Genomic DNA, 288,358 nt, shown 5'->3' on the forward strand with positions numbered 1-288,358 from the left:
AGTCAAATATTCCAGTCCAGTTCAATGGCAGAGTTGTCTTTAGTAATTAGGGGTGAGCCTATGAAATGATGTTTATCTCCTGCCTGTGAATAACACAATCTTGGCCCCAGCACTTTGCATAGGGCCTCAGAGTTTTGAGAATGCTAAAGCCCAGTTGGGAGGTAAGTGATTAATAACATCCCTATAACAGATACAGGAAACAGAGAAATTAACTTGACTAAAGTAACATAAGGAATCAGTGTCCCATTTCAGATTGGTTTGGTAGGTGTCCCTTGCTCCTAGTCTACCACACACAGCAGCTCCTCTGGTCATTGAGCCAGAAGCTGGGAGGAAACATTCATGGAGTCAGCATTGGCAGCACCACTATCCTAGTTTTAAATTGGCCTAGGATCCTGGCAGACATCAAGGGATCAAGGTCATGGGTTCCATGGACTGAGATGGGAATCTGTGTTAATCATATTGAACATGAAACTGCTAGTGGATTCTTTGGATTGTTCTTTAACATTAGCGATAGGTTCAAAATTTCAATGCTCTGTCCTATCACAATGGACTAGAACATAAAACTGCTAGAGGATTCTTTGAACTAAATAAGCCCAAATCCCTCAGCCTCTCCTTGTAAGTCAAGTGCTCCAGCCCCCTAATCATTTTGGTTCCCCTCTGATGGACTTTTTCCAATCTCTTCACATCCTTTTTGTAATAGGGGTGTCCAGAATTGGACTCAATACTCCAGGGCTGTGTCCACATTGGCACCCTTTTCCGGAAAAGGGATGCTAATGAGACAAGTCGGAATTGCATGAACAGGAATTAAAATCAGGAATAAGGGATCTTCCAGAAAAGGCTTTATTTTCCGAAAGATCCCGTCTAGACTGGTGCTTTTCTCTGGAAAAGCCCCGAGCCGGAAAAAAGCAGCAGCCATGTTCATGCAAATGCCACGGGGGATATTTAAATCCCCTGTGGCATTTGCAATTCCGACTTCTCTCATTAGCATCCCTTTTCCGGAAAAGTGTGCCAATGTAGACACAGCCCAGATGTGGCCTCGCCTGTGTCGAGTAAAGGGGAATAATCACTTCTCGAGTTCTGATGGCAATGATCCTCCTAATGTAGCCTAATATGCCATTAGCCTTCTTGGCTACAAAGGTATACTGTAGACAGCAGAGCCTGCAAGGTGTAGAGAAGAGTGATTACATTGCCCATGGCAGACACAGATTAGACCATCTTATGCCCAGAAAAGGTTTTAGGTATCTTCACAGAGTTTCTTAATTTGGCCCTAAGTAAATATTCACATTTCTGCATTCTTATTGGCATCAAATCTTTGGAGATTCATTTGCTGTTACTAATCTTAATCCCTTCTCAGGATCAAAAGGAAAAATTAAAAAAAAAAACCAGAAACAAAATCAAGTTATCATTAACTAGAGAATCTGCAAGTCTGAAGTGCTACTGTCCTAAATATATTTAATTTAGAACTAATAAGGGAAATTAAATCCCAGTTGATTGTTGGAAGAGGCACCTATTGAGGTATAAGCATAGAGAAGATAAATCTACTTGTCATGTAATTAATTCAAATCTGCAGAACCAATAAGTGTGTTACTATATTCCTATTATTACATTACACTTGTGTGGAATGCTTAGCAATTTAATTAGCATTTAACCACACAGCTACAGAAAATTAGATATTAAGTGTGCTATCTAATTAACTTGCTATATGGATTGCTTGTTAAATCTTAAATATCTAAATATTTTGTGCCAAAAACAAGTCTAAAATTCTTAAGGTTTAAGCAGTAAAATATGTATTTTTGAAGATAGATACTCCATTAATTTATTCATGATGTAGTAACACAGTGAGAAGCAGGACCTAGGGAATTGTTTCATGTACCATACAGAGTTGGACAAAGCTCTATTGCATTTTCAATGCATCCAAAAACATGTTATTGAAACAAAAGAATTATCATGCCCCTCCCGAATATTTTCTTTCAAAACTACTTGTGAGTATGAAATAGTCTGTCTATATAGAAATACAGCAAGCAAACAGATTCAACTGTAATATCTCTCCTATACCTTGAGAATCTCTGCACACATTCTGACTGGTGTGAAAGACCCTTTTGGCAGCAACACTATCCCAACGTAACAATGAGTAGTCCTGTGGCACCTCAGGGCATGTTTACAATAAGAAATTATTTTAAAATAGCTTATTTTGAAATAATAACTCCCAAAATAACTATTTCAAAATAGAATGTCCACACTACAGGGAACCTCAAAATTAGTCTGAGGCAGGCTTCCTTAATGTGGACATGCTACCTTGACTTAGAGCCCCAGGAAGCATTGGAGAGTAATTACTTTAAATGACTCTGGGGAGAAGTTATTTTGAAATAGTAGCAGTGGATTGTCCACACTGCACTATTTCAAAATAACTATTTCAAAATATGTGTTGTTTCTCGTGGAAAGCAGGAGTTATTATTTCAAAATAACCAGCCCCTTATTTCAGAATAATGGGCTTGTTAGTGTGGACGCTCCACTTGTTGTTTCAAAATATTGAAATAACTCCCTAGTATAGACCAGGGCTTAGAGACTAAAAATATATATGTTATCATGACCTTTTGTAGATAAAATGGATAAAACCCACTTCTTCAAATGAGATTGAGTGGAGTCAGAAAAGCAGACCCTCAAAATAGATAACAGAAAAAGAAGGGAGAATAGAAACAAACAAAAAACCCTGCCAATTGTTGTGCTGGTGCTAATGAGTCTAAATGAGTGGGCGGGAAGTGTTCCATACTTAGCTTTTGATGTCGTTAGCACTGGCACTACAACTGATAGGGTTTATTTTCTTTCCACTCTCCTTTTTTTTCTGTTATATATTTTGAGGGTCTCCCTTTTTTTCCCCACTCAAGTTCATTTGAGGAAGTGAGGTTTGCTCACAAAAGCTCAAGTTACTCTGTATATGTATATATATTTATAAGTCTCTAAGGTGCCACAGGACAACTCGTTGATTTTAAAAGTAGAGACTAACACAGCTACCCCTCTGAGGCTTTTAAACTATGCCTTATAGAACATCACTTTTCAGAGAAGAATTGTACTTCAAAGGTTCTTAAAGTAGATATCTTATAATTAGATATGTTGATATATGTATATATCGTTAGATATATCAGTAGATATATTATCATTCACAGAACCATCACTTTCAGAAGGTGCACCCATCAAGAAACCTGCTTGCCATGGCTCATATAGTCATCAGTTTTTTTGGCCTGTGGGTGGGATTTCATTAATTCACTTTTTTCTGCTTCATTATTTTGTACTTCAAACTACCTCTTTAACAGGTGGATAATTATAGCAAATATCTGGTAAATATTTTATTATATTTATGCTACAATTTTGATCACACTAATATGTAATGTATTTTGCTAGTCATTTCTATCCTGGATATTGGTGCTTAAAATCAGGCTGTTTCTGAGCATCAGTTAAATACTCTGAATGTCTAAAGTAATTGGCATCAAGAAACCGAACACATCAATATCTATAAAGAAATCATGCTCTGACTTGCTTTTGTAAAAAAGCTAATGATAAAAATAAATCCAGTGGGTATAGCTAACTAGAAAGGGTGACAGTGAGAAGAGCCATGTTTACTGAAGTGTGCCAGCTGATTAATAGATGTGGGTATCAGATTAAATGGAGATTTGAACACTTGACAGATGATAAAACTCCATAATGATATGCCAAACCATTTAGAAAATTCTTGAGAACCTTTAAATCTGAGGATAGTGTGATGTTATTTTTGTCACCAACAAATATAGAACTTTAGACTATCAGGGTGAAAATCTGGCCTCTTTTAAGTCAATGGACATTTTTCCTTTTTCTTCATTGGGTTTAGGGTTTCACGATGATGACCAAAATGGGAACTGATCCTTACCTGAGGACTCCAGGAACTACTGCAATATAAACTACATATAAATAGAGCCTAAATTAACAATGTAAACATTACAATTCGCATTCTAGAGTAAGGTTCTGTATATATTTCATATTGTACACTACTTTGTCTGACTTATGAATGATCAAACTCTGGTAAATTTGCTTGGTAAATGCATATACGATGTATCAAATTAGTGCCTCACACCTTAAGGAAGTATACTTAAGAAAGAAAAGGGGTTGGAGGAGAGAACAAACTATGTTAAAGACACTGGAAAACAACATGAAAACCTGCCCATTTTCTAAGTATCCCTAGAAGGGGTGGAATTGCAGAGGCATTGAATATACTTTTGAATGAGAGCTGATAGGCTCTTTTGGTAGGGGGAGAAATAAAAATGTAGTTGGATGTGGAATGTAAGAATAGGACTGAAAACTAACTTCTCATTATTTTCAAACCTATTGGTTTAGGAGGTTCGAGTTACTGGAGATGCAAAGAACTGTTGTCTAGGTGGGAGTTAATACTTTTGATAATACCTAGTTAGTATTACTGCTAAGAATTTTGATTCCTATATATGTGTACATTGTAAATGAATGTTTTTTTTTCTTATGAACACACACTTAAGTAAAAAGAATATGATACAGTGATAACACCAAAGCATTGCATTATTGCTTTTTTAATGTGTAGAGATTTAGACCCCTACTCTACAACGTTGCAGCACTTTGTATTTTATAATTTATGGCCATTATGGTTGATTTTGGTGTGAATTCTGTACCTACATCTGATGATAGTATTCATCCCTTATGTGTTCTGGTTTATATCATTTCAGTACTAGCAATCTGTATATCCTTTTAGGTATGATTAACAGAATAACTTGTATTCAAATATTTACAGGTTAAGACCTACAGCAAAGTTCCACCCACACAATTCATTATATTTTTATCCTTCCAGTTCGCTAATTTCCTGATGCTAAATTTACTTTTGCAGATTGATCTAGCTAATTATAATGTCTCTATTTTCTACAGCTGTTGATCCAGAAACTGAGAAGATCTAGACATGTTCCAGTTACGATGTAGAGTGGGTAATGCACCTACCGGCGGTAGGCTGTGGGGAGAGCTGGTGTGTGTGTGTGTGTGTGTGTGTGTGTGTGTGTGTGTGTGTGTGTGTGTATACGTGATACCTCCTCTATGTTTGCCAGCACAGCTGCTTGAGAAGTCTGCCAAAGTGAGATAGAAAGAAAGTGGGAAGTAAAGTGTGTGTGTGTGTGTGTGTGTGTGTGTGTGTGTATTGTTGTAATGAAAACCTGAGGTTGATTAAGTGCAAATGGCACTGAGAGATAGTAGCTTATAGTGCACAGTGTACAATTTATTGCTAGGTTCCAGCAAAGCAAAGTGTCAACTGTTTGTCACTAACACAGAGAACATTCAGTAGTTGTAGTTCTATAGAATCCTGCCAGCTGTATCAGCTACAGGGTATCTTTTCCCAGATGGTATGTGGAGGATAGACATGACAAGTCAATTGTACTGGTCAATAAAGGTACTTATTCAAACAAACCCTGTGTGCAGCTTTTAAACTTGTGTTTATTTCTTACTAATAACAGACCATTTCTTATCCAGGCAAGATTCTGTGAGTTTCTCAAGTAACCCCAATACTTAGAATCTAGAACTTTTGACATTTTTTGTCAGAAATTCACTAAGTTGGATGAGCTAAATATGCAGCATAGCCGAAAAGCTAAACATACAGCATAGCCAAAAAGGGGAAGGGTGAAAGAAGTTATATAATCCATTAAGTGGCACTGCTCACTTTGACAAGGGAACAAGAGAATTGAAATGCCAATTTAAAATAGAAAAACAGGGGGCTTATACTGTTTTTATAAAGAAACGTACTGTGTGGCTATTAGTGTATGATAAATCAATCTTCAAAAAAATCAACATATATTTAACATACAGAAGCTGCCTTGTTCATTGCAAATTAAACCCTACCTTTTTGGTAATATTTTTGCATGACTAGCACTCCCAGTTGAAGTCAGTCTTGGATGTGCAAAGAGTGCAATCCCGGGAAGTCTGCATCCTGGAAGGGTGCAAAGTTTGCTACCCTGATTACTCTTTGTGAAGGCAGGGAGATACACCAGCAGTAAGTGTTGCATGAACAATCTTTATTTCCTACTTTACATGTATGGAAAAGGCAAACACATTAAAGATTGCAATGGTAATACAGGCAGTCCCTGGGTTACGTACAAGATAGGGACTGTAGGTTTGTTCTTAAGTTGAATTTGTATGTAAGTCGGAACTGGTACATATTGTAGGGGAAACTCTAGCCAAACATTTCTCCAGAGCTCAGTTTTATTCTCCCACACCTCACCTCCCTCAGTCCTTTATTCTCAAGCTGAGGTGTCTGCTGAGAAAAGCCGCTCCGCGTCTCCCTGGTCTGCTGGGAGAGGGGGGGCGCTAGCTTCACGTCTCCCTGGTCTGCTGGGGGGAAGCAGCTAGTGCGGGGTTGCCTCACCCTGTTTGTAAGTAGGGATCCGATGTAAGTCGGATCCATGTAACCTGGGGACTGTCTGTAGAGACCATATAAATACCTTAGATTCTTGTTGACTATAACAAGAAAAGGGCTGGACCTCAAGGAAGCATGAAGCCGCAGGTCACTTTTAGGGGATCCAAGGTGTCACAGATCAAATAGACCATTACTCTTCAATGGGAGATGGTTTGGGGGAACCACTGCATGTTCGTTCACATAAAGACCTCACAGACACTTTCTTTCATTCTGATTTTTGTTTGGATTAAGAAAACACCAACATTAAAAGGAAAAACACTTGAAATCTCCATGGGAATGGTGTGTATACAGACATCTCCCCTGGCATGCTACTCTGATTTCCGTCTGTCAAAAATAGTTGCCTATCACACACCTAGGCACTCACAGTTCTCCAAAAGCAAATCATGATATTTGTACAAGCTATCAGCATGCTTAGCATGTACATCTTGAGGATAAAAAAGTCCTGGTTTACAAATGCCTTGCCAAAGTATTTTAACTGAAGACTGAAACTTTTGGCAGGAATTACTAAGCACTCAAGACTGCCTTGAATCTTACAATTTCTGTCAAGTGCAGCAGCCGTAAGTGTCTTAGCTGCAGGCAGTGCAATGGGAAAGAAATGTCTGTGGAGAGGATTCCCTTCCAGGCAGGTCCAATGAGGACAGTCCTTAAACACCATCATTGTGTGAATTCACTCAAAGTAAGTGAAATATGATTTCTTCTCTGAATGACAGAGGAACGCTGTAGGGGAAAGAGGAGAGGAAGAATGCAGGCTGAGAGGAGTATCTTAGATTTCTGCTTTCCAAATGTGGGTAGGTATGGCTTTAAGTCAGATATATTGGGCCTAATTTGTCATTCACTAGCACTACTTTTACACCATTATTAACTCTCTGGACTTTGGTGACTTACAGCAGTATAGGGGTGAGAAATTAATCAGACACACTAATCCTTCAGCTCTGACTGCCTACTGTTGAACATAAATGAAATGTATATAAATAATAAGTTTAAACTTCTTGTTTTGTCATGGATGAGGTTTTCTTCAGTTCCAAACTCAAGGCTGGCCAGTTCTGTGGCTGTGAGATACCATCTGCCTTCCTCCATTTACTCTGAACCAGTGTTGTGTTGTTATAGCATGAAGTTCTTTCCTTTCCTCCTCCTGAAGTGTCTTGTCTCTTTTGGTTTTATTCTAAGCTTCCAAAACTACTCAGGGCACAACTTATTTGGAAAAGCTTCTACAGAGTCAGCTTCAATCTGAGTTTCCACTGTCTCCCACCAACTCTGTGTCAGTGGTGAGGTTTTAATATCAGCTAGTGTCTCTTGTGTCTCTTAGGGTATGTCTACATTACAGCGTTATTTTAAAATAGTTAATTTGAAATAAGTTATTTTGAAATAATGCATCTACACACAAAATGCATTTTGAAATAGCATTTTGCTATTTCAAAATAGCGTGTCCACAATGAGTGGACACTTAATCACATTTAAGGACAGCTGGAATCAGTTCTGGCAGGGCATCAGGTCAGGAGTGTCACTGTGTGGTTGCTGCCTGAGGCTATCTGAGGCTTCTGCTTAAAAGGACACCCCCACCCCACTCCAGGAAGCATGTTCTCAGGTTTCCCTGTTTGTTTGCTGTCCCTCATCGAGGTAGGCAAAGCATTTTGTCTCTGTGTGCTCTGCTTGCCCTCGCTCGGGACACCACAACACTCTGCAACATGGAGTTTGAGCTTCCCCTGGGCACTCTGGTGCTTTCTTGGATGCATTGATGCGAGCCTGGCTGCACTTTCTGCAGGCTGCCATCTGGGAGGTCCATTGGGGGCTGTGAATATCCAGAAGGCCCTGCGCAAGAGCTTTCACCCTGACAGCACTAATAGTCTCCCTGGTCTGCCCCACTTGGGGCTTGTGCCTCATTCCTCCCTCACGTCCTTCCACTTACCACCCCTTGCCCACCTTCCTGATGTAAAATAAAATACATGTTTTTTCATAAACACGAACTGTCTTTATTTAACAAAACTGGGGGGGGGGGGGATGAAACTCTGGTGAGACTGGGGAAAGGAGGCAGAGAAGAGAGGAGAGAGGGTGGGAGAGGGGAGGGGGAAACCTGTGAGGAGGGAGCTGGAAGGGGGAAGCCAGGGGAAGAAGGGGGAAGGAAAGCTCAGGGCTCAGGGGTGGGGGTCTCACCGGGTCAACTGTCTCCCAGCGCCACGGATGTGGGGGCCTCAGCGTCCCCAGGGGGAGAGGATGGAGGGTGAGGAGAGTGTGGAGGGAGAATCAGGAGGCAGAGAAGGAGTGGGAGGAGGGGAGGCAGCAGGCGTTAGAGCGGCAGGAGGCAGCACGCTCTGCACCAGGGTCTGCAGGTGTTGGCAGTGGCACAGCTCTGGGCAAGCTGCTCCTGCCGGAGCTCCAGGTCTTCTTGCACCCAGTTTTGGAGGGTGCGGTGTGGGGCTCGCAGTGCCCCCAGCTGCTGCTGTCGGTACCCCTGCACTGCACGGGTGGTCCTGCAGAGCCCTTGGGTGCAGGTGCATGTCCCAGGCGGGGTGATGCACCGCACACGCACAGCTGGTGCAGCTGTGGAGAAACAATAGTAGTGGTCAGTTATCCCTGGGGACACAGTGGGTGAAGCCCAGCCCCCCTCTGCAAGGTGAGGATAACCGTGCCCTACACCATCAGAGCCGATGTGCTTACAGATAGGAAATGTTCGGAATGTCCTGCTATCCCGGGGAGTGGGAGCTGCCCTGAGACTGCACCCATGCCCCTGTGCTGTGTATGGTGTGTGTGTGGGGGTGGGGGAGGAGATGTCCCCTGCGTCTGTGTAGAATAGCCTTGTGGAGGGAGGGTGTCCTGCTGTGTCCCACCCCAGGGTCAGGAGCATGTCAGGTCTCTTCACACATGCATGTGGCTAACAGGCCAAGGGCCCTGTGTGGCAGCCAGCTGGGGCCATGTGCCCAGGGGTGGCATGGCACATGCTTGCACATGCACAGGTTGCTGCGTGATCCATGGTAAGCAAGGCCCATGGGTGCGGTCCCTGGTCTCCCTCCGCACCCCCCAATAAGGGGACAGTGATGGCACTCACATGTTGTTGCCTCCCCAGATGACATTGGTGACGGGGCTGCTGGGATGGCTCGGGGGTCCTGGCTGTGTGGCATGCTCCCTCTGGGATCCTGGTGCTCCTGGCGCTCCACCTCCATGCCCTGGTCAGGGCCCTCTGCTCCAGAATCAATGACCACCGGGGTGGCACGGATCGTCCCGCCCCCCAGGATATGGTCCAGGGCATCAAAATAGGGGCAAGTGTCTGCCCCTGTTTGGGAGCTGCCCCCTGTGGCCCTGGCATAAGCCTGTCACAGCTCCTTCAGTTTCATGCGCTACTGCTCCTGGGCAACCTTTGGTGGCCAGGCTGTCAGCCATCTGTCTGTGGACAGCCTCATTCCTCCATCTAGTGAAGAGATCATGGATGTTGGAGGCATCCCCCCAAACCTCAATAAGGTCCATGATCTTCGCACTGTACTTAATTTCAAAATAGCAGTTTGGCTGTGCAGATATAGGAAAGTTATTTCAAAATAACTTTGATGTGTAGACATACCCTTACACAGTATAATTATTCCTCCTCTGCAGAGAATCCAATAACATTACAGTTATCTTTGGAGATTCAGCTTGCCAGGAACAGATGATCCCTCTCCACTACCCAGCCAGGCAGAAAAGAGAGAGACTGGCCACCCAGGAAGGAGAAATGTATACACTGACTGGTGAACTCTATCACCAGTGTACCTGGAGAGAGTCTTGACCCTATTTATCTTCCCTCACACCTTAAATTATTCCTGTGTGAAAAGAAAGTTTGGCTATCTTCCTTTCCATATGCAAGTGAACATGTGGGCTGCGTCTAGACTGGCATGATTTTGTGGAAATATTTTCAACGGAAAAGTTTTTCCATTAAAAGTATTTCTGCAAAAGAGTGTCTATATTGGCAAGTGCCTTTGTGCAAAAGATTTGCTTTTGCGCAAAAGCATCTGTGCCCAGTATAGACGTGGTTTTGCGCAAGAAAGCTCCAGCGGCCATTTTCACCATTGGGGCTTTCTTATGCAAAAAATTCCTGTCCCTGTCTACACTGGCCCTCTTGCGCAAGAACACTTGCGCAAGAGGGCTTTTTCCCGAGCGGGAGTTCTTGCGCAAGAACACTGACAATCTTACATTAGATTGTCAGTGTTCTTACGCAAATTCTCGCGGCCAGTTTAAACAGCTGGCAAGATTTTGCTCAGAAGCGTCCGCTTTTGCACAAAATCTTGCCAGTCTAAACACACCTTAGTAGTACGAATTTGCTGCTATGGGAAAAGTGCCAGGATTTGGCATCATTGTCACATTCAGTTAGGGGAGGGAGGCAACTAATTCATCCTTGGATTTGCTCGAAGAGGTTTGGACCTGAGGGCTGCCTTTACTTGTGTCCCTGTTGCTATTGTCATCATGGACATTTTAGGAGACCCTTCCATGCCTCTTTTCCCCTTCCCCGTGCCCTGTCCCAGAATGCCATGTGTTCTAACTGTCAGGGTGGTCAAATTCCTAACTGTCAGGGTGGTCAAATATTGGAATAAATTGCCAAGAGAGGTGGTGGAATCTCCCTCTCTGGAGATATTTAAGAACAGATTAGATAGACATCTGTCAGGGATGGTATAGACGGAGCTTGGTCCTGCCTTGAGGGTGGGGGGCTGGACTCGATGACCTCTTGAGGTCCCTTCCAGTCCTATGATTCTATGATTCTGAGGGTTGTTTTTTCTTCTTTATATAGGTGTCCCCTACATTAGAATATTTCTGCATTAAGGGAAATGGCCAATTTTATGACTGCCCTATGCATGTTGTTCCAGATTTTGATGTAGTTCTATGGCTCATGAACCATAGAACATGTTCCCGTTGGATCTATAATAAGACTTATGAACTGTGGGGAAGAGAAAGGAAACTTTTTGCTGTATATACCACTGCATGACTTGCTAATGTTATGTGTATAAACCTCAAGCAAAATGGAACATATGTGGTTTCCATAATGATAACTGAGTGTCAGCTCTGTGACCATGCGTGAAAGGGTTAGATTATCCATATATGCTGATTTCATGCTATGCACTTAGGGTGTGTCTAGACTACAGAGTTTTGTCGACAAAAGTGGACTTTTGTTGACAAAACTATACCTGCGTCTATACTACCGCTGAGTTCTGTCGACATAACATTGACAGAACTCAGCAGTTTTGTCGACGCTGGTAAACCTCATTTTACGAGGCATAACGCCTTCTGTCAACAGAGTTCTGTCGACAGAAGGTGTTATTGCATCTAGGGTTGTGTCTAGACTACAGGGTTTTGTCGACAAAGCAGCTTGCTTTGTCGACAGAACTGAATGTAGTCTAGATGCTCTTTGTCGACAGAAGCTTTGTCGACAGTATCTGTCGACAAAACTTCTGTCGACAAAAGCCTGTAGTCTAGACGTACCCTTATAGTGCTTTAAAATATTTCCATCAATGATTATCAAATTGTGCAAACAGGTAAAGTAAGAAAAATACTGCTTGTGAACTTACTAGAGTTTAAATTAAGGATGTTTACACTGTATATTTGGATGTATAATGTTTGATTTGTTGTGTTTTAAAAATTATAGTTTCTCTTCCTACATAATTTCCAGCAATTATAAAAAGAGGAAACAAATTACAGAATTGTGAAAAATTATATAGGAAAAAAATAAAAATGCTTAAAATGAAAATTGATAGCTGTCAACATTTATTTTTTAAAAGTCAAATTGTATCTGATTCTAGATTACGATGAGGCACAAAACTGAGTGTCTTTCCATCTTTTTTTTTCCTTTTTCTGTTCATGCTCAGAAGGACATATGATTTTCTTTTACATTTCCGAGAAACACAACACATTAGATTTCCAGAAAGAGTAGGTTCTCTGTTTCATTGTTGTCTGTTGTGAAGTTTAATAATATCCTAGAAATACCAGTGCAAGCTCTCTTTATTCTTCTCTGTTTGCAACAACCCAGAAAGATTTTAGCAGATATTTTGTTTTTAATCTGAGTACAGCACACCACATCTTGTACAAAGACAATACCTTTGAGCCTAGTAGTAATTAGACCATGTCACACGAAACAGTTTAATTTTCAACTATTCTCTGTGTATTGATTTTTCTTTCCTTTTTTATTTCCTCAACAGAACAGAAAGCTAACCTCTGGTAAACTGTCTTAGCAGTGTCTTCTGCTGGTTTAATAATAGTCAGTTCCTACAAAATACTTCACTAAGAGAACTACATCCTTTTGAAAGACTTGAATTTAAATGATAAAAGCCAGGCATGAAAAACGTTGTTATTATTAATAATTATTTATTAGCTTCCTTGGAATAGATTTGACGTTTTCAGAGTTGCAGCTGGAGCCATTCAGTGACTGACCTGTATAGAACAGAGAGTTAACTAAACAACACCAAACTGTATATGTTTGACTAGGGCCCAGGAAAGAGTTAATCTGGCCCTGGTGACATGGTCATAATAGCAGGCTTGGGAAATAATCTTTGCAACAGCATTCTGAATGGACATAAGTGAAACAAGATTGCAATTGTGAAGGCCAGAGACCATGGTGGAGAGCATGAACTAGAGTTTTAACTATGTGGACAGGTAAACAGCTATATCTTAGAGATGTTATACAGAAAGGATCAGCAAGACTTAGAACTTGGATGTGAGGTTGTTGAGAGAGAGAGGGGTCTAACTCAAAGATGTTTCGCAAGTCATAGTCCTAAGGGACAGGAAGTTCTCCACAAGCAATGAAGAAATGGGACAGTGGGTGGGAATCTATTTTTCATTCTTACAGGATGGGAAATTAGAAGCTCTGTTTTAGCCATGTTTGGTTTGAGTTGGCAGCTAGATTTCCATGGCCAAGATTTTTATTTGGATTCAGTGAGTAGTAGCCGTGTTGGCCTCAGGATATTAAACAGACAAGGTGAGTGAGGTAATACCTTTTCTGTTGGAAAGAAAGGCAAACTTCTGAGCTTGCACAGAGCTCTTCCTCAGGTCTGAGAAAAGTACTCAGTGTCACAGTTAAACACAAGGGCTGCGTCTACATTGGCCCCTTTTCCGAAAGGGGCATGCTAATTTGACAGGTCGTAATAGGGAAATCCGCATGGGATTTAAATATCCCCCCCGGCATTTAAATAAAAATGTCCGCCGCTTTTTTCCGGCTTTTAGAAAAGCCGGAAAAGAGCGTCTACACTGGCCCCGATCCTCCGGAAAAAAGCCCTTTTCCGGAGGATCTCTTATTCCTACTTTGAAATAAGGAATAAGAGATCCTTTGAAGTAGGAATAAGAGATCCTCCGGAAAAGGGCTTTTTTCCGGAGGATCGGGGCCAGTGTAGACGCTCTTTTCTGGCTTTTCTAAGAGCCGGAAAAAAGCGGTGGACATTTTTATTTAAATGCCGCGGGGGATATTTAAATCCCCCGCGGATTTCCCTATTACGACCTGTCAAATTAGCATGCCCCTTTTGGAAAAGGGGCCAATGTAGACGTAGCCAAGGTGGGATAGATTGTTTAGTCTAAGTAGTTAACACATATTTCAAAGGACAACTTGAGGTGAAGCAGCCTGTTAACCCCCCCTCTACCCATGAATGGAGGATAATATTGAGCCACCTCACTTTGACAGATCCATTGAAATTTGTGTTAATTATTTATACTATACAATATATTCAACGGTGCACTTAGCTGTGACACTCTGAGGGCTTGACTACACTGCAAAATTAGGTTGGCTTAAGTTAGATCACACTACAGCCATTGCAGCACTGAAACTGGCAGTTAGGGTACGTCTACATTGCGTGGCTATTTTAGGACACCACAGGTGTCCTATGTCTTAATAAGCTGCCCATTATTTCAAAATATTTTTCAAAATAACAGGCATGCTATTTCAGCATCCTGGTAACCCTCGTTCCACAAGGTAAAAGGATATCTTGAAATAGTGCCTTATTTCAAAAAATGGCACTCCGTAGATGTGCCAAATTTTGAAATAGCCTACTTCAAAATTCAATTGAAATAAGATACATAATTAGTGTAGCACAAATTGCATATCTTATTTCGAGTTTAGAGTGCTGTGTAGATTCACCCTTAGCGTCCACATTACCCTCTTTCTGCTGGCGATAGGAATCCTCACCAGATGCAGAATTTGAAAGTGGAAGGTGTCTTGGGGAAAGTGATTGTTAAATAATAGACGTCATGATTCTAAGAAATGGTTGGAGAGAGAACAGCAAAATCAATGGATTTCAAGAAGGAAGACTTTAGAAAACTCAGGGAAGGTAGGTAACATCCAGTGAGAAGCAAGATTAAGAGAAAAAACAAGTGAACACTATTTGGCACTATTACGGGTGCAAGAGTTGCACTGCAAGTATGGCAAAAGTTTACCCTGGCTTAACCAGGAGAATCTTGAATGATCTAAAAATAAAAAAAGGTCCTACAAAAATGGAAATTAGGTCAAATTACAAAGGATGAATATAAACAAGTATCACAAGTATGTAGGAGCAAAATTAGAAAGATGAAGGCAGAAAAATCTCTCTATCTAACTAGAGATGTAAAGGGTAATAAGAAAACATTCTACAAATATATTAGAAGCAAGAAGAATACCAAGAACAGGGTATGCCTAATGCTCAGTGAAGAGGGAAAAATAATAGGAAAAAATGTGGAAATGCTAGAGGTAAATAATGGCTTCTCTGTTTTGGTTTTCACTAAGAAGGTTGGTGGTGATTGGATTCCTAGCACAGTGAATACTGGAGAAAGGGAGGTAGATTCATAAGTTAAAATGGGAAAAGAAAAGGACAAGTTAAAAATGATAAAAGTTAAATGCCTTCAAGTCACCAGGGCCTGATGAAATACAACTTAAAATACTCAAGGAGTGATAGAGGAGATATCAGAGTCATTAGCTATCAGCTTTAAAAAGTCATGGAAGACAGGAGAGATTCCAGAAGACTGGAAAAGTAAGTACATCTATAAAAAGGGAAACAAGGACAACACAGGAAGCTAAAGACCAGTCAGCTTAACTTCTGTGCCAGGAAAGGTAATAGAGCAAATAATTAAGGAATCCCTTTGCAAATATCTAGAAGATAATAAGGTGATAAGTAATAGCCTGCATAATTTGTAAAGAACAAATCATGTAAAAGCAATCAGATAGCTTTCTTTAGGATAACAAGGCTTGTGGATTAAGGGGTAGATGAGGTATACCTAGACTACAGTAAAGCTTTTGATACAATCTTGCATGACCTTTTTAAAAAACAAAAACACACACAACAACTAAGGAAATACAACCTAGCTGGGGCTATTATAAGATAATTGCCTAACTGGTTAATGGATAATAATTCTCAGGGAATAAGTGTCAAAGATTCATAAACATTCTGGATGGGCATAACAAATATGGTTCTACAGGGATGATGGGTCTGTTTAGTGTCTTCATCAATGATTTAGAATAGATAATGGCATAGAGAGTATGCTTATAAAGTTTGCAGACGATACCAAGCTGGGTGGGGTTACAAGTATTTTGGAGGATAGGTTTATAAATCAAAATGATCTGGATACACTGGATAAAATGATCTGAGGTAAAAAAGGATGAAATTCAATAAGGACAAATGCAAAGTACACCACTGAGGAAAGAACAATCATTTTTTTATATTTATATACAAAATGGGAAATGACTGCCTAGGAAGGAGTTTTGCAGCAAAGGATCTAGGGATCATAGTGGACTACAAGCTAAATATAACTCGACAGTGTGACACTTGCAAAAAAAATCAAGCATAATCCTGGGATGTATTAACAGGAGTTTTGGGAGCAAGCTCTACTCAGTGCTGATTAGATCTCCACTGCAGTACTGTGTCCAGTCCTGGGCACCACATTAAATGTGAAAAGTGGACAAATTGGAGACGATCTAGAGCAAAGCAATACAAAATGATTAAAGGTCTAGAAAATTGATCTAGGAGGGAAGATTGAAAGAATTGGGGTTTTTTAGTCTCAAAAAGAGAAGACCGAGAGGGGCCATAATAACAGATTTTAAGTATTAAAGCATAAAAGGTGGTTACAGGAGGAGGGAGAAAACATTTCTGTCTATAACCTTTGATGATATGTCATGAAGCAATGGGTTTAAATTGCAGCAAAGAAGGTTTAGGGTGGACCTTAGAAAAACTTCCTTACTGTCAGGGGGTATGTCTACACTACCACCCTAATTCGAACTAGGGTGGTTAATGTAGACAACCGGAGTTGCAAATGAAGCCCGGGATTTGAATTTCCCGGGCTTCATTTGAATAGTGCCGGGTTCTGCCATTTTTAAATGTCCACTAGTTCGTACTCCATGCCCGTGGCTACACGCGGCATGAACTAGGTAGTTCGGATTAGGCTTCCTATTCCGAACTACCAGTACACCTCATTCCATGAGGCGTAACAGTAGTTCGGAATAGGAAGCTTAATCCGAACTACCTAGTTCGTGCCGCGTGTAGCCACGGGCACGGAGTCCGAACTAGCAGACATTTAAAAATGTTGGTGCTCGGCAATATGCAAATGAAGCCCAGGAAATTCAAATCCCGGGCTTCATTTGCAACTCCGGTTGCCTACATTAACCACCCTAGTTCGAACTAGGGTGGTAGTGTAGACATACCCAGGGTGATTATATACTGGAATACATTACCTAGGGTGGTCATGGAATTTCAATCATTGGAGATGGCCGAGTTGGTGCTTGGTCCTATCATGACTGCAGGACACTGAACTTGATGACCACTAGAGGTTCCTTCCACTTACAGTTTTCTATGAAACATTATTAATAATGTTTCTGGTCTGGCTTCAGTAGGGACAGAAAATGCTGTTCCCTACCTTCTGATATGAGTAGGAGGCAAGTTCTGGCCTAAAATAATACTCTGCTCTGCAGGTTGTTCCTTGGAAATCAATATGGCTAGTGGCAGAATCTAGTAATTTTCATCACCAGTAAAGGTGACAGAATTTGGATATATGTAGCAATGTTTCTGAGTGAATGAAGCAGTTATACACATTCACATAGGGCCTGGGTCTCATAAAGGTGGAGCCCAGGGGTGGTCGGTGAAGGTAGGGCTCGGGAAGGAAAGCCCCCAGTCCCGCCTCCAGCCCCACCCATATCTCTGAGGCCCTACCACCATGAGAGCCAAGCTTCCTTCCCACACCCCACCACAGGAAGGCAGGGCAGTGCACTGTGTGTCCTACACCACCATGAGGAGAGTGGGTGGTGTGTGTCTCCAACCTCTCTGGTTCTGGAGCATGGTGGGGGGGAGAGGAGAGCACCCATCCCTAGTCGCACTGGGAGGGCAGGCACTGGGGGCAGCAACACTCCGTCCCCAGAATACCAAAAGCAGATGTTCTGGGGATGAAGTGTGGGCAGGGCCAAGTTGGTAGTCTGGGAAGCCTGTGCTTTCCCCTGCCCATTATATTTTCATTGATGTTCATTCACTTTCATTGATGTTGGGGCTTTGGATGCTTATCTCTTCTGAAAATCGGACTTATACATCACCTGTAGTTTAGTTTCCCTTTGCAATGTAAGGATGAATATACTGACCTACTTACAGGGTTAGGTCTTGATTGTGTTTGCTAACACTAGAGATAATGGCTCAGGAGGAAGAGACTTTACATTTGTGATAATACACTGCTCACATCCTCTCACAAGTACAGAGACTGACTCCCTCTGGCCCTTCAGCAGAGGCAGGAGGTAGAGGAGTTCCTTGCATTTTCTCTTACTTATGTTCACCCATGTGTAGCCCAAGGTCCAGTGTGTTTCAGCAGCAGCCCTGGGAACTACAATTTGTGGACTACAAACTGCGGCATGTTGGGAGAACTTCCTGGTTCCTGCCAGGATGTGCCCTCTGCCACCAGCAGGGTCTCAGCAAGGACTGTGCTAGAAGCAGCACACAGGCTGCATGCTGAGAGAAGGGGCTGCTGAACTGTTTTCCTCTTCTATGTTTTTTACAGAATACAGCCTGTTCCTGGTGATTTGTCGGAGTGGGTCTGGTCTGAGGTGCACTCACACATACACAACGCAGAGCACACCAAGCAGCCTCAGGCCTAGCCCTCCCCCCACAGTGGTGTAAGAAGTCACAAGCTTCCCCTATGCTGAATAACCTCACACTAGGTTAGCCAACAGGAGGGGTTACACATGCTAAAGCCAGGGATGATCTAGCCCTCAGTATTTATAAAGTGCTTTGAGGTTCTCAAATGCAAAGCTCTGTGCAGCTACAAAATAATCCAAATTGCAGATTATTATACAAAACAGTATTATTGACTTTGATCCCTATAGCAGTCCACAAAGAAATCACTTGTGGGGTTGTGGTTTTTTTGGACATTGTAAATATACAAAATGTTTTGCATGGAAGAAATGTGTTGTTTGAGACAGGTGCTAGCATGGAGTGCTGCACTCAAATAACTTTCAGTTGTGTGAATCACAGAAAATCTAACCACTACAACATAAAAAACAGTAAATAGCTTGATATAATTTAACTCAAAGGTTGTTCTTAATTGTACCATAATCGATCTTGAAATGCTTTAGCCCTTAGCTTACGAAAGAAATCTGTGGGACAGAACTTATGGTAGCTGTGTTTTGCCTTGTTTTTTTCTGCGTATAAAAGACTATATGTACTTTCTGTATTTAAATTTCAACAGTCTCTTTTATGTATTTTTCCCTGTAGGGCCAGAAGACTGTCTTTGTAGTGTCTAGTAAACACTCAATGTGATACTACACAAAAGCAATGTTATGTATATACAGGATCACTCCTAGGATTTAACATTTGAAATCACTTTTCCATCTGTGTGCTTTATAGCCTACACGATGAATTAGAAAACCTGTGAAGATATCTGGAAGAGGTTTCAAAACAAATTAAAAAATAATGACAAACAAAATCAAATTTCTTTTGTGGCTGATATTCTTTCACCTGCAGATAACTAGAAAAGCCGTCAAAGAAGGAAACACATTAGTTTCTAATTTAAAGTGACTTACTGTAGGAAAGTAATCACTAAGCCTCTAATGATATCTTTTTGACAACTTCCTAATCCTTACAAGTTGTTTGTAAGAGCTGCATCAAGCTATCTTATTATCAATGCTGGCTCACTGGAATAACTCAAAGAAATGCTCAACCTGTGAACATTTAGATGAAATTGTAACTTTTAAAAGCACATCTACACATAGCTCCTCGAAGCCTAAACCAGAATCATAGCTGCTGGCTTACTTTTGTCAAAAACATCATATTCTGTCAATTACCCAAGGGCATAAATAAAAAAACAGACATAAATAGCGTGAACTAATTAAATATTTCACTTGGAGCAATAACATACCCCATTTTACTGAATTCCTTGTTTGTTGTTTACCACTCTGTGTGAAGTAATCAATGCCATAAATATGTCAAGTATGGTTTGTTTTTTACTTTTCCTTTTTTCCATTTTAAATGTATTCTTCTGTTTAAAAAATAAAAAGGCCAAGAAGGGTATGTGAAATTAACTTCCACTCAGAAGTTGTTACTAAGACATTGATGGGCACAACAACAACTCCTACAATTTTTCTCATTTAGCTAATATGTCCCAATGTACTTGTATGATAAATAAGATGAGTATAAGCAGTGGCCATGTAAAATCTTGCTTACGTTACCTGAAACAGATAAATAGATTTACTCCATTAGATGCAATATTCCTTTGCATTTCTTTGCTTATTATAGGTAAACGCGCCCCTCAGACCCCTCAATGTCATCTGACAGAGGGCCGACTTTTTTGTAGCTCCTATTGGGACTAACACACTCACTACATCTAACACATTGCTGACTTGATGCTTGATATAAAGAATGTTGTGTTAGGTATCAAATGAAATGAAAGCCAGTGATACACTAATAATTAATTGAATTTGAGATGTATGTGCTAACACTTGTTTTTAAGTCTGTCATCAAACAAAAGAAGAAACAGGTTTTCTTCCAGACAAAAGGGAGGATAGTTTATTTCCCTGCTCTAATGAAAATTGAGTCAATTGGCCGTTCATTTGCATTGGAGGAACAAATTACCATGAGCACACAAAATACACATAGGAAGCCATTGGAGTCTCAGCCACTGGGGTTCATTCTGATTCTGGAGACAAAGACAAACTCTTGGAAATATATGCAAAGGCAAGAAAAGACATTTTGGTGATCTATCTCTAGGGGAGCAAAGAAATCAGCACTATTTGCCTCCATGAACAGTGGATCCCTAAGCATGTGGATTGGTAACAGCAAGAGGAGGCAGTAGGTGTGAAAACTGCATCTGAAAGGGATTGTAACTCACTGAATTAAGTTTTTGTCACCAAAGTGATTATATTTTGTTTATATTTGTAACGATTTCCTGATTCTATTGTCTCTGCTTCATATTGCTTAAATCTGGTATTTTATTATAAATTAAATCAGTGCCATAAGTGTGGTAAACATCCTCAGCTAAACCAACAGTCTGCGCTGTGTTCTGTTTTTTTGGAGCCAGTGGACTTGTTAATTCCTGTAAGTGTTAAATGAGAAGCAATGGATACTGCTGTGGAATACTCTTCCACAGGCTTTGGGATCCAGTGACACTGAATGTTACCTACAAGGCTAGTCATTTAACATGTACTAAGTCCTCTTTTGCTAAGGCAGGGGGGAGATACGCTGAATTATAGATATGGAGTGAGAATACATCACAGAAATATCTTGAATATTGTGATTCTCTAGCTGCATATGTGATAGCCATCCTTTTGGATGCCATAAGGGATTGACCAGGGACATCCAGAGCTGAAAGGAAGTGTTATTAAAACTTTAGCTGAAGAAACAAGCTCTGTAGCTGTACAATAGACTTACATTGTCTGTGGTGCATGCACAGAAGGCTATATGTAACACTGACCATTGGATTATATACAGTACTAGATTTTGTCATTGGCCTACAAAACTATGCAGAGGAGTAAGTCCTTCCCCACTCTGTGTAGATGCCTATGATGCATTTGTAATGCAGATGTGGAGGAGAGAGAGAGAGCAGTGGCTCTAAGTAAGGGAAGAAGAATGTGTATGGATTAGGTGGAATCACATGTGTGAAAGTAGGCAGTATGCACTGTATCAGTACTCTTTTATTAATGTATGAAGTGTGCTTTCACTGCACAAATGCCTGTGGAACATGTCTTGTACATATAGATCCTGTTCACCATATGTTGTTGCATTATACCTGTCAAAAAGACTTGTTAGTGGAACTGCAATCTCTAAAGATGATCTAAACCTTCGAGTATATGAAGTCTTAGATATTGGTAACTGCTGATATTATTTCTCAGTTCCCTTCTTAGGAACTGCCTTAAATTCTGAGGCAGCAAACATCTGTTTCTCCAGATGTCTTCTAAATTTCCAGCATGCAGGGAACCTGACACTGACTACAGTAATACATTTCCAGTGATCATGGGTTTTGACTTGTGAGGTTATGAATTTGAGGTGTGAGTTACCAGAAAGGACTGTTAATCTTCTGACTTTCTCTTGTTGGATGAAAAGCTACATCTGTGGGAATGGATTCTTTGTTGTTCAGTACAGTGGGGGTAATTCTATATTATAGCTAGTATCGAAGGCAGGAAATTTAATTTTCTCTATTAAAAATGAATGGGTAAGGTATACCTTTTCCTGACTGTTACTGAAAGAGGATGAAATCTGCAATTTGTGGTTGGAGGTGACACTCTAGATTGACTAATCTGATTTGTAAAGAGATTTGTTTTCTGAGATACTGCCAGTATAAGAAAACAATCACAGGATATATCACTACTTTAGTAAGTAATATGATGGCATGGCATGGAAAGGGAAAAATATGTGAGAAATCAGAAGCCCAAAAGGCATTTTGGGCACCCAATTAACAGTGAAATTAAAAAATAGTTAGATGCCTAATCATGGAAGCACTTTTGATAATCCCATACATACATAAAGTAGGATTTTTTTTAAAAAAAGTAACATCTGGAAGTATTAAAAGCTCAAGACTCATCAACTTGTTTCCCTAAATCATTCTGCTGCTTTCAAAAATCCTCCCAACAATTATTTTGGGTATAAAGTGCATAGCAATGAGTGAATAATGTTTATTTCTCAGTTCAGTGGCTGCACTAAGAAATCTACCCAGATATTCAGATTTGGTTGAAACCTAAACAAATCTTTTTCAATTTAATAGTTGATTTGGAGAACTTAAAAAAAATATTTCAAATTGACTAACCTATTTTGAGTAGACAACAATTTTTCCCCCAATTTTAATTTTAATTGTGATGGAGCCATTCTGAGTATTTTGCATTCTTTGGTGCTGGCCAAATTTGAAATTGTGTTGTATTTCAAAGTCAAAATAAAATATTTTTATATTCTGAAATTTGTTTTCAATCAAAGCTATTTGCTAAGAATCCACCCAAATGCATTTCTGACAGAAAAACAATTAGAGAAAACAGTGACCTTGAGGAACATTTGTCCTTGTAAAATGATGGGAAATACTCATCAAGTATAACTGTCTCTGTAACACAAATATAATGCCAGGAGTCTGATGTGCGTCTTAATAACATTTATGTTTACTAGTAATAGTTATGTAACCGTGTTAGTCTGGTCTAGCTGAAACAAAAAACAAGACTATGTAGCACCTTAAAGACTAACAAGATGGTTTATTAGCTTTCGTGGGCCAGACCCTCTTCCTCAGATCAAATTGTGGAAGAAAATTGGCTCGACCATATATACCAAAGGACACAATAAAAAAAATGAACACATATGAAAAGGACAAATCAAATTTCAGAACAGAGGATGGATAGGGGAACGGGGAGGTAAATGTCTGCGAGGTCATGAAAGTGATCATGAAATCATAGAGTTCACAATTCTAAGGAAGGGTAGAAGGGAGAACAGCAAAATAGAGACAATGCATTTCAGGAAGGTGGATTTTGGTAAGCTCAGAGAGCTGATAGGTAAAGTGAAATGGGAATCGAGACTGAGGGGAAAAACAACCGAGGAGAGTTGGCAGTTTTTCAAAGGGACATTGATAAGGGCCCAAAAGCAAGCTATTCTGATGTGTCGGAAAGATATAAAATATGGCAAAAGACCGCCTTGCCTTAACCATGAGATCTTGCATGATCTAAAAATAAAAAAGGAGTCATATAAAAAATGGAAAGTAGTACAAATTACAAAGGATGAATATAGGCAAACAGCACAGGAATGCAGGGGCAAGATTAGAAAGGCAAAGGCACAGAATATGCTCAAACTAGCTACTGGAATAAAGGGAAAAACGAAGACTTTTTATAAATACATAAGAAGCAAGAGGAAGACCAAAGAGAGGGTAGGCCCACCGGTCAGTGAAGAGGGAGAAACAGTAACAGGAAACTTGGAAATGGCAGAGATGCTCAATGACTTCTTTTTTTCGGCCTTCACCAAGAAGTCTGAAGGAATGCCTAACACAGTGAAAGCTAGTGGGAAGGGGGTAGTTTTAGAAGGTAAAATAAAAAAGAACAAGTTAAAAATCACCTAGCAAAGTTAGATGCCTGCAAGTCACCAGGGCCTGATGAAATGCATCCTAGAATACTCAAGGAGTTGATAGAGGAGGTATCTGTGCCTCTAGCTATCATCTTTGGAAAATCATGGGAGACAGGAGAGATTCCAGAGGACTGGAAAGGGGCAAATATAGTGCCCATCTACAAAAAGGGAAATAAGAACAACCCAGGAAACTACAGACCAGTTAGTTTAACTTCTATGTCAGGGAAGATAATGGAGCAAGTAATTAAGGAAATCATCTGTAAACACTTGGGGTACGTCAAGACTACATGCCTCTGGCGACAAAGGCATGTAGATTAGGCTACCAGGCATAGGAAAATGAAGCGGCAATTTAAATAATCACCGCTTCATTTAAGTTTACATGGCTGCCGCGCTGAGCCGATCAGCTGTTTGTCGGCACAGCGCGGTAGTCTGGACGCGTGGGTCTCTTTTCATAGGATTATTGTAAGCCGGAATGTACTTTCTAAATTATAACAAGAGAATAGGAACAATAACCAAAATAAAACTATTGGATGGAATATAATCTACTTCTGATATCAATTTATGGTACTTTGTAATATTGGTCTGTAAACTCATTGCTCTCACAGAGAATTTATAATTCAAGGGATGTAAATTTTAATTGGCATAGATTAAATGCTTTATTACTAAAATGCAATGCTTAGTGGGATTATTTAGGGGATTATTAGGTTTAATAACTCATAGAGTGAATTTATGGAGATTATATCAAGGGCTGCACTATAAATTAGTAAAGGCTAGATTCTGTTAGTGTTTTCTGAGTAGTCCCATTGAAATCAACATATGGCCTTTATAGTAACTATAAGACAATATGAATAATGTGTGTCAGAGAGGCAGTTACACTGTACATGTGCGTTTGTCTGTGTGAATATATAAATGCTTTATCCTTAAGGTAAATCCACATACAGACTGTGTGGAGATGAGATACTCACATAACCTTTACTTAAACTAGTGATACACATGAGTCACAACCTGTATAAATGTATACAGAGAATGGAAGAGGGTGAAATAACTCAGAAATGCCCAGTCAGTGTGAATTGAAATAAAAAAACCTGAATTTGTTTAACACATATTAGTGTTCCTTTTGTTTTCACTTTCCATTAATATTCTATTGAGTAATTTGACTGATGGAAACTGTGGAAACATGACTATTGGATGATAAATTCTAAACGCCAGTTTTGCCTGCATGAATGTGAGTATTTGGACTATAAATTTAATTTAGGGAATTACTTTCATCCAATTATATAACATAAACAATACTATCTATGTGTCATCTTTCTGATTTGAAACCAATGAACACACTTTGTATTAGAAATGTTCAACAATTGTAACAAAATGCTAATACACCGTGTACAATTGATTACTTGCAGTTTCTGTGTAATTTTCATACAGCAACTGTAGAAATAAGCATAATTTCTAAGAAAAAATGATGTAATTATAAGAACACTTAGTAAGCAGAGGGCTTGGGACAAATATAGATCTTAACCTTGAATTTATATGATTGCTAAAATATTGGTTAAATCTTAACAGGCTATTGTTAGTTCAAAATTGAAACATTTGATCATTTTTACTTTAAAAAGTGTGTAGTTCCTTTTTTGGCTCCAAAATCTTATTAACCCTTTAAATATATTTAATAAAGTTTGACCACATTACACCTTTCAATGGCAGGGATGGGGGAAGTATTTTGCTATCTGGCTGAAAAAAGGGTTTAGTGACTTATTGCTGGGGGTAGTGAAGATGGGAGAGATGAAAACTGCTGCAAAAGGAACCAACATGGCTGCTGACTCATCCCCTAGGAATGCAGAGTTGAAAATAGGCTGCCCTGCAACTGAAGTCTCCCTTTTACACAGAGAAGGCTATAAAGGGGGTGTATTGTAAAATCTTCGCAATGGATTTGCTGGAGGAACTTGAATGGGGAAAAGTGGGGGGAGGAGGGTGATAAAATCCCCTCCCCCTTCTCACTGTGTAATTGAAGTATAAGCTTCATTACGAGCACTGTACACTTTAATCTGGTGGTAGTTCTAGATATCTAACAATAAAGTTGCAGTCTGTTTAAACGCATGTCAGATGTCTCTTGTCTTTTCAGCAGAGCCAAAAATTCTTTGTTTCTTTCCAAATGATGATAACTTGTGCTGGATAAAAAGAAATCCGGGAAGGAAATATTCAGTACAACTCTTCTCAATCAGCCGTACTGATGATAAAAGTTATTATAGCTTTTCTACATTGTTTTAAACTCTAGAATGTGTGGAATCAGGATGAATGAATCCTAACATCAGCCACAAAAAGCTCAAGTCTTCTTAATAATGCTCTTTTTATTGTTATTTCTTAGGAGGACATAGATTGAAAACTTTTTTTGATGAGTGGGTGGATTGCATACTGCATACATCATTCTTGAGGCTTGAAATTCTAAACCCCTTACATTTTGAGTAGATTTTGAAAATTTTGTACGTCTTTCTCCAACAACAGATTGAGGATTCTCTTTTAGTGTTTTAATTTCCATTCAGAGTATGTAACTCTTTGAAGAGCCTCATTTATTATTGTTCTAATGTGACAGATAAATTTGGTCATATATGAGGATATACATTTTAGAGGGGAGGAAAGGAGAAGTAATTATTAGTGGTAATGGAGATGGCAAATCTGGAAAGTTTTGTTGAAGACTCAAATTGATTCTTACTTTGTCTAAAATGTGGCAGTCTTCTCTAAGGACTGTCCATGTAACAATTGTTGATTATATGCATTCAGTAATATGTATTCTTTTCTTAGACTAGATACATGGCCTTTATTGCTATCAGTGGGAGTTCTGTGGGTTGGTGAGATGCAAAACAGAATCATATATTGTCTACGTGCAAAGAGACTGATACCTTGATACTTGTATTTGAGAACCTTAATATGTGTATTTTATTTTTTCCACAAATGTGTATATTGACTAGTGATTGAATATTGACCAGATCAATCTTTTCACTTTCTCTCTTTCTCTCTCCCTCAATCCTTCACTTAGCCCATTGTTTTGTGTGTGTTTTTTGTTTTCTCTGTGTGATCTGGACTTCCCCTCTTCCCTGGACCAATGTCTTGGAAGTGATAAAGGCAATCGGGTGGCCTTTATTCAAGGGGCAATATATATTTCTTTAGTGTCAGTGCTCTCTGTATCATTTCTAAACCCTTCAAATTAAAGGTCAGAACACAAGTTACAGCAGCAGTGGGAATCCTATTTGTTCCTGCTGCTGAATAGTAAAAAGAAAGGGGTCAAGATAATTAAACCAGTGATCTAGGGAGGATTTGGTGACCAACGCTAGCTACCTCCTCTTCTGCACTCTGAAATAGGAGTGAAAGAATGTTCAGAACAAGGTGAAGTATGCCACTGTAGCAGCTGTAGTTCACATACTCCATATAGCTGTAGAAAAAGGAAAAGAGGCGTTTTGCTTTATCTTAGTCTATTTTAATATAGCCATCATAAGTGCCTCGGCTGAACAATGCATGGATGATATCCAAGCTGAACACCACACATTCCTCTCGTATGATAGCGCATCCGATGAGCTTACTATTCCAAAGTAATACTGCCTGAAACCAAATTTGATGCTTTTCAATTCATTCGGAGAAACTGAGAGCCATCAGAATATAAATCACTGCATCAAATACAGAATGATATGATATAGACACATTCTCCAATGGCAATGTGAAGTTTTCTGAAGTAAACTGAAGAGGAATATTCTCCTCGGCCAAACAAATAATATTAAAAAGAATCAAACTCACCTCTCCTTTTGACCTGCTAACTTTTTCTCATTGAAGAAGTATCAGAAGAACAGCTGCATCTGGCAAGTTTTCTATCCAGTAAAAGGACCAAAAAGTTTCATAGCTTCCACAAGTAGAATAGACACTTACAAAATCAAAATAGGTTCCAGCATCAAAAAACATCCACCAAAGAATTGCTCTATCCCTGTATCAGCAGCTGGAGTTTTGCCACTGAGAATGCCTGCTGAGTCAATCAGTGTGATTATTTACTTAGACTAGCAATGATCAGTGTCATATGAAGAATATGGAAATTGAGTCCAGCACTTTGAATACAGCTGAGGTTTAGATACCAAAGAAAGCTATGTTACAGCTGCCTGTATGGATGCTTGGTTGCTGCTTTCACAATACCAAGATCATTTCTACATTCTTACACATTTTACTACAGAATGCATAACTGCATGATACACAGAGAATGTTACTTTTATCATAACAGAAGTGTATCAGACATCCATAATTGCTACTTTTGAACCATTATTCATTTACAACTACTATAAATGTAATACAAGTTCAGGTGTTTAGAACTTGCTTCCAGTGATATCAAACGACCAGTTTAGTTGATTTGTGTTTTCCCTTTTCTTGTGCAAAAGTACGCATTATGTGCTCCTGTGAACAGCTATCTACAAAGTTGAATGAAAAATAGCATAGGGTATGTCTACACTACAGCGTTATTTCAAAATATCTAATTTCAAAATAGTCATTTTGAAATATCTAATTTCAAAATAGTTATTTCAAAATATCTTATTTCAAAATAACGCGTCTACACACAAAATACATTTCAAAATAGCTTTTTGCTATTTCAAAATAGTGCGTCCGCATTGATTGGACACTGAATCGCATTTAAGGCCAGATGGAACTGGTTCCGTCAGGGCATCAGGTCAGAAGTTACCTTGTGGCCAGACCACCCAGCAGGGCACCCTGGGAAGGGCTGGAGGCATCCTATTTCAAAATAAGCATCTACACAGCACTTATTTCGAAATAGCAATTTTGAAATTGGCGTTATTCCCCGTGGAATGAGGTTTACCAATTTTGAAATAAGCCCTCTGCTATTTCAAATTAATTTCAAAATAGCAGTTGGCTTGTGTAGGCACTAGGACAGTTATTTTGAAATAACTTTGCTATGTAGAATACCCATAAATACACAGAAGAGAAATAACAGTTTTGATGTAGAGGGTGTAGTGGTTTATAAAACTCTTTCTCCTCTTAGTGCTAGTAATTTTAGTGCATCCATTGCGACCAATATAGGCCATATGCAAGAGTCCAATTTTCGGCATCAAATGATAGATATTTATATGTGCAATTCCACTTAATAGATTAAAATAGACTTTATTCACTGTATTCATATAACCAACCAAAACATTATTTTTCAGAATAAGCACACAGTTTAGGTGGTTGAAGTTGAGAGTAAAGCTAAGTCAGTCTTTAGCCAGACATAACCTGTCAAAGCTGCTTATTTAAATACTGTATGGTAACCTACAAGGTATACACAGTGTCTGAATAAAATAAAATATACAGAGCATGTGAAACATGTATGTAAAGGTGCTATATATAATATTTAAGAAGACTCTAAGAATGCATTACACAAACTGGTGGAATCCACATTATCATGGACAAATACCGGGAGAGTGAAGAAAATATTTTTGATGCTGCATATTCAAAGAAAGTGTATTGCATTTTGAAAAGCCCCCTGAACTGCAAGGACTACAGAAAAGTTTGCCACTCCAGTATGGTTCATTATGCTATAAATATTTGTCAGAATACATCCACTGTCATCAAATGCACTTTAAGGGAAAGGTGTTTTCCGAAATGTCAATACCACAGCTGTTTATCAAATGACATATATAGCTACTTTAAACTAAAAAGCATGTTCTATTCAGAGCAAACCTCCCTCAGTCAGGATCGGATGCCTCAAGTATAATCAAAACTGGACAAATAATGATGGATGGGAAGGTAGGTCTCCTGCTGAAAGACAATTGTATTTTTATTCTATAGAAGCAACCATCCAATGCTTGACAGAAGTTGAAAAAATATCTGAAATTACTAGACCTTTCAATTTCTCTAGACCAAACCAACTCAGTGATAATACAAATGTAACAGAAATGATTTGATCTCTCACACCATTCCCAGTATCCCATACCCATATCATAGGCAAAGAGAAAAGATGCTTCTTGCAATATATTCTGAAGGTTAATGCACTCAGGGTGTTAATGATCTGGGGAGGAAGATGACTGTCCTGTCACTTGGCTTCTCCTCTGTCTTATAACAATGGGGTTTCCTGGTAGAGTGACATGGAGAGATACTCAGGTGTTTCTAGACTACAGGGTTTTGTCGACAAAAGTGGACTTTTGTTGACAAAACTATACCTGAGTCTATACTGCCGCTGAGTTCTGTTGACATAATGTCGACAACTCAGCAGTTTTGTCAACGGCTATAAACCTAATTCTATGATGAATAATGTCTTCTGTCGACAGAGTTGTCGACAGAAGGCATTATTGCATATACACTGTCCTTTGCGTCTGCACTGTCATGTCGACAAAGTAGCTTGCTTTGTCAACAGAACTGAATGTAGTCTAGATGCTCTTTGTTGACAGAAGCCTGTAGTCTAAACATACCATCTGAATCTTCAAGAGATGAATTGGGGTTAATAAAGCAAAGCAAACAGACCAATACAAATGACATCCCTGAGTGCTGCAAAGAAGTTAATATGTAACCTAGAAAACGGGTCTCCATTCTGCAAGAAAAAAGAGAGAGACCCCAGATGCAGTAGAATACAGTAGAATAAAATAGTTTATAGTGGGAGCTGCAAAAGCTGCCAGCAATGAAAATATAGAAACAAATTGGAAGCATAATTGGACAATGTGCATTTGAGATCCTACTTGGAATTAAATATTCCTGATCTAATTTCAGCATTAGAAAGAATCAGCTACAATGATGATGTGTTCAGGTACACAATGGGGACTGGACTCGACGATCACTCGAGGTCCCTTCTAGTTCTAGTATTCTATGATTCTATGAAAATGATGAATTCTAAACACATTTCTAAGTATTGCAGGTTTAAAACAGAATAGGGTAATAAGTATGGGTTATTTTGATCTTTTCCTGAACACAAAAAGGGCCTCCTTTTCAGCAGAAAAGGACATTTTATTTTCATATGTAGAGAAAGAATAATTCTAAAATCATCCTAAAAACAGTAAACGTCTATCATTCTCTTGAACTGAAACACAAAATGGCAGGTGCTTTCAGCTTTCCCTGGCTTGGAATATCCTCTGTATTTAAATGGGCAAAAAAATGAAATCTTCATTCTCCAAGTCCATAATAACACACTGCATAATGTATACTCTTGCATTCAATTTCCTTTTAAAAGTTAATTTGTACTTCTTTTAACTTTTCTATGAATCCTCTTCCTGATATATTTTGTCACAATAGGCCACAAGGCCAGATCAGCCTCCTAAGACAATATGTGTTCATTTTAAAAAAAGGTAAAACCAATAATATCATGTTATACACTAGACCATCTGAAATAGGTTTGCTTCTACCTTTGGGGGTTTAAAAGCAATTATTGCAAATAAGTACATAAGAAAAGAAAGGGTAATCCTGCAGCATTTTTCTTTTGGTTTTGAAACACACAAACATTTATTTTCTCATCCACACTGACATCATCAGGAAATACTTTTTATATTTATAAGTATATATTTGTAGAACTGTGAGTATGTACTCTATATTTTATGATGCATGTTGCTAGGCCTATTCTCAGTTTAAAAACCTATATAAATATTAGACCAGGATGAAGGATTTTTTAATCAAAACTTGTTTATAATCACAATAGATCTTTTTACTAAAGTTCCCTGAAAGTTTCTACATCAATTGAAAGTTTTGGTACTTCTTTTAAAAATTGGGTTTTTTTTACCATATTCAAACTGAAATATTTTGTCAGTATTCAATTTTTCAAGTACATCTAAAAATGTTATGCACATGTTCGATGAAGACAAACAACACAATATTTTAAAAATGTTATTGGAAAATAAAATATAATTTTCATCCTGCTCTAATAAATATTACTCTCATTGATTCAAAATAATTAATCATTTTCTCTTTTCTTATGGAAGCGCTAGTGGCCCCAACAGTGCACACTTTGGGTACGTCTAAACTACATGCCTCCGTCGACGGAGGCATGTAGATTAGCCAGATCGGCAGAGGGAAATAAAGCCGCGATTAAAATAATCGCAGCTTCATTTAAATTTAAATGGCTGCCCCGCTCTCCTGATCAGCTGTTTGTCGGCAGATCGGGGCAGTCTGGACGCGCCGCGCCGACAAAGAAGCCTTTCTTGATCGGCACAGGTAAACCTGGTTTCACGAGGCATACCTGTGCCGATCAAGAAAGGCTTCTTTGTCGGCGCGGCGCGTCCAGACTGCCCCGATCTGCCGACAAACAGCTGATCAGCAGAGCAGGGCAGCCATTTAAATTTAAATGAAGCCGCGATTATTTTAATCGTGGCTTCATTTCTCTCTGCCGATCTGGCTAATCTACATGCCTCCGTCGACGGAGGCATGTAGTTTAGACACACCCTTTCATTGTGCAGGACACACATACATAGCAAGAGACTGTCTGACCAAAGAGCTTTTGGTTTGAATAGAAGTAAATATTAAAATAATAATAATAACTAATAATAATGGGAAAATAAAAATGGTGATAAAAAAGAAAATAAAAAATAGAATGTATGATTTCAAAATTTTATTCTGCCAAATGGAAGCCTTAACATTTATGAAGGGCGACATGTTGGAAAATGATTGAAAATGGCTCAGTTGAAAAATAAAGGATGTGAAATTCACCTCAGAGGTCCCAAAAAGAGTATGAATAATTTATTTCTTACTTATATTCACTAATAAGCAAAACACTCTTTTTCTAGGGGTGTGGATAGTTTAAACTTGGGACATACATGAAACTCACAAAGGGTAAGGGCCTTTGCTCAATTTGTATTCCATGGTGAGGCATGTCTGAGCATTGCATATTGAGCAAATCACCCAAGGGTGAAATTCAGCTCTCTGCAGACAACCTGCACAGACCTATGCAACCACATATGTGCCTCTGAAACAACTGTATTAAATTTTTAAAAAAAATCTGATGAGACTTATGTGGTTCACAGACCACAAAGCCTTTTCAAAAGGGCTAGATTTTACTCTACTTGTTAATTATGATTTCATTTGGCAAATAAGCAATTGGAATAGATGAGTCCTCTGGAAGCAAAAATTGTATTTTCAGGTTAGAGTGTGTAATATTGATGATGATAATTAAAAATGGAAAAAGAAATACCAATAAATATATAAGTAGAATTGTTTCTAAATAAAATCTTTTCTATAAAGCATCAGCTTCTTAATTTATCACATTAGCTAAACATTTTTATGTGTATGGAAGATTAATAAATCCATCACTCTGTTGCTCTCTAACCATGCAATTGCATTTCCGGCACAGGATGCATCGAAATAATAGATTGCTTAGCCAAGTAAATATATGAAAATGGTATTTAGTGTTTCAGTGTGAGCAGTAATTAGCGTACCACTTGTCAGTTGTAGAACATTGTGAAATATTATGGCATATTGTGACTTTATTTTTACAGAATCTGTTACATACCTGTCACTTTAATTCAACTGGAAAGCATTCTTTATGACAATTCATATAATATCATAAAGTCAGGCAGTCATGTTTACTACTGAATCATTGTATGTCTCAATAATAAAATTAAATTGGAATGGAAAAAGACAGTACTGAAAGATTAAATTGACTATACAGTGGATTTAGAAGGAAACTACACTTAATTTCCTCAGATCCACTGTAACTACAGAAGTTGGACCATTTAAACTTTTAAGGTACATACATGAACAGAAATTAACATTGCTTAATCTAGTGTTGGCAACCACTATCATGCAGAAAAAAGACAACTAAATGGGGCCTCTGTGGAAAATATTATAAACATTATATCCTGCTTCATTGTCTAGAAAAATGCATAAATATTTTTACTCAAGGAGATTGGAAAACTGAAATGCATTTATCCCTGTCAATGGTCCATACATAGCATTATCCAGTAGGGACCAAAGTGCATTGCTATATGTGTAGCAGTAATCATTGTGCTAGATTTAATATTTTCCAGTATGTTAACTTAAGCATGAAAGAAAAGTTAGAAGAGATCCAAGTCAATTTACCAAGCACAACTCCCAGCGTAATCCAACCTCAAATGGGATCCGTATGAAACAGAAGCAGCCCAATGCCTTTATACTGAGAACATCCAACTCGAAAAATAATTTGCCAACCTCCCTTTCTCCCTGTTTGTTTGTTTGTTTGTTTGTTTGTTTTTAGAGAGTGGAATAAAAGATAGGCAAATCATGAGCAATCTTTCAACTAGTTGTAATCCTTGTGCTGCCAATTGCATGCTGTTTTCAATTCACATCAATCAGCATTAATGACCACACATATCTCAGATGTCATTTATTCTTCTCCAATTCCTTTCTGTACGTGGGCTATGATTTGCTGTCCTAACAGCATTAGGACAATGTGTTTCACGATGTATGGTGATGTTTCTATTATTTCTTGGCTTGGCTGAGTTAGACCTGAGCGATAGTTCATCATCCTTCGGTCATAAGAAGAACAACAGGTACTTCTGTTCCAATGCATCTATCAGAGTACAGCTCACAGCAATTATGTCTTCCATGACAAACTAGATAGCTTTTCAGTTCTCACACACTCTACCACAAATTCCTTCCACCCTGGTTTCTAAAACCTCTACCCTGAAGATCACCCAGTCACACAAAACTGAAATCCTCCTTCACTACTCTTTGTGAATCATAAGCTCTCCCATCTCTCCACCATTATCATATGCTTATAGTATAAGAATTTGGGGAATATAAGGAAAATTGTACACTGTGTTTTCCATTCTGGAAACTCGTTGGCTGGGCTGACAAAAATATGAGAGCATTTTACAAGTTCACAGACTTAGAATTTTTGTTTTAAGATTGCAAAACCTAAATCTTAATTAGCTTTGTCCATCACTAATAAATATCAGTGCTAAACATCAGATGATAGTACCAGCCAGTTTTATTTTTGTTACCATTTGGGTACTTTTGTGCAAACGTTGTTAACCAGTGCCTGTATATTTTTTTCAGCTGCCATTTGACTTCATTTAAATCAGCTTTTCTTGAGCATTTGTGTGTATTTTATATCCCACAGCAGTTGCAGTAAAAAGTATTGCAACAACATTTCTCTGAGCTGAATGTTTTTAGTAATTGTTTTGTAATATCTTATGTCAGCGTAAATAAATTTGCACTATACATTCATTCAGAGTGTCCTAACAATGTACTCAGGATTTGAATTATCTGGTATTATGAAACAATTGAAAGTATGAGCCAGCTGAACACATGTATTAGATGATTATTTCCCAAAAAATGTATACTTGACATAATGAACATTATTCCATAATCATTCCTGTGTTCTGATTTTTTTTATTAACATGACAATGAATAGTAATAATAAAAGAACATTAAAAATGTTTATACTTTGTAAATGAAATGCCACTGTGAGGTTATTACTTGAATATATAAAATGTTTTATGAAAATACATTATAAAAACATGCACAGAATTGTCTAGCTTTATTCATGATCTCCATAATGGGCAAGAATTTCTTCCGGCAGCTTGAAACATTAAAATAATATGTCAACTCACAAATGAAGTTGTTAATTACAGGGTTTCCTTAAAAAAAAAAAAAAGAAAAAAAGGATGAAGCAGTAACTCACTGAAAGGAAGTCTGCATTCAAGAAAATGATGTATGCTGTAAGTGCTTTATGGTTACCATCTGACAGTTGTCTAAGTCATGGCATCTAAACTGCCCTTGATCTTTGACATTGGGCAAATAATTTAGGCCAATATTTTCAAATACGTGTCCTAAGCTAGGCTTCTGTTCTATTCTTTACTCCCTGCACCATCACTACTTTCCAAAGATACATTAAACAATGTGATTAGTATCTGTCTTGCGTGGATTCTTCTCCATTCTTCTTTTCTATGAGAAACTGTGTATAGTGTTTTGTTGTTAGTGTCTTTTTGTCTTGCAGTTTGTGAAGGTAAAGGCAAAGAAGTGTCCCTTACCTTAAATTTCCTGTTGAAGTCTATTTCTTAGTTCTTTCATGAGAGAGTCCTAAAATCTTGGACCAATCCTGGGAAAGCTCTGTCTCCTGTACAAGTCTTAGAGGGGTAAAAACTATAAGTACACTTGTGGCACCTTAGTGGGCTGGTTATTTTGAAATAATACCTCCTGCTAGCCACGGGGAATAACACATATTTCAAAATAGCGGTAGTGTGGATGCTCCATGCTGCTATTTTGAAGTAACTACTCTCCAGAGTCATTCAAAGTAATTATTCCCCTGGGACTCTAAGTTGAGGTAGCACATCCACATTGAGGGCATGTCTTCACTGGGAAATTATTCTGAAATAACTTATTTTGAAATACTAACTTCCAAAATAACAATTTCAAAATAGCATGTCCATACTACACAAGGCAGGCTTTCTTAATGTGGACATGCTATCTGGACTTAGAGCCTCAGGAAACACTGGGGAGTAATTACTTTGAATGACTCTGAGGAGTAGTTATTTCAAAATAGCAGCTGTGGAGCAGCCATACTATCGCTATTTGAACTATCTATTTCAAAATTAGCATTATTCCTCATGAAAAGCAGGAGTTATTCTTTTAAAAATAACCAGCCTGTTGTTTTGAAACAATGGGCACAGAAGTGTGGAGACTCTCCACTTGTTGTTTTGAAATAAGGCTAGATATTTTGAAATGACTCCCTAGTGTAGACCAGGGGCAAGGTGACACAGGACTCCTCATTGTTTCTTCTGTACAAATTAGTCTTTTGATAGAAAATTTCATTGTGCCTAGAGAATGGATATGGCAATAGTTGGTCCCAAAGGGCCAGGAAACTTTTTGGGTATAAGATCAAGGGGACAGTGTGTAGAGGTGGCTTGGTTCCACCTCTATATGGAATGAGATAGATCTCTCCATGGAGGGTCCAATCTCCATAGATGGAATTCTGGGACATGATGCGAGCCATTATCATTAGTGTGATTTCTTGTTATAGCTTTACTGTTATAGGTCAGGGAACTATGATGTTTTTTAAAAAGATGCTTGAGATGACACTGTATGTAATCATTTACAAAATGAAGGTTAACTTTCCATATAAAGAACTAAAAAAGTATGTGCAATTGTTCTAATTATTAGAAACAATTCACCAATATTTTTTCTAACAATCTGACTTCCTTTATACCTCAGGCCCCAAAACCACAAGATCTAATCTTGTCATGTCGTGTCCACATTAGCCAAGCTATTTCAAAGTATCAAATTATTTGGGGACTTTAATTTTGGTTAAGAACATAAGAACATAAGAATGGTCGTACTGGGTCCATTTAGCCCAGTAGCCTGTGTGCCGACACTGGCTAGTACCAGGTGCCCCAGAGGGGGTGGACCGAAAACAATCATAGAATCATAAAATCATAGAATATTAGGACTGGAAGGGACCTCAAGAGGTCATTGAGTCCACCCCCCACCCTCAAGGCAGGACCAAGCTCCGTCTACACCATCCCTGACAGATGTCTGTCTAACCTGTTCTTAAATATCTCCAGAGAGGGAGATTCTACCACCTCCCTTGGCAATTTATTCCAATATTTGACCACCCTGACAGTTAGGAATTTTTTCCTAATGTCCAATCTAAACCTCCCCTGCTGCACTTTAAGCCCATTACTCCTTGTCCTGTCCTCAGAAACCAAGAGGAACAAATTTTCTCCTTCCTCCTTGTGACACCCTTTTAGATATTTGAAAACCGCTATCATGTCCCCCCTTAATCTTCTTTTTTCCAAACTAAACAAGCCCAGTTCATGAAGCCTGGCTTCATAGGTCATGTTCTCTAGACCTTTAATCATTCTTGTCGCTCTTCTCTGTACCCTTTCCAATTTCTCCACATCTTTCTTGAAATGTGGCGCCCAGAACTGGACACAGTACTCCAGCTGAGGCCTAACTAGTGCAGAGTAGATTGGCAGAATGACTTCACGTGTTTTGCTTACAACACACCTGTTGATACAACCTAGACTCATATTTGCTTTTTTTGCAACAGCATCACACTGTTGACTCATATTCAACTTGTGGTCCACTATGACTCCTAGATCCCTTTCCGCCATGCTCCTTCCTAGACAGTCGCTTCCCATCTTGTATGTATGGAACTGATTGTTCCTTCCTAAGTGGAGCACTTTGCATTTCTCTTTATTAAACCTCATCCTGTTTACCTCTGACCATTTCTCTAACTTGCTAAGGTCATCTTGTTTCCCTTTATGCCTGTAGCTAGTTTGATCTCATTTTGTGCCTTTGCCTTTCTAATCTTCCCCCTGCATTCCCGTGTTGCTTGCCTATATTCATCCTTTGTTATTTGTCCTAGTTTCCATTTTTTATAGGACTCCTTTTTTATTTTGAGATCATGCAAGATCTCCTTGTTAAGCCAAGCTGGTCTTTTGCCATATTTTCTATCTTTCCTACACAGTGGAATTGTTTGCTTTTGGGCCCTTAACAACATCCCTTTGAAATACTTCCAACTCTCGTCAGTTGTTTTTCCCTTCAGTCTTGCTTCCCATGGGACCTTACCTACAAGTTCTCTGAGCTTATCAAAATCTGCCTTCCTGAAATCCATTACCTCAATTGTGCTGGTCTCCCTTCTACCTTTCCTTAAGATCATGAACTCTATTATTTCATGATCACTGTCCCCTATACTGTCTTCCACTTTCAAGTTCTCAACTAGTTCCTTCCTATTTGTTAAAACCAAATCCAGAACAGCTTCTCCTCTGGTAGATTTTTCAACCTTCTGAAACAGAAAGTTGTCTCCAATGCAGTCCAGAAACTTATTGGATAGCCTGTGCCCCGCTGCGTTAGTTTCCCAACATATGTCTGGATAGTTGAAGTCCCCCATCACCACCAAATCTTGGGCTTTGGATAGTTTTGTTAATTGTTTAAAAAAGGCCTCATCCACCTCTTCCACCTGGCTAGGTGGCCTGTAGTAGACTCCTAGCATGATATCACCCTCATTTTTTACCCCTTTTAGCTTAACCCAGAGACTCTCTACACAGCTATCTCCTACGTTCATCTCCACTTCAGTCCAAGTGTGTACCCCTCCTCCCTTTTTTCCCTGTCTGTCCTTCCTGAGCAAGCCGTACACTTCCATACCAACATTCCAATCGTGCGTCCCATCCCACCAGGTTTCTGCAATACCAATGATATCATAGTTGTATTTATTGGTTAGCAATTCCAGTTCTTCCTGCTTATTACCCATACTTCTTGCATTTGTATATAGCCATCTAAGATACTGATTTGATCTTGCCTCCCTGTTGTGCCCTGACCCTCCTTTCTCCTTGCCATTATAGGCCGTAGTCCCCCCCATTTCCAGCCCATCTCCCAGTCCCGCACATTCAGCACTTACCTGTGGGCTTTGTTCACCTGTCCCTGTCGAACCTAGTTTACAGCCCTCCTCACAAGGTTAGCCAGTCTGTGTCCAAACAAGGCCTTCCCGCTCCTGGAAAGGTGAACTCCATCTCCGCCAAGCAGTCCTTCCTGGAAGAGCAACCCGTGATCAAGGAAGCCGAATCCCTCCTGGCGACACCATCTTCGCAGCCAGGCATTCACCTCCAGGATGCACCTCTCTCTGCCCGGGCCCCTACCTTTGACAGGAAGGATCTAAGGGTATGTCTACACTACCCTCCTAGTTCGAACTAGGAGGGTAATGTATGCATACCGCACTTGCTAATGAAGCCCGGGATTTGAATTTCCTGGGCTTCATTAGCATAAGCGGGGAGCCGCCATTTTTAAATCCCCGCTGCTTCGAACCCCGTACAGCACGGCTACACGGGACTCGAACTAGGTAGTTTGGACTAGGGTGCCTATTCCGAACTACCGGTACACCTCGTTTCACGAGGAGTAACGGTAGTTCGGAATAGGAACCTAGTCCGAACTACCTAGTTCGAGCCCCGTGTAGCCGCACTGCACGGGGTTCGAAGCAGCGGGAATTTAAAAATGGCGGCTCCCCGCTTATGCTAATGAAGCCCGGGAAATTCAAATCCCGGGCTTCATTAGCAAGTGCGGTATGCATACATTACCCTCCTAGTTCGAACTAGGAGGGTAGTGTAGACATACCCTAAGAGAATACCACCTGCGCTCAAGTGATCAAGTGATTTGTCTTGTGCCATCCATCTCCAGCCTCTGACAAACAGAGGCCAGGGACACCATTTCTATCCCTGGCTAATAGCCTTTTATGGACCTAACCTCCATGAAATTATCTAGCTTCTCTTTAAACTCTGCCTATCATGACCTCTTGAAGGGCTTGAGTTTCAGAAGATGAATGGCCAGCATTCAGCACTTTTGAAATGGATTACCTTCAGCTTTATAAATACTAATAAGGTGAGCAAAGAAAGCTGTTGGAGGCAAAAAAATCCAAATATAAATAATACTACCACATTTGTGTTTAAGTGAATATACACCAATATTGGAATTTAGTCATACTTAGAGAGATTAGATTTTAAGATCCCATGTTAATGAACCTACTGTAAATGTCTAGATAGTTGGGTGCATGATACTAATATTCCATTTTATAATTTCTTACAGTTTAAAATCTCTCTGTACAGGTTCCCTATCATGCATCTGACAAAGTGGGTCTTTGCCCATGAAAGCTTATGCTCCAACACTTTAGTTAGTCTATAAGGTGCCACAGGACTCCTTGCCACCTCTGTACAGGTTGAAGCTCTGTCATCTGGAGTTACCTGGTATGGCAACACCTCTGGTCTGGCATCGTCCAGTGACCCCCATGAGAGCACTAATGGGGATAAGTCTTCAGGCTGGGGTCAGGAGAGTTGCCAAATTAAAGGGCCAAGACAGAGCCATGGGGCAGCAGAGCCACTGGGAGAAAGGTAGAATCTCTGGTCCCTGGGGAGGCATAGCTCCTGTCACCATAGACAGCAGTAGCATGGCTGGGCCATAGTGGCATGCTGGGCAGTGGGGAAGTGCAGCAACACTGAGAGGAGCAGAGAGCCCCTCAAGTGGCAGCAGAACTGCTTAGTGGAGCACAGAGCTGCCAGGCAACAGCAGAGCTGCTGGGGGGATCATGGAGCTGCCAGGCAGTAATTGAGCCCCCCAGGAGGCATCATGATCATCTGGGGACAAAGAGGAGCCCCCGGCCACAAGCAGGAACACAGAGTCCCACATGGCAGCAAAGCCACTGGGGAGAGAATGGAGCTCTGGATGGTAGAGATCTCGGCCACTGTGGGAAGAGTAGGGTCCTGAGTGGCAGCAGAGCTTCCTGGGAGAGGGATATCTCAGTGGTTTGAGCATTGGCCTGCTAAACCTCAGGCTTGTGAGTTTAATCCATGAGGGGGCCATTTAGAGTTCAGGGGCAAATCTGTCAGGGATGGTGCTTGGTCCTGCTGTGAGGGCCGGGGACTGTACTTGTTGACCTCTCAAGGTCCCTTCCAATGTTATGAGATGGTATAGCACATGCTAAGTGGAATCCCTGGGTGACCAAGGGAAAGTGACCTCCCACCCATTGCATTGACCTCCCCTGGTCCAGCAAATTCCCTCATTCAGCACCAGTAAGGTCCCAAGGTTGCTAGACTAGGGAGGTACAACTTGTATTGATTTTTAAGCATAGAAATATGCTATCTCCAATAGATTATATTATTTTATGTTCAGTCATATAACCATGTCTCTCTTTCTTACAACACTTTAATCAAATAGTCTCCGTCTTGGTGTGCCTACGTGTATATGATTACAGCTCACGTGGACACACTTGAGCTTGCTCAGGTGATGAAGCTAGGTTAAAGGTAGCTTCTCTTGGGTGTGACTACAGTGTAGACAATTGGAGGAGTATAACTTGAAAAAGAAGTCTAAATAGACACAATTTCATGAGATGAAGTATGGTTAATCTTGTCATGCATGGATATAAAATGTAGTCCTAGACCTGAAAGGCTAGTGATACTAATCCAGGATTTTTATTTTTATTTTTGTCTTGGCAATGCACTGTGTGTATCTCTTTCTTTACACATGAATGAAAATAATTGGATTTCTGAAAAGAAGATTACTGCCAAACCTTCACAAAAACATGAACGTGAAACTATATTCCGTTCTGATTACTACAAAAGCATCAATGTTTTCCATGAAATCCCTCTGATTTGGCTTGAATCCAGAAATCTGAACCAATGAACTTCCAGTCTGACAGGATGAAAAATGTAATTGTCTAAATGGCAACAGCATGGGATCTATTTTCCAGATTGGGATGGAAGTGCATTGAGGCAGCACAGTGTGAATAAAGTGAAAATGCTGCTGAAAAGTCTTAAATGTATCAGAAAAAGATTATAGTGACCCTGAAAACAGTTCCTCTCCATCTTGAAGATTCAATATCTTGGCTTTTTATGTGCTTACTTTTCAAGTCGGAAAAGATTAAACATATGTAAACAAATACACATTTTTGGATCATTCAACTTCTAAATATAGTGCATCTTGTTATGAATTTTTACTTGTTTATGTTTAAAAATGTATTTTTATTGATTTTTGTTGTTTTTATAAATATGTCTTGGCAAATCATTTAGCCAATAAGTAATAAAATTAACATTTTCAGTGCTGGTCCTGTAGCAAGAGGTTTATACCTGGAATATTAATAAGAGCAAACAAGCAATTATTTCCTTTTAGGGCATGTCTACACTAGAAAATTATTTTGAAATAACTTATTTTGAAACAATAACTCCTAAAATAGCAATTTCAAAATACTGTGTCCACACTACAGGGAAGCCTTGAAATTAGTCCAAGGCAGGGTCCCTTAGCCCTGGTCTACACTAGGGACTTACTTAAAAATAATGCTCTTTATTCTGAAAGAATATGTGGAGCATCCACACTACCAAGCCCATTATTTCAAAATAACAGGCTGGTTATTTTGAAATCTGTGGTCCTGCTTTCCTCAGGAATAACCTTATTTCAAAATAGTTATTACAGGAGTTATTATTTCAAATTAAGTTATTTTGAAATAAACTCCAAGTGTGGACATGCCCTTAATTTGGACATGCTACCTCAACTTAGGGCACCAGGAAGCACTGGGGAGTAATTACTTTGAATGATTCTGGGGGGGTAGTTATTTTGAAATAGCACCATTAGAGTGTCCACACTACCTCTATATCAAAATAACTGTTTTACAATAAGGGCTCGTCTACACTGGCCCCTTTTCCGAAAGGGGCATGCTAATTTCACAGGTCGTAATAGGGAAATCCGCGGGGGATTTAAATATCCCCCGCGGCATTTAAATAAAAATGTCCGCCACTTTTTTCTGGCTTTTAGAAAAGCCGGAAAAGAATGTCTACACTGGCCCCGATCCTCCGGAAAAAAGCCCTTTTCCGGAGGATCTCTTATTCCTACTTTGAAGGAGGAATAAGAGATCCTCCGGAAAAGGGCTTTTTTCCGGAGGATCGGGGCCAGTGTAGATGTTCTTTTCCGGCTTTTCTAAAAGCCAGAAAAAAGCGGCAGACATTTTTATTTAAATGCCGCGGGGGATATTTAAATCCCCCGCGGATTTCCCTATTACGACCTGCGAAATTAGCATGCCCCTTTCGGAAAAGGGGCCAGTGTAGACGTAGCCTAAGTGTTGTTCCTTTTGGAAAGCAAGAGTTATTATTTCAAAATAACAAGCCCATTGTTTTGAAATAATGGGTTTGGTAGTGTAGGCAATCCACTTATTTCAAAATAAGGGGAGTTATTTCAAAATGACTTCCTATTGTAGACCAGGGCTTACACTTTAGTAACTAACAACCATTTTTCCAGCTATTGCTCAATCCAATACCCATTGAAATCAACAGGCTTATTTCATTTGACTCAAGTGGGAGCAAAATTGGGTTCTCCCGTCATACTAAGGCTTGACAGTGTTGCCTATCCTGCATAGCATAGTATACAACAATGGGAGAAGCCAAATATGCTCTTGTAGAAAAAGGCAGAGGTGGGATTTTTAATGTTGAAACTCTTGAGGTTTGAATGCTTTACTTTGAAACTTTAATTGTTAAAATATAGTTTGTTTTTGTGGGATTTTCTTGTTTTTATTAAAAAGCATAACACCAATACTACAGCATCTGATACAACAATACCAAAAATATCTAAGCAGGAAAGTGTTCCTATGTGCTGGGAGGGATTATATCAGGGTGGGCAATGAGTGGCCCATAGGCCGCATGGGGTTCAACAGGGTTAGACCCTGGCAAGCTGCCAGATACTTTATTTACCTCCATCTCCACAGGTGCAGTCATTTGAAGCTCCCATTGGCTGTAGATTTCTGTTCCCAGCCAATGGGAGCTGTGAGAAATGGTGTCCTGGTCTGTGAACACACTGGAACACCATTTCCCGCAGCTCTCAGTGGCCAGGAATGGAAGTCTGAGCTTTAAGTGACTGTACCTGCAGACCTGCAGCATCTGGTGGTCCACCAGGGGCTAATCCTGGTGAAACATGTCCAGCCTACAAGCTGCTTATTGACCACCCCGAGATTAGGCAGAATGTTCCTTCCAGTGGCATATTGGTAGCATACTCCCTTACAGGTATGCACTAAGAATCAACACATTGTACATTGAAATAAGTACAGGCAGTCCCCGACTTACGCGGATCCGACTTATGTCGGATCCGCACTTACGAACGGGGCTTTCTCACCCCGGAGGTTGAGGTAGCGGATTGCTACCTGCGAGCTCCGGGGCGAGAAAGCCCCGTTCGTAAGCTGCTCCGTGCCCCTGGTCTGCAAAGCCTCAGAAGCGCGGGAACCCGCCCGCTGCTGCCGCTTGAGTCCCAGTGCCTGTGGTCTGCTGGGGACGGTCCCCAGCAGACCACAAGCACCGGGACTGAAGCCGCAGCCGTGGGGGGGGGGGGTCCCGCGCCTCTGAGACTTTGCCAGAGCAAAGCCTCAGAGGCGCGGCACCCCGCTGCCACTGCTGCTCTGCTCCCCGTGTCCCTGGTGCCCCCCCCCAGCAGACCAGGCTTTTGTTTTGGACCCTGGAGCAGAGCAGCTGGGGCGCTGCGGATTGGTCCTGCAGCACCCGCTCTGGGCACTACTGGACCAACCCGGCAGCACCCCAGCTGCTCTGCCCCAGGTCCTGATTCAGCCGCTGCTGGTCAGTTTCAGCAGTGGCTGAATCAGGACGCCTGGGGCAGAGCAGCTGGGGTGCTGCTGGGTTGGTCCAGTAGCGCCGAGGAGCGGTGCTACTGGAGCAACCCAGCAGCACCCCAGCTGCTCTGCCCCAGGCGTCCCCAAGTCAGCCGCTGCTGAAACTGACCAGCGCTGACTACAGGAAGCCCGAGGCAGAGTTGCTCTGCCCCAGGCTTCCTGGAATCAGCGCTCATCAGTTTCAGCAGCAGCTGACTTGGGGAAGCTTGGGGTTCTTAAGTTGAATCTGTATGTAAGTCAGAACTGGCGGTCAGTTTCAGCAGCGGCTGAATCTGGACGCCAGTTCCGACTTACATACAGATTCAACTTAAGAACAAACCTACAGTCCCTATCTTGTATGTAACCTGGGGACTGCCTGTATTGTGTTTTAGAAGTATTTTAATTGGCAACAGTATTATCTGTTAGAAAAATATAAACAAACTACAGACAACTATACCTCTACCATAGTCTTTATTCAAGGGTGGTGCAAGAGATGTAATCAGTAGAAAGGAAAGTTGATCGAGCTTACATGTCTACACTTTCTTCTGTCAGACATGGTGATATTTGCCCTCCAACCAATATATGCAAAAGAAATCAGACCTCAGGGTTCCCAAAAAGAGGTAGGCCACCACACAGAATCCTTGTGTTCCTTTGGGATGATGCTGCCATGAAGCTGGAACTGATGCAGTTCCTGAACACTTATAACCTAGGGTGGGTCCAGGCATGATCATGCCACAAAGGAGGAGGACAAGACCCATTGATCAAGATCCATACTATGAATGCTTCTCCATATCCTTAGTTAGCCTGTTGATGGTAAAACAATAAAGTATAACAGCTTTGTCTGTTGAACAATTAAGCTAAATGATGGCTGTCTGACAAAATAGAATATATTGCTCACATCTTCTTACTGATGCCTTGTGAGAGAGAGAGTGCGCAGAATGATGTTTTCAAACACCTCGACTATTTTTTAATTTTTCTATTTGGAGTTACAGGCCTCTTGTTTTTTTTTTATCTTAAATACAAAGTGCCTCTGGCAATCTAAACTATTACAAAAGAAGAGGTGTTCATCATGACATCTGTCACAGAGAATATTTGAGAATACACTGGAAGACTTGAGAAGTTTCTAGAAATCTAATATAGATAAAAGAGATTTGTGCATCTGTCTGTGATTCCATCTGTCTGTGTGCCTGTCTGCAAGTCTGTTTCTTTAAGAACTCCTTCTAAATGGTAAGTGCTAGGACCAAATTCAGCTTCCTTTCTTCACAATTACCACTGGAGACAGCGAGTGCATTGGAGACCTCTACTCCAGAGCCAATACTGATTGGCCAGCTGAAAATAAGGCTCACCATATTTCCTGCCACCAGACCAGATAAGTGGCTTTCCTTACTCAAACCTCTATTCCCTAGCCGCAGTGCCAGACAAGGGGGAAGGGGTCAAACCCCTCCAACCCCACTGCTACATCCTTCACCCCCTTGGGAGCACCACTGGGCCTGAGCAGTGCAGTCCCCTCTGCCTTCCACTAGACCCACCAGTGGACTCCCTCCACCCTGGCCAGCCTGGGAAGCCAGTACTCCCCTCCTTCAGCCAGGCCCAGGTAATGCCAGATAAATCTGCTAGTTATAATTATAAATCAGTGTGTTCTGGATAGGAAGAAAACAGTTATTGCATGAATATCTAAAAGAAGGTTAAGAGTTCCCCCTTTTCTCCTGTACTACTCCACTCAAGTAAGATTGCATCCTTAGTATCTTTGTAACAGGGTGAGCTGAGCCTTTTGGAGGCTCCCATCTTTGTCAGGTTTCTTTGCTCATTATGGGATTGATTGAAAGGGGCCACATGACTGTGTGCCCCAAAATTAGCCATTAGAGAGATCCAAGGACTGTGATGTCAGGGCCGGACCACAACATTTTGGTACCTGTGACAGGGGACCCCATACTCCCTCACTTGAGCCAAAACTTTGAAAGGTCTCAATTCTGCCTTCTTCCTGTTCTACTCCTCTCATGATACTGCTCTGCTACCTACCCCAATAAAGGAGAACTAACAACTTAACATGCCTTGTTCAACAGCAGCATACATAATTTTCTACACTCTGGGTGCTCGTGGCGTCCCTCCCCCCAGTCTGGCACCTGAGGCAGCCACCTCAGTTCACCTCATGGTGAGGCAGCCACCTCAGTTCGCCTCATGGTGAGGCCAGCCCTGTGTGACGTCCTTGGATAGGCTCAAAAAACTTGAGTAATCCTGATATGAGAGTGAAAGTTACAAATTATTTAATAGTAAATGAAACCATAGAAGAGGAAATTGTGTGTAACACATCAACAGTGAGAATATATTGAGTAGGGTCCTGAGAAAGTGGGGAAACTGAGGTACAACAACCCATACAGATGAGGAGAGAAGAGTGAATCGACATGTTGCTTTAAAGAAGGTGACCTTCGTAGCATACTATATAGATCATGGGTGGTAAATCTAAGGTCTGGGGGCTGGATTCGGCCCTGATTTTTCTGTGGGTCAGCAGCCCCTAACCCCAAAAAAGGCTCCCCTCCCCAATACAGATGATAGTAAATGGAGGGTGGGAGTGCATTCGATAAGAAAGGGACTCTCCCAGCAAATACTCTTTGTTCAGTTTACACACATGTATATAATTAAGCAGGACACCATGTGAAAATATACTCTGAATAGTACATGACTGTAAAGAATGACACGTTTCATCTTGATTCATTGTTCAGGCTCTTGTTATAGCATAGACTGTAAAAGCTGACTGCAGTTGCTGTCAAAATATTTAAATTCTTAAGTAGTGTTACTAACATACATATTTTTGGCTTATTTTTAACATGCAAATATTTGTGTGTGCTTTACTGTCTCACAGTGTTATAAGAAATACATAGTATAACTGAATAATGGTTTAGAAATAAAAGATATACAGATAAAATAACTCAGTAACAGTTCTCTTTTGCCTGACCATACATTCTCCAATTGGTTTCCTCTGATATTTTTACTGTTTGGGATTTGTTTGGGTTTTTCTTGGGGGGGGGGGAGGGGAGTTAAGATTTTTTTTTGTTTCCCTGTGGAAGGAGAGATTCTGAGGTTTACAGGATCTTTCGAAAAAGTGCCCCATTTTCAAAAGAACTGTGTCTAGACTGCGGCTTCAATTTCAAAATAGCACTTTTTTGAAAGAGCATCATTACGTGATTATGCAAATGAAGCATGGGATATTTAAATCCTGGCTTCATTTCAATTTTCAAAGTGCTTCATTTACATCCCTCTGCCAACAGAGGGATGTAGTCTAGATGTAGCCTAGAAGATCTACACTATGCTTGTTGATCAGTGGAAGTTACAGCCACATATCTAAAGGTATAATCTGAACCCAACATTTGGACTATGTCTAAATTATGGGACATAAGTTCATCAAGAATAATGATTTTGAACCAGTTATTCAATATTTTTGTCATTCAACAGTTTGCCACTGAAGTCAGACAGGCTCATAATCAGTGTTTAGGTTACACCTCATTTATCTCATTAAAATTCTTGTCAGGGGAGGATGAGGGTTTTGCGGGGCCCAGGGCAGCACAATTTCGCAGCCCCCCGCCTTTGACACGGTGCATGTGCCGTGGCGCCACAGCGCATGCATGGGGCCTCTGGAAGTGTGGGGCCCGGGGCAACTGCCCCGCTCACCCTGCCCTATATCCGCCACTGGTTCTTGTACAGAGTTTGGGGTGACATCTGGACCAACTCTTGCCTGTAACCCTGAAGAAATCTTTTTTGCCACCTTTGTCTGGCCTCTGTCTCTCAAGTTTCAAATGGGGATTCTAGATAATACAGATCTCCATATAAGGACATCAGGGTTTAATAGTTGATCTTCCCAGTGTTCTTTCTTCAAGAACTGAAAAAAATGGTCTTTTCCTCTTCCCTCCTTCTGTTCCTCCTGAACTCTCTCCCACCCTGCTTTCCTTTCATTATTTCCCCAGCCTTCTGAGCCTTATAAGGCCTCTCCTTGCTCTGCTTTTTATCTGGTCTCTTTACTTCCTCTTGGTCCCTCTACCATTTTTACCCATTCTGTTTGATCATCACAAGTGATGGAGCCATACTCAGCATACTCAGCCTTGTTTCCTTTCTATGATGATACCAAAGGGCTAAGATAGCAACATTAATGAATAAGTTTTGGTCAGATGAATCTGCACTGATGGGCAGCCATGAAGATGTGGCTGGTATGTTTCATGCCACCATAGGCTTGTGCTAAGATTTCTGTAGTTGAAGATAAAGGCAGGAGTTAAAAAGTGGCTAGGGCTTGCATCATTAGTGCTTCCCTTCTTCTTGGATGATACAATGAGATACTCTCTCCCCCCACACCGCCCTTTGCCATTTTAATTGACTCCAACCATTGGGTGATAGAGCCTAGGACCATCTCTAAGATTAAACAGCACTGCCTATCATGATCACCACTTTGGTTTCTTAGGGATCCTGCTTAGAGAACATCTGGTCTGCATTTCTTTGGGTCCTAACTGCATGAGTTCTGACTCACTACATAAGCCAGGGGCATATTCTAAGGCTGTTGTAAAATAACATCTCTCCTTTAAAGTTAATGGAGCCATGCTTACTTATGGCAGCTCTGCATGGAAGCTAGATGTAAACTAGAGTCACCGCATTAGGGTCAATGGAGCTATACTTATTTACATTAGCTGTGAATCTGGGAAGGTCTATAGGAATATTAACCAGTTCCTGTGTAAAGTTAAAGCATGTCATTAAACCATGGGGAAGAACAAGTGTAGAATGAAGAGAAAGGTAAAGAAGAGGTAAGGGGAGACTGCTCTCTTTTTCAGTAGCATAGTTGTGAGGTACTAAAAGGTCATGAGACCTCTTGCTGCAATCTGATGGCACCTTCTATAGAGAGCAGGTTTATCACCATGCTGCTCTTGACACATTCGCTGAAGAGAGAGGAAGTGAATTTCCTAGAATTAATGACCAGAAGTAGTTCAATTTAGGGCCTCTCTGGGAAAAGATCTTGAAACTGGTGGTTCACAGAGCGGTTCAAAGGGAAACACTTTAATCTAATATCTGGTTTGAATTTGCCAGGTGAATAGAATTAAGGAGAATGAAATAAATGGCATCATTTGTCATAAGCTAAATGCATAATCAGAACCATTTCACACATCTTTACTTTTAGCTTTCAAGAAACTCTGATTTTATTGTGTAGCTAATGACAGAATGTAGAGGAATTGTGATGGATTAATATACCACAGCTGTTGCAACAACTTCTTAATAGTTTCCTAAGTAAAAATGTAGGAGATGTTTATTTCTTTTTAATTGTATATATCATGTAATAACTGGTAATAACTCTGCAATGTCTATGTATGTATGCAAGTTTACTTAGATATTAAATTGCCTTTTCTAAATGGCTAGCTATGGGCATGGGTAATTTTGATCCACCTGCTACATGAAAAAGTGTTTATTGTATATTTGGAATTTGAATTCCTCTTCATTGAAGTAGGAATGTTAATCCTGCTCTCATGGTAAAATTTCAAATTGAGCCATTACCTTTTGCCAATCTAAATTTTCTGTTGTTTTAATTAGATAGATCAGTTTTCTCTTCCTTAATTGTTGGAAAGTATTTCTCTGTGCTATTAACCAGTTACTCATTTGTACCTCAAGGTGGTTGAAAATTTGTGCAGTGTGATCAGTTCTATTAGTTTCAGTGGAACTAGTGATATTGTGTACAAGTCTTTACAGGATAAAGACTTAAGTTTGTAAAGAGTATTTTAATCCTAAAGGACATTTATACATAGTGAACCCTAAGATCAAAATAGCAATCATCACTACCATATTAATGTTCAATTAGTCTTAGGTTCTGAATCTGTGCAGTGAGAATACATCTGATTAAATATAGTAGGTTTCCACATTCAAAAATAACTCTATTTTGCCTCCACTTTGAAATATTTATTTTGTTTAGATCAGGAAAAAAAGCCTCACCAAGATACAGAGGAATTTTATCAGCTCTTAAAACAGTCTATAGTCTGGCATACTGTAGAAATCAAGTTTGTCAGAACAGCATGACACACAGGAGAATGTCAAATTGTTGGTGTTAAATGAGGGATTTTCTGAATTAATCACTACAATGGTGGATACATTTTTATTCACCAGCAGTGGAAAATGGTTACAAAATTACATATTCCAACAGTGCAGATGAAAGATATATGACTATGGGGAAATTTAAAAGTACAAAAAAGATCATTGTCAATATGTTTGTGTTCCATGACAGTTTTATTATGCTTGTATTTGTTGTTGTTGTTTTTTGCTTTTGTTTTGAAAACTTGTTACTTTTCTCTTTGATAGTTTTAGACTGTGTATTGGTCTCCAGCATGTCTGAACTCCTGGATAACTTTTTAAAAATGACTTACATTAAGGCAAAATTAAAACATTATATATAATCTTATCATCAGGATTCTGCAAACATTTGCTGCTTTGTTACTCATCTTGGAGCATACAATAGATTATTTAAAAGTCCCACTGTTAAAAAATGTACTTATTAACCTCTGTCACTATTCCATCTCTCTGTGAGCAAAGTTTCTTTTGCTATGTAGTTCCAAAATCCAGTTTCTGACAAGTAGAAGAGGTGTTTTTGTTTATTTATTACGCATATTGGAATATATCACTATATATTCAAATAATGGTTTTCTATACTTCATTATCGGAGTGAAGTTTTTCTCTTTACACTGGTTATTAGATGCTCAGATTTGTTTATGCAAACATATGTTTTCCACCAATCTACAAAGGGTGTTCTCTAGTACCTAATACTAGTTTGCCTTGCTACATAAACAATTTGATTAATTGAACAATGGGAAGATGATAACAGGTGGCCCTATCCCCAGCTGTGAAAATAAAGATTCTAAAATTGTCTGTTGGGCCAGGAATAGCTTTCTCCCATCCTGAGAGGGTAATTCCTTAAGTATATAGGTGCTCCCTCTTTCAAAGTTTCCTTCTGAGTGAATTTTCTCCATTCATTTTAATAGACATTTTGTGAATGTCTGTTTTCTAAATCAACTGAATTATACAAACATGCCCAATTTGGTTTGATACACCTCTAATGTCAAATTTACTTTCATTCTGCTTTAATTACCGCTAGTTTATGCTGTGAATCTAATTAGCTGTTCACTAAGTGAATAAGATGGGTGTTGGCTATAGATGTAGCATTGTAGTTTGAAATTATATTTTCAAAGATCATGGCTACCTCTCTTCCTTATAATTGCAACTTAGAGCCAAAGAAATGTATCCTTCAGTCACATTTAAAAATGTAGTTGTCTACTTAAATATTGTTGTTATCCTCTTCTAATTAATATGAACACACAACATTGTTCTATTATGCAGTGCTGTTAACCTATTGGTCCTAGGTTATTAAAGAAACAAGGTGAATGAAGTAATATCTTCCATTGCACCTGCATCTGATGGTGAGCAAGACAATTGTTTGAGCTTACGCTCAGTTCTTCTTCAAAAACGTGCAGCAACATTTCTTCATTCTACTCAGCTCCTGAGATGGAAACAAAGAAGAATCAACATCTAGGGAATACTACCATCTGAAACTTAGACAACATAGGGCTGGACCTTTACATATTCCATGAGCTCTCAGTGGTCTGACATTGAACTGGTGCTGATAGGTGGAGGGCCATCAATTTAGTCACCATCAACAGAGGGAGCAGCAAGTGAGAATGCCTGTCGGGGACCATAGCAACAGTCACATGATGTGGATATCTCACATAAGCCATGTACTTTTCTTGCTCCTTCAGACAGAAAAAAAAAACATACTGCAGAGTTTTCTGCCTTCTGTCCTTGCACATGGGATGTATTCTAACAGGGTGTTTGGCAGAAAAGCCTAAGGCTGTAATTTTTTTGAAGAATTTCCTCCTTCTGCCTAGGGAGTAGATTTGAAGGCACCTACCTTCCATCCTTACTGTTTAAAGAGAGGCCCTCTGGAATCCTTCAGTGTTTTCTCTGGTGTCTAGAGATGGGTAGAAAGAAGCTTTGAAAAGGCTAGCCCTGAAGACAACACGTGCTTCATTAGGATGAGAGCAGCACTAGAATAACTTTCTTCATGTGTGACTCCTTGAAGAACAATCTGGTGCCTGAATTACTCTAAAGTCTCTCTTCCCCTCTTTCCACTGAGGTTACATAGTTTGATGGCTTCTTCTCATCTAGCTCTATAACCAGGGAGGGAAATGTGGGGGACGGCGAGGGGGAGCACATTCACAGAACATATAATCTTTCAAAAGATTTGTATCTGAGACTGAATTTCAAATCTTGGAAGATACTCAAATACATCTTCTTATTGCTAATTATGGGCAGAGTTTGATGGCCTCGAGTGTGACATTTCAGTGAATAAATGTGCTATTTTTGATTTGAGGAAATGATGCAGAATCAGATTAGTCGTAGTAAAAGTAATGTACTAATATAGTATATAAAACATTTAGCTGCTTTTTTTTCTGAAATGGAGATCTAAAATGATTTCCTAGATACATACCGACATGTGTGAGTGGGGGTGGGCGGGGAGAAACTGCGTTGGTCATGAGTTACTTTTTCCATTTGTAGCTTTACACTGATTTGGAGGAAGAGCTGATCCTAACTTTACCCCACATAATTTATTTATCTTCCCCCAGGGTGTGCAGAAATTCCAATATAAGACAGGACAAACAGAAAAGTATGGACTATTAAAACACTAACAGCTGGTAAACATTTCAAAATTGTCAGCTATAAGGAAGAAGAACCTTCCTTATCACAAGGGTATCACAAGGAGGAGGGAGAAGAATTGTTCTCCTTGACCTATAATGATAGGACAAGAATCAATGAGCTTAAATTGCAGAAAGGGAGGTTTAGGTTGGACATTAGGAAAAAAATCCTAACTGTCAGGATGGTTAAACACTGGAATAAATTGCCTAGAGAAGTTGTGGAATCTCCAACTCTGGAGATATTTAAGAGCAGGTTAGATAGACATCTATCAGGGATGATCTATGGTACTTGGTCCTTCCAGTTCTAGTATTCTATGATTCTAAGAAGTAATAACTTGATATAATTCATCATTTAAAACAAAGCCACCACTATGAGGACTAAAACCAGAATCTGATCCTCCAAAAGAGAACTGACACTTTTGACATAAATCCTGCTGAAGACTGTCATGGTTTAAAAGGGAAATTAGCTTTCTTACAGTAGTACACTAGGGGTTACATCTACACTTGCTCCCTATGTCAAGATAGGGATGCAAATGTAGCCAAATGAAATTGCTAATGAAGTGGGGATTTAAATATTTAAATATGTTGTTGATATAGAAGAGGATTGGAAGCACAGAGCAAGACTCTGTCTGGATCCATTGACATGAATTTGCCAGGGTAAAATATAGTTCCTTTCTGTCTTTAAAAGAAATCATGTTAAACATTTCCACACAGCCATGTTCAGCAGAGATAATGATGGAGAAAGATGCTTTTAAAGTTTTAAAAAATATGATAATCTGGAGGTCAACAGTTTAAAAAATGAGAAGCCACATCTGCAAATATAAGAAACATTTGAGCTATCAAATTACCCTGGAAAAGTTCTCCAGGCTATAATTATTTTATCATACTTTGGGCAAAATATATGTACTGCCATTAAGGCTTTTACACCAGGATTCTCTTCTTTCAGGGATGAAGTCACATCATATGCCCTTACTTCAACAAAATATAAGGTCAATTATTTGCACTTCCACTCCAATTAATATGATATGACTTTCCAGTTTAATTTACAACAGCCATTTAAACTCCCTGGGAGGTACTTCTGAGTGCCTAAATAGTAATTAGTCACTTGAGAAAATTCACTATCGTTCAAATAACTGTCAGATTTTCAAACACATAGTACACATTGTACCATTGATTTATTAGCAATGTCCTCTAACAGAAGGAAATATACAGCATCTTGAACAATATATACTGTTGCAAATAACTCTTCTGAAATTAGATTAAATGTAGATTAACATATACATAATTTAGACACAAAACACTTATGACAAGCAGTGTTTTCTTCTTCCAAAGAAAGTTTAATATATATTTTTATTCATATAGTAGAACTAGTAGGGAGTCCTCTATCTTTTGTGAAACACAGAGAATCTCTTCCATTTCTGTAGTAAGAACTGAGTTTTACTTGGATGCAGCAGTCTTCATTCTGGATGAAATTGAAGATACTATTTTAGGACCCAGTCCTGCAAACTGTTCAATGGAAGCGGAGTGTTGTAAACAGGAAATATTTATTAATGTTCAGTGGGGGTCCCTGCAAGTATAAATGTACATCTGTGGTTAATTGCTGGGTTTGCTACTAGAGCTAAATTTAAGTGTAAAATATCAGATTCAGTTGTGTGTTTTTTTCTATTTGTCTTCTAGCACCCAATAAATTGCCCATATAATAATTTTCTTATGTGTAATTAGTAACTATTTTAGATGCCTTTTAGAATGACCCAATCTCCCGATTATATAGGAACAATTTTGATTTTCTGGGTTTTTTCTTAAACAGGAACCTATCAACCAACACACTTTCTATCTGGTCACCCTATTGTTTGTAGGCATTAAGCCTTTGGCCTTCAAGCCTATATGATAGTCTTAGCACATTAACAGGCGTATTATGTTATACTATTCAGGATAATATACTATACCTGCATATTACTCTTAGGGATGTAAATTAGACATACTGACATTGCAAATGAAGCAGGGATTTAAATCTCCAGCGCTTCATTTGACTAAAAATGGCCACCGTGTTTTGCCAAGTCAGCAGTTTGTCTGCAAAAAGTGGCTGTCAAGACAGGGATCGGGTGACAAAGAAAGCCTTTGTCACCCGATCATATAAAGCTCGTTTTACTAGGCATAAGGGATTGGCCGACAAAGGCTTTCTTTGTCGCCCGATCCCCATCTTGACAGCCGCTTTTAGACTTGACAGATGCTTGACAGATTTAAATCCCCACTTCATTTGCAATGTCAGTATGTCTAATTTATATCCCTCTAGCGACGGAGGGATGTAGTCTAGACATACCCACACTGTACAAAGTCCTGGTGCAAGGGACTGGTAAGCATCATTGAGCTATTTTATGTTATCTGTCTCTGCAGTATTCCATAGGACAACTGTTAGTAGAGCATAGTATTTCAAGTCTCATTGAAGCCAAACATCTCAATTATTTTTATTACATGTTGGATCATATGATGACAATATACATTTCACATAAAAAGGTCTTTTGTTTCATGTAACTTTAATATAATTAATTTATTTTGAAATAGCTTTAGTTTCTTAACATATATTTTAAACCAAAGGAACTTATGGTGATGAAATTACTTAATTATTTTAGTATGAAAACCTAAATAATTGATAACAGGGATTTGTGATGGGACAAGTCTCCCAACTGCAGTGCCTCTTGCAGGGTGACTGGGCCATTAATGCTGCACCGTATCCTGGTAGTGTGTTGCCTAGAGTCATCTCTGTTTGTGGATTCATGTTGGTCCAAGGATCAAGGTGTCCTCTACAGTGATTTTGCCCTCTAACTGTGCCACACTCTGGGTCATCCTCCCCACTCCCCCCCCCCCGGACAAACTTCCAAAAGGGAACTGCAGTCCACTATCTGTCCATTTCCTTCAGTAGCAAATTGCTGTCCACAGTCTAGTCTCTTCCCATGTGGCTCTAGCACCTTCCTTTCCCATGTATCAAGGCCTCAGTCTGCAACCCCTAGTAGCCAGCCAGGAATGCTTGCTCCCTTGGCTTTTGCTGGCAGCACCGCTCTGTCCAAGGTGCTGACAGTTTTCTCAGCCTCTCAGAAGCCCAGGATAAAGGACTGGGTCCCTAAGACTATGTCTACACTGCAATGCTATTGCGGGATACCGGAGTATCCCGGAATAGCTATCCCACATCTTAACACCAAGCCCATTAATTTGGGTTCACTAGTCCAACATCCATGTAAACCTTATTCCATAAGGAGTAAGGGACATTTTGGAATATAGGGTTAGTTCAAAATTTGGTCCGGTATAGACAGAGCCAAATTATGAGATAAGCTATTTTGAAATAAGATGCTGTGTGATGGGAGATGCCCCACACTTGCAGAAAAAGAGCTAAAAGCAGCTCTTGTGCAGCCTCCCAAGAGGCAGCCAATCAGAGAAGGACTGAGAGGAGAAGCCAATCAGAGCAAAAAAGACACATATGAAAAGAGAGCTGCAGGGCAGAGGAAGACAGTTCTCTGTTAGGCTATGCCTAAATAAGTGTATCCTAGATAGATGTTTGTCCAAATGCAACCGTTCTTTGATCCTTATTCCAGAATATAGATATCTTTATAGTTGGATGTTTTCCAACATCTAACCTGAAACTCTCTCACTACAAAGTAGTAGCTTGTGTCCTTCCTTCATTGGACAAGGAGAACAATTGATCACAGTCTTTATAACCATGTTTTCAATATTTGAAGACTCATCAGGTGCTTCTTGGTCTTCTTTTCCCAAGATTAAATAAATCTAGGTTTTTAATGTTCCTTCAGTTTTACAAAACCTGACCATTTTAATCCTTTGATTATAATTTTCCTCACCTCTGGATTCTCTCCAATATGTCCACAATATTCCCAAGTTGTGGTGCCCAGAATTGGACATGCTGTTCCAGCTGAGATCTCACTAGTGCTGCGTGCATAGAAAACAAAATTTACGTTGCTCAGCTCATGCACTGTGCATACCTGGAGGGAGTATGTAGCTGCCTCCCCATCTATACATATGCATCTATGTGTCGTGCTTAATGTGAATTTAGGGTTCTTCAGTCTTCTCCCATGAGCCCTTACCATGCAGTCATGTCAGGACAACAGAATTTGGCTTTGAATTAGAATCTGTACAGAGAGCATTAGATGAAGCTGGGAGATCTGCTTCAGAAATGAAAGTCCCAGGTAGACTGGGTTCTCTGTGCTACCAATATATTCTAGCAATCCTCTTGAACCAAAAATGCCACTTTTTTAAACATCTGTTTTCACTAGGTTTTTGTCATGAAAATGGATGGAGTTATGTTTTGTCCTTATTTATCAAAACTCCAGATTTGAAACACCCAGTTTAATTTTAAAAGGGTATATGAAACATTCAAGTGCTGGACCAGATCCTTGGTCCCATTGAAGTTAATGACAGTTCTAACGTTAATTTTAATGTTCATTAAATGTTGTTCATTTGCAATAGTTATGCTTTTTAATGAAATATCTTAACTTTCTAAATTAACTGGCAAAAGCCTGTCTGCCACTGTGTATTCTCTTTCATGTCCTTTTTAAAAATTCCTCCTTGCCAAATGCAGATTAAAGATGCCAACACATGGGAATGTGTAATATATATATATATATATATATATACACACACACACACACTTCACTTCCCACTTTCTTTCTATCTCACTTTGGCAGACTTCTCAAGCAGCTGTGCTGGCAAACATAGAGGAGGTATCACGTATGAAGGCTGCTGATAGGCTTTTAGAGCTGCCTTATTATGCTGCATAATATCTTTTTTGTACTCACCTTAGTGGCTGAGGAGTTCATGAATGAAATCCCACACAAATCCCCCATGAGATCTCCAGGCAGGAAGGTATACTTTTGTCATGCAAATATTCTCACAGACCTTAGAATCTGCCTTCCCTATTGGTACCAAATATCCATTTCTAAACATGAAGGACTTTCTGAGAACTAAGAAGTGTTTTTAATCATTCTCTATAGCATATTGAAATTCCATTTTCTTTTTATGTTTGTATGAGTAAACCTTGACTTAATTAAACTTTGCTTATAGGAAGAGCCCAGGATCAATGATTAAAAGAAAAAAAAACCCTCAGCCTCCTGTTTTAACTACAGAATGAGTCTGTACTGTGCATATTTATTAAAAAAAATAGGCCTGGCCATAAATGCTATGTAAAGCTTTGAGCTCACAAACTAGCTTGCATAAATATAATCATGCAGGGAGGACAACTGGTTTTCTCAAGGTAGTCAGTCGCTAGACTGAGATTCAAGTAACTGAAGCTCATATCCCAGCTTGGCCATGGACTTCGAGTGATACATATATTTGAGTAAATAATTTACATGCACATTACCTTAGTTCCCCATCTTCAGGGCTATCCTTAGGATTTATGGGGCCCTACACAGTACTATTAAACTGATGCCCCTATGCCCAGTGGCAGCTTGGGGGGAGGGGGAGAGAAGATTTTTAAAAATATAATTTTATAATCTTCAGCAACACATGAATATTTTAAAAGTAAATTTTACACTCCTGTAGACTAACACAGTAAATTCAGAAATTGACAATATAGACCTGTTAATTGGCTTCATTGCCACTTGAATGACTCTTTCACAGGTTCAGTGTTCTACTAATAGGTCTTCTGGAAGGCTATTTTACTTTTAAGTTAACTAGCTCATTTCCAGCAGCCACACAACAGGGAGAGGAAGAGATGAATGGGTGGACAGTAAGACCTAGTAGTATTCCAAATGTTCTCCCTATGGATAAGAAAGCCCTGCCCAGCTGAAAAATGTGGGTCACAGAAATGTTGTGAAGAGAGATGCTGGGTAAAGTTCTAAAGTACCATAGTCATGAGTTTTATTATATACTAATTAAGTCCTTAGTCCTATTGACTTGTTTAGTCTGAAACACTGATCCCTTATGACACATAATTGCTTGAAGTGTATTTCTTCAGCTACTTAGGCAGCCCATGGAGATAATGGTGTAGCCTAACCCATATGTAGTCCTTAGGAACAAGCTTTTAATACTCTCATGTGCGGGTTTAGCTTTCAAGCTATTTTTAACCTAAATTTGGTTCCTAAGAAAAAAATAAATTGACTGATGATCGAATGTGTTTGGTTACCAAAAATGTGTCTGGGAGTTCCATATGTCCATGTAACACTGACAACATGACTTATCAACAGAGAGCAATCATTTCCTGGATTCACATTGATATTCATTGGTTTTGGGCCTTTGAGGTCAGCAGACTTTGTATTGACTGAGGCCCTGGCCTCCAATTCTCAAAATTAGTTATTTTGGGTTTTTTTATGTTGCTATTGTAACCCACACACCTACTGGGAATAGTTTGCAACTCCATGCATTTAGACCATTTACAGAGAGAAACAATGAGTTTCCTCTATAGCCTTAGCTGAGAACCAACTGGCTTCTCAGCTCAAGCAGTAGGAGGCTTATGAAAGATTCTCCAGAGGGGCCAGGTTTGGTTCTTCCAGTTGGTGTTATACTGTATTCAGCTTCTAAATCCAGATGAAGTTCTACAGCCCTCACTCATTATGTTTTTCCAACCTTGGAAACAGGATTTCTGACATCATTGTGAGAAATAGTGCACACACATGCACACACCCATCCACTTTCCCACCCAAGTTTTGTGTCATCTATTCAATATTGCCAAGAGGGGGTATGTCTACACTTCCACCCTAGTTCGAACTAGGGTGGTAGTGTAGACATACCCAGGGTGACTATATAAGATAAAATGTGCATAATACTTCAGAGAAGGTCTCAGGGTCATGCCCCACATCAATGAGGAAATAGCACTGTAGGAACTGTGAAACTGAGACAAGCCTAATCTGTATCACGGAACAATGTCCACCCTCCCCCTCTCCCCCCACCTGCCATTTATATCTTACTGGGTCTACTTATGCTTCAGTTATACTATAGGAATTAATTGTCTAGGGATATTGCAGAATTCTAGTTCTAGTGTTCCATGATTCACAATCATCAGGAGCTCAATGGTGCAAATCTGAAAAATTAAATTAATGTTAATGGTGGTGTTCTGGGGTAATTGAGCAGAATTTGGGTCAAGACTGTGAAAAGAAATTCTTAGTCAATCCCACATACTCTAGCATACAAACTCATTATAAACATTGGTTTTGCTAAAAGGCCCAGCACTCTCCCCAATATTAATAAGCAATGAAATTCTATCAATTCAATATGCTAAATGGCACTGATTATAGAAATGCTTGTGTTACCGCATAGACTATATTATGGATTAAATTCAGAGTGCTATGTGAATTAAACATTAAAAATGCACTTTGATTTGCACTTAAATCAAAAAATTCAGTTAAAGTTTAGAAAGGAACCTTAATTTTTGGCAGTGTAGTGCAGAATATTTAATATAATTTAACTGCACTTTACTTTAAACCATTGTTCCATATCTGTTACAAATTTACCTCTCATATTTCCAAGATTCATATACCACAAATCATTGTGAACCTAGAGTAACATTTGTAAAATAATTAATATTTCATTTTTAATAGGAAAATTAAAAGAAAATCACAGTTAAAATCAACATTGACATCCAAATCCATCTTAATACATATTTTATTGTTAAACATCATGCAAATGCACAAACTCCTCATCTGCGCAATAAACTATATAGGTGCAGAATATAATCTGCTGTGATAGGCAAAACTAGTTTCATACAGTAAAAAGGTACCTGCTTTAAAGTTATGATGCTTCAAAATAGGAGCTAAGAATTTAAGTGTTGTCTCAGAAAATATTATTAATTACTAATGAGTAGAGATGAGCAGAAAATGGAAGCTCCATTCTGTGGGAAACTCCAGAACTTTGTGCTGGAATTTTGAACTTTTTATTTCAAAATAATAAAATGTGTTTGATATCAAAATGTTATACTATAAAATATTAAATGTATAATGCATATTTCATGAATATAAAAATAAAATGATCAAAATGAAAGACAAAACAAAAAATTCTTTTATTAATCTAAAATATTTTGACATTACTGAAATGACGTTGAAACGAATCATTTAAACATTTTTCAGGCTAAAATTGAAGCAAGAATCATGTTCCTACTAAACATTTCAATTTTATTGAAACTTCATTTTCTGCCACAAAATCATTACATTGGGGGGAGGGGGAAGCAATTGATCTTCTCTACTAATGAAGAAAACTGATGGAAGGAAGAAAATCTCACAAATGCCTGTGGCAGAAAGTGGAGAATAAAGAGATAAAGAAATTACATGTGTCTGAGTGGGCATATGACATTCAAGATTATATCCTTATCTGTGTGGAAATTGTGGAATTCTGCTATAAAAGATTGCCTGTGTTTGGGGTGAGAGCAGTTCTTTCCCTGTATTTAATCCGGTCTATGCTAAGTTTTCTTGAAGCTCCACCAATGTTAGAAAAAGAATGGCCACTATTGTGTGGTGTGTATCTGATTCTGGAGATTTCAATGGTTCAGCACTTTAAAAAATCAACGGCTCCCTGGGGCCTAGCCTATATTATTATTTCTCCATTGGTACTACTGGGAAAGAGGTATCCATCTTAGTAAAGGTGGGACATTTTTCAAAACTGAAAGTATTTGAGATGTTCTTTGGGGCCTGAAAACAGAAAAATACTACAGGTTGCTATTCTGCTTCAAAAGATAAAAAGGGATGGTTTTGTGCTTTAAAGTATGAAAAAAAATCTGTACAGTAACACAGGGAAGAATGGGAAAGGAACAAAACCTCTCTTCTTACATTTGGTTAATTCTAAACTTGATAAATTGATTTATTAAACATTCCAAAAATTTAATTATTCAGCTCATGTTAAGAGTATAACTATTCTTATTAAAAGACAAAAGATTTAAGTACCTAAAAATAACAGAAGCCACTTTTTCAGCCAATGCTATTGTTTCCCAAGAACCCCTTAATGCCAACTAGAAAAAGTTTACAGAGATGTCCTAGTTCTTGTATGTACATTCTTGATCACCCGACTATGTCACGTAAGGTCTTCAATAAAAGCCAGGGTAACACTAGTCATTAATATTGTTGCAAATTGGGTAGATATTATGTAAGAATTGTGTGTGAACAAACAGAAATCTTAGTCTGGATTGAGAAATGGTAAACAAACAGGTTTTCTGTTAGACAAGTAGGCTGTGTCTAGACTGGCAAGTTTTTCCGCAAAATCATCTGCTTTTGCGGAAAAACTTGCCAGCTGTCTACACTGGCCGCTTGAATTTCCGCAAAAGCACTGACGATCTCATGTAAAATCATCAGTGCTTTTCCGGAAAAACTATGCTGCTCCCGTTTGGGCAAAAGTCTTTTTCCGAAAGACTTTTATGCAAAAGGGCCAGTGTAGACAGCATAGTACAGTTTTCCGCAAAAAAGCCCCAATCGCGAAAAAGGCGATCGGGGCTTTTTTGCGGAAAACTGCGTCTAGATTGGCCACGGATGCTTTTCCGCAAAAAGTGCTTTTGTGGAAAAGCATCCTGCCAATCTAGACGTGCTTTTCCGAAAATGCTTTTAATGGAAAATTTATCCGTTAAAAGCATTTTCGGAAATTTATGCCAGTGTAGATGTAGACGTACTGTTTATTTAGCCATTTGCCTGTTGAGATGTAAATTAAGGATTGTAAGTTAACACAATGACTATCCATTTATATATGAAGTCAACAGGGAAGAGCAACCAGGAAAAATGTGATGGAGAGGAGGGTTATGCTGTTTCAGATATAAGAGAGGGAAAAGAAGACACTCTCATCTGGAACCTAGAAAGTCAATCATCAGTGCAGTGGCATTCATAAAAACAGGATCACAGCCAGCCTTAGTTAGAATATCTGCAGAAGATGTCTGGTGTGATAAGACTTCTTTCGACAGGTTAACTAAAGTTAGTTATCGCTTTTTGTTTTATATCCTTTCTCACTACCTCTTGAATCTTTGATACTAAATTTATTCTTGTTTTCTCTATGAATGCAGGTCAGTTGTGTGTTTTTAAGCAAGATGTTGATCCTGAGGTATGCACACTGTTCCCTTGAGGACAGCAGACCTGGTAACCATGGAGCGTTCAGTGGACAAGGGACTGGACACTACAGGTGAATGCATCAAACATGCTTGGGGATAGGGTATAAATATTGTTAACCTGCAAGGCAAAATAAGGTTGCCATTGCCCAGAGGAGAGCATTTATGTGGCTAGCATGCTGGGAATATCAAGGAACAGCTATCCACTTAAGCACAAGCATATCTGCCTCTCACTGGAGGCAGGAGAAGGGTGCCAAAGTGACTCTCAGTCCTGGGCACCTTGAGAACAGTCACGGCTATTATTTAAATAATCTGAATCCTATCAGACATTGCTTAGGACAGAGGTGGTCAGTGGGTGGGCCATGGGACAAATCTGGATTGCCGGATGCTTTTGAAATGAGCACAACATATTTTCATTTACTTTATCTTTATTGTTATTGCAGTGTGATAAATGTTTCTCTGGAGTCTGGACCTTTCTTATACCCTGACCAAGAAATTTGGATCTTAATGAAAAAAATGTACAACACTCCACCAACCCTGTCAATCATGCTGTCTGCTCAAATGGCTTTACTTTTTGTGCTTTCATGATTTTTTCAAATGATAGATTGTTGGCCTATCATTCTTCACAAAAAATGGAAGACAAGCGGAGTGCTTTTCATTCGGTCCCTGACCTTCGAACTATACAGCTGGAGTGTCACTACCAATAGTTGAAACTCCCATGAGCAGTGCTTTCAGAATGATTGGAACACACACAAGCCTTCCTACTGCATCAAGGTGCAAACCCCAGGGAAGAAGAGCAAATAACATAACATTATCCAAATATTTGTAAAACCTCCAATGAAACAACTTTTTTTTTTTCAAATGGCAATTAGAGGGGCTTGTATTTCTTTTGGTTTCTAAGAATCTAATTTAGACACAACTCAAAATAAAAACAATTTCCTGAAAGTTCCATAAAGAAAACATATGCTTCCTTTTAGTATTTATATGTTATTTTCATCTTTCTACTGAGCTTTTCCAAAATAGTGCCATATGGAGGATTGAGTATATTTAAACCTCTTTTATACCAGCATAAAATATAGTGAAATACAGTAAACTTGTGCATTTAACCACTGAGTAATAGTAAAGAGAGGCCAAATTTTCTAAGAGTCTGAACACCCATTTAGGCACCACTTAAATTATTGTTTTCAAAGAAAACTGCTCAGTTCTGAGCACTTCTAAAATTCTGTCCCTAACTTTGGGTTCCAACCATTTAAAAACATCCTGGCCCTTTGTCATTTGAAAATGAGGTATTGTTCCAATTTGCAAAAAGATAAATAATCAGAATCAAATATGGTGAAGTTCACCTTTATGAAATACAATAATATTGTATAAGCTGATGGCAATGAAGAGTGCACACTATTCTTTGAAGAGTTGTAGGTATACAATTACACTCAGATTTAAGTCCACATTTAAGAAATTGAAAAATTATTTCTTGGACAACAAGAAAACCTCTACACAATCCCTTTGTATTATATGTATATTGCCACTAAAATAAGAAGATGAAGGTTTAGGGATGTTCAAATCTTCAAAGAATTTCTATCAATCTTTAAATGGAAATTGTTTAATTATTTTTATTGTCTTAATTGTTAACTTAAAAATTTGAACCAACAAGAACAAAAAAGCAAGATAACTTTGTCCAGTTACACAACTTTTTCCTCCATTCTTTCACTAACTATAATTTAAATGTTATATTATGTATTTATGGTATTTTACTTCTAGCAGTTTTAACTCTGACATGGATTTTTCCCTCCTGTAATTTCACTGGGACATAAAGGGATCTTGCTCCAGTGAATTGCTGTTCGTTTGATTCATCTCTTGTCTATGTGTGGTTTTCCACAACACTGCAGTCCTGCCTTCATATATTCTGCATAGGAATGAAAAAAAGCCATTTGGTTTCCATGCTCATCACATATCTAATTATGATTGAAGGAAGTATGTCAGCTCCAAATGATGTTCTTTGTAGCTGTCTTGCCTTCCTTAGCTGTCTTCATTGTCTTTCTTTGGTCAAGCTCATATGGCTTGATTGTTGCCAGTTCTTCTAAGATGCCAAGCCTTCTTGTATAAATTCCTTTATTGTGTTCTAGATTCAGTTACTTAGTTCTGCTTTCCCTTGCCTCCTCTATAATTTGGCCTTTCATTTTATTTTAAGTCTAGGTTTTCTAATCTAAGATCTCTTCCCTTACATTGCTAGTTGATTTTGCTATTCTACAAATATTATAGCCAGTGTTTAATTTGTAATGAAAGAGGTGTCAGGGCTGAAGCAGGGTTTTTGTTACATTCATAACTGATGCAGCAAGCCAAACAGTGCCAGTGCTATGTACTGCCAAGTACTGAGGTGCTAGGTCTCAGCTCTGGTACAAATTAAGCTGACGATAGCCATTTGACTTGATCAAGTTTCAATTCCACTGAAACTATCACAATACATGCCTCATTCTAGCTTCTCAGCAAGAGCTCTGTTTGATAACTCTTCCTCTTCTTTTTCATACTGAACTCTTACTATTCAGCCCACCAGTTTCAATCTGTTTTGCTCCCCAGGGTGTATAAGAACTATCTATTCAAACACCCACTCTCCTTGGGAACCTTATGGATCCTAACATATTCATTCTGTTTGGAAGACTGAGTGTGTTCACAATGTACTGGAACAAATCTTGTTCTCCCTCAGCACCTTTGCATTGTTACTTTAGTTCCAGTCTGAAGCAGGTAAACAAAGGAAGTAGAACTGACAGATTTTGAAGATAATAGTGAGTGAATACAACTTCATATTGAGCCAGCAAGTGATGAACATAATATTACTAAATCAATCAGAAAAGGTAGCACACATAACTAAAACATTCATTTTAAATTTATTTGAAAATATGTTACAATGGACTCTAAACTCTCCTCTCACTTACATACATGCTATGGCTATTGACTTTGGTGGATTGAATTTGCCTCTGAATCACTTCACTCATTTCTGTGCTGAAAGATGATTCTGTAACAGCAAATTCAAACTACAATTTTAAGAAAAGGAAATAATGCATAACATCTTCAGCCACTGAAGGGATTTAGGTAGGCAGGATTTGAATGGTCTATGTTGGAATTTAGCCAAAACTTGTTCTAATACCAGAGCCTTGTAAAACATGAAAGTGTTCACTCCTTGAGAATTCATCTTTGTGTTTTGTTTGGCAGTTTCCAATCCAAAAACTGACCAGGTTTGGTGAGAAAATATGCTATAGGGTCTTTGCCTAAAGGGTGTTCATAATATGCTATGTAACAAATATAAAACTTTATCAGGTTCAGAGAAGACTAATAGAAAACAGCAGCATTGAGAGGCTACTAAAGGGCATCTTCCACACAGGCAGGTAAAGTCTTGTAGGAGATTGGGATTTGTCTGGTATGTGACAGAAGGCTATAATACTGTGATCTGTCAAACCTGAGAGTTCAGTGTCTTTCAATCTTTCAGATTGGACATCAGCTGACCCTTAAATTCCCCATGAGTCCTTAAATATCTTAATATTCTGAAGCTGTATACAGTCACCTTCAAAATCTACATTTATATGAAACCAACACTTCTGAAATGCTGTGCTGCTGGTGTGTATCTGCTGCTTTTCTACTTGTTAGCATTTATGTCAGCTAACTAGAAACACTACCTGAAAAATATATAAGTAGCACTTTTTAAGGTTGCATAAATGATTTAATGCACAAACATTATGTTAGACATAGTCCTTTCCCCTCACCCCTATCTGGGCTGACATTGTGCTGTATATATACTAAGGTAGAAAAGAGGGGAGAGTAATACACGAGTTGTAACTTGCACAAAACTAGTTCAAGCACTACAAAATATATTGTGTAACAATTCTCCTTTGTCAGAGAGAGGAGGAGTATATACTGGTATTTCTGTGTAGGGTGAACATTTCTGGTCTTAATCACAGATGTTGCTGGATCAGAGAACTCCTGGAGTAGAGAGCCAGCAGCTGGGAGTCTGGTGGCTGATAGCAGGGCAGGGAGTCCTACAGTGGAACCAGGAGCCTGGCAGCTAGGGGCAGGGAGCTAAGCTGGCATGGAGCTAGGCTAAGGTCTAGAGCCGTGGTCCCCAACACAGTGCCTGCGGGCGCCATGGCGCCTGCGGGGGCATTTCAATGTGCCTGCCAGGTGCTCGGGGCTGGCCTGGCCCCGGGCACATGGCGCACGGGCGCTTGCGGGGGGAGCGCGCTTGGCGGGGGGAGCGCTGGGCGCACAGCACTCGGCGGGGGAAGCGCCGGCCCCAACCCCGGGCACACAGCGGGGGGGAGCGCCGGCCCCAGGCGCGCGGACCTCGGCGGGGGGGGAGGAGCGCCGGCCCCAGGCGCGCGGCACTCAGCGGCGGGGAGGAGGGAGCGCCGGCCCCGGGCGCGCGGCCCTTGGAGGGGGCCCTGCCCCCGGGCGCGCGGCTGGGGGGGGCTGCCCCCGGGCGCCCGGCGGGCAAACGGCCACGCCCCCTGGCGCCCGACAACCTAAAAAGGTTGGGGACCACTGGTCTAGAGAACCCTGTGGCTGGGGCTTGTAGCAAAGCCAAGAGCCTGGTTGTCAGGGACGTGGAGCCTATCTGGGACAGAGAGCCTGAGGCCAGGACTGTAAGCACAGCCTGACAACCAGAGCCCAGAGGCCATCTGCAGCGGGGCTGGAATTGACCTCCCCTGATCCAGAAAACTTCCTTGTTCAGGACTGATCAGGCCTCAAAGGTGTCAGATCAGGGAAGTCCATCCTGTAGTTGTACAACACTTAGCACAATGTTGTCCTATTCCACAACTAGGAAACCTAGGCGTGGCACAAATAATAACAAGAATGCTAGGACTCAAAACTCTGATTTTGGTAGGAATCCTGGCTGCAAAAAAGGTGGCAGAATCCCTTATGGAGGGATAAATAGGATCATTGTGTCCATCAAGTTGAATCAAAATATTATCTGGATTTTTTTCGCCCTCACTTTTTTATAGCTGTTGCAATGAAAGAAATAGGATTGGTGGTGGCATGATTAATTCTTGCATATCAGGCATTGTATTGACGTGTTTATGAATGATTAGTTCATGTTAACTAGCAACTATTTTAGGTTCTTTAAAAACAGAAATTGAGACACTTCAAGTACAAAACACTAAAACAAATGGTGTGATTAACAAAAAGGTTGTATCTGAAATATATGCATTAATTAATTAATGTCCATACAGAGAACATGTCTGTGGATTGACCAAGTTATATCAAGTGGTATTTTATCATTTTTTGTTTTACTTTAAATGATCATCAGAGAGGTTTAGAAGACAGAAAATTAAATAACAGAATTTACCTGTGGAACTGTGCCCAATAGTTCAGACATTCAGCTTTTGTTTAAAGAATAGTTCATTTTAATATGTTCCAAAAATAACATTAAAATCTTTCATTTTTCTGGCAATATGATAGTTTACTTGTTCCTTTTATTACAATATTAGAAAAAATTATACAATAAATACAGATGACATACAATACAAACAATTTATGGTAATGTAAAACAAAATCATCTCACAATGGGGTTTTGATTAGGTTGCAGATCTGCATATTTGTGATTAATGTAGTCTACTGCGGCTATTTTCTTTGGGTGAGCTTTTCAAGAATTTTAACATATCATCTTTTTTTGTCTCCCAGTAGTTTCATTTGCAATACAGATTTGTTTGGGGGATTTATTTTTTCTGAAAACTACCACAGTGATTCCTTGGGAACAGAATGTATCAACATACCAAGCAGACTGTGTGAATAAACCTATCTATAGAAGGTTTATTCATATACTGTAGTTTAAAATACCTTCTGGGGCTAAGTCATTTAGACTGCCTCTCCAAACATTCTAGTAACACAATGTCATACAAAAAAAGTCGATTTCCACTCTCATTTCCCATGCTCATTGCTCAAGAAGGCCCTTCTGCTTGGTTGCTAAGTCAACACAAATCAAATGTAATCATACAAGTTTGTCCTTTATGTTTCATTGCACATGTTTCACCCTATTACCCAATGTCCTTTTGCTGGTGCTGGAAGCTCTTTATCTTGGCAACTAAGGCAGTTTTTTGTCCTATACCTGATATTAAAGTCCAAACTAATCAGAAAGATGTACAGATTTAAGGTCATTTTAGATTTTAAATGTTAATTGTTCTGCCAACAGTCTTCATGTAAAATACTTTTAAAGGCCACACATGTATTCCATTTAATGCAGTGGGCAGACATACTTTTCCTGAAACCAATTATCAAGTATAACTATTCATTAGGAAAAGAAAATTATATGCAAAATATGTGTGTTGTTCTGGGCTTGCTTTTTCAGTAACAACCAGAGTCAAGCTGAATCCATTTCATCTTCTGAAACAAGTGTAATTCCACTTAGGTTTGGACATTTTTGCTTGATGAATGTATTTATTTACAACAGGAAGCTACATGTCCTGTGCAGTACATATGGACTCCTGTTTCTCAATGTCAGTAAGAAGTCCTCCAAAGAGACAGTATTTCAACATTATTTCAAAATAACTGCCTGCTGTGTAGATGTTATTTTGAAATAAAGTTGCTGTGTAGACGTACCCCTAGTCTTCAGTGTGTTTTATTCCTTTAGTAAAGCTTGCACATCTTTTTCTTGAAGACAATAGATAGCACTAGTGTATGGATAAAATTTGTTTGAAACTTTAAATTAAAAAGAAAGTTGAGTGCCATAGTGGGCATTGCAATATGTATAAATGTCTGTAGAACAAGTAGTGGGGTCACCATATTCCCTACTTTAATTGTCAGGATTGCTACAAATGCAACAGCATTATGCGTTTTCAAAGGCAAAATACCTATTCCTGCATTTGAAATTTCTTGTCAAATATGATAATGAAATAGATTTTAATTTTAATTCTATGAGTCACAATATGATGCCAGGTCTGCTCCTTCTGCTACTCAGGTCTGGTGGCAAAACCTCAGGTGAGCCCTTATTTCTCTATGCCTTTGTCTTTTCTGTGTAGACTGTAAACTCTTCATGGCATGGATTGTCTCCTGCTATTTATTCACCACCAAATGATGTCCTGAGGCCTCTTGTAAAGAAGCTGGTAGCTCAGTACTGGGCCCTCAGTTAACCCCAGTGCAATATTGAGCCAGCAATGGTCTCCTTAATTCCTCCATGTTAGGAATGGGGAGGCCTGTCAAAGGTACAAAAGGTTTGTGACTAGAAGGCAGCAGCCTGGGAACTGCTTTTTTTTTGGTAGGGATGTTGAGAGGGAAGGCCCAGCAGTTGGGTTCTGGGACTTAAAGGCTGCACGCCGGGCTAAGAAGGAGCCTCTAGTTGGCAGGGGTACCAGTAATACTCATGGGGAGCAGCAGCGAGACTGACAGCCACCATGGGCCCTAATGCAAGGTATTTGTGAGGGGCCTGGCTCTGCACCCCAGAAGGGACAGAGCCTTGGGCAGAAAGGGTGTCTTTCCTTCCCCCCACCAGCCCTCAGAGCACCATGGAGCATGCAACTCCATGCTCCAGTTGCAAACCAAAGGTCCCAGGGTTCCAGCTGTCACCATTAATACTGCAGCAGCAGTGATGACTGGAGTCCCAGACCCTTTAGAATTACTGAGTCCCAGGGTATTTGCCTCCTTTATCTCCCCCTCTTTCTGTCAGTGGACCTGGCAGGCAGATATTTGGGACTGGCTTACCAACAAGGGGCTATGTGAATGAGTCAAAAGAAGATTATAAAAGGATTCCAGTGGAGGATTCTACAGATGGTCTGAAGATTCCCTTGATCCTTAGGTGAAGGAGTTTCACCTCTGTGCCCCTATACTGAACTCCCCTTTCAGGCTCAGAACCCTTGATTGGGCCCACCAACAGGAGGTGGTAGCAGCAGCTGCCCCCCAGACCTCTTTACATTTCCACTCCATGTTGCATGCTCCATGCAGCTGTGAGGGCTGGGGGGTGGGCAGCACCAAGGGTGGAGTTTTGGGAGGCGGGGTAGTAGCCATGTGCTTGGGGAAACAGCTTGCTTTTCATCCCATTCCAGGGACTGTCAGGGTATGTGTACACTAGCCCCCTAGTTCGAACTAGGGTGGCTAATGTAGGCATTTGAACTTGCAAATGAAGCCCGGGATAAAATCCCCTTAGTTCGAACTGACTGCCCGTGGCTACACGCGGCAGTCAGAAGTTAATCTGAACTAAGGACTTAGTTTGGATTTACTGTTACACCTCATTGCAGGAGAAGTAACAGTTAATCCGAACTCAGGACTTAGTTCGGATTAACTTCTGACTGCCGTGTGTAGCCGCGGGCAGTCAGTTCGAACTAAAGAGATTTAAAAATGGTGCCCACCCGGGAACATGCAAATGAAGCCCGGGATATTTAAATCTCGGGCTTCATTTACAAGTTTGAATGCCTACATGTCAGCCGACGGTCAGGGCAGTGTGTGTGTGCGTGTTTCCGAGAAAAGGATTAACGTCCGTGTCTTTACTGCTAGGACCAGGGTCCCGTCGCAGAGGGTGGCCAGTAGGCCAACAGACACCCTGTTATATAGGAAGAGCTTATTACACCTTAGATTTTAGCTGCTAGAACACAGGGGTTCCTTCGCAGCGGGCAGCCTAGGGAAGGCTGAAAGGTGCCCCAACGGATCTTGTCACCTGGGAGTGACACAGATCCAAACGCCCAAGCTCTTCCTATGACTGTCCCTTTATGACCGGCTAAAGTTCTTTTAAATTGTGCTTGGTTCTATTACAGCAACTGAAGGAGTCAGCTTAAAGCTTTAAACAGTTACAGGTTTATTAAAGAAGCTTATAAATCATATGGTTACAATGGCTATTGCTCTATTTTTTAAATGCTAGCAAATATATATAGGTCTTAAAAATGGTTACAAAGAAAATAAAGATAGAAAATAGAAATAATGGTACCAAGTGACAGCTTAATCTTTAAAGAGCTCTAACACTATGTATATATATACTTAAACAAAGGACCACATCCAGGTACAATTTTTACCCCTTTCTGTGCCTCTCGAGTCCAGCGTGTCAGGCCAGGGTCGGTCCCTCAATTCCTCGGAAAGACGAATACGAGGTGGGCATCCCCTCTGGAACCTCGGGAGGTCAAACACCAAACCCGACCAGCAGATAGGTGGTAGATTGACACACAGAGTAGGTGTGCTGCTGGACTCATCTTTATACCCCTGGGTGCCCGTATTCTCTTTCTTATCTTAAAATGCCAAATTGTACTGGTCCGTTTTGTGGCTCCAGTTCTTACAAACAAGTTTCAAGTTAATTTACACTTGTAAGAGAGGAAGATAGCTAAATTAAGAGTGCTGGATGTTCTTGTTGGGCGGGAGATTCCTCCCCCCATGGACTGCTGTGTGTTCGTATCAATATGGGTTAAGTCAAGGACACTTTTGTGCAGCCTCTTAGTTTGACCACCCTCTTATCTCTGCTTACAGTTGTCCATGGTCACTGAGCTAGCATATCTGAACCTCCTGCTCCAAGGTTTTCAAAGATCATGCTGTTTTTCTGCTCTTATGTGCCCTGCATGCTTTCAAGCAGACAAAAATGGATGTTAAAATGGGGGTTCACGTCTAGCTACACTACATTAGCCACCCTAGTTAAAACTAGGGGGCTAGTCTAGACATACACTCAGGAAGTGAGGGAAAAGTACTTACATTCTGTCTATGCCTCTTACACCTGACTGGTCAGGTCCCTTCACCAGCCAGATGTGAGACGCATGCACAGAATTCAAGTATTTTTCTCTCACTCTCTGATAGTCTGGGGAATGGAATGAAAAGCAAGCCACATCCCAGAGCACACTGCTGCTTCCCCTCATCGTCCCAAAATTCTACTCTTGGGCAGTGCCACACTAGGTGTGGCACTGAGGGCTGGCTTCCCTGGCCACACTCCTTCTGCCTGAGGCACCGCCCCTTCCGGGGAGCAGAGCTGAGGCCCACCATGCCTTGCCTGATGGCCCACAGAAGCTGTCAACCCCTTTTTCTAACTTAAGGCCATTGATTCTTTAGTAGGGTTGTCAAAAATCAATGTTAAAATCACTGAGGAATCAGTTGATATCAAATGGATATCTACTGGACTCTGAGGATTCATCTACACTGGCATTTCCTGGTGTGATTTCAGCTTGTGCTGACTTACCTGAGCTGGCTTTAATCCAGCTAGTTTGGGCACCGGCACCAGTGAAGCTGCAGCTGCAGTAGCAGAAGCAAGATTTTTGTTGTCCTAAAAAAACAGGGATGAAATCCTATCCACATTGAAATCAATGGGAGTTTTGTGTTGAGTTCACTATATCCAGGATTTTACCCTGTTATGGCAAAATGATGTTCTAATTCTTGTTGAGATGATAGTACATCATTCCTTTGCTTTCCATAGAGGAGGAATGGAAGTAATTCCCTGAGGTTTTTGAGTGCATCTTCAGGAGAATGAGAATATAATGATAATCTGGATCAATGTCAAAAGAGATTGAGTACAGAAGCCAGAGTTCAATATGCAAGTGATAATTGGCTGACATCAGAAGGTCAACTGAGGAATTTTTTTGTGAGTGTACTGGATTACTAGACATATAATATGTCAGTTAAGATTCAAAGGTTAAGTAGATTTTAAAAATCATCTGATAATTTTGTTGTTCACTGTTAAAATGATTCAGCTCTTTAGTTTGCTCTCTCTGAATATAACCCAGCTAATGAAATGATCTTATGTGACCGTTTTATAATAAAATGTAGATTTTTATTGAAACCCATAATTTATAACTACTTCCACTAATTAGCAGTTCTTAGTGTTTAGTAATAAATTATGCTTTATCTAAAAAATGTAGAAAATTACAATTGCCAGTTCTATCAATTTAATAGGACATTTCTAATAAATACATGTTAAAATAAGACCCACTGAATTACTTTACAAAGTTTTTTTGGATCTGCACTGGGAAATAGAGTTCAAATATTGTGTATGATGAGTACTTTGGTATAAGTTTCTCACACACCTCTGTTCTTTTTGTCTTATTAACCCCACTCTTTGGATATTCACTAAGGCTATGTCTACACTGCACTGTAGTTCGAAATAAGATACACAATTTGAGCTACGCAAATTGCATATCTTCACTTTTATTTTGAAATAGCTTATTTCATTATTTGGCACCATCTACACAGTGCCAAATTTCAAAATAACCCACAATTCCAAAACTTCCCTTACTCCTCGTGGAATGAGGTTTACAGGAACTTCGGAATAGCGAGCCCCAAATAACAGGCTTGGTGTAAAGACCTGGGATAGTTATTGCAGGAATAAAAATAGCATTGCAGTGTAGACATAGCCTAATATTCCCTCCTGTGAATGTGATGGCAACAGATCATTGGAGCTGATTCTTCACTGCGCCAACTACTATTATATAGGTGCAACTCCATTAACATCAGTGGTGTTATTCTGGTGCAGTGCTCATGTACCACAGACAGAGAATCAGGTCCTCTGATATTTAAGTCTTGCCTATAGGGTGTATTTATTCTGTTTTCCACCATTGCTAGAGACTCCTAGAATTCACAGAGAAAGTTGATAAAAGCCACAGTTTGCACCAGAGCAGCTTAATCCTCTTTGAAACTAGGTTAAGGTATCCCAGTGAATACTCTAGTTCGGCTGCGTCTGTCTGCTCTAAGGGTTTGCACTGGTGCTGTCACACATACAGTTGGCCACTAATTATGGAAATTCCCACTACATGTAAGGCAATATTCTCCTTTGTCTACCTACACCTACATCTAGTGAAAATAAAATGCCTCCAAGTAAGAATGGTAGCATCTTATATTCTCTTTATACCAGTCTTCACAGGTATAAATGATCCCAAAAGGTGAAAGACAGTGGAGAATTAGGCCTCCTCCGAATAAAAAAGGAATTACATTTCATACTAACTTCAACTTATGACTTAGAAGTTAATGAAACCATTCAAGTTCAGTACTTTAATCTCACAAATTGGTTTATCACAGCCTTGTGGCCACTTCTTGTTTTATAATAAGCATAGCGCAAAGTATCTGTAAAGGCTTACAAAATTAAACTAAGGAAAGTATGGGCAATTTTGAGCTCATTAGGAGCAATTCATTTTTTCATCTGTCTCATTAGAGATGTTTTCAGAAACTGAGGATGTACTTTTGAATCTGTGATTTTTAATTTTGCTGCCAACTGGTGTGAGCTTTTTGGGATTGTTATTGTCCTTTCATGTTAAAGGAGAAAAGGAAGGAGAAAACTCACACACAAGAGATAATAAGAAAAATAAAGGCATTCAGGACCAAGTGAACTGTAAGAAACTAAGTATTGCTACTTTTATAGTGGGATCATGTAATATATATCCCTTTTCAGTTCTGTGACTTATTGTACTGAGACAGAAATACTGAAAATGGACCCAGAAGGTGCACTGTAGAGTTGAAACTCACAAATGAAGTATATGATCCTGGAGATGAATTGGCATTCCTGGCCAAAATAGTATATAACAGCTTTATGGTCAAGAATTGAAAAAGTGACATTGGATTCCACTAAGCTCCATGTAACCTCAGTCAAATGTAGCATTTTTAATATACAAAACAGCTGTTTAACCTTTGATAATGGCTTCAGCAAACCATATGCAGGATTTATGTTACAATAATGTAAGGAACATAAATATTTATTCTGGCATGACTGTATTTAGTAACTTGGTTGTACTCATGATCATTTTTATCTAAATGTTATTGGGGAAAAAATATTTTGATAGAGCTGTGTGACCAAGCATTTTTATTGTTTCAAGAACATAATAAGAGGATTTGGTTGGTTGATTGATTATTTCTTTTAAGGCTAAAGTAGTGTTTGTAATAGCCCTAGAAAAGGAAATTCTGATAATTCATTTATCAACAATACAATGCTGCCCATAATGTAGAATGAATGTCCCATGATGAATATCAATCCCAAATAAATCCAACCTAGGAAGAACCACTAGAGCAAGAAAGATATTTTGGTTTCCATGCCCTCTTAGTTCTTTTTCTTAGCACTGAGTTTGAGACAAGAGTGCTGACTTTTGTGATATAAGTACCAATCATCTGCAATCTAAATAATCCCCTTGGCTAGAATCCCTCCTTCTACAAAATAGATAGAGTTGCCAAAGCAATGGATGAAGACTGTGTGAAACGTGGGATTTTCAAAATCTCGGAAGTGACTTAAGGGCACAAGTTCCATTAATTTTCCCTATGCATAATATTTTTACAGGGACAATGCAACCCTGTGTATTTTTTAAGCAAGATGCTTGAGTCAGAGATGCAAAATAAAATATAGCTCCAAATCTGCAAAGGGAATCTTTATACCCATTATATATTCTATGTCACAAAGATGTAAGGGTGTGTCTACACTGCATCATAGCTTGAAATAAGATACGCAATTTGAGATACACAAATTGCATATCTTATTTCAAAATAGCTTATTTTGTAATTTGGCACTGTCTACACAGCCAAAAGAAAAACCTTACTCCTTTTGGAATAAGGTTTACAGGGACATGGAACAGTGAGTCTGTTATATTTCAAAATAACGGGCTTGCTCTGAAGATGCAGGACACTTGGTATCCCACAATAGTGTTTCAGTGTAGACATATTCTAAGGGGGTAGATCCTTTTACAAGTTCAGGATATCAGTGGGAGTTGCTTGTTCCCTTATAATTTCTTCCTGGAATAGTGAGGTAAATTCCTTCATTTATTAAAATGGATGATGTATGTGTGTGTGTTTGTTTTTCAATTGTTTAGTGCTACTGCTCTCTGTAATCATGTAGAAAGGGAAACAGATGCAATATAGTAATTAGCCCAATACCTTACAATGTTACAATTTTCCATTCCTAAATGCCATCTTAGCTTGCAATTGAATTTGAAGCATGTGCAACCAGTTATGAACATTCAGAGCCAGGCTGAATGGTTTGAAATGGTCTTAACAAAGGAACGGATCTTTGCATTTTCCTAAATATTTCAATCTGTTCATAACAAGTATTTAAGACATAATAGCAGAATAGCATCTTTATTATCTGAATTATTTGTTTATTAATTATTAATAATATTTTATTAATTTAATAATTATCTTTATTCAATAATTGTGAAGCTTAACAAAAAGGAATACAGTTGGGGAAAAGAATGTGTTCCAATTTTTTATATATAAAATATACCAACAAGTACTTGTTTTCCGTGCAAAGGAATTCAGTTAGTGCAAAAGTAGTTAATGCTCTGAAGAAGAGCAAATGCATATAAAGTAAAATACTTGTGTGCACATTAACATTCCCATTTAACTCAATATGAGTGGATCAGTTTAAGCAGATATGTAAGCAGGAGATTAGGTCCAAGATACAGACAATAATGTCTATAGTTAAGATTATGCAATATTTTTCATTATGGACAGGGCTCAACAAACTATAGAATCTACTCGCCCGTGACATACTTCTATTATAAAGTGAACCAAGACAGCCAACAAATAGCCATCTTGTCCGTCATTGATTTTTTTGCATGTATAGTGGCATGCCCACACACTGTATTCTATAGAAATGCAATATTTTTTCTCTCTTCAGATCTATGACTTGCCATCCCCACGTACTGAGCACAAGCTGGAAAACTTTAAAATATCCTGCTGTAATCCCTTAGCAAATGTCAATTGTTTCATAATAATACACCATCAATCTGTGTGTTCACAAGTGTACACACATAGTAGAACAGCCAGTGAATGTTCTGTTTTTATTTACTCATGCACTCATGCATTTAGACTTAACGTGGGGGTTAGTCATTTTCTTTAAGATAACCAATGGACCGACCACTATATTATTTTAAAACGTGTTATTCGAAATATACTTTTTGGTAGATAGAGAAAAGCATAAAATAAAAGTTAAACTTCTCTTTGTAATATACTCCCCTTTTAAAACTGTTTACTTTATGAGGGCTTGCCACAAAGTAGATTAAAATGCCTGCTATTCCACAGTTTTGCAAAAATATCTCAGCAAATAGTCATAAATCTGTCAAATATTGCAACTCAGTTTGGTATTCTGTACTAGGAAAATGAACTCAATAGCCATATAATCTTACTTTCCAATATAACTGAACTCTAGAAAACATTTCAGGAAGCATGCAGGCCTAGAGATCAAATAAAAACTAAGTATCCTAGATATGAGGCAGTTTATGATGGCACAACTTTAGAGATTGGTATTTCTCTTTTTATTAATTCTTGTAGAACTCCTCAATATTTTTCTTTTTATTTTGGTTTAGCATCTTAGCTTTCACTCTCTGTACAGTAATATTACATTTTACAGGTTTTTCCTCCAAATAGGCTCTTTGGAGTTATTCTTTAATTTGAATGATCACTATGATTCAGTTCATAGATATTTCACTTTATAATTCCCAATTTCCAACTTTTTACCACTGTACTTTATCAAACCTGTGTTATCTCATTTGGAAAATCTGAACATATATTAAGAGTTAGAAAGCCTGATATTTTTAAAATTTTAAATTACCCTACTGGAATGGTACTGCCCACTTGTCCTAATTCAGCAGAGCACTTTAAGATCTACTAGTTTAAGCATATGCTTAAACGTCAGCATATTTCAGTCATTTACTGAACTAAAGACAATAGCACCACATTTATAGCCTTGAAGCTAAGTTGCCCTAAACATTGAATTTCCATAGGAATAAGCAGGGGCAAAAATCTGTTTTGATTATTTTATTTTTCAACTATTTGTTGCTGCATTTTTAAGTACAGAAGAATATACTGAAATACTACCAAAACCAAAAGAAACTGTTAGCCAGATTATCAAAGGATCTCAGAACAAAGGTTTCACACATCATTGTGCACACATTTCAATGTGCACTAGTTAAGGTATTTGCAGAACTATCCATTTTGTAGGTAAAATGCACCCCAATATAGAGAGCAAATGATATGATCACAACAGTGAGATTTTTTGCAAATTATACAAGATTTCCAAGCAAGGATTGGAAATTCATATTATTTCTAACTAATCTTAGTAAAAAATATCTCAAGTAACAGGAGAATAATTTTTACTACAAAAAGTATGCCTTACCAAAAAATGCAAGGCACACTGCACTGAGCATAAAAGGAGAAATCATCAATGACGCTAGATTTTTGCAAAAATCTTTTGATACCCGTTTCATCCAAGGCAAGAATAGCTGGTCAGTCTTACTGAGGCCAGCATTACAGTCTGCCCTGACTTAAAGTTCTTCTTCAACCAGCAGGAGGGAGAAGGATGAAGATTTGTCCTATTTTTCTCCCTGATTTCCTGCCTTGATCTAGGTAGAAAATGAAGGGCTCCTAGTAGCAGATTACTTCCCCTTCTGGCTCAGCGAAACTGGCTGGTGGGGATACAAACCATTGTGTCCATCTGCTTTGCAGATGAGCAACACAGGGAATATTGTTAGCTAATTTGTATAATTGAGAAGCCCTTAGAAGCCTACCAAGAGGGGGGTCCGTTGTGCAACATGGTGTTTAACCCCCCTAAGGAGCTTACCATTGAAAGGTAAGACATGATAGGTTGATCAGTTGGGATAACTAAAGAAGTAGGATATTAGTTCTACTGGAGTGGATGTGTCTCCAATAAGGAACAGTCATCACAACTCACAGCTTGCCTAGCTGCTCTGAAATTGAAGTTACATGTGTTCATTATAGCAGAAGTGATGCACAGCATGAGCCTTATGGTGCCAGCTCTCCCCACTGTGCTGTGACCGGTGAGCCAGGTAGTACATACTTGTAAGAGCAAGTCATAATTCTGCCCCATATTGTTTCTTGTCTCCCACTGAGAAAATGTTTTACATGCTTCCCCCAGTGGAACGTCGGGGGCAGATGGTAAGGAGAGGGACTGGTAGTTCAGCACTACCTGACTTCATGTGGGACTGGGTGCCCTCTTGGTGCATAGCAGTGACGCTTGCATTCCTTGCCCAAATCAGGAGTGAATTGAGCCCCCAGAAACTAACATGATTTTAATGTGAGATGTGTGTTTTAAAGTTTCCCCCAATTGAAATATATGGGCATATGTAAAAAAGTCAGAGCACCACCAGACTCTGCTACCAAAGGTGTCCTTTATAGAAAAGAGGAATAGATTTGCCAATTTATTAAAACATCCACTGTTTGTTTTGGCCTTTTAAAACCTCTTGATAAAAAGAAGAGGATTGCTCATATATAACAAGGTAGTAAGGAAACCTATGCAACTTTTATTGATTAATTCCATCACATAAATGTGGAGCTGTACATCATAGTTGTGGTGTAAAGCAAGTGGACAGTTTAGGTTAAGAAACTGAGGTCTGCAAACTGTTAATCCAGAGTTTATACTGATGTGTGGACATATACTTAGAGACATATCTTAGGATGGAAAACACAAAGTTTAAAACTGGTGGTAAGTAAAACTTGCCTGGTGTTTTACCATGGTTCTAAAACCCCCAAACTCTTGGTAATGATCACTCTTGATGAGGTAATGGGAGAAAATACACCAATGGAGGCACGGCCAGCCAACTGTTGGATAGCTGGTAGAAATAGTTGACTGCAAGAATCCTTTCACTTTAGTCTAAAGAGCTTACACACATGAGAATCAGTTTAGTAAAATACCCCCTAAAATCAATAATTACCAAAATTTGGAGAGGTCTTCAAGAGGTACAGCACCTGTCTAATTGACCAGTCTGTCAGCTGTCTCTGTGGTCCCCACTATGTGTCTACAAAGTGTTCCTGAAGAATCCTACTGCCCAATACTTTCTCTTCATATTTCTGTCTTAGTGTGATGATAACATGTAAATAAAAAAACTTAAGCAAACAATTTCAAAGTTAAAGGTTTCCTCAAGCCATTAATTAGATGAATTTTTGCAGAACCCACAGGTCTCGAGGGCCTTCATAAACACATCTCAAACCACAGATATTGATAAACTTCCTGTTTTTTTCTGAAATATGAGCATCAGACATTTCAACAGATCTTATCAGGAAATACACAATGTCAGGTTCCTCTCCTCCCCCATTCCTAGCTGCTTGCTTAGTTATGTAAGGCCACTGGAGAGGCCGATTGATTTAGCTGCTTTTGGCATAAGCATGATAACTGATATCCCAGTTACTGATAGCGGTCCAGGCATTATGCTGGTCAACTAAAATTTCCCTGTACAGATGGATAATAATATACATACTCACTTGACTGAAGAAGTGCTATGCCCCCTTTCCACACAACCACGCCCATTTTGGTCATGCGGTGCATTTGCTCAGGTTAGATGGGTGCATCTCCTAGGCCTGTCTGCCACAATACCATTTAAATGCTCCAATACATCACAACTTGAATGAGAATTTATGGTTTGTGCTCCCGCACCCTTTCTTTCTTTTTTCTTCCCCATAAACATTCAGTTTTCATGGGCAAGATTTAGTTTTAAGAATATAACCATACTTTATTAAATCTAATAATAATTACATGTATGAACATTTTCCATTTTGGTTAAGAAATAAGAAACACATTAGTGGTTATATGTTAGTTGGAAGAGAGGGAATTACTATATAACGTTTCTAGGCAAAACTCTAGTAATATCAATAAGAAATTTGCCTATGACAGAAATTCAAGTTACAGAAATGAACTTTTAAACATTAAAGGTAGGATATTCAAAGGGGCCAAAGAGAATAAGGCATATAATTTTGTTGCCTTTAAATGGAATGTTGACAACCTTTCTAAAAATGTTCTAGTATGACCACAAGTTACTGGACTTGATGCAGAAATTATTGGGTGAAAATCTGTAGTCCGTGCTATATGTAGTCTCTTAAGGTTTTAAAATCTATGAAAATATACCCTGTCTCTTTCTGTTACTAGTATTAAACATTCATGCCCCTCTTTGAAGGAAATTGTATTTCCTAAGTAAGGATTGGCTACAGACTCTACTATTGAGAACTCTATAAAATTACTTTTCAGAGAGTACCCTTACCTCTTTACTGTTTTGTTGTCTTTGCACCTGGAAGCAAGTTGAAGAAATGCAATTGAATTAATATGTCAAAACCACAAATATTTGTGTTGCTTCTTCCAGTGGACAACTGCTTTGACTTGAAGAGATAGCACGGTAGAGGTGCTAGGTGTGTGTGTTCAGGAAGGGGGAAAATGCAAATTTGGAACAGGACAGAACACAATAAGCAAGTTCATCTCTAAGATGCCTTTAAAGGGATACACTTTAAAGGAGTCTGATTTTCAACATCAGCATCAACATTGTCCTCTAACAGCATCTTCATGTGTTGACCATAAAGGGCTACAAATTTCAGTCCCGATATTGGTCTGCTTTCCTAAATTTGAAGGAACTGTATGACATTTTTTGGCCAACAGTGTTATCACAGTAGTGCTGTTACGTGGCATTGGCAAAGAGGGGAAGAAAACTGCTGTGCAGTTGAAATATGCAATCTCACAAAATCCCCAGTCAATACTTATGAACGAAAATTCAAAATGTATAATGATCATGTACAAGTTTGTGAATATTCTCTATGGTATAAGCAAGTAGACTAGCTAACCTTGCAGATGAGAATGAAGTTTCTGCATCAGGAATGAATCAACACAATATTAGAATTTATCTGCGTTATACCTAAAAAAACCCTGAACAATATAAAGGAGAGTTGTGCATACAAACAATATGATTGATTTAAAAGATCTATGAGGACTGACTAGAAATCTTGGAATTTTCCATGCAAGTTAAAAATATTATATTTTATAATTGGGGAAACTTTAGAAGCTGTTGCATTCAAGCCCTCAGATGTACAAATTATATGTGTTGAGAGAAAAAGGTTCTCAACACTCAAAGTACATGGGGACCAATGAAAACACTGCAAAAGTCATACTGTAGACAGGAGAACAAGTCTCCTAGGACTGTCAGTTGCACTCTTCTGGCTACTGGGCCATGACTGACACCAGTGCAAAACTCCAAATAAAATAAAGGGAACTTATGAGTGAACTGTGTTGTCAAAAGCCGACAAAAGATTCAACAGCATATGCTGTCTCAGCAGTCACATGAAAGACACTGTGCATTTGCACATAAGCAACATTAGAATTATGATGGCAGATTGAAACTTTCTTTAAACAACCAACATTTGAAGTTGTTAAAGAAACTGCCAAACTGTTATCATCTCAGCCCCTTTTTGAAATAAAAAAGCAGGAGAGAAATGCAATGCAAGTGAACTCTCTCTGCGTAAGTGAGAATTATTTTAATCTTTGTAAAGCAATATGAAACGGAAACTTGAGTTCAGAAAAAATTAAACATATTAGAGGCAAAGGGGGAGAGAGGGAAACCTTCCTAGGCTTTTATTTTTGTAAACCTGAAATCAAATAATCCTAAATCTTTGGTAGATGTTCACATGGTGAAACAACCACATGATATCATGTGAGACAAGTATAAGTGTGCTAGACTAACTTCTCAATATTCTATACCTGAGTAGTGCAGAAGAGAATTTTCAAACTTGAGTAGTGATTTGGGGCCCAACATGAGGCACCAAAAATCACTGATCACTTTTTTGCCTGGTTTTTATTTAGTTTGCTTTAGCTTGTATGAAGGATGTCAATCACTGGCACAATTAACTAAAACAAAACAAAACAAAAAAAACCTGTAGGAAAGAGCAGCATCTCCCCTACCACACAGATCTTCAGCTGGAAATGCTAAGAAATCCCCATCTTTTAGACCCCCTTTCTCTCCCCCCCCCCCGACAGCCCTACCTTCTGCACACCTGAGCCCACTCCTAATTCCCAAGCACAAGTGTGCTTGGTTCATGAGAAGGAGGAAGGCCCACATTCAAAAGGCCATCAGTCAGAATCTCCTGCCAGGGGCCCATTTTCTTCAAAGAAGTAGGTTGCAGCTCAGGGTCCACCTGTTTTTGCAACCACAGTGCAATGATGTGGGGAGAGAGGGTTTTTTTAGAAATCTTATAGGCCAAAAACAGGTTTTCCAGATTCATTTTATAGGAAGTCTATAAACAGCCAATAAATATCAGGTGCTTTCTATGAGACCTCATTTAAGAAGCAAGGTGTTGCATTCTGTACTAGCGTCATCCTCTGAAAGTATCTTAAGGGGTAATCCCTCTCACACAAACTGTAGTAGTCCACTCTTAGGGTGACATAGTCAAATGGTAACGAGGTCCGCAAGGAAAGAGAAAAATGCATTCTCCTGATCATACTCCTATGGGGAGGAAGGAAGCAGTTCCAGTCATTTCTGTGGTATTGGTGCCAGGGAAGAGGGGGTACTAGGGAATGCTCCTTTAAGTACTGATCTCAGATGGAGAGACACTGAAGCTCCTATTCCTGTTACATTCAGCCATTAGGGACTAGACACAGAATAAAGGAGATCTCTTGCAAGGGCCTTCAGTAGCGAGGTAATCACGGAATGCCACAGTTGCTGTTTATTCACTTAAGAGTAACAGGGAACCTAACAACTTGAGTGACAAAATGGCTGATATAAACTTTGCCATAGCATCGGGTTCCTTCCCACAACCTACCCTTATCAACTCAGTAATTTGGGGCAGAGTCTAAATTTATACCTATAAAATGCATGTAAGATAGGATTGACTCAGCTTGTAGAAAGAAACAGATGCTGGATAATTCTTAGTCCTCATCAAGAAAATGGAAACATGCCAGATCCTACTCCTCTTATGTGAGGTGCTTGTCTCTGCATGGTAAGTATTCTTCAGCAGCTTAGCTTTCCGTTTCCTTGTGTTTGTGTTTTTGGGCTCAGCTGTATCAGGTAGGTAGAAACCTTAGCTGGTTTGTGGCCAATTTGTGGGTGTACTACAAAAGGAGATCCCTTCCCAAAAAGTACAGAAACGTGAAAAGGGAAGTAGATTTGGCCTATAGGTGAAATTTTTCAGCCCTTACACGTCAAAGGAAAAACTCCTATTGGGGAAGATTTCACTTGTCCCTCACCTGAAAGCGCTGTCAGATTTCTGTTTATGAAACGGTTTTCTTTGTGAATATTTTTAGGACGCTGCTTCTGATGAGAGTCTGAAAGACTGTAGAGGCTTTATCACTAGTTTAGGCAAAATGAGATAAAGCTCCCTGACAGAGGAAACTTTTACTTTTGCTCACAAATCCTATGGACTTCCTTTTATTTATTCCTCTCCTTACTCCTCATCTGCCACATAGTGCGATATCCATGGTTTTAGACTCAAATATAAGCACAAAAATTGCTTAGCTATTTCAAGTTTTTCAAAATCTCCCCTAGTAAGCAAATACTAGTCTCACGGCATAAATCTATGCACTGATGTTCATACTGGGCCCAATACACCCAGCATTGAAATCAATAGCTCTCACTGACATCAATGAAAACAAGATCTGGTGTAATTATGTCTGGCATTTGTTTTTTATATTGCTATGAGATTAGATACTGGAATGCAAATTAGCACCCCAATCTTGTATGATCTTAACTTTATGTACTGTGAGCAGTCCCACTGATTTCATTCAGTGCATGTAGTTAAAAAATGTGTATAAGCCTTTGCAAGAAATATAGCAAGTGTTAGTGCCTCACTATTGTTTCTGTAGACCAGTTTGTCATGTAGTTATTTTTTTAAAAGCATCAGATTTGTTTTATAGTATATGAACAACAATCATATTTGAATATATTTTATATCTCCATGGGCTTGGATGCTATAGCCAAAAGTGCTAGATTCTGATCACAATTAAATGAGTCAAATTCCAGTCTGTCTGTCTCAAGTGTTTCCATATCATGCATCCTTCTAATACTTCAGGACTGACTTAATTTGCTCTAATAATAGTTACTCAATTGATTTAAATAAAATTACAGCGGTCTAAATCCAGAGTAAATTGAGAGCATAATTGACCCTGTCTACTCACATGAGCAAGATCTGCAGGATCAGGATTATTTATTTATTTATGTTTAAATGGCAACGGAAGTCTTATTGTTTCAGAGGCATAATGTTTCAGATGCTTTTAGACTTCCTCCCAGAATATCTAATAGAGTCAGAAAGGTGCAGTCAGGAGGCAGGAACCAGTGTGAAAAGTTTGAACCATTAAGATCTTTATGAATGATTTCTCAACTGGATGTTACTCTGTTCAGACCTTGTATTGATCACTGTTTCCAGCTTTGCTTTGGTATTACTTTTCCCCCCCTAGTGAAATGTAACTATTTTAGCCCTTATTTTCCAATCCCTTTCTCTGAACTGATATGGTAACATTTTACCTTATTTTTTCCCCCATGAATATGACAACACAAGGAAGAATGAGGGCTATATTCTTCACACACAATAAATCCAATATCCTAGCAGCAAAATTAATAAATACTCTAAACATTCGCTTACTCTGCTAAGAAAAGTTCCCCCCTCATTTCATCATTTGTCACCATTGATACATTGTTTTTCTATATGTCATCACTGTAATTCATTTTGCATATGCCTCATTGCCATTTATTCCCACACAGCAGGAAAATTACTGACACTGCATTATCAGGTTGGGTATGTCTGAGAGAGAACCCTGGCAACGTGATTCAAATACTATAGTTCATGAGTGAGTGACAGAAGCTATGTCACCCACAACTTTATATTGAGCATAGTGCCAGTTAGCAGAACGTTAGAAATTGACAAATCGACATACCTCTGCTCAACCACATCCTGGTTTGCTTAAATACCCACAGGTATACTAAAAAAGCCATATTGTGATGTCATCTTACGTGGACAATAGTTTAGGAATTGTCAATCTGCTGGTTGATTATCATTCCAGAAGTTGTAGAATCATTGAACTATATAGGTCTGGAAGATAGCCTCAGAAAGGCACCTGGTCCATTTTCCATCCCTTCCTGGGTTGAGGCAGGATTAAGCATAAGCATCCTAAAAGATACTTGTCTAACCTGTTCATAAAAATCTCCAAGGATGAGGTTTCCTATCTGATCTGTTCTAATGCTTAGCTATCCTTATTAGGAAGAAAATTCTAATCTAAATCTCCCTTGCAATAAAATAAGAGAATTACTTTCTTGTCTTACCCTCTTAATAGCTCACCTTCCTCTTTGTAATTTTTGAAATAACCTCATATATTTATCATGTTCTACCTCATCCTTCTCTCAGCCAGACCTGTCCTATTCGTGAATATTTTCCTTATAGATCAGGTTTTTCAAACCTCTTAGAATTTGCTTTGTTGTGATTTTTAGTCATACATCTAAAATTGTCCCAGTTCAGTATCAGTAGTCAGTAAAATATTCATCCTACTATCCCTTAACACAGGTTGTTTTCACCTGGTGTTCATTTTCCCAAATCTGTTTAAAGGACAATACTGTCCAAAGTGACTAGTGATTTATGGTAGTTATTAATGGTTCAGTCATACTGGAAGGACATAACAAGTGCGGTTCCTTGGGGTCAGTTTTACAATCGGTTCTGTTCAATATCTTCATCAACAATTTAGTTAATTACATAGGGTATGTCTACACTAGCCCCCTAGTTCGAACGAGGGAGGCTAATGTAGGCATTTGAAGTTGCAAATGAAGCCCGGGATTTAAATATCCCGGGCTTCATTTGCATCTTCCCGGGCGCCGCCATTTTTAAATGTCCCTTAGTCCGAACTCCGTGCCTGAGGCTACACGCAGCACAGAGTAGGTAGTTCGAATTAGGATCTCTAATTCGAACTACCGGTATACCTCGTTCCAGTGTAGCCGCGGACACGGAGTTCGGACTACGGGACATTTAAAAATGGCGGCACCCGGGAAGATGCAAATGGAGCCCAGGATATTTAAATCCCAGGCTTCATTTGCAACTTCGAATGCCTACATTAGCCTCCCTAGTTCGAACTAGGGGGCTAGTGTAGACATACCCATAGAGAGTATGCTTATAAAGTTTGCAGATAATACCAATTTTGGAGGGTAAGATCATAATTCAAAATTATCTGGACAAACTGGAGAAATGGTCTGAGGTAAATAAGATAAAGTTTAATAAAAACACATGCAAACTACTTCACTTAGGAAGGAATAATTAGATTCACATATACAAAATGGGAAATGATTGTGTAAGAAGGAGTATTGCAGAAAGGGATCTAGGAGTCATAGTAGACCACAAGTTAAATATGAGTCAACAGTATGACACTGATGCAAAAAAAAAAAAAAAAAAAAAGCAAACATGATTCTGCGATGCATTAATAGGAGTGTTGTGAGCAAGACATGAGAAGTAATTCTTCCACACTAATCTATGCTGATTAGGCCTCAGTTGGGGCCTACACTACAGCGTTATTTCAAAATATCTTATTTTTAAATAGCTAGTTCAAAAGTTATTTTGAAATAAAGTGTCTACACACAAAATACATTTTGAAATAGCGTTTGGCTATTTCAAAATAGCACGTCCACACTGAGTAGATACTGAATCGCATTTAAGGCTGGCCAGAACCAGGTCTAGCAGGGCATCAGGTCAGGAGTTACTTTGTATGGCTGCTGCCTAAGGCTATCTGAGGCCTGTGCTTAAAGGGACCCCTTCTGGACAGCCGGTTCTCAGGTTTCCCTGCTTGCTTTCCTACCTTGATGAGGGACAGCAAAGCATTTTGTCTCTGCGTGCTCTGGTTGCCCTTACTCGGGACACCATAGCACTCTGCAACATGGAGCCGGAGCCACCCCGGGGCACTCTTGTGCTTCTCTTGGTGTGAGCCTGACTGCACTTTCTGCAGGCTGCCAGCCAGGAGGTCCATCGGGGGCTGTTAGTATCTAGGAGGTCCTGCGGGAGGGCTTCCACTCTGAAGAGCTCTAAAAGCCTCCCTGGTCTGCCCCACTGGGGGCTTGTTTCTCATTCCTCCCTCTTGTCCTTCCACTTATTCCTCCCTAACCCCCTTTCTGATGTCAAATAAAATACATGTATTTTCAGGAACACAAACTCTCTTTATTTTACAAAACTGGGGGGAGGGGAATGAAACTGGTGAGACTGGGGAACGAGGCGGAAGAGGTGAGAAGAGAGGATGGGAGAGGGGAGGAGGAAACCTAGGAGGAGGGAGTTGGAAGGGGGAAGCAAGGGGAAGAAGAGGGAGGGGAAGCTCAGAGCTCAGGTTTGGGGGTCTTGCCAAACCAACTTGATTTTCATGCAAACCTGCTCCTGGGTTCACATGTGGCCTTTGGTGGCCAGGCTGGCAGCTATCCTGCCATAGATGGCTACGTTCCTCCATCTAGTGTGGAGATCATTGATGTTGGGGGCATCCCCCCAAAACCTGAATAAGGTCCATGATCTCCACCCTGGACCAGGAAGGTGCCCACCTTCTCTGGGCCATGGCAGGCTCCTGGGAGCTGTTGAGGGCTGGCTGCCAGTGGATTGCTGGCTTATGTTTTGGGGCCACTATGTCAGGGGTAGTGACTGCTGGCAGGCTTGGAGCTGGCACAGGCATTGTGGCCATAGTCAACAAGTTTAAGGGCTCCAGGAAGGGGGGAGAGAGAGGAGTGTTCTTGGCTGAGGCTGGAGTGGCCACCAGGGCACCCTGGGAAGGCTGGAGGCCCCCTATTTGGATATAAGTGTCTCCAGAGCATTTATTTTGAAATAGCTATTTTGAATTTGGGATTATTCCTCAAGAAATGAGGTTTACCAAATTCAAAATAAGCACTCCACTATTTCAGATTAATTTCAAGATAGTGGTTTGGCTTTGTAGATGCTAGTAAAGTTATTTCAAAATCACGGCTGCTATTTCGAAATAACTTTGCTGTGTAGATGTATCCTTGGAGTATTATGTCCAGTTCTCAGCACCACATTTCAAGAAAGATGAAGGGAAATTGGAGAGGGTCCAGAGAAGAGCAACAAGAATGATTAAAGGTCTAGAAAACTTGAGCTATGAAGGAAGAATGAAATAATTGGGTTTGTTTAGTTTGGAAAAGAGAAGACTGAGTGGGTATGTGATAGTAGTTTTTAAGTACCTAAAAGAGTGTTTCAAGGAGGAGGGAGAAAAATTGTTCTTCTTTGTGTCTGATGAAAGGACAAGCAGAAATGGGCTTAAATTGCAGCAAGGAAGATTTAGGTTGGACATTAGGAAAAACTTTCTAACTGTCAAGGTGGTTAAACACTGGAATAAATTGCCCACAGAGTTTGTGGAATCTATCAGTGGAGATATTTAAGAGCTGATCATCTTTCAGGGATGATTTAGATGGTGCTTGATCCTGCTGTGAGGGCAGGGAACTGGACTTGATAACCTCATAATATTCTCATCTTCCAGTTCTCATCTTTTATGACTCTATGATTCTATATTCATGCCAACTTAGAATATCCACAATACAGTTATCTACAATGATTGTCTTTTTTTAAAAACTTTTGAAAAGCAAACCTCTTAAAGGGTTTTTATGTTGGGCATTTAAAAATGTGTTGGCTACATCTACACTGGCCCCTTTTCCGAAAGGGGTATGTTAATTTCACAGGTCGTAATAGGGAAATCCGCGGGGGATTTAAATATCCCCCGCGGCATTTAAATAAAGATGTCCACCGCTTTTTTCCGGCTTTTAGAAAAGCCGGAAAAGAGCGTCTACACTGGCCCCGATCCTCCGGAAAAAAAGCCCTTTTCAAAGTAGGAATAAGATCCTCCAGAAAAGGGCTTTTTTTCCGGAGGATCGGGGCCAGTGTAGACGCTCTTTTCCGGCTTTTCTAAAAGCCGGAAAAAAGCGGCGGACATCTTTATTTAAATGCCGCGGGGGATATTTAAATCCCCCGCGGATTTCCCTATTACGACCTGTGAAATTAACATGCCCCTTTCGGAAAAGGGGCCAGTGTAGATGTAGCCTATATGTAATTGACATCTTTTGCCATAGTTGTATGTATCCAGAATATTAGAAGAATTTATAATCCAATCAGAATATTTAGCGAGAGAGAATTTGTAAACTGGAAATGCAGTCAGAACTCAAAGTTCTGGGCAGAGTATGTGCATGTATTTAGATATAGTTGAACTCATGTATATATAAAACAACAAATAGTCTTGCAGCGTCTTAGAGGCTAACAAAACATGTAGATGAAGAAGTAGTAGTGGGTTTTGCCCATGAAAGCTCATGATACCATCTACATGTTTTGTTAGCCTCTAAGATGCTGCAGGACTATTTGTTGTTTAAGTTTTTCCAGTTACAGACTAACTTGGCTACCCCTCTAAAGCTCATTTTATATAGTTAAACTCATATTTTCTTACCTGCCCCTATCCCTGCTCATTTCATAGTTGGAATGAACTTGTTTGGCCTCTAATACATTATACACAATAGTCCTATATAATTTTCTAATTAGAGGTGTGAGATGAGTATGGAAAAAGTTTTTGACATATACCTTTGTGAAAAGACCAGGCTTGGCCTTTGGCACAACTCAAGCTACACAGAGGAGACCTTATGCAATGTCTGAAAGAGGAATATCCTCATGGAGGGCTCTCTTCATCCTTCCTGTTTTGTGAGAGATGATCCTAAAGAGAAAGGCATGAAAGGGTAGGAATGGTAAATGTGAGATATCTTCACATTAATAAGGGTTTAGTACTGTCTTGCATAATCTTCTCATAAATTAGGGAAATACCACTGGCCATGTTTATACAGCATCCTTATTTTGAAATAACAGAGTGTATCTCTACACAGCAATTATTTCAAAATAATTTTGAAATAACAGGCTTGTTACTCCAACTGCTGTAACCCTCATTTCACAAGGGCTGTGTCTACACTGGCACCCTTTTCCATAAAAGGGATGCTAACAAGACACTTCGGAATTGCAAATTCTGCGGGGTATTTAAATATCCCCCGCGGCATTTGCATGAACATGACTGTCGCTTTTTTCCGGCCTGGGGTTTTGCTGGAGAAAAGCGGCAGTCTAGACGGGATCTTGCGGAAAATAAGCCCTTTTCTGGAAGATCCCTTATTCCTGCTTTCAAGTTAGGGCTTATTTTCCGCAAGATCCCGTCTAGACTGGCGCTTTTCTCCGGCAAAACCTCGAGCCGGAAAAAAGCGGCAGCCATGTTCATGCAATTGCTGCGGGGGATATTTAAATCCCCCGCGGAATTTGCAATTCCGAAGTGTCTCATTAGCATCCCTTTTATGGAAAAGGGTGCCAGTGTAGACACAGCCAAGGAGTAAGGGATGTCAAAGGAAGAGTATTCTTCATTCAACTTTCTGCTGTGTCAACAGTGCCGAAAGTTGAGTTAAAGTACTTTGATTTTAGCTACTCAATTAACGTAGCTAAAGTTGCATATCTTAACTTGATTTTATCCTGCAGTGTAGACGTACCCACTTATAGGGAGCAACTATAGGGTGGTGCATGACTGGTTTGAAAATTATTCCCAGAGAGTAATCTATGGTTCACATTCATACCGGAAGGGCATATTGAGTGAGATCCCAAAGGGATCAGTTCTGAATCTAGGTCTGTTCAATATCTTAATCAGAGATCTAGATAATGGCATAGTGAATACATTCAAAGTTTGTGGATGATATCAAACTGGGAGAGGTTGCAAGTGCTTTGGAGGATAGGATTGAAATTCAAAATGATCTAGGTAAACTGAAGAAATGGTCTGAGGTAAACAGGATGACATTCAATAAGGACAATTGCAAAGTAGTCCACTTAGGAAGGAATAGTCAGTAGCACACATACTAAATGGGAAATGACAGCTTAGGAAGAAGTACTGTGCAAAGGGATGTGGGCAATCTTAGTGGACCACAAGTTAAATATGAGTCAACAGTATAGCAGTGTTGAAAAAAAAAACCCAGACATCATTCTGGGATGATTATCATTCACAGGAGCCTCATAAGGAGGACATCAGAAGTAGTAATTCTTTCACTTTACTCTACTCATCTGTGGCATCGTTTCTTGTTCTTGGTACTATATTTCAGAAAACTGTGGACAAACTGGAAAAAGTCCAGAGGTGAGAGAAAATTATTACAAGTCTAGAAAACGCAATCTTCGTGGGAAGTCTGAGAAAACTGTTTAATATAGAAAAGAGAAGACTGAAGGACATGATTACAGTTTTTAAGTACATAAAAGGTTATGTAAATGGAAGAGTATTTTTCTTCTTAACCTTAGCAAGGGAAGTTTAGGTTAGACATTATGAAAAACTTCCTGGCAGGGTAGTTTTACCACTGGAATAAATTTCCTTGGGCTATTGTGGAATCTTCATCCATGGAGGTTTGTAAGGACAGGTTAGATAAACAGACCCACCAATGATGGAGGTAGAAGGACAAAAGGGGCAGATGGCCCGGGGCCTGTCAATTTCAAGGGGCCAGAGATCCTGGCTTCCACCACCACTACTGTGGCAGCGGTGATGGCTGGAGCCCCAACACTCTGGGTACGTCTAGACTACAGGGTTTTGTCGACAGAAGTTTTGTCGACAGATACTGTCGACAAAGCTTCTGTCGACAAAGAGCGTCTAGACTACATTCAGTTCTGTCGACAAAGCAAGCTGCTTTGTCGACAAAACCCTGTAGTCTAGACACAACCCTGCATGCAATAACACCTTCTGTCGACAGAACTCTGTCGACAGAAGGCGTTATGCCTCGTAAAATGAGGTTTACCAGCGTCGACAAAACTGCTGAGTTCTGTCGACGTTATGTCGACAGAACTCAGCGGTAGTGTAGACGCAGGTATAGTTTTGTCGACAAAAGTCCACTTTTGTCGACAAAACTCTGTAGTCTAGACACACCCTCTTTGAATTAGTGCCAGAGTACCACTCCATGTGGCTCTGAGAGCTACGGGAGGGCACCCTGTGGTCTGGGTGGTGCTGAGGATTGACTAATCTCAGCCCTGCCCCTTCTTCCTGAGGCTCCACACCTTGTAGGGCACAGAGCCAGCCTCTCCCACACCTTACCCCGGGGCTTATGATGGCTGTTGGCCTCACTGTCTGTTTGGGATGGTCAAGATAAATGAAGCTGTCCTGCCATGAATGCAGAGGACTGACTATATGACCTCTCAAGATCCTTTCCAGGTCTATGATTCTGTGATTCTCTGGGAAGGTTCGAGACTAGACTCGGGGTGGACCCAACTGCATGGATAAAGAGGCCCTAACAATCCATGCTGAAGTACGGAGTAGCAGTCAACATTGTTCTAACTCTGTATGCTGGAGCATCAGCATTGTAGCTCCTTATACTTTCTGAAAGAATTCCTGATTTCCCAATGTGGTGACTTCTATGAGTTTTCTTTATAGCCTGGCCATCTCTTTAAAAACTTGCCAGTAAATATACCTTTAGCATGTATATTGTTCCCTATAATTCCTATAGGGCAAGCCAAGGAGCTATAGCAATTTCCAAGGTCGAGTTATTTAATTCAGAGTTTTAAACAGAAAGTGACATTCAACCTTAATGAAAGCAGAACTACTGCTCTGCCATAGTACAGGGAAACTGACACCAAAGTACAACCAGTATACAGTACATTTTAAAAATTCTTTCTATTTTTCCAGATGCACCAGAATACTCACTCTAACCAGTTGGCAAATAGAGGGTAATGGAAAATGTTCTGACTCTTTGACTTTACTCAGCATTGTTCCACCTGGCCTGAAGAGATTATATTAAGCTGCCCACTGAGTTTCTTGTTAAACCCACTAAGGGTTGAAACTAGACAAAATTAACCTCTCCAGTTGCAGCCTCCTGGGTTTTTCCTGTAATCCCCGTGAAGTTCACTGCTCAAGTTTTAGGTAACAACGGACAAGGGTTACATTAAAAATTACTGACTCTGGTTCTTATTTTAACTTCACTTGATTCTTCACTTTTCATAGAATAAAATAATGTATGTAGTTGCATATAGCAATCAAGGACCACAAAGATCTGTAATTAATGTCTTCTCATCTCTGTACAGTGTCCACCCTAATGGAATTTGGGTTTGACTGAAACTTTTGGGTACTACCATAATGTAAATGATTAATAACAAAAAACAGATTCAAATAATAATCCTGTTGAACTACCCTGTTCTGGGAGCCTCATGACCTGACTACTGCCAAACCATGGAATTTGCCCTGTCCAGGGGAGTCCAAATGTAGGGCTCCAGCAGAGAGGTTGGCACTGACCTAGTAGATATGGCAGGGGAGGGGGTGGTCAGGTGAAGAGGCAAAGTAGCAGCAGAGCTTTGTGGGAGTGCAGACCCCTGGCTGCAAGCTACGGGCTGGGGCCACCAGGCTTCACTCCTGCTCCATATGGGGTTAGGATCTTGGTTCCCACTGGGCTGGGTTCCGGGCTCCCAGCTGTGGGACTCTGAAGCTGTCCTCCTCCCTTCCCTCTCTTCTTCCCCCCCCCCCCCCCCGGCCCTTGCCCCTCTCCCTCCCTCCCTGAGCTTGAATACTGCAAATCAGCTCTTTTTTCCACACTCTGGAAATTTTGGGAGGGCAGGGGAGAGGTTTCTGAGTGCAGAGCCCCTGGTTTTTCCCCCATGAATGCTCCAGCTGCAGAACACCCATAGATGCCAGACCATGGATGTGCCAAACAAGGGAGGCCCCAAATATAGCAGTCCAACCTGTACCACAGGCTGGTTGTTAGTTTACTAATCATCTCAGGGGAATAAAAGTTGAGTAGTCTTAGCATCTATTTTTTTACGTGTTTCAATTTTGCATTTCACTAAGCTTTTTTAATGTTGATAATGACACAGTGTCATTTGTATATAGTAATGCATTGGTATACAAACATATGCAAAGGGATTGTATTTTTTTCATGCAAATTGCTTGCTTGCAGTTCAGGCGGTCATTTCATTTTCATGATTATGCAGGTCTTAAATTTCTCACTACTCTTTCATTGTCTTAGTATAGATCATATAGAGTGTGCAGTTGTTTCCTGCTTTCTTTTTATTGCCTGACATGATACAAAGTTTAATCTGATTTTATGTATAATTAAATTCCATGCTAGATGTTTGTGACCAAGGGCAGCATAAATAAATAAGCCAATAAAAAGTGGAGAGTATGATTTGAGTCTAACCCTCAGGTAGCAATATCTAACCACACTGGAACCACATAGTCAAATCCCTGTAGGGTTAACCTCTTCTCTGAGGAGCTGATATGCTAATTTGGGTGCTGTGCCATGTTTATTTTGCAGGGGATTAATCATAGAACAATAGAATAGTAGAACTGGAAAGAACCTTGATAGGTCTTCTAATCCAGCCACATGCACTCAAGGCAGAACTAAGTTTTGTAGACCATATCAGCCAGGTGTTTGTCTAAACCTACTTTTAAAAAATCTCCAGTGATAGAGATTCCACAATCTCCTTGGGAATTTATTCCAGTGCTTAACCACCTTGACAGTAAGTTTTTTTTTTCTAATGTCCAATCAAAACTGCCTTTGCTGCAATTTGAACCAGTTGCTTTTTTTTCCTATCCTCACAGAATAAAGAGAGAAATTTTTTTCCCTCTTCTTTCTAACAAGGGTTTTATGTACTTTAAAAATATTAGCAGGTCCCCCTGTCTTCTCTTCTTCAGTCTAAATAAATTATTTTCTTTTTTCAATCTTCCCTCATAAATATTTTTAAAGGCAGGGAAGGTAAGGAAAAGTATGTGAAAAAGTAGAGATTTTATTTGCCTTGTTACGTTGCATGTGAGTTCTACTGTCCTATAGTAACTCGGTGTGTGTACTTCTGTTTCCAGGACTACACTAATCCCTACATGGTGATGGGAATTTCAGGTGTGATAACCTCCCACACATATAAAATGGCTGATGCCCTTTGTAACCTGAGCTTGGGATGGGGTGCAATCAGGAGACATGTTTTGCTTGGGAAGGAGGACAAAGGCCAGAGGAGGAGCTTGGCTGGGGACTGGGACCAGAAGTTAGATGTGGGTCAGTCTCAATTGTCTGGGGATGCCCAGGGCCATGACTCTGCCCCCTCCACCAAAAAAAAAAGGTTAATTGCACCGACTGCTTCTTGTTTCTGTGCTGACAAGTCTGTTAACCAATAAACGGTCAATTCTACTTAGTGGCCGAGACTCACATCTGACTGTGACAACATGTTCACAACAAGTATTAACAACTCTCACAACAAGTATTAACAGCCCTTAAAATATACATTTTAGTTTCATGTAGATATAGGATCAGATCTAGTCTTTGTATTAATTGCATTAGAATTCCACTGGAAGCTTCCCAGTATTTTAACTGCTGTGGCCCCGTGGAAAAGGCAGAAAAATTACTGCCTTGCAAATTGAGAAGAGCAAGGTAACATTCCTAATGAGACAATCTGTATATATATGCTTATAAACAACATTTTAATAGCATCATTGATTTTATTGGCTAGTACTAATCAGTGGCATAATCAAGACAGTATGCTTAAGCGAGCCTCCACTTTGGATGGATGGGCAATGACCGGGAAATGGCTAGGGGGCAGGAGGAGAGGCAGAAGTGTTCTGAGCTACCTTCCCCCATGCCCTCAAGTCAACTTTGTGATGGATGCTCTGGCCGGGGGCCCTCCTGGCTCCCAGGCACATACCTGGGGAGCAGGGACAGGGCACAGGAGCTTGCAAGCCAGCCACTGGGCCCACTCTCTGGCTTGAGCACCAGGTGGATGGAGCATGGTGATCACCCAGACCCGTTCCCCAGCAGTAGTGTGAGGTGGATGGGAGAGGGAAGTTTGGGCCTGAGGTGGTGGACCTAGGTGCTTCATGGGTGGTCCCACCCATGGCTCTGGCTCTAATAATTCTTTCCATTTCAACTGCATCTTCTGTCACATCTCACAGTAGTTACAGACATTAATGACTTGGTCTCACAAGAGTGCTATTATAGCATACCTATACTGCAGTGGGAGGTGTGTTTGGTATGGGTGTAGACATAGCTTTAATTTAGCTATCTCAAGAACCAAGAGCAGTGAAGCTGTAGCAGCACAGACTTCCACAGGGATGTCTGGTGCCTTTGGGAGGTAGGCATGCAGGGACGACTGCCCAGAGGGCAGGAGGGAGACATGTGAGGGCACCCCATTTATCAATACAAAATTTGGCAGGAGGCTGGTGGGACAGTGCACCTCCTGAGAACTACCACAAGTCACCTATGGACTACAACATGGGCTAGGCATCGAAGTACCTAGAGTTCCAGGTGGGCTTGCTTAGCCCATACTGAAGCTTATGTACTGCTGCAGTTTCACTGGTTTCACTCATGCTACCTAAAGCTAGCTTGGCTCCAACTACAAGTGCTGGAGTCACATATTCAATTGCTGAGTCAATATATGCTTCTATAGATAAGGTTAGAAATGACTCAAATAAGATTTGTCTTCTCTCTTACACTAATAATTTTCCACCCATTTGGGCATTTTCCTAACCTCGTTTTGTGTGTGTGTGTACAGAACTTTAATATAAAGCTATAATAAATAAGCAAACCTGACCACTTGCTAGCAGAGTGAGATTGAGTGCTGTGGTCAGGGCAGGACCTCTGTTTGGCAAAACAAAGGAGAAATTCCTTAAATTATATAACGGAACTGATGTTGCAGAAGAAATATACCTAATGGCAACACTGTAAGTACATTAGTTGCTTGTTATCGATTATCTTTCATAACTTCAATTTCACTGCCCCTTGTGAAGTAATAAGGGCATCAGTAACAAGTGAAAATGAATAATATATTCTTTAGGCAGTCCATTAGATAATATGTACAAATGGTAAGAAATGTTAGCGCAAATTGGTTTGCCTGCATGACTATAGACCTACAGAATCTTGCATCAGTGTTGTTCAGATCCTCTAAGTTTTTTAACAATGTGATGGACTTTTTCAAGCTGGTTGTCTCTTTGATCAGATTCTGTTTAACTGAGGCTGTTTCAGACTAAGCCAAAAAAATAATTTAAATGAAATAATAAAAAGCCTTTAAAATGTAAGGAAATACACAAGGGCTACATCTACACTGGCCCCTTTTTCGAAAGGGGCATGCTATTTTTAAACTTCGGAATAGGGAAATCCGCGGGGGATTTAAATATCCCCCGCGGGATTTAAATAAAGATGTCCGCCGCTTTTTTCCGGCTTGGGGAAAAGCCAAAAAAAAGCGTCTAGACTGGCCCGATCCTCCGGAATAAAGCCCTATTCCGGGATAAAGAACTTCAAAGTAGGAATAAGAGATCCTCCGGAATAGGGCTTTACTCCGGAGGATCGGGCCAGTCTAGACGCTTTTTTCCGGCTTTTCCCCAAGCCGGAAAAAAGCGGCGGACATCTTTATTTAAATCCCGCGGGGGATATTTAAATCCCCCACGGATTTCCCTATTCTGAAGTTTAAAATTAGCATGCCCCTTTCAAAAAAGGGGCCAGTGTAGACGTAGCCAAGTAGTATTACTCAGCCATCTTCTCTCCTAAGTGTCCAGTGAGTTTATGCACTATGCTGCTTCCTCTTTCTAAAGGGGTGAAGAGGAAACCTGACTGTACACTTATTTTTGTTTTGTTTTGATTGAAAACTGAAAACATAAAAGAAATTGGTAAGTTTCAAACAGAAATGGAATATTTACAGTTTTGCTTGCTGAAGTACACAATATTGCTTCATTTAAATAAAACATTTCAAACCCTGCTTCAAAAAAATGACTCTTGTGGCACTAGGAATGGTAAATAGTTATCTGGTGAGCATACTGGTAATCACAAGGCTTACTGGAATGCTTACCAGTTAAATGGTTAAATGGCCCTTGGTGCTGAACTCAGAAAGTGGTCAGCTGCATGGGGCCAGGGCCACATCTGCAGTGGAGGGGCCGGTGAACTGGGTGGTGGACCCCGTGACCATGGTGGGACCTCAAAGCCATGGCTGGAGCTCACTGGCACAGCATATCAGATGACAGGCCCTAAGTTAAATGGCTAACTGGTTAACCACTAGCAGTTAACCAGTTAACCATTTTAATATCTCTATCTGAAACAAAATATTAATTCAGAATGATATTTTTTAAATTCAAAATCATTTTGAAAATGTCAAACTCATCATTTCTGAAAAAAATCTGGTTGAAACTATTAGTGAAATTTGACCCATACTCACAATTCTTTTTGTCCCCAAAACAACAATTTTTAAACATTTAGTATTTTGTCAGCAAATGATTTCACCCATGTCTAGTCAAAAAGCCTTTGTAAAGAACCTTTTCTTCTCTTACGCTTTCCTGTCCATTTCCCACCATTAGGGGTTCCTAGAACTCCTCAGATTATATTGCCAGAGATGATATCCTAAATTTCACTGGAGAGATTGAGGATGAAGCAGCTTTATTGGATGAGTTGAGAGGCTCACATGCTCTGATTCAAGGAAAAATGTTATTTCCTGAACACCCAGCAGATCCTACAGGAAGATGCTGAGGCAAAGACCATCCTTTGTCTATTGCTGGTAAACATGACATCTGAGAAGAAGAGGAGATGACCAAGCCACCCACTGTCACGATGAATCCCTAGGATCTTACAGTCACTGAGCTTTCATTAAAATGCTTTGTTTGTTCTCCCTAGACAGGGCTGACAAACTGCTTCTGTCCATTTCTACGAATGTGTTCCTTGTTAACAGGCATTGTTTTGTGTTTAACTGGACTGAGACCAAGCCACTTGATCTTCATCCAGCTTAACTGTTGTTAGTCATCCCCATTTTTTATCTCTGCCATGCACTGGGAGAGTCATGACGCTAAAGCAACTGCTGTAAGGCTGAATACCATCAGTATGTAGCTGACAATATCTTGCAATCTCTACTAGTTACAGGGATGATCTGATGGAACTCTGTAATTAATGGTATTTGAGAAGGGCTGCCCATGTCACTTTCCCTGCTCTCTTTGGCTTTTTTATTCTCCATGTCTTCTTATTTTGTATTAAAAAAGCATCCACAGACCTGAATCAGAATCATAGAACTGCAAGGAACCTCGAGAGGTCATGAAGTCCAGTTCCCAGGACTTGGTCATGGGAAGGATCAGTCATGACCGAGACCATCCCTGACAGATGTTTGTCTAACCTGCTCTTAAAAATCTCCAAATTATTCCAGTGCTTAACCACCTTGACAGGATGCTTGTAAATTTAAGAAAGTAAGGGCCTTGTGCTAGGTGCCATGCAAACAGATAGTGCCCATCTCACAATCGACTCAAAGGTGGCATGGCATAGCTAAACAATTTTTTCCACTACTGTGGCTCACCACAAACACACATTCACTCACACATACACACACTCTCTCACTGTATTCTCATCCCTCCTTTCCACAGTAGTCTAAAATAAAAAAGTAACACAAATCTAAAAAAAAAGGGATACACATGGATTACCAGTACATTAAGCCTAGAAAATATTTTACAACCCAAACAGCAACCATTTCCATAAAATTTAATCCAAGAACTGAGTTTTGTGTGAGTGTTTCTTGAGGAGAATCTTCCTGTTGGTATGTGGTGTAATCCCTTAATTGATAATTACATTCTCATTGTCGCCTCAAACCAATGCAGCATTTAGGACAATCAAGAGTAAAGCTATTGAGCCAATGTCAGCATTAGATTCCACCATATTTAGAAAAAAATATGTACACGGAGTTCTTGATTGGCATTTAAAAATTAATCAAAATTTGCACCACTGCCAGCAATGTTTAAACTTAATTGATCTGCAACATAAACCTCAAGTTATGCCAGCAAAAAATCATGTATTATGTATTAAATATCAGACATGTTTTATGAGACGGGCTTACAAACAGTAAGTAGAATAACATCCTTGTCAGTAATATTTAGAATTCAAAACACAGTTGGAATTTCAAAACAAAATTATCGGGGATATGTTTCAAAGCTAGCTGAAAATAAAGCAGCTTTACAAACAATCATTATAGCCTCTTAAGTTCTTCCAAGAGACAGTTCTGATCATTTTTTAAATTACAGATAATTTTTTTTGTTTTCTATGCATCCACAAATTATTTTCACTTTCCTTTGTCTTATCTTTCACTTTCCTTTGTTCCAAATGTCCAGAGAATCAAATTAGTATATTACTGTCAGTCAGCCCTACACTTTTCCGAAAATTTTCATTGAAACCAAAGGAAATTTTAAATCTTCCAGGAATGCAGACTAAGGCAACATTTTTGAATAATGCCTAAGTGGCTTAGGCTTCAAAGTACCATTAAAAAAAAAGAATAGTGATTTGGTTCCTTTGTGATGAAACAGAGCAGTGATGGACTTTACAGTTATAATAATGGATATCTTTGCTGGAATTAGAATGACAGTTTCCTAATTATCAATTAATTTTTATATAGTTTGCCTAAGGGCATCACAGAAAAGTCTTCTCTGAACATCAGAGTGGAATTTCCCCCAGTATTTCTGTGGTATATTGATAAGTAAAAATTTAATTTTCCAGTGCAAATAAGTGTGAAATTAACTACATATGAAACACATTTTTTTACAGCAGAAGTATCTTTATTGGCTGCTTTCATTTAAAGTTTATTCATCAATCTGTTAAAAAAGTGACTTTGGGTAGATGCTTACAGAACATACAGTGCAGTGGATTAATCCAGTTTGTAGGCTATTTTCCAAAGAAATGCAGCAATAAAAAGAATTTCATGCAATACACTATTAGAACTTCATTTACATTAATAAGACTCTGTTCTCGGGACTATTAGGCAAACTTCAAGATAGAAAAACAAGGGACTCTCTGTGTTTTGCACTAAGTACAACCACAGCGATTAGAGTTTTTGGTGCACCTATACCCTTCAGTGTATGAGAGAAAGCATTGTTCTTTGAGCTGAGATAACCTATAGTCTCACTTACTGCTATCTGGGTCCCCTCAAGTCAAAGTAACAAAACCCCAAGACAAGAGGGGAGCTAATAATTCAAGTGTCCCTAATTGCATTGCTAAGACAGTAGCAGTCATGAAAATTAATCTGAACATTAAAAATATTCTGCTTTATCATAGAATCATAGAACCATAGTGCTGGAAGAGACCTCAGAAGGTCATCAAGTCCAGCCCCTTGCTCTAGGCCAGGACCAATCCCAACTAAATCAACCCAGTCAGGGCTTTGTCGAACCGAGACTTAAACACTTCTAGGGAGACTCCACTACTTCCCTAGGTAACCCATTCCAGTGCTTCACTACCCTCCTCATGAAATAGCTTTTCCTAATATCCAACCTGGACCTCTCCCACCACAACTTGAGACCATTGCTCCTTGTTCTGCTATCTGTCACTACTGACAACAGCCTTTCTCCATCCTCTCTGGAACCTCCCTTCAGGAAGTTGAAGGCTGCTATCAAATCCTCCCTCACTCTTCGCTTCTGCAGACTAAACAGACCTAACTCCCTCAGCCTCTCCTCCTAAGTCATATGCTCCAGCCCCCGAATCATTTTGGTTGCCCTCCTCTGGACCCTCTCCAATGCGTCCACATCCTTTTTGTAGTGGGGGGCCCAGAACTGGACACAATATTCCAGATGTGGCCTCACCAGAGCAGAATAAAGGAGAATAATGACATCTCTGGATCTGCTGGCTTGCTCCTCTTAATGCAACCTAATATGCCATTAGCCTTCTTGGCTACAAGGGCACACTGTTGACTCATATCCAGCTTCTCATCCACTGTAACCCCCAGGTCTTTTTCTGCAGAACTACTACTTAGCTGGTTGGTCCCCAGCCTGTAACAAAGCTTGGGATTCTTCCATTCCAAGTGCAGGACTCTGCACTTACCTTTGTTGAACCTCATCAGATTTCATGTGGCCCAATCCTCCAATTTGTCTAAGTCACTCGGGACCCTATCTCTGCCCTCAAGCGAATCTACCTCTCCCCCAAGCTTAGTGTCATCCGCAAACTTGCTGAGGGTGTAATCCATCCCCTCATCCAGGTCATTAATAAAGATATTGAACAAAACCGGTCCTCAAAACAAACCTTGGGGCACTCCATTAGAAACCGACTGCCATCCTGACATCGAGCCATTTATTTGAGCCTGTGTCATGCTGTAATGTACCTACGGTAAATACAAGTTTACAACCTATCTCGATAGTCTCTCCACTTGCCCTTCAAAATGGGCTTGGTTGTGATTGGTGTTTTTCTAGGTGCATGGGATGCGGAAGGCTTAAGAGGCACTCCCTCCCACCTTGCACATATTAAAAGGATATTATATAACTTCAGCCACTGTGTTTGGGGAAGTGTAAGGACTCCACCCTCTTTGTGCCTCAGGAGGCTAAACATCTTCTCTGTGGAGGTAAGTCTGCAAGGCTATGGTATTGTACCCCCTTTTGAATATAGCCTGTAGAATGGACAGGGTGCATTGAAAAAAGTAGGCTTCAATATCTTGAAGGCAGCATAAGATGTCCAACAGACTGCACAGTCCCTCTTGACATTGGAGAGTTTTGGTACTTTCTAACCACAGCTCTGCACCATTCCCAGTGCAGGTCATTCTTCCATGTCTGTGCTCTGGTCTTGAGTGACTCTTACAATCCGTTTTGTTAACTCAGGCATTTCTATTTCATCTTGAGTATATAGTAACTATCTATGATTATGGTAGGCATTGACTTACCACACAGATAAAACAACCCTATATTGATGAGAATTGTCAACATTTAGATCACACAGAAACTGAAAGAGGGAGCCCAGACTAGTGTTTCTGCTAAACCCCTTATGAAAATGATATAATTTTATTAGAAAAAATGGCAAGCTCATCTCATCTGAAGAAGTGGGTTTTTGCCCACAAAAGCTCATGAATCATTCTCTCTCTCTCTCTCTCTCTCTCTTCCTCTCCTTCCCCTCCTCCCAACTGCACAGCTATTTTGGGATACTGGCAGTATCCTGAAATAGCTACACCATATCTACACAAGTCAACTGTTAGTTCAAAATAACGGGCATGCTATTTCACCATCCCAGTAATCCTTGTTGAATGAGGATTAAGGAATGACTCGAAATAGTATGATATTTTGAAATTTGGCACTATGTAGATGTACCTAATTTCAAAATAAGATATTTTGAAATAGTGTCAAAATAAGATACACAATTTACGCTATACATAGCGCAAATTACATATCTTATTTCGAGTGTAGGGTACTATGTAGACGCACCCTCTCTCTCTGTCTTTCTCTTTATATATATATATATATATATATATATATATATATATATATATATATATATGTTAGTCTCTAAGGCTGTGTCCAGACTCAGGGGTTTTTTCGAAAAAAGTAGCCTTTTTTCGAAAAAACTTCACCTGCGTCTAGACTGCAGCCGCGTTCTTTCGAAATTAAATTGAAAGAACGCGGCTTTTCTTTCGATGGCGATAAACCTCATTGCACAAGGAAGAACGCCTTTTTTCGAAAGTGCTCTTTCGAAAAAAGGCATTCTTGAAAGCAAACAGGGCTTTTTAGAAAGAGAGCATCCAGACTCACTTGCTGCTTTCTTTCGAAAAAGCAGCTTGCTTTTTCGAAAGTTCTGTGTGCAGTCTAGACGCTCTCTTTCGAAAGAGGCTTTTTCGAAAGTATCTTTCAAAAAAGCCTCTTTCGAAAGAGGCTTGCAGTCTAGACATAGCCTAAGGTGCCACAGGACTACTTGTATTCAAAAGACAATTTGGGATCAACATAGAACTTTACGATACTTCATTAAAGATAACCCGAAAACTACCGGACATCTTCAAACAATGGGAATACTTCCCTTTTCATTAGCAGGCAACTAAATATGGTCACTTGTATACCATCATAAGTGATTCTAGTAATTCTGATTATCTTTTGAATTTAATCCAGGAATCTCCAATTGGGTACATAGGACCTGCCATACTAAATTAGAATGGAGCATTAGAATGACCTTTGAAACCTTAAAAAGAAGTCAAAGAAAATGCACCTATTCAGTTTTGTAATGCTGCAAATGAGAAGCAACGGGAACAATTGCAATCTTTTTGGAAGCCCAAAAAAATCAGCTTGACATCACCGTGTTTCAAAAAATGAAGCTACAGTACATTTCACTTAGCAGAGACAAGAGAGATTTTGGAAGGTGAGGCTGGACTCTGGGTCTCTTAATACTGCAAAATCATGTCGGCCATTCTTAGAAGAGTTTGCTTCTCCAGCTCAAATGCTCACTCACTACCAAATACATCCTGACATTCATAACTCAAAATGGAAACAAAAGAGATATTATTATCACAGATATATGTAAAAGGAAGCCATTCTGAAGTCTTTTTTATAGCTGGAAAAAGGTAGGCACATGTGTGGGTGTGTGAATTATTACAAATTTCCACTTAAGGTCTTGTTGTAACCGGTGAAGCTAGCAATTAGATTAGTAACACATCACATGAACTGCTGTGCCTAAAATAAGCCTTTGATGGAAATTCTATAAAATTGGCATTGCTCTTTTATGCAACATAGCAAGTGGCTATAGTTTTTTGTTTTGTTTTGTTTTATGTTTTTTTCCTCAAAACACTATGGGTTTGACAGCAGCTACTCTATTGTCTCCCTACCCTATAGAAATATTGTGCTCAAATTTATTTTTCCTTTTATTAAAATGTTCATTATTTAATAATGTTCTAATTTTTTTTTTATTCATAACATTTGGCTTTAGATGTTCCTGAATTTTGTAATGTGTAACATGCATGTGGACAGGTGCACACAAGAAAACACTTGTAGTTCATTTAAATCCCTTGTCTGTTGACTGAATCAAGTATTCAAAGAACTTGAACTATTATCAGAATAGTAAATAAAAGGAGTATATATTGTACACAAAAATGTGGTAGTTAAATAACAAATCGATTAATTGCTTCACAGGGATAGCCGAGTTAGTCTGTAACAAGAAAAACATAAAAAACAAGAAATAGTCTGATAGCAATGTAAAGACTAACAAATTGATTAATATGAGTTTTAAAATGAAGTTTGAAGCAGTTAGGGACATACTGTGGTGTTTTTTGTACCAAGACAAAACCTTCAATAATTTCAGTGAAGGGGGAATTGAACCCATCCCCATTGCATACTAATAATGACCACTAATGCTCAGGGAATGTTGCAGCAGTGTATCGCGAGATGAACAGATAATTTTAATTTCTATCTATATCATGCAAAATAACATCAATAAAGGGCTGGCAGTATTGTAATGTTTGTGGATTAAAGATTATGAGGCCCTGATGGTGTATTCTAATGTTTAACATAGTCTTTAGTCTTGCATTTCATTCTGGAATGAAGAGAGAAGTTTTCCAGCTTGCAGGTTGCATATAGTTAGAAACAAAGGGTTAAGAGGCCATTCTCTTTTGCTGGGCTTGAAATAAATACTCCTTACAAAAATATCCTTAATTAGGCAAGTTTCCATGACATGATGGTATTAGATTCTTTACGATTTCTATGGAAAGTTCTGATAAAGGATTGTTTGTGTCTTGTTTGTGAATAAAAATTTATTCAAGCCTCTGTGCTGTAGTACTTTTTCAGATGCTGACATGTCCTTTGATTTCAACCACATAAGGTGACAAACTTCTGTGGTTGCTGAATGAACTTGGCAGCGTTTCTCCCACACTGCCTAAGCTAGACATAGCTAGCCTTAGGCTTACCAGCACTAGAGTGGATAAATATTGGCTTTCTGATTTTCATTTATTTTATACTCTGACTAAACAGTAATTTCTTCTTCCAAGTATTAACCCTTCAGTGGTTTACAGGCAATATCTTACGTGCAGTGAGATGAAATTAATACAGTGAATTTTCCAATCACTTTTGCTCATTTGTGTTACAACAGTATTCAGGATCACTATTCAAATATCAGTATCCTCTTGCTTTAGCTATTGTGTGGTAAAAAGACTTTCACTTCCCTAAATAGCTCAGAGTCTAAGTCATGATAGATGCAGCAGAAGGTAAGGTTAAAGGTAAAACAAGAAACTCAATATACAATAAGGAGGAAGTCTCAGCTAATAACCTGCTTAGTCTTTGTAAGCTGGTAATGCTTTGTAGATGTGTAGCGTCCCAAAGGAGAAGAATGTACCAGCTTTGTAAATGTGTAGAGCTTTTCTTATTCATAATGGGTGGTTTTGGCTTCTTCCATATTTATTAATGTGTCTTCTTTTTCTGGCATATATTGAAACACAGGAAGTACAGTATCTTTCATTGTCTATGGTATCCATTCTTAGTTCTTCACTACCTTCATTATCTGTGGCATATAATTATTAGATCAGAGTGAATTACTGGTAGTGAATAATTTACTGATGAACTTTATCTTCTGTGTCTGCTTATTCCATGTCCTCAAGGAAACTGCATATTCTTCAGATATATTTATTGCCTGAATTTTCCATTAGACTATTTTACTCTTTGGAAAATTAATAAACAGTTTGCAAGTTTTTATTACTTGTGTCAAAGTAACTGTACCAGTATTTTCCCTCCATACTTCCTTAAGGACACCCTCTCCTGGGGACTTTAAGGCTACACAACTCTCTGTCTAATGCTGCAATATCCCCCTACAATACAGCCAACTTAATGGCCAGTATCTCTGCTTGGTTTTCTCTGACAGCTATGAACAGTGGGTTGTGCAGCTCTTTCTATGGAAGCGCTTTTACTCTTAAATTAAAAGCATTAGAGAAAATGGTGGAAATCCCAATTAACATGCTGAAAGCTATGAGAGGTCATTAGTCATATGGAACTTAATAGGACAAAGTCTTTCCAATCCTTCCACAATGATAGCAGCCAAATACTCCTGTGCATTTGAAGAGGCAGAAAAGTAAATGCTAAATTTCTTCTTATTTGAGGCAAAGGGTATGTCTACACTACCCCGCTAGTTCGAACTAGCGGGGTAATGTATGCATACCGAACTTGCTAATGAAGCCTGGGATTTGAATTTCCCGGGCTTCATTAGCATAAAGCCGGCGCCGCCATTTTTAAAAGCCGGCTAGTGCGAACCCCGTGCCGCGCGGCTACACGCGGCACGGGTTAGATAGTTCGAACTACATAGCCATTCTGAACTATCTGTGGAACGAGGAGTACAGATAGTTCGGAATGGCTACGTAGTTTGAACTATCTAGCCCGTGCTGCGTGTAGCCGCGCGGCACGGGGTTCGCACTAGCCGGCTTTTAAAAATGGTGGCGCCAGCTTTATGCTAATGAAGCCCAGGAAATTCATATCCCAGGCTTCATTAGCAAGTTCGGTATGCATACATTACCCCGCTAGTTCGAACTAGCGGGGTAGTGTAGACATACCCAAAGAAAATAAGTTAAATATGACTACAAAAATCTTCAGCAGTATGGAATCAATTGAGAGTGATCAGAAAAAGACCCCATTTTAAAATGGATGCAAGAATTTAAAGTTCAGAGGGACAGCTAGATGGAATGCAGAGCCTATTTCTGCTGCCTTGAAATCAAGGAGAGTTTTAAAATTGGTTTCTAGTGGTGCAGAATCAGTCCTTGAAGGTCCATTGAAACAAAATATATAAAAACATTTAAAGAACTTTATTTAGCAAGACAGAATAGTTCTAAAAAAGAAGAGATGAAGTTGAAATTGGTGAAATGGCTTTTATTGTGTTTAAATCTGTGTTTTAACATACAATAAATTTCTAACAAGGTGAACAGAGGCATGCTGTCATCTCCAGTGGAATCTTTCATATTTTCAGAGAGTTCATGTGGTGAATACCTCAGGATCATGTTAGTTTTGGTTAGCATAAAATAAACAGCTATGATAAATGGTTACAATTTAACAAAAATGCCCTGCAGGCATCTTCTATACTGAGAAGTCCTCTTCTCACCCCTAAGAGAGAGACATAATATTCTGAGTTCAGAACATTAATTCCATTTGCACTGAATCTGGAAGGTGACTATTTTACAATTCTGGCAATCATTTCTAAAGTTTGCCTTTGTGTCAAGAAATACTGCAGGAATGCTGAAGTGTCTTTGACACTTGTAAATTTTTCCATCACTTAATGTATGACAGTGGATTTTGTGAGCTGTATGAATTTTGGTACACTCAATGAACATGAACAACGTTTCTAGAGCTCTCGCCTCCTAAAACCCCTACGTTACTTACTCCACATCAATGACATCTTCATCATATGGACTCATGGAAAAGAGACTCTTGAAGAATTTCACAAGGATTTCAGCAACTTCCACCCCACCATCAACCTCACCCTGGACCAGTCCACAAGAGAAATCCACTTCCCGGACACTACAATACAGTTAAATAATGGACACATTTCCACCATCGTATACTGGAAACCGACTGACCGCTACACTTATCTTCATGCCTCCAGCTTCCATCCCAGACACATTTCTCAATCTATTGTATATGGCCAAGCCCTAAGATACAACCAAATTTTCTCCCACCACACAGACAGAGACAATCACCTACAAGATCTTTACAGAACATTCCTAAAACTGAAATACCCACCTGGAGAAGTGAAAAAACAAATTGACAGAGCCAAAAAAGTACCCAGACATGAACTACTTGAAGACTGACCCAAAAAAAGAATATAACAGAACTCTACTTGTTATTACCTATAGTCCACAACTCAGACCCCTCCAGTGCATTATTCACAGCCCATCTTGGAACATGAACCCTAACTTTCAGAGGCCTTGAGAGAAAAGCCCACTTGCTTACAGACAACCCCCCAACCTGAAACAAATTATTTCCGGTAACCATGCCACACAACCACATCATAAGCATTGAGGGACCTAGCCCTGCAACCAAAAACAATGCCAAATCTGCACACATATATATATATATACGAGTGAATTCATCACTGGAGCCAACAACATAAGCTACCAAATCAAAAGATCATTTGACTGCACATCCAGTAATTTGATCTATGCCATCAAATGCCAGCAATACCCCACTGCTATATATATTGGACAAACTGGACAGTCTCTGGGGGAAAGAACCAATGGACACAAATCAGATATATGTAAAGGAAACACACAGAAACCTATTGGGGAACACTTTAATCTTCGTAATCACTGTTTAAAAGATCTTCAAGTAGATGTCTTGTCACAAACCAGTTCTACTAGCCAGATACACAGAGAGACATTGGAATTAGAGTACATTCGCAAATTCAATTCACATGCTAATAGACTCAATCGTGATGAAGGTTGGTTGGGGTACTACTAACATAACAGCTGATGAAGGTGCAAACAGCTCTTTGTGTAGACTCCTATGTCTATCAATTGACTTTGAATCTTATCTGCTTTGTTTTAACTACCCAATCTTCAGATAAAAACAAGAAATGGTCTGGTAGCACTTTACAGACTAACAAAACATGGAGATGATATCATGAGCTTTTCCCTCTAGCTCCCTATCTCTCACCCCCCCTCCTTTTTTCTCTCCCCTTTCCCTCTCCTAGGGTATGTCTACACTACCCCGCTAGTTCGAACTAGCGGGGTAATGTATGCATACCGAACTTGCTAATGAAGCCTGGGATTTGAATTTCCCAGGCTTCATTAGCATAAAGCCGGCGCCGCCATTTTTAAAAGCCGGCTAGTGCGAACCCCGTGCCACGCGGCTACACGCGGCACGGGCTAGATAATTCGAACTAGCTAGCCATTCCGAACTATCTGTACACCTTGTTCCATGAGGCGTACAGATAGTTCGGAATGGCTAGCTAGTTCGAATTATCTAGCCCGTGCCGCGTGTAGCCGCGTGGCACGGGGTTCGCACTAGCCGGCTTTTAAAAATGGCGGCGCCGGCTTTATGCTAATGAAGCCCGGGAAATTCAAATCCCGGGCTTCATTAGCAAGTTCGGTATGCATACATTACCCCGCTAGTTCGAACTAGCGGGGTAGTGTAGACATACCCCTATTTATTTTAGGTCTGCACATCCTAAACTCATAACTCCGGTAATCTGAAGAAGTGGGCTGTGTCCACGAAAGCTCATGATACCATCTACATGTTTTCTTAGTCTATACAGTGCAACCAGACCATTTGTTGGTTTTTTTCTGTACAGACTAACTCGGCTACTCCCTGAAACTTATGAAATTGTTTGCTATTAATTGCTGAAAATGAAAGTTTTAAGGACAAGTATTATGGATTGCACTATACTTCTGGATTCATATGCAGATAGAATCTGTCATGTACAAATCTGACCCTGGTTACCTGTATGTGTTTGTGTAAATCTGAGACAGTGCTACCCTCCATAGCTCAAAATTAAAAGCATTGTAACATTCTGGTGTAGGTTGTCTCAGACATACAAAGAACTCCACATTCGAAGCCATCTGCAGTACATGACAACAAAGTTTAACTGTTATTACAAACCCAGGATCTATATTAAATATTCTTGACTGCCCTCTATTAGCACTGTGTCAACCCCATGTACCTGTATATATGGACATGGGACATTCTTTTTACAGGGTGGGTCTTGCATCATCCATTCCTACCCCTATAGGAATATTAAAGAAAGCCTTCAAGGGAATGCCAGAAGCAGACTCCAGCTGTTTAGTCCCTAAAACACAGCATATTGGAGTCACTCTCCCATGAAGCTATAGGTGAGAGGACTAGAGGACTGTAGAGCTGAACACTGCCTCTACACAGATCGGCATTTGCCTATTGTAAATCTCCCAAAAAACTCAAATTCTGGGGAAATACTCAAATCTCCACCCATTTAAGGGGAGCAGAAAAGTTTTCCCCCAAGTTTTCCTTCTTTTGGAGGTTTTATTTCATATCAAGTTATTCAGATACATAGATATTCATAGCCGTTTTCAGACTTTTTAATAGATTTTAATATAGATCCTGGTTTTTTTTTTTTGTTTGTTTCAGCATGGAAGAAAGAGGAGGTAATATAATGGACAATGTGATTTACTTTTCACACATCTGCAGTGTGCGTGTGCTTGGTCAGTTACAGTCTATTTCTGATTGACTATAATGGAAAGTATTAAATATTAAGAAGCTACAATGTCCAAAAGCCAATACATTACAAGAACACACATGTAACAGGGCAGGTTAGAGAGCTTGATTAGAAGGGGAGAGAGGCAGCTCTGAAAAAAACAGTAAGGGCCCTGGTTAATCAGGAGCAGCTGAGACAGGGCAGCTATAAATCAATGACGGGCCAGCTGACCAGACTTCAGGATGCTGGGGGACATCTTTAAAAGCCTTCCTGGTGGGAGGCAGGGTAGGAGAGAGTGAAAAGGAGTTAGAAGAGTGGAGAGGAGTGGAACTTGCAACTGATAAGGAGAATCAGAGCAAAACAACATCAACATTGCCAACCATCACAAGGGAAGGTAAGGGGGCTCTGTCAGGGAGTGTTTGGGCTCCCCTCCCAAAGAAGCCTGAAACTCCAGCTGGTAGCTGGAGGAGGACTGGTTGCCCAGCCCAGGTTGAGCAAGGGGCATTTGCTGCAAACCCTTTTAGGTAGAGACCAGAAGCCCAACCCTGGTAAGGGCAGGAGGGGCCTGGTCTGCAAAACTTAGGCTGTGGGATAGTGGACCCACCTCTGTGGACTGTGGGATAGTAGACTGACCAGAGACCTGGGACCCAGGAGTGGGAATGATGTTTAAACACATGTTAAAGATCCACAGTATTATTTAATGGTAACAGAGGAAACTATTGTTTTAGTTTAACAGACATGTGACATGAGGCTTATGTATTACACACTAGAACACTTTTCCATGTTGTATGTATTACACACTAGAACACTTTTCATTATCTGCAATTCAAAATGGATTGGTCTAAAGTCTATTCTGTGGCACCTTAATGGTCTCTGCCTTTTTTTAACTTAATATTCTTTCCACTTAATAATGTTTATTAAATGAATCAGTATTAAATTATTTGTATTGAAATTATATTAAAATCTCACTGCACTTCATGATGCACTGTATGAACATGATAGTTCCATTTTAAATCTCTCAGATTACACCATTTTTCTGAAGAATAAATAACTGTGTTTCCTGGCATGTGGACTTTATACAGAATGAACTTCAGTGGACAGTAATTATTAATTATTGAAAGATGCAGAGATTTCAGAAAACACTGTGTGTTTCTAAACAGAGACCAATAAATGCAGCAGAAGAGAATTCATGACTAGTGACATTCACTACTGTGCTAAAGACTTGTACAGTTAACTGTACTGGTGCATACCACTTTTCTGTGTCCTTTATGCTTGGGGTTATTTGAGATCAACAGTCTTCTAAATAACACCCTGTGATGGGGCCACTCCACGGCCCCACACGGCTACCATGCCGTCCCCGTCGTGCTGGGAGAAAGCAGCCACTCTGTGCCATCCCCGGCAGTGCTCCGCCGCAGCCGGGGAGCCAGTGGAGGCAGTCTAGCGCTCCACGCTGGAGCCCTGTGGGCCCCGAGGGGCAGGGGAAGAAGTGGAAGGGGCGTCCTGGCCTCAGCTAGAACCGCGCATGCCGGGAATTGCCGATAATGCCGGCCCAGGCAAAAGCCAGCAAGGAACAGGAGAGGGGGAGTGGCCAAGAATGCCGGCGTGCCCCTCCCCCTTCACATCGGAAGCACCAGAGGCAGGTCGTTTAAAAGACGCACCGACACAGGGAGATGAGGAGAACGGAGGGGTGACCCTGAACCACAGCACGAGAGCAAGGGAGGTAGGAAGCAACCCAGGGCAGGGTTGACACCTGGGGGGGGGGGGGTTGGTGATTTACGGGTTAGAACCCCCACCCTCTGGAACTGGGAAACTGTCCCAGTCCTTAGGGACTTGGGTCAGGGCTCGGAGTGAGGGCGGGCCCAAGCCCCCCTACTTTCCTGTGCTGACTAGCCAAAAGCCAGATGGGAGGCGGAGGATTTTGGGATGACAGGTCGTCAGACTGTTGACGACGTTGGTGTCAGGGAGCACAAAGAGAGTAGTTGGCCCAGTGGGCCACCAGCCGGGGAGTGGACCTACGGACCCGAGGCGGGTAGCCCTCCTGCCCCCTGACACACCCATCTTCACTTTCCTTGCATTTGCAACCTTTTTTTCCTATCTATTTATCAAATTATTTAATGCATTGACTACATTGTTTGCAGTTTACCTAGTTCTACTTCTAAACATGGTGTCACTTACCTCTGTAGGGTTATGTCTAGCCTGGCATGATTTTCCAGAAATGCGCATCTAGATTGGCACGGACGCTTTTCCGCAAAAGCACTTTTTGTGGAAAAGCGTCTGTGGCCAATCTAGACGCGCCTTTCCGCAAAAAAGCTCCGATCGCCATTTTTGCGATCGGGGCTTTTTTGCGGAAAACAAATCTCAACTGTCTACACTGGCCCTTTTGCGCAAAAGTTTTGCGCAAAAGGGACTTTTGCCCGAATGGGAGCAGCATAGTATTTCTACAAAAAGCACTGATTTCTTACAGTAGGAAGTCAGTTCTTTTGCGGAAATTCAAGCGGCCAGTGTAGATAGCTGGCAAGTTTTTCCAGAAAAGCGGCAGATTTTCCAGAAAAACTGGCCAGTCTAGACACATCCTAACTGTTTGCCCTGGCTGCTGAGAATAATAGCATCTGAACTTATGTGGTACTTCAGCAACTGGTCTGGAATCACACTGTGCTCACTGCAGAATTTCTGGCCACCTGGTATGTGACAACTGGAAACTTCAAGGAACGATAAGAACAATTTAACTTGCCCAAAGGAGGAAATAACTAAAATGTATGGAATGGAATTGTTCTAAAATATGAAACTGTAGAATACTGCCACACTGAATATAATGGAAGCTCCATGTTGGAATCTTTTGAAATCAGATGCAACAAAATACCCCAAAATATCCTTTAGGGATGAATACTGCCTTTCAACTATATAATGATATTTAAAGTGACTAAGTAGGATGTTTTTGTTTCTAAATTCTTTATTCAGTATTCTTGGTATATCTCGTTTGGATCATATGAACTGATTAAATATACCCTTGCTTTGGAGGACCCCAGAATATCATGGCAAATTAGACTGATATTAAAATGTCCATCTTCAGTTAAAAGAATATTTTAGGATTTTATGTTTTTGAATTGAAGATTTGGAAAATGAACAAATATTGTTGAATCTGATGTCTGTAATTATATGCAAATTTCTTATACTTGTTCTGTGTGAAGGATTAATGTAACTTTTAGACAGAGATTGTTTTTCTTGAGCCCTTAATGAGCTGCCATTTTCTTCCCTAAATTAGTTCTCAAAGGTCAAAATGCAATCAATTATCTGGTAATTTAGATACCTTAATTGGCATGGCTGTGCTTGAAAAGCAATGTGAGCTACTGTTTCATTCTATTACACAGATCTGAAAGAAGGATAGAAGATTAAGATGGCCTTTAGAAGGACATCATGGATTGATCTGCAAAATTAGAACACATATAGATAATTGTTTTGGTGGCTGTTTTTCATACCACTTGATGAACTTTTCAGAGTTCTCATTTTCTTCCAAAAGATAGCAAACTGTCTGTAATATTAAATGTCATAGCTTTGAAACAATCTTTGAAATATCTTCTGAGCAAGCGCTAGGAATTGTGAAGCAGAGCAGCAGTGTGGAAATGAGAAGAGGAGGCAGGAAAGAATCCAGTTGCACACCCCATTGCTCACTCCTCACCAGATAGTTATAAGGGAACTCTAGCCTCTGGATCCCTGCGAGTTTCAAGTCACCAGAGTCTGAATGGAGTTCAGCCACTGCCCCTAGTCTTGGAATCCCTAGCCACATGCGTTGGGCACATACTTTCTTTCTTGCATTCCCTTTTGAGATGTGGCACCCCTTGTCCAGATCTCGAGCCTCCGTAGACACATAACTGACCCTTCAGACCTCTCTGAACTTAGAAAAATCCTCTTGCAGGACCCTTCCCCAAAGGCATGAAACTGCTGGGTAACAGTTGAACTTTTTCCAGAGGCAGAAGCATTTAACAAGTGGATATACTTTACCCAGAGTCCAGCACTGTTTTCTTTTACTTAATTATATGAAGCACAAAGAGGACAGACCATAACATGTAGCCTAAAGACAATGTCTTTCACTTGCTCATTCTCTCCTTGGACGGAGTCTCCTGCTTCTTAGAGCTGCCACATGTGCTTTTGGAGTTCCACAGTTTAGAAATAAATCACTGGAAACACAGAGAGCTTGAGCAGTTGCTAGTGTCCATTTATTTCATAACACAGAACTAACTAGAACTGCTGACCCCTAAGGTATGTCTACACTGCAAGCTTAATTCAGAAAAAGCTATTCTGGAAGGTATCAACAGTAACAATAAAGCCCTTTGTGTCACAGTAATCAACAGCTCTTGGGATGTCTCATCGATGGGCATCTGTAAATATGCTTGATCTTGCTAAAATTTTGTCCTATAGCCAGTCCTGCAAAATGGTCATCAATGCAGGAAAGAGGGTCTTTCTCTGCACACAACACTGGGTTAACAGTTACCTTAAAATCTCTACAAATCCGAATGGAACCATCTTTCTTCAATATTGGAACAATTGGAGTTGCCTATGGACTTCGGGTAACTGGTATTAGGACTCCATTTTTGACTAGGTGATCCAGGTCTGCTTCAACTTTTGGCCTGATGACACATGCATAGTTCTGGCCTTCAGATATTTTGGTTGGCTGTCAGGCTTAATGTTCTGTTTCACGGTGATTCCCTTCGTTCTTCCCAGATCCTCTCCAAAAACAGCAGCATGTTTCTTTAATATATTGGTCAGACCTGTTTCTTCTTTAGTCAACGATGCACTTCTGCACAGGTTAGCTGGATCTTCCTAATCCATAATCTCCCCATTAAGGCTGGGTAATGGACTTTGACCACAAACAGTGGCAATTCAGTAGACTATCTATTGAGCTCCACCTTAACATCACTAGTGCCCAAGAGGGTTACCACTTCTCCCGAACATGGTTTTTAGAATTATCTTTGACTTAAGTGGAAGATGCTTTAGCTTTTCCTCATACACAGTGTCTGAGATCAACAAACTGCTGTACCAGTGGCCATTCCATGCAAACAGGTTTTCCATCTAACAATGGAGTTAGCTAGTATTTATGGGAGCCCCTGCCAAAGACAAAAGATAGCAGGGCACTTTTTTAGATGGGGTGTCACCTTGATTATCATGAGTCTGCTCAATGGTATGCAGATTTTCCTTTTTGGTCCGCCAGACCATTGGCCTTTTTTTCTTTTGTTTGCAGGCACTTTCAATGTGTCCTTTTTTCCTTTTATGCCTTTCTGCAACGTACCAATGGTTTTGGAGCATAATGTGACCCCAGGATTTCCACAATGTTACTATAAGATTTTCTCTGGCCTAATGGAGCAGCAAACTGCATAGAAAAGAGTAAGTCTTAGCCCATACAACACTTAAAAATATTGGCACCTTCTTCTCTTCCTCAATGTAATTGGCAATAAGTTCAAAACGCTCAGTATATATGTGCTATTGCTGTAGAGTCTCCTCAAAAGGCCCCAGTGGCTCTGTAAGTGTAGTTTTGGCTGCTGCAACCTCCTTCTTTATTTTCCAGCCCCTGTGCTTCACTGATTTTAGTTTCTTTGCACTGTCAGTGTAGCAGTCAATTCTCACACTCACCTTCCAGAACAGCAAAAGGTTTGTTTTCTTATGCTGACTACTACTTCTTCTTCTTCTGTTTCTGGAGGCAGCACAGGCATCCCATCCTCATCACCACTTTGTTATATCATTTAGAGTTCCACAGTTTAGAAAGTATCAGAGGGGTAGCCGTGTTAGTCTGAATCTGCAAAAGCGACGAGGAGTCCTGTGGCACCTTATAGACTAACTGAAGTGTAGGAGCATAAGCTTTCGTGGGCAAAGACCCACTTCGTCAGATGCATGTGACGAAGTGGGTCTTTGCCCACGAAAGCTTATGCTCCTACACTTCAGTTAGTCTATAAGGTGCCACAGGACTCCTCATCACTTTTACAGTTTAGAAAGAAATCACTGGAAATAGAATTTGAGCAGTTGCAAGTGTCCATTTATTTCATAACATAGCTAAGTCAGCCCAGCCAGTTTGGGCTGGTTCTAGTTAGTTCTAACTCAGTTACTATAACAACAAGATCTATATCTACAACAACTCAATACTTAACAACATGCTTCATTGCTTTGCCTTAAACTACTTCTCTTTCTCAGCTAATATGACCTTAGTCTTTCTTTCCCTGTCTAGCTTTCTTGAGTGTAGAGTCCTCCCTTTTCAACACCTAACTACCTTTGTTTTGTCTTTCCACTGAGCTGATTTACAGTGAGAAAGATCAAGCTTTTTTAAAATGAAAACTAAAGTTTTTGTACTCGATGATTTATTAGAATGGATGATTTATTGCTAACATTTTCATCGCTATTAAAGTACAATAAAGCAGGGTTGCCTGGTCTTTAAATCTGTCAAGTAGTTCAGAAGAAAATACTATATTTTATCCATCCTCTCCATACACACTTGAAAAGATAGATCCATTTCTATTATATTCAATACAATGACATTCATGTTCTGACACTAAAAAGCAAAACAAAACAAAAACCCTTTCCTCTTTCTCTTCAGAGAGAGAAGATAAAACTGATTTTCTAATCCTGCACCTACTCTTTAGCATGCTATTTTGACCAACTACCACCATTAAAAGTTCAATACCTTCCTATTGTCCCTACTCTGATATTTGATGGGAGATCCACACACAAGAGGTGTTTATGATGAAGTGGTTTAGATAGTAATACTTTATGGTATCTTCTAATTTCAATAGAGTTCATAAGTTGTACAGATTCCCAAATTGTTCTACCCTTCTTTCATCAAAAAAACACACAATTTTCTTTAGTAAGTGGTTACAACCAGAGAATGGGGCTCATGATTCTTAATTCCATGTCTAGTTCTGTCCAACATTTGTGTCAAATTTTTATCATGCAATGTTACTGTAACCCTGATGATCCTTGGTTAGAGACAAGTTGAGTAGTATCTTTAATTGGACCAACTTCTGTTGGTGAAAGACACAACCTTTCAAGCTTACACAGAACTTTCTCTCAGCTCAAAGCTATTACTTCACCCAATTTATCTCTTTTACTGTTTAGCATGGCTTTTATTTTTACCTGCCATTTTCCTGGTTGCAACTAAAGTGAATTGCCACTCTGTCCATATCATCCAAAGAACATAGAACACTTGAAAATTAGCAAAGAAAATTATTACATTCCATGCCATGAAATCAGCCTATTCTCTAAACTTGAGTTGGGGGGGGGGGGGGCCTTTTATCTGGCTTTGGTGTTTTTTTTTTTTTTTTTTAAGGAAGGGTTGAGTTTGCCAATAGTCATACAGATTTGCATTGGTAACAATAGTAAATACTATTATGTAGTAACCAGTGCTTTTTTTGCGATGGTACTGCCTCGTACGCAGTACTAGCGGCTCCAGTCAGAACTCAACAACTTTTCCCCTGGAGAATCGGCACCTTTTTTTTTTTTTTAAAAACAAAAAAAGCACTGGTCATAACTATTGGTGAACACTGTCCATTTTATGATCACCATGTATTTTATATTTCCTAATAATCTAATGTATTCAAATAATTTCTTTACATTGTTATGTCTAAGTGAAAACGGTACCTTATATGAGGAATTTGGAGAAACTGGAGCATGCCCCTGGTTTAGGAACTATATAATTCTTCATTTTAAATCCATTACAAAACTCCTCCTGACTTCATCAGGAAGGAGGTCCTAGATGTGTCTCCTAGCACACACCAAGATACAGCTTGTGATCTGCTTCCAAGGGAGGCTAATTCCTCCCATTCTAGCCACCGAGTGCCGCAATTACTGAGCTATGCTTTTGGAGCTTGTCTTCTATGGCTCATTCTCCCCACCATCTACCCCATTATTTTTGTTTCCTGTTCTAGTCTCAGGCAAGCTGCAAATATTGCATTATTGTCCGCTCAAGTTGACATATCTGCCTTATTATATGCAAAACATTTAATTTTGAGATAGGTACAGGGAAAAAAGTCTTCTTTCTTTCATAATGCTCAGAAGGCATCTGTTCATTTAACATCTGTCATTGTCCAGATGTTTAGGGAAGAGGCATGTTTCTGAAATTCTGAGGCATCTGGGGAAAAAATGGTTTGCTCAATGCTGACTTATTCCATTTCCTTAATGTTTGCTTTCTCACATTAAAAGTATAAGCAGAAAAAAAGCAGCTGATTAAGTTAGCTGGGCCAATACTGACATTAATCTCTTCATAACACAAAATGACTAGGGAGCTTTTGTTCTGTATTTCACAAGCATAGTAGACCACGTTGATTCAGTATTATCATGGTAAATGCTAATCGCAACAAGTCTCTTCTCTAAGCATTATTTGAATGTTCATCCGCACATACCACTTGATGAGTCGCCAAGCAACCCAATGGCGTATTTATGCCGCAAAATAAATGAAATATTTATGGCATGGCAAGGGATTTTCTGTTTTTGAATCTCCTGTCATTTCTTTTACAAAACTGTTAGTGATGAAGGAAATGATAATAGGACATCTTGGCAATCCACACAAAACAATAACATGGACAAACTGATGCTCAAACTTTATTCTAATTGATAGCTAGTGGCAAAGGAATATTCCCAAAGGGATGATCTACAACAAAATATTTAAGACTTTGAAATGAAACCTACCTTAGATTGATTGATTTTTTTTTATCTACCTATCCTAAAATCATGATGATTTCTAAAATAAAGTATTTTTTGTTTACATTTTAATTGTTACAGTACTATACAGCATATGAGAACCCTTGTTTTTAAATCTGTCAAATAAGAGAAAAATACTTTATTTTTCCATCCTCTCCATAGGCATTTGTAAAAACATCTATTTCTATTATATTCACTACAAGGAACTTCATTTTGAGTGATAAAACTGCTAAAAACAGATATTCAAAATTATGGGATAAGCTATATATTTAGCTTGCTTCTGATTTTGTCCATTATATTCATTGTCTTTTGTTTAGTGAGTAAATTACTAAACATGAAATGTAGTGTATTTTTATTGACTCAAATGGACTTTGGATCAAGGCTATTTTTTTCATTTGTTGGTAAAAGGAGACACCATACTATGTTGGATATAAGGAGTTATATATTCCTTTAAATATTATTGGTCTTTGAGCTTTGGAAGGCATTTGTTTGAGGGAAATCTATTCAAGAAATAGGAGATGACATGTGATGGAATGGTCACTAAATACCCATGAAAAACAGATCAGTGTATACACTCTTCAAAATTCCAGGAAGAGAATCCAGGGACCAACAGAATCCACAAAATACAGCAAGATGTACTTTGAATACAACAGACTTTAATCCCGGGTGCTTGTGGTTGTCTTTTCTTCTGGGAATTCACTTTTTAGTTTTTGAATAAATTGTGATTGGATTATGAATTAAATCCTGAAATATAAAGCTCACTATTTGAAGGCTAACATTGTATTTTCTGCAAATCTTAAATTTTACACTTAGGAAAGCTGAATGAGTTTTTGACCATTAAATTAACAAGAATACCCTTATTATTTTGTCCCCAATGAGAAGTTCAGCTGTTGGGATGAGTATAAACTTGAGTACTGATATACATATGAAAACATGAATAAAAGATTATAAATACAATCCATATGCACAAGTAACTTTGCTCATTCATAGTTTACTATCTTAAGCTTTCCAATTTTGTTTGATTTCAGAATTTCACAGATGGTTAAAATTTGGGCTACATTTGTAGCATAAACCAAGGTTGTGTCTTTAAAACAGAGCATTGCAGTGTGGGATTGGGGAAACACACCAACCCCTTACAAGTTCCTGGAGACATCATACTAAAGATACAGTGCCCACACTAGGTCTGGGAGATTGCAGTGCCATAGAGAAGCTAGCTACATCTTTAATACAGGAGTATAGGAGGCACACACCTTGCTCTAGGTCAGGGGTGGGCAAGAGGACTTCCACGGTCTGGATCTGGCCTGCCAAGGAGGTTGATCCAGCCCATGGAGGCCCTGCTTATCCCCTACCCCCAGGACAATTACAGATTGTCTCCCTGATTGGCCTGGGGGACAGGGGAAAGCGCACAACATTTTCTCCGTCCTGCCAGGAGCATGCGGCACAGTCCTGGCAGGGCTGCAGTGTCCTCGGAGTGGGGGTGAAGACTTTGTGGGCTCCCCCGCCCCATGCCCTGATGGGCCTGGGGGCACAAGTGTGTGTGTGTGTGAGAAGTCTCCTTCCACCACCAGGTGCATAGCACCTAGGACAGGAGTGGGCAAAAGGGCCTCCGCGGGCTGGATCCGGCCTGCCAAGTGGGTTGATCTGGCCTGTGGGGGACTTCACGAAGCTTCCTCCTGCCCTGTGAGCAGCACAAAATATTCTGAAGTGTCGTGCGCTGCTCGCAAGGTGGGAGGATACGTCACGCACTCCCCCGCCCCCAAGCCCTGATTGGCTGGGAGCAGGAGGAGAGCACAAAGTTTCCTCTGCCCTCCCCCCCCCCCCCCCCCCCCATCCTGCAAGGAGCGTGCATCACTTCAAAGTGCTGTACGGTCGCTCATGGCAGGAGCAGGGCAATGGAAGCTTCACACAGCTCCCCCGCCCCAAGTCAATCAGGACTTCGGGGTGGTAGAGCGCATGATGTCTCCTTCCACTCTGTGAGCAGCATGTGGCACTTTCAAGTGCTGTGCACTCCTCACAGAGTGGGGGGTAGGGTGGGAGGAGGCTTCACACGCTCCCTCCGCCCTCAGGCCAATCAGGGCTTGGGGGCAGGGGAGTGTGTGAAGCCTTTTCCCACCCTGCCAGGGGCATGGGTGCCTAGTGGAAAGGGGGGACAAAGGAGTTCCTCCACCCCCAGACCATAATTGGAAGCATTCTGGCCCTGCCCCTTATGGATTAGGCCCCACCCGTTCAGGGGCAGCCTGGGGCCCCTTCACAGATTTTTGAAATGGCTTCCAGCCAAAAATTATTGCCCATCCCTGACCTAGGGGGAATCTCGCGGGGGGGGGGAGTAAAGGTGCTCCCTCACCCCCAGACCAATCATGGTCTGTGGGTTGGGGAAGCAGGGATATATCCTGGCCCTGAGCTTTCCGCTTGAGGCCCCGCCCCTTCTGGAACCACTTCAAAAATTTCTGAAGTGGCCACAAGCAAAAAATTATTGCCCACTCCTGCTCTAGGTCCTCAGAGGTAGGCCTGAGCAGTGGGAGGTAAACATGACAAAGAGGCCTAGATCCCTGAGAGCATTGGTTGTGCTGCAAATAATGATGAGTATGGAGGGTTTGGGACCATAAACTGGAGTTCCCTAGCAATGAAATCTAGGGAACTGGTTGCTAAATCACTTTCCTCACTTACCCTTCCAACAACCTTGAGCTGAAGTGAGCTCTTCTTGAAGAAAGAAGGTCTCCGCCCGCATGCTCTGAAAGCCTCTGTTTCTCTCCTGAAAGTATATTTAAGGCCCCAATCCAGCAGTCCTAGGAATGTCATTCTGTATAGATCAGCAGGCAGCATCAGGGCCAGTTATGGAAGAGATTTCTTTACTATAGACTTTTTCTATATTAAAATTTAAAGATGAAACTTGCAGTCTATACTCAGACACAACTCCCACTAAATGCAAAAGTCTGAGGCAGTTTTGCTTCAGTAAAGGTGAAAGGAATATTACATCCATTTTAACATTTGTATACATATTTCAATAAATAAAAATACTGTGACAAAGTTGCCAATTAACTTTGTATTCTCTATTAGTTTTTTTTATATTGATTTTATTTCTTAAATATTTGGTTGGTAACACTTAGGGTATGTCTACACTACAACGTTAATTCCAACTAACTTAGTTCGAATTAGTTAATTCGAACTAAGCTAATTCGAACTAACGGATCCAGGCTAAAAAACTAGTTCGAATTAGTGTTTTGCTAATTCAAACTAGCATGTCCACACTGAGTGGACCCTGAACCGGGCTTAAGGATAGAATCATAGAATCATAGAATCATAGGACTGGAAGGGACCTCGAGAGGTCATCGAGTCCAGCTCCCTGCCCTCAAGGCAGGATCAAGCTCCGTCTACACCATCCCTGACAGATGTCTATCTAACCTGTTCTTAAATATCTCCAGAGAGGGAGATTCCACCACCTCCCTTGGCAATTTATTCCAATATTTGACCACCCTGACAGTTAGGAATTTTTTCCTAATGTCCAATCTAAACCTCCCCTGCTGCACTTTAAGCCCATTACTCCTTGTCCTGTCCTCAGAAACCAAGAGGAACAAATTTTCTCCTTCCTCCTTGTGACACCCTTTTAGATATTTGAAAGCCGCTATCATGTCCCCCCTTAATCTTCTTTTTTCCAAACTAAACAAGCCCAGTTCATGAAGCCTGGCTTCATAGGTCATGTTCTCTAAACCTTTAATCATTCTTGTCGCTCTTCTCTGTACCCTTTCCAATTTCTCCACATCTTTCTTGAAATGTGGCGCCCAGAACTGGACACAGTACTCCAGCTGAGGCCTAACTAGTGCAGAGTAGAGCGGCAGAATGACTTCACGAGTTTTGCTTACAACACACCTGTTAATACAACCTAGAATCATATTTGCTTTTTTTGCAACAGCATCACACTGTTGACTCATATTCAACTTGTGGTCCACTATGACCCCTAGATCCCTTTCTGCCATGCTCCTTCCTAGACAGTCGCTTCCCATCTTGTATGTATGGAACTGATTGTTCCTTCCTAAGTGGAGCACTTTGCATTTCTCTCTATTAAACCTCATCCTGTTTACCTCCGACCATTTCTCTAACTTGCTAAGGTCATTCTGAATTATGTCCCTATCCTCCAAAGAAGTCGCAACCCCACCCAGTTTGGTATCATCTGCAAACTTAATAAGCGTACTCTCTATCCCAATATCTACATCATTGATGAAGATATTGAACAGTATGGGTCCCAAAACAGACCCTTGAGGAACTCCACTTGTTATCCCTTTCCAGCAGGATTTAGAACCGTTAACAACCACTCTCTGACTACGGTTATCCAGCCAATTATGCACCCACCTTATCGTGGCCCTATCTAAGTTATATTTGCCTAGTTTATCAATAAGAATATCATGCGAGACCGTATCAAATGCCTTACTAAAGTCTAGGTATATGACATCCACCGCTTCTCCCTTATCCACAAGGCTCGTTATCTTATCAAAGAAAGCTATCAGATTAGTTTGGCATGACTTGTTCTTCACAAACCCATGCTGGCTATTCCCTATCACTTTATTACCTTCCAAGTGTTTGCATATGATTTCCTTAATTACCTGCTCCATTATCTTCCCTGGGACAGACGTTAAACTGACCGGTCTATAGTTTCCTGGGTTGTTCTTATTCCCCTTTTTATAGATGGGCACAATATTTGCCCTTTTCCAGTCTTCTGAAATCTCCCCTGTCTGCCATGATTTTTCAAAGATCATAGCTAAAGGCTCAGATACCTCCTCTATCAGCTCCTTGAGTATCCTGGGATGCATTTCATCAGGACCTGGTGACTTGCTGACATCTAACTTTCCTAAGTGATTTTTAACTTGTTCTTTGTGTATCCTATCTTCTAAACTTACCCTCTCTCTGCTTGTATTCACTATGTTAGGCACACCTCCAGACTTCTCGGTGAAGACCGAAACAAAGAAGTCATTGAGCATCTCCGCCATTTCCAAGTTTCCTGTTACTGCTTCTCCCTCCTCACTAAGCAGTGGGCCTACCCTGTCCTTGGTCTTCCTCTTGCTTTTAATGTATTTATAAAAGGTCTTCTTGTTTCCCTTTATGCCTGTAGCTAATTTGATCTCATTTTGTGCCTTTGCCTTTCTAATCTTGCCCCTGCATTCCCGTGTTGCTTGCCTATATTCATCCTTTGTTATTTGTCCTAATTTCCATTTTTTATGAGACTCCTTTTTTATTTTGAGATCATGCAAGATCTCCTTGTTAAGCCAAGCTGGTCTTTTGCCATATTTTCTATCTTTCCTACACAGCGGAATTGTTTGCTTTTGGGCCCTTAACAACGTCCCTTTGAAATACTTCCAACTCTCCTCAGTTGTTTTTCCCTTCAGTCTTGCTTCCCATGGGACCTTACCTACAAGTTCTCTGAGCTTATCAAAATCTGCCTTCCTGAAATCCATTACCTCAATTGTGCTGGTCTCCCTTCTACCTTTCCTTAAGATCATGAACTCTATTATTTCGTGATCACTGTCCCCTATACTGTCTTCCACTTTCAAGTTCTCAACTAGTTCCTCCCTATTTGTTAAAACCAAATCCAGAACAGCTTCTCCTCTGGTAGCTTTTTCAACCTTCTGAAACAGAAAGTTGTCTCCAATGCAGTCCAGAAACTTATTGGATAGCCTGTGCCTCGCTGTGTTAGTTTCCCAAGATATGTCTGGATAGTTGAAGTCCCCCATCACCACCAAATCTTGGGCTTTGGATAGTTTTGTTAATTGTTTAAAAAAGGCCTCTTCCACCTGGCTAGGTGGCCTGTAGTAGACTCCTAGCATGATATCACCCTCGTTTTTTACCCCTTTTAGCTTAACCCAGAGACTCTCTACACAGCTATCTCCTACATTCATCTCCACTTCAGTCCGGATGGCCGGAAGCAGTGCCGGAAGGGCATCAGAGGAGGACTTAGAGCGTGGAGATACTGTCTCAGGCTAGCCGAGGGCTGTGCTTAAAGGGTCCCGACCCCCACCCCAGACAGACAGTTCTCAGGAGTGCCCCGCTTGCAAAGCAATCCTGGCTTGGAGTGCCCGGACTACCCACACTGGGCACATCACACCACTCGGCCATCAGCCCGGCTGCACTTGCCGCAGGCTGCCATCTAGGGAGAGAGGGTAATTGGGGGGCAGCAGGAGAGCTTCCACCCCCAGAAGCCCGCAGAGCCAGCCCAGTCCTCCCCATCGGGGGCTCGTACCCCATTCCTCCCTCACCTCCTTCCACTTACCCCTCCCTAACCCCTCTTCTTGATGTACAAAATAAAGATAATGTGTCTTCCAAAATGGAATCTGTCTTTATTGAACAAAACTGGGGGAGACTGGGAAAAGGAGGTGGGAGAGGGGAAGAGAGTCTGGGAGAGGGGAGGGCAACTAAAATGATCAGGGGTTGGGAACAGGTTCCATATGAAGAGAGGCAAAAGAGACTTAGAAAAGAGGAGACAGAGGGGGGGACAGGATAGAGGTCTCTAAAAGCAGGAGTTGGGTGCATACAGAAAAGTTCTTCATTAGTTCCCATAAAGAAGGTCTAGAGGACACCAAAGGAAAGGAATGGGTAGCGGGCTTCAAACTAGTAACAGAAAGTTGTTCTTCACAAAGCAAAGAGTCAACCTGTGGAACTCCTTGCTGCAGGAGGCTGTGAAGGCTAGAACTAGAACAGAGTTTAAAGGGAAGTGAGATCAAGTCATGGAGGTTGGGTCCATGGAGTGCTATTAGCCAGGGGGTAGGAGTGGTGTCCCTGCCCAAGGTTTGTGGCAGGTTGGAGAGGGATGGCACGAGACAAATGGCTTGGTCACTGTCTTCGGTCCATCCCCTCCAGGGTCCCTAGGGTTGGCCACTGTCGGCAGACAGGCTACTGCCCAAATGTAAATAATACCACAACTGTATTGTTGACATTGGCTGGTTAAAAGTAAATCAGCAGAACTTGTTCTTTACAAAAAATCCCTAACCCCAGCCCCTACTTTAATTGAAGATTGTGCTGAAATATTCATAACTGGTGTGAACAGCTCTGACCTTATGGTATTTACTGGGCTAGAGGGACCTTTGTTCTGACCCAGGACGGCCATTGTAAGCTCAGGGTTCAGGGTCGGGGGTCTCAGTGGACCCCCTTGATTCTCTTGCACACCTGCTCCTGGGTGGCCAGGCTGGCAGCTCTCCTGCCCTAGCTGGCCACTTTCCTTTGCCTAGTGTGGAGATCATGAACGAGGTCCACGATGTCTGCACTAGCCCAGGTGGGTGCCCGCCTCTTGCAGTCCCGGGCAAGCTCCCGGGAGCCGCCAGCCTGGTCCCGGGAAGAGGGGGAGGGCTGGGGGGCATCAGGTGGGTGGCTCGATCCGAGCCAGGTACAGGGTCTGCTGGCTGGGTGCTGGCAGGCTTGCACCTGGCACGGGCACCATAGCCAGCCCGTGCCCCTTTAAGGGGTCCGGGGCCAGGAGGGGGGCAGACGAGTTTCCCTAGTGTTGGCCAGAGTGGCTGCCAAGGAAAGCTGGGGAGGGCTAGCCTCCCACTAGTTCGAATTAAGGGGCTACACACCCCTTAATTCGAACTAGCTAGTTCGAACTAGGCTTAATCCTCGTAAAATGAGGTTTTCCTAGTTCGAACTAAGCGCTCCGCTAGTTCGAATTAAATTCGAACTAGCAGAGCGCTAGTGTAGTGCCTAAAAGTTAGTTCGAACTAACGTCTGTTACTTCAAACTAACTTTGTAGTGTAGACATACCCTTACTCTCTAAATCTTTTGGATATAGTCTTCTTTAGATGCATGTTGACAGTTCACCTTAGCATTATTACCCATGTGCATGAAGAAGACAATATACCTTTTTGAATGCCAAGTGACAGCTAATATGGAATTTTTAAAGCTTCTGTAAGTTCTACCCCCTTTGAAAAAAGGGAATGTATAATTAAATTGCTAACATAAACTGAAATATATTGTGGTAAAATGCAAAAATGTACATTACATAGCCATGATATTTAAGATATACATTGCTCCACAAATATGTAATAACAGAAGACTGCCTCTAATGTGATCACTTAAGTGTCTGAATAGAAAAAAAATAAAATAAATTATCTCTATCTTTTTTTCTTCCAAATGCCAGATAAATTCTTTACTTTCCTAGTCTAAACGAAGACAAACAAAACCTCTTTCACATCTAGAATAACTGCTACCCTCAATCTTTTGTATGTGTTGTAGCATAACTGTTCAATATTAAGGCAGGCACTTAAAGCGTTTAGGATTGACTGAAAATGTTCAGGAAGGATAAAAGCTTAGTGAACTAATTCAGGAAAAATCATATTTATCTGAGCCAATTTCTGTAGCTTGACATTTTATGATTTACTTCTAAGCTGCTAAAAGAGCTTAAGAAACCTTTTCCTCTTGGTTTGTCTGATTTTTTTTTTCTTATGCTGCCTAATCCTGCCTGAAATTTGTGCAATTAATATTGAAGCAAACATCAAATATATTGACTATGATCAACCTAGAGATGTGTGAGATTAGAAATGGTTATGTACTCCACGGAAGCTGGGTGATGCATGATAACATTAGTACATCAGCCCAGAGAATTGAAAGCCTCTGTAGGATGTTCTGAAAAATAGAGCTGATAATGTGCAGTGATGTTTAAGGGAGGGATTTGAGGGCTTCTAATATTTTTAGCTATAAAAATGGTCCAAAGCATCTAACCACAAAAAAAAATTCCGAGTCAATTTATCGTTCAAAGTTCAGGACATAAAGAATATATAATTTATCCATATATACATATTGAAGGTATTGGGATTGTGAAGGTACTTTAATTGTGACTAAGTTCTTTAGAAAATCTCTTGGGAGTGTGTGGGAGGGAAACTAGGATTTAAGGGTGGAAAATGTTAAGTAATATATATACACAACCAAAATTGTCAGTGCACTGTTTCTTCTTCCTGGAAACATAAACTAAGGTCATAGAGCATAAATTCTATTTTTTCTAATCAGTCATACAATTATCTTGCAATGGGTCCAAAAAACATAGCACATCCCAGTGTGGATTAATCCAGTTTTTGGTATAACTAATTGTACAGAGGAAGATAAATGTTAGCATGTGGAGAAATATGTGATTATCAGGCAAAATATGCTACCACTTCAACAGATTTTTGATATGAGCTCATGTTTTGAAGGCATCTCTGCATGGAGAAAAATTTGATCCATAAATATATTGTAACAACTGAAGTGAAACTAAATATCCTTTTTTCTGTTTTAGGGTTGGCATTATGTAAATTGGCAAGATAAAAGACTATACCAATTTAAAGAAGGAGTGAGAGAGAAAGTGTCATAGTGATGGCACATAAAAGCTGAGAGTCATGGAATTTGCATTCTGAATGGTTTTGCCATAATCCAGTGGAGTGTCTTTGGCAAGTCACAGTCAAGCATGTGCTGATTTTGATGCCTCATCTGTTTGTTTCACAACTTGAGACAACTCTAGGGGTATCCATAAATATAAGCAATCAAATTCGGAGGTAACTTTTGGGAAATATTGGTGGCAGCATCCCTGTTCCTCAGCTGGTCTTTCTTTAATTGCAGACAACTCAGCTAACTCATGAGTGTAAATCCAAGTTCATTACTATCTGAGAGTGGAGCTGGTGAGAAAAGAATTTCTACATCTCCCCCAAGGAAAATTTTCTCCTAAAAAAGAAAAAAAAAAAACAATTTCATGTGAAAGTTAACATCCATAATTGCTGCATCAAGCACCTTTTCCAAGTGATTTTTCAGTTTTAATTGGAAGAAAGATGATTGTCAACCATTGCTGACTGGCATTCAGTTATCTTCTTTCCAATTAAAACTGACAGTAACTTGAAAAAGGTGCTGAATACGTTTGTATGTTAATTATGTTTTTATGAGATTATATTTGAGTGCTTCTTTGAGGGTTCTGCATATAAACAACTAGAGTCATAGTACTGATACACATTTTAAAAAATAACTGAAATGCCAAATTTTAGTGAGCTACACATACACAAAGAAAAAAAGGATATCTAAAAATAAGACCCAATTCCAGAGTTTCAGTTTTTGCCACTAGGTGTTCAGCACCTGGTACTAGCAATGATTTGATCTATTTCTGAATCAATATAGTATAGACCTCGAGGATTGGTACAAACTGTACCTGGTGGCTGTGCCTTTGTGTGTTGATAGTAAAACGTGGTTTTACACTGAAAAAAGAACAAAACCACGAACTTCTTAGTTTTTGGATACATTTCTAACTATTTAAGTGTTTATTGTATTCAATGTATGCATCAGCAGTAAAAGAGAACCATACAACATATTTATTTTAAATAATAGTGATTATTGATAAACTTTCAGGTAGGAATAAGAGATCCTCCGGAAAAGGGCTTTAATCCGGAGGATCGCGCCAGTCTAGACGCTTTTTTCCGGCTTTTCCCCAAGCCGGAAAAAAAGCGGCGGACATGTTTATTTAAATCCCACGGGGGATATTTAAATCCCCCGCGGGTTTCCCTATTCAAAAGTTGGAAATTAGCATGGCTATTTCGGAATAGGGGCCAGTCTAGACGTAGCCACATTGAACAGCTCTCTCCTGCAATGTTTATGCAATGTTGTATGAACACGAATTAATATTCTGAGAAGAGTATGTACGGGTACCTTTGTGGTCGGTTAGCCCCTGGCAGGATGGCAATGCTTATTTTCCTGCAGGTCCACAGGTACGACAGCCTGAAGCTCCCATTGTTTGTGATTCACCATTCCTGGTGAATGTGGTCACATTGGCCAGGAATGGTGATCTGCAGCCAACAGGAATTGTGAGTCTCTGTACCTATGGACCTGCAGTTAAATAAAATGCCAGTGGCCTGCCAGGGGCTAATCCTGGTGAATAGCGTCCAGACTGTGGGCTACATTTTGCTCACTTCTGGTCTGTAAACTAGAAAGTTAGGAGTTAAAGTTACCTGAAAATGGAAAAGTTTTGTATAATTTTTGTATTTGGTACATATGCACATTGACTTTTTTTCCAGATATATTTTAAGGAATCTGAGCTAGCTGATTTAATTCATTTATTCAGAATAAATCCTTCTGTTCCCTGGAACACAGATTCAGTCTTTGGGGAAAAAAATCCAAATTTTCAGGTATCCTGTTGCAGGCATTTTTTTTATAATTATCAGCACTTGAAATTTTAGGTAAAGCCTTACAAAGATTACATTAACATAAAATGTTGTGTTCTTTTGATTTAATATATTCTTTGAGAGAAAATATTCAGCAGTACTAAAGGTAGGGATAAGAAATTATTACCTGCCAGGTGATAAATAGTACTCCATGTTGATGAGAAATATTTTTAAAAATGCAAATTATTCATTTGAAGTTGACACTCAATCTGGTTAAAAATATGCCTAAAATTCAGATTTGAAAATCCACTATTACAGTAATAGGGCTTTATGAATTGTAGCAATTACGGATTCCAAATTAGTGGGTTCTCCTTGTAAAATTTTCCAGTTGCATTGCATTTGCCACATAATGTTGTTCTACTTCACTCCGCATTGACATACAACCCTGATTGCTAAAACGAAGTGAGATGATGAGACTCATGCTTTTACTTTGGAGTTGGTGATTGAAAAGAAATCCAAAGACTGTACAATAGTAATAAAACATTTTTGTCCTGATTACACAACTACCTTTCTTAAACTCTTCAGAGAGTCTTTCACCTTGCTTATAAATTATTCTAATTTGTTTTATAATTCTATTGTACTTACCATGTATTTTAAATACAATGGTGCCTGCTTCAGATATGAATCCACATTGCCATTAAAAATGCATATAGTGTTAGTTAAATTTATATACACATGGGATTACCGAGCTTCCCGAAGCATGAAAGTTAGCTATTGCAGCTCAGCTGAACAGCAATCAGACTACCAATGTTGCAAGCTAATCCCACTGACCTTTTTCATGTTGAACTCCCATGAAAGTCACTTGGAGCATTAGAGGTGGAATGACTGCAGGACTGGACCCTTTAAAGAGGTCCCCCTCCCCCCTTTATTATGGCAGGTCTATTAACCTGTAAAATATTTCCCGAGGTGCAGTAGTAGAAACCTCATGTCTTGGCCTATTTAAAACAAAGCTAGACAAAACAGTAATAAATGCAGAATAGAGAACAATACTGCAACATACAGCACTAGATGAACTAACAGGTTTTTCTGTTCTTACAAAGGAGCCCAGAAGGAAACAAAATAATGAGATTTGTTCATTGTCCCTTTCCCATTCCCACTCAAGTCTGTTGTAGTGTATGTGGGAAAGGGAGACGAGTCAGGAAATGTATGTGTCATTCCTACTCCCAAAGCCCGTGAAGTGTGCTCAGCTGGCGAAAGAGGCCTTTTCTCCACATTTCCCTGCTGCTCCCAAATAGATAAGCTGTTATCTTCTTTTCTCTCTGTATCTAAAAGTGATATGAATTCAACACATTGAAGAAATTCCATAGTAAAATGTAAGTGGGAGATCATCTGGGTACTTCTGACACAAATGATTTATAAGACTGGGGGGGGAGGGGGGATCTCTGGCTTCTGAGGTTTTTGGTTGATTTGGGAGCAAAAGAACCAGAAAGATCCACTACAGTGCCCTTCTGTAGCCAGCAGTCGAAATGTATTTCCTCTGCATTCCGTATTTCTTCCACAATTAGAATCATGGAATCATAGGACTGGACGGGCACTCTAGCATCAGCTAGTCCAGTCCCCTGCACTTTCAGTTTTGGAATGAGTAAGACAAAACACAACTATCCCCTCTTGTGTTCTCTGCTCCTTAACTAAAAAGGCTTCGCTGAAAATCAACATTTCAAAAGAACCATCAGGTTTGGATGGGGTTTGTTTACTAGACTGGTGTAGAATGAAGGATCAAACAGACAGCAGATCACCCTTGCTTCTCCCCCTCTTCTTCTTTAAAGTATTCACCGGGGAAGGAAGTGAATGAGATTCTGCTTATCCAAGTGTGAAAAAGCAGAAGGGACCTAAATCTATTCTTGTACAAAAATCTGTTTTCTCGGACTCTGAGCTGAAGTCAATAAGGTTACAAATGTGTAACTGTCCCCAGGAATTGGCCTGTGTTTTCATTCCCTTCTCCAGTCAGTCAGTCTGTGCTTACCCAACATTTTCCATTTGGGAAAGACCTTAGTTTGAGATAAGGCAGAAAAAAAAAGTTTCACTTCAGGTTTATTTAGCTTTCAGTATTTGGAATGAAACCAGAGAGGAAAGTAAGGTGGTGCACTGATGCAGTAAGAGCTGGCTGGGGTGCTCTGCTGCAGGAGGAGGCGGGTGCATTCCCTACTGGGCTCCTGGAGATCTCCTGCAGGATGCTGTGCTAAGGGGCTGGATGGGAGTGCACCCCACACTGGTCCAGGACTCCCTGAGCTGCTACTCTCCTCAGACAACATTTAGGAAGAGCAGAAGAAGCTGACGCCTTCCCTGATTCCTACCAATGTAGCCTGTTGCTTGCTGTTCCCCTTCCATCACTGTCAGGGAGCGAGAGCGAGCTGCTAAGACAGAGGGCTGCTTTGCCTTGTCTTTCTTGCGGGCAGGAATTCTCGTGGCTCTAGCAGGGCTATGTGAGCAAGCTTACATTCTCTCCCTCACCATGCCTGGCCCTGCCTCCTACCTGAGTAGGAGGGCCTAAACAATGGGAGGGTCTAAGGCTGTAGTCTTATTAGCCTAATGGTTAATTCTGCCCTGTATATGTATAAGGTTGATGAGAATGTACTACAACAGTTTTCTGCACTATCAGTTCCAGTCCCAGGTTTATTTCAAGGTCTGTGTCCTTAAGTGTACTACAGGTTAAACATCTCTTATCTGGCAGTCCCTGGTCCAGCAACATCTGTGGTCCAGCCTGACTTTTGTTAGCCTGGTGTCTGCTTATCATGGGTGTGGCCAATTTTCTGTTGGTCCCATAAAGTTTGTGTTCAGCCATCAGTTCTGGCTCTCAGTGTTCTAAGCTTTTTTTTTTTTTTTTTTAAGCTCTAATTTACACCTAAATGTCTTCTAAGAAGCAGTAAGCACTGGAAGTGTTGGTAATGCTGCTAGACAATATTGACCTCCTGTGGTTCAGCACCAGTCAGGTCCCAAGGGTGCTGGACGAGAGAGGTTCACCCTCTAGAACCTAGTTATTTCAGAAGTTGTGTCTTTCAGAGCTTCCTCAATGACTAAGCAGGAATCAATTGATAAAATAACCCAGACTGAATTTACCCAGTGCTAGGAGAAAGGTCTCCTCTTCACAAAAAAAACAAACAAACCCATGACTTTGGAATTCATTACCACCCCTGTATCCTCCTATTTTTAGAGTGCAATGAAATTCTCACCTATAGAGAGTCTGATAGTCTTAGAAATCCATCTGTTCTTCTGGGAAATTCTTGTCCATAAATGATTTCCCAAAAAACACTATTTTGTTCCTGCCTGACAGCTAGAAATTTAAAGCCCCAAGACATACACAGGAGTTTCCCAAATAACTGTAGTGAGCCTCCTGAGTGCACTCTGTTAGGCCTTATTAAAAATCGGTTGAAGCCAGTGGGAGTTTTTCCACTGACTTGAATTGGAGTTGGAGTGTACCCTCCTTAATCATATACTTTGATTTATCAAATGGAAAAAGAGAGAGAGAGACTTTAATTCAGGTTGGGGGTGGATGCACGACAGTTCCTCCTTCTAGGGGAATGATATATTTCTTAATTTGTAGGATGCCCAATACTACAAAGAGGGACTTATTAGAAACGATTTATAATGCTAATAATAATGCAAGTGTAATGTAAACTAAGGAAAGGCAATAATAGACTTGTAAGTCATGAGATCCTGTTTCTGTTCCATACTTTCTGTGTGTCCTTGATCAGGAGACATATATCACTGGGTGCCCAACTTAAAACACCTTTTAAAGAGGCACCAAAAATTCCTGTCCTCTTTTTACAATAGGTGAACTTTCATTTTCCCATCTCTAAAATAAGGACAATTATTCTTAGCCACCTCACAGGAATACTTTGTGGGTTATTTCTCCAATGTTTGTGAAGCCCTCTGATACAATGGTGATAAATAAATAGAGAAACATAACAAATTGTGTGCCAATAAATGTTCCTTGTGATTTAGGCTATCTACCATAATGTTAGCATTGGAGATGCACTCACAGATTTTTTTGAAATGGTACTTGTAAGATATGCTTTTAATATGTGCACCCCCTCATATTATAATTTAGCTACAAATAGCATGGGTGATAAAAGTTTTAAATAAGAACATTAAGCACTACAAAGAAAGAACTGATAAAGAAACAAAGACATTGTCTCATGTGTACTCTGTAATGAGTCGCTGTCCTCATTTTTCACCTGAAACTAATCATTACAGTGCTACAGTGAACAGTGCCTCATCTATACATATATATCATTTTTCCAAAGGATGCTCTAGAGAGGATGTAGATCAATATGAATTCATTTTTTCTGGTAATGGAAAATATTTGAACTGTTTAGTTATCAGGAGCCAAAGAGGACTTCAGGGGGAATCATGCTTGCATTTCTCCCTATTGCCCTAACAATTTCAGGCACATGTAAACCTCTAGCTTCATATACACTCTTGACAGGTGTGCTAAAGAGACCTGAATTATTTACACTGTCAAGAAGGTAAAATGATACGTGATTAGCAAGTGAGCAAAATTTCTCATTAAATGCAACCAGCTCCCTCCACCCATGCCTGCCAAGAAGCCAGTAAACTTAATGTTGTGCATGTATCTGAAAACAATTTTTTAGCTTCATCTCTGGGAAGTTTCACATGTTTTCTCTCCTTTATTTCACATTGTAAAACTGTCAGAAATGTTCTCATGATTACATGGGAGTCAATGGTACGTAGTCCATAATATTTTATTTTAAATATCAAGCACTCAGGGTAGGAAGCTTGCTAGCAAAATTATTAAAAATGGCCAGTGACTACACTTCTGGTCTCCAGTGGAAAATTAGTTGTGATGTATGAATGAGTAGAAATTGGCTATACTACTGGATAAAAAGAATCTTTCTGTCCTTGCCAAATAAAGGAAATATAACAGAGAGCAATTATAGTCATGCCGTACTCCTAATGCCAAATGTGGGCAAAGTTTGCTCTTCATAATCCAGGATTTCATTAAGTGAATGACAGAAGCAGAACTACCAACACAATATGCAGGTTTCACAGCGGGATGAAGTCTTTTTGATCAATTAATGAATGATGGGGTTATCAGCAAGACCAGGGCTTTATAAAGCAGTGAGTCAGCGACCAGGGAGCTTTGCGACCAGGTGCAGCAAACAGGGAGTTTTGACAGGGAGTTTGGAAGGGGCCAAGGTACGCATGCCATTCTTTATAGTTTAGTTTAAAGGTTTTAATCAAAGCTTCCTTATTTAACTAGAAACCCTATCAATAACCTAGGTAGCTGTAGGAGAGAATGCAGGCAGAAGACCAGTAGCAGTTTGGGAGCTATCCTGTTTATTGCACTCAGTGTAGCATGTATGATTACTTGCCCTATAGGCGGGTGGCATATATCTGCATTCGGTGCAAGGAGCTCCTGGCCCTCAGAGACCACATACGGGCTTTGGAGACCAGGGTGGCTGAACTGGAGGAGCTGAGGGAGGCAGAGAGGTACATAGATGAGGCTTTCTGGGACACTGTAGAATGTCCCATCTCTGGTCAGACAGCCCCTGCACTGTTAAGGAGGATGAAAGGCTCAGGGAAGGAGAGCAGTCAATGGAAGCAGACAGAAACCTTCCCATAGTTGGGACCCTCCTTCTAGATGTTGGGGTAATCTCTCTGGGGGAGGGAACTCCAGTCAGTAGGAAAAGGCAGTTGTTAGTAATGGGAGATTCAATCATTAGAAATGTAGATAGCTGGGTTTGCGATGACCAGGAAAACCGTATGGTGACTTGCCTGCCTGGTACAAAGGTTGCGAATCTCTTGAGGGATCTAGATAGACTTATGTGTAGTGCTGCGGAGGAGCCGGTGTTCATGGTATATGTAGGTACTAATAGCATAGGGAAGGGTAGCAGAGACATCCCGGAGGCCAAATTTAGGTTGCTAGGAAAGAGACTGTAATCCAGGACCTTTATGGTGGCATTCTCAGAAATGCTTCCAGTTCCATGCTCAGGGCCAGGTAGGTAGGCAGAGGTTTAGAGTCTCAATGCATGGATGAGATGATGGAGTAGGAAGGGGGGGTTTAGCTTTATAAGGAACTGCGGAAACTTTTGGGATGGGGGAGCCTATACAGGAAGGATGTAAACCAAAGTGGATCCAGACTGCTGGCACTTAACTAAGAGATTGGGGAAAGCCGATTAGTGCAGAGGAGCACGTGGATCGGACAGCGACATCTCTTAGTGGAGAGTCTATTGACAGAGATTCTCTAGGTTCTAGTCAGGATGAGAGGATGGAAGAGGATAAAGTATGGGCCAGCTCAGACAAAAAACATTCACATAAAAAAGAATCTGACACATTAGAAAAGGGCAGACAAATAAACAGCGACAAGTTTTTGAAGTGCTCATGCATAAATGCTAGAAGTCTAAAAAATAAGATGGGTGACCTGGAGTGCTTCATGTTAAAGGAGGATATTGATATCATAGGCATCACAGAAACCTGGTGGAGTGAGGACAATCAACAGGACACAATCATTCCAGGGTACAAAATATATCAGAAGGACAGAACAGGTTGTCTGGGTGGGCACCATGTGAAAGAAAATGAAGATCCAATGAAGTAAAAATCTTAAAAGAATCAACATGTTCCATAGAATTGCTATGGATAGTAATTCTATGATCTAATAAGAATATAACAGTAGGGATCTATTATCAACCACCTGACCAGGATGATAATAGTGACTATGAAATGCTAAGGGAGATTAGAGAGGCTATCAAAGTAAAGAACTCAATAATAATGGGGGATTTCAGCTACTCCCATATCGACTGGGTATGTGTCACCTCAGGAGAAGATGCAGACACAAAATTTCTTGATACCTTAAACGACTACTTCTTGGTACAGCTGGTACAGGAACCCACAAGAGGAGAGGTAATTTTCATGTTAGTCCTGAGTGGCACACAGGATCTGGCCCAAGAGGTAACTATAACAGGACTGCTTGGAAATAGTGACCATAATATAATAACATTTAACATTCCTGTGGTGGGAAGAACACCTCAGCAGCCCAACCCTGTGGCATTTAATTTCAAAAAGGGGAACTATGTAAAAATGAGGAGGTTAGTTAAACAGAAATTAAAAGGTAGAGTGACTAAAGTAAAATCCCTGCAACCTGCATGGACACTTTTCAAAGACACCATAATAGAGGCCCAACTTAAATGTATACCCCAAATTAAAAAAACATAGTAGAAGAACTAAAAAAGAGCCACTGTGGCTTAACAACCATGTAAAAGAAGCAGTGTGAGATAAAAAGACATCTTTTAAAAAGTGGAAGTCAAATCCTAGTGAGATAAATAGAAAGGAGCATAAACACTGCCAAATTAAGTGTAAAAATGTAATAAGAAAAACCAAAAAGGAGTTTGAAGAACAGCTAGCCCAAAACTCTAAACGTAATAACAAAATGTTTTCTAAATACATCAGAAGCAGGAAGCCTGCTAAACAACCAGTGGGGCCTCTGGATGATCGAGATACAAAAGGAGCACTTAAAGACAATAAAGTCATTATGGAGAAACTAAATGAATTCTTTGCTTCAGTCTTCATGACTGAGGATGTTAGGGAGATTCCCAAATCTGCACCGTCCTTTGTGGGTGATGAATCTGAGGAACTGTCCTGGGTTGAAGTGTCATTAGAGGAGGTTTTGGAATTAATTGATCAACTTAACTGTAACAAGTAACCGGGACTAGATGGTATTCACCCAAGAGTTCTGAAAGAACTCAAATGTGAAATTGAGGAACTATTAACTCTGGTTTGTAACCTATCCTTTAAATCAGCTTCTGTACCCAATGACTGGAAGATAGCTAATGTAATGCCAGCATTTAAAAAGGGCTCTAGAGGTGATCCCGTCAATTACAGACAGGTAAGTCTAACGTCAGTACCGGGCAAATTAGTTGAAACAATAGTAAACAATAAAATTGTCAGACACATGGAAGACCATAATTTGTTGGGCAAGAGTCAGCATGGTTTCTGTAAGGGGAAATCATGTCTTACTAATCTGTTAGGCTACGTCTACATTGGCAAGATTTTGCACATATATTTTTAACGCAAGAGTTTTTGCATTAAAGTATTTGCGCAAGAGAGCATCTACACTAGCATGTGCTTTTGCGCAAGAGATGTGCTTTTGCGCAAAAGCATCCGTGCCAGTGTAGATGCTCTCTTGCTCAAGAAAGCTCTGATGGCCATTTTAGCTATCGAGCTTTGTTGCACACGAAATTCATGTAGCCTGTCTAAACTGGCCTCTTGCGCAAGAACAGTTGCGCAAGAGGGCTTATTCGTGAGCAGGAGCATCATAGTTCTTGCGCAAGAAGTACTGATTTCACATATTAGAACATCAGTGTTCTTGTGCAAGAACTCCCGCCAGTTGTCAGCCGACGGTCAGGGCAGTGAGTGGTGTGTGTGTGTATACTATACACCCAAGACTTCAACTGCTGAGACCGGGGTCCCTTGCAGTGGGCAACCTGGAAGAGGTTGACGGGCGCCCCAATATGTGTACAGGAAGAGCTTATTACACTTCAGATTTTAGCTGCTAGAATCTGTGATTCCTTCGCAGCGAGCAGCCTGGGGGAGGCTGAGAAGTGCCCCAATGGATTTTGCCACCTGGGTGTGACACAAATCCAAACGCCCAAGCTCTTCCTATACTGTCCCTAATGACTGGCTGAAGTTCTTTTAAATTGTGCCTGGTTCTGTTACAGCAACTGAAGGAGTCAGGTTAAAGCTTAAACATTTATAGGTTTATTGAGGAAGCTTATAAATCATATGGTTGCAATAGCTATTGTTCTATTTCTTAACTGCTGACAAATATATATGTGTATATATATATAGAAAAAAATGGTTACAAAGAAAAATAAAGATAGGAAATAGAAAGATAATGGTACCAAATGACAGCTTAATCTTTAAAGAGCTCTATTCTATGCATGCACTATAAGAAAAGGACACATACAGGTATAATTTTTACCCCCTTCTGCGTCACTCGGTCCCAGTGTGTCAGGCCAAGATTGGTCCCTCAATTCCTCGGAAAGACGAAAATACGAGGTGGGCGTCCCCGTGGAAACTCGGGAGGTCAAACACCTAACCCGACCAGCAGGTACAGGGCAAATTGACACTCAAAAGTGAGTGCGCTGCTGTACCCACTTATATACCCATTGGGTCATGTATTTCTCTTTCTTATCTGTAATGCCAAATGGTTCTGGTCTGTCTTTTGTGACACCAGTTCTTACAAGGAAGTAGTGAACTTAATTTACACTTGTAAGAGAGAGTTGAGAGGATTGAATTGGAAGTACTGGGCATTCTTTTCTCAGTGGGAAATTCCTCTCCCAGGGACTGTGTGTGTGTTCGAATCAACATGGGTGCTAGCCGGGCACTTCTTGCAGCCTCGAGCTAGGTTTATTTCCTTAATCGTTACTCAGAGTCAGAGAAACTCGCATATCCTGATCTCGCATCAAAGCAGATCAAAGCTTAATGGCTATGCTGATTTTTTATTGTTCCTTCTCTGCTCTGTATACAGACATCTCAGAGGGCAAGCAAGATTGTTTGAGATGGGGGGGGGGCTGTCTGGCTACACCAGTGTAGACAGGAAGCATGTTTTTGTGCAAAAGTGGGTGCTTTTACGCAAAATCATGCCAATGTGGACACAGCTGAAGAGTTCTTTGAAGGGGTCAACAAACATGTGGACAAGGGGGATCCAGTGGATATAGTGTACTTAGATTTCCAGAAAGCCTTTGACAAGGTCCCTCACCAAAGGCTCTTACATAAATTAAGTTGTCATGGATTAAGAGGGAAGATCCTTTTATGGACTGAGAACTGGTTAAAAGACAGGAAACAAAAGGTAGGAATAAAAGGTAAATTTTCAGAATGGAGAGGGGTAACTAGTGGTGTTCCCCAAGGGTCAGTGCTAGGATCAATTCTATTCAACGTATTCATAAATGATCTGGAGAAAGGGGTAAACAGTGAGATGGCAAATTTTGCAGACGATACTAAACTGCTCAAGGTAGTCAAGACCAAAGCAGACTGCGAAGAACTTTAAAAAGATCTCACAAAACTAAGTGACTGGACAACAAAATGGGAAATGAAATTTAATGTGGATAAATGTAAAGTAATACACATTGGAAAAAATAACCCCAACTATACATATAATATGATGAGGGCTAATTTAGCTATAACTAATCAGGAAAGAGATCTTGGAGTCATCGTGGATAGTTCTCTGAAGATGTCCATGCAATGTGCAGCAGCAGTCAAAAAAGAAAACGAAATGTTAGGGATAGAGAATAAGATGGAGAATATCTTATTGTTCTTATATAAATATATGGTACACCCATATCTTGAATACAGTAATTCCTCATTTAACACTATAGATATGTTTCAGAAACTGATCGTGTTAAGTGAAAGCGTGTTATGCGGGGTCAATTTTTCCCATTGAAAATAATGGAAAAGGTGGGGGTTGCATTTCAAGCGGTGGTGTCTGTTGGGACTGGGACATAAGGCTGCGGGAGAAAGGGGACTGAGTTACAGCAGGGAGGGGAGGTGTTTGGCTCTGGGTATGGGAAGGAGAGGAGAGGGGAGGGGATTGGATTGGGAGTATGTCCCTGTGATGGGTCTGTTGGGACCCGCACTGCGTCTGGTGAGGAAGAGTCAGCGGGGAATGGTGCAGCGAGCGGTGAACCCTCCGCCGCTTTGCAGGGTGGCGGGGGAAGCCCCGCACAGCCACCAACAATGAGCTAGTTTAGCTGAGACTTCCTCTTCCAGAGCTTAGGCAGAGCATCTGGCCTGCTCTGCACTTGGGGTGAACTGAGCTCTGAGCCCTGGTTTTTATACTTCGAGCCCTCGCCTTCCTGCTTCCTGTGGGTGGGGCTGGATGAGTCTGGCCCCACCCACCAAGGAATCTTAAGGGGGGCCCTTCCTCTTCCAGGTGAGATGCCACTCTCCTAGCCTCACAACAGCAAAGTATGAAACTACTGTATTCTGTCCCTTAAGATTTTTCAGTGTTCACAAAGAATTTAGTATGAGACAAACTCTGGAAGTTTTTGACAAAGAGGAAGTAATGAGGATTTATATAGGTTGATGCCTCTTAACTGACCTCAGATACATTGCAGACACAATACTTTTTTGCTGGAAACTGTTGCAACGCAACAAATACTGGTGTCAGCCGACGGTCAGGGCAGTGTGTGTGTGTATGTTTCCGAGAAAAGGTTTAACGTCCGTGCCTTTACTGCTAGGACCGGGGTCCCATCGCAGAGGGTGGCCAGCAGGCCAACAGACGCCCCGTTATATAGGAAGAGCTTATTACATCTTAGATTTCAGCTGCTAGAATTTCATAATTCCTTCGCAGCGGGCAGCCTTGAGGAAAGACTGAAAGATGCCCCAGTGGGTCCTGTCACCTGGGAGTGACACAGATCCAAACGCCCAAGCTCTTCCTATAACTGTCCCTTTAGACCGGCTGAAGTTCTTTTAAATTGTGCTTGGTTCTGTTACAGCAACTGAAGGAGTCAGGTTAAAGCTTAAACAGTTACAGGTTTATTGAGGAAGCTTATAAATCATATGGTTACAATGGCTATTGCTCTATTTCTTAACTATTAGCAAAATATAGGTCTTAAAAATGGTTACAAAGAAGATAAAGATAGAAAAATAGAAATAATGGTACCAAGTAACAGCTTACTCTTTCTATGTGTACACTTAAGACAGAGGACCACATCCAGGTACCATTTTTACCCCCTTCTGTGCCTCTCGACTCCAGCATGTCAGGCCAGGGCCGGTCCCTCAATTCCTAGGAAAGACGAAAATACGAGGTGGGCGTCCCCATAGAACCTCGGGAGGTCAAACACCTAACCCGACCAGCAGGTAGAGGGTAGAATGACACTCCAAGTGAGTGTGTGCTGGGCCCATCTTTTATAATCATGGGGTCACGTATTTCTCTTTCTTATCTTAATTGCCAATTGATGCTGGTCTGTCTGCTGTGAGACCAGTTCTTACAAGGGAGTTGTGAACTTAATTTACACTTGTAAGAGAGATTTGAGATGATTAAATTTTGAAGTACTGGACATTGTTTTCTCAGTGGGAAATTCCTCTTCCTGGGACTGTGTGTTCGAATCAACATAGGTGCCAGCCGGTGGCAGTCTCACATATCCTGATCTCTCCTCATATCTGTGTTTCAGCTTCTCAGGATCAGATGAGCCAGCATAGACTATGCTGATATTATTGCTCCTTTTCTGTCCTGTACTTCAGAGAGGCAAATAAGATGGATAATATGGAGGCAGGCTGTCTGGCCACAACTGGAGGCTATAAAAAACAGTAGTGAGAAATATGGACTATCCCTGAGTGCGATAAAGAATAAATTCATGGTTATAGACAGAGTTAACAAAAAATATCATGCAAGTAGACTTTATGATTCATGGTCAAGCTGTAAAGTCAGTAGATTAGTTCAAGTATCTGGGTTTATGCCTAGCTAACCAAGGAGGGTATTCTAAAAAAGTCTGAAGAAAACTAGGGACAGCTCACTCCTTCATGGCCTTCTTATCAAAAGATTAGGGAAAAACATGGTTTCTCATTAGTCAGGAAAGTTTGACAGGTGAAAAGCTTATTTTTGCATACTAATTTATGGATATGCATCATAGGAAATTATTGCTGCTGCTAAGAAAATTGAAGACTTTGAGATGTGGTGATGGCAAAGATTCTTGTACGTCTCCTGAATGGAAAAGATGAATACTTTTGTTAGTAGCTTCTGCCTCTTTCCTATAAGATTTCTATCAGAAGTCAACAAGAGCAATCTTAGGTACTTTGGTGATATCCAAAGCAGAAATGGACATAACCTCAAGAAAATTATCATTGAAAGATTGAGGGTAGGTCCTAATAGAGTGAAATGACCACTGAGGAGATGTATTGATGGTAGGTGTCTGTGGCAGATCGCAGGACATCAGAATCTGAGTGCTTCAAGCTAGTAAGGGTCCGAGAAAGCTTCCAAATATGGTAGCACCAATATTCAGAAATCAATAAATGTATCAATAAATGTAGGAATCAGATTGTTCATAAGAAATCATTATGAGTTCCTTAAGTTTGTAATGAGTTGAGATCTAATCATAAAATATATTATTTGCTAACTTTTATCTTATTAATTATAAATATCCTGAAATAGACACATTTACTGGAAGACATTTCCCTGTGTGAGTCTCTTTCAAGACATTTAAAACCATTAAAATAGGGAATGAAGCAATAATACAGTATTTATACAAATGGAAATGCTAAGAAAATGTGCAGTACATTAAAGTAGCACTAACGTTTGCCACAACTATGAATACAAATATCACTGTGTTGCCATTAGAAGGCGTAGACAATTAGAGAATACTGAATATGAGACAAAAAACTGGAGAGAATAAAATTAAATACCTTTCTGATCCATGTATCTTGATTATGCTTTATGAAACAACATAGTCATGCAACATGAACATATGAAACAGCAGTCTATAGAGTTTCTCACTTCAATCTCATTAGAAGACAATGGGAATTATGATGGAGTGACCAAATCCCTTGTGCCTCTTTGAAAATGCTAGTCAGAAACTTTTTTGAAGGGAGAAAGGGAATATTGACCATCATACTTTTTTTTTTATTCTAAGCTTCTCATGAGACATGAACACCAGAAGCAAACAAATTCCTCAAAAGATGTTCATGACACACAGACTGTAGTAAAAACAAAAAACAGGACTATGTAGCACTTTAAAAGTATTGATATATGTCTGAGCCAAATGGTTGGGTTCAAATAAGCTCAGTTTTGAAAATGTTAATATCTAGATCCACACCTGATTTTAATAATGAAGTAGGGGTAGAATAGTTATTGAGAGTGTATTTAATAGGACCAGAATTTTCTCCAAATAGGATTTCACAAGGCATATTTATGTTTTAAATTGTAATAATTTTAATCTGTTTGTATACATTTTACTCCTAACTAAAACTCGGCAGTCATGTGCTTCCTTCAGCAAATCAGAAATCATTATCTCTGATCTCCAAAAGCCTGTTTTATACACCTGGACTCATCATCTCTATTTCAGTGCTTCAATATGAAGATATGTCTATGAAATGACAATTTATTGGATTTGAATAATTGAAGTTGAAAATTGGCTTGGATATACCTCAATGGAATGTCTTGTGGCAGAGGGGGGTCTACTTATTAAATGCTGAAGTATTTCAGATTCAGCTTAGTAACTTAAATATCAGTTTTAAATTCTCTAAATGAAAGATTGGTAACTCAGTTTGAATAGTAACATTTATTTTCTTTTCAAGGAAAGACCAATAGAAATTATATAGAGATTAAACCAAAAACAGTCTCTAGAAATTATTCCTAAAGCTTGAAGAATATTTTGCTCATAGTTGCTGTTGTTCATCCAGAGAAATTCTGTAGAGGAATAATATACTGTACTGCTTATATGCTATGTTTGGGTCAAAAGGGTTAGTGTGGAGATATCAATATAATTCCATTAAATTCTACAGTATGTTTCCATATGGGGGAAAACATAAACAAATCTTGTTTTTGAACATCAGATGTTTTATCAGAATATGCTGTCTGAAAAATTGCAAAATTCTTGCTTCATTTTCATGCATGCAACAGGCCAGAAAGGGCCCTGGGGCACTTAGGGCCTCAGCCAAACCCCAACAGAATCTCTTATGGCCTAATTATCAGCAGCTCTCAGTGCCTAGAGTTCCCACTGAATTATATTTATTGTGTGGGGAGAGAATTGCAGGGTGGGAATCAGTAAGGTTATTATGGAAATGATTCTAAAATGTTACACAATTTAATAGAGAGGGAGCATCTTTCTATAATTGCCTTTTACTCCGATTACTCTAGCTCAGGAATATAATTTTATATCAAACTGAATGTGATGTTTCTCTTAAAAAAATTAACACTTTCTTTTAAACTTGATGAAGCTTTTTCCATAAGGATGAGCTCAAATTTTCCAAAAAGCCATAGAGGTAAAGTATAAAAAGTTAGATGGAGGGTTTGGGGTAAAGAGGAGGGTCCTAAATTATATATCACTTCAAAGGAAATGCAATTTTTAATTTGTATTTATGGATGTTAATTTGTTCAATTTCCTAGTGATGCAAGGTGCACTGTTCCTTGTTGATTTGAATGGGATAAATTACCTTTCAGGAGACATCCAAGTTATTTATTAGAAAACTATATCCTTTGAAGACTTTGTTCTGTTTTTTTCTCTTTACCATTCGATTGAATTGAATTGATCATGATAAGCCTGATGTTATCTCTCGCTTCCCCCATCCAACATAGTGCCAGTCTGTTGATCCTTTTCTCAGCCCACTCACTCCTTGTTCTTTTCCCAGAATAGGTCTCTGACATATGGATGAGGATACATGGCATTTGGTTATCATACAACAAAGCATAGGCAGTGCAACTTAGTGGTTGGAGCAGAGTCTGGGCTAGCAGTCAAGATGGAGCTACAGGGCAGTACAGGAGGCATGGTCAGGAGTTAAACCAAAGGACAGAGATAGGAGCTAGGAATTGGCAGGGGGTGGGGGGGAGGGGTAAAGGATGCAGGGGACTAGGGCTGTAGCAGAGCAGGCAAAGAATGGACAAAAACTGGACATGAAGTAAGTCTAGCATAGACCAGGCGTGGACCACATTGAGCAGGTACTGTGCTGATGTTGCTGCTAAGCTTAAATATGATCTGCTGGCCCTTCTATCTAATCAGAGAGCTTTCACTGAGTGAGGATATTCGGCCCAGTCAAGAGCACTGGGTTACTAGGCAGCTGCCCCCAGAGCCAGCAAAGATCCTGACATTGAGTTTTGGAGATGGGACCATGCCACTAAGACAACTGTTTGAATGAGATTAGAAATCCACAAATAGGTGTACACTTTGATGTATAAATCTAGAGGGGCATGTCTTTTCCACCAAGCATTCTAGCTTGAAAAAGAGATAACAAATATTAATTACTAGGTTCTACATGTTCCTAGTCTTTCTAGAGAAGCCTATTAGATATCTATGGGCCCATTACATTTTAGTCTATGCAAATTTTTAGTTTAAAAATCTATGTATTTGAGTGAAAAGAGTCTGTCTGACACCATATCTGTGACATTGGTTTTACGGCTATCAAATGAATTCAGAAAAGCTGATTTAAATTTATGGAAATGAATTAGAGGTAAAAGGATTTAATTGAAGATTTATTGAAAGTAATTGAAATTAACAAAGGCTATTGATAGAGATGAGAAGTAATTAAATTAATGGAAATAAATTGGATTTAATTGAGATTTAATTGGGAACTACTAAAATTGAATGAAATTCAATGGGGAAAATTGATAAGCTGTCTGCTGGTTTTGCAGAAGATTGATATTAATGATTTTCAATACTAAAAAGAAGCCATTATCAAGGAGAATATACTAGAAGAATACCAAATGCGTACAAACATATTTTGTTGTCTACCTAGAGGGAACATCAGCTTTAAACTTTATATAATTTCTGAGAACAATATTAAGTATAATTTTAATCATTTTAACGAAGAATAATCCTACTAAATATAGATTAATAAAGCAAAGCTTTGGGGGGAGAGGAAGAAATGCTTCAGTTTCTGTTGTAATTGGGCACTGAAAAAAACAGGGTATCGATGGCCATAGGACTTTAAAGGTACTAATATTTTGTAGGATTTTCTTTTGAACAAAATGATCTGTCATGATTATGGTATGACATTTTCCAGTTGCATTACTTGCAAGGACTATTAATTCTCATTTCAAAATGGTCTCAGTTTTAGATGGCAAAGCAAAACATGAAGCTCTAGCTGTGTTAGATCCTAAGTATGTAACTCCTAATAAACACAAAATCTTTTGTGTGAAAGTTTTGATTGGTGTCAATCACTGAGGTTGTGGAAGTAGAGGGGAAACTTCAAACTGCAACATACCTGGATTGACTTTATGTCCTGATAGACTTTTGAAGGCCAGTGGAGAGGCACCATGCACATTGTCACTGGGATTTGTAAACATTTTCCTCTGTGGAGGAGAGGCCCATCAATTCTTAAGAGGTTTGTGAGGCCTTTGCTCAAGAAAATAATCTTGATGTCCATTATCTGGCTAAGTACCTGAGACTAATTGTCTAAGTGACAATTAACTAATTATCTAAGATCTCCCTCCTCCCGTTTTTTGGAGAGGAAGCTGCTTCAGAAGGTTGTGACAGGTTAACTGTGGAAGCTCCCTGAGTTAAGAAGGGGGTAGCAACAGAAACTGCACTGGTTGATGAACACTTGTTGCCAGTGGATAAGGAAAAAATCTCCATCAAAACTATTTTAGATTGCTGTGGTTTTGATTCCCTGATGTGTTATAGAATCCATTATTAGTAACTTATGGTGGGAAGAGCTTAGAGTTGCTTTTTGTGTGTTAGGAAGGACATAGGAGGATAGTTTGTTGCAGTTGCTCCTCTCACCTATGACCTTTGTAATGTGGGGTACTGCAGACTTTAATTTTGTTGCCCCTGTTTATTTGTGTATAGCATATGATTTTAGTAGGCAAGTTGCCCTCAGAAGTTGATATCAAGATTGCATTCCCATTGTAGCTATCCACCCAGATGTAACCAAGTAAATCTCCCAGATCTGCTGATTTTCCCATCTGTTCATTTAATTTCCAAAATGCCTGCCTATAGTCTTGAGAATGACATAATAGCAACATATTAGCAGTTCTGAAACTATGAAGTCATCTTCTGGCATAAGTATTGCAAAGATGTAAAAGTACAAAATCTGCCTGTGGATTATTGGGTAACAGAATATATAAGGCATTTCTTAGACCTAAATCTGGCCTTTTAGAGCAGCTCTTTATTTCTTGTTAAACCAATTTAGATTTTATTGACATATGAATTTCACTCTCTATATATTTAACACATATTATCCCTTAACAATATTTTCAGAAAACAATACTTGCTAGTGCATCTTACAAAACAAACATCTTCCATTTTAGAACAAATAAATTCCAGGGCTCTGTCTAGACTGGCCAGTTTTTCCGGAAAATCAGCTGCTTTTCTGGAAAAACTTGCCAGCTGTCTACACTGGCCGCTTGAATTTCCACAAAAGCACTGACGATCTCATGTAAGATTGTCAGTGTTTTCGCGGAAATACTATACTGCTCCCGTTCAGGCAAAAGTCCTTTTCCACAAAGCTTTTGCGCAAAAGGGCCAGTGCAGACAGCCCAGTTTTGTTTTCCACAAAAAAGCCCTGATTGTGAAAATGGCGATCGGAGCTTTTTTGCGGAAAAGCACGTCTAGATTAGCTACGGACGCTTTTCCACAAAAAGTGCTTTTGCGGAAAAGCGTCCGTGCCAATCTAGATGCTCTGTTCGGAAAACTTTTCCGTTAAAAGCATTTCTGGAAAATCATGCCAGTCTAGACGTAGCCCGGGCTTTTCAATGTCATAATGCAATGTATGCTAAATATCTGTATATAAAAACTCACTCTTTTTTTTTTAATTAACCTTACATAGTTCAGATTAAAATTAAAATGTATTCTTCAACCAAAGTTAAATAATTAGGAAAGTAGGAATAAGAGATCCTCCGAAAAAGGGCTTATTTTCCAGAGAATCATGTCTAGACTGGCGCTTTTCTCAAGCCGGAAAAAAGCAGCAGCCATGTAAATGCAAATCCCTTGGGGGATATTTAAATGCCCCGTGGATTTTGCTATTCCGACATGCTACATTAGCATCCCTTTTCCGGAAGGGATGCCAGTGTAGACACAGCCTAGTTCTATACTTTTATATTTGTATTGCCTTAGAAATAATTTAAATCCCAGATGTTTGATGTTCGAAGAAACAAAAGAAATATCAAATACTAAAAGTGGCAGAGGTATCTTTAACAAGATATTATAGTTGGATAGAGATGGAAAAACATATTACTATAGATTATCTGCCTATAGATGCCTACTTTCTCTCCAGAAAGGACCTATACATTATTTGACAATAAAACATTTGAATATGACTAACTTACCTATTTTCAGAAATGTTGATTTAAATCTAATTTCTCCTCCTGCGCGCATATATATATATATATATATATATATATATATATATATATATATATATATATATTCTAAAGCAGGGTAAATATTTACTGCCATAAAGACAACATTAAAATTCCATCAAAAATAAAATAAAGAATTCCCCCTCAACGAACTCTTCCATGACAACCCTGACAAAATAAATGAGTGGTCAGTGAAGGTCCATAACTGTGGCTGCAATAGATCCTATTAAAGATTGATCATGAAAAATATTTGCCAGTTTCCCTTTTCATTGTAAACTGGTAGTACCACAGCATTTGCACTCTGCGGAAAACAAGATGGTTAAGCTATCTAAAAGGGTAACACTGTATTTCTACTTGGAAAATAACTGGAAGCTAATGCAATTATGAGAGCAGTGGTATGATATGTGAAGGACATACATGAAGAAGTTTTTTAGTCTTGGATATAGCACAGGTATTTATATATGTTAGTGTTCTGCACAATAATATTTACCAGTTCACAATATCTATTTGATCAGATATTCTATATAGACATGGGGCCAAGTTCTGCTCTCAAGTATCTTCAGGCAAGCTTTGTGACTTCTGCGGTGTTGTCCATGAACAGCAGGAAAAGTAGAGTTTGATCCATGATACAGACTACAGTGGGCATTACAATAAAGATACAAATATTTTCTAACTTCTCCATGAAACCAGAGTAATCTATTTTTGATAGCCATTCTCCATTGAATTTAGAACAACAAAAACCTCAGCATAGTATATCAGCATAGTCACTTGACAAAAGAACACAGCTGACATATTTATTGATGCCCATGCAATTTTTACTACACACACAGGCTACATCTACACTGGCACCCTTTTCCAGAAATGCTTAAAACGGAACAGTTTTTCCATTATAAGCATTTCTGGAAAAGCGCGTCTACATTGGCAGGATGCTTTTCCGGAAAAGCACTGTTTCCAGAAAAGCATCCGTGCCAATGTAGATGCGCTTTTACGCAAAAAAACCCCGATCGTCATTTTCGCGATCAGGGATTTTTTGCGGAAGACTACTGTGCTGTCTACACTGGCCCTTTTCTGGAACAGTTTTTCCGGAAAAGGACTTTTGCCCGAATGGGAGCAGCATAGTTTTTCCGGAAAAACAACGACGATTTTACATTAAATCATCATTGCTTTTCTGGAAAAGCAAGCGGCCAGTGTAGACAGCTCGCAGCTTATTCCGGAAAAGCGGCTGCTTTTCCAGAATAAGTGGCCCAGTGTAGAGACAGCCACAATGTCTATGTCAGTTCTTTGCTTTCTCAGTTCTCATTGTAATTGGCCTGTTGATTAACATAGTCACTAGACTTGGGTAAAAGAAAACAAAAAATAAGACTTACAATTTCTTCCAATTTTCATTGGTTTTATGGGTTTTTTTTAAATATCAAAAGATAAAATTTCATTTCTTTGGTTTTGTTTTCATCTATTATTTTGGGTGATATCTTTCCATAGCCTTCAAAATTGCAAGATGGGAAAAATAATAAAACTGTCCTTCTAGATCAGATTGATTATGAAGAATTGCACATTTTTCATTCCATCTCAATTCAGTTTTATGTGACTGCAATTAGATTAGAAAAATTTGTTGTGCAATTTTTTAGTAGAATTTTCTTTCTGCTCAACCAACTATGTATTTTTCTATAATGGAATATTGTACAAAAGGCTGTGTTGTTTCAGTCTTAACTGAGGTAACATGTTGGTGTAATATCCAAAATTAATGAATATTTAATTTATCAATGAAAGTTTTAATCAGAATGCCTTTATAATTATATGTACATAAATATGCGACTATTAGGAAGTCCATTCACATGAAACATAAGCTAAATAAAAATAGAATTAATTTATTATATCCACCTTACTGAGTGCAAAATATCTCTAAAGGATAACCTGTGTAAATTTATAAAGGTATAACCACTTCCTTTGAATTCTGCCAAATGAAACTGTGTCTCACTTCTCAACACTTATGTTCCTGCTCCAACCTCATTTTTAATTCAGTGTCAGGAAAATGTAATAGTTTTCACATTCTGACAAAGTTAAGATTTAATCCCTCCCATCTATCAAAATTTTTGTTTTCAGACTTACAGGTCCTTCTCCAACAGAGCATACACACACACACAAATCCCCAAACCTCCATCTTTAATTATTATATTAACAAACCCACCTGAAAAACAAAATATGGATACACTAGACAAAAGCAACAGAAACCATGGGGGAAAGATGCCAAGTAGTACACTCTATTTACCTCTTAATATACAGATGTGTGGACTTTTTTAACATAAGGGCAATCTGCCTGTATTCCCCCACTGGGTTTCTGAATTGTTACTTCCAGGAGCACTAGCTCCTCTACTATGTTCAGTCGATTACATTTGGACACTTTTTCTATGCAGTTCTGAATCTATGAATGAGTAAATGTTTGTATTTTCACTTTCATGAACTATGTGAATTTTTATAGAAGAAAACAGCTGGACTTACAAATGCGGTTTAGAGCCCACAGGCCACAAAAAATATTTACAGAAGGTAGCTAAATTATATTTCTCTGACATTTTATGTTGTTGAAATATAATTTTCAATGAGTTATACCCAGCTATAGGTTATGTTAAACAAATAACTTCTATAGATTAATTGTCATATTTCATCTATATGGCTTCTGTAATATAATTAATTTGGTTTAGCTCATATGAACTAAGGCAATCGCCATAACCCTTTTATTAGGACAGCCCGGGGCTTCCCTGAGCCAGCCTATTCAATCTCTTTGTATGTTCTAGACTATAATCAAAGCAAAGATGATTCCCGTAGTAATGCAATTTGTGTAGCTCTCTTTTTCAGTATTGATAGTATTACATAATACTATCCATAATGATGTACGGTTGATAGGAATTTAATTTGTGAACCCTCTTTCATTCCAGAAACCAGACTGTTATATTAAGCACTTGAAAATAGCACTTAAGATATTTCAGCATTGTAAAGGGAATATTTTAAACAATTTTTCTCTCTTCTCATTTTTTTTTTTTTTTTTTTGGCCACAAAAATCACGCATTACATATAACAAATATTAGTCAGTAAACACTGATGGAAGCCAGGTAGCATGTATCGTCTTTGGTTTAAAGCCTGTAAATGGGCCTGTTGAGTTACCAGATTAGACTCTGACCTGAATTTGGCTGTGAACAAGCAGACCTCAGGCTTAGAGCCCCACTTAATGGGACTTTCTCACTTTTGCGTGTATGTGTGCTAAAATGCTTGGTCATTATTTGCCAAGTGTATGCATACCTATTTCATGTTGCCATTGCACCCCCTTTCACACATACCTGTTTTGTACTGCTGAAATAAGGACTTCTTAGGAGTCCTTCATATTTTTGGGGGTAAGTGTATTTTTAAAAAGAAGGAGAAGACTTAACCCTGTGCACTGGAGAGTTGGTAATTGTCCTTACTTTTTTTACTATATGTAAAAATTAAGGAAGAGAATTTGTCAATTATATGTGATTTAAAGAATGGCCTTTTAAATAATGTTGCTGAGGAGGGGAAGGTGATTGTACTTCCAATGGATCGATAATAAGATACATCACTTTTTATTTCTGGGTCATCAGCTGAAATACAATACTGATAGGTAGCGAAGAAAATAATTATCTCCTGATGGCTGCTGGATGGTTTAGATAACATGGATTGATGGTCTCAGCCTATTTTCTTGTGGATTAATGTCTGTATTCCAAAAGCCCCTTTATCACAAACCACACTGAAGTTTCCCCTTTGTTTGGGAGCAGAGATACCAAAACTGGACATAAAGATGGAACAGTTTTTAACCGTCTCAAACAGATCTGAGTCTTGATGTATGGTAATTTGAATCATTACAGCTAGAGCTTTCCTGAAATGGCACTAAAGTAGAAGACTTCAATATTCAGCGTTATTCCATCAAGTGTTGCAAATATTAACTTGATTTGTTATTTCTAACTAAGATTTCATTATGTCTGTATCAAAACTCTTGGGTAGTTTTATGTTTGTTTAATAATTCTATTTTGTCTGCTTGATTAAATATGTAAATAAAAGAGAAGATTGAGTAGAGCCTCATTACAGAATGGCTATACAATTATTGAATACATAAAGTGTATACAGAAAAGTTATCTGACCTTCTATTCAAAGGCTTTAGTATCTCTTGACATTTACCATATTTTGTGCTATTACCCTAGCAGATCCATTTAAAAGTACCTTCACAAGCAAAGTCAATATTTAGTTAACCAAATAAAATGATAAATGAAACAGTTCCCTAAGCATCTACAATTATTTGCTTTACCAGAGATTGAACAAATTGTAGGAAAAGCAAGTGTTGACTGCTTTAGACTTTCATATCCACAGCATGTTTCTTGAATGGTAGATGATTCGTGATTAAATGCTTTTGTCTAATATAGAGCAGCCCTATACTAGACCTTTCAGGATGCTTAGACACAACATAATCTTTTTTTCCTAGATAGATCATTTTTTTCCTACTTGAGCATATGTAATAGCTTGGAGATATTAGATGGGGGAATTAAAATACCAATACAACTTAAAGATGTTAATAATGGTGATGTGTGTCATTGCTGGGAATGCAAGTTGGTTGGCTCTATGACTGTGGAAAGTTGTATTCTATATATGTCAATAGTTTATAAAGTGTTAGTAGTTAGTTCTCAAAAGCATGTAGAATAATTATGAGCTTTGTGGCACAAAGGAAACTTTTGTCTGGGAGGAAGGAAGGAAGTTGCAAATCTCATCCTCTTGCACATACTTTTTTTCTGTCAGGACTTAACAGGGTGCCTTTTGAACCAGATGGTTGGATTCTCAGAGAAGGAGCACCTACAACACCCATTCACTAAAACGGGATTTAATTTTTATTTACACTGGTAGAACTGAGTGGAGAATCTGGCTCAGAAAGGTGATTTTAGAGCATAAAACAGGCAGTGCTCAGAGACAGATGGAAAAAAGCATCTTGTTTTCAGCTACAGATTTAACTTCTCAGTTCTGCCTACAAAAAAAGTTAGAATAAGTATAACTGAGTCATTTAAAGCATTTTTAACTGTGAAGTTCTCCTGTAAGGAACACACACACAAAGAGAGAAACAGAATAAATAATGCCAGAGAACAAGGGGGAACTCTTTCCTCCATGGCAGCCACATCCTAGCAGAGGCTGGTGGGTTGAAAATCTCTTTAATTATAACTATTTCAAAGCTAAGGATTTTGGATTGAGACAGAAAGAAGAAAGTTGCTGCTTCTTGAGAAGAGATGCTGTCAATATTTGTTATTAAATGTGGAACAGAAATGAGTCCTGACAGCCTATCTATTTCAACTGCACAAGAAAAAAAAATCAGTCCTCTGCACAAGGCCAAAAACAAACTGGCTCCACACTGGAGAGCCGAAGACTTGCTTGCAAGTTGCAATTTGCTACCTTGGGTCTGACCCTTTATATTCCATTCCTTTTCAGTAGGCAAGGAGTCCTTGGGTATGCTCCATCCCCTGTGAGGCTCTTAAGATATTATGAAAAGAAAATGGATAATTTCAATGAGGCCTCGTAAAAAGTTGTCATGGGCTAGGCAGGGAAGGGATCTTATACCCTAGAAAATGCCTCACGTGGGCAGCATAATATATAGCTTCTGATAATTAAACTACCACTTTCCCTCTTGTGGTAAAGGTTTCTTTAACTGAAAGTGAATGTGTCGAAAGTGATTGTCTGGTGCATAAGTGACTTCCCCTCCAGCTGCCATTACTAAATGACCTTCCCATCTGCCCCAAGTCCTGCCACCATTCTACCCCTTTTCCCACCCCAGAACACCTCCATTCTACCCCTTCCCCCAAACTCCTGTCCCTGCTCCACCTCTGTTCCATCCCTTCTCCAACACCCCTGCTCCACCTCCTCCACCAAGTGTACTCCTGTAAATACTGATCATGGCGAATCAGCTCTTGAAGGTACCCCACAAGCAGTGAGAGGGAGAGGGAAGATTTGGTCATCAGGCCACAGATGTCGGGGGTTGGAACAGGAATTAGGCTATGGTGTTGCAACTCACTATGTAAGTTTGGGATGGTATAAATTGGTGAAGAATTTAAAGAAGTAGAAACAGGGGAGGTTGGGGCTCCTATGACTGGCATGCCAGGGCATCAACCCCACCTCAACTTTCATTTGAGGGATATGGAAATGGTAAGGTCTCAGGAGCAGGTTTGTCAGGAATTTTGAACTGTGATCTACAGGATTCTTAGGAGTTGGTAAGTGACAGAATGTCACCCAGCCTCCTGCTTGACTCCTGATGACTTTCTGACTCCTGATGTTTCAGTTCTGAGTTTGTCTCCTGCCTTTGAAATTCAGGTGTCCTGACACAGTTGACTCTCGACTGCTGTCCTATGACTATGAAGCACTGGCTCTGACCACAGGACCTGGTTTTCCAAGATCTAACTGTGCCAGGGGTGGTTGGGGAACAAGATTGAAAAGGGTGATAGATAGTGATGAGGGTGTTACCTGTCCATTATACTTTTATCTGCCTTCTACCCCCAGACAATAAAGTTGCAGCCTAATAAACCAGTATCTCCAGTCCTTTTCACAGTATATGCATGGACACTGAATCCAAGAAGTTAACTGATCTTAAGGTCATTTGTAAGCACTGTTTACTCTACATTAATTTCTTAGCTGGATTACATCATGAGTTCCTGGCCCAACAAAGCACAGTATATTACAAATATATGTATAGCAAGCCCAATCCGATTGACTTCAGTGTCAAATACTTTGGGGCATGGAGCCTGCTATCTGCTACAAGATAGCAGGTGTTCAATCAAAGTTGTTAATGTATTTTCAGTGGCTCTCATACACTTTAAAAGCAGGTAATTAGAATTATCCACAGATACTCTGAAGCCATGAATAATTCATTTCCTGCACATCAATAAAATAATTATTGTATATTATCATTCTTAGCTTTCTACTTCAATAAAATTGCTCACATCATGTCACTGTCACAGTAATGTGCCTTTTATTTCTCATATTAATGAATATTACTAGTAAAACGAGGAAAATTGTAATAAGATTTAACATTACCTATAATATAAGCTTTACTGTTGTATTGCACTTGAGTGATACAATATCCACATTCTGATTAATTATGGATTTGCATTCTTGCCTACCTTGGCCTCCTTTCAACACTATCTTTTTTAGGATATTTACCAAGTGTTTTCCAGAACTTTTGCTTAGTTGATCTCCACTCCCTACATACACCTCTCCCAACCAAAAAAGTCATTTAGGGTATGCCTATGCAGCACGGCTATTTTGAAATCAGATATTCCAGAATAGTTATTCCAAAATAGCTTATTTTGAAATAGAACATTTATACTGCAGGGAAGCCTCAGGAGGCACTGGGGAGGAATAACTTAAAATGGCCCTCGTGAGGGGCTATTTCGAAATAGCAGCACTGAAGCATCTAAACATGCCTCATTTTGAAATAGCTATTTCGAAAGAGGCATTATTCCTCATTTGGGCTGTGTCTAGACTGCAGGGTTTTTTCGAAAAAAGTAGCCTTTTTTCAAAAAAACTTCACCTGCGTCTAGACTACAGCTGTGTTCTTTTGAAATTAAACCGAAAGAACGCGGCTTTTCTTTCGATGGTGATACTCCTCATTTCATGAGGAATAACGCCTTTTTTTGAAAGTGCTCTTTCAAAAAAAGGCGCTATGTAATGCAAACTGTGCTTTTTTGAAAGAGAGCATCCAGAGTGCCTGGGTGCTCTTTCGAAAAAGTGTCTTGCTTTTTTGAAAGTACTGGTTGCAGTCTAGATGCTCTTTTTCAAAAGATGCTTTTTTGAAAGTATCTTTCAAAAAAGCCTCTTTCGAATGAGGCTTGCAGTCTAGACGTAACCAGAATGAGGTTTACAGGTTTTGGAATAAACTGTCCATTATTTTGAAATTATTTCAAAATAACAGAATGGCTGTGTAGATGCTCACAGTATTCTGAAATAACTCTAGTTATTTCAAAATATCAGTGCAGTGTAAACGCACCCTTAGTTTTCATTGTAACAAAACTTCTGATTGTGCTAAGAAATGTGGTTAGAGTATCCTATAGGGATCCATTATGGCCCTGATACTTATATAGATATATACATGTGCTTAACTTCATTAGGACTACACATGTGTTTGATATTAAGCATGCAGAGAAGACTTTTTCTACAGCTATAGATTTGCATTTCTTCTAAAAGATTTTTTCAATTAAAAATGGCTTTTCATCCAAGATTTAAATGTTAGTGGGAAAATTTAATTGTAAAATAAATGCAGCCCAAACTGATAGATAGATATTTCAATACACAAAATATATTTTAACAATTAAAATTGAAATCTTTTAATGGAAACTGAACATTTTGTTTTTAAAAAATGTTTGAAAACACATGTTTATGGTTATTAAACTTTTGCTAGATATTCTCTCAAAATTCCCCATAAAACAAAATAATATTTTGTCTAGCTCTAATCAGTGCCTATGGTTTCATGGCTTTATTCCATATACATTCAATATTTCTGCTGACCCCAGGATACTTAAAATATCAAATGATAGCCCTTACTTTTGGGGGGGTATTTTGAGATTCTGTGCTGTCCCCAGTCCCTTTCATAAATGTAATTATAATATAAAACCTTTAGACAAGAGAAGCAATTATGTATTGTTTGAATGACTTTCCTGAGCAATATAATTTTAGGTTCTAAACACACAACTCTCTGTATTATCCAGTGGCAGCCACCTCCGTTGTTAGTTACACATGCACAGTGCCCACTGGATCAAGTCTTTAATTAAAATATTTTATCAGCTCATATAAACGGAATTCTGTTCTTAGATGTATTTGTTCAGTTCTAAGAGATTTCAAATAGAGCTGTGCATTAGCTTCTGAAGGCAAAATCTAACAACTATGATATCAAAGATTTATCATATTTCTTTAGAATTTCTTATTAGAGGTCCAGTCTATTGAAGTTCTCGGCAGATGTCCCAATGATTTCAATGGCAACAGGATAATCACCTAATATTGCCTTTAATAATACTATGTTTAAGCCACTGAGAGCTATTTTGAGCTCTCTCACTGCATATTACCTTACTCCATGAGTAATCAAATTGAAATTCATGGAACTATTTATTCAGAGTAAGGATGGCAGAAAACAGACTTTGTTCAAGTATACCATGATGCAATATTTACATTTGCGATCTATGATTTTAGCATCTAGAATCTGCAAGGAGAGGTGGTCAGGACAAGAAGTAAACTGGAGCCTGCAGCCTGAGCCATTCCATCAAACCTGAGAGAGTCTTTTTGGGGAAAAATTACCCATTTTGTTTATCATTTCTGATACATCAATGAATCTTACATTTTTACAAAAGGCTTTATTTTGTTTCTGTTCATCCACCATGTAACATAGTGGTTTCTAATAGCAGCTGTCATGCTCTTAAGTGTTGACAAGATATTTTCCAGTGCAGTAACCCTTACATCAAACTGATGCAGATTACTTGGCATTGACTTTGTCTCTCTTGTCTAGATTAGGCAAGGATTTGTCCTGAATCCTGGTATTTCAAGTAAAAAGGTAAGGTCAGACTTTTAGAAATCCTAGCATCAGTGGGTAGATCCTGCTGATGAATAAATAAGATCTAGCACAGTATTATCAGTGGTTTCAATTAATACAGATAGACAACTCTATGTAAAAGTATCCTTTATGTATGTGAAAATATGATGTTTGCAAGATAAGGAAAATTAAGTTAAAAACTACAATGATGGTGCGAAGACTCACTAAATTACACTTCAGAGTGTACCAACACGTTCACACCTTTAGCCCCAGATCCAATCCTGCTAACTGTTCCATGTTTGTGGACCTCCTGTCCTTCATGACAAATGCCATGGTCATGGAGAATGGCCTGCGACCCTTGTAAAAGCCTAAACAAATTCCTTTTCCAGTTATATGTAAGGGGAAAGCTTGGGGTACAGTAGAATGGAAAAAAAATTGAAATGCCACTTGAAAGTCCTTCACTGGTGGAGACGTGATTTCTCACTACATTTACTAGCAGTGCCAGTTACTTATGCCTTTCAAAGTGAATGTTCATGATTACCACTTACGGATTATGTCTGGAAAAAAATGATCCCTTTGCATTTGGTTTTGTACAGCCTTAAGGGCTAGGGCTCAGCTCTCAAAGTAACAACAACCTAGTGGAAGCACAAAGATTATAAGGAAAACTCTTCCTTCAGAAGAGATGAACAAATATTCTGTTTAGTCCTGATCTCACACAGGCATCCCTGCACTTGCAGAGAGAGTTGGAACCTGCCTTCATTTCAACATCTTAACAAATTATCTTAATCTGTAGCACTGTACAAACAATGTATTATAATACCTTGCTTATATATAACAATGTTTCTATCTTTTACACATTGTACAGATTAAGTATAGACTCACACAAAACAACATATTGAGTCCAATGCTATAATGTAGTCATTTGAATCTGAATAGAATGAGTGCAGTGAATAGGTACTGGTACCTTTCAGATTTGCTATTGCTTAGTGATTTTCACTCATTTTACACAGGTGAAAATGACTCAGGGGGTAGTGTTAGTCTGTAACTTTAAAAAAAATGAGTAGTCCTGTAGTACCTTAGGTACTGCAAGCCTCTTTCAAAAAAGAGCGTTTAGACTACAACCATTACTTTCGAAAAAGCAAGCCACTTTTTTGAAAGAAAGCACCCAGGCAGTCTGGATGTTCTCTTTTGAAAAAGCACAGTTTGTATTACATACTGCCTTTTTTCAAAACAGCATTTTCGAAAAACGGTGTTCTTCCTCGTAAAATGAGGTTTTCCACGGTTGAAAAAACTGCTGCGTTCTTTTGATTTACTTTCGAAAGAATGTGGCAGCAGTAGACGCAGGGGAAGTTTTTTTAAAAAAGGCCACTTTTTTTCGAAAAAACCTGTAGTCTAGACACACCCTTAGGCTGTGTCCAGACTCAGGGTTTTTTTTGAAAAAAGTAGCCTTTTTTCGAAAAAACTTCACCTGCGTCTAGACTGCAGCCATGTTCTTTCGAAATTAAATCAAAAGAACGCGGCTTTTCTTTTGACAGTGGTAAATCTCATTGCATGAGGAAGAACGCCTTTTTCGACGGAGATCCGTCGAAAATAAGTGTGTGTGGATGTGGGGAGGCCATTTTTTTTTAAAATAATGGCCTCCAGGAAGAAGCCCTAGTGGACAATCTGGGGCATGCCATGCATGTGTCTGGTTCCTGTCTGCAGCCATTTCTTAAAGGGACAGGCACCCTCACAGCCACTTGTGGCAGCAAAGCAGCCAGAGCACACGGCTATTTAAGTGCAGCATGTCCCAGCCCCAAGACCCTCCTGGCCCTTCTAGCGAGCCTTCTGGGGACCCTACCAGCTCCATGCCAAAAAAAAAACAGGTCTAAAACAGAAAAACCTCCAAATAAAAAACCTACTGGGGTGTCCCAGGAAGCTGAGCACTCCAAACAAGCACTGTAATGCCTTGCTTACCTCCTAGAGGGACAGCAAAGGCAGCTGCAGGAGCAAAGCAACGGGTGTTCAGGGGCGTCCCTTTAACCACACGTCTCTGCAAAGGGCAGGCAGCAGCACCCGGAAGGAAATGCTGCCCCCATGCCCTGGCAGAAGCAGTTCCGGGTGGCTTTTACTTCGAAAGAGCATCCAGCAGTCAGGATGCTCTTTTTCGAAAAAGCGGATCGATTTTCCAATCCACGTATTGTAGTCTAGATGCTCTTTTTCAAAAGAGGCTTGCAGTCTAGACATAGCCTTAGAGACAAACTATGTATAGATAATCATGAGCTTTTGTGGGCAAAATCCACTTCCTCAGATGAGAGTAGAAAAAAAGGGGGAACCTCCCAATTTATAACAGAAAAAGAAGGGAAAGGGGGAGAAAAACACCTATCAATTGTATTGCTGGTGCCAATGAGGCTAATTGAGTGGGCTGTAAGAGTGGGCCCATACTTAGCTTTTGATGGAATTTGGGCATTGACTATAATGACCCATCCATGAGCGTGGGACTCAGTGCAGAATCAGATGCAGGGATCAGCCCTTGAGCTGTGGAGTAAATGTATTTAGTTTTAGTTGAAGTCAATAGAGCTGTGCCAAATCATACCAGGTAAGGATCTGTACTCAGGAATTTATGAAAAGTTTCCCTCCACTAAAGCACTCATGGAAAATGTAGGCAGCAGGGTGTGCAAACTGATGGACAAGAGTATTGTCAAGAAAATGTTTTTGAAAGGTTCTGCTCCTTTTTTTTCTCTCTCCCTTTGAAGGGAAAGTGACGCTCCCAGCAGCTGCCATTCATTAACATTAGGAAAAGAATTTTTATCTCCTCGTTTGTCTTTTGCAAGTGTGTTGAACAAAGGGTTCTTCCTATTTGATGGTGAGAAAGCGTGTGTGATCTTAGACTTTGCACGTAGTAATGGTGTGCATGAGAAACAGATGCTGTGTGATTGAAGTACAGCTGTGTGATCAAGGCGACAGAACTACAGAGTATAAGCAGAGCAGAAATAGTGCTAGCTGAATGAGCTTACCAAATCTATAGTTATCACCATACAGGCAGAAAGCTCCAAGGAAAGGGAGTGTAGCATATTGATTGTTTATTTATTTGTCTGTTTACAATCTGGATGGCTAGTCAGTGATTTACAGCTGAAGATCATTATGTGGTCATTCTGCAGTATATATATCCCTGCTATTACAGGTCTCCCTTTCTGTTTGATGGTAAATAATTGTTACCTTAAAAAATATTCTCACTGGAGACCACCCAGGGTTACACTAGTATGGGTTTATTTCCACTAGGTAGAACTAAAGAGAAGAAAGCAGCCACCAAAGATTTAAGCTAAAGAAGATAGAACTCTCTCTCACACTCCCACACAGACAAGAAAGCAAGCACACACCCCTCCATTCACTCACTCATTCACACCCATTCATTCCTGCCCTCAGGCACTCACACGCTTACACAGACATATGGGTTGCAGAAGGAGCCAAGGCATGTGGATCCTGGAGGGTCTGTCTGCTCATCATAACTGGGGAAGCTGGTCAGGAGAGAGAGACAATAGAGAGGAGCTTCTCAGGAGCAGGGGAAGGAAAAAGAGAGAGAGTCTCACATGTGCTCCTTCTCCTTATATTGTGTCTGAATGGCCCCTGTGACTCATTCACCTCGTCATCAGGGAGCATGCCCAGATTTCCCTTTATCCAGCAAGGAGCATGCCCAGACTGCGATGACTCATTGAAATGTGATCCATTGTTCCAAGCCTTCTTCAAACACACTCACACTCACACTCTCTCCACTCACTCAAGGGAGAATGCAGTTTTGGGAAAGTTACAAGCAAGGTGGCTGCATGTTACAAAAATTACAAAATTGCAGTTTACAGTAAGTTTGAGAGTTACACAGATTGCAAATATTGACAAGGATCACAATAAGTTTTAGTTTAAAACCTTAGACCTTACAGTTTGGTGTAGCTTCAGAAAATCCATGTATATAAATCTAGTGAGCTCAGGCGGAGGCTTTTTTATGCAACAATAATCACATTCTATGCACATTCTATGCACATCCCATTGCCATGGCACAACCAAACCCTGTCCCTCCTTTAAGTTTATGATAAGAAAAAGCTGCATCCCAAATTTGGTGGCCCTAGCTCTTACTGTTTAGTTTTTGAACAAACAGACTAACAGACAGGCAGACGCACAGACAGGCAGACACACAAGCTCTCTCAGATATATAGTGTATTGTTTGCAGGATCAGACCCCAAAGTTGAAGAGTATTTTGTGCAATGCAACATTATTAAGCTCCACTGCAGATTCAGTTGCTGCTTTACTTTATTTTCATGAAGATCCATTAAATCTATTAGGAGTTCCCATATTTTCAAAGCACTTAATAATTAAATGAATAGATCTCAGAAACACGTTTTTTACATAGAGTGCATCTACACTGCACCGTTATTTCATTATTTTGAAATAACAATGTGGGTGTCTACATAGCCATTCTGTTATTTCGAAATAATTTCAAAATAACGGATGGCTTATTCCAAAATCTGTAAACCTCATTCTATGGGGAATAATGCCTATTCCGAAATAGCTATTTTGAAATGAGGCATGTTTAGATGCTCCAGTGCTGCTATTTCGAAATAGCCCCTCACCAGGGCCATTCTACGTTATTCCATATTGTTTTTATTGGGTTTTTTATTTTGAATAAATCTTGAATTTCACAAAAAGTTTCATGGAATTCTGCAGTTGGCATATGAAAAAAGTCCAGATTTCAACCAAATTTATTGTTGTTACTTCTTCCTGCTGCCCCACTGGGAAATAAAACCTAAGATAATTTCATAACTATTCGGTTCTAGAAAAACTTAAAAACCAACAAATAGTCTAGCAGTACCTTAAAGACTAACAAAACATGTAGATGGTATCATGAGCTTTTGGGGGCAAAACTACTTCTTCAGAGGGCTTCTTCTGTTCTAAACGCCCCCACAAGATTGTCAGCAACATTTAATGTATAATCTCAAGCTGAAGACCTGTTTTGGAATGGCAGCTGCACATCCAGATTTTTTGAAAAATTCTGGGATAATTGAGACATGTTTCTATGTCTTGAGGATGGGACAGGAGGAGATAGAAAATGATACTATCCTATTGAATGATTTCAGGCTGAAATTATCTATATCAAATGTAAACTCTGTCATTTTCTACATTGGAATTTATTTCTCCACTTTCAATACATCACCTTTGTTTATCGTGATGTGTATTTACTACCAAAGAAGCAAAAATGTGCTTTATTTTTTGATCAGTCAAGTGATTACAAAACCTCAAACTAGGGTGGGGGGGAATGAAACTAAGGTGAGACTGGGGAAAGAAGGTGGGAGAGGGGAGGAGGGAGGGTGGGAGAGGAGAGGGGGAAACCTGGAAGGAGGGAGCTGGCAGGGGGAGAGAAGGGGAGGAAGGGGTTGGAGAAGCTCAGCCTGCCATAGCTCCTTTATTTTCATGCAGACCTGCTCCTTGGTTCACATGAGGCCTTTGGTGGCCAGGCTGGCAGCCATCTGCCTGTAAACGGTTGCATTCCTCCATTTAATGCAGAGATCATGGATGTTGGAGGTATCCCCCCAAACCTGAATTAGGTCCCTGATCTCCACACTGGACCAGGCAAGCGCCAGCTTTTTACGGCCCCTGGCAGACTGGTCCTGGGGAGCTGGCTGGCACTGGCTGCCTGGCTCATGCTGGGGCCACTGGGTTAGGTGCAGTGATGGCTGGCTCTGGGCTGGCAGACTTGGAGATGTCACAGGCACTATAGCAAGAGTCTACCCCTTTAAGGGTTCTGTGGAGGGTGGGAGGGAGAGGAGTTTTCTTGGTTTTGCCCAGAGTGGCCAGCAGGGCACCCTGGGAGGGGCTGAAGGCCCCCTATTTCGAAATAAGCATCTACACAGTGATTATTTCAAAATAGCAATTTTGAAATTGGAGCTATTCCTCATGGAATGAGGTTTACCAATTTCAAAATAAGCCCTCTGCTATTTCGATTTAATCTAGAGAGTTATTCATCTGTATTTACATTCTTGTGACATTACCAAATCTTAGCCAGTTTCTTGGTACTTGAAAACATTATTGAGAAGCTTTTGATTTTTAAGTACATCTGTTTTCCATGGATAGAAAAAACTGCATGGTCTTTCTAATTCTAGAGTATTTACATCTATCTTTGTCAGATCATTTTCAAACAGTCATCAGTGGGTTAGAGGGCACTGGAAACATTTAGCTGGCAAAATGAAAATGTTGCTCCTAGAGAATCCCAATCATTTCTCCACCTGATCAGCTCCCATTTGGATTCTAGTTCTTTCATTTGCATCCCAGTTTCTGATACTATAGAAAGTATCCTCAAGACTACAGTAGTTTCTGCAGAAAGATACAGAGAGACTAGACTCTTCCCCTAACAGTAAAGCAAAGTTACAAAACAAAAAGAAAGTTTCTCTTCATTCAGTGGTGAAGACTAAGACTTTAACTGGATTTTAAAAAGAGCTACATAGCCATTAATGGACCTAACTTCCATGACTCTATTAGCCAGGATGATAGGAATGGTGTCTCTAGCCTCTGTTTGCCTGGAGATGAATGACAGGAGTGGGATCACATGATGATTACCTATTGTGTTCCCTCCATCTGAAGCATCTGGTATTGGCTATTGTTGGCAGACAGGATACTGGACTAGGTGGACATTGAAAGTCTAGACTACATGGCTCCGTTGACAGAGCCATGTAGATGAGTTTACTTGACATAGGAAAATGAAGCTGCTATTTAAATAATCGCCTCTTCATATACATCAAAATGGCCGCTGTGCTGTTCCACTCAGCTGTTTGGTGGCACAGAGGGACAGTCTGGACGTGCCGTGGTTGACAAGGGAAGCCTTTGTCGACTGCTCCGGTAAACTTCATTTCACGAGGCATACCAGAGCGGTCGACAAAGGCTTCCCTTGTCGACCACGGCACGTCCAGACTGCCCTGCTGTGCCACCAAACAGCTGATTGGCACAGCACAGCAGCCTTTTAGATGAAAATGAAGCAGCAATTATTTAAATCACCGCTTCATTTTCCTATGTCTAGTAAATTCATCTACATGGCTCTGTCGTCGGAGCCATGTAGTCTAGACATACACTTGGTCTGACCGAGTATGGCCGTGCTTATGTTCTTAAAGTAAAATAACTGCATCTTGGTCAAAGTGGAACTAGTTCATGTTAACTCGTGGTTAAGTTACCACTTTATGGGCTTATCTAGATTACCGGAAACAGTTGAAAGAAGATATGCAAATTCTGTGGGAATCTTCTTCCGGTTGCACTTTTGAAAGCGAAAGTAGTTTAAACACGTTTTTTTGGCAAGCCTCCCCTTTGTCGAAAAGCCACGTAAACCTCATTTTTCGAAATGGGCCATCAGAAGAAGATATGCAAATTCCTGTGGAATTTGCATATCCTCTTTCAACTGTTCCCGGTAATCTAGGTAAGCCCTGACAGATTTCTATGCTATTCAGCAGTTTTACATGACACCACTAAAGTCTGTTAAACAATGGTTGATCAGAACCATAAGTCAAGTCTACACTAAAGGGCAAGGCCAAATAAAGATATGCACAGCAGAAGGCCAATGGGAGCAAATGCTCCTATCAAATTCCCTTACTCCTCACATGAGCAGGAGTACTGGCCACTGATGGGGTGCCCTCTGAGTTCCATTTAGTGGGTCTGAACTAGACCTGCTAAATTGAACTCCAGAAGATCGATAATGGCAGTGTCAATCTTCCACTTAGTGAAGACATGGCCTCAGGAAGTGTTCATAAGCATAACTCCATTATCTTCACTGCACTGACATTACCTTTTTACTTAAACCACTCCATTGGTAACCTGAAAAAATACAGGTGTATTCTGGAAATAGTCTACTTTCAAAGGTATGTAAAGTAGTTCCTCTGTAGATCCCTTTTTTAATTTCCATGCTAGGCATCAATGATCTCTTACTATTTGATTATTAAATATGCCATAAATGTCACTGTCTCTGTTTGGGAGATGTGCATTTCACTGTATTGTTCTACAGTTAAATGAAAGCTTCAGGGGTTCTTGTTCCTAGATATTTTAAAAGTTAATAACAAACCTAATACCTATGTTTTCCTGAGTTCCGCCAGTATTTGTGGCATACTCACAGTTATTTTAGTTTATTTGATAGTGCTCTGGGGTATATAATAAAGGACATTATATACCTTTCATGATAGATTGATTAATGCATTTAAAGCAACTTTGGGTTTTTTTTTTTATTCTTAGTGATTCAACTTCCTTCAGTGAAGTGCAGAAACTGAGAAATGCCCTAATGTTAATTTGAATGTAAAGAGATGGAAAACAACTGCACCTGGGGGGAAAAAATAGAAAGACACCTGGAGATGTTCCAAATGTGCATTTTTTTAATAATTAGCACATCATACACCTAGTTAGCATCTCATAAATAACCATAAAGTAGTCACTTAATGAATCATTTTACTTTGCACTGTCAGAGGTTACAGGAAAAGCAAAATTGTTTGTTTATTTTAAGAACAGGATGCAGTTGTTTCTTTGGTCTTGTTAGAAAAATATTCCAGCATAAGAATTAACAAATATATTTTACAAAGCTACACCATATAAAGTGGTGAAATAGGGACCCTAACAAATATTGATTGTATATCCTTTGTAATACGCATACTTCGATCTTTGATGGTTTGACCAAAAAATAATCTGAAACTCACCTATAATGCATTTCTGGTGGATGTAGAATTAAAAAAAAAAGAGGGGGGTAAAATGGTCCAGTGATGTCATAAGCATCTTCAGCATTCAGCTTCTACTGAAGTGAATTAGAATGGAAGGGAGGAAGTTCCTTTTGTGAGACTGCCTTGAGAAAAACATAAGTCCTGAGAGGTCCCAAAGAAGGTCAGCTTCTATTGGTTTCAGTTTTGCTTTTAAAGCAGGATGGTCTTGTAATTCAGACACCTGACTGGGACTATTGAGGTCTGAATTCACTTCCCTGCTCTTGTTGACTTCCTTAAGACTTAGCTAGCTGGGACTAATTGAAAAGCTAACTGAAGTCCATGAGTAGACATCAGTTGATTTAAATGGACTCTAAATCGGACCCTCTTAATTTCCTATGAGCAAAAATGGGAACACTTGCTTGCCTTAAGAGGGGGTGAAGATAAGTGTAGAAAACATATGAGCTGGGTTACTATGCTGGTTAAGGCTCTGAGGGTATGTCTACACTACCCCGCTAGTTCGAACTAGCGGGGTAATGTAGGCATACCGCATTTGCAAATGCAAATGAAACCCGGGATTTGAATTTGCATTTGCATAAGTGGTGAGCCACCATTTTTAAAACCCCGCTGGTTCGAACCCCGTGCAGCGCGGCTACACGGGGCACGAACTAGGTAGTTGTGTACCGGTAGTTCGAACGAGGTGTACCGGTAGTTCGGAGTAGGAAGCCTAGTCCGAACTACCTAGTTCGAGCCCCGTGTAGCCGCGCTGCACGGGGCTCGAACCAGCGGGGTTTTAAAAATGGCGGCTCCCCGCTTATGCAAATGAAGCCCGGGAAATTCAAATCCTGGGCTTCATTTGCAAGTGCGGTATGCCTACATTACCCTCCCAGTTCGAACTAGGAGGGTAGTGTAGACATACCCTGATTCAGCAAGGTACTTAAACTGAACATAACTGTAAGCAAATCTAGAGATAAGGGAAGGTTCTAGACAATTGGAAAAAGGCAAGTGTAGTGCCCACCTTTAAAAAAAGAAAGGACAATCCAGGGAACTACAGACTGATCAGCCTCACCTCAGACCCTGGAAAAATCATGGAAAGGATCTTCAAAGAATCCATTTTGAAGCACTTGAAAGAGAAAAAAGTGATCAAGAATAGGCAACCTGGATTCAACAAGGGCAAGTCATGCCTGACCAACCTAATTGCCTTCTGGCTCTGTGGATGTGATATACCTTGACTTTAACAAAGCTTTTGATACAGTCTTCCACATAGTTCTTGCCAGCAAGTTAAGGAAGTATTGATCGGATAAATGGACTGTAAGATGGGTAGAAAGCTGGCTAGATTGTTGAGCTCAACTGTAGTGATCAACAGCTTGATGTCTGGTTGGTGGTCAGTTTCAAGTAGAGTGCCCCAAGGATCAGTTCTAGGGCTGGGTTTTTCAACGTCTTTATTAATTACCTGGATAAGGGGACAGATTGCACCCTCAGCAAGTTTGTGGATGACACTAAGCTAGGGGGAGAGGTAGATACAAATCTGTTCAACAAGGACAAGTGCACAATCCTGCACTTGGGATGGAAGAATCCTAAACGCTAAATAGGATAGTGACTGACTGGCTAAGCAGCAGTCTGTCAAAAAAGGGCCTGGATATTACAGTGGATGAGAAGCTGGATATGAGTCAACAGTGTGCCCTTGTAGCCAAGAAGTGTACATTAGGAGGAGCATTGCCAGCAGATTTAGAGAAGTGATTATCCCCCTTTATTAGGAACTGGTGAGGTCTGTCAGCCGAAATGGTCAGGGCAGTGTGTGCGTGTGTGTTACACCCAAGTCTTCAACTGCTGAGACGCAAAATCTCGTTGCAGTGAGTAGCCTAGGAGGCTGGAGGGCGCCCTGAAAAATAGTTTGTCTGTGACTTTACTGCTAGGACCGGGGTCCCATCGCAGAGGGCAGCCAACAGGCTCTCAGACGCCCCGAGTTTATAGAAAGAGCTTATTACACCTCAGATTTTAGCTGCTAGGACACAGGATCCCTTCGCAGCGGGCAGTCTGTAAAAGACTGAGAGATGCCCCAACGGATCTGCCACCTGGGAGTGACACAATCCAAAACACCCAAGCTCTTCCTATACCTGTCCCTTTTGACCGGCTGAAGTTCTTTTGTTTGTGTTTGGTTCGGGTACAGCAGCATGGGTTCAAGTCAGAAGCTTGACACGCACTGGCTTATTTATAGGAGAAAGAAATAGAAAAGAAAAGAAACTTGGTTCAATATATATATATATTATAAGTGAATGAGGGCACCCACTTATTTCCAAAGTTTATAGCTAAATCACCTTACCAAAGGCAGTTTACAATAGAAATGAAGCAGTTTGACTTAAGAAACTATAATAAAGTAACTAAACTTACAACAGAGTGACAATTAAAGTGTACACATAAAGAAAACACATTGCAGGTACAATTCTCACCCCTGCGTTCCAGACTTGACGTGGCCAGCGTCTTTCTCTCAATCCCTCGGGAAGAAGTAGGGCGAGGTTGGGTGTCCCACCGACCTCGGGAGACAATCAATACCTGCCAGCAGGTGTAGGTGATTGGAGCGCAAATGGGGTGGGCTACTAAACCCCTCTTTATACCCCTTGGGTCACATAGGCTTCTTCCTGGTCTCAAGTGGCCAATTAGGAAAAATGGCTTTGAATGCCAAGTTTCCCACGAAGGGTGCAAAGCATAATTCACACCTGGGAAAATGCAGACAATAGGCACCTCTGGTATGTGATGGGCGAAGATTCCTCTCCTGGGACAGTGCAGGCATGTCAATTACTGGTACTAGCCATCAGGCCTCCCAGTCGTCAGCTAGCCCATTTACTGTCTGGTTTCTGTTTATGGTAGAGTCAGGGACAGGCAGCACACTTGCGTTCCCAGGGCATCAAAGGCTGACTGCCTTTCTCTTGCTCTCCGGGGGGGTGGGAGGGGAAACAAGATGGGGTTCATGTCTGGCTACATGAGGCCACAGCTGGAGTATTGCATCCAATTCTGGACTCCCCACTATAGAAAGGATGTGGATTCATTGGAGCGGGTCCAGTGGAGAGCAATGAAAATGATTAGGGGGTTGGAACACATGACCTATGAGGGGAGGCTGAGGAATCTGGGCTTGTTTAGTCTGCAGAAGAGAAGAGTGAGGGGGAATTGGATAGACGCCTTTACCTACCTGAAGGGTGGTCCCAAAGAGGATAGGTAGAGATAGTTCTCGGTAGTGACAGATAGCCAAATGAGGAGCAATGGACTCAAGTTACAGTGGGGGAGGTCTAGGTTGGATATTAAGAAAAATTTCACTAGGAGGGTGGTGAAGCTCTGGATTTGGTTACCTAAGGAGGTGGTAGAATCTTCATCCGTAGAGGTTTTTTAAAGCCCTGACTGGGATGATTTAATTGGCGTTGGTCCTGCTTTGAGCAGGAAGCTGTACTCAATGACCTCCTAAGTTCTCTTCCAGTCCTGTGATTCTATGATTTTAATACTGTGGGAAACTATCAAAAGCTTTGCAAAAGTCAAGGTATATCTCGTCTAGTGATTTCTCCATATCCTCAGTACCAGTTATCTCATCATAGAAGGCAATCAGGCTGGTTAGACATGGCTTGCCCTTGGGGAACCCATGTTAACTGTTCCTGATCACCTTCCTCTCTTCCACATGCTTCAAAATGATTTCTTTAAGAACCTGCTCCATTATTTTGCCAGGGACTGATGTGAAGCTGGCCAGTCTACACATATTTTAGTCAAAACATTTTTTAAAAGAAACACATTTTAAATTAAAGTACAATTACTACATACCAATCATCATACTGGGGAATGACTTGTAAATTATGGATGATAGTAAACAAGTTTCAATGTAAAATTTGTATAAACAAAAATTTTAAAAGACACAAAACTGGAAAGCTAGTGACTCAGATAGACATTGAGATTATTTGGAGAAGCTATTAATAAATTATGACATCCAAAAGGAAAAGAGCTTTAGAATTAAAAAAAAATCTTATGCTTTTTAGCCATTTTTGTTGTTGCTAAAACACCTTTCGTAGGATTAGGGAGAGAAAGCATTGTATGCTGGACTGATGTGTTTGACATTTACTGCACACAACAAATGCACAAGGGATGGAATCCTGATCCTCTTGAAGTCAATAGCCAAACTCCTGGAGTGCTTAGATTCCTATTTTTTAAAGTTATTGACATTTGCAATAGCAAGTCAGTCTTGTCATCGGGAGTTAAGTTCTGAGAGCTGAGAGAGTTCAGCATCTCAGAGAACTGAGTGCTCATTGAACATTCCCACATTTAAAAAATAAATCTGCCTACCCACATTACATCTCAGTAATACCAGTCAAATGACATACAGGACAGCCTTACCATTTGTGATGGATTCATTCCCTGTACCACCGTGAATGGCAAAATTCATGAATACTGGCAGCCACTGCTCCCGGCCCTCGAGGTGAGTTCCCCACAGCTCCCAAGCTCACTGCAGCTCCCAGCAACCAAAAGGAACTTACCATGGCTCCCAGCAACATCAAGGAAATCACTATATGGGCCAGTAGCCACAGAGAACTCCCACAAATGATGGGAACTCTGAGTAACTCACTACAGTGGCTGGGAGCCACAGGAAACTCACCACAGGAGCTAGGAGCTGTGGGGAGTTCCCTGTGGTTCTTGACCCCTACCGCTCCTGCTTCAGACCAGAATGATAAATACCCATGAATACGCATAACTACAAATAGTGATTTTGCAAATAACAAGGGTCTGCTGTATTACATATTCACGACGTTATCTTTCAATATTCAGTACCATAATGTAGTATCCTTTCTCATCTTATCTGAGGGCATGTCTACACTAGCCCCCTAGTTCTATCTAGGGAGGCTAATGAGGGCGACCAAAATTGCAAATGAAACGTGGGATTTAGCTGGTATTCCTCCTGCAATTAAGTTTACCAGATAATTTGATTTAGGGCTTTAATTCGGAATCCCGTTTCACTGCTGCATGTAGATGCGGGCAATTACTTCAGGCTAGTCAATTTCTGAAATGGCGACTGGCCGGGAACATGCTAATGAAGTGCTGGATCAAACTAGGGAACTAGTGTAGACATACCCTTAGAAACACATGTCCAAAGTAGTTCCTTAAACCATCCTCTTATTATGAAATCTTCCTCTATATTGTAGAGTCTACAGAAAGTCCTATGATTTCTGCTTAACTGGCATGATAGCAAGCTTATTAGTAATTACATTAAATACTTTTTTATTGGAGTAACTTCTATTGATAAGAGACAAGCTATTATCCTTAAACAGATCTCTTCTTCATATCTGGGTAAACTTGAAAGCTTGTGTTTGTCATGATTATGAGGGTTAGCCAGCAGCGTGGGGATTAAGGGGTTAACTACACCTAGCCAGGTGGAGTGACCAGTAGGAATGTAGGTGGGACTTTCAAACTGGGACAAAGGAATTTGGGTTTTTTTCCTTTCTCCCTTTTGCCTCTCTGGGTGTGTTCTCTGCAGCTACAGAAAAGGACAAGCATGTCTCTCTCTCTCCAAGACACCATTCTTCATTTTCTGTAAGTAGGGTAAAGTTTAGGTAGTTTCGTTAGGCTTTATTGTTTAAGTTTAGGGTATGGGATGTGATATCTGGCACTGCTTAAGAGATGTTTGGCTTTTCTTTTTAACTAAGTTCTAGCCCATGGTGTAATTCCTCCATGAGTATATTTTGTTACCTTTCCATCTGATCCTTATGCTTGCAACAGGAATATTGTTGTAATAATAAACATTTTCTCTTTTCATTAGCCTAGCATTGGTTACTTGTGTGTCCTGATTATTATAATAGGGGTGAGATTTCCCAAATGATCTTTCCCCTAATCTCGTTATTGATATTTGGGTGGTGGTAGTGGAAGTTTTATTCCCAAAATCTAAGTTTTTAAGATTTTGGGGGAAGTTTTATACCAAAGCCTGGTAGATAAGGCTTTGGGGTACACTTGCTGGTCCCCACTTCTGCATTTATCATGCCAGAGTGGGGAAGGAGCCATGAATCCTCTGGCCCCTCCCCAGGGTCTTATCAATCATCGACTTTCTCTGCTGGCCTTTTAAGAGTCTATATGCAGATTATGCATAGAGAGGTTACCCAACTTTCAACATACATCTAATTTCTTCATAGTCCATGAGCTTAGGTGGTGTAGGTGACCTTTAAACAGCCTTTCAGACTGAGACACATTTTTAAAATGTCAAAGTTTGGAGCAATCTGGTTAACAACTTGGAAGTTTCTGGTATTTCTTATATAAAAGTAACTAAAAACGTTTTGAAGAATTTTAGCAGAATAAACAATCAGAAAATTATACTTTGAGGGTCCTTGACATCCATCAACTTTCTTTAAATGAGAGGTACCAATAATGTGTCTTTGTGAAAAGAATGCCTGAGCATAATCACATGTGGTGATCACACAGGATGTATTTTTGGATTTCTTAATGTAGCATGCCACCCTGGAATGTATCATTAGATGTTGTCAACAGCAAGGAAAACTGCCAATCACGTTAACAACTAACTACTTTTAAAAATCAATCTAGTGACTTTAATTATGATTAAGTATTTATGAGTTGAAGTAACATTGCATATACAAATCCTTCTGGTAATAATCTTAAAGCATTTATTTTCCCTATGGTGCTAGGCCCTACTGTTACAAAGCACATACGTCAAAGGACTTTCTTACATAAGCAAAGTTTGCACTTGAGAAAGTGTGTTAGCTATGTTTTTAAAAAAGAGTACCCTTGAACCCATTTGCTGCTCTGACAACTAGCTATAACCATATAACTTTTAAGCCCATTGAATAAATTGTCTAAAACCTGTAGTTACTTCCCTTTAAACTCTATCCTTCATTTTCTCCATTTTGACTTTTGTCCTCTTAGTTGAACTAAGACTGTTGATACCAAAGTCTCTAGTGATACTGTTCTGTCAAAGGGTCAGATTCCAAAGATATTTAGTACTTAATTATGCAGATAGACACTTTTGGAGATTTTCAAGAGAATGAAAGTACTTTACATGCCTAATTCTCATTGAAATCAAACCTAATGTACTTAGGAACTTTTTTAATCCCACTAGAGCAGTGGTTCCCAAACTTTTCGGCATCGCGCCCCCTTTTTGATTTTTGAAAAACCCTCATCCACACACACCCCCAGCAAAAAAAAAAAAAAAAAAAAGGAACTGACTGGGGCAGCAAAACTTGATGGCGGAAGCGGGGCTGGGTTGCCTCGCCCCCCCCCCCCTGAAATTTCTTCACGCCCCCCCCAGTGTGGGAACCAATGCACTAGAGCATCTCTGAATTTTTAGGCACCTATATACCTCTTGAAATCTGGCCTTAAATCTTAAGATTTCTATTCCATCCCTATAACTCAACCTTTTTGTTACTTTCCCTCATAGTCTTCTGTCTTATCTATGGCAATCTTCTCACTGGCTACCGCATCCACACTTGTCACCCATTTCCAGGTCATACAAAATACAGCTGCCCATTGTCTGCCTGTTGTTCTGCCCCATGGCCTTATTTGAAGTTCTCCTTAACCCCCTGTTTTCTGCCATATCAGATTTAACCTTCTTTGGTTTCTATGTTTGTTTGCTTGTTTGTTTGTTTTTAACCTTCAAAAAGCTTTCTGTCCTTTCTTAGCTGCTCCTTCCTTATATTTGAACAACTTCTGCTCCATTAACAAGGCCAGTTTCTAGGCTCAACTGGTGGAGCAGCACTTTCCTGGCCTGTTTATTGTTGAAACAATGTCTACATTAAAACATTTTATTCATCACCTTTTGAAGATTAATGGGCCTATGTTAGAGGTCGGAGATCTCAAAGATCTTATTTACCTAGGTAATGTGCACTTCTGCTTCTGTACTCCTCTCTTGACTTTAGCTGTTGATACAGGTCAAGATTTTCTGATTTTGATCCACTTCACAATCCTGCCATTATAGATGCAAAGTTTGTCCAACAAAGACGTTAGTAAAAATCCATGCTTTTGATATATCTGACTGCAAGTAAGGTGTTTAGGTTCATGTGAGAATAAATATAACACATCGCTATTTTGCTCGAATATTTTTATAACATTTGTTGGTTTAAAAAAAAATTAACAGTATTTATAGATGTAATGTTTTCTTTTATTTGCTTTGTTCAAACAAAGAAGCCTCTTCTATCAAGGGTTAATAGCCACATTGTTTCAGCTGATTATAACTTCCAATTTTTGTTGTACAGTATTTCAAAGTCAGAAAATTAGCCCATTCATTTCCTTGCACTTGTTCTGTGAAGGAGTTTATGTAATCCTGTCATTAAGTCCAGCTTCAGTTGCAGAAGAGAACCAAAACCCCAAATGAAACCATCTGTTTCTTTTTCCTCCTTATGACTAATGATCAAGGATTCAGAAACTTACTTCTGGACATGTTTTTGGTTCAGTTAATCAATCTGTGATATGATGTAGTGAAAGTGTGGGGATATGATTGAGAAAGAGGAAATAAATAGCTGTGTTAAAAACAGCAGAGTTCAATGTCAAGATTTTGCAATAAATATGGCTCAAAACAAATGGCTAAGAAAAACAGAATGCACATTTTAAATGTTGTGTGTCTGCATAAATGGTATATTTCTATTTTAAATATCTGCACTTTAAAGAGTTGTATGAGCAGCAAGTTGTAATCACTTGTGCATTTGTCCAAACGTAAATGAGATAAACAAATCTTTCCTTAGTGGTTAATGGCTGAAATATTAATTGGACTTGCTTGCATCTCACAGTAATTATTTGAAGAACAGAATTTAGACTGCATTGTCCTAAAGAACATAGAGAATCTGTTTTTAATTCATTGCTGAATTAACTGCACTAAGAAAGTCAGCATAAAAAGCTGCTGGCTGTCAGCCAACAACAATTGCCACAAGTCAAAAGAGCTGCAAGAAGCAGGTCAGATTTAAGGAGCAGAGAATGCTAGAGCTCAATTATTTAAATTAAAAAAAACAATGCAGATGATCAAATAAACCATTGACAATATTTGATCTACAATACAGGAGAATCATCTGTTATTCTGCAAGATAAACTATAAAGTTTAAGGCAACAATGCATAGTTAACAGCATAATGCAGCTCATTTTGGATAGTTGATTCCAATGCAATTTCTAGAGAATACTGCAGAATAACTATTTGCCAAAAATACAACACCAAGTATGTATATACATTATCCAAATTATCATATTGGATATGGTTCAATATTTTGCTTATCTTAATGTTTTATAGAAATGTTAATAATATTCAGCTAAATTCTCTTAAGCTACGTGTACAGTGCCTCTTTTTTGGGGAAGAGGCAATTCAAATGAAGTACTCATTAGCAACTTCTCGTGCTTCGTTTGCATATTCTTTTCCAATGCTTTTTGTGGAAGTGCTTTTTGCACAAAAAAAGCAGTGTAGACTGGTCTGTTTTTCACAAAAAAACCCTTAGGCACAAGAACCTGTAAACCTCATTTTTTGAGGAATAAAGGTTCTTGCGCAAAAGGTTTCTTTGAGCAAAATGGACCCATTTACACTGCTTTTTGTGTGCGCAAAAACCTCTTCTGCAAAAAGCATCGGAAGAGAATATGCAAATGAGGCAAGAGAAGCTATTAATGAGCACTTCATTTGCATTACATCTTCCGCAAAAAAGAGGCAGTGTAGACGTAGCCAAATATTCCTGTTACATTATGAGCTTTAAACTGTGCGGTTATGTACATTGTCCAAAACTTCTAATTCCTAACTGTATCCTGCTTATCTTGCTCATGGGTAGTCATGCTATGGACTTCAATTCGGGACAATGATTTTATGCAGTGAGCGGTGTTTTAATACACAGAATGTTAACACATTTTATAATTTTAATAGAATATAACCCAGAGACGTATAAATTTGTGGGTCAGATTTTGCTTACCTTACCCACGCAAAATGTCCACTGAAGTTTGAAAGCATTGTGTGTCAGTTAAATTAGAAAGAGTTGGCCCTTTATAAAAGAGGAAGATCTATCAAATGAGAGCTAATTTACTTTTCCAGTGGATTAGGCACCTTCACAAATGCAAAGGTCTTACTAACTATTGTAATTCTGACTTGTTTTTTATCAAACTGTTCTTTGTTTTAGAGCTAAGGATAAAAATTGTCATGCTTTCTGAAAGGAAGTGGATACTGCATAATTATTAAGGACCTGTTTTACTTGAATATTGACAGTATGCCCTCTGTAGTTAGTACCATATGTGTATTTAAATTACTTCTTGGGTGGTCAGCTTTCCAAAGCTTGCTCTTTTTTTTAATTGCTTAACAAGTTTCTAATGATGTGAAGACATTGATTGAGAGCCCAGTTCTACCAAGAGAGCTGCATAGCACTTATCTGAAGAAAATGTCATTCATTTTGTGCCCTATGAGTAGTGATGGACCAAGTTTAATTGGTTTAATTGTTTGCTTATTCTACCTTTATGCAAACTATTGGGATATTCTGAGTCTACCGAATCAGGCTTTGATTGCAGGGAATGGAGTTTTTGTTGTTTCATGGTGAGCTCTTGTCAAAATAGGTCTTGTTTATCTCTGGTTTATGAAGGGTTTTTTTTCTCTGCCAAATAATGAGGCTGAGCTGGCATGAGTGATTAGACAGGTTGTTTCTACTGGAGTGGCTAAAATGTTGAAGGTTGCAGGTACATGGCCTCTGGAAAGTTATTCAGTTGAGGCCTCCTACCTTTTGTGTCACTGGCACATTATAAAAATATGAGTAAGGCCATAATTCTTCAGCTTCAAACAGCTTTAACGCTGTCACACACACAAACACTACACTCCTTCTTCTTAAAGTAAATTACATACTTCAATTTATAAAATGCCCTAGCAATATTGATACTGACAATCAGGCATGATCATGATTGCAAACATATGTGACTATAAACAGGTGTGTTGTGAGCAAGACATGAGAAGTCATTCTTCCTCTCTACTCTGCGCTGATTAGGCCTTAGTTGGAGTATTGTGTCCAGTTCTGGGCATCATATTTCAAGAAAGATGTGGAGAAATTGGAGAAGGTCCAGAGAAGAGCAAGAAGAATGTTTAAAGGTCTAGAGAACATAATCTATAAAGGAAGACTGAAAGAATTGGGCTTCTTTAGGTTGGAAAAGAGAAGATTGAGAGGGAACATGATAGTGGTTTTCAGGTATCTAAAAGGGTGTCACAAGGAGAAGGGAAAAAACTTGTTTTTCCTGGCCTCTGAGGATAGAACAAGAAACAATGGGCTTAAACTGCAGCAAGGGAGGTTTAGGTTGAACATTAGGAAAAAATTCCTAACTATCAGGGTGGTTAAACACTGGAATAAATTTCCTAGGGAGATTGTGGAATCTCCATCTCTGGAGATATTTAAGAGTAGGTTAGATAAATGTCTGAGGGATGGTCTAGACAGTACTGGGTCCTGCCATGAAGGCAGGGGACTGGACTCAATGACCTCTCAAGGTCCCTTCTAGTCCTAGTATTCTATGATTCTATTATTTTGATGGGCGGTTACCATGTTTACAAGCTAATTGCATGTGCACTGGTGCATCTTCTCTCTTTAAAATCAGGTGCTAAAATTTCAGGCTGGTTTAAAAAAATCCATTGGAGTGTTTTGTTTTGTATCTTGTTTCAAGGCTTTGACAACATGCCTTGTGTTTGGATGAAAGGTATTGAGGGAAGCAAAGCCACACCACTGGCATCAATTCCCTAAGCAAAATTCTGATGTCCCTCACATGTCCACAAAAGGCACAACACCAATTCAAGTGCATTCCTATTCTCTGAAGTTTTCCATGGTTCTAAATTCTTTTTTTTTAATGAATGCTAAATTCACAAAACAGATAAAGAACATTTTATAATAATACAATTAAAAGACAATTTGAGATTAAATTGAATTTGAGAAACAAGAGTATTGAGACTCCTGTGGTTTTTTTCTCTGAACACTCCTGATTTTAAGTGCATTGGGAGTAGATTCCTCTATCTCCTGTAATGTGAAGATTTATAGAAAGTCCTAAGAGAAGGCTTATGCAGTGTAGAGCATAAAGACCAGAATGGTCAGAGAACAGCCACACTACAGTTCTTACACCCGGAAAGAGCCAAAGGCAGCAGGGAAAACAAACTGTGGTAGCTGCATCTGACATACTACAATTCAGCAATTATGATTGCAGGAGGCTTGCTTGAAACAGGTTCCTTACTGAGAGGTTGCTGGAGAGAAAAGGGGCTAGTTAAAATCATAGCAGGAGACAATGAATAACAGGGTCACTGGGAGCTATATGGGAGATATGCAATTATGCAATTATTGCTGAAATTGTGGGGGGAATTGTTAAATTGATGTGTCTGAATTACTGGCTGAGATTTGACTAGAAAGCCTGGATCTCATCACAGACCTTCTGGGGAGGGGATCAAAAGACCCATGAGATATGTAATAGCCACGCTCCTATCCTTTGTGTTGTACCTTGTTTTTATGTCTCATCAGCCAACACATATTTCATGTATCTATTAATTTTTAACATGCATCAGCTTTGATTCAACTTCTTTGTGCTTAGCACAAGCCTTGACTTCTGCAACAAAGATATTCAGGTACAATAGCGAACATGGGCTTATAGGCTTTAACACCCCACCCCAACCTCTGATCACCAGATACCTCCTCAGGACCTTCAATTATTTTAAGGAAAAATCACAGGGTATTTACCACAGAGGGAGGGGGGGAGAGAGAGAGAGAGAGAGAGAGAGAGAGAGAGAGAGAGAGCGCGCTGGTGACAGGCAGCTAGTGGGTGGTATGTTCTGAACTTTAGTTACACTCTGTTCACTATGTAAATTAGGGAATACATATTCATAAGATATGCAAATTGACACATCCAGTGCATAGAACATCCACATTTCTGGACCTTCAGAATTAACAAGTATAGAAAACAAGGCAGAAGGATTCCCATCAGCTTATTTTTTTTCTGCAACTTCCAATACCGATTATAATTTTTACCACTCTTTAATAAATTGTATCAGGAATAACTTGGCCTGATGAAGGTTGGAAGCCAAGCATGTCCAATGAACTTGCTTTTCTAGCTTCTCTGTTGTGGAGATCTGAATGCAGGATCACTGACATGTCATGCAAAATTATGAGCTTTCACATGCCAACATGACCATAGGTCATGACACAAATTTCTTAAAGCTGCTAAAATATATATCACTTTCCTAATGCTTCTCTATATATTTTGAATTTTATGTACAAGGAAAAAGTTAAAGTCAAATGACTATAGTCACAGTCCTGCTGCAGAGCTTCATCTCCAAGATGTTCTCTTGTTTTTTTCTTTCCTTTGCTATTCTTTCAACAGTTAACTTGCTCAAAGAGAATGAGAGGGAGGATGTATGTGTGCAGGTAGGCTAGTATGCGCATAAGGGGTAGAATGCTATGTAACCTTAGTACTTTGAAATACATTTTTTTTCATTAATTAAAAGTGAGCTTCAAGTGGCTGAAGAAAGGATACCACATTTATTTGATGGAAAATAAAATTATTTTATCAAGAATTTTTTAACTATTCCACCAAAATATTTTACATAAAACATTTATTTACTTAATACAAGTCACAAATTTAGAACAGTGGAAATTTTGCCAATCTTAGATGCAGATCTTTTCAAGGATGACACATAATGTTTTTCTTTTGATATAGTGCTTTTAAACCTATATGACCAGCTATGGAATTATGAATATTGATTAATATTACTGCCAAGCAAAGCAAAATACTTATGTACCTGGAAGTAAATATACTGCATCAAGCATATATGGTTTTTCGCCAGTGTTTATGGAGAGGTGGTAATACAGAATGTGATTCTTTTAGTAACCATGGTTAGCTACCTAATTGCTATACATATTATTTGTGCTGTCTTTGAATGCTTTCACAGTATGTAGCCACATCAGTTCTTGTCTTGATTTTAGCAACTTCAATTATTGCTGATAAAAGCTGACTTTGTTCAGGGATTCTAAACTATGGGAAGTACTCTATTAAAATCTCCAGGGATCCTATTCTAATTCAAAACTGAGTTTTGTGGTATCCAAAAATCTGAACTTTCAACAAATGGCTGAATAAGAAAATGTCACTTATTAGACAGAGTTCAAAACTGAGAATGTTAATATTCCTGTAGAGAGTGCATTACTGACTTACCTAGGAACTGTTTTCTTTTCTTTTACAGTTAAATTGCCAGGAGATTTAGTGTCAGAAGACTGTTCAGTGATCTCTGTTGTAAATTGTCTTATTTTGATATGTGAATGAAAGTATTTTGCTTATTCTGAAAAGAATGCAAGTGATATGCTCTTAGGAATAAAGTATATATGAAAATATGGTAGATAAGACAATGTAATCATGCATTTGAGGTACTTTTAAAAATAAACACCACATCTGTGGAGGATGAAGGAAAAATGTCCAATTTCTTTTATAATTCTTATGTAACAGATCAACTATAAGGCTGTGGGATTGTGGAACTTTGAGTCAGGCAAAAATTCCATTGTAAATAGTGGTACATATTCCTGAATGATTACTGCCAAATCTGTCATTTTATTTGTATCATCTTATTAACATCATTTTATAATTTATGAAGAATATGAACAAATATAAAACATGATTTAAGGGAAGACTACATTTAGGGTCAATTCGATCAAATGAGACAAACCATTAGTTTCTTTAGTTAGAGGCTGATAGTTCAAAGTTTGCTAACATTGCAATAGGTTGTCTTTCACCATTCATTTCTCTACTTCTGCTTCAGGAATTTATATACAGGTTGAACCTCTCAAATCTGGGACTCTCTGGTCCAGCAGCATCCATGGTCCAGCATCCATGGTCCAGCTGGATGTTGCTGGACCAAAGAGCCCTGAAGGCTGAGAGCAGGAACCAGCTGGGAGTCCTGAGACCAAGTGGCCTTGGTGGTGCTGGTGATGACTAAGGAGTCCCACACCAGGAAGCCGTGGCAGAAGTGGAGCTGGCAGAAGTCAGGAATCCCTTGTGGGAATGGGGCCAGCAGCAGACAGGAAGCACTAGGGAACCCTGACAGGAATGGGGTCAGCAGTATCCATGGATCCCTGGCAGCTTCAGGGCTGGTAGAGAGCTATGACAGAGCCAGTGGAAGTGGGGCGATGGTAGGGTGGGGAGCCCCAGCCTGGGGAGATCCACAGCACAGAGGAGAAGCTGGAAGCAGAGCCATCAGGAACCATTGACCTCTCTGATCCAGCAAACTCCCTGGTTCAGGACCAGGTCCCGAGGATGACAGACCAGGGAAGTCCAGCCTATACCTTGGGACCAGATTGCACCAACTTCATTTGTGTCCAGGATGAGCTCAAGTCCTGTCATTATGTCTTCTATTGTATACGGATTCTTATATTGCACTAATTACAGAAGTACATCTTCCAGTAGTCCACTAAGCAACATACATTTGCATCTATTACATGCTGTTTATTCTTTCAGCTTCTACTCAGGCCATAAGTGTATGCAGTGTAGTGAGGTGGGAGGTTTTTTGGGGGGAGGATTTGGGGGAGTTGTTTTTTAAATACATATGTTCATAGAATCATAGAACTGAAAGAAACACCAAGTGGTCATCAAGTCCAGTCCCCTGCACTCATGTTGCTATGGACTGTTGTAAAAGGCAAGGTAGATGTGCATGTGGAACAGACGGGTTAACTGTGACGGTCCTGAGGTGCTGGGCAAAGTTCTATCTCCAAAACAGATGAGCTTGGCCTTTATTGTGGAGTTTCGTTGTTCCAGAGAAGCAAGTTGACAGATGTTGTTCTTGCCCTGAAGAGTTATTCAGTCTTTCAGACGTTTTGGGCCCAGACCACAGGCCACTTCGAACATAAGAATAGATACCTTGAATGTGATACACTATTCTGTAGGAAGCCCACGTAGACAGCACAAGAGAGGTTGATGGTGGCCAGTATTTCTGATGAGACTTACTGCATTCTATCCCAGTTGGAGTTTTATAAATGCCAAAATCTTCAGCTAAGAGGTGAGGAAGGCATGAATAACTGTAGTCAGCTCCGTATCCATCAGAATGGGACAGAATTTCATAGTCAGCTGGAAATTATAGACCTATTCACAGATGCCTCTGTATGAGCATCAACAAGGAAAGAAAAATACTTTTAAATGATGGACTGAATTGACCAAATGACCTTTGAAAGGAAAAGAGAATAAAATAAAATGGAGGTTTAAAAGAAGGGTATTAGAGAAACAGAATGACTGTTGAAGGTATATTGGAAAAAAATAACCAATGTTATTTCCTTGCAAGCTGAAGGAGATTGCAATAACTGTTTGTATCCAAGAAATTTCAAATATAATGTTAAAATGTAACTGTACACCATTTTTATTTAAAGGCAAACTGAGTGGAGAGTGATCCATTGATACATTAAAGAATCAGACTAAGTATACAAAGTACAATCAATAATTATTTGACACTGAGTAAAGAAGAGTGCAAAACTAGCTGTTAAGTTATTTGACATGTATATTGCAGTTCCCAAAGACTCAAGTCAAGCCTGTGGTTTCCCTTTCGTCATAGGTAGTATATAAACACATAGACACAGATCCTGCCCCTAAACATTTGGAATCTAAAATATAATTACTTATTGGAGAAAATAAAGAGGGAACAGTCCCAGAAAATTTCAACTAAAAATGGGAAAAAATGAAATTGTCCATGGAAATTCTGTTAAAATGTTGAACACCCATTTTCATGTTTTTCAAATAAAAATGAAATAAAGCAGACACTTTCCACTAAATAAATAAAATGCAAATAAAACTTTTTAAATTAAAAATCCAATTTTCTTTCCAAACTTTTTTCAATGAAAATGTTTTGAACAGCCCTATCATTTACATGGCTTTATTATGATAGCTGAAAAGAGTAATCAAAATAGTTGAACAGGAATTAATGGAATATCAGTTTCTGTGTGTGAATGATATGGATAAACATATGTATCTATTTCCATTATTTTGTGGTAATCATGGTATCTGAATACCAACTTCTTAGGTAAAAGCCACAATTTTACCTTTTATGGTAAAAGATTCCATTGGGGTTAGTGAGTCAGGAGTTTCAATAATCCCCAGAACTCCCAAGAACACAGTACAAAGAGATGCTGACAATGCTTCCTCCAATTGCCAACCAGCAGTGTTGGCTGGTGTGGAAGGAGGTTAGAAAAAACACTAATGAATAGTTTTAGAGAAAGAAGTTTACCAAGAAGAAAAAAGACCAAATTCCTCTTGTATTACATTAATGCAATGGTCATTGATATGCAAGCATAGTACCAGTGAAATTGAAAAGAATCTGACTTGGAATATTTCAAAATAATGCTTTCCTGCTTGTGAATCAACAGTGTCCAAGCTAGTTTTAACAATAATATAGGAAGTAAAAACAGTGAAGAAAATTTTTGCCCTTCCCTTTAATATTCAACTGATAATGTTCCTTTGCTAAGCATCTTACAAAATGTAGAAATGCATTGTGTAGTAGGCTATTTCACAAGCTTAATCTCCTGATAAGCTTTCTAACATCTGTTCTGAACTTTACATATATTTTCTTCTATTCTTTTCTGTGTTATCCTCGAGGCAAAATTCACCTCTCCGATCCTCATTGCCACTCTCTTATCCACACTGCAGATCTCTCTTTGTATATATTATTCATTTTGCAGACTGAATGTCCATTTATGTGAACTCCACGATCAAGCACCATATACATATATGAAATCTTCAGTTAAGATAGCAGGATCTCACTGCAAAAATATAAAAAAAAGGAGAATGTAAAAGCATCCTTTATTGGTAATATTTTGTTAATGATCTTTGATTTTGCCTCACATTTTTTAATCACTTGTAAGAGCAAAAGACCATACATATATTATTTATAACATAATAAAAGCATCCTTCCCATATTACTACACCTGTCAAATGTAGTAAACAACATGTCTCATATTAGAGAATGAATGGCTTGATTCAAAGTATGAAACTTAATACCTTTCTATGATTTACGGTATATAGCATCACCTTATTACCTTCCTTTATTATAATTTTCTCCCTCTTAATTCAGTGAGATTGTAAATATTGTTGTCAATTCAGATACGTCAATTCTGGCTTCATTGTGATGATAATGGTCACTACCGTCAGTATTAGACTAATTGCTTCATCAAGACATGCTAGAATGGAGAAGGGTTATTGGATTTGATGTTCTTCATCAATAGGATGTTTTAACAAGATTATCAAGAAAAATTACTTTTGTCTATCCAGCATTTTGGGATAGAGTGAGGTCTTAAGTCTGTGTGATTGCTAGAGAGCTGTGAATGAAAATGTCCATTTTCCTGCTACAGTAAAACTCCAATTGTCCATCATCCAGTGATCCGGCACTCCTGACAGTCCAGCACCAACTGGAACCCGGAAGTGCTCTGGCCAGCCGGACAATTGGAGCTGCTCTGCCCCTGGCTTCCCCAAGTCCGCTGCTGGTCAGTTTCAGGAGCAGCAGACTTGGGGAAGCCGGGGGCAGAGCAGCTGGGGTGCTGTGGGGTTGGCCACACAGCGCCGCCCTCTCCCATGCTGCGCAGTTACCCGCCGACCCCCCCCACCACCTCACCCCAGACCCCTCATAGCCCCCCTTCCGGTACTCCGGCATATCTGATAATCCGGCACCTCCTGGGTCCTAAGGGTGCCGTATTATCGGAAGTTTACTGTACTTGGTTAGGAAGAGCACATTTTCAAAGTGTTTGGTTCGCCTGTTTTTTCCAAAGAGCGATTGGTTTTAGGGAAAGGAACTCCCACAGAAGAGTTGTTTAAATAAGATTAGCTAGTTAAGCCTTGGAAGCATTCATTACCTCATGGATATTACAGTTTGATTATTTTTTAATGGAGCAGAGAGTATTCCTCAGTTAGGCCTATTCAAAGAAGGATTCTTTCTTGGTTTGTTTTCTGTGAGTTAGGGAAGATTTCCTGGGAAGTGTAGAGAGGCCTCTGTGAAAGAAAAGCTGAGACTTTAGAAGAGTGATAGTTTGAGTTAGCATTTACAGCATGAGAGTATTTATTTTTAAAGCAGGTAGGGAGAATCTTAAGATACCAGCAGAAAACGTTCCTTAAGGAAAAGTTAGCAGCGATATAAAGGAAATATATAGGATGTCTTTAAATTGTCAACTATGTGAGATAAGGTGAGGGAGATAATATATTTTATTAGACCAACTTCAGTTGATCAGGGGGACAAGCTTTCAAGCTACACAAAGTTCTTCAGGTCTGGGTTAATCATACAAAGCTTAACTAGAATAGGAGATATCAAGATGACATTGTGTGAAAACTATATATTGTCAATTAATGTTAGATGTCATGACAGGGTGAGGTCCCAGGCGATCCCTTGGGGGTGCTGACAAGGCCACTGCCACCCTCCTTTTTGCTCTCTAGGGCTTCTTGCCACCCTGTCCTGCTGGGCCAGCTCCCTGGTATCCCCACAGCCAAGGAACAGAGCTGAGAATCATGGACCCCTGAGAAGCAATGAAGACACTGAATCTCTTCAGGTCCAAGGAAAACGCAGTTTTGGTCTCAGCTTTCTGGAATACCTCTCCCCAAATGGGATCAGAACCCCAATGAATTATTTGGGTAAGCCTTATTTAACAGTGAAAGGGAGAATGTACACACTAATTGCTCCCCCAGGTAACAATTGCTTGCACTGGTCTTGATAGAAAATAAAAGTGATTTTATTAAGTACAAGCAGTAGGATTTAAGTGGTAGTAGATGAGAACAGGAAGAGAAAAGTAGATTACAGACTCAAAATATCAGAAAACACTTCTACACTAAAACTTGAGTACAAACTTATTACAAACTTACTACAAACTCACCCTAAAACTGCTTCTTTCCTGGCAAGCCTTCCAAAACCAGGGCAGTTCCTTACTCTGGGGTCTTTGGTTCCTTCCTTTGGGTGTGCCCAGTCAGCCAAAGACCCACATTTCTCCTTTCCTATAGTTTTTAAATATTCCCTTTTTGCATGGGAAGTCACCTGGCCAGATCGGGTAGACATGTGACTTCCTCAGACCAACCACTGCTAAGACTTAAAGGACAAAAGTGATGATTTAACAGCTGGTCATCAAGACATTGAGGGTAACACCTGTGACGGCTCTCATTTACATATTTAAAAATGATTAAGCATTCCACATTCCATATGTCCAATTTTACACACAAGAATGATACATACACCAAAATAAAATAAACAGATCCAGCGGATTATGACATGAAGATGGATAGGTTATATGAAATAATTTGCCCTTCTTTCAAAATTACCCTTAAACCTCATTTTATAAGGAGTAAAGGTAATTTCAAAAGAATGGTTTTCTTTCAAAATAACCGTGTCTAGACAGTGTTTCTCTTTTCAAAATAGGGTATTTCAAAATAGCGCTCAGATGCAGTTATGCAAATGAAGCATGGGAAATTCAAATTCGCGCTTCATTTGCAATTTTGCTCAGCTGCATTTGCACTCCTCTCTTGAAAGAGGAATGCAGTGTAGACATACCCTAACTAACTAAACTAACTAAATTGTGATCCCAGGATTAAAAGGACTATATCGGTGCTGCTCCTGCTTAGTCACTCACAATTTCATCTATGTTGTACTCTCATAATTTAAGTATAACTCAAATACTTATTTTCTTTTCCAAATGCTTTAAAACAGAAGACTGGAGTCATGTAAAATTATTTCTTGGTGAATGAGCTGAGATCTGTGTTCAAACTCTTACAGCCAAATCATTGTGTCTCAGACTTGGGACACTTAATGGCATCCGAAGAGGACCTTTAAATATAATAATGGAAGCAATAGGGAGGGGAAGTCATTGGTGTGTCACCAACTTCTGTCATTGGTAAATGTAGCCCTGTAATGGTTCTATATCTCACTCCAGCAGAGAGAGGGTTAAAAGAAGGTAAGAGGAAGCCTGTGCAAATGCAGCCAATCAGAGCGCAGCTGTAAACAGCAAATGAGGTCCAGGCTGATCTCTATAAAAATGCTCCAGTATAGAAAGCATGATGGAGCTGGGTCCCAGTAACACTTTGGAGAAAGCAGTGCTGGGCAGGCTCATGGAAGCCTGAGAAAAGGCCTTGAGATACTTCCTAGGCTTTAGGCCTGTTACCTCAGAGTCTCAGTAACAAGCAGAATCTTTTGAATTAATTTAGAATTTAAGATAAGGGATCTGATTATGTTAAATGCTCTGATTACAAGAAGGGAGGCCCCAGATCACCAGTGATTTCTCCCCAAAACAAACACGCTTGTAGTCCAGATTAAAGTTCACTAATAGATTGTAAGAATTTAAATTGACAAGTGCATGAAAAAGAACAACAACCAATAAATCCAACCCCTCCCCCAAAACAGAAGAGAAGATAGAAAGATCCCCAATACAGGTAAGGTATTTATACGTTACAAAAGTCTCTGCGTCGCCGATGGTGGTACTGGTGCTTGCGACCTTCTACTTTGGGGCTCAGGTTAGGTCTCAGGGAGGAACTGTAAGTGATCCCTCGCATATGGATCAATTGCCCTCAGTGGAATCCTAGGCTGTCGCTACAGGAGCCAAGGCTGATGATGAATGGTGGTACAGTTCTGGTACGATTCTCATTGGGCCTTCACCACAACGGAGTGTTTCAGTGACGATGACAATGTTATGGTCCGAGGCGGGTAGAAATCAAACACCTCTGCTTGGTCTATCCCAGATCATCAGTGCTGAGCCTTTGCCACAGCGTGGAGTGGGAACCCACCGCAGTTGTGAAGGATCCCTATGCCTTTTCCCTCTGTGGCGCTGTCAGGCTGTAATGCTACTCTTGAAGGGTAACCGTCATTGGATCCTGATCCTTGGATAGAGGGAAGTGGGCCATCAATGGCGTTAGATGCTTCCTCTCTGATGCACTCTGTCCTCAGAGACACAGACAGAACACTGACCACACCTTCCCTTGGGGTGCAGTGCTTTTGTAGAACCTTTGGCGGGAAAACTTGTATAGAGTGGTGTGCACAATTTCAGGCTGGATGCAAAGGATCTGCATGCCTGGTGTAAGCCTCTTCATGCCTTGTGCACAGCTTCTGCATGCCATGTGCATAAGTTGGTTATGAGTACAAAGCCTTCTGGCGAGAAAAAAGTCCAGGTATTTCCATAGAGTTCTGATGGTAATCTCCATTTTGGTTTCCAGTCACTGTTGACAATCGCCATTTTAAATGTGCACCTTACCCAAATTCTGTACACAACAATTGCACTATAACCATTTTGAACAGATCAATATTATAACATTACAGTCCCTCTAACAGGCCTTCATACTAGGGTCAAGAAGGTGTAGTGACCACAGGGAAGTGGCTCAGGAACAGGAGCAGTCAAAAAGAGAGATAGGGCAGGAGATGGTTGCCACTAGATATCTTTGGGTTATGGCTCCGAGTAGTGGGCAGGCCTGCATCCTCTCTTCCTCTTGTATAGCATCTTGCCTCCATGCAGTGTTGTTTTCAGACTGAAGTTTACTCTTGAGGCAAGGAACTAGATCTTGGGGCTGCATTTGGCCACACAGGTGAGTTTATCGACTGAGAACTGCTGATACCCCTGGAAGATAGGAGAGCAAAATGATGGGCGATACTCCAACCAAAAGGCAGTGAGCTTAATTGACTAAGATCCTGTCTCCACTTACTAGAGGATCGACGCTCTGGCAATCAATCTTTCAGGATGCAGGACTAGTAAAGGCCTGTTAAATCAAATGCTAAGGACACTCTTATGGACCCTGGTATTCCTTGCTATTGCAAGAAGTAACGGAAGTAGATGGGAGCATTTTCCCCATCGACCTACCACTGTGGAGATGACAAATTTGGCTTAAGGTACACTGACTCCAGCTATGTTATGTACATAGCTGGAGTTATGTACCTTAAGCTGACTTTCTCCCCGCAGTGTAGATCTGGCCTAAGCTAATGCCAAGGTGACTAGCAGAAAGTGTTGTGGCAGTGAATCCACCCCATTACAAGCCCTATTCATTCATGAATTTTGATATTCAGCATTAGTAAGCAAACTTCCTATTATGTTATTTGAAAATGTTCTTACTATTCTTTTTTGTCAAATATTCTACAGACTAATTCTTGTCAGCAGACATGATTATGTACATAGTAAATATCTCAAGGTAGAATTTGTTGTCCCACAGGACTGCACCTTTTGATTTCAACTTGAACATAGCCTGAGGGCAATGTGAAATATCTTATGAACACTGTTTAAAAAATCCTTCACTTTTTCTTGAAGAAATATGCACACCTGTTTTATAGTGGCATTTAGGTCTGAAGAATTGTATTAAACACAATGAGACTTTCATTGTATGTAGTTTAGTCCCCGTAATGCTACAGAAAAATACGTATTTGAATTAAATTTTCTGTTCCTGTTACTTTTAATATCTTTAAGTGGCTTATAATATCTAACAGGGTCAGTGGAAAGAAACAATGCTATATTTTGATGCTCTGGGTATTTGTATTTTGCTGCCCTAAACTTCCAATGCCCCGAGCCATCATTTATTAGATTATATAAGCTTTAAGGGAGGGGATGTACACAGGTGTATTGCCAAGAATAAATAATAAATATATGTTGTCTAGTATTTAAAAAACTTTTTAAAGGAAGAAACTTGTGAGGCATTCCATTTGTGTTGCTGTTCTGCAAAAGTGATTGTGAAAATAGCATCTTTTCTCTAACAGGTTTATGTTTTCAATGGAATATCTGCTGCTGCTAGTGGCTAAAATCCATTTTACTTCAGTTGTTCCTGTGAGCACTGTACAGTCAACAGATCAGAGCATGAGAGTGATGGATTCCATTCATCCTTATCTATCATCAACCCAATATTTTACTAAGAGCTTTTTCCACATGGTGCGCAGTACATGTCAGAAATGTGTAAATTGTTGAGCAATCTAAAGTGTTGCACTCTAACCACCTTACATGGGCCCTGCTGACACACTCTAAAAGCTATTTAGTACATGTTGATGGAGTCTCATTTGAAATAGGGCTACATTAATGTGCATTAAGAATCTTTTATAGTGCACCATCAAGGTCTTCACAGGACAGTCAGAGCCCAACACTTTAGTGCACTCTACAGTTGGCACCCATCTGGTGAATACTGCTGCAGTATTTAGACAAGCCCTAAATTCCAATTACAAGGGTAATCAGTTACATCTGTGCAAATTATTAAAAGACATAGGATTACCTGGGTATTGTGCAAGGTATAATCTACAGACAATTAAGATAAACAAGTTTTACTTAAGGTAGGATTTAACCTTCAGAATCCTCTTGGTGATGATGCATGACCACTGAAGAACCCAATCTGACTCCCAATTTCAGAGTGATTTTCCATGTGTGGAAGTTAGAAAAAATGTAAGTAGAACACATTTCTATGTGAACCCACCACCCTGTGGTGTAGAAACTGGGATAATAAATATGGAGCACCAAGCACAATCTTACAGCATCACATCTCAGAGTATAGCCTTACTTTAAGTAAATACACACATATATTGGTATTTTGTAGTACATATCCAACCTAAAAATACATTTAATATGTCTTACTATATAGAGCTCTTTTAAGAAACTCCCAGTAGTCGTCTAACTTAATTCCATGCTGCTTTTTAATTAATGTAACCACAGTGTTGTGAGCCTACTGTTAATGCTAACCTGACACTTTGTCAGATACATGAGAAAAGTGTTTTTAAACTAATGTAAGATCAAAACTAACATCAAAGGGGTATTTTAAATGAGAAAATTGTTCTGTGTGTGTATATCAGTGTGCATGTACACTTGAGGGTTTGTAAGAGATGTTATTTGCATCCAAATACTTATTATGACTGTTATATTCTTTTAAAATATATAAGGAAAATCAGCTGGCTACTCTGTCTCTCAAACTTCTGAGAGTATCTGTATAAATTAGAGAGTCCAAAATAATTTATTTCAATTCTAGTTCTCTTCATTGTTCTGCAGACTCAGCAGATCTGGTAACAACAAAAATGTTAGTTCGGTATGAAGTGCTAGAAAATGTCTTCTTTGTTGGACATGTCTGCTTGGCTATTTATTTTCACTAATGTAACTGTATTCAATAAGAATATTATAACTGAAGGATGTGTAAGGAAGAAGAGAACTTTTACATGCCTGCTAATGATGTGAATGATCTACCTGTTGGTTAATGGTCTATTCATGAAGACGAACATGTACTGTATGGTTCACTATGTTTAAAGCATTATTTGCCTCAATGAAGATGCCATTTTTCTCTGCTACTAGATTAGTATGGACAGATTTCTCTACAGCTAGAATTCTCTGGTGCTGGAGTGAATTATTGCAAAATCTTGCTGTCTATATGATTTATTATTCATTCCTTATAGCAGGGGTTCTCAGCCAGGGGCATGTGTACCTCAGGTGGAACACAGACATCTTCCAGGGGGGCACATCAACTCATCTAGATATTTGCCCATTTTTACAACAGGCTACGTAAAACGCACTAGCAAAGTTAGTCCAAACAAAAATATCATACTGTCCATGTTGTGTTTATATTACTCTGTATATGATACACTGAAACATAAATACATTGTTTATATTCTAATCGATTTATTTTATAAATACATGGTAAAATGAGAATGTAAGCAATTTTTCAGATACAGTGTGTTGTAATACTTTTGTAGTTTTATGTCTGATTTTTTTAAGCAACTGTTTAAGTGAGATGAAACTTGGGGGGTACACAAAACTAATCAAACTTCCAAAAGGGAGATAGTAGTCTAGAAAGTTTGAGATCCATTCCTCTACAGCTCTAACACTCATCATGAACTATAATTAATATAATTCATGTCAGATGAAAGTATTGCAATATCAGGACAGAAACTAGACACTCCTTTTTTTACCCAACTTTTTTAAATAGCTAACAAAATAATCCAAAGCACAGGACTTGGTTGTGATGGAAGACGTCAACTATCTAGACATCTATTGGTAAAATATATTAATAGATAGAGAAAGCTACTGGTAGAAAAGTTGTTGTAGATTTGATTTTAACAAATAGGAGAGGAACTGGTTGAAACTTTGAAAGTGAAAGGAAATTTGGATTTTAAGAAGGATTTTAAGAAGGATTTTAAGAAGTCTTTGGCAAACTCAGAGATGCTGAAATATAAGATATCATGGGAAGCAAGTCTAAGAGGAAAAACAATTGAAGACCGTTGGTAGTTTTTAAGGGTGAAAGCAAACTATTCCACTGTGTAGGAAAGATAGGCAGTATAGCAAAAGACCACCTGATTTTTGAACGATCTAAAAATCAAAAAGGATTCCTACAAAAAGTAGAAACCAGGTCAGATTATAAAGGACTAAAAGAAATGGGTTTGTTTAGTCTGGAAAAGAGAAGACTAAGTGGGGAGATGATAACAACTTTAAAGCATCTAAAAGTTTGTTACAAGCAGGAGAGAGAAAATTATTCTCCTTAACCTCTAGGGATGTGATAAAAAGCAATGGACTTAAATTGCAGCAAGAGAGATTTAGTTTGGACATTAAGAAAAACTTCCTGACTGTCAGGGTGGTTAAACATTGGAATAAATTGTTTAGGGAGGTAAAGAAATGACACAAGTATGTAGACAAATATAAACAAATTACACAAGTGTATAGGGGCAAAAAACACAAATAGATATAAACAAATAACACTAGTATATAGGGGTAAAATTAGAAAGATGAAGGCACAAAGCAAGCTCAAGGTAGCTAGAGACGTAAAGGGTAACGTGAAAATAATCTACAAATACATTAGAAGCAAGCAGAAAACCAAGGACAGGGTATGTCCTTTACTCAATGGAGAGGGAAAAACAATAACAGAAAATGTGGTAATGACAAAGTGCTTAATGACTTTTTTGTTTTGGTTTTAACCAAGAATATTGGTGGTGACAGGATGCCTAACATATTGAATGTCAGTGAAAATGGAGTAGGTTCAGAAACTACAATAGGAAAAGAACAAGTTAAAAATTACTTAGACATATTAGATGTCTTGAAGTAACCGGAGCCAGATGAAATACATCCTAGAATACTCAAGAAGCTGAATGAGGAGATATCTGAGCCATTAACTTTTAAAGTATCTAAAAGGTTGTTACAAACAAGCAGGAGAGAGAAAATTGTTCGCCTTAACTTCTGGGGTTGAGATAAGAAGCAATGGGCTTAAATTGCAGCAAGACACATTTAGGTTGGACATTAGGAAAAACTTCCTGACTGCCAGAGTGGTTAAATATTGGAATAAATTGTCTAGGTAGGTTTACGAAATCTTCATCACTGGAGTTGATTAGACAGGTATCTGTCAGGGATGGTCTACATTGTGCTTGGTATTGCCATGAGTGCAGGGAACAGGACTTGAGGGCCTCTCAGATTATTCTGTGATTCTGTTAGAAATTCTATCCAATGTTATTTAAAAGAGGCAAGATCTGGACTACAATCATTAAAACTCCTATTCAGGAAAACAGTTAAAAATATGCCTAAAACCATCCCCAAATTTAAGAATATGCTCAAATACTTTGCTTAGTCATATACCCTAGTCTGTTGTAGAAGTAGTAAATAATAATAATTCATAATTGATATCATTGTACCATTTCCCCTTGTCCTTCCTCATTGATTTGTGCTATTTCCTTTTGTTTAAAAAATGAAGTATATTATACTTGCATTTATTAGATTTAATCTTTATGCCGTATAGAAAGTACCTGAATAGGTTGTAAACCCCATATACTAGAATTTGTTAAAAGAGTCATTCTAAACTCCTTCATGAAACTGGCTGCAATAGTAAACACTGACCTTGAAGGACAGTTTATTTTTGTGTGCGTAAATCTATTTCTCTGATAAACTGCTTCCTAAACCTGAGAGACAGAACTTGTTCCTTTTGTGAGGGAACACTATCATTACAAATCAGTACTGAATGGCCCTCCTCTTGTGAACTATGGCAACTTCTGGAAGTGAGCAGCTGCAACGCAATTTAAAATTCAGTGTGTGATGACTTTTATTGGGCTCCATGTCACTAACTCCCTTTGATTCTTGCTGCTAGAAAATTGGTTAGTCCCACGAACAGAACAGGCACAGCATTTCAATAAATATTGTGAGTGAGACAGTAGTATAACTATCAGGTTTCCCATAAACAGATTTAAATGCATCCCCTTGCAGTGCAAAGGAGTGCTGTGACAAAAGTGTGCAGGAACCAGAGACCAGGGACTTGATTTAGAAAAACTCTTAAGCACATGCTCAGCTTTAAGCACATAATTAAGCCCACTGAAGTCAATTTAAGAGCATACTTATGTTTTTGTTAATTTTTAAATAGCTTTTTGAAGTCACTGGATGGTTCATATACTTAAAGTTAAACTTGCTTAAGAGCTTTGCTAGATTGGGACTATAATAAGCATCTTACATGCTCTTCAGCATCTGCTTTGGTCATCTTATGAAGTGAAAAACATGGATGGGTATGCAGATATCTATGACCCATTCTTTATGCCAGATGATACATTTCCTTCCATGTGATGAAAACTTCAGGTTTTTTATTGTCTTTTATGAATATACTGGGACAGGTAACTGCCATGATGATAATAATATTTATTATATGGTTGTGATTAGTTTACATTTTCAAAGATTTCTATTTTAAAATAGTTGTTGACTGATCCTTCCAACTTTAACATTCTAAGTAATCTAAAGTTTGTGGTTAATTACTCCTTAAGAAGGATGATACAGTGACTAAGACAGTAGCTAGGTTCAGTTCCTGGTCACAGCCTTTCTGTGTGACATTGGGCAAGATACTTCCTCATGTGTAAAGTGGGGATAATAATACTGCCTTACGCAAGTAAAGGGAAGATGAGAGGATTCTAGAATAATCAAATACTACAATGATAGAGAGCAGGTATGACAGGCATCTAGGCCCAAAGCCTTTAAAATGTTCATCTGTTAAAGGACCACTGCCACAGTGAACCAAGGAACAGCTTGACCTGCTGCTCACAAACAGGGAGGAACTAGTAGGGGAAGTAGAGGTGGGTGACAACCTGGGAAGCAGTGATCATCAGATGGTAGATTTCAGGATCCTGACAAAAGGAAGAAAGGGGAGTAGCAAAATACACACCCTGGACTTCAGAAAAGCAGACTTTGACTCCCTCAGAGAACTGATGGGCAGGATCCCCTCGGAGAAAAGGAGTCCAGGAGAGCTGGCAGTATTTTAAAGAAGCCTTGTTAAAGGCACAGGAAGAAACCATCCTAATGCACAGTAAGAAAAGCAAATATAGTAGATGACCAGCTTGGCTTACCGGGGAAATCCTTGGTGAGCTTAAACTCAAAAAAGAAGCTTACAAGAAGTAGAAACTTGGACAGATGACTGGGGAGGAGTATAAATATATTGCTAGATAATGCAAGGGAGTTATCAGGAAGATGAAAGTATAGTTGGAACTGCAGCTAGCAAGCGATGTGAAGGGTAACAAGAAAGATTTCTACAGGAATGTTAGCAATAAGAGGGTGATCAGAGAGGGTGGTGGGCCCTTACTGGATGACGGAGGTAACATAGTGACAGATGATGTGGGAAAAGCTGAAGTACTCAATGATTTCTTTGCTTCTGTCTTCACAGACAAGGTCAGCTCCCAGGCTAAGTCTAGACTGCATCCTTCTGTTGACAGAGAGATGTAGATTAGGCACACCGAAATTGCTAATGAAGCAGGGATTTAAATATCCCATGCTTCATTAGCATAAACATGGACACCGCTTTTTTCTAAATGGAGTTTTTTTGAAAAAAGCGGCAGTCTAGACGTGGATTTGTCAAAAATAAACCCTTTTTCGACAGATCCTGTATTCATCAAAAATGAGGTTTACAGGATCTGTCAAAAAAGGGTTTATTTTTGACAGATCTGCGTCTAGACTGCCTTTTTTTAAAAAACTCTGTTTTGAAAAAAAGCAGAGGCCATGTTTATGCTAATGAAGTGCAGGATATTTAAATCCTTGCTTCATTAGAAATTTCGATGTGCCTAATCTACATCTCTCTGTCGACAGAGGGATGCAGTCTAAATGTAGCCCTAGTCTACTACACTAGGCAACGCAGTATGGGAAGGAAGTGGGCAGCCCTTGTTGGAGAAAGAACAGGTTAAGAACTATTTAGAAAAGCTAGATGTACACTAATCTGAGGGTACTGAGGGAGTTGGCAAATGTCATTGAAGAGTCGTTGGCCATTATCTTTGAAAACTCATGGAGATTGGGAGAGAACCTGGATGACTGGAAAAAGGCAAATGAAGTACCCATCTTATAAAAAGGAAAAATCATGGAAGGGATCCTCAGGGAATCCATTTTGAAGCACTTAGAAGAAGGGAAAGTGATCAGGAATAGTCAACACGAATCCACCAACGGCAAGTCATGCTTGACCAATCTGATTAGCTTCTATGATGAGCTAACTGGCTGTGTGGATATGGGAAATTCGGTGGATGTGATATACCTTGACTTTAGCAAAAATTTTGATATGGTCTCCCACAATATCCTTGCCAGAAAGTTAAGGAAGTATGAATTGGATAAATGGACTGCAATATGGATAGGAAGATGGATAGGACTGTAGGGCACAATGGGTAGTGATTAACAGCTCAATGTCAGGCTGGCAGTCGGTTTCCAGCGGAATGCTCCAGTGATCGGTTCTAGGGCCAGTTTTGTTCAAAATCTTTATTAATGACCTGGATGAGAGGATGGATTGCACCCTCATCAAGTTTGTGGATGACACGAAGCCAGGGGGAGAGGTAGATATGTTGGAGGGCAGGGAAAGGGTCCAGAGTGACCTAAACAAATTAGAGGATTGGGCCAAAAGAAATCTGATGAAGTTCAACAAGGACAAGTATAGAGGCCTGCACTTGGGATGGAAGAATCCCAAGCATGGTTACAGGTTGGGGACCGAATGGCTAAGCATTTGGCAGAAAAGGACCTGGGTATTACAGGGGATGAGAAGCTGGATATGAGTCGACAGTGTGCCCTTGTAGCCAAGAAGCCAAGTGGAATATTAGGTTGCATTAGGAGGAGCATTGCCAGCAGATCTAGAGAAGTGATTACTCCCCTTTATTTGGCTTTGGTGAGGCCATATCTGGAGTACTGCATCCAGTTCTGGGCCCCCCACTATAGAGAGGATGTGGATGCATTGGAGAGGGTCCAATGGAGGGCAACTAAAATAGTTAGGGGACTGGAACACATGACCTATGAAGAGAGGCAGAGGAATTTGAGCTTATTTAGTCTTCAAAAGAGAAGAGTAAGGGGGATTTGATAGCAGCCTTCAACTTCCTGAAGGGAGGTTCCAAAGAGGATGGAGAGAGGCTGTTCTCAGTAGTGATGGATGGCAGAACAAAGAGCAATGGTCTCAAGTTATATTGGGGGAGGTCTAAGTTGGATATTAGGAAAATCTATTTCACTAGGAAGGTGGTGAAGCACTGGAATGGGTTACCCAGGGAGGTGGTGGAATCTGCATCCCTAAAGTCTGTCAAGTCTTGTTTTGACAAAGCTCTAGTTTGGATTGGTCTTGCTTTGTGCAGGGGCCGTACTTGATGACCTCCTGAGGTCTCTTCCAGCCCTATGATTTTAATGCTGTAGCATTTTACTAAGCCCCGCGATCCCATGGTATTTTTCTTTTTTCTGGATATCCTTTCCCAGAATGGATGGGTATCAATTTCTGAAATGTAACTAACAACTCTCCTCCTTGAATGAATCCATTAGGTGATACCGTAATCCAATGTTTGGATATCTGTCCACTTACAACATTTTTGCTCTAGATCCTGCACAAAGATTCCCTAAATCTGATTGCAACCTAAGAATACATAAGAATCAATGAAAATGCTTTGTTTTATGCATTTCAGGCCAATTCTTTGTTGCATTTGCCCCCTCTTTGTGGGCATTTGCCATGTTCACCAGTAGTTTGTCAATGACCTGTAAATAACACATCTTTTAGTCCTATTATAAAGGCTGTCTTCAGCCACTCTGATTTGTGCATTAGACCTATAAATGAGCAAAACATTGTTGGCATCAGATTGAGGAGCTTTAAATTGATACATTCCTTCCATTCCAGAGTGCAAGAATGATTTTGTGTGTTATATGGGAAAAGAGAAGTAAGCATCTTTCAATTTTATTGCACAATGCCATTTCACATCTTTGTATGAGTTCCATCATTGAAGAGTCCATTTTAAATCACCCATAGACACCAATACTATTCTATGAAATGTTAACATCCAGAGCTTTCTTCAGAATTGTTTGTTGGTATCCCTGGTTGTCTGTAGCATTGGCCTGCATACCCTCTATCAGAAACTAAATTCTGTTTGCAGCATTTGCGCCTGGCACTGGTATGAAATACTGTCTCTTCTCCACCCTATTTTACTATGGGTTGTTTAGGATATTGATTGCCTTCCTGCCAAATGTTCAGGCTTCATAAAGAACATTAAAAGCAATAAAACTGCTGCTGTGTGAAAATATCATAGTTGAAGACATGTTCACAGTAGTCCATAGGGGTATGTCTACAATACAGCGCTAATTCGAACTAACTTAGTTCGAATTAGTTAATTCGAACTAAGCTAATTCGAACTAATGCATCCAGACTAAAAAACTAGTTCGAATTAGCATTTTCCTAATTCGAACTAGCATGTCCACATTAAGTGGAACCTGAACCGGGGTTAAGGATCATAGAATCATAGGACTGGAAGAGACCTCGAGAGGTCATCGAGTCCAGCTCCCCGCCCTCAAGGCAGGACCAAACTCCGTCTACACCATCCCTGACAGATGTCTATCTAACCTGTTCTTAAATATCTCCAGAGAGGGAGATTCCACCACCTCCCTTGGCAATTTATTCCAATATTTGACCACCCTGACAGTTAGGAATTTTTTCCTAATGTCCAATCTAAACCTCCCTTGCTGCACTTTAAGCCCATTACTCCTTGTCCTGTCCTCAGTAACCAAGAGGAACAAATTTTCTCCTTCCTCCTTGTGACACCCTTTTAGATATTTGAAAACCGCTATCATGTCCCCCCTTAATCTTCTTCTTTCCAAACTAAACAAGCCCAGTTCATGAAGCCTGGCTTCATAGGTCATGTTCTCTAGACCTTTAATCATTCTTGTCGCTCTTCTCTCTACCCTTTCCAATTTCTCCATATATTTCTTGAAATGTGGCGGCCAGAACTGGACACAGTACTCCAGGTGAGGCCTAACTAGTGCAGAGTAGAGCGGCAGAATGACTTCATGAGTTTTGCTTACAACACACCTGTTGATACAACCTAGAATCATATTTGCTTTTTTTGCAACAGCATCACATTGTTGACTCATATTCAACTTGTGGTCCACTATGACCCCTAGATCCCTTTCCGCCATGCTCCTTCCTAGACAGTCGCTTCCCATCTTGTATGTATGGAACTGATTGTTCCTTCCTAAGTGGAGCACTTTGCATTTCTCTTTATTAAACCTCATCCTGTTTACCTCTGACCATTTCTCTAACTTGCTAAGGTCATTTTGAATTATGTCCCTATCCTCCAAAGAAGTTGCAACCCCACCCAGTTTGGTATCATCTGCAAACTTAATAAGCGTACTCTCTATCCCAATATCTACATCATTGATGAAGATATTGAACAGTACGGGTCCCAAAACAGACCCTTGCGGAACACCACTTGTTATCCCTTTCCAGCAGGATTTAACACCGTTAACAACAACTCTCTGACTACAGTTATCCAGCCAATCATGCACCCACCTTATCGTGGCCCTATCAAAGTTATATTTGCCTAGTTTATCAATAAGAATATCATGCGAGACCGTATCAAATGCCTTACTAAAGTCTAGGTATATGACATCCACCACTTCTCCTTTATCCACAAGGCTCGTTATCCTATCAAAGAAAGCTATCAGATTAGTTTGGCATGACTTGTTCTTCACAAACCCATGCTGGCTATTCCCTATCACTTTATTACCTTCCAAGTGTTTGCATATGATTTCCTTAATTACCTGCTCCATTGTCTTCCCTGGGACAGACGTTAAACTGACCGGTCTGTAGTTTCCTGGGTTGTTCTTATTCCCCTTTTTATAGATGGGCACAATATTTGCCCTTTTCCAGTCTTCTGGAATCTCCCCTGTCTTCCATGATTTTTCAAAGATCATAGCTAAAGGCTCAGATACCTCCTCTATCAGCTCCTTGAGTATCCTGGGATGCATTTCATCAGGACCTGGTGACTTGCTGAACATCTAACTTTCCTAAGTGATTTTTAACTTGTTCTTTGTGTATCCTATCTTCTAAACTTACCCTCTCTCTGCTTGTATTCACTACGTTAGGCACACCTCCAGACTTCTCGGTGAAGACCGAAACAAAGAAGTCATTGAGCATCTCCGCCATTTCCAAGTTTCCTGTTACTGCTTCTCCCTCCTCACTGAGCATGGCCGGAAGCAGTGCCGGCAGGGCATCAGATGAGGACTTAGAGCATAGAGCTGCTGCCTCAGGCTAGCCGAGGGCTGTGCACACCCTAAGTTCAAACTAGGCTTAGTCCTCGTAGAATGAGGTTTACCTAGTTCGAACTAAGCGCTCCACTAGTTCGAATTAAGTTCGAACTAGCAGAGCGCTAGTGTAGCGCCTATCAAAGTTAATTCAAACTAACGTCCATTAGTTCGAATTAACTTTGTAGTGTAGACAAACCCTCGGAAAGAAAAGTGAGAATTAATTCATATTCAAAGCATCATAGAGAGTAAATAGGTAGAAATCAAGTAATGGGTAAAAGAAACAAATTGATTGGATTTATTTATTGCAGTACCAAATACATCATAAAAAATGACCAGACAGAAAAGGGGAAAAATATGTTGCACATTCTTCAGGCTTGTCCATTTCAGGAGTTCCCCCCAAGCTTTTCAATATCAAAAATAAATCCCTACAAATTGTGGACACACCAACTTTAATGTTTTGAGACAGTAAAAGTAGTTGTTTCTTAATTTGTTTTATGTTCAGAGTTGTCATAACACTGAGGTTCAGAGATTCGTTATTGCCCCTACAGTAGGGATAACAGCCTTTCCCAGTGCCTCCCTCCCCCCGGAGCACAGGCAACTTTTCTCCCCTTTCCCTCCCCTCTCCCCCTCCAGCATAGGCAGCAGTCATAGTGTGCAGCCTTCTCCCTGTCCATGGAGCACTTATGTCCATGACTGTCTCTGCCCTACCCTGAATTGAAGCCCTTGTGGCCCATGAACCCAGCCTTCCCTAGCCCCAGAGCAGAGGGAGGGCTGGCAACTTATACCCCAGCCTCATGGGGACAGAAGCTGAGATAGCCCCAGGAGACTTGGGGAGCCATGCTGAATGGGGGCAGAGACTGGGGGCAGAACGTGGACAAGGCAGAGCTGGCAATTTGGGAAGGTACCTAATATTGTAGGAGGTGAGTGAAGACGGTATCAGCACCTCTGGTGGTGGGACTGTGAAAGCCTGAGTGTATATCAGCTACCTCAGTGAGATCTATTACGTAAGGGGACAGCCAATAGTCTGCTGGGTCATAGGATTCTGGAATTTTCTCCTTCCCAATCTTAGGTCCAAAATAGCTTGAAACAGATAACCTTCTGGGCAGATGGGAGAAACTGTTTACTTGACAAGGTACTATAGGAGATTAAGGGTATACTTTTGGGTGGGGTGGGAGGTGAGTTTTCTGCTCCTGCGATATGTGGGATAGTTGAGTTACCCACAGAACTGTTCAGAAAAAAAATAATCAAAATATTTTTTTAAATTGGAATTTACTGATTTTTCAATTTTGGACAAATTAACGATGGGCAGAGTCCTGATGGATGGGACCCTGCTTGCCAGTCAGATTTTGAAAGCTGCTTCTCAGGCAGACTTCAGTTGATTCAGTCAGGTTTCCTGCCATTTTGCCTTCCCAAATCCTCTACAGCTGGGGTGATCAGGGTTTGAATGCATGTACACTCTGCTCAGCACTAGAAGCTATGAGCAGCTCAACATGTTGACTGATGGTGGACTCTTCAGAGAGTTTATCAGTGATGATTGAGAAAACCTTTCCTGAACATATGTGAACAGCAGTTTTTCAGTATGCATTGGTTTTCATGTGAATGGAAAAAGGCAATAACCCAGCACAGAGACAGACTCCTCCTCCCTGCCATCCTTGAGGTTGTCTACACTATGGAGTTTTTCCTGGGTACTGGAGGTATCCTGGAAAAACTCCAACCCTTCTAGGAAATGAGTCTGCTCTTCTGCTTTTTTTTGTTGTTGTTGTTGTTGTTGTTGTTTTTGCAGAAGAGCAGACATGACCTTTCGGAAGCCCTGTGTTCCTCCTCCTATGAGGAAGAAAGCCTCTTCTGACAGAAGAGGATTTTCTGAAATTTGGCCCAGTATAGATGGGACAAATTTTGGAAAAGCCTCTTCTGAAAAAACTACTGGAAAAAGGTACGCAAATTGTGGAATGCAATTTGTGTACCTTTTTCCGATAGATCAGTGTAGTGTAGAAATAACCACTAACTCCTGCACCGAAGCAGGGAGGGCTAACTCATTTCAAAGAAAGAACTCACCAGAATTGTTTAATGTAGGCAAAACTTACTTTTCTCTAGCCCTATTCTCAGAGCAGCTGAAATGTTTTGCCTGAAACTATAAACAAGGAAAATAAGGGAAATTTACTCTGAAGCAGGCACCCAGCATGGGAAATTTCAGACTGAATGGTTAAAGTTTGACAAAGTTATTGAAAACAGGGTATTATAATGGAAAGTTCTGGGCACCACTGTAGGTGGTGCCTCCAATCCTCATATACAATTGTTATTTGATGTGATGCCTGTGTATATGCATCGATGGTCTTTATTATATGGTTGTATGTTTAATTGTTAGGGTGCTTAGAGATTTTTGCTGTTTAATTAACTTTATAAAAATTCCTTTATTCATTTTGAAAACCTTCTCTAATAGCTGTGTGGGTTTTTTCTCACTGTGGGATGCTTTCTGTTCACTTTTCTACACTGAATTATGTTTGTCTCACAGAGTTCACTGGAAGTTTAGCAGCTATCTGATGTGGGCATAAAGACTTTTATTTTACTGTTTAAATTGATATTTTGAGTCCTTGTTAAAAATGCACATAAATTAGCATTAGAGGTATGCAAATTCAATATGAAATAATCCAAAATTCCCTCATTTGTCAGATACGATTAGACTGCCTTTTAACAAATTTTGTAAAATGTGCTGAAGAAGTGTCACTATGGAAATATTCCCAGAGGTTTCTGAGTGGCTATGAAAAAGTTCCCTGACAATTACAAATTGACCAGTACTACAGAGGTCCCCAACAGGCTGTACCAGGTATGATTATGCAGATTTCAACTATTTTTAAGCCTTTTTCTAGAACCTGTTTTATCAATTATTGAGTGGGTCCTCTGTTACAAAGAAATGTGGTGGTGGGGGAAGGGAATCAATGTCTTCAGCTGCTTCTTGCACATTTTACTATGACAGGGTTTTTTACTGTACCTTATTTTTTACTGATAATAAACCCAATAACCTGAAATGCTCCTTTCTTCCTTGGTTACCTGCCATACACAATAAATGTGCAAGAGGAGAGAATCAATATAATTAATTCAAGCCATAGCTGAAGGTTAGCCTGTGAATGATATATACCTCAGTGGTTATTAGAGTTGGACAAATCTGAGATTACCTTCTTGTGTTTTGGTCTTGATAAGTCAACAGAAAAAGCTATCTTTAACCAGCATGGCTCATTGACAGCAGCTGCTTGAAGATATTACCAGAGATGATTATGAGATATCAATGCAGCCTCTCTGATTACTTGACAAGGAAGAAAGATTAGAATGTGCTGGTGATGTTTGTTTTTCAGCATAGGAATAAGTTTCACCAGAGTGAAGTGTTCAAATGGAAAACATGGAGTTCCAGCAACACTGCATGAATCAATCAGATTAAATGTAGCTATTATTGCTGACAGTCACCTGGCCCAGCTCATTGGATGTCGGACAGCTGTGAGTGAAGTGGTTCAGTTTGTTGTGTGGGGTGGAGGTGGAAAAGTTACCAGCACCGTACATAGGGAAAACTATGCTCTGCTGTGTACAGCAAAATCTTGGCCTCCTGATTTCCAAATTCTACAGAAATTTACCTCCTGCAATGAGCAGCGGAAGAAGAATCAATGATGGAGGAGAACTATTGTTTCCCTGAAACAGAGAGAGACCTTCTCTTCTCTGGGCCCTACACAAAGTGCATGTTTAGTTATTTGGACTCTGTTAATTGGCTAGGCTCCTTAAGAAATAGATCAAATGCCCCCCACCTCCAAATAAATCCTGTAAGATTATTAAGTTAAACCAAACTAGAACTCTAGCAGTTGAAATGAGCAAGAGTATGCAAATATTATTTGGTAAAATAATGGGTAAGGTTTAGATGTCTCATTTCACAGTGAGTTCACACTTAGGAGAAAATAACCAGTTTTTCTTCTGTGCAGTTCCTGTATCGATGGTTGAGAAATCATTCTCTGCAATTATAGTAAACTTTTGCGTATTTGATGTAGTGGCTGATCTCTGTTCTGGGCTTGATAGATCCATTTATGTGACCTATTATGAGTCGTCTTTTATTACAAGATCCTAGAAACTTAAACACATAAGATGACAGTGTAGAATTAGACCAAAAGAGCTAGAATTTTAATTTATTTAGGCATCTAAAGATTCATATTGTCACCTAGAGGATTTTTCAAAAGCACCCACACACTTAACATCTAGGCTATGTCCACACTGCACCTCTCTTGCTCAAAATCCTATGCAAATGAAGTGTGGATTAGCATATTGCCACACTTCATTTGCATAATTCATTAGGGGGCGGTTTTGCGCAAGAGGCTTTTGCACAAAAAGGAGCTGTGTAGATGGCTCCTTTCTGCATAAAAATCCCCTCTTGTGCAAGAGCCGTTCTTTCTGAAAAAATGAGGACGAACAGCTCTTGCGCAAGAAGGGGGTTTTGCAGAAAAAGGACCTGTCTACACAGCTTCTTTTTGCACAGAAGCCTCTTGAACAAAAATGGCCCCTAATTAATTATGCAAATGAAATGTGGCAATATGCTAATCAATGCTTCATTTGTATAGGCTTTTGTGCAAGAAGAGTGCAGTATAGATGTAGCCCTATTGATTTGAATAGGAATGCTTAGTTGCTTTTGAAAAACCTATTTGGTGTTTAACCACATCTTTAGATGTCTAAATACTTTTGAAATCTGGCCATAACTGTACAAAAGACATTTTTTCTGTTATTCTATTTTATTTACATTCCCCAGTGGTGAAGCCCTGGAATGGGTTACCTAGGGAAGTAGTGGAGTCTCCATCTCTAGAGGTGTTTAAGTCTCGGCTTGAAAAAGCCCTGGCTGGGTTGATTCAGTTGGGATTGGTCCTGTCTAGAGCAGGGGGCTGGACTTGATGACCTTCTGAGGTCTCTTCCAGCTCTATGGTTCTATGATTCTATAGTGCTAGTTTTATAATAAATCCTCCCCTTCTTAAATTTGAATTACTGTTCTGGGGGATTGTCTATGCTCCATTACGCACTAAAGCCAATGTTGATACATGCATTGATTTTCATAGAATGCTGCAAGCTCAGTCACATTTACATCCTCCTAGTGTTTTTTGAAAGAAACATAGACCCTGACTTTCAAATCTACTTGTACTAATGAGCCTGCATACTGTTTTGCGCAACCAATGCCAGATGGGATATGCATGCACAAACAAGGATGAGGTTTTTTCACAACACACATTCTCATTTACAGTAAGATCTTTTTTCACCAGTCTGGCAGGGAAGGATCCATAATAGGAATGTGAATTAGGCTCTAATCATTTGTTCATTTGAGTCTGTATTAGGATATAGATATCACAGCAGGCTTTGCACATGTGCAAGCTGGGGCGTGTTTATCAAAATGTAATCAGGAAGTAACTGTGTCACATATGGTTAGACGCTGCTCGCCAGTTATGCTACTAAAGGATAGTCAAATTAGACGGAATTGGGCCAGAGGAATAAAGAAAGGTAAACAGCAGAAAAGTTTCATATTTGGTCTGTTGGGGAAAGAACAAGAGAAGCTTCGACAAGTGGCAGGATTCTCATTATGAAACTGTCGAGTGTTTGAGGTATTGGACCTAAAAGAAGCTAGGAAACACTAGGGATATTCACTCAAATTTTACCTTTATTGCAGTTCTTATAATCAATGCTAATAATATTTGTAAGCACTGCTATCAATAGCTATATATCAGATACAGTTCACCTGTTAAGCAGTCTTACAATACTGGACAGGAGGCTGTGGCCTCTATTTTCCCTGTGCATGGAGGCACCCACAATGTATCTGCCGGTATGTACAGGTCAGTTTCTAGTTGCCATGAGCAAAGTATGTGGGTATACCCTCCTCAGTTGCTCCTAGTGATTGCTTAAACCTATATTTATACTAGTATTGACTTGATCTCCTATGACTATGATTAACCACACATTGTTTAGAACTATGTATGACCCCTTTCAGGTTTAGTCACTTGGAATCCCTAGGGTTTGTGCATCCCTCTAGTACTATAACCTCTGCACTTGTATCTACCAACATATCCCTACATTCTGAATTTTTAGTATTCAAGTTAATTTTTACTTGTATTATGGGGTGCCAATCTCTTGTGGCCATTGTATTAGGGCTCCCCACCACCTAGACCTCTGATATGGCCAGCTATTGCACCAGAAATGAGCCAGGAAACACTAGGGAAATTGTAAATAGTTTACTTCTTTGTGGCTAATGGTTTTAAGATTGCCAGGTCACGTCTTCTACTTCTGTTTATCTTTGGCGATGTTCTTATCTAGCTCATTATGTATCCAGGCTATGTTTCCCTGATGACCATACCTCAGTCAAGACAGGGCCATACAGGCTTCCCCCCAGAAACTAATGAGGGAATTCTAATGCTAAGGTCATAGGGACAGAATGATTGCTACTCTCCAAGTATATAGGCTGATATGGTCCTGCACCAAAAAGTTTATAATCTAAGTATTCCATGTTATATGTGAAATGGCAAGGAGAAACTAAATTAAACTGATTTTTTTTTTCATTTTATTCTTTCCATTGATTAATGGCATAACCAATTCTTGCTTTGTGCCAGCCACTGTCTGGACTGAGCCAGAACTAGGGGTCTCCAACTGAAATTAATAGGTAGGAGGTTTAAAACAAACAAAAAGAAGCATTTCATCATGTTACACACCATCAACCTGTAGAACTCCTTGCTAGAACATGATGTGAAGGCCAGGACTTTAATAGGGTTCAAAAAAGAACTAGATAAATTCATGGAGGTTAGGTCCATCAATACTTATTAGCCAGGATGAGTAGCAATAGTGTTCCTAGCCTCTATTTGTCAGGCTGGAAATGGATAAAAGTAGAGGGATCACTTGGTAATTACCTGTTCTGTTCATTCCCTCTGGGGCATCTGGCATTGGCCATTCTTGGAAGACAGGATACTGGGATAGATGGACTTTTGGTCTGACCCCATACAGCCATTTTTATCAGCCCTCTCCTTTCCTTATGGAGTGTTCTATTTGTGATTAATTTTGTGTGCTAGAATCTAGATTGCTTTTCCAGTACTCCTCTGTTTACCAGAAATTCTGCCTTGTCAAGATTTAGAAGGAAAAACTGTAAGCTTGGTCCATGTCGTGTTGTTTTTGTTGCATAAAAAAGCCTTTGCCTGAGCTCACTAGATTTATATACATGGATTTTCTAAAGCTAAACCAAACTGTAAGGTCTAAGGTTTTAAACTAATTTATTATGATCCTTGTCAATCTTTGCAATCTGATTACAAGCAATTAGAAACACTATCCCAAAGGACACCACTGCCAATCTGATAGCAGACCTATGTAAGTTTATCATTACCCACAATTATTTCCAGCTTGAGAACAACTTATACCTCCAGATCAGCGGCACAGCCATGGGTACATGCATGGCCCCACAGTATGCTAATATCTTTATGGCTGACCTAGAATAATGTTTCCTCAACTCCTGTCCCCTTTTACCCCTTCTCTACTTACGTTACATTGATGACATCTTTATGATCTGGACGCATGGCCAAGAAACACTGGAGACATTCCACAGACATTTTAACAACCTACACCCCACCATCCATCACAGCCTGGATCAGTCTACACGAGAGATCCATTTCCTGGACACCACAGTACAAATCAGCAATGAAAAATTAGACACCACTCTCTACAGAAAACCCACTGACTCATACAGTTACCTACATGCTTCCAGCTCCCATCCAGAACACACCACACAATCCATCGTCTATAGCCAAGCCCTTCGATACAACCGCATCTGCTCTAATCCCACTGACCAATGCTACAAAGCATTTATAAACCTCAACTACCCACCCAGAGAAATAAAAAAGCAAACTGAAAGAGCCAGACGAATACCTAGAAACCAACTACTTCAAGACAGACCCAAGAAAACCAACAATAGGACACCACTTGTCATCACCTATAGCCCCCAACTTAAACCTGTCCAACACATTATCAATAAACTACAGCCTATACTGGAACAGGATACTAAACTCCAAGAGGCTCTGGGAGACAGACCCAAAGTCTCCTATAGACAGCCACCTAACCTCAAGATGATTCTTACCAACAACCACAGGACATACCACACTAAAAACAACCCTGGTACCTTCCCTTGCAACAAACCCCGTTGCCAGCTTTGTCCACATATTCACTCTGCTGATACCATTATTGGACCTAACCAAGTGAGTTATAAGATCAAGAACACATATTCCTGCGCATCCAGAAATATAATTTATGCTATCATGTGCCGAAAGTGTCCGTCTGCTTTGTACATTGGACAAACGTCTCAGACACTTCGCCAAAGGATCAATGCCCACAAAACAGATATTAGACAGGATCACAAAGAAAAAACAGTTTCTTGCCATTTCAGCCAGAAAGGACATTGTCTCAATGACTTGATTACCTGCATCCTGCTTCAAAGGCCTTTTAAGTCTACACTTGAAAGAGAATCCTCTGAACTGTCATTCATGCTTAAATTTGACACTTTACACCTAAGTTTGAATAAAGACTTTAATTATCTTACCCATTACAAAGATAGCTTCCCCAATTATCACCTCTAATATCATTAGCTCAGGGTATGTCTACACTTCCCCCCCTAGTTCAAACTAGGGGGGGTAATGTAGTCATACAGAGTTGCAAATGAAGTCTGGGATTTGAATTTCCTGGGCTTCATTTGCATAAAGCAGGTTGGCGCCATTTTTAAATGCCGGCTTTATGCGTGGCACGGGGTCCGACCTAGCCGGCATTTAAAAATGGCGCCGGTTGGCTTTATGCAAATGAAGCTCAGGAAATTCAAATCCCGGGCTTCATTTGCAACTCCGTATGACTACATTACCCCCCCCCAGTTCAAACTTGGGGTGTAGTGTAGACATACCCTCACAGACATTTACCTCTCCCCCCCCACACCGCTTCTGTTCTGAAATCTGATTTGTCCTTTTCATATGTGTTCATTTCTTTTAATTGTATCCTTTGGTTGTGACAATTTTCTTCCACTATTTGATCTGAGGAAGTGGGTCTGGCCCACGAAAGCTCATCACCTAATAAACCATCTTGTTAGTCTTTAAAATGCTACATATCCTGTTTTTTGGTTTTGCAATCTGTGTAACTGTCAAACTTACTGTAAACTGCAACTTTGTAAACTTTGTAACATGCAGCCACCTTGCTTGTAACTTTCCCAAAACTGCATTCTCCCCTGAGTGAATGGAGAGAGAGTGTGAGTGTGAGATTGTGTTTGAAGAAGACTGGGAACAATGGAGCACATTTCAATAAGTCATCACAGTATGGGCATGCTGCTTGCTGGATAAAGGGAAGTCTGGGCATGCTCCCTGATGACATGGTGAATATGTCACAGGAGCCATTCAGACACTATATAAAGAGAAGGAGCACATGTGAGACTCTCTCTTTTTCCTTCCCCTGCTCCTGAGAAGCTCCTCTTCAGTGTCCCTCCTGACCAGCTTCCCGAGCCATGATGAGCAGACAGACCCTCCAGGATCCACATGCTTTGGCTCCTTCTGCAACCCATATGTCTGTGTAAGTGTGTGATTGCCTGAGGGCAGGAATGAATGGGTGTGAATGAGTGAGTGAATGGAGGGGTTTGTGCTTGCTTTCTTGTCTGTGTGGGAGTGTGAGAGAGAGTTCTATCTTCTTTAGCTTAAATCTTTGGTGGCTGCTTTCTTCTCTTTAGTTCTACCTAGTGGAAATAAACCCATACTAGTGTAACCTTGGGTGGTCTCCAGTGAGAATATTTTTGGGGTAACAGTTTTCTACACAACGTTATAAATAACTTACAACAATTTGGATTCGAGCAAAGAGGAAGTAAGAAGCTGACTACTTGCTAATATATAGTAATGAGCTCTAGAAACATAATCAATGTGAAGCACATATTAATATTAAGGATGCCCTTCTTCAATTTCATCAATCACCATGCTACCTAGAAGAAACAGGAATGCAATAAATATCTAGTCATTTGGAAACAGCCCAAGAGCAACACTGTTATAAGTATTGAGGGTGTGATTCTGACCCCCCCTCTATGTAAATTGGGACATCAGTCAGGATTTTCTGATGTAAAACCAGTATCATATTTTGATTCAGCAAATACTTATACATGTGAATAATCCAACTGAATTAAACGCCTTGCTGAATAAGGTCAAAGGAGTATACAATTAAAGTCTTATTGTAGCCACTGTGGTCCCAGGATTTAATAGAGACAAGGTTGGTGAGATAATATATTTTACTAGACCAACTTCTGTTAGTGAAAGAAACAAGCTATGCAGATCTGGGAAAGGTACTCTGGTCTGGAAGACAAGCTCTGTGTAGCTTGAAAGCATGTGTATTTCTACAACAGAAGTTGGTCCCATAAATTAATTACCTCACTCACCATGTCTCTTTATACAGCTAAAAAAATTATGTAAAACCTTTCCCTCCATAAATATATTCAGAGTACGTAGACTTTCCCAAACTCCAAATCTTACAAAGGACCCCCTCAGAATCAATACTAATTACAGGCAAAATCAAGATGAGAAAAAATAAATGCATGCCTGAAAAGAAACATGCTTATTTCCTGACGAAACTCATTTTTAGCAGCCCTAATGGCTATAACAGTTCAGTGTATTATTTATTTCAGTACTTTAATTTCTATCCCTCTCAATTTATTCCATGAAGAGTTTTCATATGCTTTAAAAAGTCCCCCTTCTCCTCTATCAATCTCCTTCTCAAGGTGTGGAATCTGAGTATTGCCATTCCACATCTGGGAGAGCACTGTCTTCTCTTCTTTCTATCTTTAATGCATAAATCGTAATATAAAAAATCATAAATATCTAATATATGATGCATTATATATCATATTATCATCAATCCATGCTCCCTTTTATACCCAGGTTTGAGGAATAAACTCCTAGAATACATTACACTGATTTGGAAAGGATAATAAAGTTTTCATAAATGGAGCACATGGTACACTATTCTTTCCTTTGAAATACTAGAGGGAGGAATTTTGTTTGTAATGGAAGTGCCAGGAAACTTTTCCAGCTTCTTCTTCGTAGTGTCATGTACTCACCTACCTAGAGAGAAGATATCAAATTTGTAAGAACAAGGATGAGGTTAATAGATTTTAAACAAAAAGTACAATTTGCTGATAGTTTGGGGGCATCATCCAGGTATGTATAATGAGAGTAAAAAGACTGCAACAAATGGACTTAGTGATCGATTTTGTGCCACTAGGGATACTAGTGAATGTGCAGACATTATTTTCTTTTTCTGTTTGCTGACATTTCCCTACAGATAGTGCAGCAGTATTAAAAATCTTTTACAAGAGTTCTGAATCTTCTAGTTGAGAATTACAGAACTTGAACAAAACACAATACACTATTTGCTTAGGAAAAAAGTTTCAAAGGCATTTTGAGGTGCTGAACAATTCTCAGTGGCAAACTGGAGTTGTTGATGTTTAGCACTGCTAAAAAATCTGGACAGTAAAAACACTTTTTATGATCTTTCTCTCAGCATATTAAACTATAAAAGGCAGATGATTTTGTGTCTGTTTGTTTGTTTCTACAGCATTACAAGCATTGCAATTTTCCTTTTCCCCCCTAGAGACTATTCACTACAGTATATTGTCCATATGCTGTCTTTGAGAACACAATCTGTAAAGTCTCCTTGACAGCACATGCAAGGTGTTACGTATTTATTTTCCAGTTCAACCAGCTTTGGAGTGTGATGGTTAAAGAGGTGACTATGCAGAGACTGAGTATTCTATGCAAAGAAGGATTAACTCTGCTAGACATCTAAACTATATTAAACACACATTGCAGCTTGTTACTTTATACATTTAAACAAGATTTTGCTAGTAATGTTAACAGCAAGATTGCACCTTTCTTCTTGCAGCACTGAATATTAATACACATGTTTGTATAGTACAAAATACCAAACCCTTAGAATTAATTATTCCAAAGGACATTAAAATAAATATGTAGCACCAGCTCTTCATCTGCCGTTAATCAGTGCAGTTCTATAGAAGTAATTGGAGATACTCCAGTTTACATCTGATGAGAATCTGATCCATAAATTATAATGCTTCTGTACAAGGCAATGCAGCCCTTTATGATAAACAACCTGCACTAATAAACTAGTGTTAGTCAAGGATTTCAAGTTCATTAGTTTAGAATTCTGTTTAAATTTAGCAGCACTATCCACAATAAAAAGTTTGAAATCCAATGAGTATAATATCTAAGCTTGTAATCCTTCTGTCCATTGGATCTGCTCCTAGTCTGGTGTTTCAGTAGCATGATTATTTTTTAATTTTATCTAGCAAGCATGTTGCATGTTTTGAGTCCCTAGACATCCTAAGGGTTTTTTTTTTTTTTTTGTAAAATGTTACTGCCATGTTGCCCTCATTGATAGAGTTCTCATTAGGTTGCTTTCTCCTGAATTTTGTTACCAGGCTGTGATGTGAAAAGATCAACACCGAGATCCTTCTACTGCAGAATTACTTTATTTGTGGTATCTTGACAGTTCTGTTGTTGGTCTCCAGGTATCCAAGATTGTTGCTGATAGTGTAATCTCTTTTGCAGTCTGTCTCTGGTTTTTGGCTTTGGTTTTTTTCTCGCTAGGAAAAAAAATGCAAATCTATGAAACTAGATTTGCTTTTGTGTCCATGTTCAACTGGCTTGGGATCTAACATTCAATCTAGTAAATCAAATCCATTACTTCCTTTATGGTTGGAAGTCCTCAAAGATTCAAATAAATCGTAGTCCACACTAGATTTCCTTCTGCAGTTTATAGCCATTCTTTTGCTCTTATGTCCACCAAGTTGGTTTCTATTTTGTCCCAGGAAAGTCCTTTTCATTGGTCTAAAGTTTTCCATCTAATGTGTTAGCTGAATACCAAGTAGCTCTAGATCTACATCAAGAACCTCGGACCTCACCACCAGGAAAGGTCACATTTTGTCACATTCATTTTTTAATTCTTTAAACAATTCAATATGGCTACTGTTTCCCAGGTTTCCCCATACTACATTCAGGAATCTGTCCAAGCTGAATCCTCTTGCTCAGCTACTGTAGTGAGTTCTTTGAAGATGTTTTTTTTACCTGATATAAACCTCCATTGTGTCCCTTGCCCCACAAGCTTTCTTATATCTATTTAAACTCCTCACCGTATATCTTGCGGGAATGATTCTCAATTTGGGCATATGACAGGGTGGTTGCCCAGCTCTGGAATGGAAAGGGTTAAAACAGCCCCAGGAAAGGGTGAAGGCTAGGAGCCAGTTGGGAGATGGCTTGAGGGAGCCAATCAGAAATAGGCAGAGCTGTATAAAAAGATGGCTGGCCAGGAGGTGCTTACTCTTGCTCCAGCTCTAGAGGGAGAAGCACCTAGCTGCCTGTTAGGGAAGGTATTGTGAGAAGTTCTAGGGAAAGGCAGGGTAATACAGAGGAGCTCAGGCCTAGTTAGATCCCTGACTGAGGCCCAGTGCCTGAGAACCAGGGAGGTACTAGGGCTATAGAGGATCAGCCAGGGCAGGAAGAGGCAGCAGGTCTAATCCCCCTTGCCATTGATGAAGTGGCCAGTTCAGACTGCAGTTTGCTCCTGAGAGAAGGTGCTCGATGACTAATGGCAATGGGTTACTGGGGCAAGTAGTGGCTTGAAGGTAATGGGTTACCCAAGGAAGGGAGGACCTCTGAGTGTGAGATTTGCCATGGGGCAGTACACTGAGGGAAGGGTTCCATGGTCTGAAAGGGCACTCTGAAGCTGAACTGAGCTTCACTCCCAGAATGACTACTTGGAGGTGCCAGGACAGTTAGTCATGAATTGCTGTAGTGGTATGTCTATACTTGCTCCCTATCTTGAGATAGGGATGCAAATGTAGTGTACCGAAATGCTAATGAAGCGCAGGATTTAAATATCTCATGCTTAATTAGCATAATCGCGTCTGGGTGCCATTTTGAAATCGTGTTATTGAGAAATAAAACACCCCGTGTATACACATACAATGAGAAGTAACAGTTATTTTGAGAGAAGTGTTTTCTCTCGAAATAACACTACTACACGGGGCGTTTTATTTCACAATAACGCGATTTCAAAATGGCACCTGGATGCGATTATGCTAATTAAGTGCAGGATATTTAAAGCCCGTGCTTCATTAGCAGTTTTGGTACACTACATTTGCATCCCTATCTCAAGACAGGGAGCAAGTGTAGATGTACCCTAGGTCACTTAGAGTACGTTTAAACTGCATGCTTATTTCAAAATAAGCTATTCTGGCATAGTTACACCAAAATAGCTTATTTCATAATAACACGTCTACATTGCAGGGAAGCCTCAAAATTAGTCTGAGGCAGGCTTCCCTAATGTAGACATGCTATCTCAATTTAGAGCCCCAGGAGGCACTAGGGAGGAATAACTTAGAATGTCTCTAGTGAGGGGTTATTTCAAAATAACAGAAGTGGAGCATCTACACATGCCTTATTTCAAAATAGCTATTTAGGAATACTCATTATTCATCATAGAATGAGGTTTACAGATTTTGGCATAAGCCATCCATTATTTCAAATTTATTTTAGAATAACAGAATGGCTGTGTAAACACTCAGATTGTTATTTCAAAATAACACTAGTTATCTCAAAATAACGGTGCAGTATAGACACACTATTAGATGTTCAAATAAGATGACATTTCAATCAGCTGGAGCAAAATCAAAGTATGACTATTCTAATTGTTCTCCAAGAATTTCCTCCTCCCTCCCCCCCAACTATTCAACTGTTGGGTTGATGTAGAGATAGGAGCGGGGTTCAGTGAAGATACTGTAGTCAAACCATTTCTTTGCACAGGACTTCAACTCAAAGTACTCTAGGTTATAGGAGTTTAGAGAGAATGTACATGCTATGTTATTCCATGAAGCTGTGGCCAGGCAGCTCTTGGGAGCAGTGGGGGTCTGTGGCTCCCCCACTTTTCTTTTCCCCTTTGAGAATATTTGTGGACATAAGGAACATCCTACATTTGGCCCTGGCTCTAAAACAATATGTATGGAGTGGAAAGAATACTCTATAGAACCTGCCATTCTAACACAGGTACTCGAGCTAGCCAATACTTGCCAATATATCTTTCCTGGACACATTTGTTATAGTGTACTGATTTCATTTTCTAGCCAGTAGTATGTGGGGGGTGTGTCTGTTATTTGGTAGCCAAGTAGAAACTTGGGTTTATGTTGGATCCCCATCTTCTGTGAAATAACCATATCACAGCAATGTCATGAGGAATTTCTTTTTATTGGTCAAGAGGCTGTGACCATTTCTTATACTGTGGACTTCGCTTGCATGGCCCATGATTTTGCCACAGTTCAAACAAGAAGGACCTGCTAGGAAAAGGTTTTCTGTCAGAACTTTAGAATTCGCTCCTCCATTAGATATATAATAATACAGATCTTTGATCTTCAGCCGCACCAGGATTCCCTCTCTTTTCAAAATTATTGGGATAGACAAGTGTGCAGAAGGCTGAAATTTGGGCATCAGAAATTGGGCTCTGTTGTATATTTTACACCATCAATGTTTGGAAAAGCACATTTTTTCCCCCTGGAACTTGACTGATTGTGTTCATCCTCCTCTTCCTCCTCATCATCACCTATGAATTTGTATTACCATACCACCAAGGAGCCTCAGCACTAGATCAGGACACTGTTTTTCAAAGTGCTATCTGTCTAAAGTGTTTTGGCTGTGATTTCCAAAGCTTTCTAAGTGAGTTAGGCACCCTACTTCCATATAATTCTGGTTTGGAGTTGGGAATCTAACTTCCTTGGGTGCCTTTGAAATTCACAATTGCTTTCTTAAATCCTTTATACATCTAACTATATGAAACAGTCAACAGGGATATTTAATGCTGTCATTGTGAATTGAACAAATTATTGGCAGTCATGTATTTCTTAATGTGGCACCATTATTCTCACTTATGTACAGTCTGACATAATTAATCTCAGTTCCAAAAGATAAGAAAATGAAGTGATTATGGTTCACAGCATTTTACTGTAGACAAAAATCCTCAACACATCATGGTCACAACTTGTCTCTCATGTGTTTCACAATACTAAATATTGAATTATTTTTAATTAAATATTAACTTAATAAAGTGATTATGCCCATTGTGTAGCACAGAAGTAATATTTAATTAACTCCCAGTTATTTAATATGATACAGTTGAAGGTGATAAAAATTTTACCAGATATACATGAAGAAACACACTCCTGTGAAATAAAATGTAATAACTGTATGTAAGAATTGTAACAAACTTGCAGAGAGTAATTTATTAGTATATAAGTGATATAAGGGAGTATTTCTAGTTTTGACACTTAGCGGTATGCTTACAGCTAAGGACTGAATCCTGGAACTGTATCTGAGATTGAGGGGTATGCCAAAATTTAGCCCCATTGAAATTAGCTGTGAAACATTTTGCCTATACTCGTCGGTAATATTAATAAACAGAGAAACTATAACTTCCTGGGAAGTGTTTTTGGAACATTTATTGGGGTAAATCATTTAAAAAAAATAAGTGTATTATAAAGATAGACAGGATAGCTACTAAGTATGGCTACGTCTACATTAGCTCATTAGTTCGAGCTAGGTAGGGCAATTAGGGCAAGTGGAGTTGCAAATGAAGCCCGGGATTTAAATATCCCGGGCTTCATTTGCATGTTCCTGGGCTTCATTTGCATGTTACTCCTCATTCCACGAGGAGTAATGGTAATGTGAATTAGGATCTTTTATTCGAACTACCTACTCTGTGCCACATGTAGCCGTGGGCATGGAGTTCAGACTAAGGGGGATTTAAAAATGGCGGCACCCGGGAACATGCAAATGAAGCCTGGGATATTTAAATCCCGGGCTTCATTTGCAACTCTGCTTACCCTAATTACCCTAACTAGCTCAAACTAATGAGCTAATGTAGACGTACCCTATATTATCAGTGTAGTATAGATAACGTACATGCAAGCTCACTGCAGCTGATGCTTAAATGTTTTCTTAGAGAAAAGACTGTGCTTATTAGGTGAGCATTAGAGTATGTTCTGTTCCAGCTTTATTTTGTACAAACTTATTAAACTCTGAGTATTCACAAGTGCTACATAACATTGTTGTATAGTCTCCTATTTATGTGGTCCTATAATATTAATTTTTACCAGGAATTTTTGTGACAAATGAGGGAATACCCTTTGTAACACAGAGATATATGGTACAAGCTTCTCTAAATGGTACACCTCTGTTTTCACATGCACACTGCCACCATTCCACTGATCATAAATTTAAGACTGAAGTATCAAACTGATTTTTATATCACCATAAGGCAGCTGTGGCCAACCTGCAGCTCGTGAGCCTCATGCGGCTCTTGCCCCGCAAAAGTGCAGCTCACAAAGCCACTCTTGAACCCCCCCAATGTTCTGCAGCCCCCCACCGCACTCCGGCTTCTTCCCACCGCCCCTAGCTTCCCTGTGCTTACCAGGTAGGAGCTGCAGAGCTTTGAAAATGGTGCCCAAGATGGCGGTCATTTTAAAGGGGCAGCCTCCTTTTTAAAATTTTTGATTTTTTTGTTCTTGCTTGACAATACTGTTCTGGGGTTCTGGGGGGCTCTTTTTTTTTTGTTCGACAATCTGGTGCTTCTCTTCCCATTTTTTCGGCCACTGTTTCGGGTCTCTGTTAAATGGGTTGGCCACCCCTGTCATAGGGCATATTGAAATTAGGCTACCTTAAGTAAAATCTTACTGCAGTGGTTCAAAAAGCTGTGTATATTGAGTTTTGAATAATTATGCTATTTATTGTAAAACACTATTTTCCCTTCTGTCCTCTATATATTTTGTTCCCCACCCTTGAAACTGTGCTCTGACTTCTTAAACATATATCATGTAAGTGACAACCTGATATGACATATCTCAAAGGGTGCATCTACACAGCACCATTATTTTGAGATAACTAGCGTTATTTCAAAATAACAATGTAAGCGTTTACACAGCCATTCCGTTATTTCGAAATAATTTCAAAATAATGGATGGCTTATTCCAAAATATCTAAATCTTATTCTATGAGGAATAATTCTTATGCCAAAATAGCTACTTCAAATTAAGGCATGTGTGGACACTCTACAGCTGCTATTTCAAAATAGTCCCTCACTAGGACCGTTCTGAGTTTTTCCTCCTGCTGGGGCTCTAAATTGAGATAGCACGTCTACATTAGGGAAGATTTCCTCAGACTAATTTTGAGGCTTTCGAATGTGCTATTTTGAAATAAGCTATTTTGGAATAATTATTCCAAAATAGCTTATTTCGAAGTAAGCATGCAGTGTAGATGTATCTAAAATCACATGTTATCCAGAAATAGTTATTTCAGTCATTTAAAAATAAATAAAACCTGATGCTTAAAGAAATTATGGTCTCTTTTTTGTTCATCCTGCTGTATTTCAGATAGTATATATTTAATATAATTTCCACAGTATTTCTAGATATTTTACATGTAGTACATGACCAAATTCAAATGCATGTCCAGGTTACTTACAAGGAAGTAATGGGAATATTTTACCCTGAAAAACCTAAAATAGTGATGGTTGTTTTGTAATCTGTTTTCTCAGTTCTCTTCTCCATAATTTCTTATCAATCTGGCGCAGTCACATAATGTAGATATGAATGTTGGAAGCTATTTATAGTGCTGTTTGTGAAAGGTCTAATAGCTTAACCTTTTAAAAAACTGCATTCATATTATTTCCTGTTTTCATTCTGTTTAAAAATATGCCAAACTTAGCCCCCTTTGAGGAAAAATAATAATTACAAACTCAGTCTTGATCTGTGTTTGATCATTTGTCCATTAAAGGCTCACAAAAAGCAGGCATAGTAATTGTTTAGTTATAGATATTTGATCTGGTTTCATATTTAACAGCCTTCACATTATTAGCATAGTCAGCAGTCCTGATGCATCCTAAATTGATTAGTAATTTATTTTTGGAGCTGCAATACCCACAATATGTTGCGAAGTAATAGAAATCTTGATTATTAAAATCAAACAGTGAAGGAGTTAATGAAGAATATGTAGAGTTTGGAAATTCTGAAGCTAACTAAACTACCAAATTATTCTTTTGAATTAATTTATATAATATGAGCATGAAAGAATTTATAAATTCTTTAATCTTTAAGCAAGATTAAAATATGAAGTACGGTCCAGCAGAAGAGACTAGGGAGACTTGGATTGACGTACTTGGAAGGTTTATTTTATTTGTCATTGGCTTTAATGGGGTTTAGCTCTGAGGTAAAGACTGGGATTAGGCCTCAATTGGAGTGTCCAGCTCTGGGTAGCACATTTCAAGAAAGATGTGGAGAAATTGGAGAAGGTCCAGAGAAGTGCAACAAAAATAATTAAAGGGCTAGAAAACATGAGCTATGAAGCAAGGCTGAAGGAATTGGGCTTGTTTTGTTTGGAAAAGAGAAGACTGAGAGGGGACATGAAAGCGGTTTTCGGGTATCTAAAAGTGTGTCACAGGGAGGAGAGGGAAAAATTGTTCTCCTTTACCTCTGATGATTGGACAAGAAGAAATGGGCTTAAACTGCAGCAAGGGAGGTTTAGGTTGGACATTAGAAAAATCTTCCTAACTGTCAGAGTGGTTAAACACTGGAATAAATTGTCTAGGGTGACTGTGGAATCTCCATCACTGGAGATATTTAAGAGCTGGATAGATAGACGTCTATCAGGTATTATATAGATTGTGTTTAGTCCTGCCATGAGGGCAGGGGACTGGACTTGCTGATTTCTCAAGATCCCTTCCAGTTCTAGTATTCTCTGATACTATGATTCTATGATCCCCTGCTTCTAGTATATATACAGGGAAGATACCAGGAAAATGCAAAACAATAAAGCCTTCATTAGAAGAGAAGCATGTATATGTGGTGGACCATGTGTTTCCTTCCTGAGTAACATTTATCTCTTAATTACATTAGAAGCTGTACATATTTGCAAAATATGTGTGTGCCCGGTCTACACTAGGACTTTATTTTGAAATGACACCTCCCCCCGGGTCAAATTTATAAGTGGAGCATCCATACTACCACGCCTATTATTTTGAAATAATGAACCATGGAATTCGAAATCAGTACTCCTGATTTTCATTAGTAGTAACACTAATTCCAAAATAGTTATTTTGAAATAACAGTAGTGAGCACTCTTCAGTGCTGCTATTTTGAAATAATTACTCCCTGGAGTAATTCAAACTAATTACTTCCCAGGGCTCCCTTAGCCTCTAAGTATAAGGTAGTGCATCCACATTAATGAAGCCTGCCTTGGACTAATTTTAGGGCTTCCCCACAGTGTGGACACGCTAGTTTGAATTTGTTAAATTGGAAGTTAAGTCAAATGTAGTAATTTTGAAATACATTGCTAGTGTAGACATGGCCTGTGTGTGCAGGAAGATGCAGAAAGGTTTATACAATTTTATACCAAAGAGAAATTACTGAAAACTATATGAAGGATTGGAATGTGCATAATGCAGTGGGTCCAAGCTTTAATGTTCAAACCTGATACTTTGCTCAGGCCAAGGGAAACAGTGTCAAATTTGCATATAAAGGTCAATGCCAGACTCTCTCCATGTAGTTGGCTCTTGAAATTCCTTTTAAATCCATTAATAAGTGCCTAAGCAGGTTAAAATGTTCCCCTACAGGTTTAGGTGTGTTACCATTTCTAATATCTGATTTGTGTACATTTATCCTTTGTTGTAGAGACCGTCCAGTTTGGCCAAAGTACGTGCAGAGGAGCATTGCTGGCACAGGATTTCATATATCACATTAGAGGATATTCTGTTGTATCAGCCCCTGATGTTGTGACTTATGTGCTTAGGTCTTGTAATGTTGCTTGTGTAGATATGTGGACAGAGTTGGCAATGGGGTTTGTTACAGGGGTAGGTTCCTGAGTGAGTGTGTCTGAGGTGTGATGTGTGGTTTCTGGAAACAATTTGCTTCAGGTTAGGAGTCCGTTTGTAGGCGAGGACAGGCCTGTCTCCCAAGGTCTGTGAGAGTGAGGAAACACTTTCCAGGATAAGTTGTAGATTGTCAATGATGTGCTAGAGGGGTTTAAGCTAGGGGCTGTAGGTGTTGGCTAGTTGTGTTCTGTCATTTTCCTTGCTGGACCTATGTCCCAGTCTAAATGGGGTGGGGGGCCCTCAATACGTACTCACTCAGATATCCCGAGCTCTCCTCATCGTGAGTAGGCAGAAATTTGTCCCGAAAACCTTTTACCGTGAGCCCTCTACCCATGTCCTTAATTAGCCACTAACAAGTCACTTGCCGGCGTGGCTAGTCCTTTAGTCCCGACTCTGATTAATCGCTCCTGAGGGCTTACCTCCCTAAGCTTGAGGAGAGTAGGGAGACCTGGGCCCTCCCTCGCTCTAGGTCTCAACCCAGGACCCTAAGAGCAAAGCCACCGATCTTCTTCTCAATTGATGGAGATGTACCCCTCAACTCATCAACCCGTGGGTTCCAAATCACCACGTCCTGGGCTGCTTCCTACCCTCCAATCTTCTCCTTTACAAGTGCTCATCCTGAAGACTGTCCCATTCATTGCAAGATTCTGTCTGGCGTAGCTGGCTCCTCTCCAGATGGCCACGTTCCGTAGGCCAAGAGACCCTCATAGACATCCCCCCTTCCTTGCTGCAGAAGCCGCCTTTTAAATTCAGGTCCCTGCTTCCAGGATGCCCGCACAAACATGGTCCTGACGTGCGTCCAGCCAGTGCCGGGCTCTTCAGCAGCGGCCTGTGAACAACCCTCACAACACCATAGGGGAGCCTCTGCCCGGACGTAGAGCTCCGTCATTCCCTCTCTGGCAGTATGGGGTTCGGAGGGTTCTGTACCTCGGGGTCCTGACACCCCATCACAGCCTGTCTTAAAGAAGAAGCACGTTCACTGTTTCTCTTGGCCTGGACAAAGACATGAACTGCATGGCCCATTATAAAACCAGCTTTCCTTACATTCAACACCTCATTGACATCAAAAGCTCAATATGGGACACTTCTGGTCCACTCAGTTAAACTCATTAGCACCAGCATTACAATTTACAGGTACTATTTTTCCTCCTCTCCCTTCTTTTTATGTTATGAATTCTGAGAATCCCTCTTTTATTCCACACAAACTCATCCGTAGCCCACAAAAGCTCATGATACTATATATATATATATTTTTTTGTTAGTCTCTAAGGTGCCACAGGACTACTCATGGTTTTTAAAGTTACAGACTAACATGGCTATCCCTCTGAGACAGCAAAAATACAGTGCCACATTCCCTTATTTCCATCAAGATAATCTATACATGCTTCCATATTAATTGTCCTTGGATTTAAGATAATTCTGCAAATAGTCACCTTCCCACCTCAAAATTCATTCTCCATATTTAATAGATTGCCCTTCAGTCTCTAATACATCAAAAGCCTGGTGTACAAAACCATAAACAGTAACTTAAGTGAGTTAAATCTCACTAACAGTGCAATTTACATCAGTTGTTAGTGTTAATTTATGAGCAGACTTTATTAAATCCATTTAGTTTTCTAAAAGGACTGTAAATTAATTCTGTGATTTGGGACACGCTAAAGTTATTATTGCACAGCACCCTATTAAAACATTTTAACGTCCCTTGTCTGCACAAATACATTGTGATGCTGTGAAAGCTTCATCAGTTCTTTGGTGTATGTACTGCTGCAGCCATACAATGGTTTCCTTTAATGTACAAGACATTCAGGTGCTAATTAGATATTTCCTGTTTAATTACATTTGATTGTACTGATACAATTAAGTCCCATTTGGATGTTATGGATAATTGTTAAGGAGCTTGTTTCTTGACAGCCCTAACCAATGTATACAGTATGTCCATCTCTGAATTAAATGTTTTTTTTAAAATTAGTTGTTTTGTGTTCTAATGTCATCACTAGTATAAAATACAAGACGCATATGTAGTGTGATTAAATACCTTCAAGAGCTGAGATGTGAAAAGGTAAATTTATCACCTCACAGATGTTAAGTGCCATAAATAACCAATGTTCATCTGTAATTCAATCCTTTATTAGTCAAATATTAGGTACAGAGGAAAATGTCTTTCTGAAAATGTTTTGTGTAATGAAAATACTTGTTTGTTTGAGTTGCAAAGTGTTATTTTACTACAATGGCAAAGAGCATGAAACACTTGCCTAACAATGTACAAACACACAATTATGATTAAAGATCGCGGTCTCTATTGGTAGCCATAGCACTAATAATAATTTATATTCTTTATATTCTCTCAGCAGTGTGTTATAAACTAAGCAAAGACAAGTACATAGGATCCCATATGCTTCTTGATAGCACTTTGTTTAATATTTCTAAAGTGGTTTTTCCCTACTGTATGTTAGACAATTCAATAATTTGTAGTGTTAGCAACATGGTATCTTGAAATTAAACAGGGGGAAACGGATGGGCCAGTCCTGAAGACCTTATTTAATTTTTACTGAGTCTTCACTATTTATTTCTGTGGGTGTGGACAATAAAACCTCAGTAAAGCCCCGAGACTTATTTATATTATTTAATGTATTGAGAGTTCATAGTAATTGAGTCATGGAAAATCATGCAAAAACTTACACATGGGCTTAACTTGAAACATATGAGCAGTCCTACTGAGATTGGTAGTACAGCTTGGCTACGTCTAGACTGGCATGATTTTCGGCAAATGCTTTTAATTGAAAAGTTTTTCCTTTAAAAGCATTTGCAGAAAAGAGCGTCTAGATTGGCACGGACGCTTTTCCGCAAAAGCACTTTTTGCGAAAAAGTGTCTGTGCCAATCTAGACGCAGTTTTGCGCAAGAAAGCCCCGATCACCATTTTCGTGGTCGGGGCTTTTTTGCGCAAAACAATACCGCGTTGTCTACACTGGCCCTCTTACGCAAAAGCATTTGCGCAAGAGGGCTTTTGCCCAAATGGGAGCAGCATAGTATTTCTGCAAGAACACTAACAATCTTACATGACATCGTTAGTGTTCTTATGGAAATTCAAGCGGCCAGTGTAGACAGCTGGCAAGTTTTTCCGCAAAAGCAACTGGTTTTGCGGAAAAACTTGCCAGTCTAGATGCAGCCCTTATGTTTTGAACTTACATATATGTGAAATTCCATCTTTATGAGGTGAGTAAAGATATATATATATTTTGGTGACTTGGCTGTAGCAGGATAAAGAGCATTGATGATTCTAGAGTAGGTACCAAAGAGCTAACAGTAGAAACAATTAAAGTTTGTTTGTTTAGGTTATTTTACAACTAAATTATAATTAATGAATATAGGATTCATGGTTAATTGTAAATGGTTATTTTTATTGGGTAAATAAACATGTAGCTTCCCCCCCCCCCCCCAACCCTAAACAAATGCCAACTGAATATTGGAAAACGGAATAAGTATCTATTTCAAGAAAATGAAACAGGATGCATTAAGTTTACATATAATTCACCACAAAGCCCTAAAGACTGGAACTCTGTCACCTTATTTCTTATCACTATGCATTATTCATTTCGTAACATCTATGATTTTTTTAATGAAGCTTTCAAAAGCTGTTGGAAACATTGTTGCAGTCTCAGAGTGTAAATTGTCCAGGGAAAGTATATGTATTGTCTGAAAGTGCTGCCACTTATTAGCTATCCTGTTGGCTAGTTTTGACAAATTTTCTCTACTCCCATCTTCTGTTCAGTGTGGCTATGTCTACACTACAAGTTTTTGTGGCATAAAATATGCTAATGAGATTGTGACTTATGCTGATGAGTCCCTCGTTAGCATATTTTCTGCCGGAAGAACTCTCAATGAAGACGAAGACTGTAATTCTTATTAAACATGGCTGTTATTATCTAAGTCTCTTTATCATGTCTTTAAACACAAACAAGTACCTTTCCTGTGAACCCTTCTTCCAAAATTCCAAAGGTGAAAAAGTATGTGCATCCTCTTTTGATTTCTGCATTTCAATTTAATAATTTTTCACATTTTTCCTCTCTTGGGACATACACCAAAACTAAGTTTTTTAAAAAAATCAGTTGAATCTCTGTTGGAAGAGATTGTCTGTTTGACAATGCCTGTTTCTTTAATATTTTTAGCCTGCTTCTGCTCCTTTTGAAAATCAATGAAAAAACTCTTATTGATTTCAGTGGGAGCAGGGTCAGAGCCTTAGAAAGACAGGGAATATTAAATGCCATTTGTACTATGAACTTGATATTCCAAATTCTACTTCTCGTTGTGCCACTTCCATCCCTGTGCAGATTAAACCAGTGTATGAGGTAACCTAGTCTGAGCTAGGTAATGTTACCTAAAATAGAGATTTGGTGATATTTATGTTTTATTCTTTTACATGTTGTAAAGCCAAATGGTCTGATTTGGACCCCTTTGCTCACATTGACTAGTGGATTAAGAAAGGGACTCTTAAGAAATACAAGACATGTGTGCAAGGTCTGGGACAAAGCAAATGACAGAAATGTCATATCTAAAGCATACTAACATGTTGCTTACTATCTGGCCATGTGGTCCCTCTTGGTGCACATTAAAATTTTCCTAGGGTACTTTACTGTAGTTTTCTTTGAAACAGTTCTGTGATGAACCATGTGTGCACCAACAGGGTCTGTGCAAATCAATCAGTGTGCTTTAGAAGTAGCCCCTCTGCCCCAAGGGTCATTGCCACACGGTGTACATGCCCTAAGTTGCTACTCATTGGGGGTATGTCTACACTACCACCCTAGTTCGAACTAGGGTGGTTAATGTAGTCAACCGAAGTTGCAAATGAAGCCCGGGATTTAAATATCCCGGGCTTCATTTGCATCTTGCTGGGCACCGCCATTTTTAAATCCCCGGTAGTTCGGACTCCATGCCCGCGGCTACACGGGGCACGGAGTAGGTAGTTCAAATTAGGCTTTCTAATTCAAACTACTGTTACACCTCGTTCCATGAGGAGTACCGGTAGTTCGAATTAGAAAGCCTAATTCGAACTACCTACTCCGTGCCGCATGTAGCCGCGGGCACGGAGTCCGAACTACCGGGGATTTAAAAATGGCGGCGCCCAGCAAGATGCAAATGAAGCCCGGGATATTTAAATCCCGGGCTTCATTTGCAACTTTGGTTGACTACATTAACCACCCTAGTTCGAACTAGGGTGGTAGTGTAGACATACCCGGGGAGTGTGTGAAGGGGTGGATCATGCCATAAGGACATCCTCTGGAAGCCTCGTGGCCCTGCCACATGGTGCCCCCAAAAAGCAAAGAATGGAGCCATGGGGGATGTGGTTCCAAGCCAGTATCAGGACTGCTTAAAACAGGAGGGACAATTTGAGAGAGCCAGAAGGGACTGAGAGACAATCCTAATCAGGGTACTGGGATAGGTCCTGCTAGGTAGATTGAGGATCGATCCTAGGGAGCGGACTATAGATAAAGGGACCTAACAGAGGGTATTGACGCCAGCCCCTTCTTGGATTTGTACCCAGGAATGGGTATAATTTTATCACCCAGACTGAGTGAAACTCAGTCATTGAAGACTCATTATGACACAGAGAATAATTTCAGGCATACACAGGTGGGTGCTTTCAAGATGTGAGTACCACCCCATTATAGAAAATAAGGATGGCAAAATCTGCTTCTGAGGTGCTTTGAGCACCTGAATCTAGTGTCCAGCACACACACATAATCATCCAATTTGGGGTGTACAGTATGCATGTACTGATTTTTATTTATTTGGAGGCAACATTTCTGTCCCATCTCTAATGTCCACATATATGTGAAATAGGACCTTTGTTTAAAATGCACACTCATACTACAGGGATGGGTGGCAGTGCAAATCCTAAAATAGATCTGGCTGTATGGAGGCAATCACACTCTGTGTGGGAGGTATATTCAATGCTAATACTGACTGCACTGTGGTCAATAACTTGCACTTTCTGTAGTTCGAATTGTACACATGCAGGCTGTCAAGTGTCACGTTTTATCTGATGCTTTGTGACAGATTCAGCACAGTTCTTAGCTGGGAGATTGAGTGTTTGGACCAAATGTTCCAGCATCAACTGTGGTGAGAAAGCTGTTTGACATGCAAATACAAATAACTGACACTGCACCGGTGGCAGTTTGCTGCAGAATAGACTGCTTTACCAAAGAAAAAACTTCACCATTCGTATTTCAAGATTAGGCAGTGCAGCAGTGATGTCTACTTTAGAGCTCTGTATGCAAGTAACAAACTAGATGAATGAGTCTAATATGTGACATATATATAGAAATAAACAACTGACAAACCATTTCTAACATTGGATCAGTATCTTCTTACAGTTCTTTTATTAATGGATAATGATCATTTCCCTGTTTAATGTGGCTGCTTTTTATCCTGAAGATTATTGGCTGATAAAAAAACTGCAAAGCATTTTGCAAACTGATCTGCAAACTATACCAAGAGAACATGCATCACTGAAAGGCAGTTATTTGGGCAGTGACTGTTATTTACTATATATTTGGATAGTACTTGGCACAATTTGGGCTAGAGTTGGCTAAGGCCGTGGCAGTTACGCCAATATAAATGATAAACAATAAAAATGATCCTCTCCACCATGCTTCTCAATAGGAAAGAAAATGTTATATTGGAACAGCTGAACAGAGAGGGAAGAGAGGGGCACACTGTGTCTTTTCCCCTCTCTGTGGTTACCTAAAATGCATATGCAGAACATTCCTGGTCAGAGTAGGATTTAAAAGTTGTAAATATATTAATTTATAAAGTAAGTAATTTTGTCACAACTTGAGTCTTGTGCCAATGCAAGTGAGGAGCTCGGAGGGGCCAGGACCAGTTGCGATCATGAGATCCAGGAGATAACCAGGAGAACTTATTACCCTGGGGGGAAAGGAGGGGAGATTTAGTCTTTGCAGACTGAGGGTACATTCACACATTAATTAAACACTCAGAGCTGGCCCATACCAGCTGACTTGGGCTCATGGGGCTTAGGCTGAGAGGCTGTTTAGTTGCAATATAGTCAGCCTGGTTTAGCAGCAGCCTGAACTCTATGACCCTTCCACCTTGCAGAGTCCTAGAACCTGGGTCCCAGCCTAACCCAGAAATCTGTATTGCACTTAAAAATCTTCTCAGCCTGAGCCCCTGCAAACCTGAGTCAGCTGGCATGGGCCAGCCACTGGTTTTTAATTGCAGGTAGACAGTCCCCTTAGGTGCCCTTCCTATTGTTCCTTAGTGCCCCACATATCCTTTTTAAGGGGAGAGGGGATTCAGAGGGGAGCTGACTGCGAGGTTTTAGATTGAGAAAACTCAACCCTGAGTACTTTACATACAGGCCACTTAAACTCCACACTGGACCCAAATAAATGCCTGTTTTGTGTTTTGGGATTTTTTGCAGGTGTGTGGGGAGGGGTTACCACCCCATTAAAGTAACAGGTTAATAAAGTTCAGAGCCTTCTGCTTCAAAGTCCACCCAAGTCTGCATCTCATTCTCCTCCATGTCCTTACCCACAGAGAGATTTCCTCAGGGAAGTGTAACTGTTTAACAGCAAGCATGCTACACTAAAAGTTTATGACAATAAATAAAAATGCAAGAGAAGTTCTCCATGGAGAGAGAGATTATAATTATGGTAATTGTGATGGAATTTGGCCTAAGAATTTTTTTTTCAGTCAGGATTTGATTTTAAAGGGGCATGTCGGACAGTACAGAGTTTCTATGAGCTGCACACAATGGTGACTCTGAAGAAAAGGCACCACTTACTGATACTATTTCCTGTTTGGATGCTCCCAGGAGAGGGTCCCCATAACTGTACAGACCCAAGCCAATCTTGTATAGCTTATGTGATATAAGAGGATGGCAGCTCAAAGGGGTATATATGTGAGTTTCTTCCGCATAGGACTCCTCCTCAGTTTCAGCCCTCCTCTTCCTTTGAGTGTCCATGTCATAGCTGGCTAAAGAGAGCTTTGAAAGGCTTCCTATGGAGTTAATCAATGCTACCACTTTGCCAATCTATAGTGATATCTGTAGTTAAGCAATGAGCTCCCTGCTCTAGGGACTAAACTTTCAACTCTTGACTATAGAATAAAAAAAAAAATCAAGGAAAATATGATCCCAACGGCATCGATGTAAACTAAGGTGAGAGGGAGTCACATAGTATCAGGCAACAAAGAAAAGAAAAAGTGCTTCTGAAGAGTGTAGAAAACTATAGTATTTCACCTCCTTCCTCTCTGTCTGGCAGGCTGAAGCCGATATTGGGTATTACCTACTATTTTCTTTTAAAGAGTCATAAGCTTATACTCTATACCCTGCCTGCCTGTAACGAGTATTGTATCCTGGCACTGAAATGTCTTGAATTCGGTCAACTCATTTAAATGGTTTTCCTACTTTTGTGTTCTTTTGAAGCATGTGATTCTGGATTCCTCAAGGCCCAGCCTTTCTCCCTATGTTAACCTTCCTTCTCTATGGTGAGGCAGTCAGATTCAGCTCTCACTTCCCCTAAATGCTTCCACATTCAATCTTCCTAAAAAGTGGCCATGGTGTCATTCTTCACCTGCCCTCCCACATCTGCAAACCTTACCACCTGCTTACACTAAAAATGTCTGTGGAGCCTAGGGATGTAAAGGGTTAATTGGATAACCTTACTGGATGGTGTTTATGCAGTAAGAGGTTAACTGCTGGCCTGGCCAGGTTGGAGCAGCCCCTGACCCATGGTATAGCAGGCTTGGCCCAGTCTGGCCAGAGCAGCCTAAATCATCACGGCGAGGCGGGTGGGGGGGGGCACTTTAGCTTGGCCAGGCCACAGACTGCTGGGCCACCATACCATGCCATTCAGGCTGGAATGGCCCCCTTCCCATGGGATCCTGGTTAACTAGTTGAATTTAATGTTCAGCCACTTAACTTTTAAAATGGGATTTTACGCACGTAGTAGAGCCTTTTGTGGTAGCCTAGAGTAAATTGGGAAATACAAATAAATTAAAATAACTTAGTTATTATTAATTTATTAAGAGTGAGAGCATAGCTCTGTCCCTAGAAATAACATTTATTATGAATACATTTGGTTCCCATTGTATCACATAACATACCAATGTAAATATTAACCCTAGCAAGTATAAAAAGGGTAGAGTTTAACATCACATCTGTCCCTAAAGATTTGCTTCTGACAGGCAATCATGTGAATCTGCTTCCTTACCTGTATCAGATTCTATCACTGACTTTACCTCTGATTTCTTTATGCATCTTGTTGTTTCTGCTGAGCAAGCTTCTCAAAATACAAATGATTTCTATACCCAGGAAAACATAATGTTTGCCATGAAAAGAAGTGAATCTTTTAGCTCTGCCTTCACAGAACAGTCCCTGACGCTTCTCCTGTGGTAATGCTTGTTTTTGTTTTGTTTTGAGTTTTTATCATAATGTTGGAACCTCCTAAAAACTTAAATTTGTGCCAGTCGTACTCCCATAGATATCTGCTCTTTATCGCTTGCATCAAATGTCAAAAGAAGTTCATAACTTTGGTGACTTCCTTCATCCTTTCTCTTTCTTCAAATCTTGCAGCCATTTTCTATACGGGTATGTCTACAATACAGCCTTATTTTGAAATAACGTGTCTACACACAAAATGCATTTCGAAATAGCGTTTTGCTATTTCAAAATAGCACGTCCACACTGAGTGGACGCTGAATCTCATTTAAGGCTGGCTGGAACCAGGTCTGGCAGGGCATCAGATTAGGAGTTATTTTGTGTGGCTGATGCCTGAGGCTATCTGAGGTCTGTGCTTAAAGGGACCCGCCCTGGACAGCCAGTTCTCAGCTTTCCCTGCTTGCTTGCCTACCTCAATGAGGGACAGCAAAGCATTTTGTCTCTGTGTGCTCTGGTTGCCCTCACTCGGGATGCCACAGCACTCTGCAGCATGGAGCTGGAGCTGCCCCTGGGCACTCTGGTGCTTCTCTTGGATTCGTTGTTGTGACCCTGGCTGCACTTTCTGCAGGCTGCCATCCGGGAGGTCCATCAGGGAGCTGCCAGTATCTAGGAGGCCCTGTTGGAGAGCTTCCACCCTGAGGAGCACTAAGAGCCTCCCTGCTCTGCCCCACTGGGGGCTTGTGCCTCATTCCTCCCTCACATCCATCCATTTACGCCCCCCCAACCACCCTTCCTTATGTAAAACAAAGCACATGTATTTTCATAAACACAAACTTTATTTATTTAACAAAACTATGGGGGGGGGGGGAATGAAACTCTGGTGAGACTGGAGAAAGGAGGAGGGAGAGGGGAGGGGAAAACCTGGGAGGAGGGAGCAGGAAGGGGGAAGCAAGGGGAAGAAGAGAGAGGGGAAGCTCAGAGCTTGGGGTGGGGACTCACCAGACCAACTTGATTTTCACGCAAACCTGCTCCTGGGTTCACATGTGGCCTTCAGTGGCCAGGCTGGCAGCTATCCTGCCATAGACAGCCGCGTTCCTCTGTCCAGTGCAGAGATCATGGACATTGGGGGCATCCCCCTCAAACCTGAATAAGGTCTTTGATCTCCACCCTGAACCAGGAAGGTGCCCCCCCTTCTCTCAGCCCTGGCAGGCTCCTCGGAGCTGGCAGACGGCTCCTGGGGAGCAGTGGAGTCAGGGGCAGTGACTACTGGCTCTGGGCTGGCAGGCTTGGAGCTGGCACAGGCACTGTGGCCAGAGTCTACCCTTTTAAGGGCTCTGGGGAGATGAGGAGTGAGAGAAGTGTTCTTGGTTGAGGCTGGAATGCCCACCAGGGCACCCTGGGAAGGCTGGAGGCCCCCTATTTTGAAATAAGCGTCTACACAGCACTTATTTCAAAATAGCTATTTCGAATTTGGTGTTATTCCTCATAGAATGAGGTTTACCAAATTTGAAATAAATGCTCCTCTATTTCGAATTTATTTTGAAATAGCGGTTTGGCTGTGTAGATGCTAGGAAAGTTATTTCAAAATAACGGCTGTTATTTTGAAATAACTTTGCTGTGTAGACATACCCTACTATAACTAGGCCCCATGCTATCTAACCACAAAGACATTAATAGGTTGGACCTCCCTGGTCCAGCACCTTCAGGACCTTACTGGTCCCTGAGGAGTGATTTTGGCAGACCATGGGAGGTCTTTTGTGGCCCTTCTGCACCGGTCCCACCCCCTTCTGTGCTACCCCAGCAGGCTTTGCAGGTTCCCCAGCCAGCAGTGCAGCTGGGATGTGAGCTGGGCTTTCTGCCCCATTCTGTTCCCCCAGCCCTGCTGGGTCGCTCACTGGCTTTCTCAGCTCCCCTCCAGCCCAGCTGAACTGCATGCTAGGCTTCCCAGCACTCACTCCCATCCCCTTCTTGCTTCCTCCACAGCCTAGCCGGGTCACATGCACTGGACTTCCCACCTGCCCCCCACAACCTAGCTGCGCTGCATGCCCCTCCTTCATCACATTGAGGTCCTGCCCCCTCCCTCCATCCTCCTGCCAGACCACAGATGTTGCCAGACCAGAGAGTCCTGGTTTATAGAGGTGCAGCTTCTAGTATGATACAACTAATTAGCTTCCGTGATATTTCTTTCTGATGTGGTTCTCTATATTGTCTAGTCAATGCTTAATATCTTTGTTTTCTTGAACTGTTCTATTCACCTGCATATTATATTTGATCTCCTAGCTATTACTCTGCATCTTTCAATCTACCTTATGCATTGCACTGCAAGGAATGACAATACTGGCTCATCAAAAGTAAAGTGATGGAAATGTATAAATAAATTTCTATTTGGCATCCTTCTTAAAACTATAATCTCACTCTCTGTCTGAAACCACCATACTGACAGACGCATAAAACATCTGCACTAGTAATCATTCAGTGCCAGAAAACATGGCCACTCTAACAAGCAAAACATCTTAAAATGAGAGTAAGCTGAAAAATCCATTTCACTAATTGAGGAGGGAATTGCCAGCAACCATCTTGACAATAAGAGGCTCACGGGCTTTAATCACCGAAACAGAAATGTGCTGAACAGGCAACTTCTATAGTGTGTGTTTGTGTGTATATAATGTCACAAACATAGAGCATATCATCTTGATTTCACATATTTGAAGTGGATAGGTAGACTCTATCATTCCTTCTATATAGATATATTTACTTCATTTAGCTGGTAGTGCTGGCATCATGTATGGTTTACCTGTAGTTAAAGCAAACTTTCAGCAACATTGGATTCCACCAGTGTGATTGTATATCAGGATATCTCCCTTATTTGAGTTAACTTTTCCCTTTCACCCAGGCATTAGTTTTTGGAGTTTTCATGTTATAACTCATGTTTATTCTCAGAGAAAATGGAGTTGTTCCATAGGCTCACATAATAATATAGCTTAGATAATTTATTGTATGGTACCTAGACAAAATAAAATGCCAACAGTGTAGTAGTATCCATTAAATGAGATCCATCTCTTTTGGTTCTCAAATTTATTATTCTCCTGTTTTCACTGGCATTTGTGGTTCCGCTTTGAACTTTCCAACTAGCACTAGTTTTTAACTGATAAGTAGTGGTTTTGTAAAAATTGTCTCCTGCTCCCAGACTCCATACACTTTATGCAATATACAGTTGCATTTCATTGTTCAATTCACCTTAGTGCATCTATGAAATATAACAAAGATGAAAACTGGGAGTGTAAAAGAAATGAATTTGGTGGGTAGGATGACTCTGGCTATTCTCAAAACATGAATGTAGCACTGCTGGTCCTAGTAACAGCTGGAAACCTGCATTTGAAACCTGAAATTGTCAGTGTGACAGGTCCATTTACTAACCTCTCTAAATAAAGGCGAAGGACTATTCTTGGTCTGAATCCTTTGAGTTGCATCAATTGTATATAGAAGCTACTCTTTTGATTTCAGTGCAAGTAATCTTGATTTTCACAGGATTTTTAATGAATGCAGAATTTGGACTGATTTCACTTTTAGCTAGAGGTCATGAAGAACTGGATTTTAGTTTCCATTAAAATTATCAACACAAAATGTTTCATTTTTTCAGTTCTTAAAATAAAATTCATGACTTTTTCACGCTTTCATAAAAAAAATGCTGAAAAGTTTTTGGTTTTTAAAAGATCCAAACCTGAGCATTTTTGTTTTTTGAAAATCAGAAATGGCTTTGTTTTCTAGGGAGAGGGAGATCAGTCAAAAATCTTAGGGGAAAAAAGAAAAGGAAAAGGTATATTTCATGTGAAAATTTCCATTTGATTTTTTAATTGTTTCTACTTTTGAGTGCTTACCGATGAATGTTAAGGAATCCACCCTTATTAACTGTAATGAGCACAGCTATAATCTTCCAGCCATTCTCATTCAGTTACTGTTTGTTTTCATATATATGTGTTTTGCATACACTATCTACTGTGTACGTGGTAATGTAAAATTGATTTTTGTGAAAAGTGCTGTATCATCAGCTCTATTGACTTAAGTCTGCTACTTATCCACAGAACAAATAAATTATAGGCAACAGTAGTGCCTATACACATTTTCTCTCTAGGTACTCCATTTGTGTGACTATGTTGTGTATTCTGAAGGTTCCCTTAAGTGTTAAGTGTTTGCTTGTATTCTATCCCATATATGTTCTGACACCCTGCTTATGCCTATCATATCTGAGCATCTTTTAGTAGTGCATGATACAAAGTCAAAAGCTAATATTCTGTCTCATATTTGTTTCCACATCTTTTTCCAAGGAGAGAAGTGCGAATAGGGAGTGTTTTGTTTTGAATTACTGTATTTTATAGATGCAGCTCCTATATATTCATGTTGCTCTGTGTTTGTTAGAGAAGGCAAGATCAAGAAATGCTCCTTGTATTTACAGTATAAGGTTGTAAGTATTGGGATGGTCCCTAGTTCCTTTGTTAATTTCGTTGCACAGTCTGTTGCTAGCCCTTGAAAGAGCTCTTTCTCCAGCTTTGAATTTTTGCCTGTTCAAAGGCCCATTCAGTTTTCTGGACTATAACTGCAGGCTAGAGTAGAGTAATTCATAGTACATAACTTGATAAATTTGATTTCCTTTTCTGTATCTGCAAACAGCTTGTAATTTTTGTTCTACAAATTTGCTCTCTCTTCATAAGTGCCATTTTGTGTTCCTTACTATTAAGAACTCTTAGATTTAAGCCATCATTCAAGTACTGTGAGTCACAGCTTGTGCTCTATGATTGGTCACCTAAATCACATGTTTCTGTAGTGTTTGGTTTGGCTTTTTTTTTTTTTATGATGCATGTGCCTGAAGAAATTGGGGCATTAAAACCACAGGAAGACAGTCAGAGATGGAGGACAAGTAAGTCTGATAAATTTAAAGACATTTAATTATCTACTTATTCTATTTGGTGCACAAAAACCCCCCAGTATATTTGGCTGTACTCATAGGGTTTGTCTAGATGACATGACTCCGTTGATGAAGCCATGTAGATGAGTTTACTAGACATAGGAAAATGAATTGGTGATTTAAATAATTGCCACTTCATTTACATCAAAATGGCCACTGCGCTGTGCCGATCAGCAATTTGGCAGCACAGCGTGGCAGTCTGGACACTCCACGGTCTACAACAGAAGCTTTTGTCGACCGCTCCGATATGCCTCGTGGACTGAGGTGAACCTCTGGTGGGCAGCTTAATGCTTTATTTTCCTTCATGCCTGCAGGTATAGCCACTCACAGATCCCATTGGCTGGGGATTTACATTCCAGGCCTGTGGGAGCTAAGGGAAGTGCTGTCCGGGTCTTCCCCATTTCCAACATCTCCCATCAGGAACATAATCTGCAGTCAATGGTAGCTGTGAGCAATCATACCTGCAGAGGTACAGGTAAATAAAGCATGTGGCAGCTGGTTTAGACAAACCCAGGGTATACCTATCCCTGGTTTAGATAAACCCAGGGCATACCTATGATCCAATGCAGTTTATGTGGAATTGGAAGGAATCAGTGAATATTCCATAGACAGGCCCTTAGCTGTTGTATGTGTTAGTTTGAGGATAGATTGGTGAAAGGTGCAATTATGTAACACAAATGATTGTGGTTCTGTGTACTTTTGGGGGAAGTGCCTAGTGAATCAACGCTTTTAAAAATCAAAACTCTTTGAACACAGATATGTTATCTAGAAAATGAGAAGATCCTTGCCACAGCAAATGCATTCCCATTCTTGCTGGTCTGCTGTAGTGGTGGGAATCTTGGGAACATAGGGGAAAACTGGTGATGAAGTTATTTCACCCAGATCCCTATGTGCAGTCAGATTATGTCTGGTTTCGACATGGAATACGTATCATTTGGAGGTTATAATAATAGCAAATCAAGGGAATGGTTCTCTGTAAAACAATTTCACTGAAGCAGAGGAAATTTCTTTTCAATATAAATGACATGCAAAAGTATTAAGACTAATATATTTGAACACAAAATTGAATATCTATGGCACACACTTTTGAATATTAATAAAAACTAGAGAAAGAATAATAATTTATCATCTAAGGATATTACTCATCAAAACTTCACAGAATCAGTTCTTGTGTGTGTTGTGCATATTTTCATATGAAAGTACAGTTGGCCTGAAGAAGCAGTGTTTAAATACTGATAAATTCAAGAAACAGCTATTTGAACTTGATACTCAATTCCCTCTCCCCAACCAAAACATGGTTGCTACTTTTTATAGCTGTCTCCCACTTTTTAATTTGTATTCTCCTACCCTATGGTATTTTGCATTGTGATACCCATGCCATCAGATGACACAACATTAAATTGAAAATACACTTTCAGTTCAGGGCATGTACTCAGAATTAAATTTGCTTGCAATGTTTTGCTTGGAGTAAATATTTTAACTGCAAAGTATGTATGGCAAATGTGTTCATCTTGCTTACAAGTCAACTGTTGCCTAAAGATTAATTCTACTCAAATTAATTTGGACCCTACAGCATGTCTTTACTAAACATCACATTATAAAAAATGCAAAATATGCTGAACAAGTCATTTAGAGAGTAGCACTTCAGATGAGTGGAATCAGCTGTATTTAATCTTTTTCTTACTATATAACTATGAAGTCAGCCACAAATGAAAAGTAAAATCCTCAAGTCCTTTGAGTATAAGGAGAAACATATATTAGTGGGGAGCCAACTGATATTGGCAGAAGACGTTGTCACAGACACTTTCAGGAATGAATCTGCATATAGGACCCAATTCTCCACTTCTTACTGAAGCAAAATATTCTAATAAGGTCAATGGGAATTTTGCCTAAGTACAACATAAAGGCTATATTGATAAAATGTATAGAAGAAAATAATAGCAATTACACAGTTTTGTGATAAGTACATACTGGAGCAATATGTGCTAGATTCCTCAAACCAATGAAAGCTGCAGTTTCTCTTTCTATGAGATTTTATAAGTGGCAAAAGCCTCTAACTGTAAAATATTGTTTGAGGACCTAATTCTTTTTCCTTTGACATGTGCTCACCTCTCTCATTTACACTATGAAATGTGTGGGCTAGATATATAAAATCTGTTAGAACTGTTATTCCGTATACTTGTTTGTTAGATCAGAAAAAGTTACCACAGCATAATTGTGATTCCTGATGGGAAGCCACTCTGCCCAATATATTGGACTGAACACATTCCAAAGAACTGAGTAAGGATAGCAATAAGTGTTCACTTAATATAATTGTGAGTAAAGTTTTCCTATACAGGCAGTCCCCGGGTTACGTACAAGATAGGGACTATAGGTTTGTTCTTAAGTTGAATTTGTATGTAAGTTGGAACTGGCTCCAGATTCAGCTGCTGCTGAAACTGATCAGCGGCTGACTACAGAAAGCCGTAGGCAGAGTTGCTCTGCCCCCGGCTTCCTGGAATCAGCCGCTGATCAGTTTTAACAGCGGCTGAATCTGGACTCCTGGGACAGAACAGGTGGGACACTGCTGGGTAGGTCCCCGCAGGACCAACCCGGCAGCAACCCAGCTGCTCTACCCAAGGCATCCCGCAACAAAAGCCTTGTCTGCTGAGGGGGTGTCCCACAACAAAAGCCTCATCTGCTGCACCCCCTCCCCCTCCAGCAGACCAGGGAGACCCGAGCAAAGCCACGGAGGCGCAGAGGTCCCGCTGCCTCTGCGGCTTTGCTCCTGTCTCCCTGCCAGGGCAAAGGAGCAAAGCCGCACGGGCAGCGGGGTCCCGCCGCCTGTGCGGCTTTGCTCGGGTCTCCCTGCTGTGCTGGGGAGTCCCCCCCAGCACACCAGGGAGACCCGGAGCAGCTTTTCTCGCCCCAGAGGACGCTGTGGCGGGACCGCTGCGCTCTGGGCGGTCCTGCCGCCCGCGAGCTCCGGGGTGAGAAAAGCCCCGTTCGTAAGTGCGGATCTGACATAAGTCGGATCCGCGTAAGTCGGGGACTGCCTGTACATTTCCAATGAGGAACCAAAATTAAATCTACCTGATTTTTTTTTTATCTTTTTTTTGTTGAACCAGATACATATTCCTTAGAACCCAATTTAAATGATCCAACTGAAGGAAGTGGGATTTGAATTTGGCCTGTGGAAAGTAAAGATTCTTGCAAATTTCAATGCTGTGACCCAGTCTGCTCCCAAGAGTAGAACAGGATTGTGCATAGCTTGTTCATCGCTTGTGTCAAGTAGCCATGGAATTCCACTCCAACATTCCCAAGTCCTTATATTTTACTGTGGTTCTCCTCTTTGTTAGTATAACTGTTGGTTTTTCAAGATCAGACATGGATAAAATTATATATGTGCACTGTGGAACTTATTTATCACGAAGTGCAATATGTTGACTCTCCATTTGATATTGAATGAACATAAAATGAATTTTATCGATGCATTGTCTAGTGTATGAAATGTAATTCTGATTATAACTATCTGTATTTGGTTAATTTATTTTGTCAGAAGGTGTAGAAATACTTATGCTATGAGGGCTCCAGTTACATTTGTGTCCATTTACTCATGCTTGTTTTGTTCAGGAAGGGTTCTAACAGTCTACTACTTTTTATCAACTAATATTTCAAGTGGTACACAGCAGGTGATAGAGGTAAAGATGAAGCAATCTGAAGATGAAGCAGTTTGAAGATGATCATGGTGTCTGCATGGTGTCTGCATGGTGTCTGCATAGTCATCACAGTCTGTTAGGTGTGGATATAGATAATAAAATACTTTGAATGTTCTTTCACTACTAACAGTCTATCATTTTACATCATAGATATCAGAGGCAACTGAATTTGAATTGGTAGTGTTTCCCGTTCAGTACACAGAGTAAAAAAAAAGTTATATTTTGTGTCTTGTATTTCATCATTTTAAGATTTTTTTTCTCCTTAGCAAAGCAATTAAATTTGTAAAAAAAGCTGAGGATAAAATTAGCTCGGAAGATACATTGTAATTAATTGTGGTCAATAGAACCATTTCAAATGAACATTTATTATATGTTTGACATTCAAAACACTTGAGTACAAATGTATGGAAAAGAGTTTCTGTTTCTGTTAACATTTCAGCTTTGGTAGTACAAGTGTTTGATGTGAATTTTCTTGTGGTAATAGGATACTTACAGCTTTTAAAGAAATGACGCAGGAAACATTTTCCCTATACCTTAGAGGCTTGTATTTTGTCATAGTTGATGGCTCTTATATTGGATTTAGTATAATTCAATTATCTTTCCAAATTGTATGTTACCTATTTGAGAATAGCATTCTTCTTAATGGCATTCAGTACAAGGCAACTCAGTGTGGATTACTTTATCATGAATCTTTAAACAATATATGGGATTTAGGGTGATTTGTTACCATGCAGGAAAAGCCAACATTTGTTGATACAGGTTAACTAAATCAGAGCTAGTGAGATTTATCTATTTACTGTCCTAGCAGAACTGCTTCTCCATTTCAGTTCCATTTGCTGCTGAAACTAATTAAGTCATGTGTAAATAATAATCCTCATCAAGAAGTGGCATTGAACATTATCAGATAGACTGTGCAATGTGCCGTAAACTAATGCTGTGTAATAAGTTCAAAGATGAGCTGTAGCTAACAGGAGAGAAGTATATTAAAGTCTTCTCCTAGAGAGAGGCACAAAGGTCAGCCTTGTATGGCAGCATTGGTTTTATACATTTGCTTTCATGCCCTTTTCTCCCCCATGACTTAATTCAGTTGTCATTTGACAACACTGCAGCTATGAAACCACAGCAATTACTCTGATCCAATAACTGAGCAACTCTTTCAGTAAGAAAAAAGGCAGAAAAACACAATGGGAAATGGGGAGAGAGAACTGACAACCCATCTCACTTGAGTTCTGAGCCCTGTTTCTCTGGGTTTGTGGAGATTTGCAACAGTGAGGGAGAGCTTGAGAGCACATTGGGAGGATGAAATGGGGTTTGAAACCCTTGGCTGTCACTGATAAAACAACAGTAAAGCAAATGTAGACTGAAACTGTATCAACTTTAGGCAGTGAAAGCAGGCTGTATGGGCCACCCGTAAGGAGGGAAATCCTTGACACTGATCTCTCCAGGTCTCAGAAGAGTCTTGCAACCTGAGGGCTAAAGCTCTTTTGAAGGAGATCCTGTCTCACCCCAGAAAGAAGAAAAAAATGGAACACTATTTGAAGGAAGCAGCTTAGAGAACCAGGAGCAGCAGCCCCCAGGGAAGAAAACTCTATTGGTTCTGACCTGAGCTGGTTAATGTGAAGGGCCAGATACTGCAGTGTGTATGTAAAAATCTTTCCAGTTGGCTTCAAAAGGGAGTGCTGTCAGGGGAAAGAGTTTGGGACTGACTATAGTATATTCCCTCCTATGTACTTTATGTTCTGAGCACCTTTTTTCTCCTCTTTAAAACCTTCTTCTGGCATGGGCTTTCCCCACTGAATTCCCTCACATTCTTTTCCGGCTCGGGGTTATGCCGGAGAAAAGCGCCAGTCTAGACACGATTTTCCGGAAAATAAACCCTTTTCCAGAAGATCCCTTATTCCTACTTAAAAGTAGGAATAAGGGATCTTCCGGATCTTCCGGAAAAGGGTTTATTTTCCGGAAAATCGCGTCTAGACTGGTGCTTTTCTCCGGCATAACCCCGGAAAAAAGCGGCAGCCATGTAAATGCAAATGCCGCGGGGGATATTTAAGTCCCCCGTGGAATTTGCAATTCTGAAGTGTCTCATTAGCATCCCTTTTCCGGAAAGGGGTGCCAATGTAGACACAGCCATTTAGTTAGGGTGTAGAAACAACCCTGTGAACTCAGTATCTGCTCAGAAATAAGTAACATATATTGATATCTATTTGAATACTAAATTAAGTGGATTGTTTTGGGGTGTATGTAATCCTAATCCCCCCTGTGTACACATACTACTAAAATAATCTTCATACAAAAAATGCCTTTGAAAACTAATCACCAGCTGATCAATAAAATGGTAAATGTATGTGGTAACTTCATATGTAAAGTTATGAATTCCTTTTGAAGGATGTGACTAGCATATGTTCAAGACTAGTCATCCTTGCTTAGGTAAAGCTGTTAAACAGGTCTATTCTAGATAAAGGAATATAGTTTCCCCAAACAAGAGTGACTTCTAAAGGACTTTGAAAGACAATGAAAATTTATTTACATATTACACATATGTAATCTGGTTCTCGTGGAGTGGAGGCAAACTTCACTATCATGGCAGAAGATAAAACTGACAAGCTCATGGCTAATGTTCTTTCAGATGCCCTGGAGGGGCAGGAACCCATTAATTTTCATTTTAGCAGACACAATTCCAAAGAGGTAAATAGCAAACACTTTAAGACAAACTTTCTGTTGCTTACCTCATTGATGGAAATAGACATTTGTCAAAAGGTCTTATTCAGAAGATTTAATTTCAAAGCTTCATTGGACTGGGAGCTTGATTCTGATGCCATAGTTGGGTCACCCTTTTGGTGGAAACATGTTGAACCTAGTCTATACGCTTTATTGACCATAAATCATATAATCTTAATTCTTTTATAACCATCTCTGATTTGAATCCTTATAGCTTAAAATATATCTCTTTGAAATGAAACACACTTGATTTATATTTAATCTAAAGTTTAACCATTCAAGTGTCATGTTCTAAATACATGTTTTGGTAACTCCAGTGAAAGTAATAAACTGTTATAAACTGACTCTTCAAGGGAGCAATAATCGTTACCATTTCTCTATTCTAGGGAAGGGTACCCTGTTTCTGAAATGTACCTTTGGGGAAAATTAGAGATAACATCTGTAGAAATGAACATTCTTTATATGAAATCATATATTCTAGTAGCATCTGTATGCTGGTAAAAACAAAGATATATCCCATTCTTTCAAGAAGAAGTGATATATATGTTAATATATATTTGGACTAATAATTAAGCAGAGGAGTTTTTTTGATAATACATTTTATAAGGGACATTTGTTATTTTCATACTTCATCCTACAAAATATTGAAGGAACCAGGTGAACACATTACATTCTTAAAGTGAATACATAAAAACTTACCTTTTCATCCTCTATGGTCCAGGCATTTTGGTCACATCTAGAGTGTGGTTTTTTTCAAAAGGAGCATATCTTCTTGTGATTACAGGTTCCGAAAGCAAGTCTGTCAAAAGTGAAAGTATTCAGGCCATGGTTTTTTGGAAAAAAAAAAAAAAACCTTTTTCGAAAAAACATGTAAACATCCTTTTTTTAGGAAGAGCAGGGTTTTTTTTTTTAAAAGGGATTTTTTCCCCAAAAAACCCACATCCAGACTATTTTTCACTTTCGAAAGACCCACTTTCAAAAATGCGATCAGAAAAGATATGCAAATTAGCACTGAATTTGCATAGCTCCTTTCAGGGAAAAAAACGTAGTTTAGACGTATGCTTCCACATTTAACACTTGGCATGTTGCTCCCAACTGCTTCACAACTGCTCACAAGGTGTGTGTTTACAAAGCAGGGCTTAACTTGAAATAAGCTACTCAAATTTTCCTATGTCCATTACCTTATTTTGAAATTGGGAGCGTCTACCCAGCACTTATTTCAAGATAGAGCACTCTTCCTTGTACAATGAGAGTTACAGGAGTAGGAGTAAGAAGTCCTCCAGCTTGACAGTATTTTAACATTATTTCAAAATAACTGCCTCCTTTGTAGATGTGGACTAAGTTATTTCGAAATTACAGTAGTTATTTCTCAATAATGTTGCTGTGTCAACATACCCAAAATGTACAAATCTATCTAGAGATGTTCATGAAGAGCTGTCTGCAGTATTAGGGGAGTGAACTGTCTAAGCCAACAGGTCTTTTTCACTGATATGTTCTCATGTAGATGTTCAGAGACCTGTAATCTTAACACTGACCACTCCCCTCAATTAAACCAAGGGGAAAATCCCTATTAATTTAGATATTTTCATATTTATCTCCAGTGTCCTATCCTGTTCTCGTAGGTTTGGGTTTGCTCGAAAGTCAAAATAAATATCCTGGCATGCTTAAAACCAATAAATTAAAGGAGCTGATTTCTAGTATGTGACAGAAGGAAAGTATACACTCTCACCTGTTTTCATGTATTTTGTAATTAATTGTTTTTGGGAGAAGATTGGAGATTTCTAATTAGGAGGTTTTTGGGGAAAAAAGAATCAAATTTTATATCCAATCATAAAACAGTTTATTGCTTTTAAAAGACTCAGCTGATTAGAATGGGTAATGAGATTACATAACCATTTCTCTTCATATCTAGCAAGCTCCAGAGCTAGGAATTTTAAAACAAAATTTTAATCATTGGTAGTGAAAGAGTGATAACAACAGCCTTGTACTCTTATCCTCAGCAAAAATACAGTTTCCTTTTTGAGTTATAATGTTTTGCTTGGGTCTAGGAATGCACACTTATGGGAATTATAGTATTGCCTTGTAGAACAGTGTAACCCACACATCTTAAGGTGCAGGTTTGGGTCTGCCTACAGGTGGTTACAGTAACACAAAACTTCCTTAAAAACTGAGCTGTCCTATAAATAGTGCGTGTACATTATAAATGAGCAATCTGTCACCATGTCAATGATTTTCTAATGATCAGAAGGGTCTGCGTACTGTAAAACTTATGAGAGAATATGTATGTGCAAGAAAATTATGGGGGTACATGGTGAGTGAAGGCTAGGAATGAAAGATTGAGCCATGTGTTAAATAGTCTTATTTCCCATTTCAGTGACCTAGATGTTACTGTACCATTTTCCTTTTTGTTGCCTTCTCCAATGTTCTCAGGTTCAGTGCTACTCTCCTAGAGCACAATAGTCTGCAAGATCAGTTTATCTAATTTAATGTAACATTCCCAATGGATCTGGGCAAGTGGGGGGCGTGGCATGGTATGGGAGTTTATCTAGTAGAGCAGGTGACTGGAAGATGAACCTCTGGATTCAGTTCCTACTCTGCCACCAATTTGCTGCTTTGTAAAAAAGACATTGAGATCCTTTTATGGAAGGTCCCATATGAACTACATACAAATTATTATATTAAAATTTAAATATTTTGAGTCTTTTTGCTGATATTTGAATGTCCTCTAATTCATCCTTAATTTACAATAGTAAAGGGTTACTAGATACAATCACAATATGTGGAGAGCTGTAAGCAGTACTGAACTAAAGTTTTTCTATTAGTGTAACTTCTATTCAAGCCAGTGAAATAGCTATACATAGAAGGAATGCAGGACTAAGTTGGTTACTAAGGATTCAATGCAGGCCCACTAACAGGCGGGAGAGAAGAAAGAGGAGGGAATGGAGGCAACTGCCCCAGGGCCCAGTGATTCAAAAAGGCTTGGGCACCCTAGCACCACTGCTACTCAGGCAACAGTTTCTAGGGGCCTTTAAATCACCACCAGAGCCCCACACAGCTTGCTCCAGGTGAGGCTGAGGGCTGACTGAGGGAGTCCAGCCCTCAGCCTTGCCCCTTCCTCCCGAAGCTTGACCCCTTCCAGACAGGGGCGACCCGTGGATGCAGGCAACCTCGGCAGTTGCCTAGGGCACCACGTTCAACGGGGTGCCCAATGATGATGTCACGCCATTGAGGGCTATGGAGGCGGGGGCGCCAATCACGCATTCTGCCTAGGGCGCCAGCTGCCAGCAACTCACCTCGAGCCACTCCTGCTTCCAGAATTCCTTGGCAATTCTATCAGCCCCACTGATCAGAAACGAAGTATTTAAGTATGTGCTTACTTCCTGGTGACTTCAATAGAACTTTAGAACATCCATGAAGTGAGCACATGTGCTCTGCTGAGTAGGGATGGACCACTGAATTAGAGACTGAAGGTTTATCTAACATCCATTGAACTCAATAGGAATGTTCCATTAAATTCAGAGGGCATGACAGGGATGACAGAATAGCGTGTCCGTTATTTTGAAAAATATTTTGAAAGACAGGAATGTTTAACAGTGTAGTTATTTCAGGATATCCTGAAAACTCCCAATGTTTAGACGTGCCCTAAATGATCAAGTGTTGCACCTGTTAACCTGAGTGATTAGCCAATACTCAGGGCCTCACTGGGTTGTTTCCATTAGAAGGAGAAACAGGTTATGGAGTTAGCTATTTCTTTGATGTGATACTGTTTATTTACAGAGAAAATGAACAAAGATCTGTTTCCCTGAGCACAGTAGGAAAAAAATAGAAGGATGTCATCTCCTTGCTTGCTCTTGGCTAACAAACATTGCACACTTAACACATTGTACCTTTTAATCCAGAACTATGCTCTCTTGGTTTCTCTGAAGGCCATTCCACCAGAACTTATCTTCTTTTCCCTGCCTTTTCTGCTGGCTGTCCACTTTTTACACATTCAAACATCCACACCTGTACTCAATCAAAGCCCTAGCCAATGGATTTGCACCCAATTTCTAAATAAACCCCTCTTATTCCTTCTAGGTTAGATGTTGCTCAAACTTTTCATGTGGCTAATACTTTTGAGCAGTAGCTTCTCTTTGCTTTATTCTCTCTTCTTTCCTAAAGGAGCATAATTGTTTTGGGCAACTAGCAGGCCCATCAATGAGTACTGTGATTGCCCACATATCAAAACAGTTGCCAGCACCTTCCAGCATTACACTATATTTGGTCAAGTTTTTTATTTATTTATTTCTTAACACTAACAGGATGTGAGTCATTATTATTCACTAACATGCACCATTTAAGTTTCCATAATATAGGTTGAACCTCTCTAGTCCAGCACCCTCAGGACTTGACTGGTGCTGAACCAGAGAATTTGCTGAACCACAGGAAATCAATATTTTCTAGTAGTATTACCAACACTTGTACTGCTTCCTGGGCTTTTAGAAGATACTTAGGGGTAAATTAGAGCTAAATAACAGCACACAGTGATGAGAGCCAGGGCTGGTGGGTTGTAAACAGACTTTATGGGACTGTGAAAACTTAGCCACAATAAGTGGACATATGGCTAACTAAAATCATGCTGAACCACAGATGTTGCCAAACCACAAATGTTGCCAGACCAGAGAGTGCCAGACTAGAGAAGTTCAACCTGTATTTATCTGATGTAAGTATGGAATGTGTTCTTTTTTTTAAACTAAAACTTTAAAATGGACAGAAAGGACAGCCAACTCTGCTGTCTCTAAAGATTGAACATTATAAGAATGATCAGTAGTGCACCCTACGACAGCACATGAAAGCATAGAGAAAGATAATAGAGCACGGGCATTTATTAAGCTGTCCTCTACATTGCCTTTCAGGTATGAATCCTTTTGACATCAGCTTACTCTGTGGGTTTTGTTTTGTTATAAATGGCTCTAGAGGACAGGGTGAACTAAAGCCCATAAGAATACCCAAACATCTTACTGAAATTACTGAGCATTGTAGATCCCCCCAATCATAACCAGACACATGATGAAAAGATTCTTTCACACTCTGCTTGAGCGAGATAGTTAGCAAGACAGACCTACAAACTCTGACCTCATGTATATTTGGTCAGCCTCCTTGACTTCGGTGCCATCAGTCAGGGCATAAGTAGTACCAAATGTGTCCTTGATCCATGTTTTGTACATTTAATAGCTTTCTATGCTGTATTAACTTAAATTAAGGTAGATCTTTATTTTTGTTCATTGTATTATTAATCAATTATTAAACAATAATAACCTGTTATAATAATAAAGCTGATTTCTTAGGGAGAAAGTGTACATTCAGTCTTGTTAGCAAAAACTCTCCTTTGATATATGAAGAGAAGATAAAGTTTTATTCTTTTCTTTTAAAAATATGTCTACTGCCACTTGGATACTACTTGGGGGGGCTCTCTCTCTAGAATCACATTTCAAGTGACAAGTATACAATTTGTTCTTCCCTTTAGGGGTAGCTCTATAAGCCACAGTTTTCCACATCTATTGCTGGTTTAAGTCATGAGTAGAACTAAATTAAGATATTTAAAAAGAACTTTTCTCAAAGATGTACCTTTTGAATGTTGGAAAACTCTCTGTACTCTTCTTCCTAAACAATTCAATACCCATCTCCTTCTGGTGTGTATATTTATTTATGTGGTGTATCCTTCAACTGCTCTAAATTGGCTGGAAAGACTACCATGTGAAATTGGCATAAAGGAACTAATCCAGGAAAAATCCTCTATGAAACCATTATTTTTGTTGTGGTGATGGTAGTGGTAGCAACTATGAGCCCTTGTCATGAAAAAACTGTTTTTGTGTTAGGACCAGTGGGTTGGGCATAAGGATCTGTTATTCACAGAACTGAGTCAGGCAAAATCGAAGAAAAAATATAGATAAAAGGAAAGATTTCAAAAGAAAAGCAATGCTTTTAAAAACAGTGATAAAAAATCAAATTCTGCCCTAAGATACACCCATGAACCTCCTATTGAAATCAATGGCATTTGTCTGTGCATATCTCAGGGCAGTATCAGTCCCTGTATCACAGTATTAATAAGCATTTTCCTCTTTAAAGCCTCCCTTTTATCTTTTTTTCCTGTATTTTCCTTCTGTCCCTACAGTGGTGCTGGTACTGCTGAATGCTGATGAGAAGAACAAACAAAGGAACACAGAATTGTTTGAAAATCTTCACACCCAAGTCAAACCGTGTATGTGCAAACCCTCAGAAACAAGGGTGTCTGTGTGTTACAGTTATAGATTTGGGTGCCTACCTTTCGACTCCTATGCTTGAAAATTCTTTTCAGCTGAGTGTTTCATTAAGGGAACAGACACACTCCTTCACTATACAGGACACTGGTCACAAACCACAGAACAACCTGAGCTGTCTAGATTTCTATCACATCATCATTTTCCTGGACACAGGTGGGAGAGAGCCTTAGTATGGAACAAAAAACCTTTTCTTCTCTAAGAGCAACCATTGCAAACTTCCAAATTGTTGTCAGAGGAAAAAATTGAACTCCTTTTCTGGACTTACAAATAAATCCCTCTCACTTTTTCTTCTCTTCCCAACCATGGAGACCCTAAAGAAAAAGGGTAGAATCTGTAAATTTACATCTGTTTTGGATAAAAGTGTATCTCAGTGGGAAATAAAGGGAAAAGGAGGGGAAAGCAGTCAAAACAGGTTAGGTGGCCACCAAATATAGATGACCACACATTATGAGGGTTTCTTAAAGTAGATAAAACTCCATTTAAATGTAGGAAGGGAAGAAAGGTAAGCTGGTGCTTTAACAGTCTACATTCATCAGTGGTGTATAGGTGATGGGAAAATGCGCTTTACCTTATCCCTTTCTCCTCTCCTGTGATATTCCCACCATGGTATTGAGTAATGCAAGGGACTCTTGCTCACACTGGCTATTAATGGAAGAAATTCAAGCTTTGCTTAAACATTGCATTAGGTAAACATCAAATTGCAAGTCCACTTTTGAGCCATTCGTAGAAATAGGTAATGAAATGCTTCCCTTCATTTTTCAACTGTTTTTGAATGAGATCCAGATTCTGATACCAGTTCAATATTCATTTTTGTCCAAAAGTAGTCTCATTGATTTAATGGTTCTATTTGTAGAGCAAGGAATTACTCAAGTTAATAATGTATACATGTCTACACATAGAAGAATCTGGTCCCATTTCAGCACATAAAGTCTGTGGAAAGGAAGCTGAAGAGAGATTCAACAGGATTTTGGGGAGGGTTGGTTCTAAAATTGGATTAAAACAGCTAGTCTGAAACCTCATATAATTTTCCTGCAGGGTCTAGAATTAAACATTTCATCATCAACTTTGAAAGAAGACAGAACATAATTTAATACCAGCCAGGAAACTTTATTCTTAGGTAAAGGATTAGAACAGATAATTATAGTCCAGCATGTACCAAATGGGGCAGCTGTCTGATTACTTACCAGTAAGAAAATCTGATGGGTTGTCAGGTGGATCTGATATCTATGTTTGTTTAAAATGAAAATCCAACTGAAAGAAAATGCATACAGATTGCTCTTTTCTGTCCCTATTTTCAATCCTAATTTACAGAATTACTGAATCGGGGGGGAATCCCCCATGCTCCTCCTAGATGTTTTAGGTTTATGGTTGTCTTGCAGTAGTGGCCAGCAGCAATCTTTCCATCACATTCAGCTGAAAGAATAAATATACATTTAGTGCTGAGGGGCAATTATGAACTAGACATAAGCCTAAGAGGTCAAAAAAGGGATTTACTCACCAAAGTTTAGGAAAGGATTAGACTTGATTTCTCCATATTCATGAAAAATCCCACCAAGTGAAATTGAACTAATAATAGAGCCTAACTTTCCTCAAACCTCCCAAGGGGAATATAGGCAAATTGTTATTCAGGCACCACCCGCAACAAAAGAAGGCAAAGAGTTTTCTTCAGCTTCTTTCCTTCTCCAGCAAAGATAACCTTGGAAGCATGGACATATTCTGTTGCTAAAAGGAAAGTAGCCAATGATTCTGTGGGCAGATTAGGTTAAGAAAATATAAAACTCCTCTTTAAAATTATTTGTTGATTTGGGTGGCAGGGGGAAGATTCCCGTGTCATTTTATGGATCTGAGGATAAAGTTAACATTTATAAATATTCAGTGTTTTAGAGACATTGAGTGGATGGTTTATTGAAGTAAACTATCCCCCCATAACACCTCTTCAAATGCTTTTTTCTCTCCCTTTCCTACCTTTCCCAACATATGACTGGTGAGTTATTAAAAAGCCATTATACCTTGAAAAATTCCTTCAAATATGTGTTAACTAAAAACGTTAAACAATCCCTTCCACTATGTATTTAGTTGTGCCACTTTAAGGGTATGTCTAAACTACATGGCTCCGTCAACAGAGCCATGTAGGTTTGTTGTTTTGGAAAAGTGAAATGAAGCCGCAATTTAAATGATCGCGGCTTCATTTACATTTACATGGCTGCCGCGCTGAGCCGACAAACAGCTGATCAGCTGTTTGTCCGCTCAGCGTGCTAGTCTGGACACTCCCCTGCCAACATCAAAGCCCTTTGTCGGCAGCCCCGGTAAACCTCATCCCACGAGGAATAATGGGGCTGCCGACAAAGGGCTTTGATGTCGGCAGGGGAGCGTCCAGACTAGCGCGCTGAGTGGACAAACAGCTGATCGGCTGTTTGTCGGCTCAGCGCGGCAGCCATGTAAATTTAAATGAAGCCGCGATCATTTAAATCGCGGCTTCATTTGACTTTGCCTATGTGTCTAATCTACATGCCTCTGACGACAGAGGCATGTAGTCTAGACACAGCCTAAGAGTAAGTCTACGCTGAATATGCTACCATAGGTACAGTTGCTCCTCTGTAGAGCTCCAGTGTAAGTGCAGGCACTATCTATGGCAGAGATGGACAAAATGCGGCCCATGGGCCACAATTGGCCCTTCAAACTGCCAGATCCAGCCTGCTGCTACCATTCCATGACATGGTGAGACCTCAGTTAGGCTCCCTGCTTTCTGTGCCCCCACACACTGCTCAAAGCTGCTGTCTGTGGGGGCCACATGCTTCAAGATTTAGGGAGAGAGAGGAAGGGTTTGCATGCTACCTCCATCTCTAGCACAATCTCACAGCTCTCATTTGTTAGAAACTGGCCAATGGGAGCTGCCAGTACTGTGTTTGTGGCACAACTCCGACCTCTGTCCCAGGGGCTCGTGGCATTCACAGAACACATGGCTTCCACAGCCAGCCACTTTGAGCAGCATGCACCTTGGGGTCCTGCTGGGCTGTTGTCAGGGAGCCACCTAGGTAAGCACCTCTCAGCCAGATCCTGCACCCAATATCCCAGCCCTTCTGCCCCTCTCTGGCACTCTTGCCCCACATAACCCAAATCCTCTGTACAGCTGCTCCTGAACCCATATCCCCCACCAGACCCTGCATTCCAGTCCCCGGCCCATGTCACAATCCCTTCTTAGATCCTGCACCCCATCCTACACCCCTCCTCCAGGTCAGAATCCTTTCCTGTACCCATATTAATATCCCTTCCTGGATCCTGCACCCTCATCTGCATGCCAATCCATTGTTCTAGGTCACAACCCCCTATTTCACCCAAAATCCCTCCCAGACCCCATAGTCCTTCCTGCATCCCAATCCGCTACTATGAGCTCCATTCTACACCCAACCTCCAGCCCAGATCTCACACCTACTCCCTTAATATCATCGAAGTGTGTGGCCACTTATCAAATTCTTGGAGTGCCCCCCTGCGCCGTCAAAAATCATTGCCCACCGCAATCTGTGGAAACTGAATGCCTTTTTCCATGTGCAGAGGTATTCCACCTGCCTGATCGGTAGTAACTAGGTTGACAGAAGAATTCTATAGTTGACTAGCACTCTCCACCCTGAAGATTAGGTCAGATTAACAATGCAATATAGGGGTATGGATTTTTCATGTTGCTGAGTTAGATATTTAAGATAACTTAATTTTCTGTTGTGGGTCAGGCCTGTGTACATTTCCCAGACCTGAAGAAGAGCTCTGTGTAAAATTAAAAGTGTCTCTCTCACCAACAGAAATTGGTCCATCAAAGATATTGCCTCCCACATTTTGTGTCTCTTGTATTCAAAAATGGTATTTTTAATAGCAACTGATTTGCCTTAGATCTTTACTTCACATAACACTGTAGTTCTATAGCTAGGGTCCTACTAAATTCATGGCTGTGAAAAACATGTCAATGTGAAATTTGGCCTTTTGTGTAATTTTACCCTTTACTATACAGAATCAGTACAGTGTAGGAGAGGGGTGCCCAACCAGTTAAAGACGAAGAGCCAAGATAGCTGTGGATAGATTGCTAAGAGCCACGTATTACATATTTATATATATATTATATTATATAGATAGATTAGATAGATAGATAGCACAGAAAATGTAGTGATAAAAATAACGTTACAGGACATTTTGGACAAAAGCCAATAAAAAAGTCTCAGGTCACTTAAAAAGTTCACGGCCAGTCCATAGATCTTCAGAGAACTTTACAAAGAACAAACATCAAATTAAAAAAAAAAGTTTAAAAATACAGTAATATTCTCACACTAAAAATAAGCATCCCCTCCCCCCATGTATTTTAAATTAACACTACTGCTCTGTTTTGTCCTGTGTGTTTTTTTTTTTTAATTAAGGTGAACGGAGAAGTAAATTAACACAATTTGAAGAGCCTGTTTAACTTTGGTTTGTTGAACTCTGGTATGGTTTCCTCATTTTTATTTATTTTTTACTTATGAAGATTATGCCTTTGTTATAGTTCTAAAAATTCAGGTCTGTCCCAGATTGCAAATATGAGAGGTTCAAAAACAAGAAGGGAGAGACTCATATCTCAGAATAATTGCTTCAGCCCAGCCTTTGAATTTTCTTTAAAGAAACACAGTGTAAACCAGGTACATGCTGATTCTTTTTTTGCCCTGGAATTTAAATATGACATCTGTGTTGGCTGCCTTATTCCGCATCCATGAAGACTTTGAATTTAAGGTGCTTCAGTCTCCCCGCTCTAACCCACTCTCCCTCCTCTCCCCCAGAGCCAGGCACCCCCAGCTCCCCCCTCTCTAATCCAATCCCTCTCCTCTCCCCCATAGCCAGGCAGCCCCAGCTCTCCGTTCTAACCCAATCCCTCACCCCTCCCCCAGAGCCAGGCACATACACATACACCCTGCTCTAACCCAATGCTTGGGTCCCGGAGCCACCGCCGCTACCACCACATGATTCTCCTTCTTCTCCCCTACCCCGGCACTGGGGCACATGTGCAGAGCAGCTGGCCATAAGTAGGCGCTGGGATGTGTGAGCAGAGTGGCTGTCCGTGAGCAGTCCAGGCGCGTGGCTCAGAACAAGAGCAGCATTTCTTTAACCAAAGAGCTGCATGCAGCTCTAGAGCTGTGGGTTGGCCACCCCTGGTGTAGGATAAACCAAGATTTCTCAAACCGGGGGTCCTGCCCCAAATGAGTAGGTGGTGTCATGGTATTGCCACCCTTACTTCTGCAATGTGCAGCCAGGTACCCAACTCTAATTCTGCGCTGCTGCTAGTGGCAGTGCTGCCTTCAGAACAGGGTTTCTGGACAGCAACTTGTTAGCTAGTGGCCAGGGTAGTGAGTGGTCTGTGAGCCCTACCACACCTGAGTCTTTAGCTGCTAGGACAGGGTCCCTTTGCAGCAGGCAGCCAGGGAGGCTGACGGGTACCCCAAAGATACACCCGAGTCTTTGACTGCTAGGACAAAGTCCCTTCATCCTAGCAACCCCCAGGGAGGCTGATGGGTGCCCCAAAGAGTCTTCCCCATGGAGGCAGCACGACTCAATGCTCAGCTCTTACTGCGTTTACCCCTGACCGGCTATGGTTCTTTTGATTGTGTTTGTTTAAGCTTTAACCTGACTCCTCCTGATGCTGTAACAGAACCAGTTACTATTGTATTGTTACAAGGCAAACTTAGCTGTTAAATGTTACTGCTGTGTTACAGATGACACAGCCACTACAAAAGGCAAGGCAGAAAATACTATGAAAAGTCACTTAAAGGAACCATGAAACCCTTTTGGTTCTCTGAGCTCTTATTGAATGCACACAAAAATAGACACTTAGCAGGTATATTCTCACCCCTGCGATCCTTACTCCGGTGAAGCCAGCATTTCTCTCAATCCCAATGGGAAGCAGTCGATATGAGACGAAGGTGTCCCTAAAGTCTCGGGGGTCCAAGACCACCTGACCAGCAGGTATATGGGTGGATCTCCAATTAGAGTGGGGCACAGGGCCCCACTTTATACCCCTGTGGTCACATAGATGCTTCTCTTGTCATTAAAATGCCAATTAAGTTGGAACGTCTTTTTGATGCCCATTCCCACATGGGGTCCAAAGCTTAATTTGCACCTGTGAGGTGGAGGTAACTAAATCATTAGGGCCAGACATCCTTTTTCTGATCGGGCGGTAGATTCTTCTTCTGGGACAGTGTGTGTAGGCGTATCAATACTGGTACCAGCCAAAGGTAGCCCAAGGCCCTGATCACCTGCTGACCCAATTGCCGCTGTTATCTGGTTCCTGTCTAGCATCCAGGGCCATTGTTATTCCAGCACCTCTGGAGGCCCTGGAGCCTTTGAAGACAGAGTTTCACTCTCAAGGATTTCTCTCTCCCAAGGATGTCAGAGGGAGGAGGGCGGGGAGAGAAGGGGGACATTCTGTCTGGCTACACAACTCCAGCTACCCAGCTTTGAAGACAGTGGCATCATCATCAGCAGTACTGCAACCCTGAGATGCCTCCCCAAAAAACACTCAATTTTGATCCAGGGCCCCTACAGTCACAACATTGAAATTTCAGAATGTAATACTCAAAATCATGAAATTTACAATGTTTTAAATCCTATGAACAAGAAATGACCCAAAAGGACTGAATTTGGTCGGGCCATAGAATCAGAATACTAGGACTGGAAGGGATCTCTAGAGGTCATCGAGTCCAGTCTCCTCTCCAGAAATGGAGATTCCACAACCTCCCTAGGCAATTTATTCCAGTGATTGATCACAGGACAGTTAGGAACTTTTCCCTAATTTTCAACCTAAACCTCCCTTGCTGCAGTTTAAGCCCATTGCTTCTTGTTCTATCCTCAGAGGCCAGGAAGAACAAGTTTTCTCCCTCCTCCTTGTGACACCCTTTTAGATACCTGAAAACTACTATCAAGTCCCTTCTTCTCTTTTCCAAGCTAAACCAGCCGAATTTTTTCAGTCTTCTTTCATAGGTCATGTTCTCTAGACCTTTAATCATTCTTGCTGCTCTTCTCTGGACCTTCTCCAATTTTTCCATAGCTTTCTTGAAATGTGGTGCCCAGAACTGGACACAATACTTCAACTGAGCCCTAATCAGTGCAGAGTAGAGCAGAAGAATGACTTCTTGTGTCTTGATCACAACACACCTGTTAATGCATCCCAGAATCATGTTTGCTTTTTTTTTTTTTTTGCAACAGAGTCACACTGTTGACTCATATTTAGCTTGTGGTCCACTATAACCCCTAGATCCCTTTCTGCTGTGCTCCTTCCTAGACAGTCGCTTCCCATTCTGTACATGCAAAACTGATTGTTCCTTCCTAAATCGAACACTCTGCATTTGTCCTTATTAAACTTCATCCTGTTTACCTCAGACCATTTCTCCAATTTGTCCAGATTATTTTGAATTATGACCCTGTCCTCCAAAGCAGTTGCAACCCCTCCCAGCTTGGTATCATCTGCAAACTTAATAAGCATACTCTCTATGCCGATATCTATATTGTTGATGAAGATAGTGAACAGAACCGGTCACAAAACAGCTATAGATCTTCTCTGAAGATGGTATGTATGCCATTGGGAGGGCATTGGTATTGAGAGGCAGTAGCAAGGTCAACTATCTACATTAGGAAATTAGGTCAGTTTAACTGTGTCACCTGCAGTATAAATTTTTCACACCCTTCAGTGATGTAGTTATACCAATCCAATCTCCTAATGTAAACCATGGCTCAGTGTTCTGCCTTATCACTGATTATTGTAATAAAATAAAATTAAATAGACAGATGGCTAAATTGCTGTTGTCTAACTTGTCATTGCACTAGGCCCGAAGCAATGCTGTTCTTTCATTTAGTTTTGAAATTCTATCAAAATCTTTAAGCTATCAAGTGATAATGTGTTATTCTTTGTACACAGTTTATCACCATCTTAATCAGCAGTGTTGTATTTCCATTTATAAAAATGAGACAATCTGTAGAGTGGGGATGTAAACATGTAGGTATCATTTTTAAAGCTAATGATTGCAAAATTTAAATAGATCAAAGTTGCTCTTCATAAAAAATAATTATGAGGGTATTAAAATAAATAAACAATGAGCCCATACAACTACAGGGTAAGGACTGGCAAGTTGAAAGCAAAGGGGGGTGTCAGGTAACATCTCCTTTCCCTTCTGCAACTTAAAATGCCATTTATTTCTTGCAAATCAGAATGAATTATGTGGGTAATCAATCTGATGTGGAAAAGGAAACTATTTTCAAAATAAAATTCTGTTCTGGTCATTTGAAAAGGATAGGAGCTGCCAACTTGAAATCTATTGCATTGCCTAGCAATGAGAGATTAATTTTCCTTTTCCTCTCATCAGCCTCATGGCTTTTCAGCTTTCTTCATTTTCTATAAAGTTCACAGGAGCAAATTTTGTTTATGTAATCTTATATTTGTCAACTTGGAGGTCTTTTTTTCTTTTTTTGTTTTTACCCAGGTTCTCCCAAAATGCATTCTCAAACTTGAAGTTAATAGCAGCTAGATTTTTTACTGAAACAAGAATAAAAATGTAGATGTACCTATGTGCTGTATATCCTATAATAATGTGCAAAAGCAGTCTGTTCTCACTGCTAGTTGATTCAGGAAAAAAATGATATGAAGGTTTTTAATTTGACCTCACATCGCTTCTTCACTTACATAAATTAATTCAAATAAAATATACTTCTCATTTACATCAGTTTAGTAATACAAGTTACACCTCTATAAACTGGAACTCACTGGTCTGGCATCATCCATGGTCCTTGTGTTCCAGGATCAGAGAGTCCTTGTGCTATGCACTGGGGAGGGGAGACACATGGCCCCACTGAACTGTTGGGGGGGGAGGGGAGGAGCTGGCACAGAAGTCAGCTGAGATACAGGAGGGAATCAGCATATGGCTCAGCTGGGCTGCAGAAGGTGAGGAAGGCAGAGCCAGGAAGCCAATGGGAGGGACAGACTGGATGGGGGGCAGCAGCAGGGAGGCTAGAAATAACCTCCTGATCCAGAAAAATCCCTCATCTAGGACAGTCAGGTTCTGAGGGTGCCGGAGTAGGGAGGTCCAACCTATGCATGTTATAATATTCAGCACTTACACTTGCTATTAACTTCACTATGCATAGACTCAGGCCTGTAATGTTTATCAGTTGTTCTCTGGTCTCACTGAAGGATAGTAAGGGCCATTATGCCCATTTTATAGATATATGGGCATATTCCTAGTAGCTGTGCTTGTGCTCAGGGTCAGGCCAAGAGAAACTGAAGCATAGAGTTGTAAAGTGACTTACATAAGTCATACAGTGGATCAGTAACAGATCTGGAAAAAGAGCCCAATTCTTCCATTTCCCAGTCCAATGTTCTAAGCACTGGGCCACTGCTCATGTGTGATGTCAGAAAGTCTCAAAGCCTGTCCTCACACATATTAATATCCTGTTTAGGGAAATCGCAGATTCACTGAGCAGTAATTATTACCCATATGAGTCAGGATTTTTTCTTATTTAGTTCTTAAAATTGGAAATATAAGTGACAGTTAATTAAATACAAATATGTATTTTTGAAACCTACTGGCACACTGTCTGGAGTGTCTCATATTGGAGAGTCCCAACCTCAGGGCAGACTGATAAATGTACCCCACACTTGTGGTGAGTTCTAGAATTAGATTAGTAAAATATGTGAAAAATCCTAGAACACTGTAAAATTCTCACCATGGAACCAGAGATAGTCTCTTTGGGCTCTCGTTGATCATAGCACCCAGGCAAGTTGGACTTAGTGATAAATTGCCACACCAAAAATCACTAAATAATCATGTTGCTTCCAGTCCCTAGGGACCAGTCATTTATCTCCCAGATCAATTTATACCTTAGAGCTCCCAACATAGATGACACATGTAGCCAATCCTATTATAAACTAAGCAAAGGTTTATTAACTAGGAAGAAGAAATGACAGTAATTTACATGGGAAAGTGAGCAATTAACCAAGCTTTTGTCCTACAAAGGCCCACTTAATTTTGATATTGTTCCTGGACAGACAGTTGGTGCCAGCCTTCCTGTCTGAGTTCATAAGTTTAGAGCACGTAATTTTACAATGATACAAAAAATATATTTTATTCTATTTTACCTTGTAGCATGGAATGCAGACATTATAAGTAAGATTAATGCATTCAGCAATTTACAATCCTTGTATAGAGCCTGAACATTTCCTTTCAAAACTACCATCTATCCTGAGCAATATTAGCATATAAGTGAGCTGGTCTGGTGTCCAGCCATGAATTTGTCAGTGCTCAGTTGACACTTGCAGACATGGCAAGAGTTGCTAGCTAGTTCACCAGCATCACATCTATATTTTCTTAAAATACAGCTCTTTGTGCCCCTACACAATGAAGGGGCCAATCTCATGAAAAAAATGAAGGCATGCTTTCCTGTACTTTTATTAGTTAATTGCAGATAATAGCAAACAAAATACAAAAATTTCCCCAAAGTCCTGTGTGAATTAGAGTACTTCAGATCAACCATAGATCCAAAGTGAATTATCAGTGAGGAAAACACTAAGATAGCTTCTGAAGCACCAAGATTGTCCTGCAATAAGAATTAAACAACATGGTTGTGACAGAGCAGTAGAACTGCTAAATGACCTGGAAACATCCCAAGGCAGCCAGTCAGCAGTGTACTATAAAATCTGCATTGACAATCCTGCATGTGCTCTTACTGGTCAGCTACTGCATTTCCCTCATTCCCTCCCTCATCTCACGCAGTCATTTAATATTGTCTTCTGCATTCACAAAAGCACTCAAATGTGTACAGGACATATTAGTATCCAGGGGGTTGAGCTTAATTTTAAGTGACCGTTTTCATGCTTTTCATGGTGAGTTTGACATCTTTAAGAGAAACTGGGAAAGAACATGATGAATTTTAAAAATAAAACTAACAGTCCTCCTTGCATCTCAGTGGCTGAGAATCTGCAGCAATAGCATAGATACTGCCTAGAATGGTTCGGATCTCTTTTGTGTTTTTGCTGTATATTCCAAAAGACTCCCATTACCAATACCGTGGCAAATAAAAAATGGTTAGCACAATGTGGAGAAAGATAAAAAATCTTCATGTCTTAGCTAATATTGCTGCTGCTCCTGTCTCTAGTTCTCACAAACTAATATTATTTATTGTTTCTTTATTATTTTCTTTAATTGATTTGCAATCTGCCATCACTATATGGACAATCTGAGATTCTGTAGCTGATGTGTTGTTGATGCCTACTACATGAATCAATCAAAAAGAAAGAATGAGCAAGAACGAGACCCTTCCTCATGCATGGTGAGTAGGGCTTCAGGTTCACCTAATACACATCTAATTACAAGAGAATCCATGAGTTGTTTGCCTAATTTCTGACAAGAATATCTCTGGACAATTTTTATTAGTTCATTTCTTTCCCATTTAGTTGGCAACCCATAATACTCAACAAAAATTCCATGAAGACCTAACTACGTCTTGTGCTGCCATTCACTTTTTTTTATTCTAGTGAATATCCCAAAGATGTAAAACAAAAGATTTGTATCGCTTGCTACAGATACCCAGTCTTTGCCATTAGATAATTTGCCTTGCAAGCAAGAGCCTGTTTGTCTATGTGATGCTTCTCATTTTCTACTGTGCAGCAAGATAACCATCACCTGTTTATCATAAGCAGTTTCTGTGAAAATTCTTAGGGCTTGTCTTCCATCTGTGGTGGATCAATTCTGCAGCGATTGATCCACCAGTGGTCAATTCATCGCATCTGCTTAGACGTGATAAATCGATCTCCGAGCACTCTCCTGTCAGCATCTGTACTTCACCAGGATGAGAAGAGTAGCCAGAGTTATGGGAGTACATCCCGCACCGACAATACCACACAGAAGGCACCATAGTACATCGATTTCATCTGTGCTTTTTGCAGAGCTGAAGTTACATAGGTTATATGGAAGGGGAAGTTTAGTGTAAACAAGGCTTTGGGCTTTTGCTCTGTAGTTGCTCAGTACATAAACAGTATTGCAACAAAGACGTCCACTAAATATTAAAAAAAGGATATTGAGCCATTGTGGGACATGTGCATTACAAATCTAAGATACAGTTAATTATTTGCTCAGTGTAAAACAAACCAACAAACAAACAAAGAAGTGCACTGAAGGCCTGTGAAATTTTAAAAAAATAAGAAATTTTAAAAAGAACAATGCACATTGACACCTGGAGTTAGGGCCCCAGCTGTTTATTTCCCATTATGTATAGTGCTTCTTTCTGATATTTTTTAAGCCACAGCCCTTTCTTCTAGTTCCAAGTTCTGCTCTGTTTAAATTAATTGTTCCACCGCAAGAAAAACAGATCTCTCTTTATCAATGTCTGCAATCACTCTGTTGCAAACTATGCGTGTTACTGCTATAGCTTTTCTCAGCAGATACTGCTGTCCTGTTGAATTGCATGTTAGCTTTGTGAGATGGACAAATCTTCCAGATTGTGTTTCAGGCTGCACCATAGGCATTTGACCCATTAGACATGAACTGGATCTGATCCAAAATTACAAGATTGCAGAGGGGAAATCACAATTGTTTAAACTGATGTGCCACTTAGGTCACGAGGTGATGATACTCTATTTTAGATATAATAATAATGAACTGGGGCTTCAAAAGACATTCACTTTTATAGACAAAAGCTGGGTGAGAAAGTATCTTTTAGAAGCCCAATAGCTGTTGGTGAGAGATACAAGCTTTTGATTTTACACTGCGTTTTTCTTCAAGTCTTCTGAATCCTGACATTGTAACTGTTACCAACAAAAATTGGTCAAATAAATATTACCTCAGCCATCTTATCTCTGTAGCATCCTGGGATTAACAAGTTTAAAACTAACACTGCATATATTCAATTTTATGTCAATTTTACTGTCCTTGGGTGGCAGTGCCCAAGTTGAGGGCAGTCTTTCCTAATGGTTGGAACAAAAGTCCAGCCTATCAGTTAGAACTGAATTCAGACCGGGCACATCCAGGAGCAAGACAAAGGGTCATAGGAGCCAGAAATCAAAGTCTGAGGTGAAAGGTTAATCAGAGTTCAGAGCCAAGAGTCTAAGCCAGGAGTCAGATATCAGAAAACGGGAGGGCTGAGGTGGAAGTAGCTACAAACCTGAGGCTAGAAAGAACAAGACTCAAGGCTGCAGAGGGAGGGATGGAGCCAAACATAGCTGTGGGTTAGATGTGCATTGAGCTGCCCCTATGTTGCTGCTGTTTTCTGCAACCAACCGGAGGTACAGTTAATCAAGCAGCTTCTACCAGGGCCAGCCATGCTTAGTTGTTCTATTTATTGAACCAACTTGTATTTGTGAGAAGTGACAAGATTTCTAGCTTTCAGCAGACCTAAAGAAGTGTTGAGCCAGAACCCTGAGGTAAAGACATTTGAATTGTGATTCCCACTGCTCCTTGCCTTGGCTTTATTGGACGAGATATACATATTTTGATTACTTTGAATTGGCTTCTCATTGTCCTGATCCTGTGCAAGAGAATGTACTGACACTCAATTGAGGGGGAGGGGCTCACATCTGACCAAAGTGGGTGCCTAGCCTTATATTTTCTCTCAGGACAATGAATATGCTTGCATTATATAATTGTAGATTTGCTGGTTGTTGTGGTAATTACATACACACACACACACACACACACACACCTGTTGTGTTCTGATTGTGTTCTGAATTAATATGTACTCATGTATTAGAACATACTTCGTTATTGAAATTGCAGTAGTTCATACAGATCCCAAATAAAATCAATACCCTCCCACTTTCCCTCTTGGTCTAGTTGCTGTATTTGCACATAGTGAAAGACAGTTCTAGCCTTGAAGTGCCATGTAATCTACATAAATGTTGTCAGAGGATGAATATGTAGCCCGAGGTCCAGTGTGTTTCAGCAGCATCCCTGGGAACTACAAGTTGTGGATTACAAACTGCGGCATGTTGGGAGAACTTCCTGGTTCCTGCCAGGATGTGCCCTCTGCTCCCAGCAGGGTCTCAGCAAAGACTGTGCTAGAAGCAGCACACAGGCTGCATTCTGAGAGAAGGGGCTGCTGAACTATTTTCCGGTTCTATGTTTTTTACAGAATACAGCCTGTTCCTGGTGATTTGTCTGAGTGGGTCTGGTCTGAGGTGCACTCACACATACACAATACGCAACTCAGAGCATACCAAGTGTCCTCAGGCCTAGCCTCCCACAGTGATGTAAGAAGTCACAAGGCTTCCCCTATGCTGAATAACCTCACAACAGGCTAGCCAACAGGAGGGATTACAAATAGTTGTTCTCATTTCACAGATGAGGAATGGTGACCCATCAAAGGTCACACAGGGAGTATTTGACAATTCTGGGATCTGGACATAGATCACCCAAAGCCTACACAGTGCTTTAACTGAATGATAATTGTTGCACTTATGTACATACAACTTTGTTTTTATACATGTTCTTTTTATGGCTGCAATGTGATACATATCCAAATAATGAGGGACTATAATAAAGAATATATTAAATTAAAATATAGTAAAGAATAAAATTGTCAGACACATGGACAAATATAATTTGTTGGGGGAAAAGTCAACATGGTTTCTATAAAGGGAAATCATGCCTTTCCCCTTCCTTTTTTTTTCTTCCTCCGGTCATCTGAAGAAGTGGGCTGTGCCCATGAAAGCTCATGATACCATCTACATGTTTTGTTAGTTTATAAAGTGCTACCAGACCATTTGTTGTTTTTTAAGTTTATCCTGTACAGACTAACCCGGTTACCTCCTGAAGCTTTTGAACATGCAAAGCCATATGGAGTGGAAATCCATCAACTTCACAAAGAAACTCACACAGATCCAAACTGACATCATCTTCCTTTCCAAGTGCAAACAGATGGACATCACACCTAATGGCCAAAAGGTGAAAAACCCACTACAATCTACATATCCCACGGATTACAGCCAGAGATTATGCCACACTCTCGCAAAAAAACCTAACAACTACTTTACCAGCATTCTATACAACAAACAGAAGAAACTCAAGGAAGAGCTCTCAACATTAGAAACTATCATAAAAAGCCAAGCCTCCACACACATGTCATCTTTACAGACTTTATTACAATTCCACAAACCACCTACAAGGACCACTTCATCTCCCTTCACAAGAAAAAGGACAATAAACTATCCAAACTGCTACATGCCTCAGGATCTCTAATTCCAGATACTTTTGTCTCACCCAACAACATCATCAACCTATCTAACCACTCTCTTAGCCCAGCAGAGGAATCTGTCCTAGACTTGGACTCTCCTTCTGCCCTACCACTCCCTCAAATAGCATTCAGTTCTGTGGGGATCTGGAAACTTATTTCTCCGCCTCCTCCTGAAGGAATACTTCCAACACACCAATGTACAACACGCTGACCTTACTGCTCCCCTCACTAATCCCACAAAAGGAAGGCTTCTATGTGGACCCCCTCTAATGGTCATAATGAAAGTCTTGATTTATACATTGACTGCTTTCGCAAATGTGCTCGAGTTGACATTATCAGCAAACAACAACATATAACACACAACCTCAGTCATGCAGAACACAATACTATTCACAGCCTCAAAAACAATCCTAACATCTTAATCAAAGAGGCCGACAAAGGAGGCACTATAGTCATCGTGAATAGGACAGATTATGAACAGGAGGAAAACAGACAGCTCACCAGTACCAGACTCTACGAGCCTCTCTCCTGTGACCCCACTAAGAAATACAAAAAACCTCTGGCCTTCTGAAGAAGTGGGCTGTGCCCACGAAAGCTCATGATAACATCTGCATGTTTTGTTAGTCTGTAAAGTGCTACCAGACCATTTGTTGTTTTTTAAGTTTATCTTGTACAGACTAACTCGGCTACCTCCTAAAGCTTTTGAACATGCAAAGCACTGCATTGAGCCGTATGGAGAGAAAATCCATCAACTTCACAAAGAAACTCGCACTGAAAAAACTGCTCATTAAGCTCCCTTATGCTGCTCAGGAAAAGATTTACACTAACACTTCTCCCCCACCCCAAACCCCAGCCAGATGGAACTTTCCATCTGCTATCTAAAATACACAAACCTGGAAATCCCGATGGCCCATCATCGCCAGCATTGGCACACTTACCACAGGATTATCTGGCTATATTGACTACTTCCTTAGACCCAATGTCACCAGCTCTCTTAGCTACCTCTGCAACAACATTGACTTCCTGAAGAAACTTCAAAACATCAGTAATCTACCTGAAAGTACCATCCTGGCCACCATCAACACAGAAGCCCTTTACACCAACATTCCACATGAAAACAGATTACAGGCCATCAGGAAAATGATCCCCAATAACACGATCCCCAATAACAGCACTGCACACCTGATAACAGAGCTCTGCAACTTTGTCCTCACCCACAACTACTTCCAATTCAGCGACAATTTGTGTCTCCATGTCAGTGGCACAGCTATGGGCACCCCTAGGACCCATACTTTACTTACGCTGCATCAATGACATCTTCATCATATGGACCCATGGAAAAAAGATGCTTGAAGAATTTCACAAGGATTTCAACAACTTCCACCCCACCATCAACCTCACCCTGGACCAGTCCACATGAGAAATGTTCTTGATATTTTTGAGAGGGTCAACAAATATGTGGACAAGGGGTATTCAGTGGATGTAGTATACTTAGATTTCCAGAAAGCCTTTGACAAGGTCTCCGACCAAAGGCTCTTAAGTAAGGTGTCATGGGATAAGAGGGAAGGTCCTTTTGTGGATTGATAACTGGTTAAAAGACAGGAAACAAAGGGTAGGGATAAATGGTAAGTTTTCTGAGAGGAGAGAGGTAACTAATGGTGTCCCTGAAGAGTCTGTCCTGGGACCCATCCTATTCAAGTTATATATAAATGATCTAGAGAAAGGGTAAACAAAGAGGTGGCAAAATTTGCAGATGATACCAAACTGCTCAAGATAGTTAAGACCAAATCAGACTGTGTAGAGATTCAAAAACATCTCACCAAACTAAGTGATTGGACAACAAAATGGCAAATTAAATTTAAAGTTGATAAATGTAAAGTAATGCACACTGAAAACAAATTCCCAACTATAGATATATATAATATGATGGGGACTAATTTGGCTACAACTACTCAAGAGAGAGATCTTGAAGTCATTGTGGATAGTTCACTGGAAACATCCACTCTGGGTGTTTCTAGACTACAGGGTTTTGTCGACAAAAGTCTACTTTTGTCGACAAAACTATACCTGCGTCCACACTGCCTTTGAGTTATGTCAACCTAACGTCGACAAAACTCTGCAGTTTTGTCGACATATGTAAACCTCATTCTACGAGGAATAACGCCTTTTGTCGACAGAGTTCTGTTGATAGAAGGCATTATTGCATCTACACTGTCCTTTGCGTCCACACTGTTATGTCGACAAAGCGGCTTACTTTGTCGACAGAACTGGATGTAGTCTAGACGCTCTATGTTGACCTAAGTTTTGTTGACAGATTCTGTCGACAAAACTTATGTCGACGTAAGCCAGTAGTCTAGACATAAGTGTGCAGCAGTAGTCAAAAAAGCAAATAGAATATTAGGAATAATTAAAACAGGGATACAGAATAAGACAGAAAATATCTTATTGCCCCGATATAAAATCATGGTACAACCACATCTTGAATACTGCATATAGATTTGGTTGCTTCATCTTGAAAAAGATATATTGGTGTAAGAAAAGGCTCAGAAAAGGGCTACAAAAAGGATTAGGGGTTTGGAATGGGTCCCATATGAACAGAGATTTAAAAGAGTTGGACTTTTCAGCTTAGAAAAGAGGAGACTAAGGGAAGATATGATAGAGGTCTATAAAATCATGGCTGGTGTGGAAAAAGTGAATAAGGAAAAGTTATTTGCTTATTCCCACAATATAAGAACTAGGGGCCACCAAATGAAATTAATAGGCAGCAGATTTAAAACAAACAAAAGGAAGTTTTTCTTTACTTAGCACACAGTCAACCTGTGGAACTCCTTGCCAGAGGATGTGGTGAAGGCTAGAACTTTAACAAGGTTCAAAATAGAGCTAGATAGAGTCGTGGAGATGAGGTCCATCAATGGCTTTTAGCCTAGATGGATAGGAATGGTGTCCCTAGCCTCTGTTTCTTGGGAAGTGGGAGACAGGAGAAGGATCACATGAGGATTACCTGCTGTGATCCCTTCCTTCTGCCGCATCTGGTATCGGCTACTGTCGGGAGACATGATACTGGGCTAGATGGACCTTTGGTATGACCCAGTATTGCCGTTCTTATGTTCTTATGACATAATTAGACTTTGTAAACCAATTTTTTTTCATTTGGAAGAGAATGAGAGAAAAAATGTTCTTTGAATTGAGTGCATATTAAAAAATATCTGTAAAAAAAGTCATCAGGAGAGGGAGTCTCATACACTCGTGAAATAGGATCACCACACGAAGTAAGCTCTCTAAGCCTTTTTGGTTTAACTTTTTAATCTCTAGTACAATATAATGACATTAAATTATGATGGACAGATGGAAAAATCCTTTAGAACAGGTCATCTAGCACAACCTTTTTACCAGGTTGCCTGCAAATCCATCAAAACCTACAGTTGTTGAACTGCTAATGAGTTCCTAATTAGGAATAGCCAGCCATATTAATAATATATAATGTTCCCTAAATCTGTCAACTAGGAGAATGAAACTGTTACCAGTCGCCTGCCAGATTGATGCATATCTATTTAAATATGTGACCTTGACCATGTTAATTATACTTCACTCTTCTCCCACCATAACCAATGGTATTATAACAAGCTTTTTCAAAAACTTACAGCTGCTTTTTAATGATCCAATTTACTTATTTAGAATCCTCAAGTGATACCAGGTGCTATTGTCTGTTTTACAGTTGTGCGCCATAGACCTCATTAGTTCAGTGCAAAGAAGGTCAAATTCTGTTTATTTATTTATTGTCATCAGTGCTATCAGGAAAATGCTTTATGTTCCTCACTAGAAGTTTAATGGGTAAACTGTCAATGGATATTTAGAAAAACAATGTGGGTGAGGAGGTGATATCTTAGGGCATGTCTGCACTAAGGACAAATTCGAATTAAGATACACAACTTTAGCTACATTTTATAACTGAAGTCAAAGTACCTAAACTCAGTTTTTGACTCTGTCTATGCTGCAGGAAGTTGAAGAAAGAACATTCTTCCTTTGACTTCCATTACTCCTCATGAAAGCAGGGTTACCGGCATTGACCAGAATGCCCCTCTCACTTTGAATTAGCTGTCAAAACTGGACTGCTAATTCAAACCCTGGAAGATCAACAGTGTCAGTTTCAATCTTCCTCTGCAGTAGACATACCCTTATTTAGAACCAACTTGTGTCCAGGGACACAAGCTTTCAGATCAGGACATTTAAGTCAATTAGGGTATGTCTACACTACAAAGTTAATTCGAACTAACGGATCCAGACTAAAAAACTAGTTCGAATTAGCGTTTTGCTAATTCGAACTAGCATGTCCACATTAAGTGGACCCTGTACCGGGGTTAAGGATGGCCGGAAGCAGTGCCGGCAGAGCATCAGAGGAGGACTTAGAGCGTGGAGAAGCTGTCTCAGGCTAGCTGAGGGCTGTGCTTAAAGGGTCCCGACCCCCACCCCGGACAGACAGTTCTCAGGGCTGCCCCGCTTGCAAAGCAGTCCTGGCTTGGAGTGCCCGGACTACCCACACTGGGCACTTCACAGCACTCGGCCATCAGACCGGCTGCACTTGCCGCAGGCTGCCATCTGTGGAGAGGGGGCAATTGGGGGGCTGCAGGAGAGCTTCCACCCCCAGAAGCCCACAGAGCCAGCCCAGTCCTCCCCATCGGGGGCTCGTGCCCCATTCCTCCCTCACCTCCTTCCACTTACCCTTCCCTAGCCGCTCTTCTTGATGTACAAAATAAAGATAATGTGTCTTCCAAAATGGAATCTGTCTTTATTGAACAAAACTGGGGGAGACTGGGAAAAGGAGATGGGAGAGGGGAAGAGAGAGGCGGGGAGAGGGGAGGGCAACTAAAATGATGAGGGGTTGGGAACAGGTCCCATATGAAGAGAGGCTACAGAGACTGGGACTTTTCAGCTTAGAAAAGAGGAGACGGAGGGGGGACAGGATAGAGGTCTCTAAAAGCAGGAGTTGGGTGGAGAGGGTGCATACAGAAAAGTTCTTCATGAGTTCCCATAAAGAAGGACTAGAGGACACCAAAGGAAAAGAATGGGTAGCAGGCTTCAAACTAGTAACAGAAAGTTGTTCTTCACAAAGCAAAGAGTCAAACAGTGGAACTCCTTGCTGCAGGAGGCAGTGAAGGCTACAACTAGAACAGAGTTGAAAGAGAAGTGAGATCAAGTCATGGAGGTTGGGTCCATGGAGTGGTATTAGCCAGGGGCTAGGAGAGGTGTCCCTGCCCAAGGTTTGTGGAAGGCTGGAGAGGGATGGCACGAGACAAATGGCTTGGTCACTGTCTTCGGACCATCCCCTCCAGGGTCCCTAGGGTTGGCCGCTGTCGGCAGACAGGCTACTGGGCTAGATGGACCTTTGGTCTGACCCAGGACGGCCATTGTAAGCTCAGGGCTCAGGATCGGGGGTCTCAGTGGACCACCTTGATTTTCATGCACACCTGCTCCTGGGTGGCCAGGCTGGCAGCTCTCCTGCCCTAGATGGCCACTTTCCTGTGCCTAGTGCGGAGATCGTGGACGAGGTCCACAATGTCCGCACTAGACCAGGCGGGTGCCCGCCTCCTGCGGTCCCGGGCAAGCTCCCGGGAGCCGCCAGCCTGGTCCCGGGAAGAAGGGGAGGGCTGGGGAGCATCGGGTGGGTGGCTCTGTGCCGTGCCAGGTGCAGGGTCTGCTGGCTGGGTGCTGGCAGGCTTGCACCTGGCACAGGCACCGTAGCCAGCCCGTGCCCCTTTAAGGGGTCCGGGGCCGGTAGGGGGGCAGACGAGTTTCCCTGGTGTTGGTCAGAGGGGCCACCAGGGAAAGCTGGGGAGGGCTAGCCTCCCACTAGTTCGAATTAAGGGGCTACACACCCCTTAATTCGAACTAGCTAGTTCGAACTAGGCTTAATCCTTGTGGAATGTAGACTGCTGCCACATTCTTTTGAAAGTAAATTGAAAGAACGTGGCAGTTTTTTCGACCACAGAAAGCCTCGTTTTACGAGAAAGAATGCATTTTTTCAAAAGTGCTCTTTCGAAAAAAGGCGCTATGTAATGCAAACTGTGCTTTTACAAAAGTGAGCATTCAGACTGCCTGGGTGTGCTCTTTCGAAAAAGCAGTTTGCTTTTTCGAAAGTACTGGTTGTAGTCTAGATGCTCTTTTTCGAAAGAGGCCTTTTTAAAAGTATCTTTCGAAAAAGCCTGTTTCAAAAGAGGCTTGTAGTCTAAACGTAGCCTTATATGTATGAGTGACTTTCAGAATGTAAGCATTCCTATTTAAGTAAAGTGATTAATTGGTGACCTATTTGTAAAATTATATTACCCGGAGTATATATAACTTTACTAGTTGTTTAGTTAAACACATATGGATTTAAAATAGATTGTTAGAAAGTGACGTGGATATATTATTTTTCTACCGTTTAAAAATCCAGCAAAGCCCGTGATGAATCAGAAAAAGGAAAAAAATTCAGAAATACTAATTCCATGCGATGAATGTTGCCTATGGTTTCTTTTTTGTCTTGCTGTTTCCAGGAAGGAGGCACTTTGGAAATGCCATGCAACTGGAGAATTAATTTAGACATTTAGGTGAGCCCAGAGGAACAAATGAGAGTGCTGTGGTCAATATTTTAGCTTTAATAGGAAATTGGGTATTCCATAGCTCACTCAGCTCATTTAATGAGGATTGTAGACTTCACTAAAGCTGAAAGTAATGTTCTCTAATTCTTTCAAATAAATATTTCACTTTTTCTTTTTCCTAATGTGAGTGCTTGGATAATTGAAGCGAAGTATTGGTGTTGAATCATGGCAATTTATTTTAATTGTAAATGTGCATTTCCAGAAAGGGGGCAAAATACTGAAAGCCTCTAACACCTTTTGAGAGTTTTTTTCCCCCAATGTGAGTAGTAAATTCTGATATTGCCTAAAATTTTAAGAGCAAAAAACAACAAAAATCCCATAATTGCTTATTTAGGGAACACTAAAGCTGAATAAACTGTTAATATCACAAGAGTAAACCAGTGGTAGAGTTGTAGCCGTGTTAGTCTGGGGTAGCTGAAGCAAAATGCAGGACAATGTAGCACTTTAAAGACTAACAAGATGGTTTATTCGATGATGAGCTTTCGTGGGCCAGACCCACTTCCTCAGATCAAATAATGGAAGAAAACAGTCACAACCATATATACCAAAGGATACAATTTAAAAAAAATGAACACACATGAAAAGGACAAATCACATTACAGAACAGAAGGGGGATGTGGGGGGAGGGGGGGGGAAGGAAGGTGAATGCCAGTGAGTTAATGATATTAGAGGTGGGGAAGGGGAAATGTCTGTGAGTTAATAGTATTAGAGGTGATAATTGGGGAAGCTATCTTTGTAATATGTAAGATAGTTGGGGTCTTTATTAAGTCCGGTGTGGAGGGTGTCGAATTTTAGCATGAATGCCAGTTCAGAGGATTCCCTTTCAAGTGCAGATTTGAATGTCTTCTGAAGTAGGATGCAGGTTAGCAGGTCATTAAGACTGTGTCCTTTCTGGTTGAAATGACAAGAAACTGTTTTCTCTTTGTGATCTTGTCTGATATCTGTTTTGTGGGCATTAATCCTTTGGCGAAGTGTCTGAGATGTTTGTCCAATGTACATCGCAGACGGACACTTTCGGCACATGATAGCATAGATTATATTTCTGGATGCGCAGGAATATGTGTTCTTGATCTTATAACTCATACTGACTAGTTCATTACTCTTATTTTAGATAACTAAAAACTTTAAGAATGTGTTGTGTTTAAACATATACTTTAGGAAAGTGGTTCTTTGGTCTCAGTTAGAATATTGTAAGTTACATCATGCCTAATCTGGCTGAATATCGTGAAGAGAAAAATAAATCTGTGGTACAATGGTTCTGCTCCTGATAATAGAGAAAAGGTTATTGCTCAGAGTAGGTCAACTCAGTTTTTCATTTGTTGTTTGTTTTGTTCTCTGTGGCACTCAGAGATTTAAAAAGAGAGAGAGAGGAAAAATTTAACTCAAATTAACAATTTACGAAGTATTTGTACATACACTTCCAATGTTGCACCCCTGGATTTGTCATGTAACTATGAGTATCCAGGTAACTAGGAACAGAAGTTTTTACTTGTTTAATACAAGTTCACACAGCCGAGCCTTTGAGGTGACAAGAGGGTTACAAAAGCTTTGTTCTTAATGTTTAAAGTACTTCCTTAAAGGGAAATGCTGCACTTTAACTTGTGAAGCTATAATTGTTCTTAAAAAATAAAATAAAACCTCTGCATTTCTATCTGCAGATATCAATGCTTGGTCCAAAAGATGGTCTGCAGTGGGAAAACTTTGAGCTATTATTCACATGTGAAGCAAAAAATTAACTATAGGAAAAACAATTATTGCCTGACTAGAAAATGTAGAATTTGACATGTGAATAAGGTCATCGCAGTAAATGGCTGTGATCAAGTCTGAAGAAAATGAACATGATGTTATCAGTGATAAGAAAATGATAAATTACTTTTGGGCATGGTAAAGTGCTTAGCAGAGCCTAATGAAACCCCCACATACATCTTTATTTGTATTGCAGAAGTGCCTACTAACCCACTGATAGTGTACAAAAACAGAAAAAAAGATCCAAACAGCTCACCGTATATAAAACAAGAAAACACAGGGATGTGGGTTGTGGGCTGGGGGGAACACAAGGAAACAATCGGACATACATATGTCATACATATCAACATGATACATTGGTTGTGCTGAAGTCATAGCCTAACTGTCCTCAAGTTCTTTAACATCAATTTGGCAAAGGAAAATTGTATGGAAAGATACATGTAACTTTTGAAAAGATGCTTCAGGAGGTAGGTAAGTTAGTATCTACAGGATAAATTTAAAAAACAACAAATAGTCTGGTAGCAATTTATAGACTAACAAAATACATTTGGTAGATGGTATCATGAGCTTTCATGGGCACAGCCCACTTCTTCAGATAACCGGAGTTTCGAGTTTAGGATGTCCAGACCCAAAATAAATAGGGGCGAAGGTAGAGGGGTTATCAGCTAAATCCTTCTGGCATTTATCATGCCACTTTTGAAATCCAGTTGAATTCAATGGGACTAACTACCACTATCAATGTGGCTAGAAGGTGGGGAAAAGTACAGGGAGTTTCTGTGCTCAGGATGCTGCTGAAATAGGTTGGGTATGTTTCAATGAAACATAGAGTATCTACAATCCTTTCCAAATAAAATTGCTTTTAATATGAGGAGTATAAGAGAATAATGGGATGAGGAGGACTAGTCATGACAATTTTAGACTGTTTCTTTCTGTCCTGAAGATGTCTTTCTTATACGCCAAGACAAAGATATAACAATGTCAATAGGTGTTCTGCTGCACTTTTAACCCAGCCTTGCAGAAAATGCTGTTCAGCCAGACAATGGTATCAGCAAAGGTATGAATGTGTCAATTAGGAGAAGATGAGTGTGCTCATCTGGGTTTATTTATTTAAAGATTTCAGAGTTCCAGACAAAACAGAGTGCCAGTCCTCATCACTGAACAATGTGCAAATCAAATAGACCATTAACCCTAACAGAGACGTGTATATCTTCCAAGATACAGAAGCAAATTCACCAGGTACAACTTCATTGAATACAGAGGAGAGTTTAGTTCTAAATCTATAAGAGTATGTCTACACTGCCACCCTAGTTCGAACTTGGGTGGTTAATGTAGGCATTTGAACTTGCAAATGAAGCCCGGGATTTAAATATTTTGGGCTTCATTTGCATGTTCCCGGGCACCATCATTTTTAAATGCTCCGTAGTTTGAACTACCTGCCTGCAGCTACACGTGGCATGGAGTAGGTAGTTCAAATTAAAGCTCCTAATTCGAACTACTGTTAAACCTAGGAGCTTTAATTCAAACTACCTAGTCTGTGCCGTGTGTAGCCGTGGGCAGGTAGTTCGAACTATTGGTCATTTAAAAATGGCGGTGCCCGGGAACATGCAAATGAAGCCCGGGATATTTAAATCCCGGGCTTCATTTGCAAGTTTGAATGCCTACATTAGCCATCCTAGTTCAAACTAGGGTGGCAGTGTAGACATACCCTAATAGCTAGAGATATCTGTATTAAGGATAGAAGTGGCTCTACCCTAAGGCTTTATTTTGAAATATCCCCCCCACACTTTGGTCAAATTTATAACCAGAGCATCCACGCTATCAAGCCCATTATTTCAAAATAAGGGGCTGCTTATTTCAAAATCTGTACTCCTGCTTTTCTTGGGGAATAATGCTAATTTTGAAATAGTTATTATTGAAATAGTGGCATGGAACATCCACACTAATGCTATTTTGAAATAACTCTTCCCCAGAGTAATTTGAACTCCCCAGTGCTTCCTAGGGCTCTAAGTAGAAGTAGCATGTTCACATTAAGGGATCCTGCCTTGGACTAATTTTGAGGCTTTCGCATAGTTGGGACACACTATTCTGATTTTGTAAAATCGGGAGTTAAGTCAAATTTAGTTATTTTGAAATTGTTTCCTATTGTAGACATGGCCTAAGAGAACATCAAAAGAGCCAGAAAAAACAAACAAACCAAGAAGGAAATACAGCCGGTCCCCTAGTTACAAATGGGTTACGGACCAAACACTTGGCCGTAACTCGAAATCATAGAATCATAGGACTGGAAGGGACCCTGAGAGGTCATCGAGTCCAGCTCCCTGCCCTCAAGGCAGGACCAAGCTCCGTCTACACTATCCCTGACAGATGTCTATCTAACCTGTTCTTAAATATCTCCAGAGAGGGAGATTCTACCACCTCCCTTGGCAATTTATTCCAATATTTGACCACCCTGACAGTTAGGAATTTTTTCCTAATGTCCAATCTAAACCTCTCCTGCTGCTCTTTAAGCTCATTACTCCTTGTCCTGTCCTCAGAAACCAGGAGGAACAAATTTTCTCCTTCCTCCTTGTGACACCCTTTTAGATATTTGAAAACCGCTATCATGTCCCCCCTTAATCTTCTTTTTTCTAAACTAAACAAGCCCATTTCATGAAGCCTGGCTTCATAGGTCATGTTCTCTAAACCTTTAATCATTCTTGTCGCTCTTCTCAGTACCCTTTCCAATTTCTCCACATCTTTCTTGAAATGTGGCGCCCAGAACTGGACACAGTACTCCAGCTGAGGCCTAACTAGTGCAGAGTAGAGTGGCAGAATGACTTCACGAGTTTTGCTTACAACACACCTGTTGATACAACCTAGACTCATATTTGCTTTTTTTGCAACAGCATCACACTGTTGACTCATATTCAACTTGTGGTCCACTATGACCCCTAGATCCCTTTCTGCCATGCTCCTTCCTAGACAGTCGCTTCCCATCTTGTATGTATGGAACTGATTGTTCCTTCCTAAGTGGAGCACTTTGCATTTCTCTTTATTAAACTTCATCCTGTTTACCTCTGACCATTTCTCTAACTTGCTAAGGTCATTTTGAATTATGTCCCTATCCTCCAAAGAAGTTGCAACCCCACCCAGTTTGGTATCATCTGCAAACTTAATAAGCATACTCTCTATCCCAATATCTACATCATTGATGAAGATATTGAACAGTACGGGTCCCAAAACAGACCCTTGTGGAACTCCACTTGTTATCCCTTTCCAGCAGGATTTAGCACCGTTAACAACAACTCTCTGACTACGGTTATCCAGCCAATTATGCACCCACCTTATCGTGGCCCTATCTAAGTTATATTTGCCTAGTTTATCAATAAGAATATCATGCGAGACCGTATCAAGTGCCTTACTAAATTCTAAGTATATGACATCCACCGCTTCTCCCTTATCCACAAGGCTCGTTATCCTATCAAAGAAAGCTATCAGATTAGTTTGGCATGACTTGTTCTTCACAAACCCACGCTGGCTATTCCTTATCACTTTATTACCTTCCAAGTGTTTGCATATGATTTCCTTAATTACCTGCTCCATTATCTTCCCTGGGACAGACGTTAAACTGACCGGTCTGTAGTTTCCTGGGTTGTTCTTATTCCCCTTTTTATAGATGGGCACAATATTTGCCCTTTTCCAGTCTTCTGGAATCTCCCCTGTCTTCCATGATTTTTCAAAGATCATAGCTAAAGCTCAGATACCTCCTCTATCAGCTCCTTGAGTATCCTGGGATGCATTTCATCAGGACCTGGTGACTTGCTGACATCTTACTTTCCTAAGTGATTTTTAACTTGTTGTGTGTGTATCCTATCTTCTAAACTCACCCTCTCTCTGCTTGTATTCACTACGTTAGGCACACCTCCAGACTTCTCGGTGAAGACCGAAACAAAGAAGTCATTGAGCATCTCCGCCATTTCCAAGTTTCCTGTTACTGCTTCTCCCTCCTCACTAAGCAGAAATGTTCGTTTGTAGGACCCCATTGAGTTACATTGTGACCATGCTGTTCGTAAGTGCGAGTCATGTTCGTAACTCGGGGACCGCCTTTACAATCACTTAATGGGAGGTTTGGTCGTAAATGCAAACAGTCTTAAATTGACCATTCATAACTCAGGGACCAGCTGTATTAGAAAATATCCTAAATGGATGTTTTCCTTCATGTGATTTTTATTCTATGTGAGATGCCTGTTCTGTTTTCTGTTAATCCTTTAGTCCAGATTTTAGTCTTAGGGCTCAGGAAACAATTTGGGATACTACATATCTGCCCAAAAGGTCTGCAGAATTTATCTCAGAATGTACAGAAATGTATTGGGTCAGTCTCCATGGAAGCTCTGGTCACATAAGTGTCAGCAGAAAGTCTACACTTAGAAGGTAAATCTGAAAATGGAGGAAAATGCAAAAGGTGTGTCTAGACTACAGGGTTTTTTCGAAAAAAAGTGGCCTTTTTTCAAAAAAACGTCCCCTGCATCTATACTGCTGCTGCAGTCAAAAGTAAACTGAAAGAATTTGGCAGTTTTTTCAACCGTGGAAAACCTCGTTTTATGAGGAAGAACGCCTTTTTTCGAAAGTGCTCTTTTGAAAAAAGGTGCTATGTAATGCAAAACATGCTTTTTCGAAAGAGAGCATCAAATTGCCTGAGTGCTCTTTTTAAAAAGCGGCTTGCTTTTTCAAAATTACTGGTTGTAGTCTAGACACTCTTTTTTGGAAGAGTGCAATCTTTTCTAGATGTAGCCTAGACATAGTCTAGACATAGCTAAATAGTCTAGGTCAAAAAGAGTCCAGTTCACAGTTTCAGTTTGTGGCCAGAATGAGGATGCTGGGTCTTGCTTTGATTTCTGTCCTAGCTTTTTTGCAGAATTCTGTGATGAACAGCAACATGGTAATCAATTCCCAAACTCCTCCAATTCTTTCCCTCTAGTTCTTGAAATGAATGTCTAATATTGTTCTCAAAGATACACCACTGGTTTCTAAAACATCCTTGCAAGATTTGACTGCCTTTTCTCTTTATCTCAAAATAATTGTGTGTTTACCCCATTAAATCTCCTTCCAGTGACTCTTCTTTTTCTTTAACTAAAATGGCATTAGATACATGCTATGTATTTTGATAGTTTTATGAGTCTTTTGATTATTTCACTTTTCTGTTGACCTAGTAGCTTGTCGTCTCTATCTTACTTTTCTTCTTTTATTAAATCTTTACTATCATCCACTTCAAAATAACCAATATGTTAGCTGGGATCTAGACCTGTTTGAACTATGAGATATCTGCCTTCACTCGTATAATGCCTTGTTAGCATGCCAGTGGGAAAACACATTTAGCTTGATTGCTCACTAACTAAATGTCTTCAAAGAGGAAGAAAAGATGGGCAGGAAAAATAAAAACAGTTATTTTGTATACACAGATAGGAAAACGGAAGTCCTCCCTGGTAACGTGTGTGTGTGTGTGTGTATGTGTGTGTGTGTGTGTGTGTGTTTAAAATCCCACTCAAGGTCTATCTGCCTCTCTTTAGGCTCCTAAATGCCTTTAAAAATCTGCCTTCAGGTCCACAGTTTTCTGAAAAGGGATTTGTGCAAAGAGGACAGACCCTTAACTTACCATTCTTCTTCTTTCCAATAATAAGATACCGGGACACCAACACTGGTACCTCAGGGCTGAGTCAGGAAGCTCTTCTTCTTTGATTAATAGTGATAGAGATGCAGCCATGTTAGTCTGGTCTAGCTGAAACAAAAGACAGGACTATGCAGCACTTTAAAGACTAACAAGATGGTTTATTAGGTGATGAGCTTTCGTGGGCCAGACCCACTTCCTCAGATCAATTTGTGGAAGAAAATTGGTACGACCATATATACCAAAGTGATACAATCAAAAAAAAGTGAACACACATAAAAAAATTGACAAATCAGATTTTAGAACAGAGAGAGGGTGAGGGGGGAAGGTTAGTGTCTGTGAGGTAATGACGTTAGGGGTGATAATTGAGGAAACTATCTTTGTAATGGGTGAGATAATTAGCATCTTTGTTAAGACCCATACGTAAAGTGTCAAATTTAAGCATGAATGACAGTTCTGAGGCTTCTCTTTGAAGTCTGGAGTTAAACTCTCTGGCTGTGTCTACACTGAGCCACTTATTCCGGAAAAGCAGCCGCTTTTCCGGAATAAGCTGTGAGCTGTCTACACTGGCCCATCAGTGTGAAATGAGCTATTTGCATATATTTGCATATATATTTGCATGTATATGCAACCACACTTGAGCTGCGACCCTCGGCACTTGCTGTAAGTATCATTGTGGCCTCCAGGGCTTCCAAAGATGAATAGCCCTGTTCTAAACTGTAGGAAATATCATTCGGGTATGCAAAATGCTATAGAAAAAGCCCTTCCCTCCCCACCATTACTTTTGTTTTTTGCACCAATGCTCAACATTGCTGCAGTCTAAATAGTGACTTTTGGAGAACTGAGATTGGGGAAGATGTACTCTGGGATGATAAGACGGCAATAAAATGTACACACAAACTCATGCTCTTTTCTGGGTGGCTGGCTAGGGTAGATTAACTCCTTTGAGACAGCTTCCAATCTTGTCCCAATTCTTTCCCCATGCCACAGTCCGTCACCTCAAAATGATGGAATATTTTTTCACTGCATGTGGTGGAGAGCTGTGAAGACAACGATAAAAGACCTGGGGACTATTCCCTATTAGATTTAAAATAAAGAAAAAATAAGCAGAATACATTTTTTTCTGTGTTAAAGGAGCACCACAGGTATTGAATATCCCAGCCTATATCAAGGTAATTGTCTTACAAGAATCTGACTGATACTAGCCAGTTATACCATGTCTACCCTTTACTACACATTCCATTATACAGTAAATCATTTTGTTTTTGCAAACATGTCAAACTTCCAGGCAGAATCATCTCTGAAGGTAATTGTCTCATAGCATGCAAGCATATGTATAAAAAGCTCCCAGCTAGCACCATCCTAAACTTCTGTTCTTTTAGTAAAGACTCAAATGCACTCTCAGATCATGAGGTCTAGCCGTGTTTTCAGAATTGTTGCCCTTCCCTGACTTTCCCTGCATGCCACTTACCTCTGGTACAGCTGTGAGCAGCACGATTCTTTTGAAAAATGTTTGCGCTGAATATAAATTTTCTGCATCTTGGCAGATCTCATGTTTTCACTTTCAGATCTTTGGAGAGACTATCACAGCAGTTTAAAACATTATTGTTTTGATTATAATTATAGAGAAAGAATACATGGCAGTGAGGTACAGTGTAAAGCTTTTATCAGATACGTTTGTGGTGGCGGAATTCCTCACAAATTAACTATGCTGCTCATCACAAATGAATACCAATAAAAACTGGATGATACCCCTGCATACAATTTATATGTGCCACATCTTTTACAGTAAATACATCTGAGAAATGTTAGTTTTAAACTTGTTTTTCTCTCCAGTTTAGCTGGAGTCAAATGGCTGAGGACTCCAACTATGATAAGTTTCACAAACCTCTAAGAATAAGCTGAAAGAGTTGCATATACCTCAATTCTATAAACATGAAGGCTACGTCTACACTGGCCCCTTTTCCGGAAGGGGCATGTTAATTTCACCTATCGTAGTAGGGAAATCCGCGGGGGATTTAAATATCCCCCGCGGCATTTAAATAAAAATGTCCGTCGCTTTTTTCCGGCTTTTAAAAAAGCCGGAAAAGAGCGTCTACACTGGCCCCGATCCTCCTTTGAAGTAGGAATAAGAGCCTCCGGAAAAGGGCGCTTTTTCCGGAGGATCGGGGCCAGTGTAGACGCTCTTTTCCGGCTTTTTTAAAAGCCGGAAAAAAGCGGCGGACATTTTTATTTAAATGCCGCGGGGGATATTTAAATCCCCCGCGGATTTCCCTACTACGATAGGTGAAATTAACATGCCCCTTCCGGAAAAGGGGCTAGTGTAGACGAGCCCATAGGGTGCGTCTAGACTGGCAAGATTTTGCGCAAAAGCACTTGCTTTTGTGCAAAAACTTGCCAGCTGTCTACACTGGCCGCTTGAATTTGCACAAGAGCACTGACTTTGTAATGTACAAAATCAGTGCTTATTGTGCAAATACTTTCATGCTCCCGCTCAGGAAAAAGCCCTCTTGCGCAAGAATACTTGCGCAAGAGGGCCAGTGTAGACAGGGAAGAACTGTTTTGCGCAAAAAAGCCCTGATGACTAAAATGGTGATTGGGGCTTTCTTGCACAAAATCGCATCTAGACTGGCCACTGATGCTTTTGCCCAAAAGCACTTTTTGTGCAAAAGCATCCGTGCCAATCTAGATGCGCTTTTGCGGAAATACTTTTAATGGAAAAACTTTTCCTATAAAAGTATTTCCGCAAAATCATGCCAGTCTAGATGCAGCCATACTGTATTCAATACAAAGTAAAATGGAACATTTAGCATCCAAAACATGATTCTCATCTGCTTGTATTAGTTTAAATGCATATCATATTTGGGGCTGCAATTACTTGTGTCCCTTTAAGCTGTCAGTAGGCGCAGACTCCATTCAATAAATTATATGGTCAAATTTATCTATGGTGCCATTAAATATAAATATATAATATTGTAAATGGCTAGATCCTCAACTGCTGTAAAACAGTGTTGCTCAATTTAAACTAATTCCTATTTGTTGCACATTTATCCCTTGTTTGTGAACCAGTCTTAATTGTCTTCATATCAATTAATTCATGCTAGTAGTAATATAACATCTAGCTCTTGGATGAATAATTTTTACCCTGTAGGTTATTCCAAACTGTTCAGTTCACTTATCCATTTTGTAATATCAATTTTGCATAGTTGATCACTGAAATCATCTGATACAATTTGTACTTTTTGATTAGATGACTAAATCTTTACAATGCTGAATAATAGTGAATAATGGTACTAATTGTTAATGTCAATCCCCTTTCTCCTAAAATATGTGAAGCTTTTAGGATTCATAAACTTTTTTACAAATACAGAGCTGTGTGCCAAAATCTTCAGTTGCATCTAACTAAATGTAGCTCTTTCATTCATGAAAATATTAGCAAGCAACCTTTGCTTTAATATGGATCCAGTACTAATGAGAATAAACATAGAGGAAGTGGTGGTGGTACAAGAGGAAAGCAAGCAAAAGCCAAAAGGTTATTGCTAACTAAAGAATGAAGATATAAAGCAAAAGAGTAGTCACAATGTATTTTTGTATTATCAACCCACAATGACATTACATTGTCTTAATAATAGAAATAAGCCTAAGGTATATTAAATAATGCCATGTTTTAGCCAAAAGACTGTTCATAGTTGAGTGTGACAATATTGACATACAACAAAGAAGAACCAGGGTGAAAGTATGAAAGTCAGATAATATTGCATGTGCAAAATGCAATTTCCTTTACTGGTGATTGTTTGCATTATACCTGATGCTAGAAGCTAGCTTTTATTTTTTTGAATGTCATTTTCATCCATCTTAGCCCAGGTTCTTCTCTTTTGAATCTGCAAGCAATTTGTACACCTCTGTTTATAACATTAGTCCGAAGGCGCTAGTTGTTGGATTCAGATGATGCATTAAAACGACATCATATTTCCATTGAAGAAGCCATGCACGCCTCTCTTCAACATTTGTCAAAGCTGCTTTCCATATTATAAGTTTAAAAAGGCATTGTGCCATCCAGGGTGATGTAGTACATGTGTACATGTAGTACATCAGGCACACCCCCAAATCTGGGAAGGCTCCTTAGGAGCATAGTGCTCAATGCTTGTGCCTCCTGGCTGGCTCTATGCCCTGCCAGGGTGCTCTGCCAAGCTCCCTGGCAGCGTAACTCCAGAAAAGATGCCTCCAGGATCCTTTTGAAGAGCTCAGCAGAAAGGCTCATGCAAGATAATTGTTTTTTCCTAATTAGGCCCCGCAGCAGATAGATCAGTGTGCACTCCCCTACCTCCACTCCTATCTTGGTCCCATTCTTCTCTTGCTGGCCCACACAGACTCCAAATCCTAGCATGGTCTTTGGATTTAAGGAGCATCCCCTGCAGCAGCCAGGGATGCAGAAGGCAAAGCTGTAGATGTAGCCAAGGCCACATATATGTGGGAGATTTCTTTCCCTCCATGTGCTGAACTAAGGAAACTACATACCAATCAGAAACAGCTGGATCTTGAGATAGTAAACAAACAGCTTTTGGAACAGGACAGTTTTACCGCAGAGACTATTAAAGTCTGGATTACAAGGGAAATTGTGTTTTGTTTTTTGCAAGATTTTCTTCAGCACTGTCACTGCAAGTGTCCCATTCGTCAAAATGCAGTAGATATAGTCGATTAGATTACTGAAACACCATGAATATTTAATTTTACCCATTTTTACAAACTCAGTGATTTTAAATGCAACACTTTACTTTTTGCCCTTTTAATACTATCAAATAGAATGTTTCTTGTTATCTGAAAGGAGAAATATACACTCCAGGCTAGACAGGTTGGTATTTTCAATGCTTTGTTTTGCTAAAAAAAAAAAAAGTCTGAACATCAGTGCTTTATGCATGATTCAAACATCTTGGTTCAAATACTTGATTTGAACACAATCAGATTTCTGTTCAATTTAGGGAAAAAAATGTAAAAAAAAAAAAAAAATCCAGATCAGAGCAATTGAATTAATTTGAAAAGAAATATTGTTTATACAGGTCATGAGCCACAACCTATTGGCATCAATGGAAAAACTCTGACTTCAGTGAACCTTAAATCAGGCATTTAATGTATAATGGCACATTTTGTGTGTGTGCCAGATTAATTTTATGAGAAGAATGAGGAGTAATGTATTACTCACCATTTATTTAGTAGCCAGGAAAAAAGTCTTAATTTAGATACTTCTGGCCAGGTTTACATTTCAGAAAAAAAAGATCACAAAGCTAAATAAGCTTTGCAAAGTCAAAAGAAAGTTTCAGAGTTTTACAGAACCTTGAAATCCATGGAATCCAGCTGCGATAAATACTGTGAAATCAATCATTGTAACCATTAAATTTTAAAAACTTCAAATACAATAATTTGATTGGAGTAGGGATTAATTTGTGTTGCATATATGTTAGAATAAAAGTTTTGGAGAAAGCAATTGTAGGACAGGAGAAGAAATGTTTACATGAAAAATGTCTGTGTCCTTGGTATTACGGTTATGGCAGGCCTCACTGTGTGGCACTGTTATCCTCTCTCTATGCATCTGATGAAGTGGTTTTGATGCACAAAAGCTTGTGCCCAAATAAATCTAGTAGTCTGTATCTGTAAAAACAACGAGTCCTGTGGCACCTTAAAAACTAACATTCTTTTGAGATCATCATCATCTAGACTATCATTAAGGATGTAAGCAAATATTTAGTCTTGGAAAGACATGCCGCTTATGTCAAATTCTGTTAGAGGCAAGTTCTAAGTAGGAGTTGGGTCCATGGTAGATTTTTTTCCTCTGTGTTGGTGTTTGATTGGAGTCAATTATTGAACAAAACTCGTCTTTGAGAACTCTGTTGACCTGAGATTCTTGAAAGGATGGACTGCCTGCATGCTGTTTGTTCACTTCTGTTTTAAGACTGGTGTATCTGAGTATATTGAACAAGTTGCACTTACAGCATACCAAGATTCCATGTCACCAATTCCTCCTCCACTGCGAAAGTAACTTGCTACTGCCTGACAGAAGGGAGATGCATGTAGCAGTCAGAGATACTGGTATCTGAAATTCTTTAAGGGCATGATCCAAAGTCTGCAGAAGTCATTGGAAAGACTCATTTACTACAATGGGTACTGGATTTGACACTAATAGCAGACTGCAGAGATAAAAGAAATATTCTGGTCACTTTTGATATTAATACAAACTGCTGTGCTTGTGAGAGCCAAATCTGCTCCCCTTAGGGTATGTCTAGATAGCACCCTTCTCATAGACTCATAGACTTTAAGGTCAAAAGGGACTATTATGATCATCTAGTCTGACCCCCTGCACAATGCAGGCCGCAGAATCTCACCCACCCACTACTCACCTATATCTCACATATTGAAGTCCTCAAACGATGGTTTAAAGTCCCCAAGATACAGAGAATCCTCC

Source organism: Pelodiscus sinensis, chromosome 12, assembly GCF_052426305.1.
Source record: "Pelodiscus sinensis isolate ZL-2025 chromosome 12, ASM5242630v1, whole genome shotgun sequence".
Taxonomy (NCBI): domain Eukaryota; kingdom Metazoa; phylum Chordata; order Testudines; family Trionychidae; genus Pelodiscus; species Pelodiscus sinensis.